This window comes from Malus domestica, chromosome 11 (assembly GCF_042453785.1).
Source record: "Malus domestica chromosome 11, GDT2T_hap1".
Lineage (NCBI taxonomy): Eukaryota > Viridiplantae > Streptophyta > Magnoliopsida > Rosales > Rosaceae > Malus > Malus domestica.
In genome coordinates, this window is record NC_091671.1 from 9,865,801 (window position 1) to 10,154,158 (window position 288,358).

The following is a 288,358-nucleotide window of genomic DNA, read 5'->3' on the forward strand; positions in this document are numbered from 1 at the left end:
TTTTATTTAAAATTAAACACAAACAGTACTTGATAAAAACTGATCGCAAAATGTATGATGAACGGACATGACATAGATTTCCAGGATTCTCACCAAAAAAAATCCAAACAGGATCATGCTGGGAAAAGTTAAAAAGTATTTCAATGAATTTATAATTTGATAAAACCCTTCAACAATATTTTTGGAACGTGGCCATTGATTGTCTTCTTGCCAAATGTTTTCTACAATATTTAAACACCAATCAAACCTAGTTATCCAACTCGCAATCAACTATATGTATGCGCATGAATGCTTTCTTAATAAAATCACCTTCGAATAACTAATAGTTTTAACTTTTCAAGTTCAGTTTATAAGTTTTAGAATTGAATTACCAATAAGGTTTTCCAAATTTTAAACTGCAGGCTAAATATTAAATTATTTTTTCTATTTCAATTGATTGCTTCAGTCAACGGGCATAATTCGTGGTTACATTACACTTGACAACGGGCTATAGAATTTAATATTTTTATCACATCTAGATTATGAACAGACATAGTGCCCGTGATTGATTGCAATTTACCACCGTAGTAGATGAGCTTTTTTCTTCTAGTGTTCGAAGCTTAGATCTGTGTATGTTTTGATATATTTAACGTGTAACTTGTGTGTTGTAATTGGAATGATCTTCTCTTGATTGTTTTAGTATTTTATTCATAACGCTTATTTAGAAGAAGGATTTGTATAGAAACGGAGGTGTCTCAAAGCAATCATGCAATTGCATGTATAAAAGTTACAATGCATGATGGCTTGCTGGGTTTAGAAAATGGCAGTCACATTGGGGCCTCCGTTTCATATACGTTCCTCTTCTTATTTTTGGCGGGGCTATGCTATATATAGACTATTTCTGATTATGGTGCTGGTAGCATGTAAGTTGAGAATCACAGTAGCATAACAGAGTATGAAACTATGGGTATTGTTTAATTAACCAAAATTCAGAAGAAGGAAAAAAGATTGTTGAGATGACCACATAGTAAGCAATGCATCTTCATTGACTTGGTTCTGGTATATATTGAGTTACAAGTTGTGTTTATAATAAGTGACCCTATAAGACCTAAAGGTCGTACCCAGTGCACAAAGCTCCCGCTTTACGCAGGGTCTGAGAGAGGTGAATGTCGGCTAGCCTTACCCCCACTTTATGGAGAGGCTGCTCCCAAGTCTCGAACTCGAGACCTACCGCTCATGGGCGAAGGCACTTGCCATCGCACCAAGTGCGACCTTTAAGTGACCCTATAAGACCTAATATCCAAAAATATAAAACACCCAAATAATAAAATAAATCTAAAATACTAATATTTGTCAACAATCCCATCAAACTCATGGTGGTAAATGACATGAGTTTGACAACAAACAAATGCGAATGCATACTCCATTAGGTGGATATGGAAGCGGGCATATTCTATTTGGCGTTCTCCAACATATGGATTATTCAGGTAGGCATATTCATGCAGTTAGATGTTGGGAGTATAGAAATGAAACATATGAATCCCCACCCCCCCCCCCCCCCCCCAAAACCACAAAACGAACAAGATTCTCTTATAACAAGTACAACAACAAACGAATATAAAATCAAATTTATCACCACGTATACAACGTTAAAAACTCTAACAACCGTTACTAAAGTAGTCACCAATCCAAGCACTTGAGTAGTTGTTGTTATAGACAATTGCAACATACTCTATATACAAACCCAACAACTTCAACATTTCTCACGCCACCCTTATAGGCCCGATTAACAAGAAGTACTTTCTTATCAACAAAACTTTTTTTCTCTTTTTTTTTTCTTTCCTTTTTTCTTTTCCCTTATCTCTTTTTTTCTCTTGTGGGAACAAGTGGAATGGACTCGATGCGGGTACAAATGAGGTGCGGTACCATGCCTGGTGGGTGTGCTAATGCAAAATCGAATTCATGGGTTCATCAGATCACGACACAAGTGGTCAGATCGCGACACATGTGCGAGTTTGGTAAGGCAAAAATGACTGAAGTGGTTCGATGTGATCGCGTTTCGTAGTCTAGCAACAAGCAGTAATGGCAATTGGGTTCGTCGGGAACAGAAGAAGAATTTGCATCAGCAGTATCTAGGTAACGTGACATGGACAACGACGAATATTGTGCGGGTCGATACGAATGCAGCAGTGCAGCCCAAAGTTAGTGGGAACGGTGGGTGCAAGATTGCGATACCACCATATCAAAGCACAGTAGCGAGCGACTAAGAGTTCGTCGATCAGCGGATTGGGACAAATGCAGTAGCAACAGTACCCAAGAAAACCTAATACTTAAAATATCTAATGGAAAAATTTGTATATAGTCCTTAATTACTAATGTTCATTGGCTGAAACCTTATTAGTTTTTAGATTTTGATCGAAGTTCTTAACATTAATGTATTAATGAATTTACATGTAAGTTACATAGTTTTTTAAAATAAAAATTAGTAATTGATTTAGGATTTTAATACTCACACCCTTATTAACTCCTAATTAATTTTCATTTCAAAACATTTCCAAAATAAAAAAAATTAGAATAAGTTTGTACCCATTAATTTTTTTATAAAAAAAAACTTAATTCTTTAATCTTAAATCTACTCATTTGTATAATTTTTTAATTTTTTTAACCATGAATGTACCCATTCTTAAATATATCAATTTGTTATATGTGAAATGAATTATTTTTTAATATTGTACCCATTTTTTTAATGTAAAATCCATTCATTTTTTTTCCTAAACCATTTTCTAAACTTATATGGGTACATTCTATTTCATTTGATTTGATAATATATCCATGTCAAGTTTAATTGAAGAAATTTAATAATGTTATTAAGCCTAATATCATGTACCTTGTTTATATATACATACAATATACTGGATAGTATAATTTATCCTTTAATATTTCTAATCCCACAAATTATGGGTTTTATTTAAAATCTCATTAATATAAAGAACTACAAATTTCAATTTTTAATTTAAAAATATAATAACTTACATCGAAATACATTATTACATTAATGTCAATGACTTCAAACAAAAATTGAAAACCAACGAGGTTTCAGTCAATAAACATTAATAGTTAAGGACCGCATCCAAAGTATCCATTAGCTAAAACACTCAAACAATCAAATAAACCTAAAATGCTAATATTTTCCAACACTGTTTTCTCTAAACACCATCGAGACTTGAAGAACTTTAATATTAGGGAGTTTTAACGAAACACTCCCGGTACTGTTCATTTTAACGAAAAACCACATTTTTACTTTTACAAAGTCACTTCTGATATTATTCACTTACAACATCTTTTGAGGTATTTTTAATTTTTGCAAAATTGACATTAAGATTTCAATTTTCGCATATTGCATCATGATGTATTTAATTGTATTAAATTTACACCTTTTCTCTTGTTGAACATCCGATCCTTCATTAAATTAATGAGTTCTTTTTGTGAAAATTTGTCTTAAAGCATCTTCAATAGGGATGTCAGAAGAAAATTATCAAATGTAAATTTGAAAGTCTATGTGCCAATGTCAAATTTCTTCCAATTCATATCTTTATTTTTTTATTCAATTAATATTTGTAGGACCCATTCTTCAAAACAAATCAATCTAAACTACTTTTCATGATTTATGATTATGCATTACTAGGTAGATCTGTAAACGGGTCGGATTTATTGAATTTTGGTCGATTTTAATCCAAATCGTTAATTTAACGGGTCACCAAAAACTGAGCCCGTTTAGCTAACGGGTCACTTAAACTCAATCCGTTAATCTAATAAGTAACCCATTTGACCCGCTAACACCTAATAACAATTTCTTTTTATTTTGCATTCAAATACAAATTACACTTTAATCGAAATCACACATATTAATGAACAGTCTAACATTATATATATATACGGAAGTTTTATTGACACTCCAAAAATCTTATTCTACATTTCTTACAAGTGTATTTTTCTTTTCAAATATAGAAAGTTTGAAGTGTATAATGAAATTTTTTGAGTGCCGATAACAATTCTTTATATATATATATATATCAAATTAAAATTTTTTTTTTAAAAAAAAGCCAAAGAAAAGGATGAGGTGTATCATCATCATCATCGCCATCATCAACTTCAATCATCTATCCAGCAGTAGTTATCCTGGTCAGAAAATTTCCATACCCAACTCCCATTTTTCTATTATTTTCATGCTATCCGGCACTAGTTTCTGGCAATTGGGTTTTCTTCATTTCGTCTCCAAGCTGTCTGCTGTATGAATATGAATTTTCCCCTTAGATTCTCATATGTTTTGTTTTGAAGTGGTTGGAGCTTATTGCTTTTAGTGTTAAATTGCTCGAGGACTTCAGAAGATAAGGCGGCTTTCATCAAAAGAGTAGAGAGCGAGAAGGCGCCAGAAGAAGGGGACGAACCAGAGCGCGGGGCTGCGAGTGTGAGTCGGCAGGTTTATTTTTTTAGGGAATTTTAAACCGTTCAATTTTACGAAAATCATATTTTTTCATTATAAAATCAATTATGATACTATTTACTTTACTATTTAAAATTCAAAATTTTCAAGCTTTTTTTATTATTATTATTATTTTTACATTTAACAGATGTTATCGGGTGCTAACAAATCTTGCGGGTTGACCAAAACTAACTTATTATGTAACAGATAATTAACGGGTTCATCCGTTAACAACCCAGCATCCATCCAAATACTAATTTAAACGGGTGACTCAGCCAGGTGTAAAATGTCAGGTCTATTACTAGGACTCAACAACAAAACTTTTTTTAAAAATAAAAGAGATTATATTTTTTTATATGTCAAAATTGACAGCACACAATCTTTATGTTAATTCATATAGAATTGACAAATCAATTAAAACTTATATCTACTTTCAAATTTAATTACATAACACTTTACTTAGAATAGGCGTCTCTTTTGAAAATGCTCAAATTTAATAAATTATCATACAATTTATTTGACCAATACACAAATGAATACAATTTCAATATCTCAACGTGGTGTATGTGAGAATTAAAATTTCTTGATCTATTTTAAAAAATCAGCCCATATATGAGGTGTGAAAATGTAGTTTACTCAACATGATTAAAGATATGGAATGAGGATCTTCTCCGAATCTTCTTAGTGAGGATTCAAGATATTCTTCAATCGTGTCGGTTCATTATACATCATGCGGTCAGAAATTATTTTAAATATTTTTATTTAAAATTAAACATAAAAAGTACATGAAGAAAACTAATCGCACAATATACGATAAAGAACATTATGTGAGGATTCCCAATATCCTCATAAAGAGGAATGATCAGAAATTATTTTAAATATTTTTATTTAAAATTAAACATAAAAAGTACATGAAGAAAACTAATCGCACAATATACGATAAAGAACATTATGTGAGGATTCCCAATATCCTCATAAAGAGGATCCGGAAAGGATCCTCCTACAAAGATATGTACCAGCTGAAGGGCCTTTTCTCTCTTTTTGCTTTCTTAAAGCATCCAAACCCCACTGCAAGTGACGGATCTGGATTGTTTACCCTTCCCATCACATACCCTTTTCATCCTCTTTTATTTTTGTGATATTAAGTCACGTTAATATTTTATATTGATTTCTTTTATAGAAATAATAAAATAAAAAATAATATGAACATAAAATGTTGATATGATTTAACCGTAATCACATAAATAAAAAAGTATGTGAAGGGTATGAAATGGAAGATCCAGGTCCGCAAGTGACACCCATCCGAAAATGGAATTCTATCTGATTTCAAATTGTAGATCCTAGGGATAGGATCCCCTCACAAGACATAACCCAAACCCCATAGCGACAACGACAGCTTTGATGTGACTCCACATTTCATGACAGCAACTCATCAACTTTACCAAAAGAAAAAGACGGGAAAGAGTGGGAATCTGATTTTTCATTCCACACGTGGAGTAATAGAACTGACATGCACGTTGAAGAAAAAAGTGTCGTGGCTAGTGATTTAGTGCCGGGGTTTTGTATACCCGGTGATTCGAATGGGCGGTGCGAGGTTTAGAGTTTGCTGGACGAGGGAAGACTTTGATTGGGAACGGATTTTTCAATCTAAGGGCGTCGTGTCTTTGTGCACACTAGATTTGGCCAGATTTTTAATTAAGAAACTGAAAATGGTAGGATAAAATGGTCAATATAGATGGTTCCAAAGGGGTTAGTTTTTAAAATTTCTCTAATAAGTATTGTTTGGAGTGTACGAGAAATGACACAACATGAGGAGGAGATAGAATTTCCTTCCCAAACAAGAAGGCTAAAGAGAAGATTGCTAGCACTCCATAGAATTATTTACTTACTAAAACGAGAACACTAAGGCTATTAATTAGGCACACAAACTGACAACATATATTTGCAATAGTTGGGTCTAGATGTATTTTTTGGATAAACGATATTGTCTACACTAAAAAGATAGAGGAGTGGACTAAGAGCCTAAGCCTCATAATAGGCTAGTAATAGTATGGTTCAAATTCATTTTTGACGAGAATCAAACCTAATATCTCTCAAATTCGCCTTTAGAGAGTGCGGTAGTAATGTTGTTAATTTTGTTTGTCTAAATCTCCATTAATTAATGAAACATTCTTTGTCAACCAAAAGAGAATGAAAAAACTACTTAGTCTTCTATCACACAAACAAAATTATGGGCAATAATGTAATTACATAGGTCTAAATTTTACTATTTTTTTTATTGAAGTATCACCTACAGGTGATGTTAAAATACCTCCAATATTAAAAAAATTTAAAATTAAAAAAAAAACCTTCCACTCCTCCACGTTCTCTCTCTCTCCCTCTCTCCTTCTCATTTTCTAAAAAAAAATGTGTAGGCAAATGCTAGTTTTCTATTATTAAAAGAGCAAATGGTTTATTTCTTAAATATCCATTTTTTTTAATGAAATACGATAACTACTTTATTGAGGAATACATAATGAGATTACATATCCTGAGAGATCAGAACTAACTTTTAAAATTCTAATTAATTAGGTATATACCATCAGAGCATAAGTAATCTTTTTTTTTATCGGATGATAGTATTCACACTAATTAAGGGGTGAGGGAATAAGTTAAGCCTTACAATGAGTTTGTCATAATAATGTAATTCAACTTCGTATTTGACGAGAATCGAACCTAAAACCTCTCACTTACGAGTAGAGATAAATAGCACTAGACGTAGTACTATGTGACAGAGTAGAACTAACTTTAACTTTTGTTTGTACCATACTAAGGGCCTCCGTATTTAGATCTCGTATAAATACTCGGGGGATTCAAATGTAATTATGTAATAAATGAAGAGGCTAATATGTAATAAGTGAGGAGCCCTTATTTTATAAAATGACCCCTCACTCTCCTCATTAAGGGAGGCCAATTCTTAGGCATGACCCTCACCCTCTCAAAGCCTCACTCTCAGAAGCTCTTTCCCTCACAATCCTCTCAGAGAAATACAATATCAGTGTGGACGTAACCCAAACATTGGGGTGAACCACGATACATCTTGTGTTATTTGCTTTCTTGCAGATTCACGGTCGGATTTACGTTGTTCCAAGACCTCCGGTTTTGTGCATCAACATTTGGCGCCGTCTGTGGGAATCGACACGAAAAGTTATGTCGTTCTCTCTCAATTTTTCACCTCCACTGTGAATATGCAAAAACTCAGCAAGCCAAAAGCAGAAAAACGGAGAAGAAGAGTATCATAGATTCAGAAATGGACTCCATTAAGTCCTTCAAGGGCTACGGCAAAGTCGAGGTGCTCGAAGAGCAGTCGTTCAAAAAAAAACCAGAGAAAAACAACGAAACCAAAACCCTTGAGAAAACCAAAACGACATGTCGATGGCGGAGGTCACCTTCTTCCACCTCCACGACCCAGACGACGAGCCTCCCCATCTCACCTACCGCGCCCGCCGCGACTTCGACCTCGACCTTTACTTCTCTGATCCCAATTTCCTGTCCTCCGATCCATCCCTCCGTGCTCCCCGCATCATTATCATCCGCGAAGATGAATCCGACGACCCCAACGGCGACATCTTCTCCCAGTACCAATCCATCGTCCACGTCATCGACAACGACGCCGCCCTCAAGAGAGCCCAAGCCCATCAGAGAAGAGGTTGCATCGAGCAGCAGCAGCAGCGGCCGCTCTTAACCATCAAAGTCGAGCTCGAGCAGCTCATCATCTCCATTTCTGTTAGAAAACCTCGCTTCTTTCTTGGAGAATTATTCAGACGCTCTCTCACTGAGAAAACTCCACGCTTGCATTTTCACTCATGGCCTCGGAAACAATATATTTCTCTGCTGCAAGCTTTTGAATTGTTACGCAAGGTTTAATCTTTTATCAGATTCCAGATGGGTTTTCGACAAAATCGTCAACGGGAATCTATCTCTCTGGAATGCAATCCTTATTGGGTATTTCAGAGACGGTCAATTCGACGAACTTCTTCGGCGGTACGTATATTTGAGGCGGTGGAATATCTAGTTGGATAGCGGCACCATTACGTTTGATTTTGAAAAGTTGTATTGAGTTGGGGGATTTGGGATTTGGACGAAGGATTCATGGGGATGCTTTGAAGTCTGGGAGTAGTTTGAAGTCTGGGAGTAGTTCAAATGGATTTGTGGGTTCGTTGCTTATGGGGTTGTACTCTCGATGTGGGTTTGTTAAAGATGCAGCTGAAGTGTTGGATGAAATTACTGAGAGAGATATTGTTGTCTACACGTCGATTATTATTGGTTATGGTCAGAGTTACAAGAGGTTGGCAGCTTTTCGCCAACTAGCTACCTATTGAATCTTAATAAGTTGAAGCCCAAGCAACTTCTTCGTATTTAGTCTGACAACAGATTGGTTTTGGAGATTTACAAGAAGTTGGCATACTCGATCAGCCTCCAGTTCATTATCACCAACTCCTCATTCGAGTCCTCTCTCTGCAACCAAATCAAATTGTCGGTGGTAAGATCAGACTGCGATGAAAAATGCCCAATAGGAGACACACAGGTCGATTGAGAAAAAGAGAAAAGCTAAAGTAAAAAAGGAAAAGCATTTATGGGTTGTCTTCCATTTGGGGGATCCAGGTGAAAGAAGCTTTCCCATCCATTATTCTCACTTTCTTCGGATTCCCTTCTACTCATTCCTCTCGGCGCAGAGACAGACTGTAAAGATTAATTGGGTGCACATGCATGACAACAACGCACAGACAAAAAGCAAAAGCAGAAAGAAAGAAGCAGACATAATTGCAGTGGTGATGACATGCAGAAAAGGGAATTGTGGTCATGACCCATTAAGCAGAGGGTCGAATTTATTTTTTGAATGATGTAATTTATTTTTCTTATCTTTTGGAGATATTTGTATAAACCCCATCAGAGGGTAATAAAAAAAAACAGCAAGCCCAAAATAATAGGCTGGAATGTTATGTGGAGGACGAAGACCGATATGCCCAAAAGAGCCAGACCCTCTATTATCACAAACTTAACACTTCTAGTTGAACATCATTTCATTTTGAGGACCGCCTCATATCAAGTATCAGTTCAAGAAGAGATCTAGTTACTTCGGCCCACACATGGACTGAATTTCAAGTCTCCAGCCAAAAGACTCTCTTGACTGAAGACTTGGGGGTCTACTGTTTGTACCATACTTAGGGTCTCCGTATTTATATCTTGTATAAATACTCAGAATACTCAAATGTAATTATGTAATAAATGAAGGGGCAAATATGTAATAAGTGTGGAGCCCTTATTCTATAAAATGACCCTTCACTCTCCTCATTAAGGGAGACCAATTCTTAGTCCTGACCCTCACCCTCTCAAAGCCTCACTCTCAGAGGCTCTCTCCCTCACAATCATGTCAGATAAATACAATATCAGTGTGGACGTAGCCCAAACATTGGGGTGAACCATAATACATCTTGTGTTATTTACTTTCTTGCAGATTCACGGTCGGATTTACGTTGTTCCAAGACCTCCGGTTTTGTACATCAACAACTTTATAAAAATAAAATACATAATTTCTCTTTTCTTTTTTGAAACTCTTCTGACTTCATCTTCCACAAGCCACCAGAATGAAGAAAACCCCAGCAAAACTCTCCTCCCTCATTTTTAAATTCCTAGGATATCATTATCCCACATAAACTTGGGTTTGTTAATTGGTAAATATTGGATGGCTATTAATTTATTCTCGGATCGCCCTTGCATGTATAAAGTGGCCTGAAATGCTTTATATGTACGTTCCAATAACAAGATTATTGTCTTTGAACAAGGGAAATAGGATTGAAGTTTTGACAATTTATTAATAAAAAATTTATTTATTGATACAAAGCCCTCCATCTCAAATCTTCCAGATCAGTACGAAAATCATTTATTTCTATAATTTCGGTTGAGTTGAGGTTGGGGAAGATGAGAGGGGTTAAAATAAAATCTGGTTCTTTCACTTAGTGTGAAAAATTAAAAATTAAGAACTGCAATGCTGAACTGAGCAAATTCGAGGGAAACAACGATGGGGAGTTTTCTATTGATAATGTTTTTTTTTAACAAACGGTATTATCTACATTAAGGGAGTAGAGGAGTGGGTTAAGTCTCACAATGAAATAGCAATAATGTGATTCAAATTCATCTTTAGCGAAATTCAAACCTAAAATCTCTCACTTATAGCAACTGAAAATGAATATTACTAGACCATAGTACTAAGTTACTTCTATCGATAAAACTTAAACTTACACCTTTAATGTCACATCCCGGTCCGGGGCAGATCACTTTCCAAGTCCGCTTCACCACCGTAGCACGATATTGTCCGCTTTGGACCCTGACCACGCCCTCATGGTTTTTTTTTTTGGGAACTCACAAGCAACTTTCCAGTGGGTCACCCATCATGGGAGTGCTATGGCCAGCTTCTCGCTTAACTTCGGAGTTCCGACGAAACCCGAAGCCAGTGAGCTCCCAAAAAGCCTCGTGCTAGATTGGGATTGGGCGATGTGGGATGTTACAATCCACCCCATTTAGGGGCCCGACGTCCTTGTCGGCACACTTTCAGCCAGGAATTGGCTCTGATACCATTTGTCATATCCGGGCCTGGGCCAGATCACTTCTCGAGCCCGCTCCACCACCGTAGCACGATATTGTCCGTTTTGGACCCTGACCACGCCCTCACGGTTTTGTTTTGGGAACTCACGAGCAACTTCCCAGTGGGTCATCCATCATGGGAGTGATCTGGCCACCTTCTCGCTTAACTTCGAAGTTCCGACGGAACCCGAAACCAGTGGGCTCCCAAAAGGCCTCGTGCTAGGTAGGGATGGGAATATACATTTAAGGATCACTCCCCTGAGCGATGTGGGATGTTACATTTAAATTAGTTAAGGTTCATTTAATTCTTATTCTGTATATAATAACAGTTTTTTGGATAAAAGTAAATTAAATATTTAGTAATAATTAATTGGCTTTAAGACTTAATCTTGACCATTTATTAATGGATAATGCTAAAGAGACCAAAATTTTAAATCATATAATATGGATGTTGATGATTGGATTATTACTTAAGTGTTGATTAATGTGTTTATTTTTTATTAGTGGCACATTATTTGATTTGCAATTTTGATTTAAAATTTTGGTCTACCTAGCATCATCCTTTATTAATCTCAAGGTCAGAATGTCTAAATTCTCAAAAATTGTAGAATTCAAATTTCCATTGAAGTTGTACAAATTTTCTAGAATCAAAGTAAGAATGATATTGATTTCAAATAGGTCATTTTAATCTCGGTCTCTATTCCTCAATCGAAGGGGATATCAAAACTTGGATGAAAAAATCCTCAATAATTTCGGGTGGATCCTCGAACCATACTACTTCTTTACCAATTGGCAAGGCAAACTGAACTAATTTATGAGCTACGCCATTACATTTTCTAGGGACATACATGAACTATTTAAATTGATAAGACAGCCGCTACCTGCAACACGCTACCACAAATAATACAATGGCAAAACAATCCCTAGATTGGTCGTCAATGGTAGCAAGAGCATGAGTAGAGTCACTCTCGACCACTATCTGTTGCACACCTAAACGCTCTGCTAACCGGAGTCCTTCCCAATTTTCCATCAATTCGATGTGTGTTACGGACGCTATACCCTCTTTCCTCCAAGAACCGGTTACCACACAAAGTGTCCATACGAATCACGAATTACAACCCCCCCACACCGCCTAAGTTATTTGCAGATCGAGTGGCTCTGTCAACATTAATCTTAACCCAACCCTCCTTGGCACTTGCCATCTAACCAGCACGGGTTGTTTATTCACATTCGGCTTGGTGTTGAAATGTTGGAATTCCTGATACCACACTAGATAGAGATTTAGTAGAAAAATTAACTCATCGAGATTGGTAGTTTTTGGTATTGAATTTCTGTAGTGCATCACTATCGGATGTATTTGACTAATTAGTGAATGCAATGTCTTGAACTACTTAACAGTTTGTGTAACCAAGATAATATTAATCACACTACACCATTCCAGACACCCATAATTGCTCTGTTATGTTCATTTCGTCCCTGTCATTAGTGCTCTAGAGAATTAAGTCCTTAATAATTCTCATATGAACTGCCTCATTCCACCCTCAAGGTAGACTTCGAATTAAAAGTATCCTGCAATATCCCACTTGAATTTTTAAGAATTCCAGGTTATAGGAATCATTAAAACAAAGCTTAACATAACCCCACTAGTAAGCAACACTGTTATCCTCAAGGGTCACGGGTAAAAGAGTATAGCTCTGTAGTGCTACATAATTCGAGTTATCATAATTTACTTGTCATGTTTGAACCTAAATCTTTGAATCTTCAGCCAACTAAGTTGGGTTTCTATTATAATGATGGGCTTTTGACCCATTTCCTTCAATGACCAACTTACTATCTAACAATCCTTTAATAATTGATACCACTCGGTTGACTATCTCTTATGGTGTGTCTTCCATCTGATGAAATTATACTTCATTCGGAAATAGTTGTTTTGTGACGTTAAATCCTTCAAACAAATATTTTAAGAATTAAAAAAGTAATTTGCTAATACCCAAACACATTCCTCCACATTTAAGATATTTGCCAACAAGGTTCTCTAACATTTTAATACTGTAAAATACCTCAATCGACATCCTTACAAGACCAAAGTAACTCATTCAAAATTTAACCAAGGACAACACCACTTGCATTGTCACCACTTGAACGGATGAGTAACATGGACTGGAAAACTCACTAGTGGCTCCATTACATTACTAATCTTTCTAGCAAGTACTCATCATTCTCCTTGGAAAATATTTGCAAAAGTATTAAACACACTAATTGTGAAAGACCATTTTTTTTTATGGCAAGTTACATCTTTGGCTGTCATACTGTTGAATTCTTTTGAAACTCAAATACTCACGTGCTGTCGTCGTAGCTTTGACTGTTGCAACATATAAAAGAATTGGACCATACTAATTAAATTCCATTTTCAACACTTGCAACAAAAATTGTAGAATTTTATTTTACTTGTTTTTATTTCTAAGGGTATCAGTTGTGCTGGATTATTTCAAGCTGGACGAACTTTATAGACTAAGCTAGATTGGCTTAATTAGAATATACTAAGCTAGACTGGCTTAGAATGTATGTTAGATTGACTTCGTGAAGCGTTGGTGCATTGTCGGACTACGAAGTAGAATAATGAAAATAGTATGCACTACATTTTAATTGCTTTTCTATTAAAGATATTATCAAAAGTATTGTTGATGCACAAAATCAGTGAGGACTTTGGTACAACAGAAAATGTCAAGTTTGTGACCTTCACTAGATTGCTCCGGTCACTAGTGTTGATAAGTATGTAAATGATAGAGACAGGGAAGCAAACACAAGATGTACGTGCTTCACCCAGATTGGCTACGTCCACGGAGTAGAGGAGTTCTCATTAATTGTGAAGGGTTTACACAAGTACATAGGTTCAAGCTCTCCTTTAGTGAGTACTAGTAAATGATTTAGTACAAATGACATTAGGAAATATTGTGAGAGAATGATCTCTATTTATAGAAGAGAGTTTCTAGTTTTATTATGACATTGACACGTGTCGTGTTGTGATTGGCTTCTGATGTTGACATGTCGCGCTATGATTGGCTTCTGATGTCGACAAGTGTCGCGCTGTGATTGGCCTCTTGGTTGGAGGGAAACTCTTATGAGTCCTTGACGGTATAACGTTGATCGGTGCTCAGTAGTTTCGAGATTGGTCAAGTATGGTACAAACAAGTATTAGTACTGAATGAGAGTGATACTCAATCAAAAAGACAAACCGAATTTCTTGCCAACGAAAAGAATATATATGGTTCAAGAGTAGCATAATAATTGATAACGTAATATTCTGCAACATACTTACAATAGCTACAATATACGCTAGCTACAGTATTCTGCAACATACTTACAATAGCTAGCTACAATTATATCATTCAAAAGTTGATCCACATGATCCACTGAAGGTAAATTTACATTAACCAAAATACTTCACAGTGTTAAGGCTAAGTTGGAAGCCACGACTTAATGCCGTACGATCAACAAAACACAATTCATATCAAAAGACACCACATAATATACTCATCAGCTTGCTTTGTTGCTTAGAAGATTTTGAACGAAAACATTTTTGGGTTTGGCATCTAATGACTTGAGTACTTCCACATTTTGTGGTTTTTCTATAATAAGACTTGAGTACTTCCTCAGGTCCATATATATTCAAACTAAAAATTCCAAATTTAAAATAAAATAAAATAAAATAAAAAACCCATGATATATAGCAGAAGAGAATTTTTATTTGAATCGGTTTATCTTATCTTTACACTCAACTCAAAAACTTATTTAATAAAATTCTAAATGTGCCATGAAATAAATAGAAAGAATTTCAAAACATTAGAACTTGTATATGCTCCAGCCAACCCCATCGGGAAAACACGAAGGGAGGCTTTCACGCTCCCCAACAAGCCACGACATCCCTTTTTTCCAGCAAAGATAACTGAAGCTCCAACAATCCAATTAATCCTCTCCTTTTATCTTTTTGTGTTTCTCTGTGGGAACTTGGGTCCAATCAATCAGGAAAGAAAGGTGAGTGTGAATTAGTGTTGACGGAGAAGTGAGGAGTCATGTTCGATGCCCACGGATGGCACCAAAAGGAAATGATGGTTCATATTCTTCTCACGGTTATGATACGAGGGAGGAGGAGAAAAAGAAGGAAAAGTATGGAAGGAGTTGACAGTTGTTGATGACTTGGGGATAAATTTTGGTGGAAGTTTGATTTGGATTCGCTGGAAATAATGGTGAGGTGCAATGCTGTGGTGGGTTTAGGGTTATTGGGTGTAGACAGAAAAACACCCATTTTTATTTTCTTTTTCTTATTTATTAAGGGCAAATTTGAGAGTTTGTTGGACAAAATTGTTAAGTTGGGTGTAAAGATAAAACAAATGGGTTCAAATAAAATTTTCTATAGCAGAATCCCACTTGAAAAAGAAAAATCCAATTCAAAAAATAAAAAATAAAAAACGATCCCTTCAAGAAGAAGCATAAGCAAAGTAACCATCACAACAGAAGAAGAAGCCATCTGCAACATAAGAAGCAGAAAAAAAAAAATCCAGCTCATAACCAAACACTAAACATGGAGAGATTGGCCAATTGATCCGAGAAAACAGAGAAATCGGCCAATCGATCCAAGAAAACAACGAGAGAAATGAGACCTAAAGAAAGAAATTGGCTCGAGGCAGAGCACAGCAAATCGATCCACGTTACCAAGTTTTGACAAAGCTGACAAGATTTCTAGCAATGGTCTTACCAATCATTTGCTTTTCGGAGGGTCTCGGTAAGACGTTCTAGTGAGCCATTTAGTCGAAACGAGTCCTTTGTATTCCTATTAAAATAGCCCATGCAGATACAAACACAGGACTACACCAACCTTTAATCCAATCCAATGAAGCCTAACTATGGCAAACAAACGCACCATGTTGGCTGATAATTCTATAGTTTTGTACTGGGGTTGAAGGCTATATAGGCTTATGATTCTTAAATCGAACCGTACTGTGCCCACCCCTACCTATACGTATAAGTAAGCAACACACATCCCCTTCCATTTTCTTTACTAGTAATGTAGATTGATCCCAAGCCAAATTCATTCAACATTTAACCTAAACATTATTCATTCAGGTAAAATAGGTTGATGCATCTTTTAAACTGTCATCCAAACTTTGCAATGCAAACAGAAACAACGGACATTTTCGTGCGAACCCACGCTTCAGTCACCACACTGAAACTGCATTTCGAACACGCACCCAAAACAGATTCAGCAAAAATTCTAGGATACTACCAGTCGTTAGATCATAATTGCAATGATGGAGAAATCAAGGGGCATTGAGGACCCAATGCATGACTGGGGTTTTTTGTACCCTCAACCTGTAGACTCTCGACAAATAAATGAACAAAAACTGCTTGTAGCATAATCCCCTACCAAGATATCCCAACAGTAGTTCAAATGAAGTTAAATAGTAATGGCAATTGAAGAGAAAGATAGAGATGAAATGGTGTTCATGCTCATAGCAATGCGGTTTTGACAAAAGCCAAACAAGTAGAGAATCATACATATGGATTTGATGATATTCGATAACAAAAACTTGATTGCTTCTTCAAAAGAATTGAGTTCTGAATCTCCGACAGCAATGCAACACCATGAAAATTTTGCAACTACAATTCAACTTTAATGTGAGGAATCAAATAGAAAACCAAGTAAAAAACTTTCAAAAAATAAAAAGTGAAGCAATAGAGGCAACGAGTAAGAACCCCCAATCAGTTCTGTTGGGCATTTCATCAAACACCTTACAAAGCATTAAGGATTATATGAACCATCATATTTCATTTCCTACCAAGATAAAGATCGAGTTCCAAATCAACACAAAGTCACAAAAAATAGAAAGAAAAATGCACATTTACTAATTAAAACCCTAACCCTAGACCCAAAGGGCTCGATTTCAAATACCGGACATTGAAATCCACAAACCCTAAGCCCTTTCAAGAGCTGGTGAACTTAGTCACGGCTTTTGTCCCTTCCGAAACGGCGTGCTTGGCGAGCTCGCCGGGCAGCACGAGCCTCACGGCGGTCTGGATCTCCCGGGAAGTGATGGTGGGCTTCTTGTTGTACCTGGCTAGCCTGGACGACTCCTGGGCGAGCTTCTCGAAGATGTCGTTGATGAAGCTGTTCATGATTCCCATGGCCTTGCTGGAGATTCCGATGTCAGGGTGGACCTGCTTCAGGACCTTGAAGATGTAGATCTTGTAGGTCTCCACGCTCTTCTTCGATCTCTTCTTCTTCTTGTCGCCGGCGGCGGCTCCGGCTTCCTTGGGGAGCTTCTTCCCGGCCTTGGGCTTCTTCTCGGCGGGGGCTTTCTCCGCCACGGCAGACTTCTTCTCCTCTGCTGGCTTCTTCTCCGCAGGCTTCTTCTCGGCTTTGGGCGCCATTGATAGAGTTGGGACTTGGGAGAGAAAAGTTTGGGGATTTTTCGATTTGGATTGAGACCGAGAGTTGGATATTTTTGTGATGACTGAAGTGTGAGGAGATTGTGTTTTTATATATGGTGAGCGGTTGGATTTTATTGGCTACTGGGATTTCACGAGGATCACTGTCTTGGGGTGTGGTTTAAGCCGTGGATTGGGTTTGGTAATCTTCGAAAATTGACGGTTGTGATGTGTTAAGCTGATTCAAGCGAATTGGTGCCGGATCGGTGAGTTTAAGTGGAATTGGACGGTGGATACTTATTGCATGGAATTGGTAATGGATGGTTGAGATGATGGGTGATCGATGACATCATCTGGGTGTAGTTTTTTAGGGGAATGGATCCGGCTAGGAATCTTAGGGATCTCATGATCATGACCGTTCATCGTACATCGTACGATCAGAAATTATTTCAAAATTTAAAATTTAAAATTAAATATAAATAGTACCTAACGAAAACTGATTGCACGATGTACGATGAACAGTCATGATCGTGGGATCCCTAGGATCCCCAAGAAAATGATCCGACGAGGATCCTTTCCAGTTTTTTAATTTCCTTTTAGGGTGAACTGCAATTTAGTTCTTGAATTATTACTTGAGTGAAAATTAGGCCCATAAACTTTTTTTTTTGGAAAAATAAGTCCTTGAATTATTAAAATATGTCAATTGCATCCCTAATATTATGTTCGAAGAAACAATATTCAATTTTCCGTCAATTGAAGTCACGTTACTTGCATCTTTGATGAATTGTCTTTTAGTTAGGAGATTAATTTACATAAAATAAGTTCACTGCCATTATGCCATCATTGTCCAATAATGCATTCACATGTATTTTAGACTAGTATGCCATGTATGAAGTAAATCTGTTCCATGTAAATCATTATCCCCGGTTGGACGTAGGTGATGTGCATGTGTTTGTCTGCCCCCTCTCAACAACCACTCTTACCAGCCACCCATTATTGCTTTTAGAAAGAGAGGTCTACTTTAGAAATTTCTTAGAAATGAAGCCAGACTAATTTTTAATGTAAAGTCAGCTATGTTTGAAGTCAATTACTCTGCTAATTAGGCTGTCTGGCAAACGGGTCGTGTCAGTCGTGTTCGTGTCGTTTTCGTGTAACACCTGTTATCTTAACGGATCGTGTCGTGTCACACCCGTTATCTTAACGGGTCCTTAACAGGTCGTGTCACTTTACCCAACGGGTAAAGTGACCCGACCCGTTATGACTCGTTATGACCCGTTAAGAAAAATATATATTTTTTCTTAAATTTGCACATACCACACATTGCCACATAAATATTACTTCAAAACATTAAAACACATTTGTCGTTTAAGTACTACATCTACACTCGAAAATAAGAGCCTAATAAAAAAATAATACATACACTACTAATCTATTACAAATTTTAAATGTGCAAGGATATGCAAAATGAAACAGTTTTTGTTTTCAATGTTGTGAAATCTTTCTCAAAAGTTTAAACCTCAATTTACAAAATCCTCGATTTACATTGATCATCATGAAATTGCATTGGAACTTTGGCTTGATCTATTGCCTTCAAGAGTTATGTTGATGATGTTTTCAGTAAGGTTTTCCACGTCATAACTATCTTCTGCATAAACTAAGCATAGAAAAACCAACCATTAAAAATCATTCAAATTATGAAAAGTTTACCAAAATAATTATGAAAAAAAATAAAACAATAGTACTATACCATACTTTTATTAAGTATAAACATAAGATTTTGTGGTATCCACTAGTGTAAATATTTTAAATTGAAGATCGAATTCAATCATTGTATTCATATAAGGTCAATGAGTGTACTTGTAAAAAATCATCAAAATCGGAGTTAAATTAACCGTTAAATCGTGATTTTTCGTTTATAACCGTCGAAAAGTTTTGTCCCGTTACGTGCTCTCTGAATGTTTGTTTTCTGCAATTTTTGGCGTATGAGATCTCGAAATATATACAAACATGTTTGACGGTTGGATCTTTGAAACTAGTTTCGTATAATGAGTATCCCATCAAAACAATAGATTCACTAATACTTGAGAGTTTATTCATACTTTTATTAAGTATAACATAAGATTTTGTGGTTTCCACTAGTGTAAATATTTTAAATTGAAGATCGAATTCAATCATTGTATTCATATAGGGTCAAGCAGTGTAGTTGTAAAAAATCATCAAAATCGGAGTTAAAATGACCGTTAAATCGTGATTTTTCGTTTATAACCGTCGAAAAGTTTTGTCCCGTTACTTGATCTCTGAATGTTTGTTTTTTGCAATTTTTGGCGTATGCAATCTCGAAGTATATATAAACATGTTTGACGGTTGGATCATTGAAACTAGTTTCGTAGAATGAGTATCCCATCAAAACAATAGATTCATTAATACTTAATAGTTTATTCATACTTTTATTAAGTATAGTATAAGATTTTGTGGTATCCACTAGTGTAAATATTTTAAATTGAAGATCGAATTCAATCATTGTATTCATATAGGGTTAAGGAGTGTTGTTGTAAAAAACCATCAAAATCGGAGTTAAAATGACCGTTAAATCGTGATTTTTCGTTTATAATCGTCGAAAAGTTTTGTCCCGTTACTTGATCTCTGAATGTTTGTTTTTTGTCATTTTTGACGTATGCCATCTTGAAGTATATACAAACATGTTTGACGGTTGGATCTTTGAAACTAGTTTCGTATAATGAGTATCCCATCAAAACAATAGATTCACTAATACGTAATAGTTTATTCATACTTTTATTAAGTATAATATAAGATTTTGTGGTTTCCACTAGTGTAAATATTTTAAATTGAAGATCGAATTCAATCATTGTATTCATATAAGGTCAAGAAGTGTAGCTGCAAAAAATCATCAAAATAAGAGTTAAAATGACCGTTAAATCGTGATTTTTCTTTTTATAACCGTCGAAAAGTTTTGTCCCGTTAATTGATCTCTGAATGTTTGTTTTTTGTAATTTTTGACGTATGCGATCTCGAAGTATATATAAACATGTTTGACGGTTGGATCTTTGAAACTAGTTTCGTAGAATGAGTATCCCATTAAAACAATAGATTCACTAATACTTAATAGTTTATTCATACTTTTATTAAGTATAACATAAGATTTTGTGGTATCCACTGGTGTAAATATTTTAAATTGAAGATGGAATTCAATCATTGTATTCATATAAGGTCAAGGAGTGTAGTTGTAAAAAATCATCAAAATCGGAGTTAAATTAACCGTTAAATCGTGATTTTTCGTTTATAACCGTCGAAAAGTTTTGTCCCGTTAATTGCTCTCTGAATGTTTTTTTTTTGCAATTTTTGGCGTATGCGATCTCGAAATATATACAAACATGTTTGACGGTTGGATCATTGAAACTAGTTTCGTAGAATGAGTATCCCATTAAAACAATAGATTCACTAATACTTAAGAGTTTATTCATACTTTTATTAAGTATAACATAAGATTTTGTGGTATCCACTAGTGTAAATATTTTAAATTGAAGATCGAATTTAATCATTGTATTCATATAAGGTCAAGGAGTGTAGTTGTAAAAAATCATCAAAATCGGAGTTAAATTAACCGTTAAATCGTGATTTTTTGTTTATAACCGTCGAAAAGTTTTGTCCCGTTACTTGCTCTCTGAATGTTTGTTTTTTGCAATTTTTGGTGTATCCGATCTTGAAATATATAAAAACATGTTTGACGGTTGGATCATTGAAACTAGTTTCGTAGAATGAGTATTCCATCAAAACAATAGATTCACTAATACTTAAGAGTTTATTCATACTTTTATTAAGTATAACATAAGATTTTGTGGTATCCACTATTTTAAATTGAAGATCGAATTCAATCATTGTATTCATATAGGGTCAAGGAGTGTAGTTGTAAAAAATCATCAAAATCGGAGTTAAAATGACCGTTAAATCGTGATTTTTCGTTTATAACCGTCGAAAAGTTTTGTCCCGTTACTTGATCTCTGAGTGTTTGTTTTTTGCAATTTTTGGTGTATGCGATCTCGAAGCATATATAAACATGTTTGACGGTTGGATCATTGAAACTAGTTTCGTAGAATAAGTATCCCATCAAAACAATAGATTCACTAATACTTAATAGTTTATTCATACTTTTATTAAGTATAATATAAGATTTTGTGGTATCCACTAGTGTGAATATTTTAAATTGAAGATCGAATTCAATCATTGTATTCATATAAGGTCAAGGAGTGTAGCTGCAAAAAATCATCAAAATCAGAGTTAAAATGACCGTTAAATCGTGATTTTTCTTTTTATAACCGTCGAAAAGTTTTTTCCCGTTAATTGATCTCTGAATGTTTGTTTTTTGTAATTTTTGACGTATGAGATCTCGAAGTATATACAAACATGTTTGACGGTTGGATCTTTGAAACTAGTTTCGTAGAATGAGTATCCCATCAAAACAATAGATTCACTAATACTTAATAGTTTATTCATACTTTTATTAAGTATAACATAAGATTTTGTGGTATCCACTAATGTAAATATTTTAAATTGAAGATCGAATTCATTACTTGTATTCATATAGGGTCAAGGAGTGTAGTTGTAAAAAATCATCAAAATCGGAGTTAAAATAACCGTTAAATCGTGATTTTTCATTTATAACCGTCGAAAACTTTTGTCCCATTACTTGATCTCTGAATGTTTGTTTTTTGCAATTTTTGGCGTATGCGATCTCGAAGTATATACAAACATGTTTGACGGTTGGATCATTGAAACTAGTTGTGTAGAATGAGCATCCCATCAAAACAATAGATTCACTAATACTTAAGAGTTTATTCATACTTTTATTAAGTGTAACATAAGATTTTGTGGTATCCACTTGTGTAAATATTTTAAATTGAAGATCGAATTTAATCATTGTATTCATATAGGGTCAAGGAGTGTGGTTGTAAAAAATCATCAAAATCGGAGTTCAAATGACCGTTAAATCGTGATTTTTCGTTTATAACCGTAAAAAAGTTTTGTCCCGTTACTTGCTCTCTGAATGTTTGTTTTTTGCAATTTTTGGCGTATGCGATCTCGAAGTATATACAAACATGTTTGACGGTTGGATCGTTGAAATTAGTTTCGTATAATTCGTATCCCATGAAGTTCAACGGTGTGTGTGTGTATATATATATTTATTTATTAAGTAGATTTAAATCTATTAATTTTGTATGTATAATTATTATAGTTTTTAGGGGTATAAAATTTAATATATATATATATATAATTATTATAGTTAATATTTTGGGTATAATTATTATAGTATATATAATTATTATAATTATTATAGTTAATTTAATATATATCTATATAATTATTATAGTTTTTAGGGGTATAAAATTGTTAAATTAATATATATATATATATAATTATTATAGTATTTTTTTAGGGTTATAAATTATTAAATTAATATTCTGCTTATCGTGTATCGTGTTACCCACGTGTATACCCGAACAAACCCGTTATCTTAACAGGTGCTTATCGGGTTACCCGATAACGACCCGTTTCGTTATCGTGTCGACCCGAACACCTGTTAATTTCGTGTCGTGTCGTGTCGGGTTATCGGGTCGTGTCAGGAATTGCCAGGCCTCTGATCCATGCCAACAATTTTATGGGAAGTAGGAAGCAAGGTGCTGATAGGGATTTTACCCACCTGTAAAAGTAGGGATAAAAACATTTAAAAATACTTGTAAGAGTATAAGGTTATCATAATATAACGGCTCAAATAAGATCGTTTTCTGCATGAATTAAATGAATAATTTATGTTTAAGCTAATTCTTAGCTAATTATTTAGAACAAAGTTATGAAAAGGTTGATTTTAGAATTTAAAATAATAAAAACGAATTTAAATAAAAATAATTAAATAATTGACAAAGTAAAGAAAGCAAAAGACAAAGGTTTTGGAAAACAATTTAAACACTAGGGTTCAGCCAGTCACCATTAACAATCCTATGCAATTTTAACATTTACTTATGAATTTCTACATACATGCTTTGAAGGTTAGGCTTTCCTAATACATATTTTCCTCGTGATGTTCAAGCGAAAACGTATATCTAACATGCAACCCGTCTGTAATGTTCAGATTAAATATAAACATGCAAGACTCATTAAGCTTTGTGAAAACCCTTGGAAAAACCACTCAGCATTTAAGAGCGTGATGTTCGCCTTAAGTGAACTTACAATTACTAATCACAAGAAGCCCTCCTCAATTTAAGGGTGATGTTCCAACAAAAATTGCATCAAATTACTTGTTTAAAAACCCTAATGATCGCGAATCACTAAAACAATTAGATATTTTAATCACGGTGATTAATAATTCAAAGCAAGCATGCATCAATTCATAAGCAAATTAATAAAATCACATATTCATGTTAAGGCTTAAGGCATCGCCCTAGCAAAAGAAACTAGCTACGAACAATCATAAAACAAAATATTATTGAGAATAAGGATAGAAAACACCTAGAAAATAAACTTGAAAAATTCTCTAAAATGTGCGTGTGTTTCCTCATCTCCTTCCCTTCTAACCCTAACGGCTAAAAAGTCTTATTTATACTACTACAAAATAAAACCCTAAAAAGTCTTAGAATAAAACTAGGAAACATAACAAAATAATAAAACGGAAAAGTAAAGGTTTCTTATTTAAACTGAAATTCGGACTTCTCAGAAAATTTGACTTTTGACTGACTAAATCAACTCCGATTTGGTCCAAAAAGGTCTCTTTTGAAAGCTGGAGACGTCCCCTACAAATTATCAGAAGGAATCTTTCTCAAAATATGCCATATTGACCTCAAAAATACCCAAAACGTCCAGAAACGTCAATCTGGGAAAGCTACGCGCTGGGCCTTTATTTCACCGTCACGGTCAAACGGTTTGGTAGAAAAATCTGAAACTTTGACACAATCATCTTGACCAAACTGATCCTTCTTTTTCATGTGTCATTTTTTAACATTTATAAGTAGTGGCGGATACAAAATTTCATGTGTCATTTATGTTGGCTGTGAGTAATATGTTATTGTTTTTGTATTTTGTTTGTTTCGACATTCTATTAGGGAAGTGGCCACCCCCCAGTTAGAGTTAAGTAAAGTGTTTGCGTGCTTAAATTGCAGTGAAATAGAAGCAAAAGGGAGTTGGTTACCTTTGAAAATCAAAGCCAAGAAGAATCTGACAAGGGAGATAGAAACCAATAACAGCGAAGGGGATATTTCTGTGAATGGTGTGCGCGGCAGGCAACTAACAGAAGAAGCAGAGAAAGGGATTGGTGATGTTGGACTGAAGCCCATCCGGGATTATTTTCTTGTCTAAAGGAAATCTTCTTCTAAGCTTTAGGCATAATGCACAATCTGGTTTTGCGAGTTTTCAGCCTGTTTCAACTTATTGGCTAGCTCTAGGCATTCAAATGCCTAACATAACCATGGCATGCTCATCTGCGTTTATACAGCAATTTCAACACTTAGTGCTGTCTTTGTATATTTAAGGTCGTTTTCAACAGCTCATATGGGATTGAAGGCTTCGAAAGCCTTTGTCTCGGGTTTCATCGATGCTATCTTTAAGGCCCCAATGCTGTTCTTTGACTCAACACTGTTGGCCGGATTTTGATACGAGTAAGTAGTCAAAATGCTACTTATGAACTCTGCTAACTGAATTTCAATCACTTGTTATCACGGCCATTTGATAACTCTACTTTTATAGGCTTCATCTGATTTAACTATTTTGGATTTTGATGTACCTTTCTTACTTATCTTGCTTCCCAAGGGTTATGCTGCTCCGGTACTTATTAGAGCAATACATCTTGAATTTCAGGGTGTTTATAGGTGTTTAACATGGAACAAGTTTCTGGATGTCTGCAGGGCTTATAGGACTTTTCCTGTCATATGCGTTAATGCTAACGGGGATACAGATTTTTGTGACTCGGATAATACCAGCCCCAATTATTGTCCGTTCTTATTTACGTTTCACAATAAAACCAACTAGTTCACTAAAATCAATTAGTCATATGAATGAACCAACTACTTATAAATACATGCAAAATTCATTCTTTTCTCGATTTGGTATTCATACTCTCAACAGTTGGACGTGTTTATATGTTTTCATTTCAGTAAAAAAGATTCTAGGACACAATGGACATTTTAAAAAGACAGAAAAACTCGCCTCAAAAAAATAAAATAAAAAATAAAATACAGCTGACCCATCAAGACAATACCAGCCACAATTATTTCTTTAACAAAGAGATGTCGTACCTTATTTGCTTGGCCAAGAGTTCGTCGTGGCCTATTGCCTTTAGAAAGTCAACTCTATCTAAGGTCAACTGTGTTTGAAGTCAGCTATTCTGCTATTCGATCTGTTACATGCAAACAATTGTATAAGAAGTAGGAAACCAAGAGCTACCAGAAATGAAGTAGTGATTGAAATTGTCTGTGATCATGGCTTCCTCTAGAGCTCGAGAAGCCTCGTCTTCCAATTCTTCTCCATCTCGAAATTGTTATCATGTGTTCTTGAGTTTCAGTGGCGAAGACACTCGAAAGACTTTTACTGACAATCTCTACACGGCTTTTGTTGACAAAGGCTTTCCCACATTCCGAGATGAAGAAGAACTTGAGAGAGGAGAAGATATTAAGCCAAAATTTGAAACAGCCATCCAACAGTCACGGAGTTCTGTCATCGTATTTTCAAAAAACTACGCGTTTTCCAGATGGTGCCTTGACGAGCTTGTCATGATACTTGAACGCAAGAGGATCTCAGACCATGTAGTTTTACCAATCTTCTACGATGTTGATCCTTCAGATGTGAGGAAGCAGACAGGAAGCGTGGAAGAAGCATTTGCCAAACACGAAAAAAATGGTCAACCATCCAACAAGATGAACCAATGGAAGAAAGCACTTGCAGAAGTTGCAGATCTAGCAGGGATGGTGCGAGCAAATCAAGCTGATGGGTAACTTTTTTTCTAACTAGCCATGTTCTATAATGATGTTTAACGTTTGATTAATTACGTAGTCCTAATTCATGTCTTAGCAGGCCTTTTCTGATAATTTGAATCTTTTGCTTTCAAAACCTCATAAACTATGTGCGGTAAAGTATTTTATCAAAACCTCATAAACTATGTGCGGTAAAGTATTTTCACATATACTAATCAATATCAGCTAAATTCCCTATGAATATGTACTATTTTTGGTTTCCTGTGTTGTCAATATACTTATCTGGTTGTAAGCATTCATTCGTTGTTTGAACATTTGATAACATTGGCCTATTATTTGCATTCAACTTTGTAATTTATTTTTATGAAACATGTGTGGCATGTCAAGTAATATGATTTATTTTTTGTTTTAATTCTAATGTTTAGGTACGAGTCAAAGTTTATCAAGAAAATTGTTAAAGTGATTGACGATAAACTAAGCCGCATACGCACACCATTTACTGGTGCATCCTACCTGATTGGAATTGATTCACGAGTTCAAAATATTAATTCATGGTTAAATGATGGATCAACCGATGTCGGCATAGTTTTAGTTAACGGGATTGGGGGAATTGGAAAGACAACCATTGCAAAATTTGTTTATAATTTAAACCATAGAAGATTTGAAGGAAGCTGTTTCCTTGAAGATGTCAGGGAAACTTCAAAGAAACCGAATGGTTTAGTGCAACTGCAAAGTAAATTTCTTCGTGATATTTTGAGTGGAAGAAAAGTGAAAGTACATAGTGTTAGCGAAGGAATAAACAAGATTAGAGATGCCATAATCTGTAAAAGAGTTCTCCTTGTTCTCGATGATGTGGATGATATGGACCAAATTAGAGCAATATTTGGGAGACGAGATTGGTTTTTTCCAGGAAGTAAAATAATCATAACAACCAGGTATGCACAATTGCTAAGGGAACGTGAATTATCCATCTACAACATTTATAACGTTCACAGTCTGAATGTCGATGAATCACTGGAACTCTTTAATTTGCATGCTTTTGGACAGGATCAACCAAGAGAAGGTTACATGAAACTTTCGAAAAGGATAGCAGACCGAAGTGGAGGACTTCCATTAGCTCTTCAGACTTTGGGTTCTTCTCTATATGGTCGAGATATGGATGTATGGGAGAGTACACTGGACAAATTAGTAGATATTCCACAGAATGAAGTCTTTAAAAAGCTCAGAATAAGTTACGATGCTTTACAAGATAACCACGACCAAAATTTGTTCCTACATATTGCATGTTTCTTTGTCGGAAAGGAAAAGGATTATATTGTTAGAATACTAGATGGATGTGATTTCTTCACAATTGTTGGCATTGAAAATCTTGTGGATAGATGTTTGGTAACAATTGGTGAAGATAAAGTGGTGAAGATGCATCAAATGATCTGTTCAATGGGCAGAGAAATTGTTCGCCTAGAATCAAAGGATCCTGAGAAACGAAGTCGATTATGGAGGGATAAGGATTCTTTTGATGTACTGAAATCAAAAAATGTAAGAACCATTCTCCTCTTATATGCGCGCGCGTGTGTGTGTATGACTCTTTTTGGGAATGCATACATCCTTGTTTTATTTATCAAACTGTTTCTTTTTTTTCCTTCTGTTTTTTAGGGTACAGATTCCATTGAAGGTCTTAAGTTGAACATGCATGTGCTCTCGGCAAGCACTCTTTCAGGAAATTCAAATGAGATAGTCTTGCACACTAATGCATTTGCAAGGATGAACAAACTAAGACTACTCCAGCTTAGTCATGTACAGTTCAAGGGATCGTATAAAGAACTCCCGAAAGAGTTAAGATGGTTGAGTTGGCTTGGATTTCCTTTGAAATCTATTGCCAGTGATTTTCCTTTGGAGTTCTTGGTTTATCTTGAAATGCATCAGAGTAACTTGACGCATGTCTTCAACCGGAAAACAGACTTGAGACAAGTCTTGAAAGGAAGAAAGGTATGCTACTCCAGGCTTGTGCATTCTTTTGTGAAAAAGGTGTTTTATGATTAATTTGATTTTACTAAGAATTAAACTTTAGACACTTTTCGTTTTTTTCTTTTTTCCACAGCACCTTCCCTCATTGAAGACCCTTGACCTAAGTCATTCCCATAGCCTAACTGAAATCGGTAACTTCTCGTTGGTTCCAAATTTGGAAAGACTTATTCTTGAAGATTGTCTGAGCTTGGTTGATATCCATGATTCGATTGGAAAGCTAAATAGACTGGTTTACTTGAATTTGAAAGATTGCATAAAGATTATGAAGCTTCCAAGGAATGTTTTTGCACTGCAATTACTTGATACACTTATTGTTTCTGGTTGCTTAAATCTGGATGCATTTCCAGCGGAGTTGAAGATGATGGAATCTCTAAAAGTGCTAGATGTGGCTGATATTTCAATAACAACCACTGGGGAGGTCAAATCACGCCTAAGGAGAAATCCAGAAACTTTTTGGGCATCTTTACCGCGTTGTTTAGCACATTTAAAGCTCACAAGTTGCAATCTATCTGATGATTCTTTTCCCAAAGATTTTAGTAACCTACCCTTTTTGGCGTTACTTGACCTAAGCAACAATCTAATTTCTGGTCTACCAGATTGCGTCCGAGGTCTTACAGGTCTTGATCAACTCATCTTTTCCAATTGCAAGATGCTCAAAGAACTTGCAGAGCTACCAAGAGTAACATACTTGGGTGTGTTTGATTGCACATTACTTGAGAAAGTAACATTTCAATCGAGTTCCTGCATACCGTTTGAATTCCTATGCTTTTATAACCCTAACCTAGTTGAAATTGAATACACGTACAAGTTTGAACCCATTGAAAGATTTGATATGGAACTCATCCACCTTTTGGGTTTGTATAACTTGGATCCCACGGCAACCATCCAAATGATCTTCCCATGTAGGAGTGCGCGTCTGCCTAGGATTTTGAAGCTGGAGGATTGGATAAGGGTGTATCCCATTCAGGTGCCTCTCTCTGTCTCTCTGTCTCTCTGTCTCTCTCTGTCTCTCTCTGTCTCTCTCTAACAAACAAACACACACACACACACAAACATCACATGGAAGATAAGACTTGACTAGGATTCTGATTTGTGTGACATATGTTGTATGTATAGGGACTGTATGAATATGGGATATTTAGCACGTTTCTTCCTGGGAATGTGGTGCCAGGCCAGTTCAGCCATAGAAGTAGAGGCTCTTCAATATCTTTTACCGTGCCTTCTACTTCTAATCAAAGGGTTCGTGGCTTGAACATCTTCTCTGTTTATACACGTTTTGATGGTGGTTTTCGTCCTGGTTATCATTGTGATATAATTAGTCCAATAATCACTAAAGTTAGCAACAAAAGCACTGGTGTGAAGTTTATCTATGACCCATCATGCTTCGGCGATCCAGGTCATTCGGAAGAAGACATGATATTCTTAAGCCATTGGGATTTGGAGAATCAATTGAAAGGTGGTGATGAATTGAAAGTTTCCATATTTATGAGAGCATGGTTTGAATTAAAGGAGTGTGGTATCCAGCTTGTGTATGAGAAAGAAAAGAAGATGATTACCCAACAAGACACGACAACTCCTTCTTTTGCATCTGCCAGTTTTGAGCGTTTGGAATACGAGTTGATGCCAAGAACATACTTTCTCTCTCATGGACCAGTAACAAGGAGAATATTGAGGTTTAGGATGTGGAGGAATTCGGTTTTGTTCAATGACATATTTATGGATTCTGATCAAGAAGCAGGTGTGTCTCACATCTATACTTTTACTCGTACTCTTGTTTTTCTCTAAAATCGATCACCATTCTTATCCAAAATTTTGGCATGGATTTGCATGGTTAACAGACAGAGAAGTACTGCAACAAGGCGAGCTGAGGCTTGCAACAACACAGCGGCATCCCCCGCACCTGAAACACGTCATATTTGAAAATAGATATGTACATAATCACTTGTTTGGCTCGGTGAGATCATGGTCAATAAGCCCTCTATGAAATGTCTGTGTAGTTGGTTCAGTTATCTTTGAATTCTGTTTCAAAGTATATCTGAGATGAGAGATATGCTTTACTCTTTATGCTGTACAGAACAGTTTCATATTTTTGTCTATTTCTGTTACAAATTTCCGAATGCAAATGTGGTTTAGATCACTCAATTTCTTGTTGGAAATTGCTGATCATATTCATCTCATTGATAAAGATTTAGCTTCGACATTTAACAAAAATTGGTCTTCGATCCTGCTTTACAAATTTGAGACTGGTTACAGTTAGGGATGGGCAAAATACCCATGGGTTTGGGTAATCGCGGTTACCCGTCCATTTAAAGTTAACGGTTTAGGTTATGGACAACCGTTTAGACGAACAAACGGTTATGGGTATAACCGTTTATCCGTGAAATTTAAATGGACGGTTATGGGTATTACCCACGGTTATAACGGGTATCCATCGGTTATGGGTATTATCCGCGGTTATAACGGATATTCATTTACCCATTTAATTTAATATATGTAAAATTAAAAAAAAAATTAAAAACCTTAAATTTTCAATTTCTCCGCTAGAGTCTGAAATGCCCCATCCCCACTCATCTCTCCCTCCTTGCTGCCTTCTCTCTCATCTCCGCTGCCCTCTCTCTCATCTACGCCGCTCATCTCTCTCTCTCTCAAGATTCTTACCTCGAAAAGTGTCTCCATGCGTTCCCCTCCTCTCTCTCTCTCTCGGTTTCTCTTTGATTTTAGTTTCCATATTTTCTTACATTTTCTTAGAAACCAAATAGGGCATCAAATTTAAATTTTCTTTTTAACTCTTATTCGGTGCTAGGTTTTGATTGCTCATTATTTCAAGTTTCATGAATTGGGTTTCTCCAAGAATTGCGATATTTTTATGAATTTTTGTGCTTTAGCAATTGATGAAGCTTGAATTTCTATATAATTGATTACGTGTTAAAGAATAATCATACTTTTTTTTTTGTCAATGGAGAAAAAGGGGTCTAGATATGATTTTTACATGTTCAATTTATGCTGGGCAGCCTTCTAACTTTGTATTTTATAGGATTAAGTATTATGTTTTCTATGGTTGATGAGCAAAATGTCGAAAAAAGGGTCTTCGTTATGTTGTATATGTTGTGAAACAAAATGCAGTGTAACTATGATGTTTAGTTGTCTATTGAGCCTTTGAAATCTCCGAATTTTGTAATTTTCAAGTTGTTATAAAAAAAACATGCAGACGGGTGAAAAAAAGGGTAAATGGGTAAAAAATGATAAACGGGTTCAAAAACGGGTAAACGGTTATGGTTAAATGGGTAAACGGTTATGGTTATGGTTAAATGGGTACACGGTTATGGGTATAGTTAACCATTTATAAACAGTTATGGATATGAGTATAACCGTTTATGCAATTACCCAATGAGTAAACCGTTATGCGGGTATGAACATAAACGGTTATGGGTAAATAACCGCGGTTACCCGCCCGCCATAACCATTGCCCATCCCTAGTTATAGTATCTTGCTTCTCTTATAAAATCAATATTGGAAAATATTATTTGGTAGTTTCGTATAGTTGTTTGACAAACTTTATGGATGCGTTTGTTGCACCGGACTATCTCGAACTGGACTAGTTTCAAGGACTAAGCTAGATTGGCTTGGACTAGACTAAGCAGGACTAACTTAGTGAAGCGTTTGATTCAGTGTCGGGCTAAGAAGTAGGATAATAAAAAAAAAATTAATTCTTTTTTTTCTTTTTCTATTTCTTTTTCCTGTTCTAGAACACCCCTGAAACCACTCTTCCCTCTCCTTTTTTATGTCCAAACTCCATACATTACAATCATAACTTTTCCTTCATTCCAATTGATAAAGTTCTCTGTCCAAATTCCACTACTTGCAACCATATCTTTCTCCTCCATTTGAATCGATAAAGCTCCCAAAACACAAACAATCAAAATTTCAATCGATTGCAGCCAGAGTAGGATCTTCCTCGGAGGTTTTTTTGCAAAAGATGGGTCTTTTGCTGTGGCTGTGGTTGATGATCGAGTTGCTGCTTCTGTGGCTGTTGTGCATGTAGTCTGAGATAGCAAAAGACCCGTTTTTACCATGTTCGGGTCAACCCAGATGGTGGAAGACCCCAAATCAACGCTGGGTTTGCGGGATGGTGGAGATCGGTGAGAGTTGTCTCTGCTCTGGTCATTGGAGAAGGAGGCTGCAGCTGCTGCTCATGTACGAAGGAGAAGGACTGGGTTCACTGCTTGCAGATGATGGAGAGAGGACTAGCAATCCCGTTGTTTTGGGGGGTCTCGCTAAGACCTCATAGTGAGGGACTTAGTCGAGGCGAGTCCTCCTTTGTCCCATTAAACTTAATCCTGCCTAGAACAAACATAGGCCTACACGAATGTCTAATCCAGTCCAGTCTAGTGAAACCTAACGAGGCCAAACAAACGCCCCCTTATAGGTCTACCATGGCCCACCATCAACATCGTGTTGGATTTATCCAATATAAATCAACCTTTAAGTGGTCTACTACATGTAATAGGAATGTAATATTGGAGAATAATGTTAATTGTGATTTAATCTCTTAAAGATATTAATTCTATATAAGGTGTCTTATATTGGAAATAGGATTGATGGAATCCTTAATAATATATGATTATGATATTTTACTTGAGAGCCAAGAAAGGAGAGTTTTAGTTTTCCCTTATGGACGGAATCTAAGACTTTTTTGCTAGTATATAAACACCGGTCCCTGCTAACCCTAGACATGACAACTAAGGCTTCCCATAGAGCATTGTCATAAAGTTAGGAGTTTACAAAAGAGTTGGTGTTTCTGTTTGTCACGGCAAACATAAAGATTGGAGTTGTATCGATCACGTCTTGCTTGCATGGCTACTGCATCTTCGATAACTACCATTGGAATCAGGTCAGTCACTCCTTCGTTTGTGTTTTAATTGTATAACCTTATAAGGCTAACAATTGGTATCAGAGCTACTGGTTGTATGATTAAAACCTATTAGGTTTGAAGTTTGGTTATATAATATCTTTCTTTTTAGACTGCGGTTTTGATCTTAAATCCTTATTGCATTCGGCAACATCACCATGTTGGACTTGCTTGAAAACTGCATAGTATGTTTCCGCATATGATTGCATATACTTGGCAACACCACCATGTTGTTTCAATCGGTACAATTGATGATTGTTAATAAGTTATATAACCATTCGGTTTTAGTCAAGATTTTTAATAATTTTATGGCACGAATGCAAATCGTGGTATCAATCTTTATATATAAATCATGGTATCATAACTATTTTACAATGGAAACCATGGGAGATTTTTCTATTTCAAATATAGTTTAGAGTGATTCCTTTTGACCAGCCATATTAAGCCATCGAAAATAGCTTGCGTTAGGGACACATCAAGTCACAAGTATAAAGCCACGAACCAGGCACTGAGAAGAATAACAGTTTTGTTCTATTTCAATCTTCATGCTAGTGTTTTGGTTGAATTGATTTACCATGTGCCACTAATGATCTCAATTTTTGTAAGCATGCTATATTTGTTTTGACCTTACTGAAGAGCTCCCTCCAATTAGCAAGCAGAACGAAGTCATCTCCCAAAGCAAAATGGTTTGTTTCATTGACTTTGATTTCTATGATGGTTTATGGTATTTTGGCTGATATATATTTGGGTTGATCCCTGAAGGCTTAAATTGGTAATAAGATAAAGATATAATTGCATGAATGATGTGCTAATTATTGTAGAGTATGTACATACATTGATTACCATGTATCGGTTAAGTATGTCATGAATATGGATCCAATTATTATATATTTTGGCAATACGTATCTAAATGGGCATATGCTTATTGAATAAGAACTAATATTATTTTCCATGAATTGTATTCTATATGAATTGCGACGGGTGATATGTTAATGTGACAAGAAACAATTGCATAAGTGCCAGCAATTGTTTGATCAAGCAAGTATACATAATTTTCTAAAGCCAATTATGTATCTATAGTTCGCATAGCATGTATATGTATTTACATTTGTTCTAACCTTGCATTGGAGAATTTCTTAAGATCCCTCAGTCGAACAAGCCCAATGAAGAGGTTCGTATTACATCGGTATATGAAATTCTGGTATGATCTTTCCTTTTGGTCTTCATGATAAATTATATAAGAAATGGTTATGTTGGATTCATGAAGTGTTATATTGTTCCCACAAAATCCAACCATGTCGTGACGTCTTACAGATTGTAAGAGACGGAATTAGTCATATTCTATAATTCATCAATACTATTGGGATATGTTGTGTCTATGATTGTGATAACATGTGTTAAAGTTGTGTTGCAGGAATGCATATGCTAAGTTTATATATGTCTATATTTGAAAGTAGGACAATATAAATTTTGGCAATTTTTGTTATTGCATCGATAGCATCATGGATATGTTTCAAAGATGTGTAAGGTGACAAAATTTCTTCCATGACCGTGGAATATGATAAATTGTAACTAATTTGCTTGAACCAAATTTTTAATATTGTTAAGCAAATGGCATGTATAGTGTTGCTTGTATGGCTAATTTGGTTCAAGCATGAGATAACATATTTTTAATGTTGCCGTGGGTTTTGGACTATAGTGAATTGTAGTGTTGTTTCCACTAATTTTCACGAGATGTGAATGAACTTTTATGCCATTAATATCACACGAAATGTGCGTGACTAATCAATCAGGTTTGTCTACAATTTTACTTTCTTATCTTAGTATAGTCATTTAAATTATACATGACTAGTTAACTGTTGAAATTGATGCATAACTTGTGGATTGACTGAGAGTAACAGAAAGCATCCAGTGATAAGAACAAGTACATATGAGGTTTGTAGTAATTATGTGACAATTCTCATTTGTATTTTATCTATTTATTTGAGAATTTTGGTTGATCATGTGATTATATATATGTTTACAAAGAAGTGGTGAACATATGAAGGCATGAGGTATGTAATCCATTCAAAGTATGTGGCTTAATTGATAAGCATGAATTTTCAAACATGTATTATTGTTTGTGGTTTTTCCTATGCCTAAAGAATTTAAACAGTACTTTGATTAGTAATTTTTATGTGTCATAAGGGGAGAAGAAAAGAAATTTATACAAGGCTAATGTATGGCATGTATTGGAGATGTTTCTTTTGAAAGAACAGAATTTTGGTAGTTCCTTTATTTAATTTGGTATTTACAAGGCTAATGCACGATTTTGATGCTAATGTTTTACGAGTCTTGTGCTATAGAAAGAAACATATAAAAGGAAAGTAACTCGTTTGACTTAAGAAAACATTTGAACGATTTAGCTTTTAAATTAAAGGAATGTATGTTCTCTCACATTACATAAAGTATTTCTAATTGACTCCGTAATGATAAGTATTGACATTCTTGTGGTGAAAACTTATTCTATATGTGATTAATCTCCTTCAAGTATGCTGTCAGGTTTTTGAGATTAATTTAATGTCAAAGGGAGTCATGAAGGAATTAGTGCTATTTGTTGGCAAGACTCGACGCTCGAATCAGGTTATCATAATTTTGTCACCTACAGTTAATTAATCCATGTGACTTTTTGTATTGTTTCAGGGCGAAGTTGATAACTGTCTTTTCAACTAAAGCAAGCCGCAACGGCTTAGTTGATGATGAGATTGTGGTTTTGAGTTACTTCGGTCAACTTTGCATCTTAATTAGAATAAAAGGGATAATCTTCTTGCCTACAGGTGTGGATTACTTCTTTTAGTTTAATTAAGATGGCATAGTATGGGTTTTATTTCACAGAAGTTGTGAAAACCTTCATCTTGCCTACAGGTGTTGAAGTTTTTCATGAAGGAACTTTTGTGACATAAAATCTAGTACTAGAAACTAGTTAATTTTCTTGCCTACAGGTGAAAATTAATTTATTTTCATGAAGTTTATTGGGATAAAGTTCCATGCCATTAGTGACAAATATTTCTACAATGAGCCCCATAAAAGGTTGTGGTTTGAAGGCATGGAAATCGGTTGCATCATGATGAATTTTGTATTTCTTCATGAGACTTGTTGATACAAAATATTGGACCCATGAATGTTAATTAAGGATTGCTAAGGTACGCATTGTTTAGGTCTTATGCTTGTAAATCTTTTCAATTTGAATTATGATGTCGGTTTAGAGGATGAAATTTGACTACTAAAGTTTCCTTTGGACATCGAAATTGAAATGATATGAAATTGAATTTGTTATGGATGCATAAATTCATGATAGAAGCACATAATTGTTTCTGGCAGATTATGTGTCTTGATTTAAATCAGGTGAATGACATGTCTAATGTCACCAAATGACCTGAATTTTGGATATGTTTAACATATAGATGTCTAATATGTGTCTGCAAAGTTTCGTAATTTTCTACCATGTTTGTTAATTATGGTGAATTTACTAGTAACCCATGCTCGTATAGACAGTTTTTACTGGCAGATTGTGATATTTTTTGAGACGTGACTTTAGACTACTATTTTGACCCAAAATGGCTCTGTATTTCTATTTTATGAAGATTAGTATGTCTATTTGGATCAGTATAAATTTGGTAGCAATCAAGCTTGTAAATTAATTATGATAAATTCTAAAGTAAGTGTAACTCATTGCTGAAATTTTGTTTGACAACTTTATGTTGGTTGTGATGTCTATTTTATTATGTCTAATATATAAAGACATTTTCTTTAGGTACATCTTTGAAAGAATATATTAACGAGTGTTTGCCCAAGTGGGAGAATTAGTGAACGAAAATTGGGCTTCACACTCATTAACTTATTTGCAAGTATAAATTCTGATAACTTAGTGGGAGTTGTTCTAAAATTTTGAGCACTAAGTGGACTTGCATGAATCTATTAAAGCATTATTCTATCTTCCATGAATTTGTGTTACTTGAATGTCTATAATATGTTTAAGTTGCACAAATGGATACTTGGGATATGCGTACATTTTCTATTACTTGCAATCATTTAGATTTCTCGATTGATCATATTGTTTTGGGGCTCATAAGGACTTAGCATAAATGTGGACTTATTAATACATATAAGATGGTTGTTGGATGCACGTTTTTTGTGTAAACAGAAGTGAATGCTTTCATGCTTAGTTGTACCTTTTATTGAGGTAATATGCATTCATTGACTAAGTAAGGCTATTCCCAAAGGCAGTATGATTTAAGTGACTTTTGATTTGCAAATTAAGTAACGATGTTGCAGATCAGTGGGAGTTTGAGTTTCGTGTTAGTAATGCCTTACATTTGCAGATGACCTATAAAGTATGTATAGAATCCATGTATTCATATTAATCTCCAGTTGAATTCATTAAGTCACATTTTTTGTGTGCTAGTCAATCATCTGATGAAATATATATCAGATTTCAAGTTGTTATCAAATTGCATATTAAATGTCATGGCATGGTTTGTGCACTACCTCAGTTGTGAGGATTTCCATCTTGCCCGCAGGTGTTGGAAATCATTATGAAAGTAACTGGTATGGTGCATAGATCAGTGTCAAAAACATATTAATTCATTTTGCTCACAAGTGTTGAATTAATTTGTTTTATGATGTTTTTGGGATATTTTACTTGGACATGTGCCTATTTGGTATTTTCAGTTATGTCCGTTGGTTACAAACATTGTTTGTATTGTTACTGATCTAATAAAGGTGATGCATGATTGTTTTGGAGATGTATTCACACCTATAGGTTATGGTGGTTTCATTAGATGAAGGATATCTGCATTGACAGATTTAAGGCTTCGAAGAAGCATAAAGTGTAACTTGTGAGTTACAATAAGGTGGACCTGAGATGATATAAAGTAAGACATTTTGATTAATTTAAAGTTTAGTTTAAAGTTTCATCTCTTGATCATAATTTGTGTTTCATGTGAATGAGGATCTTAGCATGTGTGATTATGAAGGTTCTGGGTTGTGTCAATCCTACAACCTTGTTAGTTCCATGTTAAGAAATGCATTTGACAGAAGCTGCATTAAGGACGAGATGTAATCACAGTTACATGGCCACTAAAGTAACATTAATCTCCAATCTCAAGTATAAACATGAATATTACATTTTGTAGACCAAGTGGGAGAATGTTGGATTTATCCAATATAAATCAACCTTTAAGTGGTCTACTACATGTAATAGGAATGTAATATTGGAGAATAATATTAATTGTGATTTAATCTCTTAAAGATATTAATTCTATATAAGGTGTCTTATATTGGAAATATAATTGATGGAATCCTTAATAATATATGATTATGATATTTTACTTGAGAGCCAAGAAATGAGAGTTTTAGTTTTCCCTTATGGACGGAATCTAAGACTTTTTGGCTAGTATATAAACACCGGTCCCTGCTAACCCTAGACATGACAACTAAGGCTTCCCATAGAGCATTGTCATAAAGTTAGGAGTTTACAGAAGAGTTGGTGTTTCTGTTTGTCACGGCAAACATAAAGATTGGAGTTGTATCGATCACGTCTTGCTTGCATGGCTGCTGCATCTTCAATAACTACCATTGGAATCAGGTCAGTCACTCCTTCGTTTGTGTTTTAATTGTATAACCTTATAAGGCTAACACATCGTTGATATTATTCCCACTTTACCACTTATTGTTAGGTGTGCAGTTTTATCATAAAAGGCCTCAGTAAATGTTAGAGATGGATTTTCTCATATATTAATTGTATATTATTTTTTCATATGTTTGAGGTAGGATTCTATTCTCCGGAAAGGGATCCTCTGGATCCCTTCCACCAAATCCTCTCCATCAACTAATCCAAATCCTTGAAATTGATCCAACGACTACAAATAACGGATCAAATTTCAAAGACTTGGATTGTTTGATAGGAAATATTTGGTGGAAGGGATTTGGACCAGATCCCTATTCTCCAACATTGTGTCTATAAAAGAAGGCAAGACCATGAGACAGAAAGAAGGGATACCTCGACCTCGAGGATGTAATGTTGTCGTCTTCCTCACTCGCAACTTTTCGTACAAGCTATGGGGAGCTTACCGTCTATTGGAGGAGGCTCTTGCTTGGTTGTATCCCTTGCTTAATTGTCTAATGAAATATGCATTTTGATTGAAAAAAGAAAGTGCATAATCTCTTAAGAGTCTAAACTCGTATCTAGATGACCGCCCATTTGAACAAAACCACGGCCGAAATGTTATGAACTTCCCTTTTTCTGCATGTCCTTTCTCTTCCGGTATTTGGGTTCTATCGAACTCCGCTAAATTATTTGCAGCACAGCTTTTATCCTGTTTCTCTTGGGTGTTTGATATGGAGAACTTTAAATTGATAGTGTCAAATTTCTTTCTCTGATCCTTGGCAACAACAGTGAGGTGTGTGCATTGCTTGAACAAGACATTGATCATGACTTGCTGTTAATTTAATTCAATTGCAGTTGAATGATTAACAAAAATAAAGGGGCGGCTAGACTATCCTAATTTTATTTATTTGCTTGACCAAGATATTTCATTACCTGCTTTTTTACATGATAACTGTTTTATATCCCAAGATTTAGCCTTAATTTTCAGACTCTTGAGACACTAGCAATGAAAAAGTGATTTCATATTTTTCTGCTATCATGGCTTTTTCAAGAGCTCAAGCAGCCTTCCCCTCCAATTCTTCTTCCTCTCTAGATAATCATGAAGAAAATCACAACATCAGTAACGTATAAGGCTAATATAAACAATTAGGAAGAAAGTTAGAAATATTAATAAACTTGGAGATTGAGGTTTGCATAAATATTATGTCCTAAAGACATAATTTTGCCTCTATCCTTGTGCTTGAAGTTCGGTAGACATCTGTCTCCCAGAATTCAAAAATCTATAATCCAAAGTCAAAACACTCAAATATTTGGACTCTGGCGAACTTTATATATTTCATACTCTCAGGATACGACTCAGAATTTGACTGACAATGAATAAAAGACATTGGAGAAAACTCTACTCTTGATTTTTAGACATGTCGAATGCTTGAGTTTATATAGAATTCAAGTCACCCATTTTGAAACATTGTGATTGTTGCTTAAAGTTCTAACGAATAGATGCAAATCATAAATTTAAATTCAACTATAACCTTACTCTTATTTTTCATTCATTCAAAAATTAAATATAATAAATTAATATTATAATATATAATTTCTAACCATCACTTGGAATTTGACAAATGAAGAGAGAAATAGTGTAACATCCTACATTGCCTAGGGGAGTGGATCATGTAAGCCTTATATGTATATTCTCATCTCTACCTAGCACGAGGCTTTTTGGGAGCTCACTGGCTTCGGATTCCATCGGAACTCCGAAGTTAAGTGAGTTCGCGCGAGAGCAATCCCATGATGGGTGACCCACTGAGAAGTTCTCGTGTGAGTTCCCAGAAACAAAACCGTGAGGGCATGGTTGGGGCCCAAAGCAGACAATATTGTGTTATAGCGGAGTCGAGCCCGGGATGTGGTGGGGTCCCGGGCCGAGATGTGACAAATAGGATTTCCCCACTCTATTTCTCAAGAATAAGAGTTGACTCACTAATTCATTATTTAGTTATCTTTCTACGATCGGAGTGCTTGAGTTTATATAAAACTCAATACACCTTGTGAGAACTTATATGTCTATTGGCTTTAACCATATGATACCTTTGAATACGCACCACAAGAAAATATGGTAATTGCAACACCTTCATCACTAATTGCTAATATTGTTGGAGGATTTTTTGTAATTGGAGCTAGTCAAAGAAGTATGTTAGCTTGGTTTTGTTTATTTATTCTTTAATGGCATTGGTGACTCAATTAGCAAGAGAAGCAGAAATTTGGGGGTGGATTAATTGGAGAAGGACGAGGAAGAAAGCATTGATGAATGCAGAGACAATGGCGGTACTTTTGTGAAGAAGCACGGAGTGGTCAGAAAAAAGGTGAGATTTGTAGAGGAAAAGGGAAGAACTGTTTGGAAAGGAATGGTGAATGATGAGTCGAAATCAGAGTAAGACGAAGGAGAAAATGGAAGTGTGCCTCTAAGGCCATCTCCAACCGAAGGGTTCAGAGGGTCAGAGGGCCGAAAATAGTCCGAAAACCGTATCCAACCGAGGGTTAGGCCAGGGGCTGTGGAATTTGAGAGGTCCCCACGGAATCGGAGAGGACTGGAGGGCTGGAGCGCTGGCCAAAAAACCGTTTAATCCTGTCGGTTATAATCGACAGGAATACATTTATATTATTTAATATAAATGTATTATATGTATTCCTGTCGGTTACAGACAGGAATTCTTAAAAAGAATTTTGAATCCAACGGCTAGCTGGTGCTAGTTACCGTTGGATTCAATATTTTTTTTTTTTTTTTTTTTAGGTTTTTTGGGCCTTTTTTTTTTTAATTCTCAAAAATTCTATTTTTTTCCCTATCAACACCTAAACCATTCATTCACCATTCCTCACAAAATTTTTAAATTTAAGTTAATGTTGTTTTCAAATTTAATTTGTAGTTTTTAAATTTAATTTGTCATTTTTAAATTTTAGTTATAGTTTTTAAATATAAGTTGTAGTTTTTAAATTTAAGTTGTTGTTGTTTTTAAATTTAAGTTGTTGTAGTTTTTAAATAATAAATTATGTTTGGCCTTATGGCCCTTTGGCCCTCGGTTGGAGACGATTTTTTGTGACAGGGTTAAAACGAGCCACCGGCTCTCAGTTGGAGACGGAGGCAAATATGGATATGTACTGTTCATTAAAATATTGATATCTTGGAGGGCCAGAGGACTAAAACGAGCTCTCTGACAAACCATCGGTTGGAGATGGCTTAAGAAAAGTGAGAATGGGGTGTAGTTTAAAGGTAGAAGATGAAGTGGGGCATTCTGATCAGAGCCGGCGTTGGGGGAGTGCGACCGATTCCATGGCACAGGGCCCCAAAATTTTGGGGGCCCTGAAAAATATTTTTTATTGAATATAATAATATATATACAATAATATTATATAGAAATAATATATAGAAATACTAATCAAATCAAAATATATACATATAAAAATCTGATGGGCCAAAAACCATCAGACTACCACCTAAAAGCCATCAGACTACTAGTAGTACTACCTACAACCTGTACAAAAATATATAAAATAATAATTAACAAGGGGCAAATTAATCAATTAAAGGGAAAACCCATTCATCGAGACAAATAATTCAGATAGACTACTTCTTTCATGCCAAAATCCCATCACTCTGTTCTATTTTTCTTCTTTTCACACCAGACTACCGTCACTACCGAGGCAAACAATTCAGCGCAGAGCACCAGAACGTGTGCCAGTGTGAGTGTCCCAGACTCCCATTGTAATTCCCTTCTCTCTTCGTATATCTCCCACAAATTATTAAACCCTAATTATAAATTTATGAAATTAAAGAGAAACTTCCAAATCATGATGACATGTAGACTTCGATCAAAATAAGATATTTACCAATTTAAGTATATTGACTCGAAATTTAAAGATTGGGGTATTTCTCATCTATAATGATTTTTTTTTGGTACTTTTCTAGACAAAATCAAGAGAAGAGCAGTAAAAAAAAAATCGCTAGACGCACACGTATTACGGCTATCAGGTTTCATTGTTCATACTTACTATAATTTTATTGTGATCTTGTTTGAGATATAAAAGATGACACCTACTAGAAAATATCCATCTGGCTACTTAAAGCGTCAAAGAAAAAGAAAAGTTGAACAATTGATTCAGTCTCAAAAATGAGTTATTGATAGGTTCTTTCTGAAAGAAAAAGAACCACAAAGTTCAGTGGATGATTTAATTACGGAACAACAGGATGACAATGAGAAATTAGTGGATGATTTGGGCAATGATGAAATTGATGATGACCTAGATGAGAATGATAATCATGAGGATGCTCCTATTGTCACTGATCAACTGAGTGAGTCCATTCCCTCAAACATTTATGATCCTCAAATTTGGGATAGTCTTGATCCCAAATGGATTGATTTGTTGGCAGAAAAAGGTCCTGCAAGAGATCTATCAATTGAGAAAGGTCCTAAAGATTAGTTTAATAGGCGTTTTAATGCAGCCTTTTACACTCGATACTTATCCAATGGAGAGAAACATAATAGAGATTGGCTAGTCTATTCAAAGCATGTTGATAAATTGTTCTGCTTTTGTTGTAAATTGTTCAAGAAAGGGTCTCTCAAAGGTCAATTAGCAAATGAGGGCTACAAAGATTGGACACATCTCAATGTGAGGCTTAAAGAGCATGAAAACAGTTTTGATCACATCTCGAACATGACCACTTGGATTGATTTGCGTCTTAGATTGCAGAAAAACAAAACAATTGACAAAGTTGTGCAATACCAGATCAAGAAAGAAAATGAGCATTGGAGGGAGTTATTACGAATGTTGATTTCCATTGTGAAATATTTAGCTAAACACACACTGACTTTTCGTGGAAATAATGATATGCTTTATGAAGAAAGTAATGGAAATTTTATGGGTCTAGTTCAAATGATGGCAGAGTCTGATCCATTGATAAAGAATCATCTTCAACGCTTCTAAAATAAAGAGATTCGTTATCATTATCTTAGTTATACCATCCAGAATGAGTTGATATTGTTGATATTGTTGATATTGTTGATATCTTGTGAAATCAAAGATGCAATCATTCAAAAAGTCAAAGAAGCTAAATATTTTACCGTGATACTTGATTGTACTCCTGATTTTGGCCACCAAGAACAGATGACCTTGATCATAAGATGTGTGGATATGAACAGTACTCCAGTAAAAGTAGAAGAATATTTTTTGCAATATCTAATTGTGAATAACACATCAGGAGAATGATTGTTTGAAGAGTTGCAGAATGCATTAAAAGTTCTTGATCTTGATACTGATGATGTAAGAGGGCAAGGTTATGATAATGGATCAAATATGAGAGGGAGACATCAAGGTGTACGAAAGAGGCTTTTGGATATAAATCTTAGGGCAATGTACACTCCATGTGGTTGCCATAGTCTTAACTTACGCTTTGTGATATGGCAAATTCTTGTGGCAAAGCAAAAGACTTTTTTGGAACAGTACAACGTATTTACAGCTTGTTCGCAAATTCTACAAAACGATGGCTGATTTTGAAAGAAAATATAAAAGGACTAACTCTCAAATCATTGTCGGCCACACGATGGGAAAGTCGTGTTGCGAGTGTTAAAGCAATTCAATCCCAACCTCTACAAATAAAAAAAGTTTTACTCCAATTAGCAGAAAGTGACAATGACTTAGTAACAAGAAGTGCAGCTAAATCTTTGACAACATACGACATTGGGAATTTTGAGTTTTGATTGGGCATGACTATTTGGTATGAAATATTGGCTGCTGTTAATGAGGTTAGCAAAGATTTGCAATCTAAAGACATGCTTATTGATGTTGCTATAGAACAAGTACAAGGATTGACCGCTTATTTTGAAAAGTATAGAGAAACTGGGTTTGCGGAGGTTATGATTAATGCTAAAAAACTTGCTATTGAAATGGAAATTGATCCTGTGTTTCCAGAAAAGTGTCAAGTTCATAGAAAAAGACATTTTGATGAAAATGAAGGTGAATCATCCTAACCAACTAAACAATCAGCGGAGGAATCTTTTAGGGTTCATTACTTCTTGTATATAATAGATCAAGCTATTGGTTCATTGAAGAGAAGGTTGGTTTGAAGAATATCAAGCGTATGATGATATATTTGGGTTTTTGTTCACTTCAGAACGGCTGAATTCGATAGACAATGATAAATTAAAAGATTGTTGTGATCGGCTTCAAACTTTCTCAAGAAAGATGAGCTCTTTGATGTTGATGGGGATGCATTATTAGTAGAGTTGAAGCTTTTACAAGAGCGTTTGCCAAAAGAAATAAAGACATCCATTGACAAATTGAACTACTTGAAGATGATGTGTTGTTTCCCGACTGCAAGCATTGCATACAAAATTTTGTTGACTATACCTGTTACCGTTGCATCTGCAAAAAGGAGTTTCTCAAAGTTAAAGTTATTAAAATCATACTTGCGGTAAACCATGTTGCGGTAAAGGTTAAATGGACTAGCTTTGATATCGATTGAAAGTAATTTTTTAAACAAAATTGATTATGAAGGTTTAATTGATGATTTTGCAGCAAAGAATGCATGAAGAGCCATCTTTAAGTGAAGCTTCAGTGCTAGACTTTTTTAAGTTTTGTTTATTTGGTTTCTTTAGATTGAACTTATTGTTAGTTATTAGTACTATGGTTATTTTGTAGCTTTCCTTACATTTAATAATATTTAGAAACAGATGGTTAGTTAGTTTTAAAGTTTATTTCGATATTGTTTTTTAACATCAATACATTGTTCATTTTTTTTGTTTTTAAGATGTCTTATAAGAAGGGCCCCTTTTATGAATTTTGCACAGGACCTCCGAAATATCAGAGACAGTCCTGATTCTGATGACATCGATACAGAGAAAGGTTTGTGAAGAAGCAAGAGGGTAGGTTATTTTCTTGGGGGCATAAAGGATCATATGAAACAGGAAGAAAGAAAAGTAAATAAGCAGTCTAAGAAAGTAATTTGTAAATTTTATGTTTATGTCATTTGTTGTCAATGTTGTGATTTATAATGTAATTGATTTGGTATGCATACAGAACTGGTATTCTATGTTTATGTTGTCATTTATTGTGACTGTTGTGTAAAAATCTATGTTTATGTCATTAGTTAACAAAATTGCTCAAGTTCACCGCAAAGATTGTAAGAAGAAACGATTATGTATTCCTTGCATACATAAATGCCATGCATTAATTTGCTCTGTATCTTTTAATATTTCTGATTAATAACTTACTAAGATATTGGGTTAATTGAGTTCGTTTTGTTAGAATGGCCACCACCTTTTGAAGTGAGTTGTCTCAGTAGAATCCAGTAAATGATGTTTGATTTGGTCTGGATATGGTTTAAATATTTCAATAGTGTTGTGATATCATCCACATTCAACCATCATGTATTTGTAGTGAACTTCTTCTGCTGATTCATGTATGTTAGACCATTAATTCTATTATTACATTAAGAGTTAATCCGCTATTTATCTTTAAGAAATGTAGCTACTTTCGTGTTGTTTTGCTGTAATAACTTGGTCTGTATAAAAGGCTGATCTATGTTATAAATTGGTGTCCTACTTTTCCCCTCCATCTTTGTTTCTTGTGTTTTTTCCCCTTATTTTGTTCCTCTTTCCCTAGAAATTGGCTTGGTTGGGTAAAAGCTACTGCTAAGGTCAAGTGAAATCATATGTTACTGGGATGAGTTGCATCAAAATTCCACTATAACAGGTAATACATAAAATTTCTAGGTTGAGTTCCATTTCTTGATATGACATCCGGTTATAAGCTCAGTTATAGTTGTATCAGTGGTACTGAAATTGTTCTTATGAAAGTAATTATACAAATGCTGGCGTTGTGCCGTTTGTTATAGTTGTATCAGTGGTCTGCAAGTTACTTTTGTTCCCTTGTCATTATTGATATCATTTTTGTGGTAGTAAATTATTGTCAACTACAGAGACTAGAAGTTGAAGAGGAGAGGCATAAAGTTTGGAAGGAAAAACACTCAAGGGGATCTCTTGCTAGGTTCGACAGAGAAGCATCAAGGGGATCTCTTGCTAGGTTCGACAGAGAAGCACTGGTCTGATATAGTATTATAGACTATATAAATGTCTAATCATGTATATATGTTTAATTACTCCAAATGAACATTACAATCTCAAGGATTCCAAATAAGTGTTTTTCATTTTGTAAATTACATTGATTTGAATTTCAATTTAGTTTGGAACCTATAGTACAATTTCACATGAATTATTTTTTTGTCGAAGCTATTAAAAATAATGTCATTGGCGTCCAATTTGAAGCCTAATATTTTTTTAAACCTGGTGGCAATTATTTGTGACGCGTTACTTGCCGTCGCAAGCCGTAGTAAATAGTATTTACGACGTGCTCATAGCATCTCATATAATCGACCAACATTTACGACACATAGTTATTGCGACGTGTTACATGCCGTCGCAAGGCCGTTGTCAAAGGTCTATAGCGACGCTTTTGGCAGATTTTACGACGCGTTTTTACCGTCCTAAAAGGACTTTTTTTGTAGTGACACGTATAAGTTTTCAATGAAGGTTACGTATAAGTCGCAACTTTTGTAAAGTGCCACCGCTTGACAAAAACTGGCACCTATTCAAAGCAACCAAATATATATAGTTTTCACTAATTGACATCTAATAACAACAACAATTTTTCATTCAATATTAGAAATTATAATATCATATAATAATTTTTTCATTTTTTCTAATATTACTCTAATATAGTTGTGGAGGAATTTGATTGTGTTGGACGACATATTTAAGGACTCTGATCAAGACACAGGTATGTCTCTCAGTTATACATTTTAACTCCGCCCCCCCCCCTTAAAAATAAAAACAAGCCTACTTTTGTTGTGCGTGTGTTTATGTTGGGTTTTGATATAAAACACTTCAAATCAAACAACATTCGTATCCAAAGTTTAGTTCTCATCTAATGACACTATTAATTTTTGGCATCCATTAGCATTTTCAGCGGGCCCCAAAGAAGAGCTGCAACAAGGTGGACCCAGACGCTTGCAACGAGGAGCAACGATTCTCACTATTCCAATCTTGCGTTGGGTGCCCTCATTGACAATACATTTTTATTCAATAAACTTTTCGTCACAAGTTCTTGGGTTTGCAAAAAGGATTATCCTGGAGGTATCCCTTAGTTATCTATCTTGAAGCCTTACCTTTTAGATGATCTTGGTGTATCCTTGATTCTTTTTTTTTTTTTTTTTTTTGACAAACAATAGCGTTAGTGGGTTAGATGGTTAAATGTTAAGGAAATTTGTGAGAATCGAACCCGCATTAAGTGCATAGGCAAAATTCATTTTTGTCACTGTGGTAAAGGTTCACCTCAATGTTATTGAACCCTAAATTTATTGTAATTCCCTATTTAATCTTTGTTTCGCATTTACATTTTGTATAAATAGAAAGTATATATGTGATTAATTGGGAGAATAAATACAGAGATTGTAATTCCTCCCGTTTCCGTTCTGAAATCAATTATGGAGTAAACTTTTGGGTTTTTGATATAGCCCCTCGTTTTTAAGCTTCTTATACTAAACATTTGTTTTAACAATTTGATTAAATATTTTTTTACAAATTTGGTGTTGTGTATTTTAATTAACCCATTTTAATGTACCTATATTACATGACCTGCTAGCATTTAACAAAACAGATTTTGGTTAGGTGTGTTGGTTTTGATCATCTTTTGAAGTCGAAGGTTTTTATTTTTTGTGCGTTGGCTCTGATTGGTACGTTTTGATAAGTGGATGACTAATACTATGTATTTGCAAGTGATGAGCATTTTGTACAATGAGTTGATAAGTTATATAAGTACTTGAGGTCTGCAAATTTGGAACATACCAGGAGTTTAGTACATTAATTAATGTTATGTTGACACATAATGATCGTTTGGTTCATGAAATAATATTAATTTAGGTTTTTTTATTAACATCCCACAAAATGTTGAATGCACCCCATATTAAAATTTAATGTTAAATGACTTATGTACCCTATTATGCAATGACAATTTCGACCTTATTAGGTTTTAAAAAAAAATTCTTAACACACCCCATATCACTTTTAACCTATTATTTATCTTTTTCAACTATCAAAACCTCTCACTCTCCATTGTTAAACAAAATCTTAACCAAGCTATCTGCGTTATTTTATTCTTTGATTTTGATTTCAAAGGAGATTAGTCCCACATATCTACTTGTGATTTCCCATGAAACTATACTACCCAAGCCTATTATTGATTGATTTAAGCTTAATATTTATTTACAATTCCCAGAAGGCTTCTCTCTTAGGAAGTTCCCACTATTTTCAATGGTGAATTACTACAACATAACTCATTCCATTCAATGGTTAATTATTGACACACCCCGACCGAGGTCAAGGCATGATGGCCGTCACGTGAGAGTGATGTAACCATGTGCACTCTAGTAATGTGGTTTTTATTTATTTGTTTATTTGCTATCTGTATCTTGTAACATCTCACATCGCCTAGGGGAGTGATCCTTAAATGTATATTCTCATCCCTACCTAGCACGAGGCCTTTTGGGAGCTCACTAGCTTCGGGTTCCGTAGGAACTCCGAAGTTAAGCGAGAAAGAGGTTAGAGCACTCCCAGGATGGGTGACCCACTGGGAATTTGCTCGTGAGTTCCCAAAAACAAAACCGTGAGAAAATGGTAAGCCCAAAGCGGACAATATCGTACTACGGTGGTGGAGCGGGCCCGAGATATGGTGGACCCGGGACGGGATGTGACAATTACTGCAATATAACTCATTTCGTTCAATTGATGCCTCTCAAGTGACTCTTTCTTCTCTCCACATCAATCACACAGGATGTTAGAGTTTTACTCCAAAGTCAATTTAATTTATAAAAATTAAAAATGAGTATTATAAGATTTGAAGAATGTGGGGTGTGTAGAAAATGTAAGGTGTATGTTAGGAATGTGGGGTGTGAGTATTTTGGAAAAGTATGTGAGGTGTTAATATAATAAGCCTTTATTTAAAACGTGCCAAAAGTTTGGTACGTAAATTTTTTATTTTTGAAAAGTACCCGACTGACGAAATGTTATAGTGTGCGTTTGAAACGTGCCAATTATTTGGTATGTCTTTTTATGTTATTTCGAGTAATGGTATTTGGTATTAAACTACCAACTAACTGGTACGTTAATTTAGAAACGGCTAATGAAACGTTTGGTATTAAACCATCAAATGATCGTATGGTTCATGAAATAATATTAATTTATAATGTATAAAATGTTTGGTATGTAATGGTTATATTATTCGTACGTACCTGACTGATGAAATCTATATATATATAAAGGGAGAAGGTAAAAGAGGTGCAGCCTTCATAATACCCAAATTACCCTTCTCCCTTTAGGATTTAAAAAAAAATTCAGAACAAAAAAAAACTCACAAAGTGGGAATGTGAGTAGTTACGTTCATAATTTTTTAAAATATATTTTAATAAAAAATAATAATATCTAAAATTAAAAAAAATAAAGTAAAACAATTAAAAGAGCCAATTGTCACATGTGTATGCGTGTGGTAAGAAGCTATGTGAGTTGAACCTGTTTTATTCAGTAGGTCTTTTATTATTATATTAATTTAGAAAGTAGAAATCATTTGGTACATAATATGCACATCGCTCCAAGTACAAACATGTTGCACTTTCAACTACAGTTGGATTAGCTAATATAATGAAAGAAAAAAAATAACCGCAAGTCCTAAGATGTATGCAAAAGTTCAAAACGTAACCAATAAGGTTTGATTTATAGGAAAACTAATAAAAAGGGTTTGAAAACTTTGAGTTTTAATGATAAGGACAAAATAAAGGGTAAAGTGAATAGTATCATGATTGACTTTTTAATGTAAAAATGTGGTTTTTCATTAAAGTGAACAGTACCAGGTGCTTTTCGTTAAAGTTCCCTTGATTTATTCTTCTATTTTCAAAAGCAAAAATGCGTGATCAAAATATAATTTTAATATTCTAAACTAAACTTAACCATAGTCGGCACATAAACCCGCACTTCATCGTTTGGAATCTTCCATTAGATTTATCCTCTTGACTCTTGGGTCGTCTTTTTATCAATGGAGACTTGATGACAAAATGCTTGATTATATCTCAAGTGGTGGTTGTTGGACGTCAAGAAAAAGAATACCAGTACTACAAGAAAAGAAATCAAGACTTCTACTAAGCTTGATGTAGTGTTCAATGTAATCATACGGATGGTTGCCATTTCCATCTGCCACCGCGTGAATGACTAAAACAATTGAACTTATTTTGACGAAGACAATTGAACCAAATGCAGAAATGACATAGAATTCAACCTACGTGCTAGACCAAAGACAGTTGAATTCGAATGCATGGATGAATAAAACAACGGGGTCAATAGTCTAAAGTGGAAGATATTTTCACATACCACTAAGTTTTAGTTTTGATTTTGTTTTTATTATTGTCTAAGAAAAGTTTGTCATGTGTTTAAAAAATGCACAATTTTACCATAAATAATTGCCACGTAGTAAAATAGTGACATTAAAAAATACATCATAAAATACTATATCTTAAAACTTTATTTTAAAATGTGACTGTCACATAATTGTTTAGTATTATCAAATAAATACACATGTTATTATAAATTTGTACATTTTTTTGTCGAAATAATAAATGTATACATTGAAACAACATGGATCAACAAGTAAACTACCTGATTTCAAGAACCAGTAGCGTTAAAAAGTGACATATAATAAACTTAATGACTGGTAACAATACAACATAACAAGGATGTGCCATCAAACACCTATTTTTACCTTCCACACACATTTCTCAATTTTCGGCCGGTGAGTCGAATGAATAGAAGAATATCAAATGGGAAAAATTTAATTAACAAAAAGTGCATGTGAAGTAAAAATGAGTGTGAATAACACCACTCTAAACAAAACATAAAAATTGCTGAATTGTATAACTACACCATATATATCTAAGACTAACGGGTGGTGCATAATATATATTCTGCAAATGGAGTCCTTTTTGGTGGTGTCTCGCACTTCCGCTTCAAGTAGGTTTCTGAAACATTCATATCCTCTCTCTCGCACCATATTCGCACCCTCTTCTTATCACCCAACTTCCACCGCCACCACCACTGCCACCAGCAATCCAAACCCTTACCGCTATCCCAACGTAAGACGGTTAGGCTCGTTCAGTCAAAGGCACCGTGGGGATACTTGCAGTCGCGTTGGCTTTGATCACAGACTCGGATCGCACATGTCGAGCTCGTCTTCACCTTCTGCTGCCGCAAAGAGAGGTGCAAATCAAACCATCAGCAATGACAACGACAAGGTTGAGGGTACTTGGATCGATTTGTACCTGCCAATGCGAGCTCAGCCTTATGCTAAGCTCGCTCGCCTCGACAAGCCGATCGGCACCTGGTTGTATGCGTGGCCTTTTTGGTGGTAAGTGAAAAGAATGAGAGGAAAGTTTGAGTATTAACTGTTATGTATTAACTGTTATAATTAGGCTTTTTTTTTTTTTTTTTGGTCAATATAATTAGGCTTATTTAGAATTAAGCCCTTGAAACTCTTATTTTTCAAACAAAAATTTCACATAATTTTAAACATTCCAATAAGACCTAAATTTCTGATAGATTGCCATGCAGACAAATATGTAATGGAACGGTTGTAAATTCAAGCCTAAGTTTAATTAATTCGACATACACTAGTTTATTTTTTAAGTTTTTTCTTTAATTGGTGTGGAACTGGAAGTTAACTATGCTTATTGGTGGGTGTATGCATGCAGGTCAACAGCAATGGCAGCAAATCAAGGGCAGCTTCCTGATATTAAGATTTTGACACTACTTGGATTTGGAGCTCTGTTTATTAGGGGCGCCGGATGCACCATAAACGATCTCGTTGACCGAGATATTGATATCAAGGTAAAATTAAGTTCATTAAGGTCATTTTGTATGCGAAATTGATTTCTGTACACATTTTTTTCTGCAAACTTTTATTTATGTATGAAATTCTAAGGAAAACAATGGTGTACTCAATTTCTTTTTTGCATATTGGTTAGATAATGAATTTAATCCTTTGGCTACACTTCACAAATATTTATTACGGCGAACTGATGTCATCACTTTATCTTGTTTTTATTAATTATTTATGCCCAAGCTACGTTAGGAGTAATTATTGTCACTTGACGTTATTTGATCTATTATATAACTTAAATTAAAAAATTATTAACATCCCTAATACTACACAACATGGTATAGTAGAATGGTGTACTGGTGAGACAAACACTAAAAAATTATTGTTAAATCACTTGGGTGACTTGTTTGAAAATTGAAGTTGAGACTCCGGGGTTTGAAACCTTTGGTTTCACTAGACGTTTACGATTTCGCTTATATCTGGTTTGAAAGCAGCGTAATAAATTTCTCTAATGATCAGGGGAAAGACGAAGAAATTTAATTTTTGATGATTAATACTTTGTTTATTTGATAAAAGTTCTGCAATTGATTGATCAGGTGGAACGTACAAAGTCGCGGCCTCTTGCAAGTGGTGTTTTGACACCTTTTCAGGGGATTTCTTTTCTTGGATTTCAATTGCTTTTGGGTCTTGGAATTTACCTTCAATTGAATAATTATAGGTAATTAGCATCCTTATCTAAATTCATTAGGATGATATTGGAGAGACCAGTTGCTTGAATTATATTTTGTAAATCACATGATGTGGCAGTTGATAATTGATTTCTTCTTTAAATCATTAAAACAATAACTTAACCATCACCCGCTGCATCATGTGATTTATAAAATATGTTTAAAAACGATCTCCCTGTTATTTTTCCTTTAGTTAATCTGAATACTTATTATGCCAATATTATTATAATATGCTATGAATATGAAACTAGTTTGTGTAACTCATTAATTGGAATTTACAGCTGCGTTTTGTGCGTTTCATCTTGGTTCCTAATTTTCACCTATCCTCTCATGAAGAGATTGACATACTGGGTAATTGATTACAATTTCGTGACTACATTTAACGACTAATTACGTCATTAAGAAGTATAATATGGTATTATATATCACATCATAATGCATCTATATTTGGTGCAGCCTCAAGCCTATCTAGGTTTGATGATAAATTGGGGGGCTTTAATAGGATGGGCAGCGGTAAAAAGAAGCATTGATCCAGCTATAGTGCTTCCATTGTACTTTTCTGGAGTATGCTGGACACTGGTCTATGATACCATATATGCACATCAGGTAAAACAACGAGTAATGCTATGCACACCAAACTTTTTTTTACCAAGTTATGTTCACCAATTAAATGCCTTAGATATTGTAAGTCATATGGTGGGACAGGAGACTGGACCTTACTTATTTTCAACAAGTAAAACTTTAACATGACATATAATTTAGTCATGAATAAATTTGGCAAAAAAATAGTTTGGTGTCTCAAACATTATTGAAAACGAACACGTCGCTATTGTGCTCCTTGTCAAAAGTTGTAATTTCCAAGATTTGAGCATCATTTAATTATGGAATAATTAAGTAGTAAATAAGATAACTTTTTCGATGCAATCCAACAAAATTAAGATGTTTTCTGACCATGCTTGCTTGCAGGACAAGGAAGATGATCTGAAAGTAGGTGTTAAGTCTACGGCATTGAAATTCGGCGACTCAACCAAAAAATGGATTACTGGGTTTGGAATTATGTGCATGAGCAGTCTTGCCCTCAGTGGATACAGTGCTGAAATCGGTTATTGTCTTTTTTCCCCTCTTTATTTTAATTTCATTTTTTTTTTCATAATTAATTTTCTCTTTTACCACATCTTCACACTCAAACCTTTCAACTATATATGGAGCAGGGTGGCCGTACTATACATTTTTGGGGGTTGCATTTGGACAATTAGCTTGGCAAATATCAACAGTTGATCTTTCATCCCCAGCTGATTGCAGTAGAAAGTACGTGTTGTCTTGGAAAAAAAAACAATATTCAGGGCTCATTTGAAAACCAATTGGTATTTAATTTTGTTTTTAAACAGTTATCAAACGGGCTCTTAAGCTTACAAGTATTTATTAGTTTTGTTTTGCTTTGAACAAGATAAGATTATTGACTAAGCATTTTTTCTTTTTGTATTGGTTCCAGATTTGTGTCGAACAAGTGGTTTGGCGCTATTTTGTTCATCGCAATCCTATTTGGACGACTTTCATCTTAAGGTGGTATAAGGTCTATTAATTTTGAGCATAGTAAGGTTGGTTATGTGTTCCATTAATTCTAATTTGGGGCTTTTTTGACAGATATAGTTCATCTTTCTCTTGCACTGCAACAGAACTCGTGTATTGGCATGGAGGTTGCAAGGTCATCTAAATGCAGCACTCAAATGAGTGCAAGGATCAAACGTTGTAATATTTACTGTTGTGTTTCAAAAATAGACCATTTTCTTGGGGCTTTTGGGAACTAAATGTTGTAATATTCATTTCAATTTGAAGTCAAACAGCAAATATGATGAAATTGTTCCATATTTATGCCAAACAAATGTTTTGGTGCTATTATTTTCAGTGGAATCCAGTTTCAGAATATACATACAGTTACTTGCAAGTTGCAACCTTGATGCAAACTCGTCTATATTATTATCGATATTTCTCCAATTAATAAATACAAAATGTCCTTCAACAAATCCAAATCCCTCAGAATGCATAAGCGTGATTGCTCTCCTTGAAAATGGTCCATGGTGAGATCGCCTTGTATTCTGCAAAGAAGGATGATTCGTGGTCTCGTTCTGGGCACTTGTCATCATCTCTTCTTGCTCGTGCACAAGCTGGATACAGCACTTCGTTACTCCAAAAAAATATCTCATGTATATGAAATGAAGTATTGTCACTCCTTCTCCACCTTTCTGTTGACTCCTTATATTCCAATGGCTTAAGAATATCATGTCTGTTGCAATTTGATGTTTGATATTATTTTTTTGCTAATGTCTGGTTTTGGAAATAAAGTTGATGAAGAACAAAAAGGAATGAAGGAGAAAACTTGTATATGTCTGTGAAAGGAAGATTGCGGCTGAAATCATAGCAGAGCTTTTTTTTTTTTGGTCAAGGAATCATGACACGTGGCTAAATCTAAGCCATGTGAGTTATACAAAGATGAAATTGAATCTAAACCTTACACTTGTCCAATTTACTAAAGAAACCATTGCAACTTAAATCAAATGAACCAGTAAAATAATTTACACTTCAACACTCCCTTTAAATTGTTGACTGCTTTTATTCCAAGCAATACTCTCAAGTAGTTGAATCATAGTTGAATCGATCCTGACAATGCCTTAGTGAATATGTCTGCAACCTGTTTTACTGGGAAAGCGCTCATAGGAGCCACGAATATACTACATAAGGGGTTCTTCTAATCTACAATACTTCAAATTCATAACACATTCTTGCAAGGCTTCTCAGATGAAATGGTATCTCATATTGATGTTCTTAGTTTTCTGGTGAAAACATGATTCTTTGTCATAGAAATGGCTGAGGTATTATCAACCATAAGTGGAGTTACTTGTAGCTCCTTGAAATCATCAAGCACAAATCTCAATCAAATGGCTTGAGTTGTTGCTTCGGCTGCATTGACATACTCAGCTTCTGTAGTTGAAAGTCAAATACAATGTCACTGCTACTCTAATATACTTCTTACTAGGACAATGCGTAAATCTATCTAGTAAGCAAGCTGCAAACATGTCTGGCGTTGTGGCTGCTAAATATAGCAGACTCCCAACATTCTGTCTATACACGTTTTCCTCTGCAGGATCACTGTTATCATTCTTGCACAATTTCTCACTTGTAACAAGAGGTGTGCTAACTTGCTTGCAGTTCTTGTATTCAAATTTATTCAGCAAAGTCAATGCATATTTCTTTTGACAGGTAAATATGCTATGTATCATACCCATGCCAAGGAAATGATACAAGAGCCCCAAGTCAATCATTTTATACCATGTCATCATCTCTGACTTGAATTCAGCAAGCAACTCTTCACTACTTCTAGTACACACACTATCATCAACATTAATTGAGACAACTAAAATTCCAGAATTCCCCTTGGTCTTGATGGATAATGTTGCCTCACTTGAACTTCTGGTGTATCCACAGTCAATGAGATATGAGTCGATTTCTTCATACCAGGCCCTTGGTACCTGTTTTATACCATACAAGGCTTTCTTCAATTTGTACACTTTGTCTTCAGCATTTTAACCACAAAACTATCTGGTTGATCCACATATACCTCCTCCTTTAGTACACCATTAAGAAATACATATTTGACATCTGGTTGGAACAATTTCCAACCCTTTTGTGCTGCTAAAGCAATGAGAGTCCTGATGGTATCTAATCTGGCCACACGAGTATCTATCTCGTTAAAATCTATCTCAAGCTTTTTTACATAGCCCTTGACCACAAGCCTTGCCTTGTGTTTTTTTATTAAGCCATCTAATTTCAGTTTGGTCTTATTGACCCATTTGACACCAATCACTGGTTTTTCTTACTAGTCTATTAATTAGTTCTAATATTTCATTCTTCTCAATCATCTCCATTTCAGCTTCTATGGCCTTTTGCTAAGCCTTGTCCTTTGCAGCTTCTTCATAGTTTTTTGGCTCAATTATGCACATGTTACACCTTGCATATATCTTACTAAGATCCTTCATCTTCACAGGTGTTGAGCTAGGGGTAGTTGCTTCTGTCTCAAAACTATGTGAACTTGAACCAATCTCAGATGAACTTGAGCCAATTTCAGCTTAAGAATCATGAGTGCTAAAGGCTGGAACATAGGGAATAAACTGAAAGGTGGAGAGGAAGTGACAGTACTTCATATACATGAGATATTCTTTGGAGCACGAAGTACGGTATCCAACTTGTGCACGAGGAAAAAGAGGAGATGACAAGCGCCCAAAACGAGTGACAGTACTTCATATACATGAGATATTTCATTGGAGTCCAGCTTGTGCACAAGCAAGAAGGGAAGATGACAAACGCCCAGAACGAGACCACGGATCATCCTTCTTTTCCATGTGTCATTTTTGAAAGTTTTGCGGAATACAAGGTGATGCCAAGAACATACTTATCCCCATGGACCATGTTCAAGGCGAGCAATTACGCTTATGATTTGTTGAGGGACATTTCGTAATTGTGAATTGGAGAAATAACCAAAATAATATATACGAGTTTGCCTCAAGGTTGCAACTTGCAAATAAAAAGGGCGACCCCAAGCCAACAAAAGCTATCTCCTTTGCAAGGATCAGAGGAACGTCTATCATACGTAGCCATACCTTTGCTTTCCAAGTAATATATATAATATAATATATATATATATATGTATATTCTGAAATATGATTCCACTGAAAATAATAGCACCAAAAACACTTGTTTCATCACATCTGCTGTTAGACTTCCCAATTGAAATCAAAATTACAACATTTAGTCCCATAAAGCCCCATGAAAATGGTCCACTTTTGAGGTACAACGATAAATATTACAGCATAAACATTGATGACCTTGCAACCTTCTTGCCAATAGACGAGAACATTGATGCCCGCATTTGAGTCCTGCTTTTAGATGACCTTGCAACCTTCTTGCCAATATACGAGAACAGTGCAAGAGAATGACGAACTGCATCTGTAAAAAACTCCAAATTAGAATTATTGGAAGACATAACCAACCTTAATATATGCTAAAAATTAATAAACCTTGTACCTCCTTATGATGAAAGTCGTCCAAATAGGATTGCGATGAACATAATAGCGCCAAACCACTTGTTCGACACAAATCTGGAACCAGCACAAAAAGAGAAAAGGCTAAGTCAATAAGCTGATCTTGTTCGAAGCAAAACAAAACCAATAAATACTTGGAAACCTAAGAGCCCGTTTGATACCAATTGCTTATCAAAGGAGCCCTAAATAGTTTTTTTTTTTTTGCGTGACAACACGTACTTTCTATTGCAATCAGCTGAGGATGAAAGATTAACTGTTGATATTTGCCAAGCTAATTGTCCAAATGCAACCCCCAAAAATGCATAGTACGGCCACCCTGCTCCATATATAGTTGCAAGATTTGGGTGTGAAGATGTGGTAAAAGAGAAAAAATTTGAAAAATATAGGAAATTATAAAAAAGACAATAACCTATCCCAGCATTGTATCCACTGAGGGCAAGACTGCTCAAGCACACGATTCCAAACCCAGTAATCCATTTTTTGGTGGAGTCGCCAAATTTCAATGCCGTAGACTTAACACCTACTTTCAAATCATCTTCCTTGTCCTGCAAGCAAGCATGGTCAGAAAACATCTTAATTTTGTTGGATTGCACATTGAAAAACTTATCTTATATTCTACTTAATTATTCCATAATTTGATCACACTCAAATCTTGGAAAATACAACTTCTGACAAGGAAATAGCGACGTGTTTGTTTTCAATAATATTAAACTATTTTTCACCAAATTTATTTATGACAAATTATGTGTTTGTAGACTGTACACATGTTATAGATTTTGTTGAAAATAAGTAAGGACCAGTCTCTTTTCCCAACATATGACTTACAAAAACTAAGACATTTTATTGGTGAATAAAACTTGGTAAAAAAAAAGTTTGGTGTGCATAGCATTAGTCGTTGTTTTACCTGATGTGCATATATGGTATCATAGACAAGTGTCCAGCATACTGCAGAAAAGTACAATGGGAGCACTATAACTGGATCAATGCTTCCTTTTACTGTTGCCCATCCTAATAAAGCCCCCCAATTAATCATCAAACCTAGATAGGCTTGAGGCTGCACCAAATACGCATTATTATGTGATGTAGAATACCACATTATACATTATAACGACGTAATAAGTCGTTAAATGCAGTCATGAGATTGTAATTACGTACCCAATATGTCAATCTCTTCATGAGAGGATAGGTGAAAATTAGGAACCAAGATGAAACCCCCAAAACGCAGCTGTTAATTCCAATTAATGAGTTACACAAGCTAGCTTCAAATACATAGCAGATTATAATAATATTTGCATAACAATTAATCAGATTAACTAAAAATGCTAGGAATAGTTAATATATTTAAGATAATTACGTATTTACATACCGTTTCAATTCATCCTATTTCATCGGATTCAGAATGTGATTGACCATATTTTGTAAATCACATGATGCAGCGAGTGATGGTTGATAAATCAAGTAAATGATCTCTCTAGAATCATTCTAAATAAATATTAGTAAGAATGCTAATTACCTATAATTGTTTACTTGAAGGAGAGTTCCTAGAACCAAGAGCAATTGAAATCCAAGAAAAGAAATCCCCTGAAAAGGTGTCAAAACACCACTTGCAAGAGGCCGCGACTTTGTACGTTCCACCTGATCAATTAATTGCAGAACTTTTATCATATGAACTAAGTAATTTTTTTTTTTTAATCAGAGAACTAAGTATTTATATCAAAGAATAAATTTCTTCATCTTTCCTTTGTACTCTCCACCTCATAATAATTTTTAAATTATGTGTCATAATATGAGTAGATTAATAATATTAGGTGACAATAATTAGTCCTGATGTAGCTGAAAAAGTTTAAGCTAGGGTTCGAAAACTGTGAACTGCATAAACTCATCAAGGAGTATGGTTTAGCTTTCTTACTATCTACATCATTGCAGTATGGTTTTTATACAGTTTTACATACACCCGCATGCCATAAACAATAGTACACGCATGCAATAAATAATGTGAGATCATGCAATATTCTTCTGCCCATCTTCGACAGGACTTCATGGGTTTCATTTAGAATAGTCCTTTCACCATGTCAGCAGCACATGGATTATATGTCAGCAGCACATGGCTTATACTCAGGTAGTTTGAACTGAATATTTGGTTTATCACGCCCCCGCAAGCTGAGTGGGCGCGGACGAACAGGAAGCTTGGAAAGAAGATAACTGAACCGTGCGGTGGACAAGCCCTTTGTTAAGAGATCGGCAAGTTGGTCAGTAGATGAAACATATCCCACAACAAGTTCATTTCTAGTGACTTTCTCTCGAACATAATGATAATCAACTTCCACATGACGCATACGAGCCTGATAAACGGGATTGGAAGCCACTGCCAGTGCACTGATATTGTCACACCACAATTTTGGTGGAGTGAGGGGAAGACGAAGATCACAAAAAATGTGTCTGAACCAAGATAAGGTGGCAGCTGTGTAGGCCATTTGGCGATACTCGGCCTCCGTACTTGAGCGAGACACGCCGCGCTGCTTTTTAGAACTCCAGGAGACCAAGTTATCCCCTAGAAATATGCAATGACCACCAGTGGAGCGACGATCATCAGGGTCACCAGCGTAGTCAGCATTGGCAAATGCTGTGAGGGACAAAAAACTGGGTTTATAAACGAGACCGCGATCATGAGTGGCTTTCAAATAGCGAAGAATGCGTTTGACGGCAACCCAATGTGTAGTGGTGGGCGAATGCATATACTGGCAGACTTGATTCACAGCGAAAGCAATGTCCGGACGTGTGAATAAGAGATATTGGAGGGCCCCAACAATACTTCGAAAGGTTGTTCCATCCGCCAAGGGCTCGCCCTCATACAAACTAAGCTTGCGGCCAGGGAGGGCTGGAGTAGACAAGGGTTTGGCGTCAGCCATCTGAGTTCGTTTGAGGAGGTCCAGGATATATTTTGACTGTGTTAAGTACATGGCCGTTGGCGTTCTCGTAATTTCCATTCCCAAAAAATAATGCAAGGGACCAAGGTCCTTCATGGAGAATTTTCGACCCAATTGATGAATCAAGGTGGAGATGTGAGCTGGATTATTACCGGTGACGAGGATGTCATCAACGTAAATGAGCAAGTAAATGACATTAGTTCCATTGCAGAAAATGAACAGCGAAGAATCTGCCATGGAGGCTTGAAAGCCGAGCTCCTCCAGATGGTGAGAGAAGCACTGAAACCAGGCACGTGGAGCCTGTTTTAAGCCGTATAAGGACCGACGAAGACGGCATACATGTGACGGAAACTGCGGATCGACAAAACCAGAAGGTTGGCGCATGTAGACTTCTTCATTTAAAGAGCCATGAAGGAACGCATTTTTGACGTCAAGTTGGCGAATTGGCCAGTTAAAATGAAGAGCCACGGAGAGAATGATCCTGATGGTAGCATGAGTGACGACGGGACTAAACGTCTCACTGTAATCAAGCCCTTCTTGTTGATGGAAACCATTGGCAACAAGACGTGCTTTAAATCTTTCAATGGAACCGTCAGATTTCCGTTTAATACGGTAGACCCATTTATTTGGTAGGACATTCATGGAGGGATGAGAAGGAACTAGGGACCACGTTCCTATGCTTTGTAGAGCATTGAACTCTTCTGCCATTGCCATATGCCATTCGGGAGACTTATTTGCCTGTGTAAAACAAGAGGGCTCAACAAGTTCATTAGTCACATCAGAAACAAGAGCATACTTGGGGTTTGGCTTCTGAATGCCATCCTTTGAGCGTGTAACCATGGAGTGAACAGGTTGAATTTGTCTCTGAGAGGAAGGTGAGACAGGAGCAACACCCACTGCAGTCGTAGGGGATGGAATGGAAGAAGGGGCAGGGAGGTGCGGATTTGGTGGGAAATTAGAGGAAATAGGGTTAGGTTGGGGGGATGGTATAGTGGGATGCATGTGATGTTGCGGATGTGGTGGTAAAGGGCAGGGAATAGGACTAGGGTTAGGTGGGTGAGATAATATGGGGAATAAGTTGGACGGATGCGGGTTTGGTGGTACAGTTGGGAAAATGGGGTTCCTAGAGGGATAATGGAAAGAAGAGGGGTCAATGTTCAGTACCATAGACGATTGGGAGGATGAGGACGTTGTAGAAATGGATTCTTTGTATGGAAAATTGGTTTCATCAAATAGGACATGGCGTGACAAAAAAATGCGACCTGTGGACGTATCTAAACACCTATAACCTTGTTGATTTAATGAATAACCTAAGAAAATGCAACGTTTGGAGCGAAATTGCAGCTTGTTAGTATTATAAGGACGAAGAAATGGAAAACATGCACACCCAAAAACTTTAAGAAAATCATATTGAGGAGATTTTTGAAACAGTTTTTGAAAGGGAGACTCATCATGGAGAACTTTAGTGGGTAAACGATTGATCAAATAGTTTGCTGTATGGAAAGCATCATCCCAAAAAGAAGTTGGTAAGGAGGAATGAGCAAGAAGAGTGAGACCAGTTTCAACGATATGACGGTGTTTACGTTCGGAAATTCCATTTTGTTCAGGATGATGTGGACATGTAAAACGATGTAGAATGCCATGTTGAGTCAAAAAAATTTTGAATTTGTTGTTTACGTACTCCCCTCCTCCATCAGTTTGAAAGGATTTAATTGTAGTGTGGAACATGTTTTCAACCAGTTTCTTAAAGGACACAAAAGTGAGAAAAACATCAGATTTTAATTTTAAGGGATATGGCCAAGAGTAGCGAGAAAAATCATCAATAAATACGACATAATATTTAAAACCATTGATAGAAAAAGAAGGTGAAGTCCATACATCGGAATGAACCAATTGTAAAGGAGATGAAGACCTAGAGACAGACAATGGAAAAGGTAACTTGTGACTCTTGCCCATGGGACATGAGTGACATAACTCACTAGTTACAACGCCCTTAATAGGCAATTTGTTCCTAGAAACCAAATTTTGCAAAATATGAGAAGATGGATGACCTAACCTAGAGTGCCAGATTGAATTGGACACTCTAGTTCCTAAAAATGCAGACACGCCTTTAATGGAAGATGAAACACCAGAAAAAGGGTAGAATCCATTCCTACTCGGGCCTTGTAAAAGCATCCTCCCCGTGTGAAGTTCCTGAACACAGTATGAGTTGGGATATAAGGTTAGAGAACAGTTATTATCGGTAGTAAAACGATGGATAGAAATAATATTGGTTGATGCATTAGGGCATAGTAGTGTATTAGGTAATGTGAAAGTAGAGGTAGGTGTACGAATGGAAGTGTTGCCTATGTGTGAAATTTGCAAACCTGTGCCACCAACAACTCCATTGACTTGGTCCATGCCAGTATAAGGATGAGGATGCGCAACAGTAGCAAGATTATTGGTGATGTGAGCATTGGCCCCGGAGTCAAACAGCCATTCCTGTATGGCAGATGCTGTTGCAGAAGCAGGAGGAGCACGAGCAGCAAAGGCTTGAAGACGTGGTGCAGGGACACGTCCCTCATAAGACATATTTAGGCGGTTGAAGCAGTCAATCGCAGAATGACCATAACGATTACATATTTGGCATTGAATCCGGCTTGTAGTAAAAGTACCTTGGGAAGGAGAGGTGCCAAGAATCCCATCATGTGGGCGGGAGTGGGATACTTGGTGACAGTTGGACCCTTGGTGATAGTAGGAACCTTGGTGAGAGGGTGAGGAGCTGTAGTGGCGATTGGTAGAGCCGCGACCAGTATTGAAGTTACTACGACCACGGAAGCCAGTAGAGGATCCTCGTCCTCGAGAAGATGCAGGTGCGCGGTTGCCATTGCGAACGGTGGCAAGGACAGTGAGCCCACTGTCAGTATCAAATGCGGAATGTATTTGTTGTCGTCTTTCAGCGCCAAGGAGGAGGGCTTCCAAAGCACTGTAGGTAATAGCCTCATCACGGGCTTGAGCGGAAGCAACGGTACTTTCATAGGCCGGACCAACGTTGTTGAGGATGATGGCAACGATGTCGGAGTCGGAAACAGGAGCACCAGAGAGAGAGAGGGTATCTGCGAGACAATTAATTTTATCCAAAAATTCAGAAATGGAAGAATCACCTCGGTGAGTATTCATCAACTCACTACGAAGCTGGAGAAGGCGACCGGTGGGCTGAGAAGCATAACGATCACGTAGTGTTGTCCAGGCAGAGTGGGAGCTGGTTTTCCCAATTAAAGCAGCAAGCACGGTAGGATGGACGGAGGAGTTGATCCATGACATAACAGTTGCATCCTGTTGTATCCAAGTGTCGAAATCAGGGTTGACTTTGTCAGTGATGTTTCCATCCTCATCTGTCAGCAATGCTGGGGGACACTTACTAGTTCCATCAACAAAGGAAACCAGATTTCGACTGCGGAGGAGAGGTAGCATTTGGGCTTGCCAGAGAGGGTAGTTGGTACGATCAAGTTTGATCGTGAGAAAATTGGAGACATTAGGAAGGGGAATGGGAGAGGAAGATTGAGAAGCCATGGGAGAACGGGGAAAAAAAAAATTATTGTCGCTAGACTTTAGCTCTTTGATACCATGAAAAAGTTTAAGCTAGGGTTCGAAAACTGTGAACTGCATAAACTCATCAAGGAGTATGGTTTAGCTTTCTTACTATCTACATCATTGCAGTATGGTTTTTATACAGTTTTACATACACCCGCATGCCATAAACAATAGTACACGCATGCAATAAATAATGTGAGATCATGCAATATTCTTCTGCCCATCTTCGACAGGACTTCATGGGTTTCATTTAGAATAGTCCTTTCACCATGTCAGCAGCACATGGATTATATGTCAGCAGCACATGGCTTATACTCAGGTAGTTTGAACTGAATATTTGGTTTATCAGTAGCATCCATGTATGTGCATAACATTAAAAATTAAAAACAAGATGACATCAGTTCACCGTAATAAATATGTTGTGAAATGCAGCCGAGGGACTAAATTCAGTAGCTAACCAATATGCAGAAAGAAAATTTCATAAATAAATAAAAGTGTGCAGAAAAAAAAAAGTGCATATAAATCAGTTTCGTATACAAAATGACCATATATAATGGACTTAGTTTACCTTGCCATCAATATCCCGGTCAAGGAGATCGTTTATGGTGCACGAGGCGCCCCTAGTAAACAGAGCTCCAAATCCAAATAGTATCAACATCATAATATCAGGAAGCTGTCCTGGACTTGCAGCCAGTGCTGTTGACCTGCATGCACCCACCATAAGCATAATTAACTTCCAGTTAAAACAAATTAATTAATTACGTCGACGTTGCCAACGTTTAGAGTGCAACTTATCCGATATGAATATAATGTCGCTGTAACAACTCATACAAGTGATATGTAACACGACATCAAAAAGATTTGTACATTATATCATTGATACTTGACACCAAAATACCCTTGCCATATATGTAAATCTTTTTCTAGCAAATGTTAGAGCATCTTCAATCTTGGAGATGCATATGTAGGTGGAAATTGGAAAGCCACTTTTATATTTTCATATACATCTATGGAGATGTAAATTTTAGTTTTGCTCCAATGCATAAATGTAAATGAGGAGATCAAAATTTTAATTTATTCGCTTTTGTGTAATTTATTTTCTTGTTAACTCTTAAAAAAATATTAACGTAACTATTTTCTTCCGCACAATTCGATCAAAAACATTCAAAATTTGGACAGCATCGATTTCATCTCATTTGGACGTTGGTTTCATCAGAAGAAGGTTGAAGTAAAACTAGAAAAAAAATTTGGATGAGGAAGTGTTTTGTGTGAGAATTGAAAGAAAAGAAAACTGGTGACTAGATGAACAAACGTAATGCCTATGTTAAGGGGAACTTTTTTTCAAAAGAAAACTAATGAAAATGACTTTAAAACTTTGAGTTTTAACGAAAATGACAAAATAAAGAGTAAAGTGAATAATAACAGTATTGATTTTTTAGTGTAAAAATATGGTTTTTCATTAAAATGAACAGTAGCTTTTCGTTAAAGTTCATTTTTTTCAAATGGTTTTTTTTTTTATTTTGGGCGATTAAATAGTATTTTTTGGATTATTTACAACCATTTGATTAAACTTTGCATGAATCATGACCTTCCAAATGCGTGGCGAGTATTATTTGCGCGTGGGAGCGCGTTTGCTTGCTTTTCTTTCCTCTTCCACGTGAACCTCTCTGCAAGACTGGCGCAGATTCCGGCCATGTAAGATGCTCTTCGAAAGAATAACTTAACTGTAAGTTTGCACCTTTACGTGCCTTTATCCGGTGAGTTGCAAATTTTGTAACTCATACATCTGTAAGACCGAAGGAGAATCCGGCCAACCAAGATGTAAAAGTGGGTTTACGACCTCATTTGCATCTTGGATTGGACATGCACCTAAAACAATGTTTTTTAGCCTAAACGGTTTGTCTCTTCACTTTGGTTCTTGTGATTTAAATTTGATATAAATATTCCGTGAGATTCTCCACTCCCAATCATTTTAGTCATTCTATGAAAAATCTCCGCTAAATTGAAGAAACCACCAATTCAAAGGGGGAGGGGTTGATTTGACAAAAATACTCTCAATTTAACGGAGATTTCTCACAGAATAACTAAAATGATTTATGGTGGACAATCTCATGACCACTTCATTTTAAATCTCAGAGAGAAGTTATGTCATTCCTTTCTTCTACATTCCTTTCACTTACCACAAAGAAGGCCAAGCAAACAGCCAGGTGCCGATCGGCTTGTCGAGGCGGGCGAGCTTAGCATAAGGCTGAGCTTGCATTGGCAGGTACAAGTCGATCCAAGAACCCTCAGCCTTGTTGTTTTCATCGCCGCTGGTTTGATTTCCACCCTTCTTTGGCATAGTAGATGGTGAAGACGAGCTCGAGATGTACGATCTGAGTCTGAGATCGAAGTCAAAGTGACTGGAAGTATCCCGACGACAGTGCCTTTGACTGAATGAGCCCAACCGTCTTGCGTTGGGATAGCGGTAAGGGCTTGGATTGCTGGTGGCAGTGGTGGTGGTGGTGGTGGAAATTGGGTGATAAGAAGATGCTGCGAAGAGGGTGCCAGAGAGAGAACGTGAAGGTTTCAGAGACACCACCAAAGACTCCATTTGTCAGAATATTTCACTCAAAGATGCAGCACACTTTGGTCTCTTCGATATGGAGTAGTTATACAATTTATGCTATTTTATGTTTTGTTTTGTTGTATTGTTGACAGCTATTAATTTATTATAGGGGAATTTTGATATATGGACTCCTCGTTTTTAAATGTCATAGATTAAACATCTATTTCTTTTGAAATTTTGATTAAACATCTTCCTTACAATTTTGGTGCTTAATATCATTTCATTTTATTTTCTTAGAAGTCTATTCATGTTTTTTTTATTGAAATATTTATGTTAGTAAATTAAATAGAAGGTAAAATAAACTTCTTGTTAGGTACGTTTGGTTATATCGGTATGTTTGATTATATCGGTACATTTGGTTACTTATAAGATGAATATATTTGATTTATGGTATATCTAAATTTTTGGTACATTTAATTTCTTGATACATTTGAATTTTTGGTACATTTAGTTTCTTGGTACATTTGAATTTTTGATATGTTTGTTTTCATTACTTTTTTTTTTTACTAATAATGAGGAATTACTTTAATTATTATTTTTTTTACAGAAAGAAACATTAATTAAAAACATAGGAGTTTAAATTACTTTAATTAGTTATTTTTTATAGAAAGAGTCATTAAAACGTAGGAGTTTAAAGGACTGGGAAATTAATTTCCTAGATTGTAGGCAATTAGTTAAAAAGTGAAGTGAAGCTGCCTTTAAACTAATTATAGGTAATTTTAAAAAAGAAAAATGTTGACGTGGCAATTGGTCAAAGCCTCTTAATCTAATGTTAAAAAAGGAACCAGTGTTTGATCTAAAAAGTATTAAAAAATGCAGGAGATTCTAATTTCTCCTTTCTTAAATGTCACATTTTAACGCTACTTGTTCTTGAAATCAAGCATATTACTTGTTGGTCCATGTTGATGCAATATATTCATTTATAATAACACGCATTTAATTTCTAATACTAAGCGACAATGAGACGGTCACATTTGAAGAAAGAAAAAATCTTCGGATATAGTTTTTTTAGGATGTATTTTCTCAGGTCACCATTTTACGATGTGGTGATTGGTTATTAGAAAGATTTTATATTTTTTTAACACATAACAAACGTTTATTAGACAATAACACTAACAAAATTAAAACTTACTTGTATGAAAAAATGTCTCCCACTTTAGAGTTTAGACCTCTTTGTTTTAGTCATCCATGTATTTAGTTCAACGGTAATGCTAGCAATACCATCTATTTAAACGAAATTTTGTAAACTATATGACGTGGTTGTTGATGATTTGATTACTAATTAAGTATTGATTAACGTACTTATTTTCTATGGACGATGCATCACAAAGTTTACAAATTTGATCTAAAAATTGATCTACATAATTATCATTAGTTCAATTGTCTTAATCAAGCAAATAAGTTAAGATTAGTCAAGAATTGTCTTAATCAAGCAAATAAGTTAAGATTAGCCGATGCATCACAAAGTTTACAAATTTGATCTAAAAAAAAAGTTTTTTTTTTCAATGCATAGTGAACAATGCCCATTTAATGAAATTTTCAAATGACAAGTATATCACCACATATTTTACAAAATTACAATCTTTGCCACTGCATTATTCTTTTTGGCAACTATTATATGACATTCAATATCATATTATTTTTAGTCATTTAACATATTCATAACAGTTTCATATAAAACATTACCAAATACTTAGATATTGTTTTCTGTTAAAAGCATTTTTAAAAAGAAAAATAAAAAAGGTTTACCAAACATTCAACAACTTTATTTTACAGCTATTTGTTCTTACAACATAGCAGCAATAATTTTGTAGAATAATCATAGCAATACCAAACTGGCCCTAAGATATGCCAAATATCCTGGTTTTTGCTCTTTGTGAGTTTAATTTTCCTATGAGGGGCATAAATATGTGAATTGTAATAACGCAAGGTTCATAATCTCCCGTTACTCTTGTTTGGTATTATTTTCTACATTTAACATAAATTTGAAATCACTTAGTACTACGGTCTGGTGGTATTCCTCTTTACTTAGAAATGAGAGGTCTTAGGTTCGAATATAGTGGATGGCGAATTCGATACTAAATTAGACTGCCTATTGTGTGGCTTAACCGAACTCTCCCTCCCCCTAATGTAAAAATATCAATGTACATATAAAAAAAATTAAAAAAAACATAAATTTGAAAATGAAGAACCGCCAGTAGGTTCCAAAGAGCCAGGAGGATCCTAGGGATCCTCTTTGTGAGGATTCTGGGGATCCTCCAATCACATCTGTTGCGGTCAGAAATCAGTATAAATTTTTTTATGTAAAATTGAATATAAACCGTATCTGACAAAAATAGTATATAATGAACGGATGTGATTGGAGGATCTTGGGATCCTTACAAAGAGGATCCGGCGAGGATCCTCTCCCTCCAAAGAGTGTATGACCCTTTGCCTTAAAAAAATAGTAATATTTTAATACGAATTGTTTGGGTTATTCAGTTTAGGGATAAAGATACACTTGGACAATTACTTTTCACTTGGGGAATTATATTGCCTATTGCCCAAGGGGTTTTTTAGGGGTACAACTGCTCATATGAAGAGGTAATATCCGTAGAGGAGACAAGCATCTAGCTTGTTCATGAGCAAGAAGAAGATGAGCAACCAAGTACACAATCCTATGGCTCCTTTTTCTAATGATTTTGAGCCGATCTGAGTTTATGTATTTTTATTAATGGAACCAGCTCATCTGGATCCGTTTGATACGATCCAGTTTCTAGGGGGTAGAATGGATATCCGTAGAGGAGACAACTGCTCATATGAAGAGGTAATATCCGTAGAGGAGACAAGCATCTAGCTTGTTCATGAGCAAGAAGAAGATGAGCGACAAAGTACACGATCCTATGGCTCCTTTTTCTAATGATTTTTAGCCGATCTGAGTTTATGTATTTTTATTAATGGAACCGGCTCATCTGGATCCGTTTGATACGATCCAGTTTCTAGGGGGTAGAATGGATATGTTTCCAATCGTATGTCGTTTAGCATAACAACAACATAAAACAATCTCTATGGTTTTCCATTAAGAAAGAATTACGTCTAACAAGGTCAATAACAATAATCGTCATTTTACTTTTTCTAGGGTTACATAGATATGATATTATAGATCATGGGCTTCATTATGGACTATTAATAAAATGACAAGTGCTAAGACAATCCTTAAACGGTCCAGGCCGAGTTACCCATACATAAGAAATATGAACTTGGTTTTGGACTCGTTTTTACATAAGCTGGGTCCAACTCGGATCGGTTTGAAAATCAAAAGTACGAAGTGAATGATTTTACATTGGGCCGGTAATATGGTTCGGATCCACAGGTCCAAAGACCCATGGTAACTACATTCAACTTTTACTTTTCGAAAGGATAAAAATTGAAAGTCAAAATTAAAAAACTCAAGAAAGTAGTGTTTACATTTTGTTTTTATTTATTATTATTATTATTATTATTATTTTAATTGAAAGTTAAAAGTAGTTACCAAAAGAGTTTTCATTTAAAAAAAAAAACGAAAAACTAAAAGTTGAAAACGAAATGGTGGATAGCCTTCAACAAGTCAGTTTAGTGCTAGAAAATTAAAACATGTGCTTCACCTTGTATTCAAACACACTATATCAAACACTTTACTATTGTAAAAGTTTTATGAACTGATCCTCTCAAAATGGAGATCAGATTGACTATCGCATACAAGTTATTATTATTGTTGTGGCGAGAATGTTTGAGTTGTGCAATGGTATTGGTGGGGGAAGTGCACTCGGGAGTAGGGTTCTGGTAAACCTGCTATTTACTTAATTTGTTCAGTTAGAGTTTACTATTTGTACCATGTAAACAATTTGACGCATTTATCAACATATTTTGACAACATATATAGTCAAGTGATACACGAGTTGAATTTTAGGGAGTTCAGTGCCAAAATTTGAGTTTCAAAAGGTTAAGTGAGACTTGGTTAAGAAGTGTAGAAGTAATTAAGCCTTAAAAAAACATGTAAAGGAGATGGGCATCCGGCTTGTGCATGAGTTCTAGTAGCGAAGCCAACATGGGGTCATTGGTTGTCCTTGACCCCAACAACTTCAAAAACCCCATGTATATTTATTTGTATATTATATTTGACCACTATAAACAGCTAAGGAAACTAAATTACAACCTTATCCTCCTACTTTTATTTTCTTCTATCATATTTGTCTTCATTTTCTCTCTTCTTGTAAAAAATACTTTAGTTGAAATGCCTTGACAGTCTTCAATTATTGCACAGTATCCTGCATGCACACAAGCCTCTACAAATGTTGACGTATGTCGGCATAAACATTCGGCATGTCTTGAGAGGAATTAGAAGGTGCCTACTAGATGCTTGATGAAATGGAAACTTTTTTTATTAATATTATGACCCCATTATTTGAAAATTCTGGCTACGTCACTGGTTCTATGTGACGTTTTTAAACATTTGGCTAGATTTCGGGGTTGATGCCAAGAACCTACATCCTGTCCTATAGGCCAGCATCAAGGAGAGCAATGAGGTTCAGTTCCTTAATGCTACTTATGCGTTCTTGTTGCTTTGTTTTGTTGTTTTTACTAGGGTTCCGAAACAATTGAAGGTCTTGCCTTGACTAATCCAAATGATGCAGCCCTGGAAAGTAATGCTTTTGCAAGAATGTGTACAACCCGAAACTACTCCAGCTTAGCCATGTACGACTCAAAGGAAGGTATAAAGAACTACCAAAAGGATTAAGATTGCTGTGTTGGCTTGAATTTCCTTTCGAGTGCTTGGTTTATCTTGAAATGAATCACAGTATCTTGAGACGAGTCTTTACCCGGAAATAAAACTTGAGACGGGTCTTCAAGGCAAGAAAGATGTATTACTGCTTCAGGGTGTTTTACCATGAATATCCAAATTAACTCCTCGCCTTCTTTCTCTCTTCCGTTTCGTTTTTCAGTGCCTTCCCGCATTGAAGACCCTTGATCTAAGTCAATCTCACAGCCTTACTGAAATTGGTATCTTCTCGCTGCTCCCCAATTTGGAAGAATTACAGACTGTATAAACTTGGTTTATGTCCCTGAGTTCATTGTAAACCTAAAAAGGCTCTACTTTATAAAGATTAGGAAGCTTGAATCTCTGTAAGGGTTAGATTTAGCCGATATTCGAATGGCTCAAATACTCATGAACGCCACTGCAATGGTCGAATCATGCATAAGAGAAATCCAATGACATATTGGTGGCAGGGTTGAGGATTACTAGCGGCTTATTTCAGATCATTGCTTCTGGGTACAGGTCTTGCAAAATTTCTGGCACCAGCAAAACTGAAACCGAGTTTGAGCCAGCTGATCAAATCAAAGTGTAGATGCCAAGAATACAACCATTTAAGTTAGAAAGAGCAACTTCATGACGGTTTCGTATAGCTGTTATGAATCTCCCAATTCAAATGGGAAAAAAGCAGCTCAAGCCTTCGTCCCAATGTTCATCATTGGCCTTTTCCATCTTGCTCCACAGTTTAGCAATCAAAGATCGAACATTTTGCAGCAATAAGAGATGAAGCAAGCCTCAAAAGATGACGACTCCGCGAGGCAGTCAGACTAGAGGTGAGAAACCGAGACTGTATCGGCAGTGGACGTGTTTTTTAAAAAGGTTGGATAATCGAGGGCGACATTTCATGGCGCCAACTTAAATTTTAACTCCCCGTAAACAAACTGATGGCGCCAATTGAAATACAAAGATAAACCCAAATCAAAACGCTGCACGCCCAAGTTAATTGATGGCGCCATTGAAAGAGCATCTAAAATCCTAACTTTCCTTTCATATTCTACCGATTTTCTGAATTTTCACCCCTTTCTGCAGGCAACACAGATTCAAACGGATTGGAGACATCGAAAGATTTCCCCAAAACCAAATCCCCCCTTTTCAAACACCATTGTGGCAAAAACTTTCCAAAATCAAATGAAACTGTAAACTCCGGAATATGCAAAAAAACCATCTTACCCCATTCATGATTTGAAAATTTGAAACAGCACAAGTACAGAAATAGGGTTTTGATTTCCAATTCGAGAGATTACAGAATCCAAGTTCATCAATCCATACCAGTACAGATTTCAGATAATATAAGCCATAGTATTTCATTCAAAAGAAAGATAAGCAAATTACATATCTACTAATTCGAAACCCTAAACACTAAACACATAAAGATCCAATCTTCCAAACCCTAAAAGACCCTGAACCCACCACACTTCAAGAGCTGGTAAACTTGGTCACCGCCTTAGTCCCCTCGGACACCGCATGCTTAGCGAGCTCACCAGGAAGCACCAATCTCACAGCAGTCTGGATCTCCCGAGAAGTGATGGTGGGCTTCTTGTTGTACCTGGCGAGCCTGGAGGACTCCTGGGCGAGCTTCTCGAAGATGTCGTTGATGAAGCTGTTCATGATCCCCATGGCCTTGCTGGAGATTCCGATGTCAGGGTGGACCTGCTTCAGGACCTTGAAGATGTAGATCTTGTAGGTCTCCACGCTCTTCTTCGATCTCTTCTTCTTCTTGTCGCCGGCGGCGGCTCCAGCCTCCTTCGGGAGCTTCTTCCCGGCCTTGGGCTTCTTCTCGGCGGGGGCCTTCTCAGCGACAGCCGACTTCTTCTCCTCTGCTGGCTTCTTCTCGGCGGGCTTCTTCTCAGCTTTGGGCGCCATTGGGGTGGTGAGAGAAAATTAGGGTTTGCGAATTTGGGGGTTTTCGAAAGCGAAGGGATGCGATTCGATTAAAGAGAGTAGAAATGCAGATTCTTTCGTGTGTAAATTAAAGTGGAGGAATGGGTTCGTTTATATAGAGGGGAGTCGGCTGTTGTTATTGGTTGGTGGGGGTTTCACGCGGATCCTGAGGTGGGTGAGCTTTCTGGCCGTACGATGGGTTTTGGAAAAGCTTGGGGATCGACGGTTGCTATGAGTGCGGACGATTGAAGCGACTCCGATGGATAGCTGAGTTGGCGCGTTACTGCACCGCCGATTCTTTCTGCTTGATAGACGGTTGAGATATGTCGTTTATTCGCTCCGCCGTACCTGTATGCTCCATACCATATGCAAGCGAGGACTTTCGTTCTTCAAAGTTTTTTTTTGAGCAAAAGATTGTTTACTACTCTTATGTTTCGTGGTTTTCAACATTTAGTACATCAAGTTTTTTTCGTCTCAGAGTCATACCTAAAGTGTAAATTTTGGGACAGTCTCATACATCCATTAGTCAAACTGTTAAGTCTGCCGTTAACAGTGACGTGGCGCACATGTGGACAATGACTGGATGCCACGTGGAAATTTAAAAAAAATAAAAAATTATATATTATAAAGTAATAAATAAATAAATTTTTAAAAAAAAAACGTTTTTTTTTTCTTCTTCCTCCTTCATTTTCCTTCTTCTTCTTCTTCCTTCTTCTTCCTCTGGGTAGCAGATTCGTTTTTTTTTTTTTTTTCTTTCTTCTTCCTTCTTCCTTCTCCTTCTTCCGAATCTGCCCATATTTTTTTTCTTCTTCCTCCTTCTTCTTCCTTCTTCTTCCTCCTTCTTCCTTCTTCTTCTTCTTCTTCGAATCTGCCCAGTTTTTTTTTTTTCTTCTTCCTCCTTCCTTCTTCTTCTTCCTTCTTCTTCCTCCTTCCTTCTCCTTCCTTCTCCTTCTTCTTCGAATCTGCCCAGTTTTTTTTTTTTTTTTTTTGTTTTTTCTTTCTTTTCCTTCTTTCTTCTCCTTCTTCCGAATCTGCCCAGTTTTTTTTTTTTTTTTTTTGTTTTTTCTTTCTTTTCCTTCTTTCTTCTCCTTCTTCCGAATCTGCCCATTTTTTTCTTCTTCTTCCTTCTTCTTTTTCTTCCTCTTTCTTCTTCTTCCTCTTCTTCTTCCTTCTTCTTCCTCCTTCTTCCTTCTCCTTCTTCTTCTTCTTCTTCTTCTTCGAATCTGCCCAGTTTTTTTTTTTTTTCCTTCTCCTTCTTCTTCCTCCTTCCTTCTCCTTCTTCTTCTTCTTCTTCTTCTTCGAATCTGCCCAGTTTTTTTTTTCTTCTTCTTCCTCCTTCCTTCTCCTTCTTCTTCCTTCTTCTTCCTTCTTCTTCGAATCTGCCCAGTTTTTTTTTTTCTTCTTCCTCCTTCCTCCTTCTCCTTCTTCTTCTTCTTCTTCTTCGAATCTGCCCAGTTTTTTTCCTTTTTTTTTTTCTTCTTCATTCTCCTTCTTCTTCCTCATTCTTCCTTCTCCTTCGTCTTCTTCTTCTTCCGAATCTGCCCAGATTCGGTTTTTTTTTTTTAATTTTTATAATATATATATATATATTTTTTTATAATTTTTTTTTAATTTCCACTTGGATGACACGTGGCGCCCAGTCATGGGCCACATGGGCGCTACATCACAGTTAACGGCTGACTTAACAGTTTGACTAACGGATGTATGAGACTGTCCCAAAATTTACACTTTAGGTATGACTCTGGGACGAAAAAAAATTGATGTACTAAATGTTGAAAACCACGAAACATGAGGGTAGTAAACAGTCTTTTGCCCTTTTTTTTTATACAAACGATATTATGCTTTAACAAGAATGGAGATATTTGAGAGGCAATTAACTTGGTCACATAATAAACCAATCACTCGCTAGACATCGAACTTAACGTAAATATAATACTTCAGCCATATGAGTTAAATTTGAACCTGAGAAAAATTAAAAGTAAATCCTTGGAAAAAATTAGACTTGTTTAAGTCATGAGCTAAGTTTCGACAAGCCAAATACAATCCAAAATCAATGCAAGCACAAGATATTTCAAGTTGATTTGCAACTTCAGTCTCTATATTTAAGGGCTCATTACTTATTCGTAATGGAAAAACAAGAATCATATCATTTAGAATTTTAGAATATGTGCAAGAATAACTCATTCACATTAAGTTGTTTACTAACCACATGAAATCAAATTAAAAATGAAATGTATTTCCGTTGTTATTGTTTACTAATTCTAATGAGTTGGAATAAAATAAACAATGAGGAAATTTTTGACAAACATGGGAAGAAAGGAATGAAAATCATAGTTAAAAGACTATATTTCTCTCCATTTGGTGAGTCTTTCCACCTCTGTGTGAGTGCCCTCCTTTCTTGTCTTTCTCCTCCTTGCCGCTGGCCCTAGCTATGGCTAGGGTTGGTGGCAGTCCTCTTCTCCTTCTTTTTCTTTACCCTTTTTCTTTTCTTCTCCTACAGCTTCCTTTCTCCCTTGTTTTTTGGTTCAAACATCCCTGTCCTCCAACCTCTTATGCATATGCTTTCATTGTGCTTAGGCCTTACTTCCATTATCCACTTCCTTCCACCTCTAAGCCACTCCCTTTCCTTACCACCTCTAACGAAATTTGGGATGAGCAAGCCACCCGCACACAAAGCGCTCCCATAATCCAACTTTAACATCTACCTAACACCAAAGTGTGTCGTTGAGGAGACACATTTGATGGGCCAAGTAGCGAGGTTGGCCGTGGAAGAATGACTACGGGAAGAAACATCTAAGTTAGAGAGGGGCATAAAGCTTAACAATAATTGAGACAAAAGCTCAAAGAACACCAAAAGACAAGAGCCAAATTGAAATATATAAAGGCTAATGCCTGTTGGAACTTTTGTGATTATGTGGGACTCCCAGTCCCACATCGCCCATTTCCCATCTTTAAGTCATCTTTATAAGTGTGTTCTCACACTTATGGTTTGAAAAGAATTAGGCAAAGGCCATGGACCTTGTGCCTAAGACTTGGAGGGTTTGGGTGTATATATTAAATGTCATAGATGGGCCTTGGGTCTTTGGGCTCTTGGGGTTGGATGGACGAAAAACACAAATTACGGTTTTTATTTTTTGGATTCGGTTTTTCTGAAAGGATAAAAGTGATTGAACAGTTATGTCTGTTTTAAAACTGATAAGAATGAACGGTTACATCTATTCAACTTATGCCATTATATATATGGCAATAAGATCAGAAACTAATATAGAATTCCAATCGCTTCCTTTTCATCTTACATAGAGAAATGCACAACCAATTCGCCAAGAATCCAAGTTCGAGTGCAAGAACTTGGATTAGATAGTTGTATCCTGCAAGATAGACGTCCATTGAACCACTACGCGGGTGTAGGGGTGAATTTCTGTCTTAGGTGATTGCATTTGCAAGCCTCTATCTTCAAGAACAAGTCAATGATTTGTGATTTTATATGCAATTTACTTAAGTGTTTATACTTTGATATTTATTGTATTTGTTGTTGAATTTTTTCATTAGGAAAAAATTGTGCAAATTGTATATATATTGTAGGGGTGGGTTCGGTTTAAATCGGTTCGGTTTTTTGCCAAAACCGAAACCAAACCGAAATTTCGGTTCGGTTCGGTTTTTTCCAGTTCGGTTTCGGTTTTTTGTTTTTATTTTTTTTCAAAAAATGAAAAACATTGAAATTTTAAATTTTAACATATCCAACACAATCATAACATAAACATTCTAACTAGAATCAAAGACAATGAAAATAAACATTTAAAGTTGAACTAAAATCATTAATCAAGTCTTTCAAAGTCCAAACTAACAACCTCACAACACAAAAATCACACAAAAATCGTACAAATGACTTAGAAAAGTTAAATTGTATGATGTTGTTCAAAGATCAGTGTTGTTTGCTTGTAACTACATGTTGACAACTTGATTAGTAAAGGTAATGCGTGGGTGGATTTATTTAGTGTGTGTTGGATTCTTTTCCATCACAAATTACCCAAGTAATCTACCCGAAATAAATGTTTATGGATTATGTTACATGTTATATGAGAGTAGATTTGGAAAAGAAAGCTGGCGCAGAAGTAGACAGTGCTATGGAGATGGATGTAGGTACTTCGGGAAGAGGTTTGGTTCCGGAACCTTATATGGGGGAGAAATAATAGGTTAGGGTTTAGAGTTTTTATAGGCCTTTTTTTAATATTTTGAGCTTAAAGTTTGGCAACACATTGGGTTAGCACATTTTAACTTACAAATTGGGTTTAGAAAATAATACCCAAAACAAATAATTAAATAAAAAAATTAATTTAATTAATTCGGTTCGGTTTCTAGATCACTAAAACCGAACCGAACCAAAAGAATTCGGTTCGGTTCGGTTTTTTCAATTTGGTTCGGTTTTTTCGTTCGGTTCGGTTTTTTCGGTTTCGGTTCGGTTTGGTTTTCGGTTTTTTTCGGTTTTTGGTTTTTTGAACCCACCCCTAATATATTGTATCAGTGACATTTGATTGGTTTCTAACAATGCGATAAGAGAGAAGGAAGTAGTTGGGATTGGCAATGGGAGTTTGTTAGACCCCATTTGAACCTTAACTCATATACACAAGAACAACTGTTATTACTCAAGAACCGTAATACAATCAATATCTTCAACATACTTGCCATGCACAAGGGCATTACTAATCAGCTTCTCTCTCTGCAAACTAGCAACTAATACCGTCACACACTTTGGCTTTCCTTCTCCGTCGTAGAATCATAGACCACCGATGCAGACTCCACATCCACCATGTTAGACATCTATATTTCTTGTTGGACAGTGTGAATACATACCTATTAACTCAAATCTTGAAAAGGTGAACTTTCTTTCATTCTTTCTGTTCTTGTCCATACAAGCTTCTATATGATGCAATTCCAAATTACCATCATACTTCCCATCAATGAGCATGAAAGGCTTCTTAAAACTCTCATGCACTCAAACAACGTTTCATCTTCGTCCCGAATCCTAGTATGAAATGCTTCAGTTCACTTAATAAAAACCCTGACTGCTGCGGAAGAATCAAAACCTAGAAAACAATTTTATCCTTGGATTTCATGAATCAAAATCAAGAAGTGGCCTCGCCTCTGACAACAATGACTTTGCTTGTCGTCGTGGTGTTTGGCACAGTCATGAACCTTGTTGAATTTCTTCAATATAGGTGTCAAACAAGGAAGGTTCTTGGGCTTGTATCTTTGACGAAGTTGAGAGAATAACTGATTCACTTTCTCTCAGGCCCGAATCTATTCTTCATGGAAGGATTGAAGCTTGAGAACGATGTTATCCAATTTCAAAACCGAGATACGAGACTCCATTGTTTGGTTTGCAACACAAGTGTTATCTAAGTCCAACTTGATTAAGGGTTGAAGCTTCGAAAATTGAGAATCTTGATGGCCCAAACTGAAATCTGGCAGTGTCGCACCAAAACTGCGGTCGAGATTGCAGAAATCACCATGCACACTGCCATTTCGACAGAGCTAGCTGATAGCATAGTTGCAAGATTCCGTTGTTGATAGTTGAGAAACCATTGTTGAAATTTGAGATTCAAACAATTTGAGTGAACTCCTTTCACTTCAACTCTTATTCAATGAACGGTAACTTTGATTAATTGGTAATCACTTCTACAACGACTAACCTTTCAACTAGCCTTTATCTAAATTAACTAATACAACTAATAAGATAACAAACCTAATAGCTCAACCAAATTTGTTACAAACAATTGACACACGTAGAGTTAAAATGATGCCATTTGGCATCATATCAATAATGTTAGGATGCTATTAAGATCTTGCCACGTCACATGCCACGTCATATCATTTGTGATATGATTTTATTGGTCCATGTGTAATATTTGTTAGGAAGTTAGTTTGATCTTTAGCAAGCAACAATTTATATGTTTTGCTCTTGTGCATAATAAAATATGTTGAAGATATTATTGTATTTTGGTTTTTGAGTAATAGAAATTGTTCTTGTGTAGATGAGTTAAGGTTCGATCGAGGTCTAACATTGGTATCAAGCCAGTGATTCCTACACTTTGTTGAAATGAGAAGTTTGCTCAAATTGTTTGAATCTCAAATTTCAACAATGTTTTCTCTACTATCAACAACGAAATCTCACAACTAAGTTGTCAGCCAACCCCTTCGAAATGACAGTGAGCATGGCGATTTATTCAATGTTCTTACTCATAAGGACTAAAATCTTGGCCAAAGACCTTCATGAAATCTTCCTAGCAAGGATAATTGTGACAAAATTCACCCATTATAACCATTGCAGAGCTTCCCCTTCCATGTGGAAAGATGCCATTTTCCTTTCTTGGATTATTTAATGTTAAAGAAATCAAAGTAGTGCTCTGCCTTATAGACCCAACACAGTGGTTCGTTGCCATCTCCAAATCAAGGAAAATCCATCTTGATAATGATGCTAGCAAATTTGGGGCAAAATCTATGAGATGGAAATTAGGGTTTCTCCCTCCTTGGAGATTAGGATTGGTGTATGTCACATCGGAAGATTACCGGAGATAAACCACTCATCACCCCGAGAGATTGAAGCCGTTGAATGATCAATTCTTGGCTGGCTTTGAAATCGTTCTTGAATTCGACGAACAAATTTTTCAGATTTGACACTTTTGCCTTTATAGCTCGACGAGAAGCTAATCGAGTCATACACTAAAAAGGGGGCTCATGATCCCTCTCCGATACCAATGTTAGACCTCATTCGAACCTTAACTCATATGCACAATCAATAACTAGAATACAATCAATATCTTAACATACTTTGCTATGTATAAGGGCAATATATAAACTATCGTAAGCTAAAATCAAACTAACTTCCTGACAAATATTACTCATGGACCAATAAAATCACATCATAAATGATAACATGGCATGTGATGTAGCAAGAGCTTAATAACATCCAAACAGAGTTGCCACCGACCTCCAGCCAAAAGTAGGAATCAGTTGCAAAGGAAGATTAGGGTTTTTTTTGCGCTTTCAGCAAGAGAGAAGGGTCTCGGTTTAGTTGATCCAATTCCTAATTTTTAGCTATTCGATTAAGAAATTTAATTCCTTACGTGCAAGTAAACATAAAAAAGTTAAGAGTTGAACTTATTCTCTTTCTTTTCATTCATGTTACTCATAAGTAAACGAACTCTAAGTTTGAAACTTTGAATGTCTGCTAGAAAATCGCTTTAACTAAAAAGAAAAACATGGTGGGTTTGTGGGCTTGCCCTTCTTCGATGTCCGTGACCCAATGGTCAACACAGTGGGCTTTGTCCCAACCGAAGTTCACTCATCGCCTAAGGTTATTTTCGTAAAAGAACAGTCATACATTAAGAAGGCTGAAAGCTCCTCACTCCTCATCACCTCAAAAACAAAACCCTAGTGCCTTCCTCTCCAAACTCCATCAGCCAGCCGCCTAGTCCGAGCTCGCAGGTAAAATTCCAATTCTCCACCAATCTCCAAAATTTTCGAACAATTTAACACCTAACCAGTATCCAAAAACACCATGATTTGTTGACTAAATTTTGTTTCTTTTTCCATGCCTGCAGATCTACAGCTTTTGGTTTCGTTTTCAGCTCGCACTTGCGGAAATGGTGCGCGTCAGCGTTCTGAACGACGCTCTGAAGAGCATGTACAACGCCGAGAAGAGGGGAAAGAGACAGGTCATGATCCGGCCGTCGTCCAAGGTCATCATCAAGTTCCTCCTGGTTATGCAGAAGCACGGTTCGTATTTTTGAAATCTTGGGTTTGTTTTGGAATTTTGTGTTTTTATTGGGTTCGATATGTGATTTTTTATTGTTTGGTTTTTGGGATTTGTGTAGGATATATTGGGGAGTTTGAGTATGTTGATGACCATAGAGCTGGAAAGATTGTGGTTGAGCTCAATGGGAGGCTGAACAAGTGTGGGGTTATAAGTCCCCGATTCGATGTCGGTGTGAAGGAGATTGAAGGCTGGACTGCTAGGCTTCTGCCTTCCAGACAGGTTTGATTTTCTCACTCAATCACTGTATTGGGTTTTGGTCTGTCATATTGTATGGATTTGCCGGATTGCGCATTTTCGTTCGAGTTTTCACGCTGTGATTACGAATGCAATGTGTATATATGCAGTTTGGATATATTGTGCTGACCACCTCTGCTGGAATCATGGACCACGAAGAAGCGAGGAGAAAGAATGTTGGTGGCAAGGTCCTCGGGTTCTTTTATTGAAGTGAGTATGAAGCGCAACTTTAGGAAGTTTTTATGAGATTTTGGTTTCGTTTCATTTGTTTTTGCCGAAAGAAGAGAACCCTTTTTCTCACCAATGCTGGTTTGAAAAGTTTATTGTACTAGGATATTTAGTTTCGTTTTCTGTTTTGATCGACTCTCATGTTATTGCAACCTTGAATGTTAAAGTTACGTGAAGCTTGCGGTTTATCTTTTGCGTTAGTGTATTGGACAAATGGTGTTCTACAGAGCAAGATCTTTTCTTTATCGGGTTATGTAGATCGGGTAGAGTCTTGACCATTATTTATGGAAGAGAGATTGTTTTGAGACTAGGAGACCTTAGGAAACTATCATACAAGACTATTACGTTGAATGTTGCTTTGGAGTTCATCAGAGGAATGACTATGCCTTTGAAGTCATGGATACATGTTAATGGAAGTCAATATGATCCTGGAGGTATGTTTTTTGTGAAATCTCTTAGGCTTCTAGTATCGAAGCCTCAAGCCGAGGGCTTCAAAGCTCGATTTTGACTTGTCATGTCCATCTTTTCTCCAGGATTTGATTCTTTTTTGTGGCCCTGCATCTTTTATGCAATGTTGTAGCTGTTACAAAATGTTTGGAGCTCCGGATATCTATGGTATTTAGCAATTCAATTACGAGTTGATGTTAGCGTCTACTTTAGCGTTGTGATTCATTCATACTGCAGTAGAGTGGGACTAGTTATTGTTTCTTGTAAGGCTTAGCGCGAGTACTGCGGCAGGACTAAGAGCATCCCAGCCCGGGGCTCTGTATGGGGCTGGAACGGGAAAAGTGATAGATATAGCTTATTTTAGAGCTATGAGGAATCTTTGGGGTTTTATAAAATAATCTTTTCCAATGAGGGGTTATATCTTTTGGGCTGTATATGAGGCTGTATATATTTATTGATGTGGTAATTTGATTAAGTGATGATATTTTTTTTTTTTGTGTTAGCTTTTCTTAAGTTGATTTTTGGATGTGCTATCTTAATTTTTTTTAATTTTTTTTTATGAACTCTTCAACCTAAAATGTTCAAATTGTGACAATGTTAGATTTATCACTTATGAATTGTTCGTTTGATTAGATTCCCTTATCTCAATCTTATCCGTTGAAAGAAACAAACTCTCATTTCGCCTTCTGAAATAATTTGATTTTCACGTATAACACAACAATTTACCTAGCACCAATTGGTAAATTAGTATCAATCAATTTGAAAAAAAACAAAATTTTAAAATTTCACCCATCAATGCTTATGAATGCTAAATCAATTTGAAATTTTAATTCTTATGGAATTTAAAACAATCATTAATTAGTCAAATTGTAAGAAAAATAAGTAAGAAAAAAGAATTAAAAAAATAATAAAATGAGAGTATAAGTGTATTCGCAAGTAGAGAGAGAGTGATAGAATTTTGCTTACATGGATTGTTGTTTTTTTTTGTGGGACCCGCTGTTTTTTGGGGTTAGATATAGTCCGATTTTATGCTAACTAAGAAAGGAAGTTGCTAGCCCAGTGGTGGATCTAATCCTATTTTCTAGCTCAATGAATTTTCTGGTTAAGGCTGGAAATTGAGAAGGATAAAGCCCCCATTAGAATGCTCTAATGATCACTTGTATAGAAATGGTCGTGGAATTGCACCCATCGTTAGTGTCATGGACGCGGTGCAGCTCCCATTGAAAGCACATAGTTAGTGTTACGAATCCATCGTCTTCAGCCTTCTTCGCTTTTCTTCATCGCGCATCTCGTCCCTTTCCTTTGTTATCTCCTCTCTCCTCTCTTTCTATGGTACCGATTAGCAATATTTTCGAGTGGGCAATTTTTGTTGAAGGTGGTTAGTGGTGGTTGCAGTGGAATTTGGATTTGATATTCTGTTTTTTATTTTTACTTTTATTTTTTATTTTTAAGGTGGCGTGCTTTATGGCGTCTGGGTTTTTGGCTGTTCCTTTTCTGATCGAAACTCAATCCACAGAATTGTTGGGTGGAAGTTTATTTTTGTTCTTTCCAATTTATAAGAGAAAATTGTAGAAATTGTCTCTCGATTTTGACTTAATTGGAGCAGTAGTTTTTCAACTAAAAGTTCATCAATGGTCCCTTAAGCATACAACTATGGTCTTTTTTGTCAATTTCGTCAGAATTCTGTTAGAATTCCGTCAAAATGAGTTATGTTGGAATGACAATTGCTCAATGGGGCTAAACTTGAGGGACCATTTCTCTAATTGGTCATTTGGTTTTCCATTTTTTGCCCCTTAATCACTTGTGTGGCATGCAACTCATTTTTATGAAAATCCTAATGTAATTGATGAAAATGACTATAGTTGCACGTTTTGATGAGTTAAGAGATCAATGGTTACAAATTTTTAGTTGAGGGACTACTACTCCAATTGGATTAAAGTTGAGGGACCTTCCTACAATTTTCTCATTTGACAAAAGCAAATTTTTTTAGCCAATCCAAGATAACAAGAGTCCCCTCCACTTCAATTACATCCTGTCCCATCCTAAATATTAAGTCAAATCTCATCCGAACCACCAAATGTGTACTCCATATGGTGTAGTGATTTCATTTCATCCATCATAAAATCATGTGCTTTTCGCTTTTTAGCTGATGAGCTCCGAGTTAAAATGCATTCATTCAATTATATTTTTAGGTTTACGGTTGAGACTGAAGCCCTTTTCACTCGTACACTCACTTTTTTCTGACATACATGTCATGCAATAAATCAAGAAAAATATTCGACTCCTTCCATTTTAATTAGTTTTCATTTTTTCTAGCAATCACTTGTTTGTTAGCGTAGAGGAAAGTTTTCTCAAATGTAAGAAACCAAGCAGTGTTACGCTGATTATATTGTACCGAAATTATCATATGATTAGAATCATATAAATTGAAAGTTATCACACATATGTGGTGTTTGATGTTAAACATTTTTCTGTTTGCCATTTCACAGATTGATTACAAAGAAGGAGAATAAAAAGATAGATATCCAACCACCATGAAAATTATAGATTGCGAAAGAGCCACTAATAAATAAGGAAGCTAAGCTCTAGCAAAATAGTAATATCCCTTAACAATGTTTCTTCCTTTCAAGCTTAAAACAACATGAAAGAAAAGATACAAAAACCTTGAACATATGCTCTGCCAAAGAGTCCTTAGTTGCCCAAACATATCCCAACTTTTAATGGCCACGATTCACGAACTCCTCATCGTTGTCGTCCTCCTCCTCACCATCACCACCGTTGATCTTCCCACCGCACGTCCTCGTTGCCATGGAGGGGTGGAGCAGCAGTGGACACCTAGATGGAGGCCATGGATGGCTTTAAGAGGGAATGAGTGAGAGGGAGGTTTTGTGAGCTTTAAAGGGAGGTTTGGTTTTGTGGTAAGAGTATCTTCCAAGCATATGCTTAAGCATTAACTTGGTGATGGCCCATTCCTTTTCCACCTTTAGGTATTTTTATGGGAGCATGGATGTAAGTAGGACTTCTTGCAATTTGCACTTATCCCATTTTTCTATTCCATTTTGCTTTCGACTACCTATATTGTTTTCCCTCCCAAGACACGTGTGCAACCAAATGTGATTGCTAAACAAACTTTGGAACAACCATGGGAAGGGATGAGATCATCTCTGGATCTCTGCCTTCAGAGTAGGCAGATCTGATTTTTGGGTCTGTCTGCTCCTAAGGCAGAGATTCGAAGATGATCTCATTCCCCATTGAAAGAGACTCAAAGGGTGTTGTAAGTGTAAAGGTGGCTTTTGCTTGAAAAGATTATTAGCAATTCAGTTGTATGTTTCCTTGTGTCTATAATCACGTCATAATGTAAAATTGACTTTTATTTAGAGAGACCCTTAGTCATTTCTGGTTGTGCATCTTTTGTGTCTACCATATGACACAAGAGGATGTACAACCGAATACAGAAAAATTATCTTTGCTTGGATGACATTGAAGTGAAATAAGTGAGGGAAAATCATAGATTGAAAAACTCTAATCATATAAAAGTGCTCATTCACTTTGTGCTTATTATTGACAGTGTATGTATATAGGTGAGTGTAAGCAGCACTCCAAAGAAGTAAAAATGTAACTGTTGAGGTCTTAAGCTCGATTTATTGTATTACAAAAAGAGAAAATTCTCCCACTATATATGTTGGAAAAAGTGGCTTAGATTAGAGTCGCATTAACATCCTATACGAGAGATTTGTAAGGAGTCATCAATTAGTAAATAAGGATTAAGGAATTAGAATCGAACCCTTTAATGTCGAAGGTGAACTCCAAAAAAAAAAAAAAAGAAACTAGAGCTCATAGCATCATACTTTTACCAAGGCGTTTGCTGCTTGATTACCTTCACAAAAAATATGAGCCTAAGAGTCATAATTAATAATGATACTTATTCAGATTAAACTAAACCAGTCAGGGATTTGATTAGTTTTGGTTATGTTTGTCCCTTGTATAGTTGTACATTACCAGGCAGATATATAATAGGTATATCATTATTATGTTTGTCCCTTGTATAGTTGTACATTATTATGTTGCTGCTTCACAAAGCTTGTGAGGCATATCATTTTGTATTAATTGATACAAAAAAGGGTATTAGGACCAACCAATGATGAAGTCAATTAGAGTTTGAGTACTTTTTTATATGTACAAACAAAATGACACCATTTTCTCTCTGTATACCAATCATATTTCATTTGAGAGGCACCATGATTTTGTGCAACATACATTTGGATATCCGCTAAATATAGCAAATTAGTCGTGTTTGTCGTGTTCATTTCGTACTTGTTATCTTAACAGATTATGTTGTGTCAAACCCATTATCTTAATAAGTTTTTAATAAGTGACTTGATAACAACGCGACTCGTTCGTAGGTTGACCTGAAACTTATTATATTCGTGTCGTTTAATGTTGGGTTAACGGGTAGTCCAAGAAATTGTCAGGCCTAATATCCATATAAATTACCACTACTTACTCCTTTATCTGTCTTGCTTCTGAAATGAGTTCTTCAAAAAGCTAAATCCTTAATTTTTATTAAGTTTGATGCAGATTTGGAGAGAGAGATTCGAACTTAAATGTAAAGAACAAACACAATACTTTGACCGACTAGCCTAACCTGTATCAGCCTAAAACCCCAATTTTTACTTTCAAATTGTCATTGTATCTTGAAGATTGCTGACAAAAGCTAGCGGTGCTCATGCCTTAAGGAAAATATTAATCTTGAAGATGTAAAAAAGCATGAATCTTGAAGATTTTCAAAGACCCACAATATTTGTTTGTACCATACTTGACCAATCCCGAAACTACCGAGCACCGGCCAACGCTATACTGTCAAGGACCCAGAAGAGTTCCCCTCCGACCAGGAGGCCAATCACTACTCGACACGTGTTAAGATTAGAAGCCAATCAGAGCGCAGCACGTGTCGACATCAAGAACCAATCATAACATGACACATGTCAATGTGACAAAACTACAAGTTTTTCTATAAATAGGGGTCATTCCCCCACAATATGGCCTAATGCCATTTGTGTTAAATCATTCACAAGAACTCACTAAATTGAGAGCTTGATCCTTTGTACTTGTGTAAGCCCTTCACTACTAATAAGAACTCCTCTACTCCGTGGACGTAGCCAATCTGGGTGAACCACGTACATCATGTGTTTGCTTCTCTGTCTCTATTCATTTACGTACTTATCCTCACTAGTGACCGAAGCAACCAAGCGAAGGTCACAAAACCTGACACTTTCTGTTGTACCAAAGTCTTCGCTGATTTTGTGCATCAACAATATTCATAGGAGAAATTTATGTGCAGGCTGCCGAAGCTAGCTAGATTCTCATTGTTTATGCACCTCTATCTGCTCAAGTATCCAAGCCAACATGCGATGAGTGGAAGGTATGGACAAAGGGAGCATCAACTTGAACTAGAAAATTGAGAAATTAAAAGGGGAAAGCCCAGCTAGAAACAAAACTGATTCCTTTGACCTAATCTTTTTGTTTTGGTTAGCATCCAACTGGTGTGTTTATTATAATAGGCAAATTGCGCCAACTGTTATGATTGACTTTTCTCATGTGGGTGGGTTGGAAAATCATTGGAAGGCGTTCAAATGAGGCTAGGATCATACTTGATTGTAGACACATGAGTCTCACAATTTTACGTTCAATTTAGATTATGTGGTGCATATTGTAATTATTATGTGACTTACATGCATCTGTAGTTAAAACACATCAATCACACGCAATAGGAAGAAAGAGTGCAAGACGATATGAGAAGAAAGAAAATATCCTTTCTTTGCTACCATAGATGCACTCAAGTTCCATAGTATGCTAGGGTTGTTCTTGACCATGTGATGTATGTGAGCTTTGTTATGTGACTCACACGCAGCTACGATCGAAATCACTAATGCACGTATGTGCGATTGACCTAGCAATTCTCTAATTGTCGTTTTATTATCGTCCCCCATTCTATGAAGTTGAACACATATCACATGTATTTGTTCAATGCCTTACCAATGAAGCAAAGAGTGCAAGACTATATGAGAGAAGAAGAGTGGGCAAAGAAACATCTTTTTGGCATTCATCAATCAAAACAAGAAAAACAGATAAGCATAAGTTGAACTGGCCCTGCTGTATTTAACTCCATGGATTTGGCCAAGACAATTTTGGCTTTTGGCCAAGACAATTTTGGCTTTTGGCCAGTCAAAGTCGCCAACCATGGAGACATTTTCACAAACTCACCACCAGTTGTCACATTGTGGGGCCACTATCAGTTATCACTCGATGTCATAATATAAGTGATTGAATTTTTTTTTTCAAATATCCATAACACTTGGTATAACGAGTAATATTTCTAACACACTTGAAAAATCTATTAACCCACATAACCCCCCAATTATTATTCAATATTTGATTAACTCCACCACACCAGTCTTTAGTTTGGTTATATTGCAAACCATGGAAGCAGCGTCGTTTGACGTTTTCCTTGCTTTTATACACAACCAGTTGCTATATGATTAGATGAAATTAACAGGATATTTCTCTTAATTAAAAAAGTCTTAAGATATTTGTACCTGCTTGAACACTGAATACTCAAAAAAATTTCTCCAATAGTTCAACATTTCCTACAAGACTCGTTCATATACAACACGTATTTGACTAGTCATTATCGGTGTCCATATAAGACTCGTTTGTATACAATACTTCACATTTCATGACATAAGTGAAGAAAATGATATATTTTTTTTTGTATTCCTCCGCTTATTTTATGACATATAAAGTACCGTCTGAATACCCGATACTTAAAACTTTTCTCAAAGAGTTCAACATTTACCGGACCACATCTCACCACCACCCACTAACCCCACTCCACGTGGCATCCAAAGCCAGGTTTACAAGCTGTCAAATCCTCATTGGCTCCTACTTTTCCTTAGTTCATAAACAACAAACAAATCCGTTCTCTTGCGTAAATGATTGAGATCTGCTAGCGTGCGCATGGTGTGCAGAGGGTGTAAAGGAAAATAAAGGGTGAAAGAGAAGGAGACGGTGCGCATTATTATTAGCCAAACCACCATAGTCGGAGCAGGAGCTTTGCTAGGTCTGTGTGAACCGCTCAAGGTCTCCCACCCTCTAATTCTGGCACCCAAACCCTAAAAAATCCCCATCTCCCTCTCTCTCTCTCCTCCTCTTTCTCTCTCTAAATCTCTTTTTGTTGATCTGGTATTTTGCTGCTGTTAATTTCTCCTTTTTTTTTTTATGGATTTATGATTTTTTCTGGAGGAATGCTTTCTGGGTTTTTGATTTGGTTTCTCTTTGATTATGTATGCAGAGAGAGATAGTGTTTGGATTTGATTGTATTGGAGTTCTCATTGATTAGATAAAAAAAAAAAACCCAAAAAAACAGAATGGCTGCTCCACCGGCAAGGGCTAGAGCCGATTACGATTACCTCATAAAGCTTCTGTTGATCGGCGACAGCGGTGAGTATTTTTTCCTGGATTTTTAGATCGATTTTATGTTTAAATGTGTCAATTTTGCAGCAAATGGTATGATGTATTGGAAAGTTGTAGCATTTTCGCATTGAGATCACAAGAGTGTGGCTTTAGGCTTTAAGATTTGATGAGCTTAGGGTTTCAATCAGAAGTATATTGGAAAAAGGAGTTTTCCTTTCTGGGTAGTTTAGATCTGGTTTGATTCAGATTGAAATTATTTTTTCCTGATTTATGAGCTTCTGGTGTCAAAGAATGTGAGCATTTGATTATAATGTAGTCGAATTTATGAACGGTTGTTTGAGCTTCTGATTCAGATAAAATGAAGTCATGCATTCGTGTTTATGATTTTTCAGTTTTTTTCTTTTAAAGTTTGTGTTGAATGCAATGTCTTGCTAGTTTAGTCGCGTGTATTTGCTCATATACGTGAGTAGTAACTTATAATAGGTTGCTAACCAAAATGTGGTTTTTATGAACCGCTTTATCGATTATATTATGGAGCTTTTACTGCAATATGTTTAGATTAGCAAATGCCTAACTAAGTAGTATCTGTCAATAAATTGGAGACTCTAGTTCTTACTTGACACGGTCGGTAGCATGTTGACTGCTTCAATTGGTATAGGAATTTTGATATTACAAATAATGTACTTGGCAGATAGGCTAAATTGGATACATTTCTTAATAATTTCTATTTATCTTTGCAGGTGTTGGTAAGAGTTGCCTTCTTTTGCGTTTCTCAGATGGTTCCTTCACCACTAGTTTCATAACAACCATTGGGTGTGTGTTCCCTAGCCTTAGCGTTAATTGCATCTGATAAGTTTTTCTGTTTAGAAGCTTCCTAAACCTCATGGGCTTATTTATCCTTGTGAAGCATTGATTTCAAGATAAGGACCATTGAGCTTGATGGAAAACGAATTAAGCTCCAAATTTGGGACACAGCTGGTCAGGAGCGGTTCCGTACAATCACAACTGGTAAAAATTTATTATCATAGGTACTTGCATGTTGATTTTACAAAATACTGATGGTAGTATATTCATTGCCCATGTTGCTCTTGATGGAAGATGGATTTGCATGAGATTTTCGACACCTTTTATTTTCCACTTTTTAGAGTTTTTCTAGAGACAAGGTTTTAAATTCTACATCCTGAGTTCCTTACTAAAAAATTGGCCAGAAAAGTCATAGTTCTTTGTTACAAGTGGCTATTGAAGAAAATAGCGATTGGATCCAAATAATGTGCCTTTTAAAAAGAAAAGAGTAGAGTGAGGGTCCCATTAAAAGGTGGATTATAAGCAGGCTGTTACCAGAATGGCGCTTGGGGAACATGGGAACCCAGCAGTAAAGGAGGAAATGCAATGCTTATGGTCATATATTCTAGACTAGAAAAAGGGTATAGGTTGACTTTTAGTGCCAAGCAGGCATGCTGGACAAGTAGGTCGCAAAATAAGGCATGAAACAGGCACATTCAGATGCAGAGCATCTTTTACTAGCATGTACATTGGATGACACTTACAAAAAGAAACTGGGAAAGATGTCATTTCTTGTATCTGATGAATTCCTCAATTGGTGCTGGCAGAGCCCAGTATTTCCATGGGTTTGCAAGCCCATAATGAAAGTTCCCACAAAGTATTTAGTTACTGGAACTGTGATCAGTTAACTAGCTGCTGCTTGAGTCTGTTACTTGCGGCAGGGTGAGGAGGCACATTGAAGTGGCCTGCGAGTACCCTATGTTTTTTTAACCAGGAGCTAGAACTTTATAAATAAGGGAACTTTAACGAAAAGCTCACGGTACTGTTCACTTTAACGAAAAACCACATTTTTACATTAAAAAGTCAATCATAGTACTATTCACTTTACCCTTTATTTTGTCCTTATCATTAAAACTCAAAGTTTTCAAACCCTTTTCATTAGTTTTCCTTATAAATAATGGATGAAACTTTTTATGAAAAACTTTGCAATAGGGCCTGCGAGTCACATGGAAGTGACTTCATATCTTTGAATGCCCTGCTGGTGTGTTGTGTGTGCTCTATTACTTTTTAGATAATAAATTTTCTTCTCTATTAACTATTCCTTCTGTCCCAGCTTACTATCGTGGAGCCATGGGCATTTTGCTGGTCTATGATGTAACCGATGAATCATCTTTCAATAGTAAACTTCTCTCCCTTACTCTAATTTCGTACCTGTCAACATCTGCCTCTCTTCTACTTTTGGTTTACTTGAATCTGCTTTGTTCGAAAGTTTCTCACTTGGCTTGTTGCTGCTTTCAGACATAAGGAATTGGATTCGCAACATTGAACAGCATGCATCAGATAATGTTAACAAAATACTTGTAGGGAACAAGGCTGACATGGACGAAAGCAGACGGGTGAGCTTGAGCTTGAAATTTATCATCATAAGACTCCTTTATTTAGATTGCTTTGAGTTATCAGTGGGCAAGCTTGTTAATCTTGCATGTTGATGATGCTTGTTGGCACCATAGCAAGAGTTTTCTTCCTGGTCTTAGTAAATGGGGCAATTCTTATCAGGGTCCTAGTTTTGCTCGGAATTTTTTTAGTTACGGAAACATATGTTTGCACCCTTCCTGATCTTATCTTCACTCTCCTTTTAGGCTGTGCCTACCTCCAAGGGCCAAGCACTTGCTGACGAATATGGGATCAAGTTCTTTGAAACTGTAAGTAACGCCTATGAATTCCGGAAACTAGTTGAATAATAAGTGTTTCCGTTTACTGAAGATATTGTGTAACGCAGAGTGCAAAGACGAATCTTAATGTGGAGCAAGTTTTCTTTTCGATAGCAAGAGACATAAAGCAACGGCTTGCAGATACCGACACTAGGGCTGAGGTATTTCATTTGCTTTCCTGGTTTTGTATTAAAAAGATATAATCTACATTTATTTTTTCGAAACTCGCTTGTTCAAGGATTTGAATGACTTTGGTTTTGTTCCGGCGTTGTAGCCTACCACAATCAAGATCAACCAACCTGACCAGGGAGCCGGGGGCGGTCAAGCTGCACAAAGATCAGCTTGCTGCGGTTCTTAAGTTGGTTACATTGTGATCAACGGGGGGCATATTGAAGACATACAAATGTTCGAAAAGACGAAAAAGCTAATTGTATTACGATACAATATGATGGTGCTTGTAATCTTCTCTTTCCTTTTTTTCTTCCTTTCTATCATTCTTTCGAAACTTAGCGTGTGAAAGGTAGTTTCTTATTGTTTCAGATTTTTATCCTTTTACTTTTTCGTGGTAAAGAATTGACGTGTAACACCCGTGGCAGGCACATTTTTGTTTACTGCCCCTTCTTCTCAGTGTGTTAAAAGATAGATTGGATGCTTATTATCTGAAGACTTTCATGTGTCTAAACGTGAACCCTTTGTCACATGTTTTTATAGTTTGCAAAACCCCTCATCATAATTTGATACCCTAAGTCAGGATGTAACGTTCGTCCAAACGGTATCGCCAACGGAAAACTTTGTTCCAATTTCATGACAAGGAATCTGAAACCATGTTCACCACTAGCCAAAATGACTGCCCCAACCAGTGCCATAGCACACAGAGCAGCACCGTAACCTTAGTTCCGACATCACCACCGCCACCTACTGCTGACAGTCGAGGGTGAGGAGAAGGGGAAGGGGAAGGGAAACAGAGAATGGTTATTTGTTTTCTAAAATTTTCAAGGGATAATGTCGGAATCAGAGAAACCTAAATGTATGATGGGTTAAACGAGATTGACTCATAAACTCTGCCATAGAAGATAAAGGGCAGTTGAACTGTACCCAATTTAACAAAAAAACATAATTCCTCCATCCATTTACATACAAAATACTTTAAAAAGTGATTATTTCACGCGTAAAAAGAAAAACTTTCTCTCCAATCTTCTATACAAATACGCCTACAAGTTCAGTTCCTCCTTTCCATAAATACGCTTAAGTTCACGAGTTGCCGCTTGAAAGGATTCTGAGGAATAAACGTGTAAATAAGCGAAAGGACGAGAGAAGCTATGCTGGATACAAATTTAAAATTGATGAATGTTTAAAGTCACAGAAAGAAGAGAACAATAATTGGAATTCATTACCTTTCCAACTTTTAAAAGCTTTCTGATTGATCGGAGCACCAAACACAGTTTGAAGTGCATCAAACAACAAGCTCTCAGGCGTGCTCTTTAATTCCTGCACTATCTGATAGATGGTCTTGCCGTTCTCAAAGAATATGTGATTGTTTGGATGCTTTGTTTTGCAACCAGCATGGCGCTCAAACTCGTAAGCATTAAGCACCTTCCATAAACCAAATATCCATGTTGTGTCATGATAAAACGTAAACAAGAAGAGAAACAATCGGATGATTTACCTTAAGAGTAGTTTATTGAGAGGAAGACTTACCTTAGCATAATTACATGATTGACACCCACATAGATAGCCGACACCTTTGATAATCCCTCGAAGCTCCTTGTTACATAAAGGGATATAACAAGTCATTAGAACGAAATCCTAGATTCCTAACTGAACAAAAATGAACAAGAAGCTCAGGAGCTTACCTCACGTGCCAAGGAAACATATTTTACAGGAACCCCATCAAGCATGCCCGTAGAAATCAAGCTCCTAACATTCGACGGGAAGCTGTTTGGAGCTTGTTTCCTTGACGTTTTGACCTCGGGTTTATTCTTCAAAACTGACTCAGGTCTTGTTTTGGCTACAAAGGCAGTATTATCAACTGCACTGGCATTTGATGTGTCCAATTCCTTCTCGCACGCAGTTTCTGATATTTGAACTGAAGAAGGATGGTATAATTGATCATAGTTACCAACGAGTCTTCCCATGGCTACATCTTGATCACCAGGAAACACCCCAAAAGATACCATACTTGCATTCCCTTTATTATAACTGTCAGCCAATGCTACCACACTTTCATCCCCCTTGCCATAGTTGGGACCTATTGGTCTGCCATGGTCATCCCTCTGGTTGTACGCATGACCCATTAATGAGACACTACCGTGTTCCTTATCATAGGCCTGCCCCACTGATAAAAAACCAGTTTCATTTACCCTATCAAATGCCTGATTTGTGGACAGGTTACTATTATTTTCCCTATTGGAACCATTTTCCCTCGACGCATGCATACCATTGTCACCGTCCCTGACCTGATTGACTTTGACTTTTCTAATTCCAGCATAGCTAAGAGTTTCAGGATCTTCCATAGCATGAGATACTGACAAACTAACAGATCCAACTTCTCCAAACTGGTCACCGATACCCTTCCTTAGATTCCAATTACCTGATCCGACAGGAGACACGTTCCTTTCAGCAAGGCTGACAGAGCTTGCTGTATCAGATCCAAATAACCGGTCAATGAATTGATGCGGAACTGACTGGAAGCCTGAAGCATTCTCCCAAGAAGGGACATTTTCATTTGACATTTCCGAGCTCAATTTTCTGTTTGGAATATGTACTGCTTGCTTCTTGTTTGGAAACAGCTCTGCTTCACCAGCATCTACAAACCATTGCTGAGATCGCTTTGGCTCAATTCTTGATGGGTTGCCAAAAGTTCCCTCTCCCTCATTTACATATCCGCCGCTCTTTGGCATCCAAAAACCCTTGTTCTGGAAAGACTGCCAGTACCAAATACTCAATAAATGAAACTTTATCCATTGCATGCTTAAACATGCACACATGTCTAATGATTAAGACAATAACACTAAAAGGAAACTTTTAAAGCATTTTACTTAAATCAAACTGCGTAAAATTTCATCAACTAATCATATGCTTAATCCTTTCAACTTTGGACCATCTAAACATTTCAGAATTTTGACAATCCTAAAAGAACGACACAACACCTGGAAATCTATCTACAAACATGATATACTGATATACCAAATAAATGAGAACTTCAAGTGCAGCCGAAACAAACTATAACACACACTCTAGTCGAAATCACCCTCTCGCTAGCCTTGTATTATTGCAGCGTCGAGGTACTAACAATAACCACACAATGCCAAAGTTTAAGAAGAGGATTTCTTAAAATTTTTAACTTCGAATCGTACCCCAACGAAAGAATGTTGCAGTCATAAACACCACAAGGATAATTAATTTGAAAAATAAATCACAATAAGCAAACCACACCAACACACAAAAGCCACAATTAAGCAACCACCAGCACCAAGTCCAACCAGATGAACACATTGGAGTTAGTAGGGGGAAAAAGTTACAACTTACCATTTTCCTCCTCCTACTTCACAGTAAAAAATATCCCCTTTACTCTTCCATTTCTGCCGTGAGCGTCAACACGCACGGACTGATGAATTCCATCTGCATATACGCACACATACACAGAGATGTTCAAAAATTAAAAATTCAGAAGCGTATGAACTTTCTGTCAATTCAAACCCTAAAATTCAACAAAATCCCTACAAAAAATCCCCAAATTTCTTCTACAACTGCATGAGATGGCAAAAGCGGTGAACCTAGAAATGAAGAAGGATATGATATTACAAGCAACCGTACCCTTAGCGGCAGCAGGCCCATGGTCGGTCGACGACCGATCAATTTGCCGGCGAAGACACTCCGGCGACGAAATTAAAAAATTGAAAATTTGAGAGAACGAGAGAGAGAGAGAGAGAGGGGATGTTAGGGTAGCTGAGGAGCACTCGATCTTTTCTCCCGGAAAAGAAAATAAAAATTCGGTGAGGCCGCATGCGAGGAAACTCACGGTTACTTTGGTCATCACCGTCCATGTGTGCGATTAATAACGAATCACAGCCGTTTATTACAAAGAAGGTCTTGAATCAAGTGTAGTTTCGTCTTAGGGTGTAATATCCACACATCATTTTTTACTTTTCATACTCTTTTAATTTTAATCTATCGGATCGAATGAATTGAATGAGATTAAAAGACATAAATTAATAAGAAGTGTGTGAGAAGTAAAAAGAGGTGTGTAGATAACACACCCCTTTTGTTTTTGGCTTTTGCTTCAATAGCAAATTAGGCTTTTTATCATTTTATTTTTTCTTTAGATTTTTTTATATTTTTATTTTAAAAATTAAGGGGAAAAAAAAACTGTCCATTACACGTGTAATTTAATTCTGTTGGTAGATTTTAAATTAAATTTTAATTAAAAGGGAGTATTTTTTGGAATTAGCCTTCTAACTTTATATATGACTAGCCTCTTACCACATGCATACGCGTGTGGCAATTGACATTTTTATATATCTTTTATTTAAATAATTAATTTACATATTTTAAAAAAAAATTATTTAAAAAAAAAAAGAAGGAATGAATTAAAAACGTGAAACCACCCACTAATGTGGGAGGATTTGTTTTTTTTGTTTTTTTTTCTATAATGTTAAATATTAAATTCATTCAAAATAAAAATATGGTTAAATACTTTAGCTTCTTTTGGTTCAATTGTAATTTATGAAATTCTTAAAAGACAATTTATGGTATTTTGAATGTTTCACCATTTTAGGGTGCTCACTTTATATATATAGATAAAACGTATAATAATTTCTTGATTGTTAAGAAATATTTTTGAACACAATGCCTCTCCAATTAGGATTGAACTTTTTTGAAAATCCTAGACCATTTTTTATTAGGAGTTACCCCACCTATATAAATAGGGTAAAACACTCATTCACCAAAACCACCAAAGCTCTAAGAAAACAAAATTAGAAGCCTTCATTCGCTTTTCACCAATCAAACAAGACCCCAAGCAACATGTCTTGCATCAGTTTCACGACACTTGAATCATCTGCTCGAATGGAACACGAAGAACTAGAGTCTAAGTTTGTGGAAGCTGATCAAGTAATGGTGGATCATGAACCAACCATCCAAGAAGAACTACAATCTAAGTTTGTGGAAGCTGATCAAGTAATGGCGGATCATATACCAACCATCGACTACAAGCGACTGACATCTTTCTTGGAGTTCGATAACTCGTTCTTGACGCCGTGGAACTGGAACCCTAGTGCCCCTTCAACAAGTGATAGTAAATCAAGTTTGGAGACAACAAACCAAGATTACATCATGTTCCAACCTGGTTCATTCTTTACCCGTGGATACGAGGGCGAACTCGTTGCAGTAAGAGACGATGATCATGATCAGTATACGTACTACAATGAGTTTACTGCAATGATTTTAAGGGGCTGTGATCTTGAATGAATAATGAACGAGAACCATGGCAAGTCAACGTAGTAGGAAGGAGAAACCATCAAGGATATAGAGATTGAGAAGCAAAGTGAAGTAGTTTACAAATTGCGATTTCTTTTAATGAATTGTATTTCTTTTGTTACAATGTAAGACAATTGATTTTGTCTTTATTAATGATATTGTACTTTAAACTAATAAATTTCTTTTTTAAGGGAAATTTTAATTCGGAAGCTTATATAGGAAAAACACATCCATTCTATTAGGCCTGGCAATTCCTGACACGACCTGATAACCTGACACGACACGACACGAAATTAACAGGTATTCGAGTCGACACGATAACGAAACGGGTCGTTATCGGGTAACCCGATAAGCACCTGTTAAGATAACGGGTTGGTTCGGGTATACACGTGGGTAACACGATACACGATAAGCAGAATATTAATTTAACAATTTTATACCCCTAAAAAGTATAATAATTATATATATATATATATATATATTAAATTAACTATAATAATTATATATACTATAATAATTATACCCCCAAAATATTAACTATAATAGTTATATATATATATATTAAATTTTATACCCCTGAAAACTATAATAATTATACATACAAAATAAATAGATTTAAATCTACTTAATAAATATATATATATATATATACACACACACACCATTGAACTTCATGGGATACGAATTATACAAAACTAATTTCAACGATCTAACCGACAAACTTGTTTGTATATGTTTCGAGATCGTATCAGCAAAAAATTACAAAAAAAAAACATTCATAGATAAAGTAACGAGACAAAACTTTTCGACGGTTATAAACGAAAAATCACAATTTAACGGTTATTTTAACTTTGATTTTGAAACGTTTTTACAGCTACACTCCTTGACCCTATATGAATACAATGAATGAATTCAATCTTCAATTTAAAATATTTACACTAGTGGATACCACAAAATCTTATGTTATACTTGATGAAAGTATGAATAAACTCTTAAGTGTTAGTGAATCAATTGTTTTGATGGGATACGCATTCTACAAAACTAGTTTCAATGATCCAACCATCAAACATGTTTGTATATACTTTGAGATCACATACGCCAAAAATTGCAAAAAAAAAAACATTCAGAGATCAAGTAACGAGACAAAACTTTTCGACGGTTATAAACGAAAAATCACGATTTAATGGTTATTTTAACTTCGATTTTGATGATTTTTTACAGCTACACTCCTTGACCATATATAAATACAATGAATGAATTCGATCTTCAATTTAAAATATTTACAGTAGTGGATATCAAAAATCTTATGTTATACTTGATGAAAGTATGAATAAACTCTTAAGTGTTAGTGAATCAATTGTTTTGATGGGATACGCATTCTACGAAACTAGATTCAACGATCTAACCGTCAAACATGTTTGTATATACTTTGAGATTGCATATGCCAAAAATTGCAAAAAAAAAAACATTCAGAGATCAAGTAACGAAACAAAACTTTTCGACGGTTATAAACGAAAAATCACGATTTAACGGTTATTTTAACTCCGATTTTGATGATTTTTTACAGCTACACTCCTTGACCCTATATGAATACAATGAATGAATTCGATCTTCAATTTAAAATATTTACACTAGTGGATACCACAAAATCTTATGTTATACTTAATGAAAGTAAGAATAAACTTTAAGTGTTAGTGAATCTATTGTTTTGATGGGATACGCATTCTACGAAACTAGTTTCAACGATCTAACCGTCATACTTGTTTGTATATGCTTCAAGATCGCATACGCCAAAAATTGCAAAAAACAAACATTTAAAGATTAAGTAACGGGACAAAACTTTTCGACGGTTATAAACGAAAAATCACAATTTATCGGTTATTTTAACTCCGATTTTGATGATTTTTTACAACTACACTCCTTGACCCTATATGAATACAATGATTGAATTTGATCTTCAATTTAAAATATTTACACTAGTGGATACCACAAAATCTTATGTTATACTTAATAAAAGTACGAATAAACACACTAGTGGGTCACTTTCATTAAACTTTGAGTTCCATTGGCAAGATTTAAACTTTTGAGAAAGGCTTCACAACCTTGAAAACAAAAACGCTTTTATTTTGCATATCCTTGCACATTTAATATTTGTAATAGATTAGTAGTGTATTTTTATGAGACTCTTATTTTCGAGTGTAGATGTAGTACTTAAGCGACAAATGTGTTTTAATGTTGTGAAGTAATATTTATGTGACAATGTATGGTATATGCAAATTTAAGAAAAAAAAAATATTTTTCTTAACGGGTCATAACGGGTCTTAATGGGTTGGGTCACTTTACCCGTTGGGTAAAGTGACCTGACCTGTTAAGGACCCGTTAAGATAACAGGTGTGACACGACACGACCCGTTAAGATAACAGGTGTTACACGAAAACGACACGAACACGACTGACACGACCCGTTTGCCAGGCCTACATTCTATAGGTACACCCACGTATGTGAAAAAAAAAATTAAACCTTTTAATGGATTAGATTAATCTAATGAATTATTATGATAGAATGGTAAACTCGTTGATCTAGTAACTATAATTATACTCCAATACGGAGAAGTTTGTGTTATTAAAAATCCAACATTATAATCCCTTCTAATGTGTCTAAAGAATTTGATATCTTCCATCGACTACAGGCAACTGACATCCTTCTTGGAATTCGATAACTGGTTCTTGACGCCATGGAATTGGAACCCTAGTGCTCCTGCATGTAAGCCAAGCTTGCAGAAAAAAAAACAAGAACACATTAAGATACAACCTGGTTCATTCTTTAGCAATGAGTACGAGGGTAAGTATATATGATTTCTTGAATCTTGATTGTCATAATATATTCTTGATGCATAATTGCATATGTAATCTTCTAAAGGACTTCCCTTTTTTTTCTTTTTTTTTTTTCTAAAGAACTTTTTAGAATATATATGTATTATGACAATCAAGATTTCATATGCAATGACACTGAAAAGTCAACGATGAGCAGCTTAAGTGAAGTACATATAGTAGTTTACAAATTTTCATCTCTTTTTCATGTGTAATGGATATTGAAGTTCTCTTTTAGACTATGTTTATTACGCTTGAAATAATTGTAGAAATTAGACTGATTTTGTATACTTGAGTATAACGAATAATTAATTACGTACCAAAAATTACTTGAAACAGTCAACAACTTCATCAAAAATTTTGTTATCCCTAAACCCTAAGGGTAGTGCTTATAGAAACTGACTTTTCATTCACATTAAAAAAATAATTACAACAATACAAGATGATATATATAGCCACAATCTAGCTACACTAGTGCCCTTAGTTTCTAAATCTAATTACACAAATACCATATCTAATTGGTTACAGTTATGACTAATCAGTGACTTGTTTGGATGATTTGGCATCTGTCTCAATACACCCCCTCAAGCTGAGCTTGGGATCAACCATTGAACCAAGAGGCAGCTTGGATTTAAGATAACTGAATCGACGTTTGGATAGGGACTTGGTGTGAATATCAGCTAATTGGTCTTGACTGCAAACAAACTGAACCGTGAGGAGATGAGCCAACACCAATTCTTGGATATAATGGTAGTCGATTTCAATGTGTTTAGTGCGACCATGAAAGACTGGATTGGAAGCAAGAGAGATGGCTGAAATATTGTCACACCATAGATGGGGAACCTGAGAGAGTGGGAAGCCAATGTCACGGAAAATTTTGCAAATCCAAGTAAGTTCAGCAGCCGTATGAGCCAAAGAACGATATTCTGCTTCAGTAGAAGAACGAGCCACAATGGATTGTTTTTTGGCATTCCAGTTGATAAGATTGGATCCCAAAAAGATACAATAACCACTCGTGGATCGTCGATCAAACGTATAACCTGCCTAGTCAGCATCAGAGAAGGAAGTGAGACAAGTGGAACCCTTTTGGAACCAAATACCTTCAGTTACAATACCCTTAAGATATCGAATAACCCTCTTCGCAGCTTGCATGTGTTGAGCACGAGGAGTATGCATGAACTGGCATATTTGATTGAAGGCAAATGAAATATCAGGACGTGTCCATGTTAAATATTGTAAGCCACCAACAATTGACCAATATTCTGTAGGATCAGAGAGAAGATGACCCGTGTGATCAAGCTTTTTAGAACCAAGTGGGGTACAACATGGCTTAGCACCACCCATATTATTTTTTCTGAGAAGATCCAATAGGTACTTTGATTGATGAAGAAAAAGACCTGCAGAGGACCGATGAACCTCTAATCCTAAAAAATAGTGCAAGGGTCCTAAATCTTTGACTGGAAAAAGAGTACTGAGCTTTTGAATGAACAGATTGCACACAGAAGGATTAGGTCCAGTTACCAAAATGTCATCGACATAAACAAGAACAATGACTAGTGAATGACCTTTGAGAACAAACAAGGAAGCATTAAAAGAAGACTGCTGAAAACCAAACTGAAGTAGGGCTTGAAAAAGTTTGTCAAACCAAGCCCGAGGTGCCTGTTTAAGGCCATATAGTGATTTTCGCAATTTACAAACATGATTTGGCATACTGGGATCAACAAAACCTAGAGGTTGCTGTATATACACATATTCTTTCAAATCCCTATAAAGAAAAGCATTACTGATGTCTAATTGGTTTAAGAACCAATTAAACTGGACAGCAAGCTATAGTAATACCCGAATGGTGACTGGTTTAGCCACATGATTGAAAGTTTCTTGGAAATCAATGCCTTCTTGTTGGTGATAACCCTTGGCTACTAACCGAGCTTTAAAATGATCAACAATGCCATCAGGCTTTTTCTTGACATGGAAGACCCACTTGCAGCCAACAACATTATAGGAAGAAGATGGAGGTACTAAGAGCCAAGTACCAGTGGATTGCAAGGCATTGAATTCGTCCTGCATAGCTGATCGCCAATGTGCATGCTTGGAGGCTTGTAGGTATGTAGATGGGACAAGATCAATATGCACATGAAGTGGATGTTTGGTAGCGGCATAGACTCTAGGTTTATGGATTCCAGCCTTGGAATGAGTAACCATTGGATGAATGTTGTCATTGGACTGTGGAGAAGATGTGTCAGTTGAAGAAATAGGTGCTGGAATGACATCTGTAGGATTGAAAAAACTGGTAGAATGCGGAGCTGCTTCAATGTTGGAACTGAAAGAGACAGGTTGGTAAGTTGCAGACCGACGAAGTGAACCATCAGAAGCAAAATGAGATTTCATCAATGGAATAGAGAACTAAGATCCATAGAAGGAGAAACAGAGTCTTGAAGTGCATCGGAAGGTGGAGAAATTGAGTGAAAAGGATATGAAGATTCATCAAATTGCACAAGACGAGAAATATAAATCCTGCGAGTAAGAGGGTCAAAGCATCGATAACCCTTGTGTTGTAAACTATATCCCAAAAAGACACAGCCTTTTCTTTTAGCATCTAGCTTAGAATGAACATAGGGCTTGAGTCACGGAAAACACCTGCAACCAAAGACCTTCAATCTGGAGTAGTCTGGTGACTTGTGAAAAAGCAATTCCCACGGTGACTTAGAGAGCCCAGAAATTGGTAACCTGTTAATAAGGTATATAGCGGTAGAGAAAGCTTTCACCCAGTAAAGAAGAGGAACATTAGAAGCAACTAGTAAGGTCCGTGCAGTTTCCACAAGATGTCGATGCTTTCTTTCAGCACAGCCATTCTGTTCAGGGGTATGAGGACAACTGAATTGTTGTAAAATACCATGAGTATGAAGAAAAGATTGAAACACAGTACTGAGAAATTCACCCCCTGAATCGGAGCGTACAACCTTTATTTTATTTCCAAGAAGATTTTCTACATATTGTTTGAATACAACAAAAGTAGAATAGGCATCAGACTTTGCCTTTAATGGAAATAACCAGCTATATTTACTGTAATCATCAACAATTAACAAGTAGTATTTAAAACCACTAGGGGAGACAATAGAAGCAGGGACCCAAAGATCACAGTGAAGTAATTGCAAGCTGTGAGTAGTAGTAGAAGTAGCCAAGCCGAAAGGAAGCTTATGAGCTTTAACAAGAGCACAGTCGTGACAAAAGAAATCAATAGTTGACCTGCCTTGTACTGCAAGCTTATTGATAGAGAGAACCTTTCGAAAAATAGAAGATGATGGATGACCCAATCGGCGATGCCAAACCGTCACAGGAGCTGTAACACCTATGAAAGTTGATGGTGATAAAGTGAAGAAGAACAAGAGCCTTGCAGAGGATAAAATCCATCTTTAACTTTGCCTCGCAAAAGCGTCTTCCCCGAAGTACGATCTTTTACAGTGGATCCATCAGGGTCAAGAGTCAAAGCACAATTATTGTCTTTGAGAAATTGATAAGCAGATAGTAAATTGTGCTTCATATGCGGAACATGCAGTACATTACTCAACTTAAAAGAAGTAGAAGGAGTATTTAAAGAAGAAGAACCATTATTATGGATAGACAGACCTTTAACATCTCCTATGTAGACCTTGTCTTCACCAGTGTAAGGAGAGGAGATAGAGAGATTAGCAATATCATTTGTAATATAAGATGTAGCTCCATAGTCCAGTAGCCAAGATGGAGAGGGTTTGGAAGAGTAGTGAGCACATAACGCAGCAAGCTTGGCAGGTGGTACCCTTCCAAAAATCTCAGGATTCATCCTGTCAAAACAATCGATGGCTTTATGGCTAGTAGAACCACAAATTTGACATGGAGTTTTGCTACAGATGAGGAGGAGTAACCATAAGAATTGGACCTGTAACCTGGATGAGAAGTACGATTTGAATTTCCACGATATCTGCCATGGAAAGAACCTCTATTGGTGTTGTGATTTCGATTCCCTCTGTTGAAACCACGATGATGTTTTCCACGATTAGAATTAGAGTGAAACGAATTCTGGAATGACTGATGAGATGCAGCAAGAGCCTGTGGAGAAGGTGTTGGCAGCAAGGCTCAATTCCATCAATGAGACCAATGAGCTTGTAGCGACGAAGGATCGGAGCAAACAATGCCCGCCATGGAAGATAATTGGAGCGCTTGAGCTTGATCGGCACCCTACTGCCAATATTCTGAATCGTAAGAGACAAATACGAATTTGGAGAGGAATTAGGGTTTGAGAATGGCGGTGGATCCATCGGAGACGAGGATGCAGATAGAGAAGCCATAACAATCAGAGGCTAGATTTAGACAAAAAGAGAAAGAATTGGGAATTAGAGGTAGAAATTGATCGAGAAACAAAAGAAATCAATCAAGAAACAGATCGAGAAATCGAGGCGGTGAGTAGGTCGGTGAGCGGAACAAAAGAGGATCAGCGTCGTGAGGCAATTGGGTGCGATACCATATAGAAACTGACTTTTCACTCACATTAAAAAAATAATTACAACAATACAAGATGATATATATATAGCCACAGTCTAGCTACACTAGAGCCCTTAGTTTCTAAATCTAATTACACAAATACCATATCTAATTGGTTACAGTTATGACTAATCAGTGACTTGTTTGGATGATTTGGCATCTGTCTCAATAGTGCTATCCACACCATGTTAATAGAATTTTCAAAAGAATCCATACTTTGAATATCATTGCTCATAGTTTCAGCGATTCAACATGTTTCTTGCTCAATGCGAACTTAGACGAAGTCGGACCCATCAATATCTTGTTATCCCTTCTCGTGGTGCCGTTTATCTCATCATTTACCTCTCTGTTGATGATATTGTTCTCACAGGCAATATAGCTTCCCTCTATTATGTCGACATTTATTGGCATTCTTGACAAAGAGTTTTAATTTAAGGAATTTGGTCATCTTCACTATTAGATTAGCACTAAGGGCAATGCTCCTTTAGTACGTAGCTAGCCTTCATCTCACTTAAACCAAGTATGCTCTCGATCTTCTCAAACGCAATGACATGCTGTAAACCGTGTGATACATATGTGACCATCGAATCCCAAACTCTCCAATCAAGATGGCACACCTTAAGAATCCCTTGGAATTTCACCACTTGATTGACTTCTTGCAGTACCTCACTCTTGTTGTAATTTTTGAGTAGAAATCTCATTATAACTCATTGTCTCACATTGGTTGGATAATACTATGAGACAAATTTTTAAACTAAATTTGCAAACTAAATGATGTGTCACCGATAAAAAATAAGCACATTAATCAACACTTAAGTAATAATCCAATGATCAACCATTACATCATTTGATTTACAAATTTGGTTTAAAAGTTTTGGTCTTCCTAGCATTGCCCCACATTGGTCGCCACCAAAAATTTCCCACACTTTATAACACTTTGTCCATCTTACAAAGTGATTGGAGAAATGAACCAAGGAGAGCAAATTGGGCTAAACATTGGGTATGGGCTTTGGGGGTGTTATAATTAATATATAATTAATTATTTTTTAATTTTGGATTTTAATTAATGAAATTTTTATACCAATAGATTCATCATTTCAGATGAAGTCTGAAGACAATGAATGAACACCAAGAGCTACGCACCCCTCTAAGCAGATGCATCACATATTCATACCTATAGCGAACATGCATATGTATATTATATATATCCATCTGCATGACATTTAGAACATTGAAAAACAAATTCTTTTTCTAAAATTCAAAACCTTCTTGCTGAGAGAACCACAAAGATTTGCTAGAAACCAAGTTTTTCGGTGCTGGAATTCTGGTTTGATCGTTGAATCTTGGTGAAGCAGACATCCATCGAACTACAAGCACTGAGTAGGGACAAAATTTTGTTTCAAGGATATTGCGGTAAGCAAGCCTCGATCACTGTTTCTAATCTGTCAAAATATTGAGTAGTATTTATTATTTATTAGCCTATCCGAATTTATTTTCATAGATATAAATTATTTGTTATTGATTGTTGATCATTTTCCAACAACCCTTACTCTATTTGCTTTCTTATGTAGTGTGTCTTGTTTCTCACTTTAGGGTTTCTCTATCTAACCAATACTCATCTCATTGCCCCCAAAAGGCGCTCTTAATTGACTTTGGTATATTTACTTTCGTCCCCAATTATGCAGGTTCGACCAGCTAGGATGGATGGGCTGATACTCGTCTGTCCACTTCTAGCTTTCTTGTATTTCTTGGATCCAATCGCTTTTCTCAAAGTTCATTTGAGCAACACACTATTTCTTGTCCAGCATCGATTCTGAATATCGCGCCATGGCCATACATGTGTCCAAACTCTTGAGCTCCCTTGGCGGTCGACATTATATGACAATCTTGAGGTTCATGCTCATACCAAACACATTGATCTCAATTATCATTTTGTTATGAATAGATCAAAATGGGTCATGATATTGATATTCGTTACCTTTCTTTCATGGAGAACCGATTCGCATCCTCACTAAGGGCCTCACCTACTTCGAACCAAATTGTATTACCGAAGTCATCAAGTTTTAATTAAGAAACATAATAGAATAAAGCCCTAATTAGATTTTGTAATCACTTGAGATTTGTAGATCACTTGTATATGTTTATATAGATTACTCCAAGGAATTCCATTCTGGCGTAGTACGGATTTGTGATGTATGTATAAAAGGATTTGCCCATCAATCAAAATCATTCAGTTTTAACTTTTATACAATTCTACATCCCAGCATTTAATTACACCGACAAAGAATAATTATAAAAGGATTATTCTCCACCTGGACCTCAAGGGCCAGTGGAACCACATAAGACACGACTTCATGTTACAGGGCATAACCTCACATGAACTACCTGACAATAATATTAAAAAATTCGAACCATTTCCCCCTGACTTTTGCCTATTGGTCGAGTGGCCATCTTTGCTAGACAATCCCGGATTTGGATCATCTCCTGAGCTCAGCTCTTATTCTCCTAGTCGTAGGGATTGTTGGATTTGGATCATTTCCTAAACTTATGAGGTTAAGCTTTCTAAGCAAAGCACACAAACTGTTGGATTTTGATCAAACGATTACAATTATTATAACTTTTAGAAGGCATCCTGTTTGTAACCGTTGGATCAAAATCCAACGGCCCGTGTGCTTTGCTCAAGAGGCTCAGCCTCTTAAGTTCAGGAGAGGATCCAAATCCGACAATCCCTAGGACTAGGAGAGTAAGAGCTGACACGTGCTACAATATTTATTCATTTTCTATTTTAACTCTTTTTATTTGATATTTTTTTAAGATAATACTTTCGTTCTTCATGAGAGAATTGAGTTTGTTCCCTCTTTTGACCAGGACCAATCCTCTATCCATACATGTTCTTTCTTTTAAAAAGGAAATATACAATCTCTAACGTCTCTTTAATCCAGCCAATCCACATGAGACGATTGCTCTCCAACCGATGCCAAATTGCCAAGCAGGTCTTTACCACTGCAATCTACGCCGAAATTCCACGGAATAAACCCTCCCATCAACTGTTCTCCAGCGCCATGATTTTCGAATCGCTTTTGCTCAATACATGTGCAGAAATGAAGCCCAGAAGCAATAAATTGAATTTCACAGTTGTCGAAGTCATAAAAGAGATTTTATGATTTGGGAATCAAAATCAAAACCCTAGACATTGATTATGAACAACTTGGCACTAAAAATTCCTATGCAGCAGTATTTTTTTTGGAGGGCTTTTGGATTCAGTTCAAAAAACACAGTTGTTTTTGGGACTGGGTCTATTTATCCAATTACATGTTTTGATACCAATTTTGTTGTTTCAGATAAAAATATTTAAAACTACTTAGTTTTGTATCATTTGCTCAAATTTTCAATTTTGAATTTTTTTTAATATATAAATACTCAAACTAAAGTATTATCTAGGAATTTTTTATTAAAGACAAAATATTAAGATTTAAATAGAGCATGTATAATAACATATATAGGCTACATTATAGGACAAACGCAAAAAATAATTTCATAAAACTAATTTCAAATATCTGCCTACTATATAGGTAGAAAAATAAAGTTGATTTTCAATAGAGGGAGGAAGATTACAAAATGAACCTGTGATATAACAGGTAGAAAATTTGAGACATGCATGTATATACAGGTAAGTTATGCAAATATTCTTTGTGATGGAGGTATAAAACAAAGAAAAACTAAAATATGTGGTAGAGGTAGACAAAAAAAACCCATGTGTTATAGGTAGATAATACCATGTTTAATTAAGAGCAGCATACTGATACACCAGCAAAAAACAAAAAGAATAAGAAAAACCAACAAAACCCAGGAAAGGAGGAGGATATGGATGAGGAAGAAGATGATATGTGAAGAAAAAAATACATAAAGAAAGAGAAGATATTATGAGAAAATAATAAGGAACAAACGATGAATATCCAATTAAGAAAAAATAAAGAAAGATGGAGATAGAATTAGAAAAGAAAAGGGAAGAGGGAGGACACGAAGAAGAAAAGTAAGGAAAAGAGTAATGCTACATTTGCCATCTATTTGTACTATATTTTTTATAGAGTTATGTAGGGCCCGTCAACACGTGTGGGTTTTATCTCTGTTAGAGAGATGATACAATTAGATGGTAAAAATAACATTTTTGAAGAAAAAAAAGATAAGGAGTTGATGAAGAGAATCAGATAAGCAAAGAAACAGTTATGTTCTCCTAAGGTCCTGATTTTGAGGACCTATGCATATTAGCCACAAGAGTATATACGTTTAGCTCCAAAAGATTAAAATATTTGACAACTTAATAAAATAAAACGAACTTAAAATTCATCAACTATTAGAAAACTCATTTTCTTGTTTTGCTTTTATTAAAAGCATCTCAAGTGGAGTTCCTAAATAGAGACAATCACCGTATAAAATGAGTATATAAAATAAATATAGAGACAAAATAAATTTTCAATGGATCGGAAAGTGAGTCCCTAAAGTATAGGGACTTACTAGATACATAGTATCTGTCATTACATGTAGGGAGTGTATAGGGACAACCTTGAGTGAAAAAACTAGGCTCACAATCTTGATTGAAGCTTTTAATGCTTTTAATTAATTAAAATATGGTTAACATAAACAAAAAATGTGTACCTTAAGTGGAAAACGAGGCTCATAATCATGATTGAAGATTTTACTGTTTTTAATAATTTTAATTAATTAAAAAAAAAGTTAACATAAACAAAAAATGTGCAGTTAATCAAATTATTACATAAAATTATAAAAACTTCAAAGTTAGGGGTTCTATTATAAGGACTCTACCACTGAAGGCAATATTCCTTTAGGGACACAAAGATTTCCTTTAAGTCCTTAAATGAGTACTCAAAAGTGGTGGTGGAAGTCCCTAAATGGTGATGTTAAGTTTTCAAATATTTTAAGCCATAGATCTAAATTAATATAATCTTGTAGCTAATATGCATTTGGTACTCATGAGTCCTAAAAAATGAGGACATTAGGAGAGCATTACTCGCAAAGAAAATGGAGGAGAGAATTCCCAAATCAGTTGGAGAAATTAAAGGAAAAGACGAAACTTATGCAATTAATTGAAAGGATAATATTTAATAAGCTAATCTTACAATTAAGGAAGAGTATCTAATTAATTTATTAATTACTTACGCGTAAATTAAGAATGAAAGTAACAATAAGATGACTTGGAATCATAATTATTGGACCCTTTTCAATAGAGTGGACTATTCCTAATAAGGCTCACATAAAATGAACTTATATCTAGTTTACTCTTTTGTGATTAAAATGCCACATGTTTGAGTCATGAAATAGCCTATTTTCATAACAAAAATAAACCTACATATGATAAACATTCCTCTGCAAACTCTCACAAATGGAGAGTTTGTTGGTTTAGTGTTGCATTTTTTCACTTGCAAAATACAATTGATTGCAATGAACGGATAAACTTGGGCACTTATATACAGCGTTAGGTCTTGAGCGAGTTTGTGCAAGTTATTTTTTCTTGTATTTTTCTTTTTAAAAGAATGAACATGTACCAATATTGTATTGGGCCAAGTCAAAGTGGGGAGCGAGCTCATTTCCTTATGAGCCGAATGCAAGTATTGTCTGTTTTTTTTTTAATATTAATTAGCTCGAACTCTTTTGTAATATTATCATACAATTGATTGCAATGAACGGATAAACTTGGGCACTTATATACAGCGTTAGGTCTTGAGCGAGTTTGTGTATGTTATTTTTTCTTGTGTTTTTCTTTTTAAAAGAATGAACATGTACCAATATTGTATTGGTCCAAGTCAAAGTGGGGAGCGAGCTCATTTCCTTAAGAGCCAAATGCAAGTATTGTCTGTTTTTTTTAATATTAATTAGCTCGAACTCTTTTCTAATATTATCATCAAGTATAGAGATTTATTATAAAAATAATTTATAAATCATCTTATAGAATTCTACTCATGCATCCTGATTTCAAAACTCATCTTTTAAATTATTATAATATTTTCAAATTGTCTGCCCTTTTTTGGATAATAATAATTTAAAAAAAATCATCCCAATTAGAAATATACATAAAAAATTAAAAACAAAGAATGCAAATATAGCATAAGTGTTACGAAATATATAATACAAAGTCTCATAAAATTAAGAACAAAATATGTTCCCAAATGATCACGAAAACAAATCCAATACCTCTTCTATGTTTCAATATAAACATCGAATCAGAAAATAAAAGATAAAAATCTGACTATGATCTATAGGAATAAATATACATCAAAACTAAAACTATATGTATGTCAACGCCAATGGAGGAAGAAAAAGATAAATTAAACATGTAACAAATTAAGAAATCAACTGCAGCTTCGTCAAATCATATTGGTGATAACCCGGTGGTGCCAAATGTAAATCCAAATTCAAGTCCAGATTCAAGCACGACACCCTTTTGCTGCTATTCGACTTCTTCAAAACCGGCATCGGCGGTGACGCCTGAGTCCGAACAGCCGCAGCTTGCATGACCTCCCTATGTCTCCTCATGTGTCCTCCAAGCGCCTGCCCAATCGCAAACTCAAGCCCGCAAATCGGGCACTCGTGCGTCTTGGGCTTAACCGGCGACCCCGTTGACTGTGCCAAATGTAAAAGGTCGGCAGCCCCACCGGGCATCAGCTTCGGCTTCTTGTGACTTGCTCTGTGGCCTCCGAGGGCCTGGAACGAGGGAAACTCCCGATTACACGTCTTGCATACGAAAACTCGGTCTTTGTTCGTGTTCTCGTGTTTGATTGGGGAGGAATCGGGTTCCCTGGACAAAAGCATTAGGCAATTGACCAAGTCTAAGGTCTCGTCTTGCCTGCTTCTCTTCATGGCTGACGGGTTTAAGGTTTCGGGTTTAGGGTTCAGCTCGCAGGAGCAAAGCGAAGAAGTAAGCTGGAAAGGAAAGATTTGGAAGTGGATGAGATTTGTGTGAGTGTTTTCGAAACTTTTAAGGTTGTTCTTGCTGATGCTCGAAGTGGATGGAATGAGAGTTGGGAAGTTAGAGGGGACGTATTTATAGGAGGGAGGTATGTTTTGCAGACTTGTGGCTTACGGAGTAAGCGAAGTGGTGCTAGTCTTGGGGGTTAAGTAACGGAACAGTTTGGATAATTTTGTTAAAGTGTTTTAAATTTGAGTGGTGATTGTGGTTAGCGCCGTCATTGTTAAGTTCCGATGGCGTCACCGCGTTGCTGTACTAAGCTTCCCGAAGCAGTCGTTTTGTTGAGGCGATCGGTTGGAACTCTGGAATGTTATATTTTTGTTGGTCAAAACTCTGGAATGTGCCGAACGTTCTAGATCCTTTACTCGGTATCCATGGTCACACGCATCCAAGGCGCGTGTCAAACATAAACTAGTCTTTTTCTTTTTCATATTTTCTTTTGGGTTTACAAATAAGTTTTAAATGTAGGTGTGCGGAAAGTTGAGTGGTAGAGTATTTATAAATTTTTAATATTTAATACTGTAGTTTTTCATGAACAATTTATAATAAATTGAGTATTGTTGCAGTCCTATTAGATTAGCGATGTAGTTGTGTAAATCCTAGTATATTTTGGAATATCTCTTATGTTCCTATTAGAAGTTGATTACCTATTAAATGTTGTAATCATAAAGGGAAATTTTTTTACCCATCCTACTACTATAATTAAAGGCACAATGAGGTGGAATAGAACACATCTACGATTACACATCTCTCATCTTCTCTCTCTAGCCGCACTCTCCCCATCTCTCTATGGCCTCCATAATTGTTTAGTAAATTATGCTTACAACACGTTATCAGCACGCTCTTGACACTACGCTAACAAGAGAGTTTGATCTTCAATCAGGGGAGTATTACGTAATCATTCTTCTTATGATTAATTAATTATTTTATTGAATTGATCTACATGATATTGATTCAATTTCATTTTTCTGTGTTGAACGTGATACAACGCATTGGAGATGCAATTCCGGCTTTCTGAGAAGAATTTTCTACAAATTCAAAGGTTTTTGTCATTTTCTGCCAATTAGGTACGCTTAAAATAAAGTAAAATATTTGAAACGAGCTTGAAGCATGAAAACATTCTCCATGATGCATGAACTCCCCTATGTTTATATTTTCCTTCTGATATATATATATATATATATATATATATATATATATTGTATATGTTCATATATTTGTCAATATATATATTTGTTTCATGCATCGCATAATTAAATTGTTATGTGGAATATGTAAGTCAAAATATCAAATTAAATTAGAAGCAATTCTAGGGTTTCTTAAACCCTACCTATGTTGAAAAATTGTGGGAATTTGGATATGGTATGGCACCACCCATTGCGGCACAAACTGGGCAGCAGCCCTCTGGGCTTTGCTGCATTCGCATGGACCTTGACTGCAGCTTTGCTGCGAGCATATGCACACCTCAGGCCTTTGGCCTGGTTGGGTTGTCTCGGGCCCATAGTCCCCAATCATCAAGGAAGTCTGCAACTTTTCTTTTTGGACCCCCCTTTGCTCTCGGCCCATGCCAGCAAGCTGTCATGCTTGCTAGGCCACTGTTCCGCTTGCACCAAGGCTTATTGCCTACTCCAGTATCAACCCATATACATGGGTTTGGTCCCTGCATGACGCCAGCCCCTATGGCTGGGCTTCAGTGCATTAACAGGCCATCAAATCTGCTGGGACTTGTCCCGTGCCATCCCCTTGGCCCAACCTTGAAACCCAGCTACGGCTGGGGTTTCTCTCTCACCCCCGTGGCCTACAACCCACTCCCAAGGCCATTTAGGGCCTTGTCTTTTCCTCAAGGCACCTAACCCGAGCCCAATTATTTTTGGGGCAATATTTTTCGACCCAAATGCTATTATTTTAGCATTCTAAATAATTTTAACCCGTATGTTAATATTATTTTGCTTCTACAATAAACCATGTATGGCCCGATTTATTGAATTAATTAAAAGTGACTTGCAGTCCATTAATCTGAAAATGAATCCAAAATTATTGACCTGAAGATTACTTTTGGACATTAACGATTCAATAATTTATTTTTATACTTTGAACTGTTGACTTACGTTCGTAGTCCTGAAGCTCTCATACTTGAGTTCCTGAAGAAACTCAAATCCACTACACTTAGTTGTATATTGCATTATGTGTTCTTGCAGGAACCTCTATTTTACAAACTAAACGTTCATAAACTAAATTGAACCTATAGTTTCAAATTTGGTGCCTTTGAAACCTGAAGTTTTCATAAAACAATACACCCATGAAAACCCAACATTTTTCATGAAAACCATGTCTTAGAACTCGAATGTTCTAACTTTGATGCTTATGGATGATTCATTCCCATAGCACCAATCACAACCTTGTTCCCTCCAATTTGGTGAATTGTCAAACTATCACAAGTTCAATTTCCCTTATTTGGATGTTTGTAAAAGAAACCACTTTATGTGGGGTACAAGACGTGAATATCCACTTGACTATCGAGAAGCTGAGAAACCATTGTAGCAAAAAATGGCATGGAAAAGCTGAATAAGCCTCTGCCATATCTTCATTCGAAGACTTATACTCAAAGCATTGCAAATGGAAATACCTCCCGATCGAGGATTCCATGGCTCTTTGGCTCGTTCCTACGGACTGTCTAATCATGAAAAACATTACCTGAAGTACACCATGATTCTAAAGTCATAAATCCGATCGAATTTTGATTGGAGAATACTTTTCTCGTCCTTCCATGTTTCTAACTCGCCCCTGAAGCAGCAATGTAGAAAGCGGAAGTTTACCAAATTCTCGAATCTGATTACTACCACAAACGTGAGAGAAAGGTATAGACCCAATTCGGTTGGAGTCTAGTGAATAGCTAGACCCAGTTCGGGCAAAGCCTACCTAATGGTGATGCACTGCTTTGGTAGGGATCCACCGAATGACATATTCTCTCATAATCCAATTTCTAGTTTGTTTTTATAACATATGGTAGAATCAGGGCTTGCCAAGGTGTGGCATCATGCCCGAAGCATGATCTTTGGTACCTAAGACCTAAAACTTCAAGAATAAGGGATAGTATTCCCAAACCTCAACCCTACAAAATTTACTTCCGTCTTGATGGAATAGATCATTGGTTATGCATTTGTTCATACCCCTACCAATGTTGTTGAGGAGTACCATTCTAGTAGTCAATATCTGAGACTAATTTTGCTCCACCAAACACCGTTGGAAGAGCAGAATTTTGACATGGATGGCCTTGTTGGCCGAAGCCCCTTAGTAAACCATTTACTTTGTGAACATTTTTCCATGTTCTTGGATTCACGTTTGGTGTATGTTTTACTTAGGGACAATCTTATTGATATTGTCCTCGAATATGAGTTAATTGAATCATGTTTCTTAATACATGTGACCGATTCAATTAAACACGTGATTAGGTAGGAATGTGGGAAAGTTAGTTCTCTGGATGAATGTGTACTACGCACACTAACTTTACACTTAAATCACATATCTAACAGCGACTTCAGGTCTATCCAACCTGATTAAGAGCATCGGCACGCTTCTCGTTGTATGAATAGTATTGAATCACCATTTAAGATCTTAAATTCTCCATCAGGTTGAGTTTTTAAGGATATTCGAGATGACAATGATCATAAATGAACCACTAAAGAAAACATAGTGAAATATATTTGCACCACCTCTAAAAATGAGCCTGAAGCTTTAATTTAGGGCCAATACGTTGTCTCCCAACTGGGAATGCACCACATGTGGCTGGCCTGAAGCCCGGTGATTGAGCAGTTTACTTGCTTTGGCACGACCATTTGGGACATTTAGGTCGAACAATGATGCTACAACGCATCTTCTTACCCGAAGCAAGGATCTCGTGCCTACAAGCACACTTTGCCAAGACTACTCATTAGGGAAATTGATTTTCTATATCATTTCTCGCAAATATACAAAATCACTCTTTTTACAGTGGATTCAAGGGAATATATGTGGACTAATCTAACCAAAATGTGGACCATATAAATACTTATGGTTTTGGTTGATGAATCGACAAACTGGTCCCATGTTTGTCCACACACATTGTTGCTAAACCTCTTGGCCGATTAAGGGTTCACCACCTTACTTATCCCTTAAGGTCCGGAAGACTGGATAATACCAGAGAGTGCATATCAACGGTTTTCAATAAAGTATTATATATATTTTGGGTTTATAATCGAATATTGAATTCCCATGTTCACCCCAAATAGCCTCGCCTAGTAATCATAAAGCGCAATTTAAATGATCACCCGGATTTTGATAAATGTACCAAGTTTTTGGTTTCTGCTTAGGGCTATGCAATCTTGTACGCAGTTATGTTGGTCCGCATTGAGGCCCATTGCCACCCAACCTATATGACGTTACAATTGGTTACTAGGTATGAACCTGACGATTTTCGTGTTTACGCATTTAGGTAAGCATTCCATGTGCTAAGTTGCGCCACCGCAGCGTACCATCATGGGTCTTTAAAAAAGGATTTGTATCTTTTGTCGATCATGATTCTCCTTCACATTAGCTCTCTTCGAGCCCTTGCATGCGATATCTTTACCGCTCATTTGCGGGTTGTCACTTTAATGAGACAGTTTTCCCGCCATTAGGGGGAGATAAGAATGTCAGCGTTCTTGGAGAATGGGGCGAATTTGCATGGACGTTGCCCACTATGTCTCATCTCGATCCTCATACCGCACAAGTGTGATAAGCAAGTGCGATGAATTCTAGCTTTCAGAATGTTACTCCAGAAGCATTCTTCTGATCTAGTTAAAGTGACAAGATGCCTGCAAGGATAAACGTACTTAACAGACGTCGAGTCAACATCCCTGGAGGGGGTGCCACCCTGTTGGATGGTTTGGAAGTCCCTTGGACGGTCCGGTATACCGGTGGATAACCAATCAATCTATCTTGGCCTGGAGCACGATAGATCATTCGGTTCATAGGATTCATTTCCCTAGAAGAGGAAGATATGGCACAACAATGAATCTAAACTTGATCGTTGTCTCAAATCATTTCCATCTCATGATATTAATCCGGATTACTCCCGAGACTTGAAGTTCTTGGTCTAGTATACTAGTTTGGATGAGCAAAGGGATTTGAAATGAGATTACCATCGATGATGTTTTCACTTATATGATAGCTACCGACATAAATGAAAAACGACGATATCGAACTGTGTTCCATTGATTAAGTGACAACTTAGAACTGATTGGATAACTAAAGTTACAATCCAGGTCAAATTCCTTACCAATGTGTGTTTTGGACCTGTCGTTCCTACACTGCCCAAGGTAACCCTATTGTGTTACAAATGGGAAAGGAAGCGTTATGAAATGAATGAAATAGTGTGATATGATGCACGCCTTACGGCACAAGGTTTCTCTCAAAACATCATGTGATTGATAGCAACATTATGAAATGTGGTTAGTATTTTCTCCATGGGGATATAAATATGAAGATTTACATGTAAGTTCTCGAAGAATTACATGGGCCGGTTCAAATAGTTCCAAAACCACGGAATACCCTCTTAACTTGCTTGAGGTGTTCACTTACAATCCGACGGATGTGGTATACCCGTCTAAGTGATTATTTGATCAGTCAGGGATATGAATTATGCCCTTGTGTGTTAAACTATGAAGCCTTATTCCAAATTGCTAATGTTACAGTCTATGTCGTTAACATGAATCTTACTAAGACTTCGGAAGAGCTTGAGAAAACTGCCTTGCACCTGAAGATGGAATTTGAGATGAAGGATCTCGGGAAAACTCGTTTATGTCTTGACCCGAAATTGAAGCATTGTTTTGACGGTATTTTTATCTACCAGTCGAACTACACCCCGAATGTGTTACCTTTGAGTATACATATGATCGTCCATACATTATATGCAAATGAGACCCTTGAAGAGGTTATGGAATACAAAATTCCATATCTAAGTTCAACTTTGCGTTTCGTCATACTTAGCTCATTGTATTTAGACAGGACATCTCTTTCGCAGTTGATCTTGGTAAAGATGCAGCATCGCGCCTACACGCAACCACTGAATTGGTATTAAAGACGTACCCTGAAGGTACTACGAGGGCAAATCCTAATGCATCTCGAGAGGATCCAACCCCCTGATCCTCAGAATGATGTTTGCCTTGTTTGTTATGCTGATGCATGTTACTTATCAAACCAGCACAAGGCAAAATCCCCAAATGGTTATGTTTTTACCATTAGGGATATTGTAATATCTTGGAGGTCCACGATATGACCTTAGTTGCGAAATCTTCGAAACGTTCCAAGACTCACCTCACTTCACTGCGCCACAAGTGAGACATGGTTAGAAGTTCTTGTTGAGCATATTCGAGGTAGGGCTGGGCAAACGGGTACAAGAACCGCGGGTCGGGGCAGGTAATGACGGTTCAGGACGGGTACGGGCCGGTTTCTACTTTTAAAAAAGAAAAACGGGACGGGCCGGGGCGGGCCTTTGTGATTTTCGGTTCGGGCTGGTTCCTGGAGTATAGGAACCGCGGGTACCCGGACCGGCCCGTTTGTAATTAAAATGAATGGACCAGATTGATGAATAATCTACCATATCTAATATGAACCGTTGTTTTAGTTTTGCCTTAAGTTCTCTAGTCTATCTCTCTATCACTCTATCTCTCTCATCCCGATTCCCTGACTCTCACTCTCGTCTCGGCCCTATTATGAACACCGCAATCTTATCTCGTCTCGGCGACCCGGAAGCGCAAGTGTTCTTCGCTGGAAGTATTTGTTTCTATTCATTTTCTTTTCCGATTATCCAAACAGAAGCTAAGAAGAAGAATCAGTCAGACGAAATCTCACTGACCGGAGCGCCCAATCCAATGGCGATTTCCGTGACGGCGTCCACGATTCCTTGTCTCAGCTCTGACCATAGGGCTCGCATAGTTGCGGCGGCGGCATCATCCTTTTCTTCTTGTTCAAAGCTATCCTCCTTGACTTCTCTACGATTTCCATCACACCTTCGACACGTTCGGATCGGAACACGGGACTCACGGCCTCGGATTCTTCCTCCGGTAATCAATTTTCCAATTTTGTAGTTTCGCGGTTTGTTTGTTTCCCGAGAAAATCAAGGAAAATATTTAAAATTTCTGGAGCTCGCAAGTTAAATTCCTTTTCTGAAATTTCTCTAGTGGATTAAATTGCAAATTTTAATTTAGGGAGCAAAGCATACAACTGGAAATCTTATTGTTATCATATTTATGGCAAGAAACCAATTGCTTTGTATTTCTTTGCCCTTTCCGTTTCCTCTAAGTTGTGAGAAAACCACATGGGTTGGTTTTTCGGGTTTTCGAAATTAAAGTCTTTTCGGGAGAGAAATATAATTCATAGTGAAGTGCAGGTAAAGTAAACTGTTAGTGAGATACCCATATGGTGAATTTGTGCAAAATCTGCACAAATGCAGTGTCACTGTGATTGTGCAGTTGCAAATTGCAATCTGAGCAGTTTGCAATCTGTGCAGTTAAAAAAAAAAAAAAAAAAAAGGGTACCCGTGGACCCGGCCCGAATCGGCCCGTTTCAACCGGGCCGGGTAATGTGCGGTTCCTATACTAGAAAATCCAATCCCCGCCCCGTCCCGACCCATTTCGTTTAAGCTCCAGTTCCTACAAACTTAGGTTCGGCCCGGCCCGCCCCGGCCCGTGCCCAGCCCTAATTCGAGGTACTTGCTATTTTTCATCCATCGTTGAGTCCCGACGACGATCCATGAAGATTATGCCGCATGTATCCATTTGACCAAGACATGATACATCAACAAAGTCAACGCCAAGACATATTGCGTCTACATCAGCAAAGCATTAGGAGATTGAAATCATGCAAGCCGATCCCAAACAACCTGCCGACCTCTACACGACATCACTGCAGAAGTCAACCTTCCAGAAGCTTGTCTGAGGAATTGGTATGCCTAACTATTCATATGCAATGATTGTAGTTTCTCATTTAGAAGTTATGTCAAACTTAGGGGAGTATCCAGATGTATACTCACTTGATCTTAATGTACTTTTTTTTCCCTATGATTATGAGCAATATTCCCACTGGGTTTTTGCTACCTAACTAGGTTTTAACGAGGCACTCATCTTGGGCTGATCATACCTTTGTGAGCTCTTCTACTTGCGTCCAAAAGACGTATAGTTTTGACTTAATGCAACTTCTCACTTTTCTCCTTAGTTTATGGGTTTTCTCCCACCTTGGGTTTTACCATAGCAAGATTTTGTGAGTTTTACTTTTTATGCATTCTTCAGTTGATCTGAGACTCGCATTCGCTCATTGTGCCGACGACTTCATCAACTATACTTGTTTCATCACTGAAGACCTAATGCGCCATTTACTTGAGTATTTACACACCCAAGGGGGAGTGTTGCAGTCCTATTAGATTAGGAATGTGATTATGTAAATCCTAGTATATTTTGGAATATCTCTTATATTCCTATTAGGAGTTGATTACATATTAAATGTTGTAATCATAAAGGGAAAAGTTTTTACCTATCCTACTACTATGAATAAAGGCACAATGGGGTGGAATAAAACACACCCACAATTACACATCTCTCATCTTCTCTCTCTATGCCGCACTCTCTCCCTTTCTCTATGGCCTCCATAATTGTTTAGTAAATTATGCCTACAACAAGTATTTGTTATTATTTTTTGTGAAAATAGAGTATTTATTTTCGCATTAAATCTATGATAATGTAATTTATCAAATACAGTAAAAAATTCCCTTTAATTGAAAAAAAATATCAATCTTTATAAAGAATTTTAAATAGGGAACTTTAACGAAAAGCTCCCGATACTGTTCACTTTAACAAAAAACCACATTTTTACACTAAAAAGTCAATCCTGGTACTATTCACTTTGCCCTTTATTTTGTCCTTATCATTAAAACTCATAGTTTTCAAGCCTTTTTCATTAGTTTTCCTTTTTAAATATGGTCAAAATTTTAGTTTATTTTTTTTTATCGAACAAAATTTCAGTTAAATAGACTTGAATATACCTTCAGTTTATTTGAATAACTAATTGTTAATTAAAAGCTCTGATCACCAATTGATAATATGGTCTACCAAAAGGTTTTCTGCCTATCATGAAGAAAATTAAAACTATAAGAAGGGGAAAATTTTAAGGATATCAAGAAAACGTATCATGTGATAAATTCATTTCTACATGTAATAATAAACGTGGTCATTTAAAGTCGATGTGTCTTTAGTGATATTTCTCTTCATTTGTTAGTGAAAGGTTTTAGATTCGATTATCGTCAATGACAAATTTTAAACCATATTATTGCTAACCCATTGTGAGACTTAATCTACTCTCCCACTCAATTAATGTAAATAATATCGTTTGTTAAAAACAAAAAGTCGATATGTCTCACTCAAAATATATCAATAAAAATTAGGGAAGTGTTATTGACACTCCAAAAATCTCATTCTACACTCTTCACAAGTGTATTTTTTTTCCAAATATAGAAAGTTGGAGTGTAGAATAAGATTTTTAGAGTGCCAATAACAATTCCCAAAAATTAAACCTATGTTCATAATTTTAACAAAATAATAATGTCTCATATTCGGAGTGCACGTCATGGCACCTAGCTTCATATTCTTCTGAGTTCTGAACGTGGAAAGTCTGTCCAGCATAATTTTGTTTACTTTTTCTAATCCAGTTAGTCCTCATCAGCGTATAGCATATAAGTGGTATAAAAATCTACATCACAGCGCGTGGACAGAGAAAGCTGAGTCGAGTCGAGTCGAGGTGAGGTTCGAATGTGAACTGCGAAAGCAACTAAATTCTTAAAGAACAAGCGAGTCAACAGAAGAAACGAAGCTACTCGCTGAAGAAGGCACAAAAATAACAGATGTCGACGGAGGAAACGTGCAAGCCAAGTAGCCATGAGTAGTGAGTTAGCCCTAGCTAGTGGGTTACTAGAAATCTACGCGGTCCATGTCCATCAACATCCACAGTAGTTGTGCTTGCGATGCTCCTTCAAAAAGTGAGTTCCTAAAGTATAAGGACTTTCTAGATACATAGTGTGTGTCATTACATATAGAGAGTGTATAGGGACAACATTGAGTGAAAAAATGGGGCTCACAATCTTGATTGAAGTTTTTAATGCTTTTAATTAATTAAAATATGGTTAACATAAACAAAAAATGTGTACCTTAAGTGGAAAATGAGGCTCATAATCATGATTGAAGATTGGGTTGTGCTATCCACACACTGCATTTTACTTCTCACACATCCCCTTGATAATTTATGTTTGTTGATCTTCTTCAATTCATCCGATCCAACGGCTGAAAATAAAAAAGGTGTGTGAAAGTAAAATGGGGTGTATGGATATCACACTCCTTGAAGATTTTACTGTTTTTAATGATTTTAATTAATTAAAAAATGTTAACATAAACAAAAAGTGTGCAGCTGATCAAATTATTACATAAAATTATAAAAACTTCAAAGTTAGGGATTCTATTATAAGGACTCTACCACTGAAGGCAATATTCCTTTAGGGACACAAAGATTCCCTTTAAGTCCTTAAATGAGTACTCAAAAGTGGTGGTGGAAGTTCCTAAATGGAGATGCTAAGTTTTCAAATATTTTAAGCCTTAGATCTAAATTAATATAATCTTGTGGCTATTATGCATTTGGTACTCACGGATCCTGAAAAATGAGGACATTAGGAGAGCAAGACTCGCAAAGAAAAATGGAGGAGAAAATTCCCAAATCAGTTGGAGAAATTAAAGGAAAATACGAAACTTATACAATTAATTGAAAGGATAATATTTAATAAGCTAATCTTACAATTAAGGAAGAGTATCTAATTAATTTATTAGTTATTTACGGGTAAATTAAGAATGAAAGTAACAATAAGATGACGTGGAATCATAATTATTGGACCTGTTTTAATAGAGTGGACTATTCCTAATAAGGCTCACATAAAATGAACTTATATCTAGTTTACTCTTTTGTGACTAAAATGTCACAGGTTCGAGTCATGAAATAACCTATTTTCAGAACAAAAATAAACTTGCGTATGATAAACGTTCCTCTGCAAACTCTCACAAAATGGAGAGTTTGTTGGTTTAGTGTTGCCTTTTTTCACTTGCAAAATACAATTGATTGCAATGAACGGATAAACTTGGGCACTTGTATACAACGTTAGGTCTTGAGCGAGTTTGTGCATGTTATCTTTTCTTGTGTTTTTCTTTTTAAAAGAACGAACATGTATCAATATTGTATTGGTCCATGTCAAAGCGGGGAGCAAGCTCATTTCCTTAAGAGCAAGTCTACGGGAATGAACTGTGCCCAGCATCTAGTCTAAATATCAAGCTGAGGGTCAGCGAATTCACTCTAGCCCGTCGGGCTGCTTGGAACCCAGCCCAAGCCAGGCAACAGACCAGCCTATTTTTGACAGACCCAAGAGCCGGCTTATTTGGCTAGCGCGTGGACTAGACTCGCACTTGGCAGCAAGTATGGGACAAGGGCAGACGCTGTCAGCCCATTTGTGCTGTAGCGACTTGGCTTGCACAGAGCCGTTGGATTTCAACCGGTAACAAAATTTTAAATTTTACTTTTAAACTGGACCGTCCGATCACATATCAACGGTCCACGTTCCCTCTAAAAGGGGCCCAACGGTCAGATTTATGACCGTTGGCCACGTGGCAGATCCTTAGCTCTTAGATTTGAATATTTTTCAAATCCAACGGTCCAGATTAATTAACTACATTAAAATTAATTAAAAATTATAAAAAAATACAGAAATTTTCTTTTATAAAAAATACAGTAAAATTTTAAAAAAGTTAGTTTTTTTCTATAAATACCTAACCCTCATCTTCCACCTTACACCACATTTCAATATTTTCTACTTTTTCTATACTATCAACATTTCAATAATTTCTACACTTTAAGAGAAAAAAATGTCTTCGTGGAAGCTCATTGAAGATGTTACGTTGTGTGAATGTTGGGTTCACACTACTTATGACCCGATTACGGGTAATGAGATGGATAAGCGAGAAATGTGGAGTAAAATTACGAAGGCGTTTTGCGATGTACATGGAAATGACGCCAGAACTAGTCAAGGTCTTCAAGGTCGTTGGAAAAAAACTCAACGCATCCTTTACTTGTTGGAAAAACGCCATCTCTCATGCTTTCGGTAACCTGCGTAGTGGGACAAGTTTAGCGGATTAGGTGACAATATTTTTATTTATTTATATGCATTCCACCCACATCAATATTTTAATTTATTTAATTTCGTATGTAATTTTTATGTTATTTCTTAAGTAATTTTTATATGCATTCCACCCGCATCAAAATTTTAATTTATTTAATTTCTTATGTAATTTTATTTAATTTCTTATGTCATTTTTATGTAATTTATATGCATTCCACCCGCATCAATATTTTAATTTATTTATTTGTGTTACACCCGCATTTTTTAACACTATCTTATCCCACATTTTTATAGACACTACAAGCTCAAGCATTCTACAATTCAAAGAACCAGAACAAATCATTCAACAAATGGGAATGTTGGGAAATTGTCAAAGATTGCCCTAAATACAAAATTGTGGCAACCGGTCCAGAAGTTGTCATGCACGGCATGGGTCTACATAGTTCGGCAGAACCAGACACGGCCGAACAAGAACTCGACACATTTCAAGACACGGAAGGGACGCCTGAACAAGTGCCTGATACCCAACCGACTCGTCAGTCCCTCAGGCCTCAAGGTAAAAAGGCATCAAAGAAAAAAGGTAGTTCTTCCAAAAATGACTACACTAAATATATGGAGGAACTTGCTTGCCAAGGTGAACTGAACATGGCACGGGAAAAGGCTAGAGATAAGGAAAAAGTTGTTGCTATGGCAGCAATAATAGCAGCTACTGAGGCCCGTGATGCGGCAGCTGATAGACAAAGAGAAATAGTTAATCGAGAGAACGAGCTGGTTAGACAAGCACTTCATCGAGAAAATGGAATGCTTAGAGAAGAAAGGATGGCTCAAGCAGATCGTGACACTATGAGCAAGTCTCTACTAGGACTGTCTCCGAATTCAAAATATTTTTGGACATCGGAAAAAAGAGATGTCGTGCGAAGGAGGCGTGCAAGAGATGCGGAAACAAGTCAAGGCGGTTCTAGCTACACAAATCATAGCAACCAAGATCCTAGCACCACATATCCTAGCTCCAGAGACTTTGTATAATTTTTATGTAATTTCTTTTTTTTTTTAGAATTTTATTTAATTTCTTATGTTTTTTCTTTTTCTTTTTTTGAACTTTATTTAATTTCTTATGTAATTTTTATGTTATTTCTTATTTCTTTTTAACTTTATTTAATTTCTTATGTTATTTCTTATTTATTTTTAAAACTTTATTTATTTTTATTTTATTTATTATGCAATTTTAATGTAATTATTTATTTATTTTTGTACTTTATTTAAACACATGAAATAAGATTACATAAACTCACCAAATAAGATTACATAAACTAACCAAATAAACTTAAAAACAAAACACACTACATAGAATTACATAAACTTAAAAAAAAAAAACAATTTATTCTTCAACCACAAGCCTCATTTTAATTATCTTCGCCTTCATGCAATCCCCACTGGTGCTCAATCAAGTCATTCTGGCGGGTTACGTGCCAGTATGGCTCTTGCACATCAGTGTACCGCTGAACGATGAATTCATTGTAACGTCCATCGCGTTCCAACGGCTCGTGTTGCACAGGATCTTCGGTCCGGTCATGAGTACAGTAAATACATGTTCTTGAGTTGTTCATCGGATCCGGCTCATATTCATCGACGGCATCATAATCATACTCATCTTCAACAATCATGTTATGGAGAATAATACACGTCATCATGATGGATCGAAGAGCCTCGACATCAAACATTCTAGTTGTAGCCTTGACAATCGCCCAACGAGCGTGTAGGATACGAAAACAATGCTCGACATCCTTCCTACACCCTTCTTGACATTTTGCGAAGTGTTTTTCCTTTTCAGTCTGTGGATGTGGCATTGTTTTGACAAACATTGACCACCTTGGGTAAATGCCACCTGCAAAGTAGTATGATCCCTCGTATTGGGTACCATTAACCTAATATGTGCATCTCGGCAATTTTCCTTGCAGCAGTTCGTCGAACACTAGGGATTGGGCAAGGACATTTAGGTCATTCTGAGCTCCTGGAACACCAAAAAAAGCATGCCCAATCCATGTATCAAATGAAGTCACCGCTTCCAAAATGATGTTTTTGGCTCATTTTATGTCGCCATAAGCTCCTTGCCACGCATTTGGACAGTTTTTCCAAGTCCAATGCATGCAGTCGATGCTTCCAATCATGCCAGGGAAGCCTCGCATCTCACCCTTCCTCAGAAGCCTTCGCATGTCCCTTGGCGTGAGTGTCCGGAGGTACTCATTGGTGTATAAGGCTTCAATTGCAGAGCAAAACCAAATTAGGGACTCCAGAACAGTTGTTCTTCCCATCCTCGCGATCTCATCCACTTGATCTGTAGATGCTCCATATGCAAGTATTCGCAAGGCAACCGTAATTTTTTGCTCGGGAATAAGACCTAGAACATGAAAAGCATCATCTTTTTGCATAAAGTATGGATCATGGTTGCAAATAGCACTCATGATTTTGTCAAACAAATTTCGTTGCATTCTAAAACGACGTCTAAAAACATGATTAGGGAATATGCTGTTGGGAATAAAATAATCTTCTAAGAGATCTTTACCTCGTCTTTCCCTTTTTCTATCGAGGTTTGCAGCACGTCTGGGTTTGGCTATCTGACTAACGGCTTCTATGACACGGCGGGAATGTGAGGCCCTCTGCCTTTTATGGTGATCATCCTCATCCTCCTCCATGAAGAAAGCCTCATCTCCACCCCCACCTTCCTCGAGATTGGCCAATTCTGCCTGTTGTGCCAACAACCTTTTCTGTTGCTCCTGCAACTGTTTATAAACTCTCCTTGAAGAAGACATTGTAATAAGAACTCAAGATTTGAAAACGATAAACAAGGATTTTGAGCTAAAAATAAGGATTGAGCTGGGTGTGAGGATGGATGTAGGGATGTAGGGTTTATATGGACAAAAAAAGAAAGGATGAGGTTCTGGACAATGCCACGTGGCACTACATGATTGGTTGAAAATCCTATCGAAATCTTGGCTAAATTATTGTAAACTGGAAGTGACACGTGGCACGTCGGGATTGGTCGAAAATCTTATCGGAAATCTATCCACAAAATAGTACGTTCGGATATTGACACGTGGCATGACGTGATTAGTTGAAAATCTTATCGAAATCTTGGCTAAATTATTGTAAAACGGAAGTGACACGTGGCACGTCGGGATTGGTTGAAAATCTTAGAGGAAATCTATTCACAAAATAGTACGTTCGGATAATGACACGTGGCATAACGAGATTGGTTAAAAATCCTATCCGAAATTAAAACTATTTTATTTTTTTTATTCTTTTAGAAAAAATTTAAAAATATTTTAAATGGGCTGGGTGCCAGCACATTTTGTAGGGGTGGAGATCGTTTGTGCCAACGCATTTTTTCACTAGGTGCCATCGCATTTTTTTAGGGGTGGAGATGCATTGGCCTATTACTGTTCATTGTAGTCTATTATTGTTCACTGGAGTGGATAAATGGGCTAGGTGTTGGCACAAAGTCCTTAGGGGTGGACTTGCTCTAAGAGCCGAATGCAAGTATTGTCTGTTTTTTTTTAATATTAATTAGCTCGAACTCTTTTCTAATATTATCATCAAGTATAGAGATTTATTATAAAAATAATTTATAAATCATCTTATAGGGTTCTTGTAAGATCCCACATCGATCAATGGAGAATGGGTGATGTGCCTTATATGTACATGCTCCTCTCCCTATAGTACGAGGCCTTTTGGGAACTCACTGGCTTCGGATTACATTGAAACTCCGAAGTTAAGAGAGTTCGGGCAAGAGCAATCTTAGGATGGGTGACCCACTGGGAAGTTCTTGTTTGAGTTCCCAAAAACAAATTCGTAAGGGAATAGTAAGCCCAAAGTGAACAATATTGTACTACGGCGGAGGCGAGTTTAGGATGTGACAGAATGGTATCAGAGCCATTTTGTCGTTCGGTCACTGGCGAGGACGCCAGGTTCCCCTTAAGTGGGGTGGATTGTATGATCCCATATCGACTAACATAGATGGGGTGATATGCCTTATATGTACATGCTCATCTCCCTATAGTACGAGGCCTTTTGGGAATCATTGGCTTCGGATTCCATCGGAACTCCAAAGTTAAGCAAATTCGGACGAGAGCAATCCTAGGATGGGTACCCCACTAGGAAGTTCTCGTCTGAGTTCTCAGAAACAAATTCACGAGGGAATGGTAAGTCCAAAGCAGACAATGTTGTGCTACGGCGAAGGCTGGGACGTGACAATTCTACTCATGCATCATGAGTTCAAAATTCCTCTTTTAAATTATTATAATATTTCTTAATCGTCTGCCCTGAATAATAATAATTTAAAAAAAATCATCCCAATTAGAAATATACATAAAAAATTAAAAAACAAAGAATGCAAATATAGCATAAGTATTACGAAATATATAATACAAAGTCTCATAAAATTAAGAACAAAATATGTTCCCAAATGATCACGAAAACAAATCCATTACCTCTTCTATGTTTCAATATAAACATCGAATCAGAAAATAAAAGATAAAAATCTGACTATGATCTATAGGAATAAATATACATCAAAACTAAAACTATATGTATGTCAACGCCAATGGAGGAAGAAAAATATAAATTAAACATGTAACAAATTAAGAAATCAACTGCAGCTTCGTCAAATCATATTGGTGATAACCCGGTGGTGCCAAATGTAGATCCAAATTCAAGTCCAGATTCAAGCACGACACCCTTTTGCTGCTATTCGACTTCTTCAAAACCGGCATCGGCGGTGACGCCTGAGTCCGAACAGCCGCAGCTTGCATGACTTCCCTATGTCTCCTCATGTGTCCCCCAAGCGCTTGCCCAATCGCAAACTCAAGCCCGCAAATCGGGCACTCGTGCGTCTTGGGCTTAACCGGCGACCCCGGTGACTGTGCCAAATGTAAAAGGTCGGCAGCCCCACCGGGCATCAGCTTCGGCTTCTTGTGACTCGCTCTATGGCCTCCGAGGGCCTGGAACGAGGGAAACTCCCGATTACACGTCTTGCATACGAAAACTCGGTCTTTGTTCGTGTTCTCGTGTTTGATTGGGGAGGAATCGGGTTCCCTGGACAAAAGCATTAGGCAATTGACCAAGTCTAAGGTCTCGTCTTCCCTGCTTCTCTTCATGGCTGACAGGTTTAAGGTTTCGGGTTTAGGGTTCAGCTCGCAGGAGCAAAGCGAAGAAGTAAGCTGGAAAGGAAAGATTTGGAAGTGGATGAGATTTGTGTGTGTGTTTTCGAAACTTTTAAGGTTCTTCTTGCTGATGCTCGAAGTGGATGGAATGAGAGTTGGGAAGTTAGAGGGGACGTATTTATAGGAGGGAGGTACGTTTTGCAGACTTGTGGCTTACGGAGTAAGCGAAGTGGTGTTCGTCTTGAGGGTTAAGTAACGGAACAGTTTGGATAATTTTGTTAAAGTGTTTTAAATTTGAGTGGTGATTGTGGTTAGCGCCGACAGTGTTAGGTTCCGATGGCGTCACCGCGTTGCTGTACTAAAGGTTCCCGAAGCGGTCGTTTTGGTGGGGCGATCGGTTGGAACTCTGGAATGTTATATTTTTGTTGGTCAAAACTCTGGAATTTGCCGAAAGTTCTAGATCGTTTACTCGGTATCAATGGTCACACGCATCCAAGGCGCGTGCCAAACATAACCTAGTCTTTTTCTTTTACATAATTTCTTTTGGCTTTACAAATAAGTTTTAAATGTAGGTGTGCGGAAAGTTGAGTGGTAAAGTATTTATAAAATTTTAATACTTTATACGGTAGTTTTTCATGAACAATTTATAATAAATTAAGTATTTGTTATTATTTTTTGTGAAAATAGAGTATTTATTTTCGCATTAAATTTATGGTAAATTATACTTTACCACCTTAGATTTGAGATCTATTGCAACCTCATACAACATTTTTAAAACATTTCATTTTCATAAGTACTATTTTATTTCAATAGAATACATCCGTTACATTTTCCATCCATTGATCCATTAAGAGCTGATGTGGCTACCACATTTATGCCACGTGCTACCAAATTAGTGCCCCGTGGCAAAAAAAATAATTGTTAATCCAAACGTAAATCGAACCCATTTTTCGCAACAAACACTTCCCCACCAATTCAGAGAAAAATCCCACCTTTTAGGAGAACAATCGAACAGGACCAAAACCCAGAACATACAATCATCCAAATCTTGAAAACAAAGAAGTAGAAGAATCCAAGAACTCAAAGAACATTTACCTTGAGGGAAAAATTGAGAGCGACGGAAGGGTAGTAGCGAAGGACGCTGCTGCCATTGCCTCTCCAAAGAGACATGATGCCTTCTTCCCTGATCGTCTGGGCGATGCAATCGACCATCCCCTTGTCGTCCGTCCGCTGCCAAGAATGGCCAGGTTGCTCTTCTGGACAAAAACTTAGCCCTCTCAATTGGGGCCATAATTGTGTGCACCACATCGCCCATCACCTCCCCTGCCATCAGATCGCGGTGGAAGTTGGTCAGCCAATCTGGCAGATGTGATTTCGACACTTTCGCTTCTGGGTCATCGTCATCTTTCTTCCTTTGTCTCTATCCCTCTTCTGTGAGAAAACCTAGTAACCACCAACCCACAACCCAACCCCGTGAGCCGCTGGAAATGGGTCATAATCAAAGACCGAGAGAAAAATGAGAGCCGCCGCCCGTCCCGATATTCCATAAGCAATGTCATAACAGTAAAACCCTTATTTTCTTTTTGGCTCGTGACTTTCCCAGCAACCAAACACCAAACCAGCCTTCCTCCTCTTCAAGCAAACACCAACCCCTCTCCTAGCAGTCCTTATCTGTTCCAGATATCTCTTAGCCTCAGCATCAACACCTTTCGACTGCTGCAACCCGGTCCTCTTCATAAACAGGAACTGGTTACCACTCGCCCAGACCCTACTCCGCCTCGCTTGAAAATCTAAAAATTGTCCCTTCTGGCTGCTCCTTGAAGCCACTGATCTCCCACTGAAGCAGGTCAGACAGAAATGCCAACGCGACCGATGGGTTGTTGGGAACTGGGCGGGGAGGCTTCGCATTATGGTCAGCAGAGGGATCGAGATCGGCGGTGGCTGTCATTTTTCTCTCTTGGTCTCTGATTGGGACCCATTTTCAGCGGCTCACGGGGTTGGGTTGTGGGTAAAGGTTGGTGGTTGCTGGGTTTTCTCACAGAAGAGGGAGAGAAACAGAGGAAGAAAGGTAGAGGAAGGAAAAAAAAATTAACTTTTAATTTTTTTAATTTTTCAATATTTAAGTGAGTCCAAATTGACACGTGGCGCTAAGTCATTATTCATATAGGCGCCACGTCATCAGTTAACAAAGATTCTGACGGAAAACTTAACGAATGTATAAAAGTGTTCTAAAATTTTAACTTTAGGTACCAGACTGGGATGAAAAAAACTTAATGTTTGAAATGTTGAAAACCAAGAAACTTCAATGTAGTAAACTGATATTAACCCTATCAATTTTTATAAAGACTTTTAAATATAGTCAAAATTTCAAAAAAAAAAAATTTGTCGAACAAAATTTCAGTTAAATAGACTTGAATATACCTTCAGTTTATTTGAATAACTAGTTGTTAATTAAAAGCTCTGATCACCAATCGATAATATGGTCTACCAAAAGGTTTTCTGCCTATCATGAAGAAAATTCAAACTATAAGAAGGGGAAAATTTTAAGGATATCAAGAAAACGGACCATGTGATATATTCATTTCTACATTTAAAGTCAATATGATTTTATTGGTATTCCTCTTTATTTGTTAATGAAAGATTTTAAATTTGATTATCGTTAAAGGCGAATTTAAACAATATTATTGTTTGGTCATTGTGAGACTTAACTTACTCTCACACCGGCTTAGTGTAAATAATATCAATTGTAAAAAATAAAAAAAATAAAAAAAATCTATATGTGTCACTCAAAATATATCAATAAAAAATAAACCTATGTTTATAATTTTAACAGAATAATAATGTCTCGTATTCGGAGTGCACGTCATGGCACCTAGCTTCATATTCTTCTGAGTTCTGAACGTGGAAAGTCTATCCAACATAATTTTGTTTACTTTTTCTAATCCAATTAGTCCTCATCAGCGTATAGCATATAAGTGGTATACAAATTTACATCACAGCGCGTGGACAGAGAATGCTGAGTCGAGTGGAGGTGAGGTTCGAATGTGAACTGCGAAAGCAACTAAATTCTTAAAGAACAAGCGAGTCAACGGAAGAAAAGAAGCTACTCGCTGACGTCGACGGAGGAAACGTGCAAGCCAAGTAGCCAAAGTAGTGAGTTAGCCCTAGCTAGTGGGTTACTAGAAAATCTACGCGGTCCATATCCATAAACATCCACAGTAGTTGTGCTTGCGATGCTCCTTCAGTGTGAGCTTCCTACTTTCACACCATTATTTTATGTCGTGACATAATTCATCATGCCTTTCCTATTAAGTTTCCTTCCTGCTTCATGAATCTTCTTCCACTACTCCATTATCTATAATTTTATATCAATTTATGCCTTAATATATGTTACAATTTATATTCATATATCATAGATGTTACAATTTATATTCATATATCATAGTTTATGTGATCATTACCATTCATCTATGTCATGTTATATATAAGAATTTTACTTTACTTATTAGGGATATTTGGAAGTGATTACAGGAAGGTCAGAATTATTTCTGGAAAGATGCACATGAGAAGTATTTCTTCAATTTTTTTTCGAGATATTTTGTGGAGAAACACCCCTTATTTGATTCTCTGAGAAATAATTATGAATCACTTTGCAAACAGGACCTAGTTTACTACATTTCTATTAAAGTTGCCTTTATAATCTAAAGCTATATCTTCTTCTAGTTTAGCCCCAATGTTTAGTTCTAATTGAGAAAATTAGTAAAATAAGTTGAAGATCGAGAAGGCTTTCTATACCCAAAAAAAAAAGTTTTCTAAACCATAAAAAAAGTGGTTATTAAATAGAAAATACTAGGGATACCAAAATTTTATATTATCTTTTGTAAACCATATGATGTAGTTGTTGATGGTTAATTTCTCTTTTAATAATTTGAAAAATAGACCAATCATCAACGGCCAAATCATATAACCTACAAAAAATAATATAAAAGTTTAATCTGACTACCATCACCCTATTTGTAGAATTATAAAACATGCTCGCAGATTTGACGTGAATGTTAGTTGTTAAATACCCTTAAATACTCGACATCATGTCATACCTTATGTATTTGACTTTCAGTTTGCTTTTCAATGTCACAGTTGGTTAACCAAATCTATCGCTCAAAAGCATATGAAGAGAAGTTGGTGGTACTTGTATTGCGATTTCTTTAGTTGAGACAAACATGTATATATGGAGATATAGCATTCTCCGTTATTAAAGTCACATCCTTTTCGTCCATGTTTAGTGTTAGGTGTGCTATGCCTACCTGAAATTTGGTCAAAGATAAGACAAAGTCTTGGCATATAATTTCGTTGTATATTTATCAACTTTCTTTGCCTTCGAGAGCTTCTAGGTTTTGCATGTGTCATCTTCATATTGTTCAGTTTTGAATTAGTTTTGTATCAAATATATATGTTTTTCTTTTCTATGCAACCACTATGGAGAGATGAGAAAAATCGATCACATAACTTCATAGAAGATAAATAATCTTAACTACTTAAAATTACAATTTGTTTGTTTTATATATTCATCCACTTAGTCCATTACCTAGAAACTCCACATGCAAGGGCTGAGTCACCCAGGCTAGAATGACTCTAAACCAATATAAAAAGGTAATGTTATGAAGACTAAATTTATAAATAAAATTCGCAAACTAAGTGATGGGTCACTGTCGACCTTAAAAACTATCAAGCCTATGTGGCGCGCGGGCCGAGTAATTAATTAGCTAACTACGTCATTCAGTTATGTGTGGGGCGTTCCAACTCGTCGGCCGAGCTCAGCCATGGAGTAAAATATGTTGATGTGTCGTTGGGTGCGCTGCTGACTTCTTGATCTCGCAACTGCCGCCGAGGAAGGAACACGTATCGGCCTTCAAGTTCTAGAGCCTGAAGACAAGGCTGCTAGTTCTGCGAAGTTCAAATATCAAATTCGGCTTTCAATGTGCCGAATGTAGTAACCTATAACATCTCACTTCGCCGATAAAGCTGATGAGATGATCTACCAACAAGGACTCGAAAATCCTTGTCGACCGAGACTTGGATAAACAACCAGTCAGTCTTGAAGCAGTGATGTTTATCTAAATGAAGGTGCTCCTTGATTGGCTAATTCTACAACTCCAGTGCTGTTTATCCAAACTGAATATGTCGCCGGTTGCCTTCACAGTGCTATTTATCCAAACTGAAGATGTGTTGGCGGAAAAAGAAAATAAAAATCTCAAGGTGTGTGAGAAGTTTGCGCAGGGCAATTTGTGTGTTGAATTGGAGGGGCTAAAATGTTGTATGCGACTCTGTATTCATAGCATCCATACTTTTGCTTGGCACAACCTGATAATTTTGTAGAAACCGATTGAAATTCAAACTCGTAGAATGACTAATCCGTGGCATAGGCTAAAGCCTATCTTCATATGGCTAACTTTTCAAAGATAATAAAAGCATATCCAGGCTTATCCCATCATGACCAAAAGCCTAGTCTATCTAGGCTTTCTTATCTCATCATAATTCCATCACCCATCCATGTATCCTAATCCCCATTGAATGAATTTCAAATTTATTTTAAATTCATTTCTGACTACTTGTCAATCTGTCACCACCAACGCACGCCAGATATCGCAAATCAATTTGAATTGTACCGCTTGCTTAGGGATATAATCTGTATCCTATCTATCCCGTTTAAGAATATGCCAAGATAATTCATATTAAAAGGTAATTATTATAATAAAATTCACAATATTATCCTTTAACAATAACAAAATTATCTTCACTTTCCTATCCAACTGTTGGGAGCTATGCTCACTCAATGGCCTTGATTGCACGGGCCGATGATGTAATTTTGGGTCCAAACAATCACCAATAAAAATGAGCACGTTTATCAACTCTAGGTAATAATTTAATCATTAACTTACATGTCATTTAGTTTACAAAATTTTGTTACTTCCATGTCATATAATTTACAAATATTATCTACAAATTTAATCTTCTTAGAATTACCCGGTCCAAAATATGGGTGATTGAGATTCTGGTGCTAGTTTTTATGAAGTTTATTCATTTACTGAAAATCAGTCCATTCCATCCAATTAAACGCATAATAAACGAAAAAAAGGAAAAAGTATAATCCACCTTTTGATGGTGTGCTTTAATAACTGTGGTCTGATAAACGTGCATGCTTCAATTTACGGAGTAGGATTCTCTCATTTCCTATTACCATTCTCTTCCATCCTTTCTTCTCGCACTCTTTTTTTTGTTTTATTCTCTATATAAAAAAAATTAAAACAAAATGTAGACGTGGCATAATCGCAACCGTTTAAATAGGAAAGAATGGAATGAGAGAAAAATTAGAAGGGGAGAGAATCCTACTCATCAATTTACACCTACAAAACATACACAGTAAGCCACCTATTCCAGTTATTTACATTGGCAAAGACGGAAGGCATTATTTTAATCCTCTCGCGAGTCTGTAGTGTGTGCTGCGTCGGCCATAAAGATTTTGGTGTTCAAACCTTCTAGATCTTTCAATGCTTATCCTAATTATAGGAAAACTAATGAAAAAGGCTTGAAAACTTTGAGTTTTAATCATAAGGACAAAATAAAGGGTAAAGTGAATAGTACCATGATTAACTTTTTAGTGTAAAAATGTGGTTTTTCGTTAAAGTGAACAGTACCGGGTGTTTTTCGTTAAAGTTCCCTATAATTATAGTTGGCTATCTGTTTGAGCTTCTTTCAAAAGGGGATCAGTTCCAAGCTTAGAAATTCAATCTGTGGGATCAAAGTTTCTCTAATAAAAAATCATTGCAGGTTCATATGTGTATTTTACGTGCGAATGTCATCGAATTTTATATATCACTATACTATAGAGCGTTTGTCTTGAGATAGGTAGCGTACCAACTTTAATAACGTTATTACCATTAATTCCTTCGATTGTTAAATTGGGGCAGGGTCGACTCATTATCGACAGAATTTTCCAAAACAAAAGTTATATTATATAAGTTTCTTCTTTATCATGTATATAAAATTTGTTGTGGCTAATTTAACAAAATCTTTCGTTTGAAAAATTTGTTGTGCTCCTGTTTGAACACTTCTACTGTAGCTGGAAACATGAGGCGCATTACAGCGCGTAGACAGTTATAGATGTGGTTGTTGTTGAGTCAACGGAGAAAATGTGCATCGGAAGTAGCAACGTATGCTTCTACATATGTATGTTGCAATGGTACGTTAGGGATAGGGTTAGGGTTAGGGTTAAGGTTAGGGTTAGGGTTAGGGTTTGGGTTAGTGTTAAGGTTAGGGTTTGGGTTAGTGTTAAGGTTAGGGTTAGGGTTAGGGTTAGGGTTCCATTGGCATCATTGTTATACTATGTGACCTTCCTACCTTCACACTATTATATGGTAGTCTTCTGTCACACACGTGTCTGTCAATTTATTCTTTTGTATGATATTTTTTTTTTTTGTAATTTTATTCTTTTTATTTTTGTTTTAAATTTATATCTTTATTTTAAAGAAAAAATACTACATGGATAGCTTTATTCTGCTAGTTTGGATGTTGTTTTAAATTTAAATTATTTTATTTAGAAATCTTAGTTATAGAGAATTATTTTTATGAGTTAATCTCAATTTACTATCCTGAAATTTCTTGATTTTCAACAATTCATACATTAAGTTTTTTTTGTCCCAATCTGATACTTAAGGTGATAATTCTGGAACACTATCATACATTCGTTAAGTATTTCATTAAAACCTATGCTAACTGATGATGTGAAGCCCAAGTGGTAAATGACTAGGTGACAAGTATTAATATAGGCCACATGGACATTAAAAAATTTTAAAAAAAATGTTTCTCATCAGATCCAAAAAAAAAGAAAAAAAAAACCACCTGAGAGAGCGCTTGCTTCGTACAAAGAGCTTGGAAGAGGAGAGTTTAGAGTTGAAGGTGGTGGTAGGGGTGGCGAGGAGGCATATCAAACACTTGGGCTGCAGTGTTTTGGGGCTGAAGGTGGAGGACAAGGAGGAAGTGGGGTGGGATTGGAGGTTGTCGCTCCTACGCCATCGCACGCACGCATGTACGTTGTTGCTCCTACGCCATCGTACCTAGTTGGGTCCATCCTTCCCCCACCGAGGCCATTGACCTCACCTCCGTCCGCCGTCCACCGTCCGCCAACCGTTTTTCAAATGGATTTAGTCTTGGCCTGCAAATCTGTTTGCAAGAAATTTCAGGGTAGTAAATTGAGATTAACCCATTCTTTAACGGAAATTCTAACAGAAAACTTAACGGATGTATGAAAGTGTCCCATACTTATGACTTTTGGTACTAGACTGGGACAAAAAAAACTTGAGTATGAAATGTTGAAAACCAAGAAATTTCAGGGTAGTAAAATGAGATTAACCCCTTCTTTATTTGTCAACAAATTTAGGTCTTTGTAATGCCCTACCTTTGAAATACGATTGAACATCATTTCCTCAATGCTTCTACTTTAACATTCATTTTATTAGGCTTAGCCATCTTACCTAAAGCAACATAATCTTCCTCTACACCTAATGTGCAAATCCGCATCTATATAATTTAGATTAGTTTGGTACAGACAGATTAAAACTTGTGTAAAAACAATTATGTTGTTATAAGAACTATGGTCTTTTATGTGAGATATATATATGCCGCATCATTTACATTTAAAAATGTGAATAATAAGTCAAAGTGCTTAAAACCCAAGTATTCTTTTAAAAGCAAAAGTTAAATGTGCTCGAAAAAGAAACTCTATGTGCATAGAAAAATGTATGGCGGAGAACTTAGTCAACAAAAATAGGAATTTGGTTTATGGTGCCTCTTAAGTTAGAAATTTCAACTTTGTATTTTGGGTATTGAGCTTCCTTGCTTTACGGAGACTGATCCTCTTTAATCTGTACTAGATCACTATTTAATAAGCCTTACATGGTTATTGTTCTTTGCATCAGCGTCCGAGATCTCTCTTATATACACAAGCACACACATAGAAACACAGATCAAGCACACACTTATACACACAGATTCAAATGGAGCATTCAATGCGTCTTGTTTCAGCCGCCTTCGTTCTTGTCTTGCTTTTGGTTGCTACCGGTAATTATACCTCTTTTATTTAGTAATTAATTTTTTATGATGTTTTGAATAAAGCATCTTACTTAACAAAAAAATTGATCTTTAGATATGGGGCCAATGGGTGTTGAGGCAAGGACTGAGTCAAACAAGGCAGTTGAAGGGAAGATCTGCGAGTATCCGAGCACCCTGTTCAAAGGGTTGTGCTTTTCGTCTAACAACTGTAAACACACCTGCAGAAAGGAGCAATTCACTAGAGGCCATTGTAGTGTCTTCACCCGTGCTTGCGTGTGCACCAAAAAGTGCTAATTAATTAGTTAAAAAGAAATGTAATCTGTGTAGAGACCGTGCTTGTGTAATGTGATGGATTGATATGGCCCTGTATCCACATGGTTGCTTTTGCTAATAAATTGAATGACCCTGCATGGATCATTATTCATATGTCTAGTGTAGTGTTTTCATCACACCCGACGTACTTTTAGTCACCTATTATCCTATATGTTTTTCTTCAGGGTTATTATTAACATTCCAGATAATCACCACAAACTATTCTTTTGTTTATTGACTTTCAATTAAGAAAAAGTGCACGATGATTATCGTGAAATGCTAATAGCAATATTTTTTTTCCCTTTTGACAAGGAATTGAAAATTTTCACGTAGTGTACTTGGATTCAACACATTACTTTAATTTGTGTCACAAAGATTATTTAAGTCACATTGTCGATTTCAGAGGTACTTTTTTATCCACACCTTCTGTTGTCTTAAGTTCTTTTGCCTTTTAAACCTGTAGTAATAAACGTAAAACAAGGTGAGGTTGATGCACAAGAAAAAAATTAGGAAAAGGTTCGAAATTGCTTAACCAACTTTTAAGCAAAGACTTAATTGTTTATTTTTATTTTATTTTATTTTAGAAGAAATAATCCTTAAAGATTAATATTTTCTTGATAACATTTTAAAAGACTCTTCCAGATTTTTTTTACTTAAAACACTTTCATATTTTTCTCTCATTTTTCTACATAGTATGTGTGGTATTGCCAAGGACGTAGCCACCTTGGGCCCAAGGGGCGGATGCCCTAACTTAGTTTTTTTGTGAAAAAATTGTACATATTGCATATAATAATTTCACATGATAAAACATTTTCGGCTATGAAATTTCTAAATAATCAATTGAGAAATTGTAAGAAAATAAAAGGATGAATGATAACATGGTTATTGTTATAGGAAGAGATATTTGATGGTATTGGTAATGAAATTGTTATGCAACGCTTTCAAAACTTGAAAATGCCTCGTGAGAGATTGTAATATGTTGTATAAAATATTTTATAGATTAATGTATGTGCATTGTTAGTAAATTCTTAAGCCTTTTAATTTGTGACTTTATTTTTTAGGATGTCCCGATTCATATAGATCTCAGACTTCATTCCTGATGTATTAGTATGAATTTACAAAAGCTTATTGTGGAGCCAAAAATAATCAAGAAAAATATGGAGGCGACATGTGAATTTTTGGGTAGAAAATGACAAGATTACCCTCGAGGCACACCAGGATTTCTACTGGGAGCAGTGGGAGATCATCCCTCAATCAAGTCAAAAGTGCCCAAAATAGGTATTTATTTAAAACCTACTTCATCCATCCACATCAAATATTCTCCACAAGGTAACCCCCAAATCTTTCCTTTCAAGTTATATTAATTAGCTAATTAATTGATTTATTATTCAATTAATTTATTAATTAGCAACAAATCATGAATCTCACCAAAAAAACCATCCAAGTGGCCGGTCCATCTCCTCCCAAAGGGGCTGGCCACACCCCTATAAATACCATCTCATTTTCTCCAAAACTCAATTCCAACTCCCTTGCAAAATTCTCTAAATTCACCAAACATTTTTCCCTCAAAATTCTAACTTTGGCAGCGGAGGTTCTTCGACCAAAGCCTTCCCCCCCCCCAATTCATCGTGGGCGCGTGAGGCTCTTGGCATTAACTTAAGGTGTTATTTGTTTGTAGGTTCAATTTTGTCCAAGAAGAAGAAGTAAGAAATTTGCATCCAATCTTATATATATATACACACACACACAGAGCTTAAGGGGAGGGATCCCCATTTTTTGAAAAAAATGGGGATTAGGTGTGGGGCCCACTTCACATCTAATTTCAACGATCCGAACCGTCTATTTTGTTAGTCTCGATTCATAGACCATCCTTGCAAAATATTAGCTAAATTGGAAATGTTTAAGACATCTAATTGGGTTCAAGGAAATGAACGAATACTTTGTTATATAAGAAAATATGAAATTTGATATTGATAATTAAATAGGCAAATGGTTTCGGATTGAATTGAATTTTTGCAAGGATGATCTATGAATCAAAACTAACAAAATAGATGGTTCGGATCGTTGAAATTTGATGTGAAGTGGGCCCCACACCTAATCCCCATTTTTTTCAAAAAATGGGGATCCCTTCCCTTAAGCTCTCTGTATATATATATATCGATTGCATCATTCTAAGTTACCCTAATTAAGTTTGAAATCTTAAGTGTAAACTTGTTACAGATACATAAAAAAATGTTCCATGCGTTTCTCCTAACTATATGCTTCTTCCTGTTGCTTTTGATGGCCACCGGTAGTATTTCTTCTTGCTTGATCTTTTTAATTAACTTCATGGTTAATATACATATTATTACGATTATAAGCATGCATAGTACTAACCATATTTTGTTTGGAATAATTGTTTATTAGGACGATAGTTGCTGAGGGTTGGACATGTGAGTCTCAAGTAACCGTTTCAATGGAACTTGCGCGAGTAAGAGTAACTGTGCAGTTGTTTGCCAAACTATGGGCTTCCGCGGCGGCTGGTGCTTGGGTTTATGCCGCAGATGCTTTTGCACACAAAACTGTTAATTAGCTAATTAATTAAGCTAGTGATGAGCTGATCACTTATCACTTAATTATTAGTGGGTACATGGATGCACATACTTTGGTACTGGCTAGTGTGGAATTAGCTGGAATAATTTACGGTTGGGTTGTTAATTAATATCATATCTCTATTATGGTTTTTAATGTTGTTGTTTGTTATGCATCATCGTCATGAGTTACTTTGTATAGTATGCTGAACTGCGCAACTTCTTTATGGGTATCTCAGTTTACTACCCTAAAATTTCTTGGTTTTCAACATTTCATACAGTGGCGAAGCTAGAAATTTTTAAGGGGAGGGGCGAAATTTAAAAGCGTACAAAATTCCAAAAAATATGTAGACAACAAAATCCTTTTATATAGTAAAAAGTTTAAGTGTCGTTCGTAATATATTAATACAAACAAGTTATAACTGTTGTCGTTCATAATGTATTAATACAAACAAGCCTATACGTGATGTCACACCCCACTCCTAATTAAAAATAGTTTTGGGGTCTTAATTGGTGAGCCCAAGGGCCCACCCCCTGATATCTGTCCCTTTCTCCCGTACTCCCTCTCTCATCTCTCTTCCTTTCTCCCCTCACTCCCTCTTCTGCTCTTCGAAGCTCCCCGAGCTCTCTCTCCCTCAAGTCGCCCTCACCCTCTCCCTCTCTACCCGTGAGCAACATCCATACCCACAATCTTATACACACGCACACCCTAGGACCCTCCCAAGCAAGAACTCGAACCGAGGACAGGTCCGTGGTGCACCACAGTGGCGGAGGTAGAACAGCCATGGAGGGGTTGGGTTTTCCGGGAGGGGAGGCTGAACCTGCGCTGGGGCTGTGTTTTCCGGCGAAGGGAGTGGCGGACGCCACTCCTCGCCCTCACGTGGCTTCGCCACTGGATGGAAGAATGGGTGTTTAGTGCTTTGTTGAGGAATTGGGTGGGGAAGTCGGGAAGGAAGAAGTGGTGTTTGGGAAGGGAGGATGTGCAGGGAAGGAGGGTCAGACGAAGGATTTTTTTTTTTAATTTATAATTTTTAATGGTTTTAAAAAAAATTAATATTCGCGTGACCTATATTGACACGTGGGGGTTACGTCATTAGGTAAGAAGGTTCTGATGGAAAACTCAACGGATGTATGAAAATGTCTTAAAATTATAACTTTAAGTACCAGACTGTGACGAAAAAAACTAAATGTATAAAATGTTGAAAACCATAAAACTTTTAGGATAGTAAATTGAGATTAACCTTATGTTTAAAATTATGAATTATTCACCTTTTGTGCCCTCTTATATATATATATATATGATCTAGTCAATGGTGAAACCACGAAAGAAGTCTCGTGTCATAAATAAGGTACCTCTTAGTCTTAAATTCTAAATTTTGGTGGAATGTTCTAATCAATGGCGAAACCACAAAAGAAATCTGGTGTCATAGACAAGGTACCTCTTAGTCTTATATTCTAAATTTTGGCGGTTTTTCTCTTCCTTGTTTTAGAAAGGGTATATGTAGGTTGTAGTTACTGAAAATACTTGCATTCTGCAACACAGTTACACAGGTGAAATTGCACAGATGCATGCATCTTGGCATGTGTACATATGCAGTCTGCAAATTCATGTACAGGTGGTATCTTTACTATAATAAAGCTGATCCCTCTTTCGGGTCAGCGACTTAACCTATAGATATTGCGGTTATTGCCTTCACATCTGTAAATTATGCTAACAGAACAAAATAGTTGTTATTGTATATTGAAAACGTCAAATGAAGAGAGATTGGACAGAATGCAAAGAAGGAAGTTGTCAAAAGGATTTGAGGGAAAGAGAAGGTGGGGAAAACTATGGTCTTAGATGTTCTGTGCTCAAGATTTCTTTCCTCTTCACAGAATGAGCATGATATTGACATTGTGAAATGTATTTTAGACGATCCATTTGTTCTAAAAGAGAACATTTACGATGTTTGATTTCTATAATACCATTCTCTTTTTCTTTTCTTTTTTTCTCATTTTTTGCAGACTTATATTGAGCCAGGGACTGGAAGGCGGTTCCACTCTTTAGTAGTAGTTGAGAGATACCTGACAGAAGCAAATGAAGAAGTTCCACTCAAGGCATTGATGCCTACCAATAAGTCTAGTGTATGTTCTTTTCCAATTAGTGATCAAACATAAGTTTATTAATCCGTTCTCCATGATCGTTGACCTTGTCCAGTAGCTTTGCTTGTGTTTCAGATATCGAGTGGCTCTTGCCATCAGCAGACAAAAAGTTTGGCTGAGATCGATCCCCAGAATGTTGTTTCTAGTATTCTGAAGAGAAATATTTCCGCAGAGAATGATTGACCTTCCAAGCTCAATATTGGCATGCCACCACGCGGTCCTGGAGGGAATATGTGGAACCCCGTCAGGAACGATTTCTACGGTCCCGATTCTGTCAAGCAGAGCTGGTCCGAGAGTTTCAAATCGTCCATCTCTGGTGGAAATATTAGTGCACCAAGTCTATAAGTTACAACTGTTCTGTTAAAGTCGTTGAACTTCTGTTCATTTTGTTTGGTCATTTACTTTTGATGATAGCCCCAAAGTTCTGCCGGATCCTTTTTTCTTGGAGGGTTACATTGGAGGAAATCGAATCCGACCAGCATTCGCATCTCGTTTTGACCTAGAGTGACACCAATGGTGGTCAACTCGCAACTCTTCCGACCTAAACCTTGCATTGCCGATGAGCATAGGCCTCAGAAAGCCTTCATTGAAGAGCAAACCAAGATTTGGAGACCCTTTTTCCAAACACGAACCCAAAAATCAAGAGAATTTAACAGGTAGATCTACTTAACATGTCTCGTGCATGAGACGTTGACTCACAATACGGTTGAATGTAACATCAGGTTACGATGTGAAGGTCGCACTAATAAGTGTGGCTTAGATTACACTCAAATTTGAGTTAATTGGCTATTTTCTTTTAATTGCAAGCGATATTACTACTTTAAGCTATATTAAGGGAATGAGAGAGGTTTTGAACTCATAACACATTGAGTTGAAAAGAAAGATATTATTCACTAGAACAATTCAACACTTGCAAATCAAGTGGCTGATTTAACGTGAGGGAATTAAGGAAACATCACTCCAAGGTTGGAAAGAATCCCAAATTTGAGTCTCTTAATTGCGTTTGAATAACGTGAGAAAAACTTGTACCGGTTGTATGCCACGGCTCCTTTTTTCGTCTCTCAATAAGAGGAAGAAAGATTATGGTGCATACAATACATATGCCATAACCAAGTTTTGTTGAATATCACCCAATTAATAAAAGAAAATGATAAATACATTTGTTTTTGTCTCTTATATACTTAAATTTAATTTTGTTCGATATTTCGTTTGATTTTTTTAGTCAACGACCATAATAAAAAAATGGTGTGTCAGTAGCTTAAAAGGTGTGAAAATAAGAATCACCTCCCTTACTAAATACACGAAAGAAATATTACGAAAATCATGTTTTTAGACTATATTTTGTAAACCACATGATGTGACGGTTGATTATTAAATACTTTCTTTAATGATTTAAACAAACAATTCAATAATCAACTATCATGTTACATAGTTTACAAAATATGATCTACGTCTCTAGTATCACCAATAAATCAATCCAAGTATAATCATTTGCCAATAAAATAGGAAAATTGTCCAAATAGTTCTTATGAAACCGGAATCATACTGCGTTGTCACGCTCTGTAGACCCGATTCCACTTTTTTCGTTTCTTGGGCTCTGCTGGTCCAAGGCACGGTTAACTTTAATACCAGACCCCCAAACAAGCACATTGCTAAACTGCTACAGTGACAGCTCAGTGATGATGGTGAAGGGGGAATCGTCACAGTCGGAGCCGATTCCGCTGCTAACAATGAGGCCAGGGGAAGAAGGAGAAGAACCCAGAAGCAGTGGCAGCAAAAGGCAATTGCAATTGGTCACCACCTCCCGGTCCTTCAGACTCCCCGATGGTTGGTTGGTTGAGGAAAAGCCCCGTCCCCCTAGCTCTACCAACCCGCGCCAAACCCATAGCGACAAGGTTCGATCTTTCTTTCTCTCTCTGTAGAATTGTTCTAATTGGAAATGCATGTACAATGTATATCCTTTGCATGCATGGATCATGGATCATGGGTGGATGTACGCATGTATGGATTTTTGTGGTTTTTCCAGGGTTTTGACTGGTGCTAAAATCCATATGCTTTCCAGCATTTTAGAGGTTCTGGGATGGTTTTAATTATGGGTTTGTGGGCAAATATCATTGCAGAGTGAAAAACTGGAAAATTTTGACTGAATTGATCATGTCAAATTTGTTTATTTAGTGCCAATTGATCTTGTCCAACATATTTATCTTTTTTTTTTTTTTTGGTTAATAAAAGGAGCTTGGTTAAAAATTAGAAATAAAGAAATTTGGGTTTTTGCTAAAACCTTGTAAATTTTTATTTATTTGTAACATTTTTTTTATTTTTGTTGCACATGCTTTATGATTTAAAATCTGTGTGTTTTCCCCTTATCTGTTGCACGTGTTCTCTAATTTACTGTTGGCCGTGAAACTTTTGAATTGGTACATCTTAATGATCTTACAGAATAACACCGATAACTTGTTACGAATCAAACTTTGAATTCAGAAACTCCATTCATCGTGTTCTTCTAAAGTGACCGTAAATTTCATCCAGAAAGCATAATGCTTGAGCAACAGCAGTTGTTTATGCTACACATCCCACATTGCCCACATTGGGTTTTTTGGCCACGCAGAACAACAGCGTGGTAACCGTTTGCACTACTATGCAAATGGATTTTATGAGTTTTTTGGAAATGAAACTTTATGTTATCTGCAGTTAGAGTCCTTTTACCATACGGCATAGTATACAATGCCTTTTATGATTTACGTGGATCACATCTACCGGTTAAATTCAGCAATGTATGTCATACATTGGTGTACTGTAGAATTTTAGGTGCAGTTGTAATGATAATCAATAATATCCGTGCAGCTTTAGAATTTCCATTCTCTGTTAAGTGAATTGTACAAATCTTCTCCTACCACACCTACTTAACGTTGCCATGTCTAATGTTTCTTTATTGAAAATTCACCAGAAAGATTATTATGTTCTGAAGTTCTTCTATTAGATCTTATGTGGCCAGGTCTCAGACCTTTTATTTTGTTTTGCAGTATTACTATGAGCCTGGCACTGGACTGAAGTTTCGTTCGCTGGCAGCTGTTCAGAGATACCTAACAGAAGGGCAAATCGAACAACGTACCATAAGATCAAAACCACGCAATGAATGTAATGTGAGTTCCATGATTTACAGGTAATATTTAGAAACAGAGGAAACATAAGTTATGCTTAGTTCATCACCCCCTTGTATCCTCTGCACTAAATATACAAAATCTCTACACCTTTGGATTCACTCGCATGGTTTACTTGATGGACCACTAGATTGAGGTACCATAACTGTCAAAGTGATTTTTTTTTTTTTTTTAAATTCTCCTTGTTTTGTTACCATACGCTTCAATATGATTCCAGAACTAATTCATTTGTTCTTATATATTTGAACAACAACAACAAAGCCTTTTCCCACTAAGTGGGGTCGGCTTTCTTATATATTTGAAGATGTAATAAAATTACAATCTAGTAAAACTGTTTGAAAAAGATAACCATGATGAAGGAGTTAAAATAAATGGATGTTACAAGTATCTCTGGTCACCGTTACAGCGGTCCGAATTGAGGAAGAAAAGATTGCGATGCCTAAAATATTAGGGAAAAATCCTTATTGACAGTGTCAATGCAGATGCTGCTGACGCCACGCACCAGGAGGACCAGTTCATCCTTTGTACTACCTGATGGTTGGGAAGTTGAGGAGAAGCCACGAAGCAATATCAATTATTCTGGTCACATAGACAGGGTATTTGTTCTTTTTCATTATAGTTTTGGTGGTTCTTCTCTTCTATGTTGTAGAAAGGGTATATCTAGCCGTACATGCTTTAAATACTGGGTGAAATTGCAAGGATGTGCGTTTCTGGGTCATCTGTGCATATATACATGTACATCTTATGCATACTATTCTAAAGCTGATTGCTCTTTTGGGTCACTGACTTCACCGAAACATATGTATTCTGCAATATAGTTACTTACATTAACCATGCAAAATGGTTGTTATCATATATTATTGGAAAATGTCAAAGGCACATTGACATGTGGGAAGGTAAAACACTTGGCCACACATGTTAGTTTTGGGACACCGCCAATTTGGCGTGCCCATTTCATGCAAGTCTCTATAACGGATATGCTGTTTTCTCTGTTGAGTTGGCATAACAATTGGCATTTGATAAACTTCTCCTGGCAGACATTTTATATGCTCAAATAAGGCTTTCTTTTTATGATCCATTTGTTCTGAAAGAAAACATTGTGATGTTGGTTCTTGTACACCGCACTCCAGAAACCTAATACTTTTTTCGGGTGTTGCAGTCTTATATTGAGACAGGGACTGGAAAGCGGTTCCGTTCTTTATTATCTGTTGAGAGATACCTAACAGAAGCAAATGAAGATTTTCCCCTCAAGGAATTGATGCCTGCCAACAAGTCTGGTGTAAGTTCTTTTCCAATTCCTGATCAAACAAAAGCTTATTTTCTCCTCCATTAAGCTTGACCTTGTCGAGTTTCGCTTGTGTTTCAGCTTTCGCCTGGCTCTGGCGTTCAAAAGATGAACAATTTGGGCGAGATCCTGTCCCAGAAAGTTATTTCTAGTTCAGTGAAGAGAAATATTTCGGGCGATTATGATAGACCCTCCAAGCCCATCCCACCGGCAAAGGTTAATTGGGTCCTCGGCGGTCCTGGGGGGAATATGTGGAACGCCTTCATGGACGACTCTAAGGTCCCGGATTTTGTAAAGCAAAAGTGGTCCGAGACTTTTGTATCATCCGTCTCTGGTGCAAGCGTTAGTGTAGCAAGGTTTTAAGTTATGATTGTTCATCCAAACTCATGTAACATAATGTTTTCCCAGATCCTAACTTTTTAGAGATCTGTAGATGTATGATAGAGAGATGTGTTGTAGAATACAGGAGCAGTTTGCACATCATTCAACTGAGAAATACGACATCGAAACGACAATGCCTAAACGATAACACAATTTGGATCATATCCTAAGAAAACTTAATGTTTATTCCAATACAATATCACTGTCAGGGGCTCACCTGCTAAATAAACAGCCCACAAGTCAAAACCAAAACTCGGGAAAACCCGACTTCAGCTCTATAATTTTCGGTATGAAATATGTCGCGAAAACAACTTTAAAACTGAAGACTACAACTGTCTTTGATACCTAACACTCATAAGAAAACGGAAAAGAAACAAAATCAAGGTGGCATTGGCATCCTTCTTCCAGACAGGTAGAGAGACAGCTTTTCTCTCAGATGAACGCCGTTTATGTCAACAGTTCCACAAATCTGTTGGCGGTATTCTGAGTCATGTTTGTGAGACTGAGGCATCTCGTCTTGAACCCCGCCTTCCATATCTATAACAATGTTGTGAAGCAAGCAGCAAACGAGAATGATCCTCGGCAATCTATGTTTGTCAGGTCTCCACATCACTCCCTGAATGATCCTCCACCTATCCTTCAACCTCGCCAATGCTCTCTGCGCTACCTTCTGCGTAGCATAATGCCACTTATTGAACTGAGCTTTCGGCTCTGGGAGTTCTTTCCCTTCATAGGGGATCACGAGATAGGGCAATAAAGAAAACCCCAAGTCCCCGAGTATGTATTCCCGGATATCCAATCCTGTGGAGAGCTCTAACCTTTTCCCATTCAATCTCTCACCTCTAGCACAGAGCTGATAAAAATTCGAACTCTGAAACACCGACCAGTCCTTCATTTTTCCTGGCCATCCGGTAACTATGTCCCGAAACCTCATGTCAGGGTCCACAATGGCTTGCAAGACCATGCTGTGATTCTTCTCTTGATCGAGCCACGCGTTACTTGTGGGGTCAGAAGCAGGCAAACACATCATGATGTGAGTGGTATCAACAACTCCGCAACAATTGGGAAAGCCTCGTATTTTCTGAAATTTGGATTTAACTTCTGCCATTTCTGCTTCAGTGGAAGGCCATTGCAGGTGGTGAAGTCCTCTTTCTTCCATGGCTTCGACAAATCGCCAGGTCACTTGAGACACAGTTGAGTGGTTCACCCCAAACGAATCACCAATTGTCACTAGTGACTCACCCGAGCTCAATCTTCTTAAGGCTACAGCGACTTGATCATGCAAAGACAAGGGCTTACCATTTGTAAACACAAAATGTGCCGACTTTGCCATCATATCTTCACTCACAAGTGAACAGATGTACTCGAAGGTTTTCCTGGATAGCTTAAAAACAGATTCAAACTTGTCTAAAACCTTTGATGGAGACTGCATACCTGCAAACAGGATGGGAAAGAAAAGAGGAATATTATTATCCCCAAACGTGAAGTACTTAGAGGTGACTTTGAATGCTTTATGGGAGTGTTTTACAACATTAGAAGTAACAGTAATCTCAAATATCAAGATCAAATTATTCAAGCATAAACTTTGATCCTTCCTTTATGGAACCAAGTGCAAAACTGAATGGAAATAGCGGAGCCAGCATAATCAGGATATACTTTTTTCAAATCCCTCATCCAAGCGTAAGGTAAGTGTCACAGATGTATAATTAACGCATCAAAGCCCTCATCCAAACTGATATGTCAGTTATATCAAAACACGAAACTGATTTGTTTGCATTTCTCCGTAACAATTTTGATAATTTATGATAGCAATCTGGCTGATAATTTGCACAGAAGAAGACTCACTCGTAAATTCGGTCACTACTTGAGGAACCACAAACCATGGTGAAAATGGCAAAGTCAATGCAGTTACAACCTAACCTCTAACTACGCGAAGGGAATTTACAAAATACATACACACTTCCGATATTGCTCATAGGTTTAAGGATGGTACAGTTCATGATCTTTGAGGCTTACCAATCCATGAAGTACAATACTTGTACAAATGATGAATCAAATTTTTATTTCTGTCCGCGTTAACTCTAACTGGTATAAAACAAATTACTCTAGTTATAAACTTGGTCTCTTTCCCTACACATGTGACTATGTTCATCCATATTAATATAGTTTTCACGCTTATCTGACTCAGATACCCTTGTGTCTGTTGAACTTGAAATATAGATTGCAGATTTCAAGGTCTTCAAATATTATTCTTACCAAGAAGAAGCACTTTGTCTCCTCCTTTCTTTTTTATTTTTAACGGGGCCGGGCATATGCCTTATGTTCGATCACAAACTTGACATAGGCAACTACAGTTACATATACATTGGCTATCTCAAATCACATCGAGGGTAGTTGTATGCACAATCAATCTCCAGTGCCCTCCAAATTAACCAACAGCTTCTGAGACAATTTCAGAAGGAACACAGAAATGGTTTGTAATATACAAAAATCAACAACAACAAAAAAAACTTCAAATAACTCCATGATTAAGTATTCTTTTGTGAATTTCACTCCAGCCCCGGAACTGCATATCAAATCAAATTAGACCTAAAAGTATTATGTTTCTTTTAAGTTCCTTGTACCACTAGGGATATACCTTCTGAATAATGGAGAAACTTTTAAACATTTGGTACCTAAGTCTCTTTACAACCAGCTCGACACTTTATCAATTCCCACATCGTGTAACACTCAAACTAATGATTATCGGCATTTCCAAACTTAAAAAGATAACTGAACTTTTGGTCTAAACTTTTACGGTGTCAGTCATCACGTAAGATGATCATTTCTATGTGGACGGTAAACTGCCATCTTTAATAGCTAGTACATACTATCATTACCCCAAGATTTCGGATTAAATGGGTGTTCTTCGAGCAGTGCTATTGTTCAGTCGTTAAGTATGATGATCAGTAATGAAAACAAAGGTAGAAAGACAGCTAGAATTCACACAAGCAAACTTCTTCACAGAATTCAAATGTTATATTACGAGTTAAATACCTTTGAGTTCCTGATTGCATAAATCCGATAACAATGAACCGTCCTGTTAATTATAAAATGCATAAATGCTGCAGGCATTGTAGAAGGACCTATTTGAGTTAGACAGAACATAATTAATATAATTAATCTTATCTTATCCTAGACTTAGTATAATTAATCTTATCTTTTCTAATATTCAAGAAGGCAATGAGCCAGAATGTTAGGTCAAATTCAGATTAGGGATCCTTCTTCATCGTGCATAAACGCATTCGCAATATATCGACACAGAAGTAGAATGCGGAACAAAACATAAACCAATTTGAATTAGACAGAATCAATTTACCAGAAGTCCATTCAACATTAGAAGCACATACACAATCAACATAATATAACTGTTGAAAAAAGCTGACTATAAAGCAGCACATCATAAAGCAAAAATAGACAAACAAAGCAAAAACAAATAGAGTAAAAAAGCAATCAAAATATCAAGGGAAACAATACCATTAATTCTTCTGGAGAATTCATCCCACCAATCCACAGGACCTTCCTTCTCTGATGACCCAGAACCAGAAGCATTCTCCTCACCCTTCTTCTCAGCCTTCTTTCTCTTCCTAATCCCTCTCACAGGACCCATCAGCGCACAGCCCACAACCACTAAATCGAATCAAAACCCAGAAACCCTCCAGCTCCAAACAACAGGAAGAAGACAACCCCTGATGCAATTCATAAAAATATCAAAAACCCATCTGCCATGACACAATATACGTGCTGAACAACAAGCAGAGAGATCAACAGAGAATGAGCAAAAGCAGCAACATGCAAAAGTGCTTTTGAACAGCTGTTGCTACTCGCAGTGTGTGTTTTCAACGGATGTTCTGAAACGTGCAGGAAAAATAGAGAAAAATGGAGAGCCTCGATGAAATAAATAGACGAAACTACAGGTGAGAAAAATCCAAACTTTGACATGTGGGTTTGTGTTTGTTTAGGACAATGTGGCAACGCGAGTGAGAGACATAGGCATTGCTGCTTTTGCTACAGATTATATATCGATATATCTGTCTATATATATATATATATATAGCCACACTATAAATATAAATACACAGAATTTAGAGAGAGAGAGAGAGAGAGAGGGTGAACTTTACAGAGGGTTTTAAATTGGTTGGAGACTGCCTTCAAATTTCGAGAAACGATGGGGAAACCAGAAAGCAAATTTTCTCATGGGTTTCGATTTATGTGTCGGATGAACAAATTGAGGGTCAAGTTAATATGTGCAATGACCAATATGCCATTAACTCCAAGTCGTGGCCCAATTCTTAGATTTGGTAAAAGGAGTGTAAATTCTGTTATACACTACATGGCAACGTGGAAAAGTGGATATTTTGCCTTCTACCACGAGAATTTTTCAGCATGACGGGACACGATCTGATACGGTAAATGTAATATTATAATTGGTTGGACACAATCTGATACGGTAAATGTGATATCGTAATTGGTTTGAACTTTAAAAAAAAATTCAACTAATTATATATATGACATGTGGTGTTCCGAGCCGTGCTTTCAACACATTAAAAAATGAATAATGCTAGGGAGACTAAATTTGAAGACAAAGTTTTGAAAATTAAATTACATGAAAGTTGATGATTAATTGATTACTTAAACGTTGACAAACGTGTTTATTCCTATTGGTGACACGTCATTTAGATTACAAATTTAGTCTTATTCTAAAAAAAATTCTCTTCACCACAACTATTTTTTTCCTTCTTTCTCCCTTTTTCCTTTTTCTATAATAAAGGAAACGTATACAACTACATGAATATATCATTTAACGTGTAATCTAAAATCTCAATCTTTTAATGTAAATATATGGTTGTATTAAATATATTTATGAAACAAAATTATTTTCATGAAAATATATTTCCGTATATGAAATAGTAGGAAACTTGTTTAGGTTAATAAATAATTTTATAAGTCAATGAAAACAATTTCCTCTTCAACTAAAACTTCTAAAAACAATTTTCCTCTACAACAAATGTCGATATCGCTTACCATAATTTTCCTTGATTGATTTCTTCTTACAACCACAAAGTATTGATTGACCCAATCCTAATATTTGTAAATATCTTGTAACTTCAAACAAAAATTGCCCCATGAAGTGAAGAGTATCTACTTAATTTGGCCCGCCACAAGCACTACGGTCTAGTCAACTCCTATAACGATAAGTTTTACACTAATCTTTTTTATTATTTTTTGGTAAGTAAACACATTGCGCATACAATTCATCATCATCTGGTAAGCATGGGGCGCCTGCTATGGGGCTTATATCAAATGGATACTTCTGACCAAAAAAAATATATTGAAGGGATACTAATATTGAACGAACATTGACTTATTTAAGAAAAACAACTTGTATGACACGGGTACATATCATGGTAATGTCTAATGTCAATGATATAAGAACGTAAAAAGAAACTAACACATATTTTATATAATTAACGTAACTGTTTATCCTTACCATACAAGTCTTCTCCTACTCTAGGACTTACAAAGAACAGACGACAACATCTATCTTCGTTAATGTACATGTTTTCTTTCATTTGTCACTAGTGTAATTCTTAGTCATTTTCTTACACATCATATCGACCATAAACCTTTTTGTCGACGAGCGTCAAGGGCACATGGACTCAGATGCTGTTCAATCGTACACTGATTTTTACGTCATTTTCTGAAAATGACTGTAGGATGTAGCAAGTTATGAACATCGTGGCGAGACATGAACGTTTTTATCTAGAGACATTCTTAGTTATTTTCGGTACCGAATTATACATAATAATTTAGGAGTAGTTTGATAATCATTTTGTTTTCGGTTTTTTTTTTAATTGAAAACTTATTCTTGTTTGGTAACTACTTTCAATTTTCTGTTTTCAAAAAAAATAAAAAATGAAACTACTTTCTTGAGTTTTCCAAATTTGGCATTGAATATTCACATTTTGGTTTTCAATTTCATTTTTTTAGAAAACTAAAAACTGAAAATAGTTACTAAACAAGATTTCAGTTTTCAATTTCACTAAAAACTGAAAACTGAAAACGAAATCATTATCAAATGGCCCCTTAACATTTATGTTCATATTTACACAATTATAGAAACCAGAGTTCAATAACCATTCAAGTTAATATATTGATATGGAACCACAACCAATGTTCGGCTAAGCCAGATTCTCAAATAGCAAGAAAGAGTGCATAATGACTATTTTAGATTGCTAGGTACAGCTTCCTAGAGTACCAGTCTAAAATGCACACGGATAAAAATTTGAGAGAAACAAAACCGAAGGAGGGAAGAGTCAAACTTAAGACCTTGGGTGCAAGAATTAGTGCTCCTGTCCCTTGGTCTACAAACGCCCTTTGTGATAAGGATAATAGTTAGTGTTTCCTCTTATATCAAATGTCTAAACTTGTGTAAGGTTTTATGGACCAACTAACTAGCTCTTAGCCTAGTTACAAGTGTCTGAAATCCCTTGTTGATCAAATGTGAAAAAGAAAATAAAAGATTTTAGTGAAGTTGGCTACGGAAGTATCTGCATGCAAGTTCGGATCTCTTTTCGTGATAATTTAGATAAATTAATGTAATTATTCTATCGTTCATAAAAAATGGCATTCGAATTAGAATGGAAGCAAGAAAAATAATAGCTTTGATTTTGGTGATAAAGCCCAGAAAGTGCATTTGGACTGATGATTTACTTTCAACTCGGGGAAGGCAGAAATAAAACAGCCCAAACCATTAATGGGAGAAGTGGAACAAGAGAAAGAGAGAGGAGTGGGCTAGCATTATGTATTGATACATAAATTGAATAAACGATATTAGTTACACTAAGGAAAAGATAATGGGTTTAGTCTCACGATGCGTTAACAATAATGTGGTTCAAAATTGCATTTGGCGATAATCAAACCTAAGACCTCTTACTAGCAAGTGAAGATGAATACCACAAGACCGTAGTACTAAATGATAATCTCAACAATAATTAAAATATTGACATTCATGACGACTATTTTAAAATGGCAATAATAATTTTTAAGAAAAGACCGAATATTAAGTAAAAATGTTAGAGAGCCATACATTTCATGTGAGCGACTAAGTAGATATATTCTTTTTGTTTGTGGAGAAAAGTTCTAGTAAACTACCAATAAATGTACGGTCACTCGTATTTGAATTTGATATTAAGAATTGAAACTAAAACATTAAGAACGCATCTATCTATTCCTCACCCTTGATGTCAAATCAAAAGTCGGCGCCATTAAACATTGGTCACCGACCAAGTGACCAAAAGAACAAGATTGTTTTTCATACTATATTAATGTTGTTACAAAACGTGGAGGATCACAATTGTTATGTCTTTTCAAAGTAAGAGATAGTCATATCATTCGCTCATCGCAATCATAAACCATTATCTGCACTGAAAAAGAAATGAAAAAGAAATAAACAAAGGAAAAAAAGGAAAGAAAAGAGGTACATTCTTGATGAACACAAGCATGGACAATTGGAAATTATGATGTCATATCTCTAATACCATATATAGAAGCACCTCTACTTTTCTACATCATTCCTACACTCAAAACCCTCAATTGCCTACTACATAAAGAACCACAAGCGAATTCCCCATGTCTTTCTTTCTTGGAGGAGGAAACATTAACCATTTACCTCTCCAATCTCCAAAACACGGCTCACGTGGGTGGTCGAAAACGATGCGTTTTGGATGCCTAGGAGGACATTATTCTTTCTATTACCCATGTCCCAAGGTCAAAAACTCAAAACAAGGGCATAGACTTTAGCAAATATTCACATAAATCAAGGCACAACCTTCGGTCCCCCATAGAAACCAAGACGCAGCTTCAACTCTTCTAGCTTTCGTAAGATTCCCACGCCCCATGCTTTGTTTCCTCGTCGAAGCTTACGCTCATTGTGCCGTGAAATGCAATGTGCTACCTAAAACGCTGCCGCCGCCGCCGCGGCGGCGTATTTTGCCTATGCTTCTCGTTATCATTCATTCCGCTATTTTTCAAATTTTAGGGTCTCAATGTCCCCCCATATACTTTACTTCTGGTTGTGTTAACCACTTTCTATCTGCTAAAAAGATGTGTGCATGACATGTATAGACGACTGGCCGTAACACAGCTCCGCAGCTTATTGATGAACCTCGAGTCGTTTGCTCCCTCCTACATGACCGTTACTACTAGTACAACTACCATCACTACAAGAGGCGATGTGGTTGATCTCTCTCTTGGTGGGTATTCCTTTGGGTTTCCTGGGAATGCACTTTGCTCGCACTCCACCTTTCTCAGTTTCCTCCAATTGCAGCTGCGCACTCCTGCAATTCCGTGCATATTTTAAATCAATTAATCAAAATTACTACATAAAAAAAATTGATTAATCAATAAAATTGCCAAGAAAACCATTTTTTTATCAATAAAATTAAACAAAAATTAATTTGATTCTCTAGTTGGTATGAAAGAGATGTTCACGTGACGATTTGACGGATTTGAATTCCATTTCTGTCTGCACTCAATATTTATAGAATTAAATCCTAAAACTGCAACTGTAATCTGCTAAGATCACAACTGCAGGGGCCCACATTATCAAGATAACAAGCTTAATTAAGGTCACAAAAATCCTACGATGCTCCAGTACATGATGTACACCAATGGAGAATTAGCACTAAAAAGTTATACCGTACATTATGCCCCGATCCATACTAAAGAGTACATATCCTTTTCGGATCTAAAAAAATGAAGCCCAAGGATCAAATGTCCAGACCGTTGAAATTTAATCCAACGGTTACAAATATGAATCTTCTAAAGTTATAATAATCATAATCGTTAATCAAATTTCAACGATCCGAATCATTTGATCTTTAGGTTCCTCCAATTGTTTAGATCCGGAGAGGATCTATACTCCATACTAAAAACTAGAAATGGCATTCAACAGGAAAGTGAGTATGCAGGCAGAGCCAGCTGGCGACGTCTCAATTAACCGTACGAATATTTATTAAAAAACGAAAGCAGACCAAACGGGCTATCAGAGAATCAAAAACTTTCTAACTCGAATCTCCGGAAAGCCAGGGAAATAAACCTTCATGATGCAATAAACTTGCTTAAAGAGGATAAGCATTTGCAAGGTGAAACTTCAAATCAGCTTTTTACTTACCTTACATCACCTGCCACTGCAGATGCTTCTAAGTGTGTGCCTACTTTTACATAAACATTCATAAAATTATAAAATAAACGTTGAAATTTTACCACAAAATTAATAGACTTGCTGAAAGAGTGCTAGGATGATTCTTGCGGATCCTCTTTGTGAGAATTCTGATATCTTTCAATTACATTTGTTACATTATGCAGTCAAAATCATTGTAAATATTTTTATTTAAAATTGAATACAAATAGTTCCCGACAAAAACTGACCGTACGATATACGATAAACAGATATAATGAAGGATTCTTGAGATCCTCACAAAAAGATCCGGCGAAGTTCCTCTCTCGAAAGAGTATAAACATTTTCAAGGTGAAACTTCAAATTAACTTTTTACCACATTAAGTTAAAATGTGGGCCTTTTACCAAATGATGGTGCAAGTTAAAACGTAGGCCCCGTTCGACCTTTTACCTACCACTGCAGATGCTTCTAAGTTAGTGTGTGCCTACTTTTACCAACAACCTTCATAAAATCTAAAAATTAAAAATTCACTGCAAATAATCCTAAGTTAGAAAGTTATAAAGTCAACAATGAAATGAAAATTTAGACCCGAATTATAGCTACATTTTTAAGTTTATAATAATTACAAACAAAAATTGACATAAAAGCACTGACATATCCTTAAAAGTATTAATACACCAAGTCGTCACTTACAATTATTAGCTATGCTTGTAATAAGAAAAAATTATGAGTTCAAAATTGATAGATCGACTAAGGATAGATTGGAAGTTAGATCTATCCAGTTTCGATCTATCCAGTTTGAACTCATAATATCAAAGTACATTAGTACTCTTATATCAAATTTTTGTTGTAAAAAAAAAGATAACTATAATTCTATTTAAGGTTTAAATTTTAATTATTTTTTCAAATTTTCTAAATTAAAAAACAACTATTTTAAAATGTTAATTACAATTCCGATAAAGTCCTACAAAATTAAATGCATAAGCAAACGTACCTATCTGCGTTGTAAGAAGAAGACCTCTTTAAAGATGGAACCGCCTCTTTCTTGGTCTCAATTAAGCTCCCGCTAAAATACTCCTTATCTTCCAATTTTACCCCCGCTAAATTCGAAATTACGCTCTCCGTCCCGACCTGATTTCCCGTCAAGCCACGTGGTAGCCTAGGCTTGTAATGCCCAATCAGCGAGAACCCCTGCTCCCTCACCGCCGTGGATCCGCAGTCCCTGAACGAGATCGAGCCGCACGATAACAATTGCATCAGGACCGTTGACGCCTTCATCTTCCCAGTTGGACAGATCTCAGCCGTCTGGTTCACTGCCTCCTCCTCGTTCGCCCCGTTCGTGCAGAGCACCAGCCGCCCATCCGCCTTCATCAGCGACTCGAGCGTTTCGGGGCTCGAATCAGACGGCGGAGGCGACATCTCGCCCCTGCTCAGCTCCGTACTCTGACTCTGAATCTGAATCACCTCGCGCTGACTTTGACCTTGACCTTTTTCCTCGTGCTCGTCTCGAACAACACGACGTCGGTGCCGGTTTTCGTCGGTCTGAGTCGACGCGTCGGCGGCCGCTTTCCTGGCGGACTCGCCGACTGACTCGGTCTTGTACACCTTGTACTCGTTCAAATCGATCGAACTCCACGACTGGTTTCGCTGGCGTGAAATCACCGGAGATTCGAAATCTTCGGCGGACTTCAGCGCCTCTGGCGGCGGTCTCAGAGACCTCGACGACGCCGTCTCGAGAGCCATATGGTTCAGCGGCGGGTCAAGAAGCTCCGACCCCTTGAGCACGTACTCGTGGCCGTGCGACGGGTGTATCAAATCGTCCTCCGTCAAATCGTGCCACACGAAGCCGGTTTTGTAGCTCCTGAAATTTCAATTCCAAAGAAGTCAAGCAAGCAATCAGACCGTTGAAAAAAATCACTAATTAGATCAGACGGTATCTGAGAAAGCTCGCTCTTACCGTTTGGAAGACCAGGAGTACATCAAAGCCATGCCCTTGCCACGTAGCAAGTTCAACCGGTTAATAACATCTGCGGAGCGAAACGTACAAATTAAGTTTCTGTGATTTGGGCCTGTTTGGTTGCCGAGAAAGTGGAGAGAAAATAAAATCTTACCTTTGAGAAAGAGGCCACGGGGAGAGGAGAGAGGGACTTCCATGAAGTGAGGGTGCTCGAGCTGGCCGTTCCTGGAGAGGTAGTAAACGACAGGGACTTTTCGGGGAGTGATGGGGAGACTGGGACCGGTCTGGGCAGGACTAATCCGGTCCGGACTGGTTTCCGAGTCGCGCCATTTGCTGGGGATTTGGAGGTGGGAGGGCCGGCCTCTGGAAGCGACAGCCATGGCTGATGGCTCTGTAGAAACAAAGAGTTTGGAGTCAGAGAAAAGAGCAGTTTGGTTACCGAGAAAATTGTGTGGAGGTGGGGGGGGGGGAGAAAAAATGCGGGAAAATGACTGGTGGAAGAGAATTTAGGAGAGGAATGGAATACGAGGGGAGAATAATAATATATATGGAGGGGAATTAGGGGATGTGTGAATAGCAAATTGAAGATTTTGGAGGGTACATATGTATTCAAAATGGGGATGCGGCAGACAAACGCTACCAAACAAATGCCGTTTCAGATTTCAGAACCTTGGCAACACCTGCACTCTCTCACTGTAAATTATTATTTTTTAAATAAAGTAGATTCTCTTCCTTCCTTTTTTTCCTCTTCTCATATTTAAACGGTCACGGTTAAATCATATTAATATTTTATATTAATTTTTTATAACAAGATAAAGATAAAATAAGAAAATACGAGAAAAGATGATGGAATGAAATGAAAAAAATAAGAGGAGAAAACCCTAGACCTTTTAAAATTCTTGACAAAATAAAAATTTTACTTTTTTAATTCTTAGATCCAAAGAGCAATAAAAAACCTACCAGTTTATAGACTTGTCTGGAAAGTGTTATTAAACGTACGAAATTGTTTTTCGGGAAAATATTTTTGAAATTAATTTTTAATAAAAATGTAACTTTTTTTAATACATCATTATTTTTATATTAAGAAAAAGAAAATTTTGAATTCGTCATCTACGATATTTGAACATAAAACCTCTCATTTCTAAGTGAAAAAAAAAATCACCAGACCTTAAAATTGAGTGGCAGTAAAAATGCAACTTAATTTTGAATCAAGTGTGTATTTTAAAAAAATGATAACGACTTGCTCACTTGGCATTGTTGAAAGTGTGTATGATTTGTTTGAGGTGCTCCTAGTTTCATTCATGATGTCCTTGTTTAGAGTTTTATTGATCGAGTGTCAAGTTTCATACCCAGCAGTTCATCAAATCGTATTAATTAATATTCTTGATTTTTTTTTTATTAATATTCACGATTTTTATCTTATTGTCGAAGTTTTATGAGAAAATATTAGTACCTTATATCAAGTTACATTGCAGACTTTTTCACCCACTTATGGCTTGTTTACGTAACCGTAATCAAAATAGGAGGAATTAGATTGAGAAATAGTTGGAATAAGGAAGGGTCAAAATTGGATTCCTATTAAAGATGTTAACTTAAATGTTTTGGAATCGGAGTAGGAATGAAATTGAGTTCATATAAGTTGTTTATTAGTTCACCTGAATCGGAATATAAATCAATATAATTACTAAAATGCCCTTTAGTTCTTCATTTTTATTTTTATTTTTATTTCATCTCTATTTATTTTTAATCACATTTTCATTAGTTATTTTAAAATGTCCTCATCCACCTCCTCAGCACCGCCATGGTAGTTCCTGCTTTTAACTCCAATCCTCCAACACCACTCTCCTAGATCATCTTCCAGTTCTCACCCTCAGAAGAAAATACTATTTTAAGAACCTAGCCAAATTCATCTTCCCAGTTCCCACCCCGCAAAAAAAAAAACATTTTAAGACCTTAGCCTATGCATCTTCCCAGTTCCCACCTTGCATAAAATATTCCGGACAACAATTGGAGCCAAAGACCAGAAGAGCGTCAACATTGCCAACAACACAAGCAATTTGGCCTCGAACTTCGAGGTCCCGATTGTCAAACCAACGTCACACGAGGATGAGCCAGCTGTGTCGGCAGTGTCGAAGCGTCTGCCGAATCATCTGTGAAGACTCTTGATAAGAGGGCATAATTGGAAATAAGAAATACATTCCCGATTCCTTCACCATCCCGAAATCCAAATATCTCATCCATGGAAGGAGTCAAATTCCTCCAATTTAAGGAATTGAATTCCATTTTTTGTGTGGGTCCCACACACTATTGATTCCTCTAAATCGTAGTAAACACAAGAGTTATCCGTAATAAGAATTGGATTCCTTATTTTCATTTCAATTATGGGTGCGTAAACAGGCCTTTAATGCATCATCAAATTAGCATATAATTGACAAATCCTAACTTTAAAAAAGCTCAATCAATCCTAATAATTTCAAATAACAATGATGAACCAACTTTACGCAATTCCCCAATAATTTTTTCTTGAATAAAAAGAATAATACTAGGCTTTTTAAAGGATAAGTCAGATGTTTTTACTTAAAATTGTTTGCTGTTGATTCATAGAATTTTGTATTCGTGATCAGAATTTTTTATAGATTGACTAAACGATATTATTTTTTATTTATTTGATTGTAGAAGAAAATCTTTACAGAGTCGTTCATAATCTAAAAAGTTTATCATAAACACAAAATTTTATAATTCAAATACAAATTTGTTTTAAGTAGGCGAGCATTGTTGAATTAAAAATCCATTGCAATTAGATACTTTCTAAATAAAAAAACTCTCTCACAAAATTCAAACCCACTAGATGGGTTGACCAATATATCCCTTGTTTGTTTAATTGTTGTTTACCACTTTGGTCTTGACTCTGGGGCCACCTAACTTTGACTAGAAACCTTAATTACTTTTCAACACCCTTTCCGCAATTTTGAAAAGTATCTAGAAACAAAGTGGACCCAAAGCTGACGTGGCCTCACCTCCTTAACTCAATTCGTTGACTAATATTCCAATTTTCAAAATTTTTTTTTTTTTAATTTCCCATCACATCACATAGAATGCGATGAATACCCATGAATCATAGAGCTGAGAGAGATTGGACAGCTCTGATTTGAGTTTTTCAGAACACGTGGACGGACCAGATCAAATGAGGCTGTATCAGAAAACGTACAGACGATCTGGGAGCGGATATGCAGTGAAGTATTTTAGGTGGTACAAGGATAGTCTGCCCTTCACTTCTGGTGTCCTTTTCGTGCCCTTCTGTTTTTTATGGTCACGGTTAAGTCACGTCAATATTTTATATAATTTTTTGTATAGATATAATAAGATAAAAATAAATAATAATATAAAATGTTTGTGACCACACAAACAAAATGGCACGGAAAGAGCATCAGAAGTGAAGCGCAGACAATCCTTGTGTGCTGTCTTGTAGTTATTGTCATCCTCCTTCCCCTGATCTTCTCAGGTATATAGACGTCGTCGCTTCTGGTGTACGTTTGAGAGTAGGGAAGTCATGTGGGCCCCAGCCTCTCTGCAAGCCTAATTAATCTCGGGGCCCGTTTTATTTTGTGGGTCAAAAACGTGGGTTTGGATTGCGAATTAAACCGGGTCGTTAAAGTCCAAGATATCGGCGAAACGGTCCAGGGTTCAGACTACATATTTTCCAAAGGGGTTTGACGACTGTTCGCACGTGCGGATGCACATGCGCTCATGTTTCACATTGCATTCACAGCTGAATGTGAACTTCGTTGTCTTGTCTCCACCGACACGAACACACTTCCATAGATGAATATAAATAAATAGAACGAATTAGATGTTGCATGGAGCTCTTTCATTGATTACAAAAATAAATGAAATATCTTTATGAGTTTTTTCGGTCTCTGAAAAATGTATTGTCGTGCAAAAATAACCAGCTGATTTTGGTTTTTTGTTTTTTAAGAATTAGTCAAGTTCACTACAATTGCGTGTACAATTGCGTGTTTCTTCTGCTTTTCGAGTTTGAATTTTATTTTTCGTAATTTATATAAATTTTAATGTAGAACGTTGCTTAAATCAAAAAACAAAAAACAAAATTGAGTTTTAGATGTTGAAATCTTGAAACATGCGTGGCAATGCTAGCTAACGTAGATACGCTTCTCCTTGTGCATTTGGGTACCGTTTGGTACGTATACGGGACGGGACGAAACGAGATGGAATGAAACCTTATGTTTGGTACACGTAGGATGGAACGGGACAATTGTTCCGTTTTGCGTTTGGTAAAAGCATGACGACAGTGAACCAATAGATTAAATGACTAATTTACCCTTGTTCCGCCTGTTGTTTGGTACAATGTTTATGCGTGGAACGAAATGGTACTGTTTTTTTTTTTTTTTTTTAACTTGTTCATATTCAATTTAAAGGTATGATTCAATGATAAAACAAAGTGAAGCATTAGTTTTTTTAATAAATAATCATCGGTTCAAAACTACATCGAAAGCACCAATCCAAAATCTAAGTAGATCTCATAAATCTAATTAAATATTTCTAAGTAGATTTAAAATATTTAATAATAAAAAATAAATTTTATTTTTATATAATTAAAACTTAAAAATTAAAAATGAAAAAGAAGAAGATGAACTGTTCCCTACGCCGTCTTCTTCCCCATCACTTGTTTTGAAAAGACTTTCAATCTTTATTTTGTTGCCCTAGCAAACCCCCATCAAAACAAAAGTTTCCCAAAATCTCTATCTCACTAAGATTTTCAAACCCAACAACAAATAAGCAAAGATCTTTTTGTCCTGCAGATTGAGATTTTGTTTTCTAGGTATATGGCATAGAAATGTTGTAAATCGAAGACTCCAAGTTAGAAATCCGATCAAAAAATTTGTGAAAATAATTTACAATTTCTAATAGAATTCCAATCCAAGATCATGAGCTGGTGGTGGGCTGGAGCTGTTGGCGCTGCCAAGGCAATCACAACCACAACTCCTCCTGCATCGATCCCTTCCAACTAATTATTTATTTTTTTCCTAATTAACGTTTTTAATTCCAATTTTTGCAGACAAAATTCGATGAAGAGGAACCGCTGCAAACTCCCCATAGCGTGGGTCTGTGGTGAGGGAGCATTGAGGTCGAGGAAGATGTAGCTGGGTTTGTGATGGAGGAGGAGGAGGCTACATGAGAGAGGGAGGGTAGAAGAAAGGGAGGCTATGGGAAAGAGAGGGAGGGTATATAGTAGAATTAATGAAAAAGAGGAGGGGTATTGTTGTCCAAAAAATTATAATTTTGTGTTTCATGGGCGTGGAACGAGTCGTTCCAAGGGGAAGGAAAAAGTAACCAAATTTCGTTCCGCTGGATAGCGCATTCCATTATTTTTAGCGCACCAAACGTGGGACGAAACATCTCGTTCCACTGTGTTCCGTCCCATCCCACCTATCAAAGATGGAATCATTCTTTTCGCAGCTAGAGTTTTCTTTTCCACTTAGGAGAACTTGCATATCTTCGTGGCTTTCAGGAATGGACGTTCTCTTCTTGCTGCACGTAAAGAAATTAATAGGTGTCCGCACGACAACGATGATGGGAACAATTGGGGACCTAACTAGGTGCACAACCATTTGACTAGTGTGGTATCATGTGCAGTACGAGTAACAAGTTCAATCCATCGTGCAACACTCTTGTCCATGGTGGGGTACAAAATGGGCTCAAGTGCCTTGACATTGTAGCAATAATATCTATTGTTGAGCACTTGGCCAACTCATACTTATTGTGTGTTTAACGTCCATCTTTATCTTTTTTTTTTTTGTTATTTTAATTGTATCTATAGGGTCAATTACGCAGGGATGAAACTAGAAATAACATTCATGAGGAGCACAACTAAGCAATGGCGGATGCAAGTTCTTGTGGACTTTCAAAAAGATTGTGTGTTGCCAATTTTTTTTTTGTTTCAATTTTAAGTGAGGCATTTTGTCAAGCGCTTGACCAATCCATACCCATTATGTGCTTAGCGTAATGCAAATATTTATGCAGTTGCTTTGGAAAATTTTAGTTAACCAGTACTGTTTCATTTGGATGGGAAGAAAACTGCAGGAGTTCCGACTGTGATTCTTAAAATCTCTTATTTCACAACCACGAGAAGATTTTACCCTTTCAAGCTCTTTCTGTAACTAATGTGTAACAAATCCTGATCATTAGGCCATCTCAGACGTGTTGATATCGAGGACGATGAATGAATCATTTCTTTGGAGACTATGCAGGACAGGCTATACGGTCGCTCAAGTTCCCTGCAAATCTTTCTTAAAAGATCATTTGGAATCTCTTAGATGATGTGGTAATTGAAGTCAGATGCCACCAGTTGATTACTTTACGACCAAGAAACAAACACTTACATAAATAATAAACCAGAAAAAGAAAGAAGAAGATTTCTAACAAAATCCGCTTCCATTTTGTTAACGGCAATAGACCTGTTCGAGATCAGTATACTGCGGTATATTTGCTGCTAACCGATTTTCCATTGCGATGCTTCAAATGGAGAGTAGAAAGAATTTTCCATTTTCTGGACAAAAAGAGAAGGAAAATATCCAATGAGGCATCGAGTAGCAGCACAAGGGACACAAGTGACTGGTCTCCAACCACTGAACAATGCAATCTCTGTGATAAAATGTAAGTATGGCAAGTGAATGACTTCAACACCAGGCTCAAACAGCTTCGTACAAATAACACTTTCTCCCGAAGCTTCCGAGCTATCAAGTCTTACTCTCTCCAAACCATCAATGGATGATTTAGTTGCAGGACTAGGCTTGATCTCATACATTTCCATGGATTCTCTCGTAACCTTTTCAATGACATCAATAGGATTGCCAATATCGCATCAGTCGGATTGCCAGTATTTCTGCGCATTCGCAAGTAACCTCCACTATTTCGACAACAACTGGCAGCATGGATAGGGTTGATTCAACGTACTTTTCCAACAATGACTGGCTGCTCATCTACTTGGACATGCATTCCAGAAAGAATTTTGCGATTACCAAAGTACCACTTTCGGATAATAGCATTTTGTAGAGCGTAAAATGGACTGGAAGTGCGTCAATTAAAGGCTGAGACTGCCGGGTGATCTTGGGTTTGCTTATCTTCCACACATCGGTTTTCTGCTGCACATCGCTAAGATCATGTAGGTGACTTATCATGCCTGAACAAAGCTCATCAATGGGGGATGCTAATTGAGAATCTGAAGTATTCAACAATTTGTAAATATCTGCAGGGTTCATGAGGTGTTTGCGTGCATATACATAACACTAATATATAACCCTAATTTCCACTAAATCAAGTTGGACTGAAGTTTTCTAGACATATTCAGCAATCATAAGATGCTTAGTCACTCATACAAATATTCCTTAATTCGTATCACTCAGCAATCGTGACATGCTCGATTGAATGACCACAACGATAACAATGGTTACTAATACGGAAACCTGTTGATTCAAACTTAATTGAATGCTAAATAAAACCCTAAACTAACACCTTAACTTATAACAATTTAAAGAAAATTCGACGATATGAGTGAATTTATTAATAAACAAAAATGATACACTTAGTCTCAATGTCTCTATTAGAGAGATGATACTTAGGCCCAGTCCTTCATGATTGGAATTCTTGGTTCCAATATTCGTCCCATGGTAGTATGAGAATTTGCTTGGGATAACTTATGAAATTGTTCAAATTGTTTTCTAACAACTGAAGATACTTCTGAGTACGTGTAAAAGGAAAACTTAAGTGTCTCCAAGCTATAGAAATGCTTTCTGAAAAAGCACATTTTCTTAGAAGCACTTAAAACTTTATATATGTTTCTACTAAAACCACTATTAAATTTTTGAATTAAGTACCTAAAATCCTCCCACCTTTTATTGTCATTCCAAATTAGTTTCAACCTTTCAAACATTCCAAGCAAGTATCTAATCTATTAAGAATGTCACATCCGTTAAGCCTCAATCATAATTACGTTAAATTAACTAGGGCTCACTTTGTCTCTAACATCAACAAAAGGTCATGGAAACATGGCCTTCACCAAATGACGGTCATCACCACCCCCTTTTGGCCATCACCTCCAAATATAGCGTACAACCACAAACTCCACCCTACATTTGAAGCCGCCAACGTTGAGAAGAAGTTCATGGAGGTTGCTAAATTAGTATGAACTGTCATGATACGGCCACCACCATCTTCACCACCCACAAAGAAGAATTGGAAGCTTTACTAGCCAAAAATCGGCTAATGAGGAAATCACATGAACAGAAACAAGCTCTTTGAAACCATATCTGGATTCTTAATCTCCTTTCTTAGGAGATTTTTTTATCTTCATTTTTGTTTTTTATTTTATTTGTCAGTTTGTTTACTTATTATATATATATTTTTTATCTTCATGTCTTTTTTGAGGTTATTTTTATTATTATTGTAGTGTCCAAGTAAGCAAATAAGTTGGACCCATTGTTGCCACATGTACATTTTACTAAAAAATTAACTAGGATTTAATAAATATGATATTTTTAATAAGTTGGGTACTTGTTTTGAATGCTTAAAAAGGTTGAGATCAATTTGAAATAACGTTAAAAGGTTGAGGAGTTTTAAGTACTTAATCCTAAATTTTTTTTTGAAGTACTTGCAAGCAGAGTAGAAATGCTTCTTATAAAAGAACCTCCTAGGGCCCTAACTAAAGAAAAAGAAGAAAATAACTGTTTGGGCCATACAAAGCTTTCCATTTTTATTCTCAATTAAAGGCTGAGGTTGAATAACGTATGTTGGACTTAAGCCCAACTCCAAATATGTTGGGTCGAACTCGAAGTCCAATCCATCTAAAATATCATTTTCCCGGGGATCAAGGGTTTGGAGAAACTCTCAAGTCTCAACTATCACATCAGGGACACACCAACTTTGGGGAGTATGCAAGGGTGGCTTCGATTTCAATCGATTCGGTTTTTTGTCAAAACTGCAAACCAGATTGAAATTACCGTTTGATTCTATTTGGTTTTTTTTTTTTTTTTTTCGCTTTATTTCGGTTCGGATTGACTTTAACTCAACTTGTTTTGGTTTGGTTTGACTTTAATTTAATTTGTTTCGATTGGGTTTGTGTTCGATTCGGTTTTTTAATTTTTTTATAAAAGCTGAAAATTATTTCTGAAAATGAAAATTTTAATTGGGGGTTGTTGGATTTGGGGAATTGAGCTCCCGTACCTATGTTTGGATGAGAGAAGTAAATTTAGAATTTGGACAAAGACAAAAATTTTAAATTGATATGCACAAATTTTTTTATTTAGATTCAAAAACATAGAAATTTAGAATTTTTGCATGGAAAAAAAAACTTGAAATTTGTGACTTCTAATTCTCAAGTTTAAATTTTATATAAATAAGTGTCTTAAGTTTTTATGAGTGAGAGTTAATTAAAAAAATACAAAAAAGGCTTAACCATGTGTGGCCACACCTACCACCTACCACCACCATCTCGGCTGCTGCATCCACTACATACAACTGTGGTCCCCGCCACCAGCCACCGCCATCACTGACACCACCAATACTAGAACATTTTCTAACTACCATCTCTTATTTATATATTAATGACTTTATACACATTAAATTTCATATTCAAATTTCATTAGTCTTGTTAACCAAACATGAAAATTCATAAATTCTAAAACATAAAACTTCATTATTTCTATTTCATCATTTTGAAATTTCTTAGTAATCTTAAATTTCTTCATCTAAACATAATGTTATGCTGGACTCTTTTCTCTGTTGTATCGAAGATCAAAATTAAATATAAACACAAAATTCTAATGCAGGATGGAGCTTCACTGGTCCAAGCAATGGTATCCGAGAAGGCAAAGGTCTTCCACCAGCAGTTTTTCAGGGTCATTGCAGATGTTCTATATCAATGGATGTATGCAAGCGAGTCGAATCCAGAGGGAGAGCCAGGCGAATAGAAGAGACAGAGAGAGAGAGAGTGTGTATTCATATTCTCATGGAAACAGCTCTGTTATTTTGTACCAACCTAATGCCGGTGACGCCAGATTCATCTAAAACTAAAAGATGCTTTACCTTCTAAAATTTTAAATTCTAATCGCAGAAAAAAAAAAGGAAAGAGACCAATCATGTAGCTGCCGCACGCACGTCCTCCATAGTATCTGGAGATTTGGCACCCACGTAATGTTAACTCTGCAGTGCTTCATGAGGTGTGGTAGGTGCTAAGAATGCATGATCTAAAATATTTTCTAAATTAATCACAGGCACCAACTCATGACATGTGTACCTATCAAAAGTAGAGAGGTAAAGAATCATATAACTTATAGGGCAGAAATCAGTGGTGGAGTTGACATGAGATCATTGCTTGCCTTTGATCCCAACAATTTCAAGAATTCCATGTATATTTGTTGTATATTGTATTTGACCCTCTAAACGGCAAAGACAAATGAAATTACAATCTCCTTCTTCTATTTTCTTCTATAATATGTGTCTCCCTTCTCTCTTTTCTTGGTGCAACTCTATTGTACGCATCATGTGTTCAATAAAATACCTTACTTGACAAACCTTGGCAGTCTTCAACAACACTCCACAATATCCTGCTTCTACTCTCGACAAGCCTCTACAAATAATAGTAGTTGTCAACATATGTTGACATAAGCATTCGACATATGTTGGCAGAATTGGCAGGTGCCTACTAGATGCTCAACGAAATGGCATAATGTGAAGCTTTTTTTTGTTGATATTACAAACCCATTATTTAAAAATCATGACACCGCCAATGGAAAGAATGATAAATAGATCAACTACTTCTTTTAGTACTAATCCGATTTTTGATTTTGATGGTATTCGATTACAAACTATAAAAAGTGGATAGTTATCCGTTTGTATTCCTTGTGTTAGTAAATATGGGAACATTTCCATTCATCATATTCAGTTAATGTTGAGAGAAGTTAAGAATTGAAATAATTCTCTTTCCTCTAATATCATCATATCCATTCATGCATGCTAAGTAAATAGGTCATCACACTTTGCTTTACCAATATATAGTGTTGGAATTACACAGTTTCCTGCTAATTTATCAAACCAATCACAACTTGCCATAAAAATAAATAAATAAATAAATAAAACCAATATTCATCTTCCCAAAATAATTCGAATTCCACTTGTTTTTCAATTTGTTGTTCTGAGACAGGGTTTTTGGGTGGTCACTTCCTGTTGTTGGTAATGAAGAATTTCTTGTTGGCTTTGTATGGTTAGGAAAATTACTTGAGAGCAATGAGAGGTGAAGAAAATACAAGAACATCGCATGTATATTTTCTTATATGTTATTTATTCACGTTCTCAGTTTGAATAGTATTTATGTAAATTTACCCCATTTTTCAAAGTTTATATTAGGCGACGATTGTCAAGGAACTTCCAAACTTTAGATATTGAGATGTTTTTCAGTGTTTCTAGAACACGGTCTAGTACATCTAGTGTCATAATATAAGTGATTGGATACTTAAAAAAAAAAAATTCTAACCATTTATATTATAAGACTCAGTATACCGAAACCTATTTCATACACAAAAAAATTTCTCATAGATATTAGAGCAAAACCACCTTATAAAACCAAGTGTAGTGAAAGAGGCTCCTAGGAATGTGAATACCACTAATCAGGAAGGAGTACTCTCTCTTTAATTAACAAATAGGGTTATTGGCAAACCCTAGATCCTCCTTTCTCCTTTCTCCTTTTTCCACATCGTGAATATCATGACAAACTTTAAGTATATACATATTGTCATATAGTGATGATTGATATCATGCCAAGATGTTGACTTGGTTGCTCTATCGAGACGTATGTATCAACTGTGGAGATAACCCATGAGGTCACACAACTTACAAACTTTTATATCTCGTCCCCTAAAAAATTAAACTTTGTATAACATTTGAGGTGAAGTGTGCGCCTGGACAGCATTGCACTTGTGAGCATGTAGCTATATATACCACTATGCAGAAGACAAGCTAAATTAGTGATGCTTATCAACTTATCTGATATCAAATTCTTAAAGGTGTCTCCATTTTATGGGATAGACTTTTTTCATTTTCTTGCCTAACTTATTCATGAGGAAGTGGTAGTGGTAGACATAAATTATCATGAATGAAGGGCTTTGCTTCTTCTTAGAGACATATAGAAAGATACCAAATTCAATTCGTTGTTCTATAGCTATATAGCTTGAAAATCATTACATCATGAAATGGTTTTATCTATTTTTAAATCAAAAGAAATGACCAATCATAAACAAGATTGGTTATATATAACCTATGGATCTATTGAGACAACAAATGCTGATGATTCCACAATCCCACTACTAGAATGTAATGGACCCAAATTCTGCAACCACTTAATTATTTATGATTCCTTAAAATCTACTTGACATTTTTATTATATATATAGAATTAGGATCCGAAGTTTTTCTGAAGGGATATTTTGGATGCGGTCCCTAATCCTTAACATTTTTTGATTAAAACCTTAATAGTATTCAAAGTGTGATCAAGGTCCCTTGACTTTATACACCTCATTATATTACTATTAATATTTATATTTTTATAGTTTTGACATTAATTGTTTAATATTTTATGAGATTTATAATCCTATAAATTTAAAATCCCTTATTATAATACTATTATAAACGGTTACAATAAAAAAATTCAAACATTTTGATTGAATAAATGGATAAAAACTATGTAAAAATAAGAAATAAGAAATGGTAAAAGAATTTATCCATAGTGTTAAAAAAATTGGTACATTTCACATATAACAAAGTGGTACATTAATAAAGAAGAATGGGTACATTAAAAATAAATTAGGGTACATATAAAAGATTAAAAATTATGAATACAAAATGAATTTTTAAAAATATAGGCGCTAAAAGAAATTAATACATGGTACAAAATAAAACTAAAAAAGAAAATACTAATTTAAAAAAAAAATGTTACAAATTAAAAGTGGGTACAAACTAAAAATATAAATATATGATACAAAGTTTAGGCATAAAACATAAATATACCATATGTAATTTTTCTATCATTGATTAAATATACAATATCGCTTGACGGTATACACATGGGTACAAACACAAATAAAACTTTAAAAAATATGGGCACAAAAAGAAACTAATATATGGGTACAAATTAAAAATGAAAAGAAAATTGGTACAAATTAAAAAATATTTGCAAATTAAAAATAGGTACAAACTAAAAATAAAAATATATGATAAAAAATTTAGCCATAAATATAAATATACTAATTGTAACATTTTTAACATTAAAGGAATATATTTAAAAATAAAAATATTTTATTATTCAAATAATTAATGATGTTATTAATACCCAATGACCTTTATCAAAAATTGAAAATGAATAGGATTTTAATCAATGGAGTAACAAAAAGAATGATGTGAACCTAATTTTCCCTTTTCTGAAACCTACCAACGTCGAGTACTAAGCCCTTGTTCGGTAGCCGAAAAAAAAAAAACCTCATCTCTAAAGCCGATCCACTCAAATTCTACTTAATTATTTTAGTGATCCAACTTTTTATGTCTTATCTCAAATATCATGTCTATAAAAAATCACCTAAAATCTAAAATCATATGACCATTGGGTTAAATTTAGTGTTTCTTTGTAGAAAAGTTTTGCCTATTTTTTTCTCACTACAAATAATTGTCTTAATGATTTTGAATTTGTCCAATTTTTTACAAGGATGATTAATGAATGATGTACTAAAATATAGACTATTTAGATCATTGAAATACATTACGAATTGAGCCTTACAAATGAGTGTAAAAATGTGTGTAAAAAACGTGTATCCCTGGATCTCTATTTTTTAGTACATCGATATTTTTACACCAAGGGGAGGGGGAGTTCTACTAAGCCATACAATGGGCAACCTAATTTGGTATCAAATTTGTTATCTATGAGATTCGAACTTAAGACCTCTCATTTCCAAGTGAAGAGAAATAGCACAAGACCATAGTATTGAGTGACGTGTATTCCCGGATCTTAACTCATATATATCTATACATAGTCCACTCTTTAAAGTGAGGGATCCTCTTTATGGGGATCCAAATGTTCAATCAATCGTATTCGTTCATCGTAAATCGTGCGATTTTAAATTATTTTAAATTAGTTTATTTAAAATTGAATATAAATAATACTTAACGAAAACTGAATGCATGATGTATAATAAACAGACACGATTTATTGATCTTTGGATCCTCACAAAAAAAATCTGGAAAGAATCATCGTCCCTATTTTTTTACAACAAATGGAGATCACACACGGAGCCGTCAAATCATTTTTAATGAAATCAATGCGGCTGAGATTAAACTTCCCTCATCATCTTATCTGAAGCGGTAGAATGGAAAAGGCCAAAGCTCCCAATCGCCATTTCAAAAATAATGAAGGATGGTACAGGAACAAGGTTTTGATCATCTTGATTATGATATCTTGGAGAAAGAATATACAGGTGCTTGGAAATTGAAGGATATGTGTTGAATGATTTTGATTTTTTTTTTGAAGTTCTAATCGTAAATGAATACTCGGTTATGATGAATTGCAAGTTTCAAATTTACGAAAATTAATGAAAATGGCTTGAAAACTTTGAGTTTTAACGATAAAGACAAAATAGAGGGTAAAGCGAATAGTACCAGGATTGACTTTTTAGTGTAAAAATGTAGTTTTTTTGTTAAAGTGAACAGTATCGAGAAATTTTCGTTAAAGTGCCCTTGAATTTTTTGGTTTTTTTTCACTTTTCATTCAGGTTTGATTCCAATATGGATTTGACTTTTTGGATTTTTTTTAAAGTTCCATCTCATAGATCATCTTTGTAAAATATTAGTCATTTTAGAGATAGTTAAGGCATCTAATTGAGTTCAAAGAAATTGATGAACACTATATTGTTAAGAACATTCAAATTCATTGTGACAATTAAATAGGCAATTGGTTTTAGACAAAATTGAATTGAATTTTTGCAAAACTTTATATGAATCAAGACTTACAAAATAGACTGTTTGGATCGTTTAAGTTCGATGTGAATTGTATTCCACAATAATTCTGCATTTTTTTCAAAAGTGAAAATACATACATACATACATACATACATACATATATATATATATATATATATATGTAATGTAGTAAAAGACGATAACAGAAAAAGCAGGACCAAGCAAACTGGAAGTGATCAACATGGTTTGATCTTGTATTTTCTTAATCATTCTACTCTTGAGTCCTTGATTGCACCAACTCCTCCCCTTTTGACTGATCTCCAGTAGAAAAGAAAGGTATTAAAAGGATTTGCCCTTTAGAAAGATATACATGTATCTTAAATAGTTCATAGGTTCATATATTTATATGTATTTTGGGTAATAAAGAGGCTAATTGTCATTCCTACATGATAATTTACTTCCTACAAGTAGTAATCACAATCATATGGAAAGTTGCCACCATCCTCAGCTATGGGACCCTTGTTCCATTACGAATATCATTCCCTCCCCATCACTACATCTGCATACAAATAACAAAATTGAATCAAATTTCAGTCCTAATTAGGTTAATCCGTACCATTTGATTACATATATAAAAGCAAAACTAAAGATATTATTATGATATTGCATTCTTTATATTATCATGCCAGTTATTATAATCTAAAAAAATAGAGACAGAGCGTAATATTAACGATATGTATTATTTTATCACGTCTCAATTTGTTGGCCAAACATCAGAGCACTTGTATCTGACTCAAAGTCTAACCTAATCAATAATGTGGTGTTAACTGCCTTCTAATTACATTTGGTAAAATTGAGATGAAAATGTGAACCATGCGGACAATCAAACAACTAAACAATTATTTATAGCTAGTTTTTAACATAAATAACCTTTAAAAGAGTATCTAGAACTTAAACAGTTCCGATCATTAAACAGTTTGGTAAAAAAAAAAACTTTAAAATAGGTTTTTTTTCAAAGAAATTTAAGAGCGTTGCATTAATTGGTGAGACAGAAAGTGAAGAGAAGAGTAGAATTAAGTGGGATGGCCACAAAGGCATGATGTATTGATCTTGCTGGTTACTTGTTCCTATTCCACTCCACTACACTTAAAATAAGGAATTTATGTGCTATTTTCTTCTATGCTGAAATCACCAATCCACCACCACCACAAATTATAAATTTCGTTAATTATGCTAATCGAAGACATGATGCCATCTCCCACTTAACACATCTCTCTTTGAGACACTTGTCATGCATGTGGCCATAATTTCTCATACTGAAATCTGGTTTGCTGTGTGTGTTGGAGAAGTAAAAATCATCTGCGGTCCTGGTATGAAGTTTCTTCTTCGAGCAAATGCACAAAGCATAAGGGGAAAAAAGGAAGAAGACGACGAATTAAATAATGCAGATATTCAACACAAACACTCATGAGCTCTGATCTCTAGTAAAGTGCTAGATCCTAAATTCAAATCTTGATCATTATACTAGAATCCACCATACACGATATGTATGTACTGAAGGAAGAAGAGTCAAAGAGTTTCCAGGAAACTAGCTAGGCAAATGCATTTTGATGCGCCACATCAGTAAAAATTCACTTCATGAACTAGATAAATATTGCCTATGCAAAATACTCTAATGATAAATCTCTATTTGGCCTTGCTGAAATAAGAAAATTGAACACTTAAATTTATCTTATATGACGATATATATATTTCCACTAAAAAGTGAAAAGAAATATAATTACACAAATGAAAACACAATCAAATCATGTTTTCCAGATATTTGTCTAACAAATTGACTCATCCCTTATAGTGACAAGTTTTTGATGAGGCAAATATTGAAGGCAAAGTGCCACATAGGCCACTCAGAGTACTCATTTGCATCAAAATGTTTCCTCATCCTTTGGAGATGCCTATGCATGGATGAGAAAGTGAGTAATCCCTAGAGTTAGGCTAAGCGGTGAGGATGAGCACGAACGAAATAAGTTAGGGAAAAAAGTTTCAAGTTGTAATTTAAACCTAGGCTAGGGAACGGGTTCAATTCCCTCTATTATAACAAAAAAGAAATTTAATGTTTACTTACTTTACTACTCTTAATTTAAAAATATTTTAATAATTATAATAAGTATGATTAACATCTTATTTGATTGACAAAGAGAAATGTTTTAAATAATTACTAGCAATTCTGGAGAAATAAGCTTATCTGATTAACAAGAGATTTGTGGTAAGACAAGAGTATAGTGGGAGAAAAACGTAAATTTAATTGTTAACTATGTGTTGCCTCTTAGTACTACGGTTTAGTGATATTCTTTTTCGTTTGCAAGTGAGAGGTCTTAGGTTCGATTCTCGTTAAAGGCGAATTTGAACCATATCATTGCTAGCCCATCGTGAGGCTTAACTTACTCCTCCACCCCTTAGACCATTTCCAACCCTTGACCTAAAACCTAAACTTTTTAGCCCAGAAAATTTAGGTTTTAACCCAGAAACAACTTTTTTGCTCAAATCCTTCTGACATAAAATTTTAGCCCCATATTATTAAAGAATGAATTTAAGCTATTTTTTTTCTTAAAGTAACATTTTTAAAAGAAAAAAATTATGTAGACTATCCTAATTTAATTTTTATGAACATTTTAACCTAAACATATTTAGATTCTGACAAATACTGAAAAATCACAAACCGACACCATGAAACTTGTTAAACACTATGAAAAATATGAAACACATAAAATATTTTTTTTAATTACTTTAGCCATTAGATTTAAATTTGGACCGTAATTTTTTTTTTTTTTGCCATTGAATTTCATCAAATTAGATCTTAACCGTTCAATTCAATGAATTTATAAATATAAAACTAAATAAAATATACATATATGGTGGGCCAACCTTACTAATCATGGGCTAAATTTGACTTTGTTTTAGGTTTTAGGTCCAATTTTAAGCTTGGGTTGGGGTGGATTTTGGAAGGGGGGAATAGAAGGGGAAAAATAGGTTATAAGCCAGGGTTGGAGATGGTTTTAGTGTTGTATCTAAAGAAGTTGCGGTTCTATTTCAAAATTATTTGCCAATGGTGGGAATGAATGAGGATCCTTTTCGGATCCTCTTTTTTAGGATCCTGGGGATCATTTAATCGTGTTCGTCCATCGTAAATCGTGTGGTCAGTTTTCGTCATATACTATTTGTATTCAATTTTAAATAAAAAGTTTAAAATAATCTTTGACTGCACGATTTACAATGAACGGACACGATTAAAGGATCTCCAGGATCCTTACAAAGAAGATCCGGAGAGATCCTCATTCAGTGGGAATGACCCAACTTATTAAAGTTGCAATGTTTCTTAACTATCTGATGTGAGAATAATTTACATTCTTACACGCCTTTACAAATGCAGAAATTTCAAATCTAAGACGTGGATAGTTCAACTAGGTGATGCAGAATACCTATGGCTATTACTCTTCGCTAATGGCCCATCTTGATTTGATATTATGAAGAAAGTTTCATATTCCCAAACTAATTGAAAATGGGAGGAATGACCTAAATTCTTGGAGAATCTCCAACCAAGATGTCAAAATGCCACAGTGGACAAAGAAAACTATTTTTTACAGCAAAAATGGCTCCAAAAGATGAGCCAAATGCTGACATAGGTTGAAGGAAGAAAGTCTAGTGTAAAAAATGGCAGCAACCAAGTCTGACGCCAATCTCTTCTGTAAACTGACTAATGATGAGATCCACCATAAATATAGCTTCTTTTGTGGCTATATAACCTTGAGTTTACGATCTTCAGATGATCTCCAATTCTAGGATTAAAACCTAAAATTTAGGTTTTAAACCAATCCAATCGTTCTTTAATGGTTGAACTTAAAATAAGTTTTGGGCTAAAACTTAAAATTTGGGCAACTTTAATCCTGAATTTAGGCTAGAGTTAAAAAGCTAGCCCACCAAAATTTAGGTTTTAAACTATCACAGTCCTTCTCCATTGGTTGGACCTAAAATAAGTTTTGGGTTAAAACCTAAAATTTGGGCAAATTTAACCCATAATTTAGATAAGGGTTAAAAGGCTGGCCCACCTTATGCGCATGGACGTGCCCAGAAAAGTAGAGGCCGCAGCAAGGCGACGCACCCAACGCACGAGGCGCATGAGGGTTGGAAGGAGGGCGACCCTCTGACGAGAATGTCAGCCACCCAAAAATTTATAAATACATATTTCATGGGGTCGATTTAGTGAATTTTCAGCTTTTATTGGAATCTAAATATTTTTAGGTTAAAATATTCTTAAAAATAAATTATGATAATCTACATAAATTTTGTTTAAAAAAAAAGTTACCGAAAAATGTAGCCTAACTTTTGTTTAATAATTTGGGGCTAAAATTTTAACCCAGAACCATTAAAGCGGAAAAACTATTTATGGATTAAGACCTAAATTTTCTGCGTTATAAATTTAGGTTTTAACCTCAACTATTAGTCTCAATAACCAAGTCATAAATATTACAAAAATAATAAAATAAAATAAAGTATTAACATATTGGGTGTAGTGGGAAGCTTTCATAGTATCAAATTGTCACATAAGCCATCAAATACAAATTTTGATGAATTTAACATCTCCATTAAAGACGCTTATAAGCTCTTTTCTTCACATATGCATTAGGTTTTCCATTTAATATAAGTGTGATTAGGAACATAACAGAAACTTTCCAAAACGGATGTAAAGGAGCCTTCAATTAGATAATACCCGTTGTTTGACATATGCTATGCATGTTAAATTTCGAATATACTCAACAATTCTCTTTCTACACTTAAAATGAAAAAGAACAAAAAAATTAAGAAATAACATTTCAGCACTAGAAACTCCAGCCACCACCCTCAATTTCTAATTCTTCTCAACCCCCATTGCTACCTACAATGAAAACCCCAAAAATATTAGCCATCATACCCCTCTCCTGACTTTTCCCATGCCATATAACAACTCCCTCTTCCACGCAATCCCTCTAACATGTCCGAATTCTGTTGAAACTGTAGACCAATCGAATTTAACCGTGTTAGACCATTGAGTGTACGATACATGTGTAGAATCACACTTTTAAAATTATCATAAATTTTTTCAAAGAAAAAAAATATTGACATAAATTACTCTTGGGTCTTTTTGATGGTGGGTTGTTAGAGGATAAGGTTCTTCGAATTTCCAAATTGTTGTGGGTGGTAGGGGAGGAGCCAATGGAGAGTTGGAGAGAGGTAGAAATGAGGGTGGTTGAAGTTTGGAGAGATAGGGTGGCCAGAGTTGCCTATTGCTGATTTTTTTTTTTTGGGCTATCGTGAGTGTAGAAAGAGAATTATTGGGCACATTTGGAATTTCAAAATAAAAATAATAATAAATTGAGTGTAGAAAAAGAATAAATAGGTCCAAATAAAATTTCTCATCTACTAAAATTTTGTTTTCAGTGTTGGATGGGCTATAGCCTAACCAAACTGGCCCTAAATTCATTCTGCACAACTCAATTTTTACGTATTAACTTATCTTTATTTTTGAGTCCAAAGTATTTGAGTGTTTATAATTTTTCAGAATTAATGTTTTTAATTTCCTTCTACATAAATGAATTATGTTAAAAGCCCTTTTGCTTATAGTATAAGTTAAGCAAAAGCATACGCTCATAAAATCAAGAGAAAAAGCACCAATTTCCTTTCTTTGAGAACCTTGCTCAGGAAAGTTAATCAGCAGGCACCAAAGACCCGGTGCTCCGTTTAAGAGGCGACCGGCTTTATCTTTCAACTCTCGATCCACTTGTTAAAAGCGATCAAATAAAGCTAACAAATACCCCATGCACGAAACCCTAATCTAATACTGGTGGAAGCAACACACAACCGACATTGCATTGGGAAATCCACTTAAGCAGGAAGAAAATGAATCTACCGATGTATTTTAAATACATATTCCTCAGAGTATATAATATCTACCAAAGAAAATGAATCTACCATACCATATACCTTCTCAGTTGAATTGAAAAAAGGAAAGTCTTAAAAGGAGGGCACACGTAGGGGGCACCACTAAAGCCTAAAGTACCATTTCTTCCTATTCCATTGCTTTTCAAGCTTTGTCCTCATCTGCTTTATCTTTTCACTTGGCTTCTACACCTCATATGGGCTCTATTATTGTCAAGGGTCATTAACTAACATCGATATTTCTTCAAATTGGATGAAGAAGCTCACTAGTGATCTCTATCAATTTATTCCCTTTTATCCAACCATATACCAAGACAAAGCTAATCTTCTTTACGGAAACATTCCTATCTAGGTCGTAACATAGAGTACTGTTCTTTTTTTATAGACTCATCGTCAAATAAATACTTATATTATTTGTGAATATAATTTACACATTTGATCAAACTATCAATTTCACTGAATACTTCAAATTTACACAGTTTGAGAAGATAACATTTCTCTCACAACAATTAATTGATTATAGTGACTAAATAATCTCAAAACATGGATCAAATTGGTATTAAATTTGATTAATGATCAAGTGCTTGTGTACTATCTTCACTCATATGATTGGGTAGTTAGAGGCCTCTGATATGAATCCATCTTATGAAAGTTGCACCAACAGATCAATCTCTTACTTCGATTATTGCATTCATAGTGGCTGACATCAGATTGATAAAGTGCCTTATCACAAAAACCATGCGTGGAACACATGGACGGTGAAGATGCAAAATCAGCAATATTATAGTCCCATTACAATAATCATAGAGTACTTCAAAATGGAAAATGGGTAGTATATATACCAGTACCGGACAGCAAAGTTTCCATGTACTAAAAAGAAGAAAGCAGCAGCAGCAGAAGAAGGAATCAGAGAGACAAACAAGGCCCAAGGGAATTGAAAAGATAAGGAAAAAAGGAAAGTAAAAGGCTCATCAAAAGAGAAAATTATCAGTAATGAAAATGGTGCAAGATCAAGAACAGATCAGAAAGGGGCCATGGACTGAGCAAGAGGACTTCCAGTTGGTGTGCTTTGTGGGCCTGTTTGGAGACAGGCGATGGGATTTCATAGCCAAAGTTTCAGGTTTGAAGGTGGAGGGAGACAAATAATAGGTATGGTAATCTGGAGATGGTCAGCTTTTGCAAGGAGCTACCATTTAACCAACATATATGGTGGTTTTGTTACTTGTAGGTTTGAACAGAACAGGTAAGAGTTGCAGGTTAAGATGGGTTAACTACTTGCACCCTGACCTCAAAAGAGGAAAGATGACTCCTCAAGAAGAGCGCCTAGTTCTTGAGCTTCACTCCAAATGGGGAAATAGGTTTGACCTAAAAAAAGCATCTCAATTGTTAATTCATGTTTTAAGTCATTTGTTTTGTATTATCTAACATTTGAATGGTAAGACTTTAATATGATATGTTGGTAGACTGTAAATTAGACCAATAAAATCATTTTTAATATATAAGATTTTGATTTATAGTCTGATAACATAAAAAAAAAAATCGGAATATTTGTCAGACATCCTAAATTTCAATTATTTTGAATTTTATTTTACTTGATATGGAATGAAAAATTTCTTGCAGATGGTCCAGAATTGCTAGAAAATTACCTGGGAGGACAGACAATGAGATCAAGAACTACTGGAGGACTCATATGAGGAAGAAGGCACAAGAGAAAAAGAGGGCCATGTCTCCCTCATCATCTTCTTCCAATTGTTCCTCCTCATCAAACATCACCACAACTGAAGGAGGAGAAAGCTTTTATGACACCGGGGGAAAGAAACCCAAGGCTTCATCAGGAGGAAAGAAAACTGGAGGAGGAGACGAAGTGAAAGAAGACGAGAAAAGGGAGCAAAGGGAGTACTCACTCGATGATATATGGAAGGACATCAATCTGCCAGAAGTGAGCAGTATTGTACCAGTTTATGATGGCAACCTTTCTTCTTGTCCTCTAATGGCTTCTCCGACGCCATGGGAATACTTTTCCGACTCGCTTTGGAAAATGGATTTAGAAGAAGAGAGTAAGAATATGTTTCTTCCTACACCAAGTGGTGATCACCAATTTCTGTCATGCTATGAATATGGAAAAGCATCTCTAACTGGCTAACGATGATTACGATCTTCTTTTCTAAGATTGGTTCATATATGTGAAATAGTGTTAAATTAAGGAAAGCTTCTAACCTGTATAATAACATGGGTCTGATCTGCTGCACCAGCCAGCCATCAGCTGCAGATCACTTTGTTTATGCATTGCTGTAGTTCCTATGCTCTCTTTGTCTTGTGTGTTTTTTCAATTTCCAGTGAGGATTGAGGAAAGAGAGAACTTCAAAGCTTGCTATCATGTTGGTATGGCATGTTCGTGAAAGTATAGTGTATATGTTTTTAAGGTTTAATTTTGAATCAAATTGGTGTGGTCTACCACCTTTAAATGTTTCTTTCTTGATTTAGCCCTTATTTATATGTTATTATCGAAACTATATGTAAGTTCTTCCGGAAATAAGGAACGGAAAGTATGCAGACATAAAATTTGTCGTTGAAATTGTTCTGACGAAGAAGTTCTAAATACCAAAGTTTTCAGCAATTTCACTCCAATCAAGTGTTTGGTAAATTGGAAATGATACTAGATTATCAGGGCAACAGAAACCATAAAAAAACAAGTTTGTGCACTTAATTAATATCCAAATACTTATATTTACACTCAAATTAAAATAATTGAACCATACATTTATAAAGAATTTTGAATTATGAGCATAAGAACCTTCAGGAAACGAACAAGGTTCTTCTATTCTAGCTTTCCCAGATACCGTTTTGCTTTTACTTTTCCTTGAAAATAAAAAGCTACAACTTTTTCTGCAACAAGAAAAGTAGATAAATTCTGGGTATTATGAATGAATTATTTACTAATTAACTGGTTGAAAACTAAGGATTAGCACGTGAACAAAGTGGGGATGAAATGATTTAATTGGGACATCAATTTATAAAAGGAAAACTAATGAAAAAGGTTTGAAAACTTTGAATTTTAATGTAAAGGACAAAATAAAGGGTAAAGTGAATAGTACCAGGATTGACTTTTTAGTGTAAAAATGTGGTTTTTCGTTAAAGTGAACAGTACCGGGTGCTTTTCGTTAAAGTTCCCAATTTATAAAAGGACCCAGCATGGAGAAAAACTCCTTTTGAGGAGTGTGGTCCAGGTGCTCTTATTATAAATCCTTTTGCTAATTAAACTAGCTAGTACTTTAGTGGTTATATGTCCAAATCCATTTTCTATAAACTTTGTTTAATTATTCATAGAGTAGTGGTCCATTTAGAACTGCACAAACATATTCTCCAGTAGCATCACCTTGCCATGCGCAAAACCATTTAATATTTCATTTCCTGATGAAAACAAACTCAGAAAGCACTTAGATATATAGAGATCTCCTAGTTAATTAATGATCATGGAAATTCACCTCAAATCTTTCCAAGAACACAGTTGGGATTTCTTTACTTTCTTTTTCTTTTTGGAATATAAATCTATAGGCAAAAGGCAAAATCAAACCAAGAACAAAAGGCAAAATCGATTTATTAATCATTTATACATTACAAACTAATGGTAAAGATCAAACAAAACAAAGAAAGGTATAAAGAAAGTCTGCCCGGAAAAAAAAAAATTCTAACAATGAGGTAGGAGTTAGGATTGGAGATCAAGAAGTACCAAGAGTGAACGTTTTCGTTATCTTGGATCTATCTTGCAAAATAACAGAGAATTATATAGAGATCTCAGCCACAAAATACAAGGTGGATGGATGAAGTGGAAGAGTGCATCAGATATGTTGTGCGATCGTCGTATACTACTAAAGCTGAAGGGAAATTTTATAGGATGACAATAAGGCCAACGATGTTTTATGCACGGAATGTTGGGAGGTCAAAAAGCAACACGTGCAAAAAAATGAGAGTAGCCAGAATGATAATGCTTTGTTGGATGTGTGGGCACAGGAGAAATGATAAGATGAAGAACAATAATATATGAGGTAAAGTAGGTGTGGCCACTATTAAAGATAAGATGAGAGAAATGTTAAGGGTACAAGTCAGCAAAACAGTTAGTAATACAGTTAGTAAGGTTGTTAGTATTTGGTTAAAGTAGTTAGGATTTCTCTTATAAAAACAGTATGTGTAATCTGCATTTAGTTAGTTAATACAAATCATATTTCTCTTTCTAAACTCTCTCTCTCTCTCTCTCTCTCTAAAACTTTATGTGTTCATCCTTATGTAATCATCATTTCTTCTTGATTTTCCCTTCAATTCTCAAACATTGCAATGTAGTTAACATGGTATCAGAGCCACCAAGCTCACGCCATGGATTCTGGTGGTTCCGCTTTTTTATTAGATTTCATCTTCTAGTTGTATTTTCTCTTCAGATTTTCTTTAGAAATTCCTTTAAGTTCTTCGGTGCTTCCGCGATCATCCTGTAACTTCTAGGTTGATTTTCTGTTCTTGAATTCGGGAATTTTTTAGATTTTCATCAAGTTCTTCACCTCGAAAGAAGATGGAATGTCAAATAAATGTCAATGCTTTGGGAGGAAGACGACGACCATTGTTCCTTCACCACCGCCGACCTCACCACAATCGAGCACTGTCTCTGGGTCGTCATGCCTTTCATGACCTTCGGCTATCTGTAATTCGTAAAAATCACCCCATCTGCTTTTGATCTGGGGTTGTTGTTGCTATATTCCATAGTTCTGTACCTAATGGTCTGCAATCTTTCTATGCGAAGGTCACTGCATTGGAGCACTTATTGGCTTATAATGCTTATGGTCATCAATTTATGGTGCGTTTTCTTCAGCGTTTTCGATATTGTCTGCGAATTTGATTTGTGCTTTGCTCTCTGGTGTGGAAGAAAGTTTAGACCTTTATGTAGTCCAAGTGTTTGTCGAAATGTCCACCTTAGAATTTTCATGTGAAGGTTAAGTTTTTCAGCCACTTCTTCTGAATTTCTTACGATGAATGTTTTTTAGTATTCTGTAAATCAATTAGTTTGCTGTTGTGGGCATGAAGTCATTCAGTTGATATGTTGAGTATTAAAGAGCTCATAGCCATCTTTCTTGTTAATCTTTTATGGGTTCTTGCAATTGTTTGTGATATTTGCTTTCAAGATTCTTCATTGTGTCAAGATCAATGTTTATGATATTTGGGATATTTGGATTCAAGAATATTCGTCATTGCTGGATTGTAAAATTTGTATGGTAGTGTCCAGTTTTTTCTACGCTTCACTGATATTCTGCAAGTTTGTTGGGTTTGATCTTTCTGTAACTCTTGATATATTTGGAGAAATGGGTGTGAATTCTTGCATTCTTGCATGTACAATTTTGTGGTTGTTTAAATTATTATTTTGTGCCAAAATGAGAAGTTTAATGTCTGCGAAGATTGTCCAAAGTGCTTTTCCTTTCACAACTAAGGAGTCATTTGTGAAAAATGTCTTGCAAAAGAAGAAAATTGCAATGGATGAGTTTCTGATGTCAGAAAATTTGACTTTACGACCTGGAGTTGAAGAGTTTATTGATGATGCATACAAGGAAGGAGTACCTATTGTCGTACAAACAACCCATAATAAAAGTGGGAATTAAATTGCCAGATCAATTGTTGAAAAGCTTGGCGAGGAAAAAGTTTCAAAGCTAAAAATGAATCTTATTAAGGAGTTTGTACAGTATATTTCCTTTCACAACTTATAATGTTGAGTCTAACCAACTCAGTTGTTAGCATGAATCTACAGTAAGTCCAGTTATACGATGAAGTTTGAAGAAGTTGTACACACTCGCTTAACTTCGGAGTTCCGATGGAACCCGAAGCCAGTGAGCTCCCAAAAGGCCTCGTGCTAGGTAGGGATGAGAATATACATATAAGGATCACTCCCATGGGTGATGTGGGATCTTAAAATCCACCCCCTTAGGGGCCCGACGTCCTCGTCGGCACACCACAGCCAGGGTTAGGCTCTGATACCAAATTGTCACATCTCGGCCTAGAGTCTACCATATCCCAGGCCCGCTCCACCGCCGTAGCACGATATTGTCCGTTTTGGGCCCTAACCACGCATTCACAGTTTTGTTTCTGAGAACTCACACGAGACCTTTCCAGTGGTTCACCCATCATGGGAGTGCTCTCGTGTGCTACTCGCTTAACTTCCGAGTTCCGATGAACTCCGAAGCCAGTGAGCTCCCAAAAGGCCTCGTGCTAGGTAGGGATGGGAATATACATATAAAGATCACTCCCCTAGGTGATGTGGGATCTTACAATTGATATCCGTATGACGTAATTTGATTATTTTGACTTAGTTTCATTACGATACCTTACTTGGTCAAAATATGAATCAACGATCCGATCGTTGGATCGTCACCAAACCTTAATGTGTGATAGAACATAATATTTTTTAATCATAGAAACTTACGGATCGGGAATCCGACGTACGGATCTTCCCTAATTGGATTTCTAAGTTTGTAAAATATATTGTTAACCACCACTTAATTCTAGTAGTTGGCGGATATCCGATTGTCAGATCGCGATGGGATTTTGGTCGACATGTCTCGAAACGTTCTAATTAATAAAATTAGTACTATGGAAGGCTAAGTAAAATCTAGTGGGACCACATTGGTTTGAGATTGACTTGAATATATGTGATATAGCTATTACCTTGATTTCTTATATTAATATCATCTGTGAATATGATATGGGTTATAAATGAAATTCTATTGAAATGTGAATTATTACATATATATATATATACACACACATACATACATACTATAGACCTATGTTTATTGAATGTGAATTCTATTGAAGTGTTATTTTTATTTCTGGCCATCGATCTATTTTCATTAAGTATGATTTGACTTATGCTTTGGAAATATGGTTTGTATTGTATGATTGGATTGATGTGATTAAATGTGAGGGCTAGTAGTTGACCGTTAACCTATTGTCATAGGGTTTGTTATTTAGACACTTGTTTCACATATTGTTTCCTTATTTCATTTTTTGTGTCATTCAGCCTTCTAAATTAAGTACTTGGTTCTTGTATTGTTTCTTCAAGCCGTTGTTGTATCCCTTGGTCTTCCACTCGATTCTGTTGAGTGATGGTCCGAAATCGTATCCATCTTGTATTCCATTGGGTGGTTATATATGCATGGAACTCCGCGATTTCGTTGAGTGATGGTCCGGAATCGTATCCTGAGTTTGATTATGTTGAGTGGTCCTGAATCCCTTCTATTATGCGATTTTGTTGAGTGATGGTCCGAAATCGTATCCATCTTGTATTCCATTGGGTGGTTCTATATGCATGGTACTCCGCGATTCCGTTGAGTGATGGTTTAGAATCGTATCCTGAGTTTGATTCCATTGAGTGGTCCGGAATCCCTTTGGTGACTTGCTTCCTTGGATTTGATTTCAGCTTCAGAGATGTAAGCTTCGACCGAACTGTGTCGCTCTAGCCCTGCATGTCAGTGTGTAGTATGGGTTATTATTTGGTGTGATTATTGGTTGTTGTTGGATGTAATTGTTATGATTATGATATACCGTTGACCAATATGGCTATAGATTATTATTGCGCCTCGTCGATTGTTCCTTGAGATGTTGCACGCTTTGAATTGTGAATTATGTTGAAATATGGTAGTTTATGTGATGAATATTCGAGTGTAGAGAAAAGTTAAACTACGAATAGCTTGATCCCTATTGAGGGTACGTAGGGAGTCTAACGAAGAGGTTAGATGCAGCCATAAAGTATACGCAAAATTATTATGCATTTGGATCTTGAATTATATTTTGTGCATACCCAAATGGCGGGGTATGTGGAGTTACGGGCATTTAGGGATGTCACGTGTCGATTTTGGACGTATGTCGGGATCGGGGCGTGACAACAGATGTTCTTCCAATCTCAAACTGGGTTTCCCCGGTTGAGATTGAGGGGGAGTATTAAGGGTACAAGTCAACAAAACAGTTACAAATACAGTTAGTAAGGTTATTAGTATTTGGTTAAAGTAGTTAGGATTTCTCTTATAAAAATAGTGTGTGTAATCTTCATTTAGTCAGTTAATACAAATCCTATTTCTCTCTCTAAACTCTCTCTCTCTCTCTCTCTCTCTCTCTCTCTAAAACTCTCTGTGTTCATCCTTCTGTAATCATTATTTCTTCTTGATTTTCCCTTCAATTCCCATACATTGCAATGTAGTTAACAAGAAAGTCAGTTAATAAGATGATTTGGATACGTGAACCGAAGACCTAAGAATGCTTCAGTTAGAAAATGAGACTGAGATGAATGCTCAGGGCAAAAAGGGTAGAGAAAAACCTTGAAAGACTTTGAAAAAGATTAAAAAAATACGAAGTACTTGGAGCTATCGGAAATTTATTGTTGTTGTTGTTGTAAAAACAATCAATTAGCAACACTGATTACCTTTCCAACAGTTAAAAGTTAAGGCCACTAAAAGTTAATACAACACAATAACTACCGGAAAATCCTTGTGCTCTACCCTGAATTAAATTTCCTATTATTCTAAAGCAACCACATGTTCTTTGTCAAATATATCTTTATATTATATTTCCTTTCTATCCAACTTTAGCATTTCAATGGATTGCACATCAGATTTGGTAAGAATTGTAGAGATATTAACATTATCTTTTTTACAGTGCCTAGATATGATATCCGAATCTGCTTGTTCCAGTTAGTCAATGTCCAGATTGAAGTTAAATAATTGATCATTTCCAGTTATGGTTCCACGTATACAATCAATCTGCATCACCTTTGTAGTGCCTACTTAAAGTACTCATCTTTCCTTTTTCTTATTCAACAAACCGAAAAGTACACAAAGTAGTCATGCGGCAAACAAGATGATCAAAACCAACACCAAAGTAAGAAAACAAATATTTGGGTTAATATTTGGCCCGAACAACAAGTATGGAACGAATATGGCATCTATTACAAACTGCATAACAGCTTAATATCAAGGAGAAAGCCTATTTATATCTACTTTACTTTTAATTTTCTCAAAGATATATACTTCCATCTATGTGTTGCACTTCGTGGTGAAAAGTGAAAACCTTATTACTATCGCTTTTCAACCACATTAAACTTGATAGCTTTGCACGCTAATTTGACAACAATATTTGGCTTTTCTTAGAAATGTAGAAAGTATTTGAAGCGCTCCTTAAAAGAAAAGCATGTGCTCGCGCACATGCATAATTAACGTTTTTCATCAAACATTGTCAGAATCACTTTTAGTAATCTGAAAGCATTTTTAGTTATTTTAAATACTTCCAAATAACCACAATATGAGCCTATCGGTATCAACATCCCAAATGTTAATACTTACAATAATAGATCAATCATGCAGAAATTTTGTTCCATCCATTCTCTGAATATATGATCTATGGTTTCAATTGAAGAATAGCTTTGAAAAATAACGGTTTAGGGCCACTGATTTAGAGCAGTAGATGTCCGATGCTGTTCGAAACTTCCAAGTTTCTGCAAGTATATACTCTTGAGTTAGAAGAGATTGTCCAGATAACTGAATCAACCAACGGAGAATGAATAGAATACATAGGCACAACCACATAAATAAGGGAAGATGAAGTGGTATTTATGCACCGTTTTTAGCTTCTCACATACTCTTTATATTTATGGTCATCGAATTGGATAAATCAAATAAAATCAACATTCATGATTAAACAAGAAATATAAGATGTTAATAAAGTGTGCCAAAATCACTTTCTCATCAATAAACATCGACAAACTGCACAACAAGATTTATAAGGAGGGTATGTGGACTTATAATTGAGACTCCAGCCCATCAAGTAGTTGCTGAAGCCCATAAATATCCTTGACCCACTTAGGCCCAATCCAAAGTGATAACCCAACCATCACCATTATCTCCCGTCACGTCTGTAATTCTTTTTTTTTTTTTTAATATATCGATACTTTTACATTAAGGGGATAGGGGTTCGGCTAAGCCAGAAAATGGATAATTTAATTTGGTATCGAACTTACCATCCACGAGATTTGAATATAAGATCTCTCACTTTTAAATGAAGAAGAATACCATTAGATCGTAATATTGAGTGGCACCACACGAATTCTTAGTCCCAACTGTTGAAATTCGCAAAGGCAGAAATTCTATATATACTAAAACCCAAACATTTGGTTACTGTTCTAGGGCAGTGTGCGGACCAAAATGCCCCTCAATTCGTTTGTTAAGCTAATTTTTTGCCATCTTTCTACAGTAAAATGACTACCTTACCCTCCCAAGCCACGCGTTCATCCTCTCTGGTTTCGATTTCTTTGGGTGCTTCGGTTCTCTCTCTCCATTATTAGTTTTTGATTCTTCTGGAACCTAGGGTTTTTTTCCTCTTCCACGCGGTCGTTGTTCTTGATGCCCGTCGTTCTCGGCCATTGTCGGGTTTTTCTCGCCGATTAAGTACGGCAGTTTTCTTGCTTTACATCCCTCTTACCCATGGTCGTTTTCTTACTGGAAAATTTTCCATCCTCTGCTTTTCCTTATTTATGGACTTTGTGATTTTCGTTGTGGTTGTCGATCTGGGTTAATTTCGAATCGTTTTTTTGCCTATGCGATCTAAAGTTCTTTGGTGAGTTAATTGGTTTTCTTGCCACATGGGATTTTAATTTTTTTTTTCCGTGGTTTATTTGTGGTTCTCTGATGTGTTTTGATTTTTTATTTCAGGAAAAGTTAAGGATACGATCAAACGTTTACTTGTGAGTTTTCTATTTTTCTGATTGTGTGTGATTTAATTTTTTCAAGTTTTGGGTGTACTTTTCTGATCTGCTTTGATTTTTAGTTTGGTGGCTGAGAAAATGTGATTCCATGTTTTGATCGAGTCAAATAATTAAAAAATAAAAGACAAGTGGAGAATTATCGTCGACAGGAGTGGGTGCAAAAAGGGAAGAAAAAAAGCATGAATCTGGAGGATGGAACAAATGGGTTTTCTGTTCAAATCCCACACCCAAATTAAATATAAATTAATTTCTTAATTTCCTTTTAATGGTTTGGAAATCAAGCCTTTTATTTTGTGCATTTCAGTGTTATTTCTTCCTGAGTTGGAAAGTTGAAGTTTCAACTTTTAGCTCAGATCTTAAAGCATCAAAATTTTCACTTTATCAATCCAGTTATTCCGGGCAAGCATAACCTTTATCAACATCCTGTTTTAGAAGAATAAAAGTCATTCTCATGGTCCTTCTCTGGTAAGTGGATAATTGAATATCAGAATTTAAGTTCTGTATTAGTGCATTTCATTGATGATAATCGAATTTTTTTAATCCTTTGTGTTTCAGGAATACATTGTTAATTCTCCGGACTATCGACCTCTGCCGTCTGATTCTCCTCAATGGTGCTTGCACCATTTGAACCAGAGGGAATCTTAAGGTTGATTTCTGCATTTGTCTAACTCTAACTCTATTTCCATCTCTCTCTCACATACAAACACACTATGTCAATGTTAAAACATCATCATTCCTGATTATTCAAAATTGGTCTTTGGTTCATTTTATTAGTAAATTTTCAATTCTCTGATAGCTTCTATTCCATGTTTTTTCGGATTGCATTATAGGCACATACTTTTGCATTTCAAGGTATCAAGCTTCTTCTTGCTAATAATACTAACTATTTGCACTCTAAAAAATTCTTCATTTGATTCAATAGGGTTTTTAATTTCACTTTTTTTTTGTCCCTGTGAAATGTTTTTCCAGGCTATATCATTGGATTGCAATTGGGTATGTTTGCTTTCACCCTCTTAGTTCTCTCATTTTTTTTCATATGGACAATTCCATTTCTTCTTCTTCTTCATCTTACTCTGAACTTCATTCTGTTTTCAGCTGTGGATTCTGGAGGACGTGCTATACACAAGAAGGTAAGATATTCTAGGTTTTTGTCCATATTCGGAATATCCCCAGTTTCAAAATTTTAGGGAATTGATTCATTTCCATTTTACATGTTTAACATTCTTTGGGGTGATGATGACTTGAGGCTGTACAAACTAGAATGGCTATGGGTAGGTTTGAACGTAGCCAAATTTGGGTAAGAATCGTGAAACTCTAATCCTAATTTTCTCCGCTTTTGAATTTAAGAGCAAAAATTGGTGTATTTACACTCTTTTTGGTTGTGAATCATGCAAATAGTTTCTTTGCAGGTATTATGGGTATTTTGACGGAATTAAGGTTTAGGGTTGATGGATTTTAGGTTATTAAACTTGGTTGTGCCTTCTTTTTGGTCTTTGCTGTAATATGTTTTCATATCTCAAATAAAAATTGTATTTGCTTATTTGGTTTTTCAATTTTTGTGCAAATTGGACGGAACTGATGTTTCTGTGTTTCTTCTTAGATTCAACTGATATCATGGTAATTATGCACCTGACCTCTATAGCGTATCTTAATCTATCATCGTTTCACTTACTCAGAGCCAATTGTTGGAGCTTAGTGCTCAATTAGGTGAATTCCAAATGCAAGATCCTCTAATTTCATCTTTTGTGGTTTCAGCAAAGATAATGAATCTTCTTAAAGCATCTATTTTTTTTCAGCATAATTCAGCTTCTCAGTTCATTTCTCAGGTGTAGGTTATCCTCATGTTCCATTTCCATCAGGACTACAGGTGTTTATTTTGGTTTCATGTGTCGTTCTTTAGTTCTAAGTCCTTCGCATGAATGTGTGCTGAAATGTAATGTACAAAACTGGTATGTGCTACTTCTCAGTTTTCTATTTATATGTTTTTGGAATTTTCGGGTGATGGAAATCAACCCGAGTTCATGTTAAAACAATATCATAATTTTCAGTACGGTAAGAACTCAGAACTTAGAACCTGTTTTTTCTTTATCTTTCCCCTTTTGAAGTTAAGGAGTTGAATTACTTTTCTATACATTTTTTGTGATCATTCACTAATAATTTGTTAATTGTTTTAATATATATGAGGTTGGATTTCTACTTTCTAAGATCCATTATCATCTTCGGAGATTACTTGATTTCATATTGTCAAATAGTTTATGAATTTCCATATTAAGTGCATCAATATGTTCTTGATAATTTAATTAAATGTGATATAACTTGAGGTGTGTATACCTTTGAAATACAATTTTTCACACAATTTCTATTCCCGCAGCAACGCGCGGGCAAAACTTTATAGTGATAAAGCTAAATCCAAATCCAACCTATTATCTCTAGGCCTACAACTCCCTTCAGGCCACTGCATGGTAAAACCCCCTCAACACTCAAAACCCCACCTCCCCAAATTTCATTTTTTTATTCAAATTTTGTTGTTCCTCATATCAAAATTATCTCATTGCAGGCCAGTTTGTCCCTGTCTAAGCTTGAGCAGCTTCGTCTCCACCAACGCCGTCAATGGAGCCTACGCTTCTGCTGGACACCTTATCTGTCAGTATTTTAGTTCCATTTGTTTTAAATTCTGATGAAATTTAGATAAAGATTTGTTTTTTAAATGAAGTGTTGGGTTACATTTTTTTTTTTTTTGCTGCAGATTTGCTGCAAATGGCACAGTTCTTGGAAGTTATACACGGAGCAATTGGTAGGTTTTCTGAAAGACCCAATATTTAATTTATTTTTTGTGTTCACAGAAGTAGAACCCAATATCTATATAAGGTATATTTTTCAAATTTATTAGGTTTATGGGTTTTGTGTTTATATGTGTTCTGAAAATTGAGGTCTGGTGCCGAGTGGAGTGGTGTTGCCTCTGATGCAATGGGTAGGAAGGGCGCATTTTTTGTATGTTGTGCGCCAAACCCATGACGTTTTCTTCCTGTTCTTTCTCTCAGTTTTATCTGTTTGTTGTTTTAGTTTCAGTTTAAGCACTAAAAACACTTATGGGTTTGATTATTTGAGATATGACGAGCATTCTGTGAATATGTTACATGGTGAGAGAATGATGAAAGGGATGTTTGTTTAAGCATGGACTTGAATGCATATTATGGCTATTGTTATGGATTTCAAGACCCCAATTTCAAATTCCCGAGATCAAGTAAAGTTGCTAGATAAGATAATTTAAGGATACTAGGTAAAGATCAATAACATATATACTTTAAATCAGTATTCTTTATGCGGTTCAACCCAAACTGGGGTAATCCAGTGACCATGATTTGAACTAAAGGAAGAAGGATAAAAGTATCACAATGAAGAACGTATAGGTTCTTCCTCGTGCAAGTATAATCTTTTCCTGTCCCTTGCATTCAATCAAGAACACTGAATGTATCCCAACCTGACTGGCTATCTAATCTGTGGAGAAAACTTATGCACGAGCGTTCACACATCCTGATGTCCAGGTTCTAATATTCCACATATATCTTTAAGAACTTTGGTAAGAAATATAAAATATGGTTCTGGTAAAAGCCTACAAACCTTTGTTGCCAGTCGTACTTTCTAAAGCTATAAGCATGCGATGTAATCAGATTCATTTTCACTTGAGAAAAAGTACGCAAAGAGAAATCCTAGGTTCTGTAGTTCTGCAGAAGTGCTTAGTTCTTGTGAACTTGTATGAACATTTATGAGGTCTGTTCCTTGTGCACAACTAGTTGCGGACCATAATTTTGAGCATTTTGTAGGTCCAAGAGTTGCCATGAGTCTTCATAACTTTTGTTGCTTGGAGCTTAAGTGAGGTAATTTGGTTTAATATTTATAATGCAATCAAATTTTGTTTAACTAAATAGCGTATTTCAAATTATGATCACAAACCTGTATGCAGGTTATTAGGTATCCACGTTATGCTTTTAATTGCACGGGTAGCTGTCCATCTTGGTTTACCTATCTCAGGTTCTACTCTTTCTCATTATGATGATAAATTCAAAAGTTCACATACAAGCATATAGTTACAATACCACTCAACAAAAAGTTATACAATACAAGCAGAAGAGGATTTTATTTTCAATTATATTATTTTTGTTTTCAACTAGGTACACTGCATTCATTGTCTTGTATCCTCCAGGGATGACTGGTGAAAGTAAGTTCATAGTTTCCATTAGCCTTGGGTTTTGATTTTTGGTTGCATGTACGAGTCCCCCTCCCGTTCTCTGTTGATTTCTTTCTGTAAATGGTCGGTGATTACCATGCAGCCTGGCTTATGTACCAAGCACTTCCTTTTATAAAGAAGAAAAGCCTTTCCTCAGATTTCTCCGCTGGCCTTTTCTTTCAGCTATTATAACTTTCTGAGGGTATGTTCTGATTTTTTTTCCACCATGATATGTTGCTTCTTTCCACTTTTCCAAGTAGGCACTCATGGTAGAGAACAGGTCCAAAACTTTCATATATTTTGCTGACTAAATTTGCACTTAGGAATATTTTCTCAACATATATATGAAGCCTTCAAGTCTAAAAAAAATTCTAGTAACCTAGGATAATTTGGTAGTTCGTCTGCTCTGCTTGGATGTGGTTGGGTTTCGATTAGTAGGTTTTTGTTGGGAAATATAAATTGAAGCGAGCTTCAAATTTTTGCACAGTTTATGAATTCTTAAACTTACCTTATTTCCTCTGTATTTATGCTTAGTGCACATAGTTATTGCGCTTCCATGTTAGCCAAGAAATGATGGACTCAGAAAATATTTACCAGTTTCTTCGAGGTTTTGGGGTGAACCGCCAGTTTGAAACCTGGGTTTGTGTTGGAGTTACACTACTAGGATATCTTTTTATTAACCAAATTTCCCCATGAAAGAAAGAAAATATGAAGTCCATAGTAGGATCTCCCATTTCAAAGTTCGTATTGCCAAGACCTTTCAGTGTCAGATCTGTCCAGGAAAAGTGCCATGGTTTTCTTGGTCCTCCAGTAAGGCGCCTCTATAAATATGTACTCTTTGAATCTGCCATGTGGTTCCTTTAGTCTTCAATGCACATGTATCAAAAACCATGCAACAAGGGGAAACATCTTCTATTTTCTATCAACGCCTTAACTAATGTTTCAGTTATTGTTAGCTTTTATCATTGTGATTAATATCATTGGATTCTTCTTATTCAGGTTTTGCTTGTCTGCTACCTATTCCTCTTGAGTATATTAACTGTTGGAAGTAGATGATATTTTGGCACTTGATGCATTGGATTTCTGATGCACGTAGTAGTGAAATTGTAGCTTAAAAATTGTTATCCCTCTACACAAAAGTGTAATCTAGTTAAAGTTCTATATGTGGTCCGTCCTAAGTGTTGTTTTAAATTTATGCATAACTTACTCATGATACATGTTCCCACTTCTTCCCCCTTGTCTTTCACTTTTGCGATCAAAGTCCCTTGCCTGTGGATGGTTGGACCAGATAGAACCAGTATCAAGGAAGCAGCCCTACAGCCTCTTGTTTAGGTTGGATGTTTGGACAGTATGCCAACTAGCAGGTATGCTTTTAATCTAAGTGTACATTTTTATTATGGTCCGCCAAAGCTATCTCTATGTGCATAGTTCACCCTAGCTTCTACATAGTATATTGCCCCATCTATGATTAGCATCTCAAAGTGTACTCTCTCTCACACACACATAGTTCACTGTGTACATTATGTAAACGCATGCTACAAACTACCGTGGATGTTTTGGAGTTTACCATGTAAACACTCGTGTCATTTGTATGATTATGATTTCACCATCTTAATCTCGTCGATCCAATTCTGTGCATCAACAGTTCTGTGTCATCTTCTTGCCTATTCCATGGCTGATAATATAATTACTCCTTTTCCGCAGGCCATTATTTACTCAACGACATAATCACAATTACCTTTTCCACTCAAGTTACTGTTTCAAACCACCCCCCCCCCCCTTTTTTTTTTTCCTTCCCTCCTTCCTTCCCTCTCTTTTACTGTACCAAATCTTTGGTCTCTTTCAAGATCTGTTGTCGTCTTGTCGTCGACTTTGTCCCTTAGCTTTTAGTTATTGGTTGCCAATGTTGTAGTTGGTGTAATAGGACAACTGGCTCTGTCTCTTCTCTCTAAGCTTCCTGTTGAGTGCTTTGGCTTGCAGGTTATAGGGTGGATTGTAGTCACGGATCCATGAGCTGGACTCTTACTCAACAGCCACTCTATATAGACCACAAAGTTGCCAAATTTTGGTACTTTTGTATTTGAATTTTGTTGCCAAATTGTGGCTCATATGTCATTGGTGAAAAAACTCTGTACTTTTAACCTTGTTAATAAGCTTGTTATCAGTCATAGTCAAAATCGAATTGTACGTCTAAATTCCAAGGTTCTAAAAGACACTAGGCACTAGTCGGGCGGCTGGCTGGAGCCTAGCGTCTAGACGGACTAGACGGATGTGTGTAAATCTATTATATTATGTGTGAATAAGTGTCTGCTTATACTTAGAATATATATAATTTCATAATAAACTACAAAATAGAATGACATATATATTATGAAGTATTAGAATAAAATGAAAACATGGGGACCAAGGATATAATGTGCGTTCATTTAAGTATGCAATAAGTCTTTTACAATTTATTAAAAAAATAAAATACAAAATTAAAGTTATATATTGTTTGTCTAATTGAGTCGCGACCTAGGTGGGTTTAGGCAGTGCCTAGGCTGGCGTCTCAGCAGGTCTAAGCACAATTTCTTAATTATCAAACGCTTAGGCATTAATCGGGGAGATGGCCAGCCATCTAACGCCCAGGTGGCGCTAGACGGGAATTTTTAAAACAGTACTAAATTCTAACTTAATTTGCTCATGTGCGCCCTACGTGCAAGGGTAGAAAGGTCATGTTAAACATTGAAGCTTCTTTGACGCTTGAATTAGTCTTGGAAGGACTCTTTTACACCTTATAAGTGATGCACGCATTATTTGAGATTGTTAAGAAATGTAACTACAACGGTATTATTAGGAGTTTTTCCGCCACATTAGATATATAACCTACACCACAACAATGAGGACCTTCATGACACTGGTGCGCCATCATTGTAGCATTATGTACCAAAAGTAAATTGAAATGTCACAGTAACAGTGTGTTTGGGTCATGAGAGTTGCTCTCCACTACCTAAAGCATCTGCTGCTTGCACATCCATCTTTGTTGTCCAAAAAGGCCAGTCTGTATTCTCTTAATTAATAATTAGCTGACTAATTAGCCTTAATTTTTTTAATCAAACGCATGCATGCCACTTTCCACCTAAAACGTTTTTTTTTCCTTTTCAAAAACTGAACACCAATGAACAGAAGAAAAAAACAATACAACTTGCACATCAAATTCAACAATTAACAACATCGAAAATACAAAACTTCACCAAACCACCACCCATTTCATCAACTTGAACTGAAACGAAAAAGAGAAAAAAAAGAGGAGAAATATCTTAGTAGTCTGTGGTGGGGAGCTGCTCGTGGGTGTCTGGGGCGATGAAGATGAGCTCGTAGACGACGGCTGCAATGGCAGCGCCGATGAATGGTCCTAGCCAGTAGACCCAGTGGTTGTCCCATGTCCAGCTGACGACAGCTGGGCCGAAGGAAACTGCGGGGTTCATGGATGCACCGTCAAAGGCACCGGCAACCAAGATGTTGGCACCAACAATGAAACCAATGGCAATGGGTGCAATGGTGCCGATGCTGCCCTTCTTGGGGTCCACGGCGGTTGCGTACACGGTGTAAACCAAGCCGAAGGTGATCACAATTTCGAGGACCACAGCGTTCCATACTCCGACGCCGGACGATAGGGAGAAAGCAGATGTTTCCTGCATCAAATCAATTAACATGTTATAAAAATTGGTTGTTTCGATTGAAAGTGTTAATTAGGGACAATGGGTTAGTGGCATACCAATCCCCCGGTAGCAAGCTTGAGGAGCAAGCAAGCAATGACGGCTCCAATCAACTGGGCGATCCAGTACAAGATAGTCCTGACGAAAGTGATGTGGCCACCAATGAAGGCACCGAATGTGACGGCAGGGTTAACATGCCCGCCGGAGATGTTTGCGGCGATTGAAACAGCGACAAAAAGGGCGAAGGCGTGCGCTAGGGCAGCAGCTACAAGGCCGGCCGGTGTGGTTGATGCACCGTCAGTGAGCTTGTCTGCCAAAATTGACAACACAAGATTAAGCAATGCGCACTACAACATAATAACCAAATAAATAAATATTCTTTTGCTAGAACAGATTTAAAATATGACAATATAATGTGTTTTGAGGGAATGTTACGTAAAACAAAGTGGAAAATGAAAATCGTGACTTTAACACAGATTCGTAAGATTCCTGCTTGAAATATATAATTCGGATTCATAGTTTGACAATAAATATAAATAATGTATTTGAACAAACATCACATAAAACGAACGGGAAATGCAGAGGGTGACTTACTGAAGGCCATGCCAGAGCCTTCACCAGCAAAAACAAAGATGAGGACTGAAATGAACTCAGCAAGAGCCGCTTTCAGAGCATCAGCCTGACCAAACTCAGCTGTGCTTCCCAGTGCAATTCTGTTGATCGCCATTTCGACTTTCGACTTAACCAAAAAGCCTTTAGACTGTCGCAAGAGGAAAATAAGCTGCTTTTGCTCACAGTGTTTATGGTTAGTGTCACAGTGACAGTTATATATAGGGGTTCCTAATGACAACTTAAACACGATGCGTGACCGGACTAGCCGGTTTCCATCCGGTGACACCGGAAATTCAACGACATGTACAATTGGCGACCACCTGTCATTGTATGAGTGGGCTAGTAGGCGGCCCTCCAATTTGTTCTCATCTTGCCACGTGGACGGCTGATGTGACTTGGAAGCTAGACTGATCAGCAATGATGGAGAAGTTTGATCACGTTCACCGGCCAATGTTTTGCCTTGGCGCCTTTGCGGTAGTCGGTCCTCCCCAATGATTGTTGTCATTTAGACCGACCAATATTATTTTATTTATAATTTTGTGGCTAAGTGTGATTAGTTGGTGCTGGCTTCACTTCTTGTCTTTTATCATGCACTAATTATCCAACAAAAAAGAGTTATCAACGTAATTATAGTGATTGAATTCATTTTCCATTGAAGTTAAGTTAGAGCAATATTGCATTGGTCAAAATGCGTGATCCTTCAAAGTTCAAACTCAATGATTTACTTATTTCCTACATTGTTTTGTTGTTGTTGGGTACATTGCTAAATTCAAATAAACACGAGTGAAGGCTATTACTCCTACTTGCCGTTTATTCTACTTGTATTGTTTTAAGAATTTCTATGAAAGCTCTTCTTGAGTATAACTGTCATGAGGGCGAGATGTTTGATAAAGTCCCAAAAAATTAAGGTAGGATAGTTGAAGGCAAAACGTAGACTTTTGAACTATTGAGCAAGAAGGTGAGTGATGCAAACATGGCATAGGTCATGTACTTAGCACGAAAACTTCATAAATTCGCTATTGATTGAGTAGGTATAAGGTCAAAAGAGAAAATGATGCGATTGTAAATGTTGGGATAATTGTTTTTTCTCCAAACGTTACAAGAGTTTGATTGCAAGTGAAATTACTTGTAAATAAACAAGTTGATGGTAACATTTATGTGAAGATATTTCAATAAAAAAACAAACAAAATGCTTTACAACGAAGCATGTAATTATCATATAAATTGATGTGATTAATACATTCAAATTGGGGGCCGCGGGGGAATTAGCATTGGTATATTCTTTAGGGTTAGGTTGTAGTGCATCTACATGATTTTTCTCTAATCCATTGTTAAAACGAAAAGGACGAACTATCAATGTCATCTGATAATGAGTAGCAAATAAGCAAATTACATCGTATTCTCATGGGATTACCAAAAACTTGGAGATCCAACTACAAGAAGACAAGTAGTCTGATACAATATGCTTTGTTACTTGTTACTTTCCATTATTTCCATGGGAATTGGCTTACATGACATTAGAAAAATGCTAAAGAGATTCTCTCAAAAGTGAGACTTTTCATGAACTCTTCGTCACCTTATGTTTTTTGCACAATTCTCATGCCAACATTATAGAAATTGTGTAAAACATATGAGATGCTGAAAAGTCCAAAAGAATCCTACTTTGAGAGAGTCTTAGAAAGTATAAAATATAATTTGGCCTTATATTAATAGGAAAACTAATGAAAAGTCTAAAAAAACTTTTATTTTAATGAAAAGTCATTTTTAAAGGTATAGTGAATAACATTAGAGAAAGGTATAAATGTGATTTTTCGTTAAAAGTGAACAGTACCGGGAGTGTTTTGTTAAAACTCCCATTATTAATAGCATGGTCGATTAAAATAGGGGTGGTCAAAAATCCGTCAAACCAACTAAATCAAACAAATTCGATTAGTTTAGTCCAATTAATCCAAAACCTATGGTTACTTTTGACTTTATCTCTCCTGCTTTTTGAAATCCATTGAGTTTATCATTGATTGATGTTAACAAGAAGGGTGACTTACGGCCTAATATTTGGGTTTTACATTCTCCTGCTTGTTGCTCCCCTTCTGTGATTTCTTCTACAAGACAACAAATTACTATTTAGGCTTTTGATGGTGTCCTTTCTCAGTTCACTATTGTTTATGCGGTTATTACTTCCAATTCGTTCTTATACTATTGTACCTTGGATGGCAATTGGCGATTTTAACACTATTCTTGGAGCTCATCAACGGGTGATTGTTTGCCAGCTCGAACTTGTTGTGAGGATTTCTGCAATATTACTGAGCTTTGTGATTTTACTCATATCGCCACTGCTGGTACTTACTGTACCTGGGCTAGAGGTCGAGGTGTTCATGGTCATATGGAGAGGCGTCTTGATACATCTTTATGTGACACCCGTTCGCTAGAGTTATGGCCTCACACTAGTTGTGCTGCTTTGCCAAGACTAGTCATTGGTCATGATTGTTCAGCCTCGATTATTTTACCAGGAGCCCTAGGACTTTTCGGGTTCAATCTATGTGGACTTAGCAGTCTATAATTGCATATTGTTGTCGCATGTTTGTTATGTTGCAGAAGCTTAAGGCCTTAAGCATTTTCTTGGGGGTTTGAAATTCTCACGTTTTTGGAGATGTTCATTAGAATGTCACTATTGCTAAGGAGAATTTTAGGACTATTCAAAATATTATTGCTTCCAATTGGCTTACTCAATAGAGGCTCCGAACCCAAGTCAAATGGCTTACTAAGGGTGATCGTAATACTGCTTTTTTTCATGCTTATGCCCGTGTTAGGTCTTCATCTTAAAGAATTGCTACTCTAATGGATGGTGATACTATGCTCTGTTCTCCGACTGATATTGTTGATCATGTGGTAAATTTTTATCAGTCTTTATATAATTCTTCCTTCACTCTTTCTAGAATTGATGATGCATGTAGTGTAATTCATCTTATGGTTAGTGAGGAGGAAAATTCAGTCCTTTGTTCTCTACCTTCAGTTGACGAAATTAAAAGTGTAGTGTTATATATGGACCCTTCGAGTGCACGGGGACCGGATGGTTTTTCTAGTTTTTTCATGTTATCGGTCTTGTTGGGATATTGTTGGTTTGAATGTTATTGCTTTTGTGCAAGACTTTTTTAAACGAAGTTGGTTATATCCCGATGCTAATTGTAACTTTGTGGTCCTTATTTCGAAAGTTGAAGGGACTACTACTATTACTCACTATCGTCTCCTCAACAAGCATCTTTTCTAAGAGGTAGACATATTTCTGATTGCATTGGCTTAGTTTCTAAAGGATTCAATTGACAAAAAGGCTTTTGGTAGTAATGGGGGCATAAAAGTGGATATTGCCAAGGCTTTTGATAATTTAAACTGAGATTTTCTTCTTCATGTTCTTTCCAGTTTTGGTTTTTCTCGTGCTTTTGTGGATTGGGTTCATATCTTATTACAGTCAGCTCGTCTTTCATTTATAGTAAATGGCACCCCACATAGACTTTTCTCTTGTTTGCAAGTTGTTCATCAGGCAGATCCTATTTCTCTACCCGTTTTTTGTCTTGCGGAAGAAGCTCTTAGCAAAGGTTTAACCTTACTTTACTCCACTAGACAAATTATTGCAATTTTGGCTCCAAAGGGTTGTTGCCTCCTACTCATGTGTTGTATGCAAATAATCTTTTTATTTTTTATTGCGAAAATGCCCGATCTCTTATCTACCTTCACAATTTCTTAGATATGTATGCATGCTTCTAGGCAATTTGTTAATGCTAATAAGAGCACCTTTTACCTTGGGTCCATCTCTTCTCGTCGCAAAGCTCATATGGAGAGACATCTTGTTTTTCGTTTGGGTATGCCTCATTTTACTTATTTGTGTGGACAGACAAATTAATGTGCATCCCAGTTTACAAGTTTGTCATCCTTCACTATATGTGTTTTTCCTTTTTTTCCTAACCTACTACTTTTGGTGCTCTGCAACTTGTTTTGCAGGTTTAGACCTTCTAGGTTTTTCTTTAGAGGAGTTTAGGATTGACATTCCCCCTGCCCCTTATTTTCTTAAGGTCAGGTTTATGTCCCCCTTCCAAAAAAAAAAAAAAAAACTTATTTTCTTGTATTCTTATTTGTTTTCTTAAGAGGGATCAGGTTTATGTCGTATCTATTTTATTGTATTTTTCACTTTATTATTCCTCCTTGTATTATGAGTAATTAAAATTTATGTTCCCCAACTAAATGCAACTTCTTTTTTCTGATTCAATCAAATTTCTCTCTTATCTTTGAAATTTTCTGAAAAAAAACCTTTTCGCTGAATTGAACCAAACTGCAACTAATTTGATTTGGGTCAGTTTAGTTTATTAATTGGAAACTGTTCCTAAACTACTAACGTTAGCTGTATACATTTCTTGGCACTTAAAATCTTTTCTTATGGCTCACACATTGATATTTTTAATATCTAAAGCTAAATTCCCTAAATCATTCGATTTTGACGTTTCTATCTAAATTCACCATCTTCAATAGCAAGAAATTTTCTCTACTATTATTCAACATATGGTATGGATTTCTCTTTGATATAGAGCACAGAAGAACTCCTTAAGTGCTTATGAAGAAAAAAATGGTCGAACCGAACAACCAAACAGGTTACTGAATGGCGTAGTTTGAATCCGTTATACTACTAGCTAGTTTGAACCGTAAATCAAATCAATACGAACCAAGCAAGATGTTAAACTGATTTGGTACCGAACCAAACTCGTTCACACTCATCCCTAATTAACAATTTGCTACTTGTTAAAAATAAATAAAATGGCGTCACATGTTATGTGATTCAAAATGGTAGGGGCGGTAGAATATGTGGCCATCTTTGTTGTTGTGCTCTTCAAATGCCATTCTTTGTTGTTGTGCTCTGCTGTCATGCTATATATATATATATATTATAATTCCGCAACTACTACGCTTTGTACCATGACATCTCTACTAATTATTTTGTGAACGTGAGGGGGAAATTTAGAATATTAAAATTATATTAAGTGGGTAATGTTGGAGATGAACTTAAAATTTGTCTCCACTTCAACATGTAAATTGGTATAAATTAATCATTAGATTATCAAGCCGACCACAATGATATGTATGAGCCATTAAAAATTCTAAAAGCACATAAAATGAGCAAGAACATGACACAAATCCTCAAATTTAATTGTGCACATTTTCATTCGTACTTATATTGTCCGCGAATATATATGATTTGAGCTCCATTCCTTTTTATTAAAACAAAGTCTCCCTCACCTTCCCTTTTTCTCATAATTTTCAATCTTATATGTTGATTATTTTATCTAGAAGGGACGGCTCACGATCACTAATCATAATTAAAATGCTAAATCCTTTTTAGTTTATAGTTTTTTTGGATCAGATCTAAGTTGAATTCAGAGAGCCACAGAGTTTGGTGGTAGAGGTGAGTTGTAAACCCTAATAACCAAATTCGTTTTGAGGCATGCAGCTAGTAAATGCCAGATTTTGGATGCATGTTTTGTATTATATATGGATTAACAATGACTAGGATCACATGCAGGTGCAGAATATGCAGGTGCTAGAAGGTTTTATTTTTCCCAGGTTGGAGAGATTTCCTTGGCATCTTAGCAGTTGGTTCCTATTCGATAACATGCCTTTTTTTAGATTGTCATGTTAGACTAATCAGTGAAATCATTGTTTAAAACTAGTTAACCCTTTTTAGCATATCCTTTTTATCGATGCTAATTTGAGTAATGTTAGGGGCAATAAATTTTTATGGATGCCAATAGTCACTTGTTAATTCTACCATAGGTCCAAATATTAACCAAAGTTGTGCTAAAAAATAAAGGACAGCTAAATTTTGCACCTTTCTAGTTTAGCAAACTAACACTAAAGACAAAAAAATTTACACCATTGGTTCTTCTTTAGTAATTTAACAGTCAAGTTAATCTTTGTTTTTCTGATATAGCACTCAGTTACATATTTTTTTTCTTTACATGCCCGTTTCAGGACATGCCCATTTGCCCATTGGACTTATGCCCTACTAGGAGGTAGCGCATTTAGTTCCAAATTGACATTTCCGTGACAATTGTGTTTAATCTTTACAAACATCAAAGTTCTCATTCGGGATTAATTCCCTTCGTTTGTGCAACTGTCAAAATGAAGATAAGTGTTGAAGAGATCATAATCAAGCTGTATAAACATTTTTTTTTTTGGTTGAAGATTGTATAAACTTTTTTTTTTGTCGAACACAGTATAAATCATTTTTTTTTCATATCTTCTCTTTTCGTGATGAATTTTTGCACTTAAAATTGTACCTAGATGAGGCTAAGCATGATGTTTAGTTTTACATGCGTCACGTCACGTGTCTTTTTAAGTAAGTCATGCAATGTAATCAACAATTCACAAATATCTTATTTTGATTTTGAAACCCTATCCTTGAGTGTCCGTTGTTTTGGTGACTTCATTCCTACATTCCTTGACATTTCCTTCTTGTTGTTTTGAGAAGGCTGCTGCCTCCAGTTCATTTTTGTGTGAATTGTTTATCATTTTCTTCATGAAAATTTGATTTTAAATCCCAAAAAAATTGGTTTACATCCACACTTTGCATGATGATCTAAGATACACTTCTCTAATAAAGCATAAAATCATCTTAGGTATAATATTTATATACTTGTGTTGTTGGTGCTACGAAGATGAAGAATTCATGAAGGAGCTGCCATGTTTTGCAAAGACCAAACTTGGTGATGATGTGTGAGTATGAAGTTGTACGAAGGTATAAATCATATAAATTCTCTCAAGCCATTGTAGATACCTGGTCAGTGATAACCACCAGTTTTTCCTAAAGGTGGGTTTCCGGGTGAACGCTTTTTTGTGTTATTTGTTTTGCTTTTGTGACTTGAGAGTTTGTTGAATGCTCATCAGGCGAACCCCATAAGTTCATAGGAATTTGTGTACGTTGTTGTATCAGTTGAGATGTTAGTTTTCTTGATAGACTGCTCTCACATATCACTCGAATTAATTATTGCTGTCTCGGGTGCCCTAGAGTTCAGGTTGTCATGATCAAGGAACAAAATGCCGATAATATCGGCGATATATCGCCGATATTATCGGTTTTTAAGGGGACCGATATTTTTATAACTATCCAAATGGTTTTCGTGATAATATCGTCGAGGCTCCGTCGTCGCAATGGCAGCCGAGCTTCCTCTGCGCGTCGACGTGCTTCCTAGAGACGGAGGAGAGGGAGGGAGAGTTCAGGAGGGTGGTGGAGATGCTGGCATCGGGATGGACGGATTTGGGTGTGCCTGGGTGTGGGTGCGATCGGGGAAATGGAGTCCCCTGCACGTCGCCGTGCTTCCCAGAGACGGAGGAAAGGGAGGGAGAGTTCAGGAGGGTCGTGGAGATGCTGCGCTGGCATCGGGGTGGACGGATATGGGTGTGCCTGGGTGTGGGTGCGATTGGGGAAATGGAGCTTCCTCTGCGCGTCGCCGTGCTTCCCAGAGACGGAGGAGAGGGAGGGAGAGGGAGGGAAGGTGGTGGAGATGCTGCGCTGGCATCGGGGTGGACGAATTTGGGTGTGTCTGGGTGTGGGTGCGATTGGGGAAATGGAGTGAGAGAATGAGAGTTCGAGAGAGACATAGAGTTGAGAACTGAGAAAGAGTGAGGGGTCCGAGAGGGACTCGGGAAAAGAGAGAGAGAGATAGGGTGAGGGTTAGTGGGCTACCACGTGGCAGCGTGACAGAGAGTAAGAATCAAGATGGAGGGTCCATATTAGATTAGGATAAAGGACTCAATTGCACAATTTATATAATTTCAGGGAAAGAGTGAAAATATAAATTAATCTGGGGGTCCAGATTAGATTAGGATAAAGGACTCAATTTCAGGGAAAAAGTGAAAATATATAATTTCAGGGAAAGAGTGAAAAATTTGAACCTCAAAGAGTGAAAAATTTGCCAGCTCTCTATATAATCAACTTAAATCAGTTAAATCCATCATGCAATGCATTTCCTTCCAATTTTTTGTGATAAACTAATAGATAATTGACTAAATAAACATCCTGCAAAGTTTCATTAAAAATTTTCAAGTTTTCCTTACAATTTCCGTGGTTTTCATATTATTTTTATCGATATCGATAATATCCCGATATTTCCATCAATATTTCCGTGTTTTTGAACTACCGATATTTCCGATATCATAGATATTTAATACATTGGTCACGATTATGCATGCTATACGTATTCCATTAGATGTGTGTGTTGATTTTTTTTTCTGAAATGTAAAGTTCATATGTGCACCTAGAATTGTTGTGCTTCGTTTCTATATCTGTTCCAGTCATCTATATTTCGTTTTCTGATAAAGTACTATGCAGTAAGTTTATGAAGTTTGCTCAAGTTTGCTTTATGTTAGTGTGATCTTGTTCTTGAGTCACCACTAGTATCCAATTTCATTAGCACTCTCCGACTTCAACTACAAGTGATGAAGAGGAATAGCACTAGATGATAGTAGCGTTGGTAAAACAGAATTGACATTTAAGTCATTGTTTAGCCATTTAGCCTAAATTGAAATTTTTGTCAATTCTCTATCTAAAGACTGCACGTGAGAGCCTCATGAAATTAACTCTTCATTGAAGTCACTGTGTGCACATAAAATATCATGACCAATGAGAGCATTCCATGTGTACAACTTATCAAATATGACTACTTTGCACTTGACGGAATACACGCAAAACATTAGCCAAACCCTTACGAGCTAATGGGCCACATTTTCTACAATGGCCCTAGAAATGCACAATCAACTGGCCCTCAGGCTCAATTCTTCGCCAATGGTCCAAGTCAATTTCCAAGTGACCAACGCACCTTGATATGCAATGAGCTTGCCTATCAACCTTTTACTAGGCAAGACCCTCCAAAGTATATTCTAGGAATCTCAGAAGAATATTTGTCCATCAGTGTGCAAACTAGGTAACACTATGTTAATATATTCAACGAACCTGGACGCTAAGTTAACTCCTCAAGCTTAGCTACTTTATTCCGGTAATAAAAAACTCACCACACTCTTATTATTTCTTACATACTTAGGTATCAGAAGCCCTTTGGCTAACACCACACAAATTTTAGTCTGACTTTGTTTGTCTCTTTTCTTTATATATGTAAGTTTTCGTCAATTCAACCATAGCGAAAATTTGCTCCCACAGTCACAACCTCTATTAAGAATCATAGTTGTTAGCTTACTAATCCCGACTCTTGTTAAGGGGGTATGAGTATAAGAAATCGTCAAGCAAAACAAAGAACGCACTGTTTCTTTGTTACTCTCATTCTCCACATCTCAATTACTATCATCCATCTACCTCTGCTACTGTTCCTATGTTCTATTTGTTGGATAATTGATTAAGATTTGACATTCCTGTATGCCAGTAATCTGCATAAGGGCCCATACATCATGTAAAGCTTTCCGTTTATATTGGAGTTATATATCAATTATTGCCTTATGCAATGTCATGATATGCAAGTAAAGAGGCGTTTACGGATTTAGGACCATGGTATCTTGCCTTTCCTGAGTTGACATGTCAAAGACTACTCTTTTTGTTTTTTTTTTCTTTTCTCATATTAACCAATTTTGCGTCGTCATGATGGAATTCACCTCAAAGATTCAACAAAACGAACTATGATTTTTTTACTAATAAATGGTTACATTCCTAATTACATCGAGATTGTTTAGGATAAACTCCACAACTTTTGAGATACAATGGTTAAGTTAGGGATAATATTAGTATTGAATTAGTCCGTTTCTCTGAAACTTTCATATTGCATCAGAGCGAGTTTGGTCTGGGCCCAAACACTAGGTCTATACTAATTCTTGACTCCCTTAACAGAAGTTTGTTCAAAATGCGTACCATTCACATGCTTGTCTTTTCTTTCACGATGTGGAAGTTCTCTGCACGTGTGGGCCCACTAAATATTTCACATGAGCTTGCGTGTTGGAAATCCCGCATTGGATTTGTCAAAACCAATTACTATTTATATACAAGAGGTTCCATTTTTAATACACTAAGGGGGCGTTTGTTTGCCCTCACTAAGTGGGACTGGACTGGACTAGTTGTTAGTCAAATACCATGTTTGTTCCATGCTGGGACTAACATTAATGAGACTAAAGGGGACTAGTATGGACAAAACCCTTCACTAAGAGGTCTTAGCGAGACCCCCCAATAACCATGGGACTAGCTAAGATTATCCTCTCTCTTCCTCGTCATGCTCAATAACCATTCCCGATAGACTCCTCGTCATCTCTGGTCACCTAGATCATAATAAAATATTAATAATTTATATATTAAATAATATAATATTAGAATTTGTTATTATCCAGCTTCTTAGTCAAACACTGCACCAAACGCTTCACTAAGTTAGTCCAGCTTAGTCTAGTCTAAGCCAGTCCAGCTTAGTCTAGTCTAAGCCAGTCCAGCTTAGTCCTTGAAGCTAGTCCAGTCCGAGATAGTTCGGCGCAACAAACGCACCTTAAGTCCTTTTAGAAATCCCTACACCTCTTGGAGTACATGCGGTTAAGCTAACCGACAACTGTTGGACCATTTGACCCATCTCTCTTAAACTTTAACAAAATCGTTACCTTTCAATTAATAAAGATGAAATGACAAAGTTAACCTCGTACAAGTTATACTCATTTCGTCCTTCAATTAATACAGGAATTGTTTATGCATTTGGGCCTTAGAAGTTTTATTGAAAACGAACCAAACAACATTTTTGGCCCACTAGGACCACTACGAACCAAATAACTTGAAAGACTCAAATAACATGTTACAAAAACAACAGATACTGAAAGGCCTATAAATCCAAATCAGAAGAATAAGAGTGACTAAGGGCCAAGTCCACACAACCTTACTGCCAATAATCTTGTTACACATATCATTGTTGTTAATATTTAAATGGTTTTGGTTATTGGGTTTAGGATAACGCTTGTGCCCTCACTTACGATTAACCAACCTTTACTGTCTGAACATTATAATCAAAACCGTTCATTCTTTTTATCGTCATCTAAAGATCATATATGCAAAAAATATTTCAATTTGGAGATTGTTTGGTCATCCATACGTGCTAAACCAATCAACGGTTGTAATAACAAGTAGTAGTATCCTCGTGATGAATCGTCCATTTGGTCTATGCATATGAATGGCTTGTAGATCTCCAAATTGAATGATTTTTTCCCATATATCATCTTTAGCTGATGATAAATAGAATGAACAATACCAATTATGATGTTTGAATGTAAAAACTTTATTAATCATAAGTTAGGAACAAATAAGTCCCCCGTTAAGAGACACAAGGATGATCCTTGAATTTAATAAGGATGTCTTATTTGCTCTTAAAACAATGAAAGAGGGCTGTTGTTGTTACTCTATGTCCATTACTTAGTTTAAAGCCTTAAACCATCTTTGTAATGAACCGTGAGAACTGATTGGAGTTATCAACTCAGCCCAAATGGCCCAAACCATAACATAAGCATGATCATGTATTGTATTGTACTCCTCATACCCCTTTAATACCAAAAAGTGCCCTTTACTTTTTTTTTTTTTTTTTAACAAATGATATTATCTACACTAAGAAGGTGGGGGAGTGGCCTAAGCCTCACAATAGGCTAGTAATAATTTGGTTCAAATTCGTCTTTGGCGAGAATCAAACCTAAGACTTCTTACTTACAAGTGAAAAATAATACCAGTACTAAGTGGTGCCCTTTACTATTTCATGATCATTGCAAAAGATTTTGTTAATTAGAAGAAGAATATATGATCATGACCTGTATACTTTTTCTTTGGTTATTTAGAAAGTTCTTTAACTTTGAAATGAGATCATCGTGTGATTTCCCCCCACAATTTACTTGCAATAAACTTGCATGTATAAAGAACACATACAACAAAGCTACATTATGAAATGGAGTTATCCCAGATTAGGTAATGATCTCATCATCTATGTATGTTGAATTTGAATCCTCTTTTAACTAAGTGAAGACAACTACCACATTAAATCAAAGACTAGCTAGTTGGTTTCAATGTTGTGTTCTGTCGTTTGTGTACTAAATTATGATATGTTGCTAAATCAATTTTTTTTCTAGAAGTTTATATTCATTTTTCACAATGCCAACCCCTAGCTAGCAACCCCAACACTATAAGTTATAATTCACACTCGAGTCATAAATACTTGAAAATGAGAGAAAAGGACAAAGCCAACCCTAGTTTCCTTTTCTATCTTTCCGTCATTTACCTACTCATGCACCAACCTAAGCCTCCCTCCCCACAACATTAACAAAGACAACACTTATCTTTTTTATCACAAGTGCTTTTCCTAACCATAGAAATTAAAAAGCAACAAGCTGAGTTCTCTCTTCAAACTCTGTACAAGCTTTTTCTCCAAAAAGCTAGACAAAAAAGCATGGATGGACAATCCTTTCTTGCATGCACTCCATGCAGTCAAACCAAACATCAAAACACCAACCGGTTTGTACAATTTGGTCAAACCCTAGCTGAAATTGGAAAAGCACTTTTTTCGGCAAACTCGATTGGCTTAATACGTATCCTATGAAGGCTTAGCTAAATATAATTTCATGATTAGGTACCGTTCATGATTGTTTAATTTAATCAACCTTTAAAAGAGACAATGGACAGGTTGATGATCACCCCAGCGTATAACCATATAATGGCAGACAATGGTCGAAGCCATGATGGCTCTATTTGGTACTAGGTGAAAAAAAAAAAAGAGATTCCAACATAAAATAAATTAGCGATATGAAAAGTAGTTCAACTTACTTATAAGCCTATGTAAGGTCTTTTCTCCCATCAATGTGGGATTCATTCTTAACACGCCCGCACATGTGGCTAATTTTTAAGCTTAATACTTGGACAATACAACGGGGGTGATGTGGAGCGTGTGTGGTCATTTGGCTTTACACGTAGGACAACCTGCCATGATACCTTGAAGAAAGTTGAAGTTTCACCATAAAATCAATTGGCAATATGGAGAGTAGCTCAACTTCTTTATAAACCCATGCAACGTCTCTACTCCCATCAATGAGGGATTCACTGTCAACACACCCCTCACGTGTGGCAAATTATAAAGCCTAACACATGGACAACACAGCGGGTTGACGTGGAGTGCGTGTGGCTATTCTGCTTTACAAGTGGGACAACTTGCTCTGATACCATAAATAAAGTTGAGGTTCCAACATAAAAATAATTGGCAATATAGGAAGTAATCTAACTTACTTATAAGCTCATGAAAGGTCCCTCCTATTAATGAAGGATTCATTCTCCACATGCCCTCACATGTGGTGAATTTTTCAAGCCTAACACATGGTCAACACAATGGGATGGCGTGGAGTGCGTGTAACTGTTTGACTTCACACATGGGACGAACTTCTTTGATACCGTGAAGAAAATTGAGGTTCCACCATAAACCAATTTACAATATGAAGAGTAATTTAACTTACTTATAAGTCCATACAAAATCTGAAAATCCTCTATCCCATACCTCAATCATAATGCAGGTCCTTTTATATAATTGCCAAGCATTTTTTATAGTTACTTTTTGCATGACATCCCAGTTAATTACTAGTAATAATAACTAGTAACGTTGGCTAAATAGGTCCGTCAATATCATGACAAAGCATCTTCTGTAAAGACTGCTCCATTGGAAGTAAACTCTTGACTGTTGCTGAAATAATAATATTTAATTAATAAAAAATAAAAAATAAAACCCTTGATTCCTTATAATAAATCAGCAGAATTTGTTTGTTGTGTTTTAATTGAGTTATTTCAGTTTATATGTTCAACTATGATTCGTAAATAAGAAAGAAACAGCTATTTACAACGTTACAAATAAGGAATAAAGCATTATTCAAAATTATATCAAGCATAAAAAACAAGTCACTTAAAATAGGATGACATGCAATTACATGATTAATGTTTCATAAACTACAATACTAATTATGTATATACGTGAGATGTATCATAAATACAACGGAATTTGTAAATGTGGCCTACTTAGGTTCATCCGTTGGTACACAATGTTATAAACTCCTATGCTAAAATTAAAAGTCCATGTATGACGCACAAAAAGTCAAGAGGTGGATAAGAAGAATAAGATTCATATGAACATGAAGTTAATTACAATTAGGGAACATGGGTATTGGGTATTGAGCATAGATACCTATTCTTCTTATTTTCTTTATAAAGACGGGCCTTGGAAGGTAAAGATTAACGAGCAGCTAGCAGCCAAGCTAGCATTTCACAAGAACACTGTAAATGGGAGAGACATTTAAACTAACATAGAGTTCTAGAAGAGGCCGGCAAAGACCCAATAAACAATTTTGGTAGGCATTGGAGTGAAGCACAAGTTACAAAGACTGCCTTAGATTGTGTTTTGGTTTGTACACTAGAATGTTGAAATTTTCACATACAAGTTACAAGTGAAGAATGCCTTAGATTGTGTTTTGGTTTGTACACTAGAATGTTGAAATTTTCATAGAACAAGTTATAAGTGATGTATACGTATTGTCGTGTAAATTCATAAAATACATTTTCCACAAGATATGAGCCAAACCGTTTGATAACAAGTCAAATTAAATCTTATATTCAAATAAAACAACGTGGTGTGCAATGGATAAAGACCATTTTCCTTTTGAGTTCGAACAAATATTCAATTTAAAGCATACATTATCTTTTATACTCAAAATGACACAGTTTTAAGTTTTTGTACAGTTGATTTCATTCCATATTGGCGCAGGGTAACTTGTTTGAGATTTATTTGATCTTACTATGCAACCACGCAAAATATTTTTTGATCATTGTGCTCAAAATATTCTTACTGATTGGCCTCCTAAGAAATGGTTCGAGATTAAATCTTTCGACCTAGACCTTTTATCTTGTTAGGCTTAATTATAAACGCTGAACCCTAAACATGATTTAACTAGCAAATGAAATTTGAAGAAAATTCCATGAAATTTGAAGAAAATTCTAATGGCAATGCCGTTTGTAGACTGTTTTCCTTCGTTCCCAACGGACCAGAACCACTCACTGAGTCCCTGTTTCTGCTTAATTTCTTCACTAGCTAGAACTCTCGGGCCACGTGTGAGCTCCTCATTGGCCAGCTTCCATGCAGCGACAGACGCGCCGCACGGTGAGTAAACCCAATTTTGTTCGTGCGACTTCCGAGCTCTGGTTGTAGGTCGATCCTCACATGACCCGTACCTAATGGCCATGTGCAGCTTCAGTACACGACAATCCCATCGGCTTGCTGCAACATTGCTTATGATAAGGACGGTCTTAATAATTAAATTTAATCATAAACACTTAACTGCATTTGTCTAATTATGAATAATTATATGATATCGTGGGTAATGTGCCAAGAAAATGGACAAAAGTTTACAGTATGATCGTCAGTATGATCGTCATGCTCCTATCAGTGATTCAGTTGTTACTAATTTGTTATTAATTTAGAATTTATATTAAGAGCATTATTCTAAAAATCTCTACCTAGTGTCACTTAGGTCTCGTCTAAGCGTTAGATGGCTAGACACTCCCCCTGATTAATTTTTAGACGTTTGAAAATTAAGAAATGGTGCACATGCCTACTTAGGTGTCCGTCTAGCCCGTCCAAACCCGTCTAGGCACCCACCTAGGTCATGACTCTCACCTACAAAAAAAATACATAACTTTCATTTTGCATGTTTTTTTTTTTTTAAATAAATTATAAGAGACTTATTGAATATTTAAATGAACCCACATTATAGTTCATTATATACTTTTTAGGTATAAGCAGACACTTGTTTATACAATATATAATAAATTTATTTAAATCCACTTTGTCCGTCTAGGCCCCCACCTAGTCGTCTAAGCGCTAGACTCCAGCCCGTTGCTCAACTAGCATCTAACATCTTTTAAAACCTTGATTAAGAGTAAATGATTAAGTTAGTTTGTGCAAAATCTACAATTTAATATATTTGAGCAATTTTCTAATTTAGTTACGGGTACATAACACTTGTTAAAAAAAGAGACATGTTACTTTAAGAATTTGTACACTACATGATACATGACGATAGAATTAAAAGATTACCCAGCAAAAATTTGCAGAGAAAATAGATCCTCACATGAGTGGCAACGACACCGTCTAATTATGAAGATATTGAGTGATTGTGATTTATTATTGGGGTATTTTGATACGAGTCTAAAGTAACTAAAAATTGAACTTATTTCGCAAGTAAACCTATCAAATTGGACATATTTCAAAATTTTCTTTTATTATTATTTTTTTCCCCGGGAAACAAAAGAGTGATGAAAGTGTTTTCTTTTGTATATATTTTAATTTTTTTTCTCCCCGAGGACATGATTTGGTCGACAGGTAAAGTCGTTACCAGTTAGGAGGAAAGTGGGAGGTGGTCTCAACTTTTTAGGACCATTCTTCTACGTTAATCGACTGCAGTTACGATAATACCCCTAGAATGCGGCTGCATAGCATTGTCCATAGGATCATTGCCCATAGCTTTGTATCATTCTCCATCGGCCATTGAACATTCATGCATGCTTCTAAATCATGCAGATTTCGAAATTTAAATTTATCTAATAGTAATAAATAAGTTAATGATTATTACCTTACTTAAGAGTGATGAACAAAACTACTTCCAAATATTATAGCCTGCATACAAGATTTTTGTTTATTTTTGGTAAAACTACATACAAGATTTGCTTCATTTAAAATTACCAAAACTATTCATGCAAAAGTAACACTCAATCTTGACCATCTGCAGTCCAATATTGGTAATTTGACAAAATTAAAGACGACACAAGTGTTCAAGTTCTAGGTATACCGAGATTTTTTTGTAATAAAATGCATCTTTATACCTACCGTACAAACATCAATATACAAGTTGAAAACCACATCAGTATGATCAATAATGGACTCACTAGTCTATTTTCTCTCAAACATTGACAAAACTTAGACCTTCATTTGATTAACATCTCAAGATTTAGCCAGTCAAATTTGAAAACTCAATTAGCCTGTTCAAATACAACAGAGGTACAATCACCATAATGAACACGTTATAATCAAGCTCAGTTTGCCTATTCACATAGAATAAAGGTCCGATCACCTTAATGGACAAGTTATAATCAAATATGTAAATCCAATACAAATATGTATCGTGCTTTATCTGTTTTTATTATTAAATGCAAACGACTAATAGATAAGGTTTACACTCAAGACTTTCGTCGATTAGATAGATCCTAAGCTACAATGTTAGATCCTTTTTAGTCTTAATAACAATATAAAATTAAGGGGTCAACTAGAGAAGGTGCCGAAACCAAAAAGCAAAGACTAAAGAACAAAAACAAATATATAATCACTCACTTACACACGTATAAGCAACCCAGATACATTGCATCAAAGAGAATCAAATGTTTCTAATGCAGCAGCTTTTGTCCTAAACCAAAACATTTTTAAATTTAGAATTTTTGCCCTTTTTCAAGTTCAACGAGAACCGTCAACAATAAGCAAAAAATTAAGTAAACTAATCCAACGATTAGAATAACATTGTGGGAATATCAAAACATTTCTCGCTGCCTAGTTGTATGGTACATGCATACTTATTTTCTTAATCTCAATGGATTAAGGAATAATGATATAATTTACATTATCACAAGGGTGAAGTTATTGTGTTTGATATAAAATTATGAAAGAGTGCCGAAACCGTTTGTCGGGATAAAGAAAGAAATATTGTGGTCTTTTCAATGGAATTCCTGGGGAAATCATCCATGTGCATTGTGCCTTTGTCTCTGTCAGAAGGAGGTTTATCGGGTTGGTTTTGTTCTTAACTTGAATATAAATCCTACAAATAATACAATATTATGCTATATATCTGGATCCACACCATGTCCAAATGGAAATCTAACTAATTAAGATTCTAATATTATAACATGTAAAGTGGTTCATTACTTCAAACGACTAATAACCAATGATTGATGTAAATTTCGTATTAATTGATGGGTACAGATACCTGTATATATAATATATTTAGGGGTGCGATCTTCACACACCTTATTTTAATTTTCATATACCCTTCTAATTTTCGCTCGTCGGATTAGATGAATTGAAGAAAATCAACAGATAGAAATTAACAAGTGGTGTGTAAGAAGTAGAATGGGGTGTGCGGATATCACACCCCTATATTTACCTTAAAAACTTCAGTACCTTCAAAATCGGGAGTCTTGTGAGGGTGCACCACCTGCACTCCCACAAAGCCAGCCCGTGGGTACATTGTTAGAAAATATGAGCTTCACAGCATGTCACGTACCAATTGATGACTTAAATTCAACCGCTTATGTACGCACTGTTTTGCAACCTCAAATGCTTACAACATTTAAAGTACAAAAAAAGTCGCTCATATATGCATGAATAACTAAATAACTAATGCTAGTAAATCTTTCAGAGTTTAGAATGTTTAAATGAAAATGAATGATTATGCCTAAGGAAAAATAATAGTGATTCTCTTCGACATATATATACACACACACACTGAATCTCTTCATATTGGTAATGGTGAACCCAAAACTTAAGAGTACAGGGTTTAGGCACTAAAATCGTAGAAGTATGGTAAAGTTTACAGTGTAGAACCCTAGAAATTGAATCAAGAAGCATATTAAGTCAACCGTTATGTGGTTTATTTCAGTTTCCTCGGGCAGTTCACAAGGAAATCTAGTACAACCCTAGAAATTAAGATAATCTAAGAATATGGGTCCATCCTTCATAATATAATAACCATCAAAACGAAAAGCCAATTTTTTAATGAGTACACATATTTTATGATTCATCAATCATTCAAGGTGGAAAATTGATATTCAAGGTAAGTGAACAAATGTATCTCTACTTCTTGTCATTGTCCCGGTCACATGGGACTTGAACTATACTCTCCACTTTTTAATGTAAATGTATCGCTATATTAAAAAAAAATTATACAATAATTTTGACAGATATTTGGATCATATCTCATTGATTCAATTTTTTTTTTTCCAGAGATATATTTACAAAGAGACGAACTTTCTTGTTGATGTCATTATTAAATTTTTTTTGCTAGCGGAAATTTGATTTAGTTGATTTCTGTTGTACTAAGGCTTCAAACTTAAACCTTTTTTTTGTATTTTTTTTTATAAACAAAAACACGATTGCCCGTGAATTTTAGACTATTTTTTGTAAATAAAATTTGGGTGGTGCTATCCACACGCTTATTTTTATCTCTGACATATGCGTTGTTAATTTATGTCCATTAATCTTATTCAATTAATTGGTCCTAACGACATGAAATTTAAAAAGGTGTGTGAGGGGTAAAAAGGGATGTGCGGATAAAACCACCCTAAAATTTTCATATAATAGCATTAAAAAGAGGGTGGTTCTATCCACACACCTATTTTTTACTTCTCTTACATCTGTCTCAATTTTTGGTCGTCATATCGAATGAATTGAAGAAGATCAATGGACAAAAATTAACAAAGATAGTTGCGTACGTTATACTGCAAGATTGTGTCATGGTGGCATTTATATTGCACTAACAAAAGCACATAAAGATATATATAAGGAAAACAAATTGCAATTACAAACTACAAACTAATATTGGTTTCATATAATATTTTATTTTTCAAAATCTTAATTTTTCATGTTTCATGTGTTATGGATACGAACACATTTTTTAACCCTCAATCTTGACGGGATCCACTTAAATTGATAATCTCACCTTCTAATATTGACACATCCTGACCTGAATCAGGGCATGCTGGCCGTCACGTGAGGATGACGTAGCCATGTGCACAGTGCAGAAGCAATAATGATAATAGAGAATACGAATAAATGAAAAACAACTCATAAGAGTACTAGTAAGACAAGTGCTAGAATATGTGTGAATATACAATTAGAGCGTAAGTAGCCTAAGTTCAGTCCAGAAAACAAGTACTAATTAAACGATACCCAAAGATGCCCTACATTTGTGATAGTCTGTCAGAACCTCCAATCAATCCTCTTGAGCCACCAACGAACAAGCTTATCTAAAACCTAGAGGGGCGCAAAACAGAAAGTGTGAGTGGACAAAAACAAAGTTTTTCAAAACCATTTCATTTATCAAATGCTCTAACCCATCGCCGTAAAACATGTATAACTTTTCCCATAAATGGAATATATATATATATATATATATATATATATATATATATATATATATATATATTTCAATTCATGCTTCATATATCTATATTCATAAGTATGTCATGCCAAAAATATAAAACAGAATAAGTAACTCAGGTGAAAATAAATTCATGGAAAATAACATATTCGCTGGAACCCCGGCAAAAGTCTGTACGACTGAATTCATAGTTCCTTAGTCATTCTAGCCGGAGCGACTGCAAGTGACCTATACGGCACTACACTGCACACAAGTCGGAACCACTGTAAAGGTTTGTATGACAAGACTGGGTGTAATATAGTTATGCTCAATGCTACGTTCTCATGATAGCTATGCGATAAATTGCTAATCACCTACAAGTCGGAACCACCTATAATGGTCTGTACGACAAGACTGTGCACCTAAATTGGATCCAATGTGAGTATATGGTGCAGGAGGTGACATTATATACATGCATGTGCCATATCTATGGCTAAATCACTAACACCGGGGTGCAGGTTTATGAGCTCAATGTTTCTCAATTAATCACAACCATTATTCACATTCACAATTCATAAACTCACATGGGACTTACCTGAGTGTCCACAACACCACAATTATATATATATATATATATATATATATATATATATATATATGCAAACATCATATGCATATTCTAAATGTAAAACATTTGGCATGGCAATTTAAATCATAACTCATTTAAATGCATTTTCTGGGAAAGATACCAAGCATATACATATATATTTAAAACCAAAAGCCTACTCATTGGTATGTCGAAGGGTCGTAGCCCCTAAGCCGCCCTTGACTGCGCTCGTCCTAGGGATAGGTCTCACCTATATGCGAAATAACTGAATAAACGTTATTTAAAGCACATGGACAAAACTAGTTAATAACTTCTCATACATTGCTCAAATGGAATGTTTGAATATACCAACGTGATCTACACAACCTCACAAACATCCCCATATTTTTAGAAAAATCTTCCGACCACCCACGCGCCATCACGCGCTGGCCAGGCACACTGACGGTAACCCTAACGGCGTTAGGGAATATTCCGTTAAATAATAGCATATGTCGTTAAAACTAACCTGATGCCGTCAAAATATTCCATCAAAGTTGACGGAATATTCGCTTGTCTTCTTCCTTCAACTCCTGTGACCATTGCCGTTGCTGGAAAATTGGAAATTCGAAAAATCTTGATATTTCAGTCATTTCTTAATCGAATTACCTCAAATTTGTCCCAAAATGAAGCTTGTAACTAGAAGAACAAAACCTTACCAATTTCAAGGCTTGAAATCCACGGAATCTCGACGGAGAAAACTCGATAATCTGGCCAAAACTTACAACTCGTCAAACTCGACTTCCCGACGTCCAAATTATTTGGTTTTTCTTCTCCGATCTTTGTAAGGACATTCGAAAGCTTCCTACAAGCTTAAAATCTCTTGAAACATCCATAATTACGACCACATGAACATTACCTCAAAACTGGGATATCGGTTCCTCGGGTTTTCAAAGTTTTCAAGTCCTAAAAATGATACGAATGGACTCAGGAGCTTGTAGGGAACAAGAATATTTCCTTTTTAACGTCGATCCGTGAAGAAACATGTTGGTTCGAAGATGGTCCGTACAATGGTACGGACGATGGCAGAAATCCGAGAAAGGGAGGGTCAACGGGTTGTGTTTTTGTGTGTGTATGGATGTGTGTGGTCCTAATTGGCTACCAAACAGCACAAACAAATTCCTTTAGTTCCAAATACTTAGGAATAAAAAGGATTGGTCCAAAATAATTAGAACTTAGCATATTGGTCCACCACCCAAGTCTAAACCACACAACACAACTCAAAACGTCCAAGGCATTTAAGTAATTTCAGACCGTCGAGGGTAAAATAATAAACATATCTGGGACTGACTATGACAAATATCCACTTAGATAAACACACATAATATCACCTACTGATCTTGAAGGTGATATTATGAAGAATTCACTTAATTAAACCTCATAATATCACCTACTAATCTTGAAGGATTCACTTAATTAAACTCATAATCCCATAAAGTTCGTACCAAATAAAATCATAGTTAAAATAAACACACATATCACCCTTGTTAGCTCATAAAATGGGAGCAATAATAAACTATATATAATGATGTGATTTGGCAAAATAAAATAATTTTATTTGAAGCATGTAAAAGTACGATTAGCCTTTAAACGAGAGTCCCATAAGGCCATCTCTATCTAAAGGGCTAAACATAGCCCTTTTTAGAAGTATAGAATTGCAAGAAATTATTCTTTAATAAACAGTATCATGTCACATTCATATACTATCTTCATCCGAATGAGCTAAATATACTCATCTTTAATAATTTATTAGCTATAAGTTTATTATTTAAATTTATTGGTTAATTTAATTAAACTACTACTTATACCATATTAAAATAAATTTATCTAGACATGAGTTTTTAATGCCATGTATTGTTAAATGAATAAGTTTCCAAATTTCTTATCTTTATGTATTCTCAATAATATTTCAGATATAATTTTTGAGGATTAAGAGGGTGTGAGAAATGGTTTAGAAATGAGATGGGTACTCATAGGAAAAAGTTAGAAACTTTTTGAATTAAAAAAAGAAAATAGTATATAGGTAACTGTTGGAGATTCAAATATAGTCGTTGGATTCTTTCAAACCTGATTGTTGAATTTGTAAACAGATTGTAGCTGTTGTTACTAGGCCCAACAAACGGGCTAGGTATCAGGCCAGCCAATCTGATGAGAGATTTTTCAGTGTGATCCGTACACGAGGTGGTACACTACGTGTCATTATACAATTTGTGGGATATGTGTGCTAAAAAAGTTAATAACTTAAAAAATAAAATTTCTCACCATTTCTATTAAAACATGTGGTGTACCACTTATGTTCCCGTCATAATTAAATTTTTTTCCAATCTGATGGCATTTTAGCCATGTTTTGGTCTAGTGGGCTCCATTGATATGAGTTTTGTCCAAATTAGACCATATTTTTGCTTTTTAGCTCTCTTCATTCGAAATGATTAAAATTAAATAACTTTTAAATTAGGGATTAAATTTTCACATTAAAATCGGGGGATCCCCTTCTTTTAATTAGGGGGTAACTTTTTATTGATTTCCTTTTTGGAATGTAGCAAAATAAATATTTCGATAAAGCTTTCTAAAAGATGGAAATAATTTGAAAAACTGATACCAATGAGAAACGACGCAAACATCTCATCGTCCATTGGCCAAGCAATCCTGTCCTAAAATAAATTTTGCTTTGACAAAAAATATGGCTTATTTTTAGCTACGTTTCGTGAAACATTATTTTAATCTTATTTTATCCATTGTAACTCAAAAGTCATTACTTTATTTCTAAAACTTAAAATTCATTTCATTTTGACTTTTGAACTCTCTCTCTCATCTTTAAAACTTATAGGACGTCTCCGGAAGCATATGTGAGGTCGAACACCCAATAAGCATATGTTACATGTATAGTAAATTTAATTATAAATCTTCATTATGCATTAACATTCAACAATCAAAGAATATTAAGTTGAATAAAAATTGAAGAGATGAAAAAAATAAAAAATAAAAAGAAATTGGTTAGCTTAGAGCACCCAAATCAAATTCACATAAGAAATTATCAAATCTAAGGACAATGTGGAGCGAATTTTGAGCTTTATAGAGTACAGGGTTTAGGCACTAAAATCATAGAAGTATGGTAGAAGTTACAATGTAGAACCCTAGAAATTGAATCAAGAAGCATATTAAGTCAACCGTTATGTGGTTTATTTCAGTTTCCTCGGGTAGTTACACAAGGAAATCTAGTACAACCCTAGAAATTAAGATAATCTAAGAATATGGGTCCATCCTTCATAATATAATAACCATCAAAACGAAAAGCCAATTTTTAAATGAGTACACATATTTTATGATTCATCAATCATTCAAGGTGGAAAATTGATATTCAAGGTAAGTGAACAAATGTATCTCTACTTCTTGTCATTGTCCCGGTCACATGGGACTTGAACTATACTCTCCACTTTTTAATGTAAATGTATCGCTATATTAAAAAAATTTATACAATAATTTTTGACAGATATTTGGATCATATCTCATTGATTCAATTTTTTTATTTTTCCGGAGATATATATACAAAGAGACGAACTTTCTTGTTGATGTCATTATTACATTTTTTTGCTAGCGGAAATTTGATTTAGTTAATTTCTGTTGTACTAAGAGCAATTCCACCCCTAAGGACTTTGCGCCAGCACCCAGCGCATTTATCCACTCAAATGAACAGTAACAGACTCCAATGAACAGTAATAGGCCAAGGCATCTCGACCCTTAAAAAAATGCGCTGGCACCTAGTGAAAAAATGTGCTGGCACAAACGATCTCCATCCCTACAAAATGCGCTGGCACCCAGCCCATTTAAAATATTTTTAAATTTTGTCTAAAAGAATAAAAAATAAAATAGTTTTAATTTCGGATAGGATTTTTAACCAATCTCGTCACGCCACATGTCATTATCTGAATGTACTATTTTGTGAATAGATTTCCGCTAAGATTTTCAACTAATCCCGACACGCCACGTGTCACTTCCGTTTTACAATAATTTAGCCAAGATTTCGATAAGATTTTCAACCAATCACGTCATGCCACGTGTCATTATCTGAACGTACTATTTTGTGGATAGATTTCCGATAATATTTTCGACCAATCCCGACACGCCATGTGTCACTTCCGGTTTACAATAATTTAGCCAAGATTTCGATAAGATTTTCAACCAATCACGTAGTGCCACGTGGCATTTCCAGAACCTCATCCTTTCTTTTTTTGTCCATATAAACCCTACATCCCTACATCCATCCTCACACCAAGCTCAATCCTTCTTTTTAGCTCAGAATCCTTGTTCATCGTTTTCAAATCTTGAGTTCTTATTACAATGTCTTCTTTAAGAAGGGTGTATAAACAGTTGCAGGAGCAACAACAAAGGTTGTTGGCACAACAGGTAGAATTGGCCAATCTCGAGGAAGGTGGAGGTGGAGGTGGAGATGAGGCTTTCTTCATGGAGGAGGATGAGGATGATCATCATAGAAGGCAGAAGGCCTCACATTGAAGACCTTGACTAGTTCTTCCAACAAGTAAAGGATGCGTTGAGTTTTTTCCAACGACCTTGAAGACCTTGACTAGTTCTGGCGTTTTCTCCATGTACATCGCAAAACGCTTTCGTAATTTTACTCCACATTTCTCGCTTATCCATCTCATTACCCGTAATTGGGTCATGAGTAGTGTGAACCCAACATTCACACAACGTAATATCTTCAATGAGCTTCCACGAAGACATTTTTTTATCTTAAAGTGTAGAAAATATTGAAATGTAGATAGTATAGAAAGTGTAGAAAATATTGAAATGTGGTGTAAAGGTGGAAGATGAGGGTTAGGTATTTATAGGAAAAAATTTAACATTTTTCAAAATTTTCTGTAATTTTTTTAAAATTTTCTGTATTTTTTAATAATTTTTCTGTATTTTTTAATAATTTTTAATGAATTTTAATATAGTTAATTAATCTGGACCGTTGGATTTGAAAAATATTCAAATCCAAGAGACAGGGAGTTGCCACGTGGCCAACGGTCATATTTCTGACCGTTGGGCCTTTTTTTTTTTTTTTATAACTTTTTTGTGAAAAAAATGTGGACCGTTGATCTTTGATCCGACGGTCTATTTTAAAAGTAAAATTTAAATTTTTTTTACCGTTGGAAATCCAATGGTCTAGAAAACTAGCCGTTGGAAATCCAACGGCACAAAGGGAGCCACGTCGCCAACTTGGGGGAGGGGGAACTGAGTGCGCCTGCACGCGGGCCCGCGCTCTGAAATCCTGTCGGGCACTCGCGCCATGCCTCCGTGAAGCGCACGCGCCAGGCAAACAACCCAGCTTCTTGCTCAGTCTCTTTTGGGCTGGTCCAGAGCCCAGCTCGAGCTGGGTACCAGTCAAATTGAGGGGGTGGACTTGGTTGACAGGGCGCTGGCCTTGTTTTTATGCTGGGTCCTGGGCAAAGTCCACTCCGGTGGAATTGCTCTAAGGCTTCAAACTTAACCCTTTTTTTTGTATTTTTTTTATAAACAAAAACACAATTGCCCTTGAATTTTAGACTATTTTTTGTAAATAAAATTTGGGTGGTGCTATCCACACGCTTATTTTTATCTCTGACATATCCATTGTTAATTTATGTTCATTAATCTTATTCAATTCATTGGTCCTAATGACAGGAAATTGAAAAAGGTGTGTGAGAGGTAAAAAGGGGTGTGAGGATAGAACCACCCTAAAATTTTCATATAATAGCATTAAAAATAGGGTGGTTCTATCCACACACCTATTTTTTACTTCTCTTACATCTGTCTCAATTTTTGGTCGTTAGATCAAATGAATTGAAGAAGATTAATGAACAAAAATTAACAAAGATAGTTGCGTACGTTATACTGCAAGATTGTGTCATGGTGGCATTTATATTGCACTAACAAGTACATAAAGATATATATAAGGAAAACAAATTGCAATTACAAACTACAAACTAATATTGGTTTCGTATAATATTTTATTTTTCAAAATCTTAATTTTTCATGTTTCATGTGTTATGGATACGAACACATTTTTTAACCCTCAATCTTGACGGGATCCACTTAAATTGATAATCTCACCCTCTAATATCCACTTAGATAAACACACATAATATCACCTACTAATCTTGAAGGTGATATTATGAAGAATTCACTTAATTAAACCTCATAATATCACCTACTAAACTTGAAGGATTCACTTAATTAAACTCATAATCCCACAAAGTTCGTACCAAATAAAATCATAGTTAAAATAAACACACATATCACCCTTGTTAGCTCATAAAATGGGAGCAATAATAACCTATATATAATGATGTGATTTGGCAAAATAAAATAATTTTGGCAAAATAAAATAATTTTATTTGAAGCATGTAAAAGTACGATTAGCCTTTAAACGAGAGTCCCATAAGGCCATCTCTATCTAAAGGGCTAAACATAGCCCTTTTTAGAAGTATAGAACTGCAAGAAATTATTCTTTAATAAACAGTATCATGTCATATACATATACTATCTTCATCCGAATGAGCTAAATATACTCATCTTTAATAATTTATTAGCTATAAGTTTATTATTTAAATTTATTGGTTAATTTAATTAAACTACTACTTATACCATATTAAAATAAATTTATCTAGACATGAGTTTTTAATGCCATGTATCGCTAAATGAGTAAGTTTCCAAATTTCTTATCTTTATGTATTCTCAATAATATTTTAGATATAATTTTTGAGGATTAAGAGGGTGTGAGAAATGGTGTAGAAATGAGATGGGTATTCATATGAAAAAGTTGGAACTTTTTGAATTAAACAAAAGAAAATAGTATACAGGTAACTGTTGGAGATTCAAATATGGTCGTTGGATTCTTTCAAACCTGACTGTTGAATTTGTAAACAGACTGCAGCTGCTGTTACTAGGCCCAACAAACGGGCTAGGTATCAGGCCAAGCTTGGCCAATCTGATGAGAGATTTTTCAGTGTGATCAGTACACGCAGTGGTACACCACGTTTCACTATACAAATAGTGAGATATGTGTGTTAAAAAGTTAATAACTTAAAAAATAAAATTTCCCATCACTTTTATTAAAACACGTGGTGTACAACTTATGTTTCCGTCACAATTAAATTTTTTTCCAATCTGATGGCATTTTGGCCATGTTTTGATCTAGTGGGCTCCATTGATATGAGTTTTGTCCAAATTAGACCATATTTTTGCTTTTTAGCTCTCTTCATTCGAAATGATCAAAATTAAATAACTTTTGAATTAGGGATTAAATTTTCACATTAAAATCGGGGGATCCCCTTCTTTTAATTAGGGGGTAACTTTTTGTTGATTTCCTTTTTGGAATGTAGCAAAATAAATATTTCGATCAAGCTTTCTAAAAGATGGAAATAATTTGAAAAACTGATACCAATGAGAAACGACGCAAACATCTCACCGTTGATTGGCCAAGCAATCCTGTCCTAAAATAAATTTTGCCTTTGACAAAAAATATGGCTTATTTTTAGCTACGCTTCGTAGAACGTTATTTTAATCTTACTTTATCCATTGTAACCCAAAAATCATCACTTTATTTGTAAAACTCAAAATTTGTTTCATTTTGACTTTTGAACTCTCTCTCTCATCTTTGAAACTTATGGGTCATCTCCGGAAGCATACGTGAGATCGAACACCCAATAAGCCTATATTACGTGTATACTAAATTTAATTATAAATCTTCATTATGCATTAACATTCAACAATAAAAGAATATTAAGTTGAAGAAAAATTGAAGAGATGAAAAAAAATAAAAAATAAAAAGAAATTGATTAGCTTAGAGCACCCAAATCAAACTCACATAAGAAAATAACAAATCTAAGGACAATGTGGAGCGAATTTTGAGTTTTATAGAGACGACTTTCAAGTTTCAGGTGGCAAGATGGAATCAAATTCGAGTTTCAGGTGGCAAAGTATAGCGAACTTTGATTTTGAGAGTATAAAGTGACGGTTTTTGAGTTACAGAGAGCAAAGTGATACTAAAATTAAGTTCATGAGACATAACTAAAAATAAGTCAAAAAATAAATAAATCTTGCCATTATCAACCAATAATGGAGGCAGCATGTGGCTTTTTACCACAATAATGAAAATAATTTGAGCTCTTGTATGATGACGTGAATTCAAATTTTGTCGGTGACTAATATAACATAAAATATAACAAAATATATTGTTTAATAAGAAAAAAAAAAAAAAAACAACCAATAATGGAGGCGCATTACTCTCATCGTGCTCCGCCGCTATACAAAAACACGTCTCATCAAGACAAGGTGGGACGGGGGAGGAAATATTTCATTTTAAAGAGGGGTATTTATGGGAAGTTACCATATACAAACAAAGTAAAACCGCGTAAAATCCTCCACTCAAAAAAATAGCAAAGCTTCCGTAATCATTTGAGAATTGAGTGGGAAATTTTATTTCATTTATTTTTTATTTTTAGAAAAAAGAGGGAAATAAATTAAATGATTTTTAAAAGGATTAACTGGAGTTTTCTTTTTTGTTACAATTGAGAGTTTTGAACTCGAATTTAGCCTATATGTACATTTATTCTCGCGATTGGGTAATCCAGGTAAATTTAACGTATTAAAAAATAATTAAAAAAGAATACAAAAAAGAGAAAACGAGAGTGAAAAATCATTAAAATAAACCGTTCAGAATTTTCTTATAAAATGTAGAATATAAAATATTTTGTTTTGGGTAAGACACAGGAACCTCTAAAAAAAAATTAATTGAATTAATTAATTTCTTAATTTTCTTTGATTTGGACTGGGGCTTTTATGGATCCTTATGAAAAAGCCATCTCTCTCTGTTGTCTTATTTGCCTCATTTTCCTTCTATAAATGTCACATTCCACCCTGCTTTAACTCCTAATTCTCTGATTTTCCTCTTCCCTTCCTCCTCCCTTCTTCCATTTTTCTCACCAGAGAGGTTGAAACTCCTCCAATGGAGGAACTGGATTCTCTGTGGACTACTTGCCCTGAGGTGGGTCCCTCCTCATTCTTCTTCTGAGTGCCATTTTTTGTTGGGTTCTTTTTTTGCTGCTGCAGTTTCATCAAAGTTTGCTGCTTTTTCTGCTTCAATTGTGTGTGTTTTATGGTGGTTTTTCTACTTCCTGCTGTATTATTCTCACATTCAATTGCAAATGCTTCCCTTCATTGCCTCTTTCGATTCGTATTTCGGTTCTTTTATGTGAATTTAATTGTTAGTGATGGATCTTCCATATCTGAGAGGACTTCAACCATTAAAGTCTTCAGTTTTTCCGAATTTTTGGTCTCTATGAAACATTAGTCTGTACTTGGCATGCAAGTCCCGCAGTCTCATTAGAAGTCATCGTTCTTGTGAATGCAAATTTTGTTTCTTTGTTTTTCTCCACAACACGACGTTTCTATTAGGAAATATTCTAATCTTCATGCACAGAATTCAAACAAAAGGCGGCCACGTTGTCCTGTCCAACTGACCTAACTTGCGTCGTGTTCAATAAGTTCATATGTCAATTAATTGGCTTTAATTTTTCTTTATACAAACTATGGTAAATGTGTACCTCTTCTATTAATATATGTTATGAACACAATATGCAGAATTTGAGAACCAATGTGTTTGTAGTATTGATGGACCCAGTTCTCTGATTTCGGTTACAGGGGTAGATTTTAATGGAGTTTCTTTATATATTAACCCTTTTTTTTTCACACCCCCTTTTCTCTTTTCTTCAAAAAGATAAGCAGGATTTGTTGACCAGGACGTGGGATTTTCATGGGCTCTTTTTGGGATTTCACTGTCTCCTAACCTTTGAAATAGTTGCTTTCCGTTTTCCACCATGATTTTGTTTTGAATCTTTTGATCCTCCTTTCGTTACCTGTTGAGAATTGGTGGGTTTGGTGTTCATGCTTGAGTTTGAAACTGTGACCCTTGATGTTTGTTTTGGTTTGTTTGGTCTCGAAAATGTTTTAGAGTGTGATAGTCGCACAGTCAGATGTTACTAATTCACGTGTTATGATATGAGTTTATGTATTCTTTCGGATTCTACTATGTTTAGAATTGTTATGTTTTTTTTCTAGGTTCAATTTTATTATTTTGATGGAATTGAAACTCATTTCTTGAATCCTGTTTTGAATTGACAGAGCGCTGATGAGTTGAAGGAGAAGCTTCTGTACACAACCCTTGAGCTAGAATCAGTAAAAACACGCGCAACGGATGAAATCCGAAAAAGCGAGGAGAATGTGAAGAAACTAGTCAATCTTCTAAACGTTGCATCCAAAGAAAGAGATGATGCTGTAGATCAGCTACGAAAGCTGGTAAACAAGATCATGCCTTCAGGTCCAATGGAACTCCCCCTCAACATGTTTCCTCATGAAAGTACACTTTTGCTTCCCACCAAGGCAAACTCAAGCATAACTGAATCCAACAGCCTCTCTGAAACCTACAATCCCCAAAAATCGCACGTCTCTTCCTCTGTGGACTCCTTATTCGATGCCGTTTCTTCACCCGAGTTTTCGAACATAAACATGGCTGAATCCGGCTGCATTCCTTTTGTGAAGCAGCAGCCTCGGGTGCAAGAATATAATGGTACTGCATCTGCTGGTGTAGTCTCAGGGATGATCAAACCCGACCCGGCTTCTGAAGTGATTGACAACTTTGTGAAAGGAAAGATTTTGCCTAAACAGGGAAAGCTCTTGCAGACTGTGATGGAAGCCGGTCCACTGCTCGAGACTCTTCTTGTTGCTGGGCCAATGCCTCGTTGGCGAAACCCCCCGCCTTTGCAGCCCTTCAAAATCCCACCTTTTTCAATCAAAGGCTGTGAAGCTGCTGCAAGCTTTAACCAGAAACCAGTGGGAAATACTAGTTATGTTGTCCATAAGCCAATCAACTCGGCATCATATCCTGAGATGTCTCGCGGCTTTTCGCAGACATGTTCGGCTTCCATGTTGAACTTCAACAATGGTGGTGCTTCCATCTCACGCCTGAACAATGCAAGGATGTTGGCTTCAAATTCCGGCATTGACCACCAATTTTCGATTGGCAAGCGGCAGAGGCTTCAATGATAGTATGGTGAACTTTTGCTTCTTAATTTTTAGTGTAAAAAATTGAAGTTTGGGAGGTTTGAAGGTGTAGAAATGAGATACTTTTGTTTTTGGGTTCAACTTTAAATGACATGGCCATTTAACTTCAGTTTTACCCTTTTTGGCTTCTCTTTATGTACATCAAGATGCTTCTGTTTGCCAGTTCATTTGCATAGGGAAAAATAATAAGCAAAGACCGTATTGGTCCAACACTACATGCACCAAATCAAATACTAAAATTTTGGATCCCAACTTATGCGACGGTGTTTCATTTGTCCCTTAACGGTATAATCACGTCAAGCTTTATGTAGCATATAGTAATTACCATCTTTCTTTATTGGGAGCCACTCGATTTAGATTGTTTGCATCTTTAAATTTAGATGTTTGCTCTTACACTGCATGAGATTAGTGGAAGCTTGGGTAGGGCTAAACATTCAGAATCTCATGCTTTTGTGAGAGTTGCTCTACAGACGGCCCTACACAAGTTTTTCTCGTAATGCTCGTCACCAACTAATGGTGGAAACCAAATCCTCCTGCAATTTGGAGGAATGGAGTATGTTTATACCATATTTAGGGCCTCGTATTTAGATCTCGTACAAATACTCAGAGGACTTAAATGTAATTATGGGATAAAGGAAGGGGCAAATATGTAATAAGTGAGGAGTCCTTATTCTATAAAAGGACTCCTCATCCTAACAATTAGGGGAGGCCTCACTCTCACTCTCAGAGGCCATTTCTGGAGCCTTCTCACCCCTTTCAACGCTCTCACTTCTAGAGCTCTCTCTCCCCCTCACTTCTCAGAGAAATATAATACAATCAGTGTGGACGTAGCCCAAACATTGGGGTGAACCACGATAACTCTTGTGTCATTTACATTTTATGCAGATTCACGGTCGGATTTACGTTGTTCCAAGACATCCAGTTTTGTGCATCAACATTTGGCGCCGTCTGTGGGAATCGATACGAAAAGTTGTGTCGGTTCTCTTTCATTTTTTTCCCTCCCCCGTGAATATGCATAAACACCAAACCAAAATCCTAGTCCCATCTCTCTTTCTAGAAGCCCGGAAATGGGTAAGCAGAACAAACACAGACTCTAGATCTCTCTCTCTCTCTCAAAATCCCTCTACACTTCGCCGCCACCACATTTTAGCACCGCCGTCTCTGTTTCCAACGAAGCCACCCGCCCAGAAGCAGCCCCAAGTTTCCCATTTCACCGCCCGAACTTCTCTTCGGTTTTGCAAGAGGCAGAAAGAAGTATGGTTTTGACAAACTTCATACTGACAGTCGATGGTGTAGGCGCGGTGATTTTTATGCTGAGGGGTGATGTGCGACAATTAGCTACCATCTTCACCGTCATTTACAGAGGTTCTTAGCCCTTCTGGATTTACGATACAGTTGTGATGTTCTGCCATTGAAGCTCCTGCTTTCGAAACGCGAAAACTTGCCCGTCTCCGCCGGCGACAACCATCGTCGATCTAAACGAGAAGTTGCTGGTTCAGTGCGCCAGCTACCTCAGCCTTCAGGACCTCTCTAACTTCGTCTAGACCTGCAACTATCTCAAAAATGTCGCATATTTCGACTCCATCTGGCAGCGCTCCTACAGGGAGCGGTGGCCGAGGCAACAACAGTCCTCCGTCTGGGTTCTTGCAGATCCAATTTCAGGCAATAACAGGCGGCTCGGCTTCAAACAACAATTTCTGGTATTTCTGCGATCTAAGAAAAGCAGATCTCGCGAGTTTCGATGGTGGTTGTAAAGGGAAGCAATGGGTTAAATCTTCAAGCTGCAGCGGCGGGTTCGATCTCCAAGACAGCTTCGGTCGATGAGGGGTTGATAGATCAGTTTCGATGCATGCGGTAGTTTGACAATAGATTGTCGCACGGTGCAGGAATACAATCCAGTAGGCGTGCGACACAAAACGAGAGAGAAACCGCATGGTAGAGAGATTCTAGAAACATCTGCAAGAAAGCTCATTCTCAGTGACGGGACTAAAGTTGTTGTCAAGAACAAAGGAGTGGAGACAGCGCAGGAGCCAGCATTACACAGCACTTGGCCTTACGGATCAAGGACAGAGAAGGAGTGGAGAGATAAAGAAAAGCAAATGGGTGGTGTCTGTCCAAGCAACTGTCATTCTAGAGAAAAGCAAAAAAAAAAAAGCAATGGCAATTAAAAACTTAAAGTCAGATGGTTTCCAAAGGCCAAAGAACATGGGTGGACAGGTATAATTGCGGAAGACCAGAGATAATTGTGAGGGACTCGTGGACCATGCAGAAAGGAAAAGCATAAAGGAAAAGAAAAAGTAAAAGCAAAAGCTTCGCAGCCATCTGCCATTCCACTACCCAACCTTCAATTGTGCAGATACCATCCTATTATCCAACCATTTACCATACTTACCTTCTACAACAGTATTTTTGAATGATGTAATTTATTATTTTTTGGAGACATCTGTAGAAACCCCATCCGAGGGTAATATGTATGAACCCCATCAGAGGGTAAAAAAAAAAAAAAAAAAAAAAAAAAAGAACAACGACAAGCCCAAAATAAATGGGTTGGACTGGAATGTTGCGTGGAGGGCAAAGGCCCATAGGCCTGAAATAGCACCAACCAGGTCATCAAAAGTACGCCCAGTACTCCACAATTATTCGACAACCTGCCGCTATTACCACCAATCAGGTGATCAAAAGTACGCCCAGTACTTCAAGTCATACATGAGCATTACTCATGTCAATCATACATAAAACATTCATGAACATCACTCATCCAATCATACATAAACATTCATGAGCATCACTCATGTCAACATTCATGAGCATTACTCATGTCAACATCCATGAGCATCACTCATGTCAATCAACATAAACATCCATAAGCATCACTCATGTCAACATCCATGAGCATCACTCATGTCAATCAACATAAACATGCATGAGCATCACTCATGTCAAATCAGCTTCAAAGACTTCATTTACAGAGCTCTAGCTTCAAAGACTTCATTTACAGAGCTCTAGCTTCAAAAGCTTCATTTACAGAGCTCTAGCTTCAAAAGCTTCATTTACAAGAGCTCTAGCTTCAAAGACTTCATTTACAGAGCTCTAGCTTCAAAAGCTTCATTTACAAGAGCTCTAGCTTCAAAGACTTCATTTACAGAGCTCTAGCTTCAAAAGCTTCATTTACAAAAGCTCTAGCTTTAAAAGCTTCATTTACAGAGCTCTAGCTTCAAAAGCTTCATTTACAAAAGCTCTAGCTTCAAAGACTTCATTTACAGAGCTCTAGCTTCAAAGACTTCATTTACAGAGCTCTAGCTTCAAAAGCTTCATTTACAAAAGCTCTAGCTTTAAAAGCTTCATTTACAGAGCTCTAGCTTCAAAGCTTCACTTGCAAAGCTTCACCTACAAAGCTTCACCTACAAAGCTTCAATGCAAGGTATACAAATATCGCCTCCTAACAACCGCCACTTCGGCCCATACATGGATTCAATTTGAAGTCTCCAGCCAACAGACTCTATTGACCGAAGACTTGGGGGACTACATTATGTACCATATATTGGGCCTCAACTGGGCCTCATGAAAAATACTTGGGGGACTCTAACCCATTATTTATGTATTAAGGAGCGAGCCCTTATTCTATAAAAGGGACTCCCTCACCATCATTAGAGAGCATCAACTCTAGCCCATCATTCATGTATTGAGGAGCGAGCCCTTATTCTATAAAGGGGACTCCCTCACCTTCAAACGCCGCAAGCCGAGCCAACCAAGGCAACACAAGCTACAAGCAAAGCGGCCTCGCAACATGTGCTACTTCTAGTTGAGCATCATTTCAGATTGGGCACCGCCTCATATCAAGCATTAGTTCTAGACGACATCTAGTTACTTCGGCCCACACATGGACTGAATTTCAAGTCTCCAGCCAAAAGACTCTCTTGACTGAAGACTTGGGGGACTACTGTTTATACCATATTTAGGGCCTCGTATTTAGATCTCGTACAAATACTCAGGGGACTTAAATGTAATTATGGGATAGAGGAAGGGGCAAATATGTAATAAGTGAGGAGTCCTTATTCTATAAAAGGACCCCTCACCCTCACAATTGGGGAGAGGCTCATTCTCACCCTCAGAGGCCATTTCTGAAGCTTCTCTCAACGCTCTCACTCTTAGAGCTCTCTCTCTCCCTCACTTCTCAGAGAAATACAATACAATCAGTGTGGACGTAGCCCAAACCTTGGGGTGAACCACGATAACTCTTGTGTCATTTACATTAAATGCAGATTCACGGTCGGATTTACGTTGTACCAAGACCATCCGGTTTTGTGCATCAACAGAGTAGAAAATAAAACTGACCATTGCAACTAGCGAAAGGTACAAATCTGTACTCTTAGTTCTCGTGTGAAACTTCCCTCCAAGGTTCCGGGTCATTTAACAAAACCAGAACCCAAAACAAAACCAGAATCCCACTTTGATATTATCTACAACAAAACAAACATATTAAGCAGCTCTTACAATTTTGAAATCCTTGATATCCTCACGTCAGCCTTCAAATATGTCCTCATATGTTTGTTTTCATTGATTTAATCGTTTTAATATCATTAATTAAACAGTTTTTGTTTGCTAATCATCCCTATTTAATCAGCAAGGCAGCCTAATACAAAGCCCTTTTGGAAAAACATTTTGGTAATTAGTCTCTAATTACATAACTTTTAGTTAGATTAGTATGTCTTCATGGATCGTAGCTTCTGTTGCTACTATTTCCAGCTTCACCCTCCTCTTCGCTTACTACAAGATACTCCAACGCCTTTGTAGACGACTTCAGAGCACAGGCTTCTCGAGAAACCCGAACCTAAGGCCTGTACCGAACGAGTTCAACCTAGACGATGCCTGGCTCGAGTCTCAGAGCAACGGACTGGACTTCTCGGTCGCTCGGTCTCTTCCCGTGACTCAGTTCAAGAAGAAAGATGAAGTTGAGGATGCCGAACGGAGGCCTGGCCAGAGCTACACAGACTGCGCAATCTGCTTAGGGGAGTTCGAAGACGGGGAATGGATAAAAGAACTACCGAAATGCTCCCATGAATTCCACATTGCTTGCATAGACATTTGGTTTGCGTCTCACTCAAACTGTCCCATATGCAGATCACAGGTCTATGATCCTATGCATGATTCTCCTGTTCCCACGCAAACTCCGGAAGAAACATTGAGCCGAGATGAAACCGAAGAAGGGGCGTCGCATTTCGAAATGCTGCGATCGTCCACCATGACGTGAAGCAAGATATGCTCATTGATTTTTTTTCCCAATTCAAAAGGATTAGAGAAACAATGACTTGCATAGATACTCAAGATATGCTCAATATATTTTCGACACTGTCGTACATGTTATGCTATCAGACTTCGAAGAGATTCACTCATTCAAACAGGAATCCACATTAATATCCGATTAATATAGTTAACTTGAAGCTTTCTTCAATTGGATCTTGCAAATGAAACTTGTGTTTGAAGCAACAACCCAGACACCTTTGTCTCAGTACCTACCTAGTCTGCCTACAAACATGACGGAAATTTAACGATTGCAAGACTTCCAACCACAGCCGGTAGCGATTCTCAATATGCAACACCGTCAGCCATACCGTCATTGTATGAACAGACTTACAATGAACGGCTGGATTCATAACACATTTAGTCATTAACCATTCGTTAATATGCAAAAATGTCATCGCATATGAAAACAGAAATAATGTGAGAACTGCAGTTATAACCACAAAAGATAAAAGACTAGTAATCGGATATCAAAAGGTGTTACAACTTCAAAACTAAAACAGAGCCACCGCAAACTCACAGAACTCCCCTCTTAGCGAAGCTTTGCCGCTAACTTAGATGATACCGATTTTGTTTGCCACATCCAAAGCATCGTAGTCAGGGGTTAGCCTAACATAAGCCTTTTTGGTACCATCGGGCCTGGATCAAAAAAAAAAAAATATTATCAGAAACAAGTATGGATCACAAGCCAGTAATCTTAATGAACTACGATGCCATAATTATTACAAAATTGAAACTATATACCCATTGAAAAAAAAAATGATCATTATTTTTCTCCGTTCACCACCACTAGTAACCTGTCATAATTGTACACATTTAAGGAAGTGTGTCCACACCAAGGTACTCGGATCAAATCATGAGCTACATATCTCATGCCTCATAAGCCTTCGAAAAATAAAGCAATTTGGACAAAGTCACACGGGACAGCTCATGCATCAAATATTAAAACTTGCAAAAAATGCATTAAACTAACATCTTGGCCGAAGTAAAAGAGCTTATACACAATTATTCTTGAAGGAGGTCTGTTTACATAATCAAGGCAACTTTGCAAAATTTTGAAAAAGAGACATCCGTTGTTCTTCTTTAGGCAGTATTCTAATGTCGAAATTGTACTAACCTGATCAAGGTATTCACTTTCTTGGTCTGAATGTCGTACATCTTCTTGACTGCATCCTTGATTTTCTTCTTGTCAGCACGTATGTCAACAATAAAGACCAAAGTGTTGTTATCTTCAATCTTCTTCATTGCAGACTCAGTGGTAAGAGGATATTTCAATATTTGATAATGATCAAGCTTGTTCCTCGGTGTAGCACTAATACGAGGGTACTTAGGGTTCCTCTCCTTTTTCAATGTCCTAGGGCGGTGAAATGTAACTGAGGTTCTGATCTTCTTAACTTTCTTAACAGCAGGGCCAGATTTCAAAGCCCTTGCAGCCTTCACGGCTTGTGACTTTGGGTCAGCCTTTTTTGAAACATCAGCTGCAAAAGATATGCACCGGTAAGACAGAACCTACTTAAAATTTTATCCATATAAATCTTCTCGTAGCTCATTGGAGAGGGGAAAGTCGTACGGGTACTTATGTGAAAGAACGTACTACACGCAATGAGTATGGGAATTAAGAGTGGAAAATGAATTTGCATCACCTACGGTTACTGATTAAACAAAACCCAAGCCATTGCAGAGCCAATTACATCTTGTCAATATCTACTGAAAGGAGCGATGAAAATTTGCCAAGTACAAGCTAACGTTAACAGGCATTGACCTATAACTAGAATGCTAGCAGACGAGTCGTAATTAAAACCCACACCAAAGATGTTCAAATCCAATTGACTATTAGCTTATAAATTTTATCTTCCAATTCCCTTGACACCCCTAGATTCTGACTGCACCGTGCACACGAAACTTAACAAAACTAAACTCCAAATTTTCCATTCGATTGGCTAAACAATTGAATTCTAACAGAGACCCTGTGACAGGTTTCATTCCTAACTATAAAAAAAAAAACTCCACAACTCATAAGCTCTAATCATTGATACATTCATGTGCAGTTAATGACTGCGATGTAAATAGGAAAAGGAAACATGTAGCGGTAAACTGAATATGACGGTGAAGATTTCTTTTGTTTAGCCGATTCCTCAAATTTCACAGCAGCCATTAATTTAGGAACGTATAAAGTTGTTCTTAGAACAATGAGAACTCACACAATGATTAAAGGTTAAAAAAAAGAAATTAGGGTTTTGCACAAACATAGAGCAATCTAACCCATTTGGTTCATCAGAAAATGCGGCATACAATCTTAGTTTCCATACCAACAAGAACCCAAGAGATCCACCTCCGACGACAATTCGGTTAATTTGAATTCATTTTTCACTAACTAATGCTAAGACTCATGCCAAGAGAAATAAAATATATCGAGATTTTGATGCAATAACTAGACTTTGCACCATTTTCTCAGCAACCAAACAGAAACATAGGAAAAAAAATTGAAGCACGACAAGATAATGAGAATGAAGGGGCAGTACCTTTACGTGGAGCCATTGATGCCGACGAAGAAGCTCTGGTTATATTCCCAAATCACCACCTGGAAACCCTAAAAGGACACACAGATAGATACAGCACGTAAATTTCAATACTTTCTCAGTTTTCAAAAGCGTGTGTCTGCAGAGAGCGAGACAGAGACCTGCCGGCGTGAAGCTGAACCAGTAGGGTTTACGGTGGAGGAGGAAGCAGGGGTTATATATGGAGTACTCGAAATTACATAAATGTCCACGTATGTTATTTGATTTACCCGCATGAGCATTGGGCTTTCTCGCGGGAATGTGGACCCGACTTGAAAACTCAGGCCGAAGTCCAATTGTATGGTTTGATGTAGCAATTTGTCTGAGAATCAGGGCCCGTTTTGGCTTCTCTAAAAAGCACTTTTGTTAGAAAAGCGTTGAAATTTTTATTCAAAGTCAAGTGCTTTCTCTAGCCCAGTAAGAGAACGGCTTTTATGGCTCAGCAGTATTTTAAAAAATTTCTGCTAAACAGCGTCAAAGACGTTTTCTGTTGTCATATAAACATATCTAAACTTACGAGCCACAATAAACAGTTTACTTTATGTCCCATCTTTGTTCCTTTTTTTCCAAGCGGAAAAGACTTGGCTGCTGAAAGATTTAAGAAATGCTATTGAAAGATTCAGGAGGTGCTACTGAATCTTCAGCAGCCAAGTCTCGTTCTTTCTAAGTTGGTCTTGTCTTCCTTTGTAATTGGTGTCAAAACCGAAACCCTCCTGACCACGGCCAACCCATATCCCTTTGGATCGGCGAACTTTGCCGGGTTGTTTGTCATTAGACTCATCGTTCGGCCCTTATGTCTCTCAAAATCTGTCCAAAATTATTTAAACAAAGGTTTTGTAAGTCACATTTCATACACACGTCTAGAAAAATGATCTTTTAACTGATTGTAAATGTACGTTATAGATTAACAGTTTGACAATATAAGAGTTTGTACAAATGATCTGGGCACCGATCCCATATTCACGAGAATCAACGACTAGTCCGAGTTCTCCGTTGGCATGGACTGTGTCATGGCGTTGGCCCTGCAGATGTAGGCTTGAAGTTTGTGGCCTAGACCAATGCCTCTTCATGACCTCTGAAAATGTTAAATAATGTTTTATCCTAATTTTACATGTGGTTTGCGATCGTTTGTTTAAAAAAAAAAAAAAAACAAAAACTCTTCAAAACTATTATTTGACCAAATCAACGGTCGATCTTGTACTGTACAAGAATGAACATTTTCGGATTTTTCCAGTCTTTGGAACCTGAGCGAGGGAGAGGCCGCTGACGTGTCCACACTTTTCAAAAGCCAGGGAAACAACAGTCTTCCAGACAACACACATTACGGAGAGAAATCGCCGCCGGAGATTCCGATACGCTGCTCGCTGCTACTGCTAAATCCGCCACGTGTCCCCCTAACTCTATTTGATCACAGTCATCGAGCCCCGCGCCATTTCTCCGGCGACCTAACGGCACCGTATTCGACACAAGCTTCCAGGCGAACTCCATCAGCTACACTCTTCACGATCGTGCTATGGCCGAAACGACGACGTTGCCGGGCGCTACGCAGCCGAGCAAGCTGTGGAAAGGGGTTTTCGCGGTGGCCGGAATCATGACCACGCTCGTCACCTACGGCGTTCTTCAGGTTCCTAATTCCCTCGCATTTCTCTTATCCTTCGAATCCATCTCCGTTTTCTTGGCGGAAATGTTGAATCTTTTGCTTCGATTTCTTGCAGGAGAAGATCATGAGAGTGCCGTACGGCGACGACAAGGCGTTTTTCAAGTACTCGCTTTTCCTTGTCTTCTGCAACCGCATCATGACGTCGGCGGTCTCCGCCGTTGCTTTGTTGGCGAGAAAGAAGGCTCTGGATCCCGTCGCTCCGGTTTACAAGTACTGCCTTGTATCGATTTCGAACATACTAACGACTACATGTCAATATGAGGTGAGAGCTGCGGTCTTTAATTTTTTTTGCAGAATATGTAATTTTTTTTTAGTTTTGATTGATTTCGTACATTTCGGTGACCACAGGCTCTCAAATACGTCAGCTTTCCGGTTCAAACGCTTGCGAAATGCGCCAAGATGATACCTGTGATGGTAAGAAAATACAGTTCGATCAGTTATGGTGCTTCATTGTACTATTTCTGAGTAGTTTTATCTGTTTGGTTAATTTTTGTCATGATTTATTGTCAAGCTGAGTAACATGTTGTTCGAATTCGAAGTTTCAAACTATAAAAAATGCTCGAAGCATTCAACTTATCTAGTGTGCTGGATAAGAAAAAATGGTAAACTTGCACGCGTGACGAGATTTTCTCAAGGGCTAAACATGCTTGATTGATCAGTGAGCTCCAAATGTTTGAACGTGTGGAAGTTGGGCTTGAGGTGTGACCTATTAGTGAAGAGACTAATTGAGAAACTTAAGTATCTTTTTCATGAGGGACATATGATCTTGTGTTCTTTGGTTTGCCAATTCATGGGGTTATTCTTTATGCAGGTTTGGGGCACTATCATTATGCAAAAGAAATATAGGGGACCGGACTATTTTTTGGCATTTTTAGTGACAGTGGGCTGTTCAATATTCATTCTATATCCGGTATGGTCCGATTCCCTGTCGAATTCTTTAAAATTTTCCACTGAGGTGTGCACATACAAAGGATTGTTTTGAAAATTGGTCTTAATTGTTAGCATGCCACTTTTTTGTAATACTCGTAAATGACCATGGTCTCTGATTCGTGCTGCAAGTTTCTTTAGATTTCTCTATCAGCCATGCACATATGGATGATGGTACATTAGGAACTTGCAACCAATGCCAGCATGCTACCACTTTGCATCCATGTGTATAAATTTCCATTTCCTTTCCTTTCTATATAGAATCTCTTGCAAAACTAGAATACATGTAAGTACACTTATGCCTTCCAAGTTTCTTGAACAATGGCTGCTGTATGGTGCATGGTGATATTATTGTATGAATGGAATATTTGTTAGTTGAAGATGTTTCCTGTTTAGTTTCATAGTTGGCCATAGAACTCCCAGAACTACTATCCCTCAGTTTCAAAGCCAAAGATTCATCCCAGTTTAGGTTGTTTATTACAATCAATTGGGTGACTGCTGTTTACATGTTAGCCTCGTTCATATCTTAGTATGATCACAGTACCATGCACCTTTGACTTACCACACTTGAGTGTCTTATGTACGCACTCTGTGAGCGCATTTGACAATAAATAGGGTGTGCTTAATATCCCTGAAATTCTATTGTTTAGCAAAGAGATATTAATGAATACTCCTTTGCTTTGTTTTCTGAAAATGGTCTAATTAATTAGAGGAAATTCCATATACATTCATGTATGCGGCTGTTTTGTGAGATGGTGATAATTCTAATAGGAAAAGTGTAGTTCTTTGATTTAAGTAGAACTAATTGTTTGCGCTTTTGAATGTAGGCAGGATCTGCTGACATTGGTCCATCTGATATATACGGTAGAGGAAGAGAAAATACCATATGGGGCATTTCCCTTATGGTTGGTTATCTTGGGTATTAACATGAACCCTCTCTTTATTAGATGGTTATGATTTGTCAAAAAAGAATTTGTTGCTAGCTGATGAGATGAACAGACTAAATCCACTTCTACCAATTCAAAAATATTAATATATACCTATTTTACCAAAAATGTGCCATCAAACTTTATCTCCATGTCTTGATGTTTAGTTGCTAGGGTAACAATAATTTATGATACCAACGCAGCTCCAATATGTTAATTGCTTACAATGAATTAATGCTCCTTTACAGAAGCAAACCATAACAAAACTAGTAGTTTAAAGTTTTTCTCCTTGCAATTGATTATGAGTGCAGCACTGGCAGTGTGGGTGATTTTTCTTTTGTCTATTTTTCTTTTCTTTACCTTTTACAGCGTATAGCAATAACACTGAGAATTTGACCAATAAAAAAGAACCGATGAAATTGGGAATATTTGAAACAAGATACTTGGAACCAAAAATTTATAGATTTAAGATGCTGCTTTCTTTGCCTAATAGGTTTGATGGATTTACAAGCACGTTCCAAGATAAGCTATTTAAGGGCTATGATATGGAGATACACAATCAAATATTTTACACCACATTCTGTTCTTGTGTTCTCAGCCTTACAGGTAATATTCTTATTCAGATCTTGTTGCTCCATAAGTAGTTATTAATCACACAGAGAGATATTTCGTAGCGGGGTTGTCTATGCTTCATATTGCTTACCAGGATTCAGTGTTCATATGTTGTCACAATTTATGTTGCGGATTTCATATCATTATCTTGCCTTTAATCCAACTTCAAAGTTATCCAAGCATGTGTTTGTGTGTTCACTGAAGGTTGTGAGTATTACTACTATGTGTGTACTAGGTACCGCATGAGCCACTGGTTGATCACTGGTTCAATGGTGTTTGAATATTTTTTCAGTTGCTTAAACTTATCTGCACTTACCAGCTGCTTTATATTTTTTTTATTTTTTTATTTTTTTATTTTTAACCTTTTAGCGATGAGTTGTTGATTCTGTTAAATTTTCAGGTCTTCTACTACAAGGGCAACTTCTGCCAGCAATTCATTTTGTTTCTTCCCACAATGATTGTTTCTTTGACATTGCATTGCTTTCCACTGTAAGAGATTTTTCCTTCTTATCATGGTATCTGTTAATGTTAAGTGTTTAATTACTTTGTATTTATTTAGCAGATGCTTCTAATTTTTTTTAGTGCTAGTGGCCGTTGTTTAAGTTTTTCTCTTTCCCACCGTGCCAAATTTTTTCTTTCTCTTGTCGTGTCTTCTCATCTGTCTGTTGGTTTCCTTTTCTTTTCCTTCCTGATTTGTAAGTGTTTTGTGTTGCAGGTAGCAACAGCGAGCCAGTTTTTTATTTCTTACACAATTCGCACTTTTGGTGCTCTCACATTTGCCACAATAATGACCACAAGACAGGTAAGTCATATCTCTCCAAACTAATCCTTGTAAGCGTTCCCACTTCTCCGTTATTAGTGCTTCTAATTAGTGGTGTCTCTCTCTTTGGTATTGAAGCTGGCCAGCATTATGCTATCGTGCCTGTGGTTTTCGCACCCCCTTAGCCGGGAACAGTGGTTGGGAGCTGTAAGCCTCAACCTCAAACGCAGTAATTTTTGTATTTCTGTTTTGTTTCCCCAAATCCCAAATAACGCTACTTTTGTTACAATGACCAGGTTGTTGTCTTTGGTTCCCTATATGCGAAAAGCTTCATGAGAACGAAGCCTTCACCTTCCCAACAAACTCAGAATGGAGCTTCGAGTCCAGTGAAGGGGATCCCTTGATAGTGTTTGGGTTTTAACGGTTGCCACAATACGTCGGACTAGGTACCTACCTCTAACTTTGACCAATGGGCAGCTTTGGTTTTACAAATGTCAAGCTGCAACCTGCGAACAGGCCTTCGATGCATTGAAATTTTTCTAAATATACTCTAGCTCACACACACGCCACACGCAAGAGGTCTCGATGGAGACCAAAGATTCCTGGAGGCCTACGTCTCCATAGAAATGATTAATCATAGACTAACTAAAGGAACAAGAATGTTTCGTTTTATTCTTACATACGTGTTGGAATACACGGCTCAAAAATGTATAACGCAGCTGCGCAAGCAACATTTCAGTCGAGAGTAGGAATGGAAGAACAAAAGAGAAGAAAGTTTTGGATAATTCCACTCTGGAGTATTTTCTTCTCTTCTTCCTTTTAATGATTTTTCTCTTCCTGTAACCCCCAGCTTGATTAGGATTGTAATAATTGGTTTACTGTTTCAATTAAATGATTTTTGGTGGTTGTTTTGGTTTCGTATTGTGATTAACGTATCTTAATTCTCCCAAGGGAAGCTTCAGAAAGATCTGAGAAGTTGGATTTCATCGGTGTTGTGTGTGCATATTGTTTTATTGTTTTTCAGGAAACATATGTATATTTAGGGGAAGGAATAGAAAAACAAAGTAGATTGTAATAATCACAATATCAGGTTCGGCTATAATGTTACGTCTCACAACACATTGATAACAAACTAATCCCCGCCTAATTTAGCCCTAGGTACTACATGAGGCGGCAGTGTACTTTGACATTATGCCAAATCAACGCCAGTGTCCCCAAAAAAATGCATCGCTGGGATAAATAAATATTCTTCAATCCATCTAGTATAAGCAAATGATGCTTTGTCGCAATCGCGGCAAAAAATAATGTCTACACACTTTGGTGCAGTTTCAATCTTAATCTCATCTCTCTTAACATGTAACAATTTAAAGAAAATCTACAACAAATAAATTTGACCAAATTTTGCAAGTATATTTTCTATTTGATTATCGATGGACCGGATTAGTAAAGATATGAACGTCGGCCGGTAAAGGGTTCGGGGGATGGGTTTTACTGTCTATGTTACATATAATAAAAGTGTAAAACATTGAACAACTTAGTGGCTGTAGTTTAGTGGTAAGAATTCCACGTTGTGGCCGTGGAGACCTGGGCTCGAATCCCAGCAGCCACACACATTTTTATTGTTTTTTCTTTTGATTTTTTTTTTCTAACATTTTCCCATTTTAAGGAACGATTATTTGTATTAATAATAAAAAGAGTTGTAATTTCCATTCATCTAAACTCTAATAATAATAATTACGTTGCTTTGTAACTCTCTAACAACATGCTGATTAAAATCTGAGTTGTCCTGATATCTCTATATGCATTTTACGTATGACTTTAATTTCTAATTTTAAGTATTATTAATATAATAATAATTACGTTGCTTTGTAACTCTCTAACAACATGCTGATTAAAATCTGAGTTGTCCTGATATCTCTATATGTATTTTACGTGTGACTTTAAATTTCTAATTTTAAGTATTGTTAATTTTAGGAGCTCTTACGTAAGACCTTAATTTTTTTTTTTTACAATACTTGGATGACAATCCATGGTACTTCCTCTTAAAAAAATCACATCCTAATCTCATATCCATAAGGAATATATTCCCAACTTTTGATGTTTTTATTTGCATTTTAAAATTCTTTTTAAACTCTTTACAAGCATCTTATAAAATAAAACAAAATCAATTATCTTGTAGTAGTACTTTTTTCTTGTAATGTTAAAAAAGGTCTTATGAGTTACAATACAAATATAATACGAGCACGATTGTATAATACAAGCATGTGCTTAATATTTTATTTATTTGGGCTGTTAGCTTCGATTTAAAATGAAGGCATGAAAAAGATAAACTATTCTTTTTTATGACAATAATAATTATTAATATAGTTTATTTTTTTATTTTTTTATTTTTTTTATTTTTACAAATTATAATGTTGTGGATTAATTTATAAAAAGCTATTGTTTTAAAAATAAAATAAAATAATGTAGTGAAGACAAATATGTTGTTTTAAAAAGTTGGTCTCCATATTACCTTAAAAATAGATTATCTTGTAATACAAACTATCCTCTAATCGTACTTAAATACTTCACAGATAATCCACCCTCATCCCAAATCAAAGTTGCAGAGAACTAGAGGGACTCCAAGTACCAATTTAATTACATCTTACTTATCCTGAATTTCATCCGAATTAACCCATAATCCTTTCTCTAATCATATTCTAACACATAATAATTAATGAAAATCCGCAAACCCACGCTCTTTCTCATTATTTATTCATTTACTACGTTTATTTGAAGTGGTCTTGGACCGTCTTGGTCCCGAGACCACTTTAGTTCTCTGTACATCTGTCACTCAATGCAACTATTTGTGAGAACAAAGCGAAAAAATCGAAAAATTGTAGAGTTTTATTAAACTAAAATCTTCCAACTAATGTTAAGATTGAAATATGAAATAGAATCACATTATCTATCTAATTAAAATCCAATCAAATATTTTAGACATAACAGTAGATATATCGACAAGAAAGCAAGATTATATCCAATCTAATCTTCTTTTAATCATGGAAATTGATCAGATTATCCTTTTTTTTTATCCTTAATCCAATCCGAACTCACATTCCCTCTCCTCATCAGATTCTACCTCCTTCCTCCTCCCTCCCTACTCTCTCTCCAACTGACTGTCGTACCTCCAAACCCGCTCAATCCCCCTATATATACACCCCCCAACACACGCCTTCCTCACCGCTCGATCGCATTCAATCATTCAATCAGTCAATCACTTTTCTCTCGTCTTTGGGTTTTGGGTTTTTCTGGGTTCGTGAAAAGAATCGCAAAGAATGGAGCTTGATCTTTCACCCAAGTTGGCCAAGAAGGTGTACGGCGGCGATGGTGGCTCCTACTTTGCCTGGTCACCGTCGGAGCTTCCCATGCTCCGTGAAGGTAACATCGGCGCCGCCAAGCTCGCTCTGGAAAAGGACGGGTTCGCTCTTCCCAAGTACTCTGATTCCAATCAGGTCGCTTATGTCCTCCAAGGTATACAATCTTCTTTTTTGTTCTTGCGATTAATAATTAATTATCTATTTTTTATGATCGGATTGATCTTATTTGTTTATTTGATTGTTTGTTTGCTTCTGGATCATGAATTTTATATGTGAATAGTCCATAATTTATCATTAAGATCATAGGGCTTAAATTAATTTTTTTATATTTTCTTGATTATCTTTGTGAATCATGAAATTCGTAGATGAACTGTGATTAACTTTTTGATCAAATAAGATAATGTGGGTTTTAATTTGTTAATTGTAACTTTTATTTTCTGGGATTAAGATCATCGGAGCTTGTTCTAATCATTATGTTTTAACTTTTGGTTTTTCTTACAAATTTTAATTACCTTCTGTATATATATCCTTTTAGGCACTGGTGCAGTTGGAATTGTCCTGCCTGAGAAGGAAGAGAAGGTTCTTCCAGTTAAGAAGGGTGATGCCATTGCCCTCCCTTTCGGAGTTGTCACTTGGTGGTACAACAAGGAGGACACTGAGTTCGTTGTTCTTTTCTTGGGCGACACTTCAAAAGCTCACAAGACGGGTGAGTTTACCGACTTCTATCTCAATGGCTCCAACGCCATTTTCACTGGCTTCTCAACTGAGTTTGTTGGTCGGGCATGGGATTTGGAGGAGAGTGTTGTGAAGACTCTTGTTGGCAAGCAATCCGGCAAGGGCATTGTCAAGTTGAGCGGAGTTACCTTGCCCGAGCCAAAGAAGGAACACCGTGATGGTATGACATTGAACTGCGAAGAGGCTCCCCTGGATGTTGACATTAAGGGTGGTGGAAGAGTTGTGGTCTTGAATACCAAAAACCTTCCTTTGGTCGGTGAGGTTGGGCTTGGTGCTGACCTTGTGAGGTTGGACGGAAGTGCCATGTGCTCCCCTGGATTTTCTTGCGACTCGGCTCTCCAGGTGACTTATATCATTAGGGGCAGTGGCCGTGTCCAGGTTGTTGGTGTTGACGGTAAGAGGGTGCTGGAAACTACTATTAAAGCCGGTAATCTCTTCATCGTTCCTAGGTTCTTTGTTGTGTCAAAGATTGCTGATCCAGAGGGCTTGGAATGGTTTTCTATCATCACTACTCCCAAGTAAGTTTTTCTTCCTTACATTATCCGATATGTTCTGTGTTGCTTTACCTGCCCCTAATCTGCTTTTTTTTCGTCTTGCATAATTACGCTTTCGTTATTCTTGATTTAGGCTCAGCTAGTTGAATTATAGTTTCCTCTGCATTTATAACATCCTGCTGCTTGGAACACACATATACATTTATTCCCACCACACACAGAAAACTTAATTCGAGAGAGTTGACAATGTTTTGCACCAGAAGTTTATCGATTGGTGTTGAATGTTATGCTAATTCATTTAATTACTTCGCTGCAGCCCGATATTCACCCACTTGGCTGGAAGCATTGGGTGCTGGAAGGCTCTATCTCCTCAGGTGCTCCAGGCTGCGTTCAACGTGGATTCGGAAACAGAGAAACTTTTCCGTTCGAAGAGGACTTCTGATGCAATCTTCTTCCCTCCACCCAAGTGAAAACTGATTGAGCTCAGGCCTAGTTCCCTGGTCCAGAGTCTTCAGACTCCAAATAAAATTGCTTTTTGCTCGTAGGATTTCTGCCTTTTAATTTTACAATCTTCTTTTCTAGTTGTATAGTTTAGGAGCTGCCATATTTGGTATAAAAATTTCTTGCTCTAATTAATTCAGATGGTTTTGCATGTTGGATGTCGTTGATGTTGATATTATCGTGGATTGACAAACAATGATCTTGATATTACATGAACTCGAAGGCTTGGTAGGAACGCTACTTAATACTACGGTTTCTTCACTTGTAAATTTGAGATTTTAAGTTCGATTCTCGTCGAAGTTAAATTCCAACCAAAATTTTATGGTTAGCCCAAAAAGCCCAAAAGCAAATTCGAATTGTAAATTAAATTAGTATATCGCTTGTAGTAAAAGCACAAATCGAAAAACCAAAGAAATGCTCAATATTCGATAATATTTACAAGTGCAATTCAAATTATACAACGCAGCTACAGTTACGGTGCTGAAAGGCGTTTCTATTGCTCCCATTCCCTCTTCAAACAAAATAACTTGTCTCTGCGTTTCCGTGAAAGCTAAAAACAAATCGACAGTGAGAAACTCGGTCGGATTAATAAGCCAATTGGAAAAGCGCTTTTTCAAAAAGCACGGCGCCACTCGAATTGCGAAAGAAATGGCACCCTTGAAATCTCTGGAGGCAGAGCACCCAGTAATCGACTCCAATTTCCAGACCTTTTGCGCCTCCCATGGCATCTTCTCAGGTGGGTTCCATAATTCCGCTCCATCAATTTCAAAATTTGCTTCAGTCCCAGTAAAAGCACCTAACTTTATATCTGGGGCCTCTTGATTTTGGCACCCAAAAGAGAAAATGAAGAACCCAATTTGAATTTTGTGAAATTTTTTGGTGCAGTGGAAGAATTCCTCATTCATGACCTCGATGAATTAGCAGGTGCTGCTCAGCAACATCCCACATGTGAAAAGCTAAAGCAGGTTTTTCCCATAAGCACTTTTGTTAGTCATCACAGCTTCATGTTTTCTGCTTATAAATCCACATTCAATTTAATTAATTATATCATGTATGTGATGGGTTAAGCAGGGAATCACTGAGGTCCTCTCTACCATTGATTCTCAGCACCAGCCATGGTTGAATGGTATGGAGCTTTTAGATGATGTTTTGCATAACAAACATGTATTATCAACTGGGTGTGAAGGGTATGCTTTTTGATTAGCCAAAACACACTGACCTATTCCTTTTCACTGCTATTAGTAATACTCATTGTAATGTTTCTTGGATTGTTGTGAAACCAGGATTGATTTGTTACTCGGAGGCGGATTGCGTGAGGGACAGGTAACTGAACTTGTTGGTCCGTCTACCTCTGGTAAAACCCAAGTAAGTAAATCATGTTTCCCAGCAATTACATAAGTTGGTGAAGGCAATGATTTCAAATTTTCAGTTTACACGTCACAATTTGTTTTTTCATTGCTTATGCAGACCGTGTTGCGCCTACTTTGTAATCAATAGTTCAATGGTTTCTTTGTAGTGATACCATGAGTAACTGTATGATATTTGTAGCGTTTACATCTCAAAATTATATTCAAATTCTTGGTAATGTTCAGGTTTGCCTACTATCTGCTGCAAATGTTGCAACGAAGCACATGGGTACTGTTGTCTACCTGGACACAGGAAACTCGTTCTCACCTGAACGAATTGTGCATTTTGTTGGTGATATCTCTAACCATGCCTTTGATCAGGTCACCCCATCACTTTGAATAAATTTTCTGTGTTTTGTTTGTTTTAGCTAGCCGTTTTACCCTAGTGAACTACTAAATTCTCTGATTTGTCCGGACTGAATTTATCTGTAGGCTGGACAAAGAGTTTTTCAGAAAGTAATGAACAACATTTTATGCCATCATGTGTTTGACATTTTTACAATGTTCAATCTCTTACACCAGCTAGAGTTCAGTTTGCCATCTCAGGTTGACATTACCATGAGGCATTTCCTTTCCCATTTATAGAGTTCCTATTTCCCTATTTATTGAACATATGTACCAGTTCCAGATGCAGAAAGGAGAGCAGGTGCGGTTGCTTATTGTTGATTCGATCTCTTCACTAATCACCCCGATTCTTGGGAACAGTGGTTCACAGGGTATATATCATTGTATGCAAATAACAGTTTTCTTCAGTTTGTTGTTTGCTTCAATTTATATTTATGATGTTTTCCCATAATTAAGAAAAGGGAAGGTTCACCTTGGTAGGTATATGACATGTTTCGAAGTTTTATTTGTTCATTCATACAACCGAAAAATGTCGTATTTAACTTGTTAAGATGGGAGCTGATTTATTGATGCTTGGGAAATAATTACAGGGCGTGCTTTGATGATATCTGCTGGATATCTGTTAAAGAAGTTAGCACACGAGCATAATCTTGCAGTACTGGTAAGTTTTCATTGGATACACGATGTGTAGAATTCTCAGCTTTACATAATCTTTCACTTTTAGTGAATTACTTTCTTACTAAAATCAACCTAGAGAAGCTGTCATTCTACAAATTATTTTTAGCTGTAGTAAGTATGATGTTGTTATATAATTTATAGTTTGGATCAGTTCTTTGTCACTTCAAGCTTATTTGCATCCCTGTTATCGTTTTTTTTTTTGGTCTTAATATTAATTAAATGTGAGAGAAAAATATTTGAATTGAAATCAAGTTCATGCTTTCAAACATGACAAACATTTCATTTGAAAGGGTTTAATGGATTAAATGTGAAGGTGACCAATCACACGGTGGGTGGGGAGAAAGGTATTCCAAAACCAGCTCTTGGACAGACCTGGAAGAGCATTCCACATGTGAGGCTTCTGCTTTCCGGTGATCAGGGAAATAGTACCCGGACTATTTCTGTGCTAAGACACTCATCTATGGTACACTTGGTTATGATTGTGACGCATTTACTAATAAAATCACTTTGCTGTACGACTTTACTATCATTACTCGTGTCTCTTGCTCCATCCCTCCCATATAGTTCCTTCTTTTTCAGTTTCCGTTCAGAGCTGAAGCATGCTCCTACCACAGTTAACATTACTTCCAATGTAGTTCCATAACTTCTTATTGTTCCTTTTTCTTTCTCAGGCTTCTGGCAAGTCTACAAGGTTTACAATTTAGGAGTGCACGGTAGATTTAACTTATACTTGCCGCTCCTACACGAAAAGGTAGGAAGAGTGGATCATGTAGATAACTGAAGGTGCTCTATACGAAGATACTGTTAACAAATTTAAGAAGAGTGCTTTCTTTATAAGTTCGAGATTCTGAGATTTGGGATAGATTTCTTCAGATTGCAATTTTTTACTGACTACAGGGAAATAGATATAAGTTTATTATCTTTTGTGTGTACTTTAGCAGTTTATGGTGTTTGTGAAGTTAAAGGAACTAGTCACCAACATTTTGTTTGAATGAGAAAATTACATTATGTATTTTTCGGTTTATTTTTCGTTGTAGTTTTGTTTTAATTTGAGAGCATAACCGGAAGTTTATAGAAAAAGGGTGTGGAAAGATGATCAACTGAGGGAAGGAAGCACGCTCGATGACGGCCGAAAGAAACCTTTTTCATGTACAAGGTGGTAGTCCAGCACAATGTGGCGAGTTTGGGCATGTAAAACGGGGTTCTAAGCCATATACGTAGTGCTGTAAGTTGTACAGCATCGCCAAGATTATACAGAAGGGAAAGGAGCCAAGACATCCCAGCAGACATGACCCAATCAGCGATACTCCGACTTGGCGCTCGATTGGGAAACTGTAGGTTGCTTCTAAGATCACCTAAGATATCAAGTTCGTTCTTAAATAAACGAGATAGCAAGAAGCAAGAGGCTCGTAGGAGAATGCTGAGATGCGATAAGGATTCCCGAAAATAAACTTTTGCAGTGGGATGGAGATTGAGAAATTAGGGTTAGGTGGCAAAAGTTTGGTGTAAATATTAGATGGCACAAGTTGGGTGAAAAATTAGAGGAAAAAGTTGGATTTGGATCTTCGGATCCTAAAGATCAATGCACAGGGACCATTGATAAAAAATCGTACGGTCCAAATTAAATACTTTTTATATTTTTAAAAGTAAAGTAATCTCGTTTTGTGTAAAGAATATAAAAAAAGAAAAAATTACGACCGCATGATTTTTTATTAACAGTCCGTGTGCGTTGATCTCTATGATCCGGCAGGGGATCCGGTGAGGATCCAATTCCGAAAAGTTAGCCGAAACTAACCATGTTTTGGGTGACTACTGTAGGTGAAAAATCAGATGGCACACGTTAGGTGAAAAAATTAGAGGAAAATTAGAGGGAAAAGTTAGGTGGCTGATTGGGTGACTACCGTACGACTTTGTATTTGTTCAATCATATATAATGGGTGACTACTGTACAACTTGGTATTTGTTCAATCATATATAATGGGTGACTACTGTAGGACTTTGTATTTGTTTAATCATATAAACTTTTTGGACAGTGAAGATGATTACTTTATGCACATATAAGATAATGACCATGTTTTCGAAAACAACTTGTAAACCATTCTTCCTCTAGCAAGGAGAAGCCATGGCAGTCGTTGAGCTCCTCTCCCTCTTCTCGGTTCTCTTCATCGTGTTTCTTCTTCTCCGATCCCTCTCTGCCTCCAAATCCCAAACCCTACTCCCTCCAGGCCCCTTTGCCCTACCCATCATCGGCCACTTCCACCTCCTCAGCCCTCTCATCCACCAATCCTTCTACAAACTCTCCCTCCAGTTCGGCCCTTTATTCTCTCTCCGCCTTGGCTCCGTCCCATGCATCGTCATTTCTTCCCCAGACCTCGCGAAAGAGTCCCTCAAGACCCACGAGCTCTCCTTCATATCCCGCTCTCAGTCCATGGCCATTCAGCGCCTCACCTACAACTCCTCCCTTGCATTTGGACCCTATGACCCTTATTATAAATTCATCAAGAAGCTCAGCCTGAATGAGTTTCTAAGCAGCCGTAGCGTCAGCAACTTCGCTTCTATTCGAACCCAAGAGTACCTAAGGCTTTTTAGGCTGTTGGCCAAGAAAGCTGAGAGTGGTGAAGCTGTTAATCTCACCGAGGAGTTACCAAAGCTTTCCAACAATGTGATCGCAAAAATGATGTTGGGGAATTCTAAGGGGTCTAGTGCTGAAGGCAGAGACGAGGAGGCTAGGCTTGTGGTGAGAGAGGTAACTAGGATTTTTGGGGAGTTTAACTTGTCAGATTTTGTTTGGTTTTGCAAGAAGTTGGATTTGCAGGGATTTGGGAAGAGAATTGAAGACACTCATCGGAGATTCGACGCGTTGGTGGAGAAGGTTATTTCAGAACGTGAAAAACTGAGAAAGAAAAACATGAAAAATGAAGGAGGCAGTGGTGGCGAGGAGGTGAAGGATTTTCTTGACATTTTGCTTGATATACTGGAAAAAGGGAGTGCTGAGAGTGAGGGGGTGGAATTTACAAGAGTGCACATCAAGGCTTTAGTCATGGTACGTAAAAATTCTTTTTCGTATGACTTTCATTTCAATTACATTAAATAAAGGTCAACTTATGGGGATATGTTATTGAAACAACAAATAGAAATGCTAAAGTAAGAATCTCTATGAACTTCTGCCTTTTTTTGTGCACAATATTTTTGAATGTTGCCACAAAAGTTTTGCACAATATTTTATAACACCCCCTTCTCTCCTAAGTTTTGTACCGGATCATGAATGTCTGGCAATGATGGATTCAAATTCTCTCTCTCTCTCTCTCTCTCTCTCTCTCTCTCTCTCTCTCTCTCTATATATATATATATGTCTTCCCCTTTTCTCTGTTGCATCCACACCTGTTCTTATTAAGAACAATTGCACAGAGACGAGGCCTCGTCTTTTTGCTCACAAGGTCTCCTTCCTCCGGCTGCTCTCCGATGACTGTGTGGTTGAAATCAAGGAAGTTGGCACGAAAATTATGCATGAAGTTAATTTTGTTTATAAAATTTTCATATTAAAGTGGGTGAGGAAACTTTTGGGAGAGACAGGTATAACATGGCTCACTGACCTTTTCAATAGGATTTTGAAAACGAAGAAGATGCCAAATGAGTGGCGAATGAGCACTTTGGTGCCTATCTACAAGAATAAGGGCGACGTACAAAATTGCATGAACTATAGGGGTATTAAGCTAATGAGTCATACAATGAAGCTCTGGGAGAGAGTCATTGAGCATAGATTAAGGCAAGAGACACGGGTTTCGGACAACCAATTCGGTTTCATGCCAGGGCGCTCAACCATGGAGGCAATCTATCTCTTACGAAGATTGATGGAAAGATATAGAGATGGGAAAAAGGATTTACACATGGTCTTTATAGATTTGGAAAAAGCGTATGATAGGGTCCCAAGAGACATTCTTTGGAGGATTTTAGAGAAGAAAGGAGTACGAGTAGCATATATCCAAGCTATAAAGGATATGTATGAAGGAGCAAAGACTGCCGTAAGAACTCATGAAGGACAAACCGAAAGCTTTCCCATAACTGTAGGATTACATCAAGGCTCATCCTTAAGTCCTTACCTTTTTGCGTTGGTAATGGATGAGTTAACACGACATATTCAAGATGATATTCCTTGGTGTATGCTTTTCGCAGACGATATAGTGTTGATAGATGAAACTCAGGAAGGGGTAAATGCAAAGCTTAACCTTTGGAGAGAAGTGTTGGAATCTAAAGGTCTTCGCCTAAGCCGATCAAAGACAGAATATATGGAGTGCAAGTTCAGTGCAAATGGAGGCCAAAACGAGTTAGGGGTGAGGATCGGAGATCAAGAAATACCAAAGAGCGACCGTTTTCGTTACCTAGGATCTATCTTGCAAAAGAACGGAGAATTAGATGGAGATCTCAACCATAGAATACAAGCTGGATGGATGAAGTGGAAGAGTGCATCCGGCGTGTTGTGTGACCGCCGTATGCCACTGAAGCTCAAGGGAAAATTTTATAGGACGGCAATAAGGCCGGCGATGCTGTATGGCACAGAATGTTGGGCGGTGAAACATCAACACGTACACAAAATGGGTGTAGCGGAGATGAGGATGCTTCGTTGGATGTGTGGGCACACGAGAAAGGAAAAGATTAGGAATGAGGATATCCGGGGTAAAGTAGGAGTAGCCGAAATTGAAGGAAAGATGAGAGAAAATCGGTTACGGTGGTTTGGACATGTGCAAAGAAGGCCTACTGACGTTCCGATTAGAAGATGCGACTATGGGACAGAGGTGCAGGGCCGAAGGGGTAGAGGAAGACCTAGGAAAACTTTGGAAGAGACTCTAAGAAAAGACTTAGAGTACTTGGATCTAACGAAGGACATGACACAGGATCGAGCACAATGGCGTTCTAAGATTCATATAGCCGATCCCACTCAGTGACTTGGATTTTCCAAGTCTCCAACCGAGAAGTTTTCCTCATTCGGGAAATTAAGAGAACACTACCCCAACCTACATGCTCCACTCAGAAACCTTCAACATACAAGCTTTAACAAAAGAAAATTCAAAGAACTTAGCGAAGAAGGCTTTGGTGTATTTAACACAATACGTTGAAATGAAGGAAAGCTTATTTATTGATATCCCCGATAAGCTACAAATATGTACATATACATGAGTCAAAATAAGCACACAAGAGGGAGCCTTCACAAAGGTTGCTTAGGAGAAGTCTCAGCAGTCGGTAGAGCCCCAGAAAGAGAAGGCATCGGAGGGGGATCATTTGGAGCCTCAGTACTGGACAGAACCCTAGAAGGAGGAGGCATCAGAGGTTGATCATTTGGAGCTTCATTACGCGGTACAGCCCCAGAAGACGAAGGCAATAAATGCCTTTGGAACAAACCCACAAATCTCTGATGATCAAGTAAAACCTGACCATCAGTTTCCTTCATCTGGTCAAGCTTCCTCTTCATGTTTGTAGCATAGTCATGTGCGAGCCGGTGCAACTGTTTATTCTCATGCTTGAGCCCTCTAATCTCCTGTTTGAGACTCATCACTTCAGCCGCCAATGATTCAACTTGGCGGGTTCGAGCAAATAGGCGTTGGGCCATATTAGACACAGAACCTGCACACTGAACACTGAGAGCCAGCGAATCCTTAACAGCTAACTCATCAGACCGTTTGGAAAGTAGTCTGTTATCTTTGGGAGTGAGAAGGTTCCTGGCCACCACCGCAGCGGTCATATCATTCTTCATCACGGAATCCCCAACGGTAAGAGGACCAGTAGGGGAGACGAAGGATGGGCGCCATATGTTGTCTGGAGAAGGCGGGGCTGCCTCTTCAACAAGGTTCAAGTCAAAACGACGGTCGGAGGGGCCAGACATTTTCAAAGGTGTTGAAGAGAGAAGAGGTCGGACAAATCAAGATCTTAGAAGTGCAAGAATGAAGCTTCTACTGGTGGAGATTCAAGTGTGCTTTGGAACTTAATGCCAGCCCCTATAAAAATCTGCACTCGACGAAGCTTCAGAAATCGAAGAGGCGCCTGCTCAGAAATCGAAGAGGCGTTTGCTTTCTCAAAAGCTGGGCTGCTTAGAGATCACGAGGGTTGATCTCAGAAATCGAAGAGGCGTTTGCTTTCTCAAAAGTTGGGCTGCTCAAAGACCACGAAGGCCGATCTCAAAAATCGAAGAGGCGCTCGCTTTCTCAAAAGCTGGGCTCCCCAGAGACCACGAGGGCCGATATCAGAAATCGAAGAGGCACCTACTTTTCCAGCCTTTTCCAGCCTTGTCAGCACCTGTCACACGCACACTCAGTTTTGCGGAAATTATGGGCATTCTGTCAAAGACTTCTGGGGAAGTAGAAAACACATGAATCTTACTGTTCAATCACCCACTTCCCACACGCAACAATAGCTCATGGGTACCACAGATAACTTTGCCAAAGTTCTCTGCCAAAGTTGAGCACGTGAAGCTTGCAGCTCCCACTACATCGCTCTGACCAAGAAGGGTAAAAGAATAGCAAAGAAACAGCACTAACAAAGTTTAGACCCATAAATTTTGAAGGTCTAGCTACCATATTATTACCCACAAGGGTAAAGGAACAGTACCACTGCTGGATAATTGGAAAGTCCCTGTGTGTCAACCTCTGTGCTTCGTGGCAAGGTAGACTAGCAAACATGCCCAACCTTTACTCACATTCGAGAAAACACTCCCAATAAGATTGCTTGCTCCAAAATCGAAGAGGCACCGTCCTCCGAATCTCGAGAGCCAGACTCCCAACATGACTACTTTCTTAAAAATCGAAGAGAGGGTAAAGGAACAGTACCATTGCTGGATAATTGGAAAGTTCCTGTGTGTCAACCTCTGTGCTTCGTGGCAAGGTAGACTAGCAAACATGCCCAACCTTTACTCACATTCGAGAAAACACTCCCAACAAGATTGCTTGCTCCAAAATCGAAGAGGCACCGCCCTCCGAATCTCGAGAGCCAGACTCCCAACATGATTACTTTCTCAAAAATCGAAGAGACACTGCTCCCCGAATCTCGAGAGCCAGACCCCCAGCATGATTGCTTTCTCAAAAATCGATGAGGCATCGTTCTCCGAATCAATCGAAGAGGCGCTCGCTTTCTCAAAAGCTGGGCTGCTCAGAGACCACGAGGGCCGATCTCAGAAATCGAAGAGGCCCTACTTTTCTAGCCTTGTCAACACCTGTCACACGCACACTCAGTTTTGCAGAAATTATGGGCATTCTGTCGAAGACTTCTGGTGAAGTAGAAAGCACATGAATCTTACTGTTCAATCACCCACTTCCCACACGCAACAATAGCTCATGGGTACCACAAATAACTTTGCCAAAGTTCTCTGCCAAAGTTGAGCACGTGAAGCTTGCAGCTCCCACTACATCGCTCTGACCAAGAAAGGTAAAAGAATAGCAAAGAAACAGCACTAACAAAAGTTTAGACACATAAATTTTGAAGGTCTAGCTACCATATTATTACCCACAACTGTAAAGGAACAGTACCACTGCTGGATAATTGGAAAGTCCCTGTGTGTCAACCTCTGTGCTTCGTGGCAAGGTAGACTAGCAAACATGCCCAACCTTTACTCACATTCGAGAAAACACTCCCAATAAGATTGCTTGCTCCAAAATCGAAGAGGCACCGTCCTCCGAATCTCGAGAGCCAGACTCCCAACATGACTACTTTCTCAAAATCGAAGAGAGGGTAAAGGAACAGTACCATTGCTGGATAATTGGAAAGTCCCTGTGTGTCAACCTTTGTGCTTCGTGGCAAGGTAGACTAGCAAACATGCCCAACCTTTACTCACATTCGAGACAACACTCCCAACAAGATTGCTTGCTCCAAAATCGAAGAGGCACCACCCTCCGAATCTCGAGAGCCAGACTCCCAACATGATTACTTCCTCAAAAATCGAAGAGACACTGCTCTCCGAATCTCGAGAGTCATACCCCCAGCATGATTGCTTTCTCAAAAATCGAAGAGGCATCGTTCTCCGAATCTCGAGAGCCAGATACCACAGACCACTTTTTCAAAGTGCTCTGACAGAGTTAAAACATGTGAAACTGGCAGCTCCCACTACCGTGCTATGACCAAGCAGGGTAAAGGAATAGCATTACTACTTGTTGTTAGGGAGACTCCTATATATGTCGACCTCCATCCCCAACGGACAGGCAGACCTGCAAAAATGCTCAACCCTTCATCATATCTGAGAGGGCACTCCCAACGAAGCCTTTCGAAATATTCAGCTTTCTTTCCCCCCGATAATACCTCTGCAAACAAGCTATACTAGAGCAAGAATATCTCATATCATCAGGGTTAAAAGCAAGAGTATCCCATATCATGCTTTTTTCCTGTCTTTTCTTTTGGCCTTGTTTTTACCTGCAAGACAAGGAGAAAGAGAGCAATCAGTCAGCACTTGGAATCAAGCTTCCAGCCAGGAACTGACTGCCTGGAACCCCTTACCTGATTACTTACCTGGCATTGCTCTCGAGTACTCATCTTCAACATCTTATGTTTCCAGGGAAGATTCCGCATCTGCTTGAGGAACAGATAGGGCAAGTGCGAAGGATACAAGGAAGCATGTGGAGACAAGCGTAACAGCACACGTGCCGATACATTCATTACTCTGTCAAAAGCAAAAGTATCCCATATCAGCAGGGTGGAACGTACTCTAGATTTGATGGACTTGTTTTGACCCTCAAATTCTTCAGTCGGCCTTATACTCTGGAGGAAACCAGAAAACCCTCCAGCTCAGTTCAAGAATAAGCCTGTGGAAAGTTACTTCTTCAAAAGCAAAAGTATCTCATATCATCTCTTCTCATTTTTCTTCTCTTTATCCTTCATGCTGCTGCAAGATGGGGAGAAGGTGAACAATCAGTCGGAGCTCTGATTGCTTACCTTGTCTGTCACCTCTTTCAGCAGACCCCCTAGCTCGGCGACTTGGGGGACTCCTACTACATGGTTTGTATCGCGCTTGACCAAGCCTGAAACTACAAGTAAGCTTCAAGTGAAATTGATACATTACCTTGTGCATCTCCACCAGTTAAAGATACCACCCCTGGATGGAGGAAGAGTACTTCCAGAGAAGATGCCACATCTACCTATGAGACAGATAAGGCAAGTCAAGACGACACCACACTCCGATACTTAGAAGTTTCGTGATTACGAGATCATTCTCCCACAATATTTCCTAATGTCATTTGTACTAAATCATTCACTTGTACTCACTAAATGAGAGCTTGAACCTATGTACTTGTGTAAACCCTTCACAATTAATGAGAACTCTTCTATTCCGTGGACGTAGCCAATCTGGGTGAACCACGTACATCTTGTGTTTGCTTTCCTATCTCTATCCATTTATATACTTATCCACACTAATGACCGGAGCAATCTAGCGAAGATCACAAAAAGCGATCGTTTTCGCTACCTAGGATCTATCTTGCAAGAGAACGGAGAATTAGATGGAGATCTCAACCATAGAATACGAGCTGGATGGAAAGAGTGCATCCGGCGTGTTGTGTGACCGTCGTAGGCCACTGAAGCTCAAGGGAAAATTTTATAGGACGGCAATAAGGCTAGCGATGTTGTATGGCACAGAATGTTGGGTGGTGAAGCATCAACACGTACACAAAATGGGTGTAGCGGAGATGAGGATGCTTCGTGGGATGTGTGGGCACACGAGAAAGGATAAGATTGGGAATGAGGATATCCGAGGTAAAGTAGGAGTAGCCGAAATTGTAGGAAAGATGAGAGAAAATCGGCTCCGGTGATTTTGAACATGTGCAAAGAAGGCCGACTGACGCTCCGGTTCGAAGATGTGACTACGGGACAGAGGTTCAGGGCCGAAGGGGTAGAGGAAGACCTAGGACAACTTTGGAAGAGACTCTAAGAAAAGACTTAGAGTACTTGGATCTAACGGAGGACATGACACAAAACCGAGCGCAATGGCGTTCTAGGATTCATATAGCCGACCCCACTTAGTGGGAAAAGGCTTTGTTGTTGTTGTTTGTTGTTGAAAGTGGGTGAGGAAATAAGAGAATGAGGGTACGTAGGCATAGCACCAAAGCTTAATTATTTTTCATGAGCCTTTTTCCTATTATTTAGAGCTATATATAACAGATAAGTTACTTAACATGAAAGGGCTTTTAGGAGAATAATGAAATTGGATTTTTCAGGATTTCTTCACGGCAGGTACAGATACAACCGCCATTTCAATGGAGTGGGCACTAGCAGAGCTCATCAACCACCCGAAGGTGCTGGAGAAAGCAAGGGAGGAGATTGATCGAGTCGTTGGGAATAGACGGATAGTCGTAGAATCAGACGGTCCAAGCCTTCCATACATACAAGCCATCATAAAAGAAACACTGAGACTGCACCCACCTGTGCCTATGATCCCAAGAAAGAGTGTACAAAAGTGTAACATTGGAAACTATGTGATCCCAGAAAACACAATGCTATTTGTGAATGCTTGGGCCATCGGAAGGGACCCAAAGTATTGGGAAAATCCTTTGCACTTTTACCCTGAAAGATTCTTAGCACCACTCAGTGGTGGAGGAGATGGAGCGCGTGCATTAGATCTTAGGGGGCAACATTTTCAGCTGCTTCCGTTTGGGACCGGGAGGAGGATATGCCCTGGTATAAACCTAGCCCTGCAAATGCTGCCAGCCCTACTTGGTGCAATGGTTCAATGCTTTGATTGGAAAGTTGTTGGGGTAAATCAGAAGCATATGAACGGTGATGAGGTTCTGGAAATGGATGAACGGCCAGGAATGGCAACTCCACGAGCCCATGATTTGATTTGTATTCCAGTGGTACGTTTTGATCCCGAGTTGTATCCTTGACCCATAAAGCAGGTGAGCATATTGTAATTGTTTGAAGACTTTGATCCAAATGAAGTTTGAGGACTTGAAGTGGGTGTCAAACTTACATGGAAATGGATAAATAACACTACGTTATTTCTATTCCTATTTAAGTTTTCTTTTTCGAAGTACTTTTATGATTAAGGCTTACTTAAGCCTCATGTACATTACATGAAGTCTCACTTTATTTCTACAGTTTGTCATGTCCCACTTTGTTTCCTGCACTTATCCATTATGTTTCACTTTACTCCGTTTCTTTAATTGGGTTAAAGAGACGTTAGTTTCGTTGATTTGACAAAGGCTCTTTGATTTTTTTCAGTCAATTTTTACATTTCGCTCTCAAATTACCATATATTGTCCTTAAAACTCACAATTTCTTCAATCTATCACTATATTCACTGTTGAAAAGATCGAAGGACCCCTACCATATTAATGAAACTGATGCTCAACCCAATTGACGGAATGGGGTACCGTGTGACATGAAAAATAATTACAAAGGATAAAGTGAGACAGAATCAAATGTATGTTGTGAAGCGAAATTTTGTCTAGAGTATATAGGGGTACCAAAAAATAAGCTTTAATAGTAAAATTGGTTATGTAATTAGGGTATACAAGGAAAAATCACATAGGGTGACATGTTACAATGAGAGAGCTATAGCTAAAGGATATTGTTTGGCTCCTTATAATTACATGTATCATAATCAAAATCATTCATTCTTTTAATAATTATCTAAAGATAATCTAAAAAGACAATTATTTTGGTTTGAAGTCCGTTTAGTCATATATATATATATATATATATATATATATATATATATATATATATAATGTATTCAATGTCAAAATCAAAGATTGATAATATGGCTTGCCATCGTGCAAAAATTTGTTTTGATGCAATGTTTTGAACATCTTTTTGTAAAACATGTTTTGCAGATTTACAATCGACTCTAACAAGAAATTTTTGATTTAATAAATCATCTTGAAATTTACTAATGCATAATACTATAGATAATATTTCTTTCTTAATAGTACTATAGTTAGTTTGAGCGGGATTCCATACACCTGAATGAAAACGAACAATTTGTTCAGGTGATCCGGAAGAAGTTTGCTGCTTGAGAATTCCTCCATAACTAACGTCAGAGGCGTCAGTTTCAACTATCTTAAAAGAGTTGGGAGTTGGAATGCCAAGACAGGGCAAAGTCTTAACATGATTTTTTATCTGTTTGACAATAGAAGTATGGATGGTAGACCAAACAGGGGGATTCTCCTTAAGACGGTCAAACAAAGGTTTACATTGTTGACGCAGATGAGGATAAAATTCTGAAACATAATTCAAAGAACCTAAGAATCTTTGAAGCTGTGATTTTTCAGTAATCTGATCTGGAAATTTATCTGCAAATTGGATGACACGGTCAATTGGTTGGATGGTAGATCTATGGATATTATAACCTAAGAATCTAACCTTAAGTTGAAACAATTTAATCTTAGTGGCTGACACAACTAATCCGTTTGATCTAATGATCCTAGCAAACAAGTGCAAATGTTTCCAATGTTCATCGATAGATTTAGAATAAACGAGAACATCATCAATATAAACAATAGTAAAATGGCTATACTGATTGAAAATCTCATTCATGATATTCTGAAATTCAGATGGTGCATTCTTTAAACCGAAAGGCATAACATTCCATTCATAATGGCCGAAAGGCGTTACGAAAGCAGTTTTATATTTATCAGATTCATGAATTTGAATCTGCCAAAATCCTGATTTCATATCAAACTTTGAGAAAATAGTTGCTTTACTAAGCCTTTTTATTAGATCTCTTTTGTTAGGGATTGGATATCGAATCCATTCCAAAACTTCATTTAAAGGTTTGTAGTTAATAACTAAGCGGGGAGTTCCTCTTTCAATTTCTGCACTTTTCTGTACATAAAATGCAGGACATGACCAAGGCGATTTACTTTTACGGATAATTCCTTTATTAAGAAGATCCTGTATTTCTGCTTTGCAGAAATCCATTACTTCTTGACTCATTTGAATAGGTCTGGCCTTAGTAGGTATTTTTGACTCATTAAATTCTTTGATGTAAAGTAGTTTAACAATATGTTGTTTTCGGTGCCAAAAGGCGTTTGGAATATCAGAACATACTTCCATAACAAGCTGTGCTTCGAATTTAGAGATTTTTTGAGATAAGATCTCTTGTTTGAGTTGTTCTTCAGTTCTTTTATGATGAATATCATCTTTTAAGAATTGAAGATGTTTGGTCTTATTAGAAATTATGTTTAAGGATCGCAAAGTGCTATCCTTCTGGAGGTGTCTAAGTTTTTTGAGGTCTGTTTCTAGGCAGAATTCAAATGTGACTTTCTGTCCTAAGACTTTTGAGGTAATCCTATTATGATGAGTTTTGAATGGATATAAGAGTGCGATAAAAGGTAATCCTAATATGACAGGGTCAGACAAGTTCTTGATTAGAACAAAAGGTGTTTTGAAATAAACTTCATTTTGGCAGACATGTGCCTTAGGAAGTTCATATTTGATTTCCATTGGAGACTCATTAGCAGCACTAAGGATTTCCTTTGATTTGTGGAAATACCTAGTGGGAATTAGTCATTCTTGAATACAATTCAAGTCTGCGCCTGAATCTATCAATGCTATTGTTTCGAAACGAAAATCTTCGATTACTATCGTTACTTTAGAATACCATTTTTGGATTCTAATTTTGTGAAGAAGATTCAGAACTAAGTGTTCTGAAATTTGGTCAGAATCTGACTCAGAATGACTACTGGAAGAAGAGGAACTGAATAGTTCTTCTTTTGGAGGAATATTGACTCTAGTGAGTTGTGTACGAATCTCATGGTTATCAGATTTCAATAGTTTAATTTCATCTTTAATTTTATTAATTTCTTTTTGGAGGTCACTGACTGTGATATCTTTCTTAGTCTTACTAAACTTTGCTAGTGTGGTTCTAAGAGATATTTGTGGTTTTTGGATCTGGGATTGGCTACTACCTACTTATTCTTGGGAGACTAAATCTTTGAGTTTTTTGAGGTAGAACTTTTTGAGTCCAGGGTCCTCAACATTGCTGATTAGTTCTAAGAGTAATTCTTCTTGTTTTTCTTGTTTAGTTATTACTGATATATTTTTACAACAGGCATCAGGACATCCAAGTTTGATGTCTAGGGTAGAATGCTTGCTAGAAGCAGATTGATATGAAGATGATGAGGTAGAACCAAGATCATCTTCGGATGAATGACTATTGTCAATATCCTGGAGTTCTAGGGTTTGAATAAGTTAAAGTTTTTCTTCTTCAGAAATCTTCAACTGGCTTATGAGTTTCTTAACTTTACACTTATTAGCGTAATGACCTTCTTTGCCACATTTGTAGCATTTTCCCTTATGACTATTGTCTTTAGAGTGGAATTTTCCAGAGGATTTTCTCTTTCCTTTCCATTTCTGGGATCTGGGGTGTTCGTAAAACGGGTTTGGTTTGGCATACTTGCCTTTGCTATATTTGGAGTAGTTAGTATGAGGTTTAGAGATCTTAGATCTACGGAAGCTAGTTGATTTTTTCTGGAGGTTGGAAGGAGCTATAGGTGGTAGACCATATTGTTCACAGAATGTTCCTAATTCATATTTGGCTATTGCTTTTTCAGATTGGATTTGTCTAGATATTTTCATATCTATGCACATTTTCAAACCTTCTTTTTGGATAGTACTTATGATATGTCCATAAGTAAGGTTTTCATATGGTATAATACCGTCTTCGTTTATCAAGGTATTCCTTATTTTATGTGCAAAAAGGTTTGGTAAGCCATTTATGAATTTTTCTTTCCAAAATGGTTGATTACTATCATCTCTAAGCATGACTCTTGACAGGAATACATCTTTATACCATCTAAAATCACTTAAGGTAGGACACCTTAAGTTACTTAGTTGGTCATGGACCCTGGATGTGATGTTAGAAGGGATTCCTATGAAGTGTTGTATGATTGTATAGAGTAAGGTATTGATTGCATCTGGGACACCACATCCTAGATGTTCATCGAAGATAGGTATTCCTTCTTCATCCTGTTTTACTGCATATCTAATTAGATTTCGGGATTCCTCAGTAAGGTGTTTCTCCCACCAGGAATGAAGCATTCCTGTGAATCCAGAAACAATGATGTCTACAATTTGGGTTTGACTAAGGTCATGATTAGTAATATAGCTATTTGCTACCATGGAGATATGTTGGAGTTTGTTTAATAACTCTTGTTCTGATAAACCATCTATATTCCATTCATAGAGTTTATCAGATGAAACAGTGAATTGGGATTGGAAATTCCTTTCTTCAAATTGAAGATCAGGAGGTGTTGGTCTGGGATACCAATTTTTAGTTAAGGATGTAGGATTAGTTCTTTTGACGTTAATACGTTTCAATTCAGGACTCTGAAAAGCATTCCATTCCATATGGGGAATGGAATCAACACTTTCATCTTCTGAAGCCAGAATTGAATAAGGTGTTTCTGAATTATGTGGATTATTAATTACACGAACTGATTTTTCCTTTTCAAGCTTACTGAGCATTTGGTCAATCCTACTGGATGTTGAGGTTTTTAAAGAGGGTAACTCTTTAAAACTGGTTAAGGGTATGTCTTTATTAAGAGGTTTGATTGACAAGTTATCAATTTTTGTTTCTATTTTGTCCAACTGTTTTCCTATGGTATGTAGGCTTTGGTTGGTAAAATTGTTTTGTTCAATAACAGGTTTAACCCCTGCATCATCCTTCGGAAGTTTGAATGGTGAGGCTGGGATTTGCGTATTGACCGTGGTGATGAGAATAGTTTCTTGTGGGGGATGACTGGAGGAGACAATTGTCTTGTCTTCCTTAAGCCAATTTTCTTTGGTTATGACCTTTACTTGTTTTTCAGACTCATAATGTTTTTCTACGAAGTCGAAGAAAAATATTTCAAGTCGGTTAGTTTGCATGAAATCTTTCCATGCTTTATGAATTTGTAGTTTTTCTTCAGCAGTATACTTACTTCTGAAGATGTTTCGTCGAGGGACATTTTCTAAGGCTTCTATGTCTTTACAAAGTTTTTTACGATCATATTTAAAAGGTTCTTGTCTGGTTAAGACCAATAATTGGTGATGTACTGGTTCTGCGTCAAAATCAGAAGCAGTTGGGGATGTTTGTTCTTCCTTATTAAGAACAGGTTGGGTTTGGTAAGTAGGCTGGACGACTTGAGCGTTTGTCTCAAGTGACTGAAGTTTAAAATTTAAAAGGTCATTTATTAATTCTTGTTATGTGACTGATGAGCCTGTATCTACTGATTTTAATTTTAAGTTCCTATCCGCAAAAGAATTGATTAATTCTTGGTCTCGACCTTGCCTATCGTTTGACATAGATCCAGAGAAAGAATTCCTACTGGAAGCAAAATATTTAAGTGATCTATTAGAATCACAAGATTTTCTGGCAGGACGATCAAAATTAATTTTAACCGTACCGTCAAAGTATTGTTCTATATTGTCTAAATTGACTAGACTATTTTGGATGGCTACAGGCCTACTTTCGTTTATCAGGCACCAATCTGAAGGGAGATTGATTTCTGACCACCTAATGGTTCTTGGTATTTTAATATTGGCATTCTCTTGATTGGTTTGAATCAAGAGAGTATGATCCTTCGGGCTTTTGGTTAAAGCTTGAAAGTTCATATTTGTGCCAGTGACTTTATAGTAGATTCTGTAAATTAGTACCAAAGGTTGTGTTCCTTCAAGGACTTTATATCCTGAAGTTTTGATATTTAGTGTGAGTGCTTTTAACATATGTGGGTCGGATAGACTTATAGTGAGATCTGGAAAACAGTCAAAGTGAATAGGTCCATTACAAAGGCTGGATTCAACCATACCAAGTATGCTATCACTGAAGTCAGTGAATCTAGCATCTCGGAGACATAAGAGGATGGAGGTATTAAGACCTCTACGTGTTAATGGTTTGGCTGCAATTTGCACTAAACCTATATGAATATAATTATGACCATCTTTCCTATGGGAATTAATTTGTTCTGGGGTAAACAATTGACAAGTTTCATGATCTTTACTAAGAGCATAAACTTGTTTAACAGTTTTCACATGATGTTCAGTTTTAAAAGAGGCTAAAGCCCATTTCTTTTTATAAATATTTTTTTAAGATACTTTTGGAATGTTCCATTCAGCAAAATCTAGACTACTGTCTGTTTGAAATTCAAATTTTTGTTCTTCATTGACAATGTCAGGTATTGTTTCTAAATTTGATCTAGAGCTAGTGCTGGCCATAGAATTAGATCTAAATAATCTACTCATACCAATAAATATCAGACAATCAAAATACAGTAATCTTAACAAAAAAATCTTACTAGTGAATCTAATCACCAAGCTCTCTGGGTCACGCGTGCCGCTCAGACCCTATCCTCCGGGACTTACTGTTTGGATGACGCCTTACTGCTCAGACCTTATGGCAAAGAGATAACACTAAGAAGATTAAACTGATAAGATGAACTGGAAAGAGATTGAAAGAAATCAAAGGTATAAATAGAGTATTTGGATACTAATGGTATAACCAACCACTTGGCTCTGATACCAAATGGGTGCGGAAACGGAATATATATATTGATATTATATACTCGAAATATTTGATTAATATCAGATTAGGATTAACTGGGAATTGTAAATTCATAGAATCATTTATAAGAATATAAACAAATAAAACTAGATTGAAAGTAGATGTAATCTTCATGATAAAATAATGAATTAAAATTAATGATGCTAATATTCTATTGAAAATATATTTATTGAAAATCGAAAGACTTACAAACAAACGTTTCGTCTACTGACGATTTAAGTACTGAATTTGGAGCTCGCAGGCATCCTTGATGATGATAATTCAAAATTAAAATGCAAGTGTTTTATGGATTACAAATAAGAAGACTCTGTTCTAAATGAATACGCAGAGTTTTCTTTTTCTGCTTCCAAAAAAACCCCATTCTCGAAAGAAACTGAATGATCCCTTTATAGTCGATGGACGCTGGCTGGAATGATTGAGTAAAGAAGCGGGATCCCCGCTCTGCATGTGCTATTACTGTAAAGAGGCCGAAAGCTGAAGATGCTGTCGGGGACTGTAGTTTTCACGAGGGTGAATTCTGTGGATGCAATGATGGATGAATAGTAAAAGTGGTTTTACTATTCATGAATAGTGTTTTGTCTGCTACTGCAGTTTTGTCCGAAAATGATTGCTGCTACTGCTGCTTTCTTTGTCTTCACTTGCTGCTACTGCTTACAAAATACAAAGTATTCTAGAGACTACATACATTTGAAGTGGAATTCCCTATTGGGATATACATGATATTACATTTTAAAACTAAAATTCGTAAGGGTCTTGAGAATCAGGCGGGAAAATATTTCCTTGTGTGGCTACTGCGCACTGTGATGAAGCATCTGAAGAATTGTCGGAGTCCGAATTGTCTTCATTTTCTTCTTGCAGTTCTTTCATGAGGATTTTGGCTAGAGCCTTAAGCTTTGAAGTCTTCTTCTTCTTCTTCGAATCGCTTGAAGATCTGGATGATTTGGCCTTGCCTTTGAGTGAGGAAGAGGGGCTAATGTCCGATAATGATTCGATTTCTTCCTTGGTTGGTTCATGTAAAGCCTCTGCTGGTTGAGCTGCGACTGCAAGTACAGGGGGTGCTTCCTTGGGGAAATCTCTGAGTATTACTTCAATAATCTTCTGATGGTTGAATTTGTCCCACCATTTGATCATTCTTTGACGGAAGACTTGATTGGATTCAATCTCGTAATTCCAGCGGAGGATCCAAGGGACCTTGTATTTTGCCATGAATAAGGCGAACAGAGGGATTCCTTCATCAAATCGTGCTCTATCGAATTTCTTCTGGAATGTGTCTGATAAGACTTGTTTAAATTCATCCGGCATGAGGTCGGAGATCAGACCATGATCTGACCACCATCTGGGGAACCATGCGGGAAAATTCAATCTGAAACTTCGGTCAAAGGTTATAAACCATGAATGACTAAAATCTTCTGATTGGTGTAAGAAAATATTAGTCCAGGCTTGAATGTAATCAAAATAATTATAATGGTTCGAGTGGCTGGGGAAGGTATTACTTCTAAATGGTTTAGGTTGAAAGAGAGGTATTCCCCATTCTGATTCTATCATGAATTTATTAATAGTAAGGGAATGGTACAGGATTTTGTGGTGGTTACCAGGGGTTTTATCAAAGATAGGTTTTATGGTGACAGATGAAGTTTCATTGAGTATAGTGGTATAATATTTGAGGGTTTTGTGGAATTCACTTGGCTGGAAGTGGGAGTTGGTTGGAAACATCTTTTTGGCTATGACCTCAGGTGTTTTCAAATTTTTGTAGGTTAAGGGGATACTGAAAAGATATTCTTTGGAAGGTTTAATAACATAAGGAGATGTTTTGGTATAGCTTACAGAGGGAGATGGCGATTGCCTATAGGTAGAAGAGAAAGGATCATACTGGTTTACTAACGCTGTTTGGTAATTTGGTCGGATACTTCCTATAGTTGATCCTAATGGAGTAAATCTGTTGGTGATGGCTAAGGCCGAGGAACCGGGAATAGGTTCCTGTTTTGGTGGTGGTAGTGAGGCAGGAAGCCTCCTTTGTTGGCTACTGCCGTGTGGAGAAGTGGTGTATATATGAAACCACAACTTTTTAATAATTTCTTATTCATATATATATTTTTAGACTATATTTTGTAGACCATAATTTTATATCAGCGAGTTTTGGAACCTTTGTCCACAACATGCATGAATAATTTGCACAGAAAGATGCACTAGAAAGACGGTACGAACAGAGTCACATCCTAAAATGCACCAATGCAAATAACACACATTTCACCAGAGTAAATCCTAATCACAAATCAATACAGGCATCTCTAAAGAATTTAAATGACCGAGATGAGGGAACCGAGCTGATAAATATTTAAATAACCAAGAGATGGGTGAACCCCAGGAAGAAAAGTATGCTACCTTTTACTATAATTGGAACGAATTTAAAAATATCTCACCATCACACTACCCAGAACTACAACTCTTAAGGAGAATGTGAGAATTAGAGGGGTATTCTCCAGATGATTCTCAGAACATCCTTTTACAATTTTTCACCTAATATCTCCTATGTATGATTATAGGCCAATAACGAAAGGAAATACAGTCTAAAACACTCTTTAAATTGTTCCAACAATAGGATAATAGGATTCACTAAATCATTAGAGATTGCAACAATGAGAGAGTATATAAGCTCACCAATGTTCCCTTCTACACGTAGAACAAAATATCTGCAAAACAAATAACATTCAGTCACCGTAGATACAAATCAAAATCTACACGCAAAACTTAATGTAAAGGAATCTTATTGAGAGTAATGTAGGCGCATGACGTTTTAACATGAAGAGTTCAATAAAGATACGCTCCAATTTAGTGAGAATTAGGATAAACCTGCAACTATCAGTTACAGGTTCCACCGGATGAAGGTGTGCGAGCATATAGTTCACCTGCAAGGATACATCAGACCATCCTTCAATCTAACTGACAACAAACCTACTCTCTCACTTCTCTTTCTGTCTGAATTCCTTTCAAATGACAGACAAATACAACCACCATACATGAAATCACATTTTCGCTTCTCCCAAGCACTAAAGCTGAAAAACAAACTAGACTTCCAAAATCAAAATAATTGATTTTACCAAAAGAACAAAAATAGAAATGAAAGCAAAGGGAATAACCTCAATCATAAATGGATGTAAAGAACTCAATTCAGTGAATTCATTAATCTTCTATCCTTTTTTCCCTCGATTTTCTCGGAAACCAAACAGAAAATGAGAAATGAGTTAAATGCTATTCAAAAGGGAGAAAAGCACGAATGACCTATCACTCAATTTCTAATATCAAACAAACAAAATTAATCCAAACCCAAAACAACATTAAACGTTAATATTCAAACTTTACTGCCTTTTACCTCTCTGAATTGACTCTCAAACCAAACACAAAAACTAAGCTTAGTAAAAAAATTATCCATTTTTAAAATCACTTGTCAATTCAACATAAAAATAAAAAATAAAAAAATAAAAAGGAACAGAAACAGTCCCAATTACTCCACGACATTGCGCTTTTTTTGGTCTAATAATGCTGCATACATGGAAAACTTAAAGCTCAAAGTAGACATCCAAGAAAATTAAATCCTTCTGCAAGGGATACAACTATTAACAAAGATTTGGGAAATTTCAATTTTCTGAATGAAGCATCTCTTCTCAATGACAAACTCAGATATTGGAAATAAAAAATAATATTACTATAGGCAAAGAAAAAAGAAGAAAAATGAAAGCCAATATTATAGGTGGTCCGTGGAAATGATAGATTACACTGCGATAAATCTCCGAATTGCTCATTGTCCACCATCCCCAACTCAAACTCAAATAGAGAGAGGCACCACATGGGTTAGAAATTTAATATTAGCGTTCAACTGAACTTCTAGAATCCCCTAAAAAAATCCTATTTTGCTAAAGATACCCGAAACAGTGTTACAAAGCAATCCAAAACCCAATCAAATTAAAATCCCTAATATCAAATTTAAGAATCCCAATTAAACAAAAAATAACCTAATTAATTAGATATCCCTGCGAGTACTATTCTCTCTGTCCCAATCAACCAAGTTCTCCATTTCAAACTTCCCATCAAATATTTGACAGCAATACAACCAATAACAAAAATAAAAATTTAAACCAATCCAAACACTAAAACCCTTTTAATTTTCCATGTGCATTCAATGATTTGGTTCCTATAAAAATAGGAAATATGGAATAATTATTTGGAGATAGAATCACATATAGAGCTAGCAGAGGAAGCAAGGAAGATATGCAAAAGCAAATTACGAGATCATCATATTACAAAAGCTACATAAGCAAATTAAGAGATCCTCATATTTGGAGACAGACACAAATATAAAGCTGCAAAAACAAATTATTATTGCCGACAAAATACTTACTGAAAAAAAAAAATCCCGTTTTTGAGTAATATAACCCAAACTCATCTTATACAGCAAAGGAGCATAGGACTGAGAAATCAGAGCCTAATTTCCAGTATCAGAAGAGTATGAATTATTCAACTTAACCGCTAATTTCGTTAACGAAGATTAAAATAGGCTCGAAATCCATACAATTTATACGTTACCATTTATTCAAGTTCTAGTAAGGTGTGTGACGACGATGAGAAGGCGAGATGTGCAACTGAGATCAAATATACCTGCCATCAACCAAAACCCAATGCAAGCAAAACCCATAAGAAAAACCTATCAACTAAAACCCAGCGCAAGGTAAATCATCAACCATAACTAATAATTTATCAATTGCAGTAATTAGGTCAAACCCACATTGACATTTCACCCACAAAAGTTAAAAAAGAAAAGTTACCTTGCACTAGGCGGCCTCCCGGGCACTTCATTGGTTGGTGGAAATACCAACGGAGATGAGAAGTCGGGGTGAACGACGGAGATCGCAAAGTAGGGGATTGAAGAGTTCACAAAGCAGGGATTGAAGAGATAATGAAACAGATATGGAAGAGATGGTCAATCGCGTGTAAAGGTAGCCGTTGGATAAAATTTGAACGGCCCGATGGGCCTAATCAGGAGGATCCTGATCCCAAGCCACCAACATTTTGTTTGAATAAGAAAATTAATTTTATATTTCGGTTTATTTTTGTTGCAATTTTTTATTTTTTAATTTGAGGGCATAATGGGAAGTTTAGAGAAAATAGTTTTGATGTTGGGTGTGGAAAGATGATTCTGAGCAGACCTGCTCGCTGATCAATAGATGGAAGGAAGCACGCTAGATGACTGCTGAAAGAAACCTTTTCACGTACAGTAGTGGTAATCCAGCTCAATGTGGTGAATTTGGGCATGTTAAACGGGGTTCTAAGCCATGTACGTCGTGTTGTAAATTGTACAACATCGCCGAGATCATATAGAGGGTAAAAGAGCTAAGACATCTCTGCACAGGCATGAACCAACGAGGGATACTCTGACTTTGCGCTCACTTTGGAAACTGTAGTTTGCTTCTAAGATCACCCAAGATATCAAGTTGGTTCTTCATTCCCTTGTTTTCCTCACTAAGATTACTAGAGAAGAATAGGGACTGTTATTGGTTCTAATGAAACCATATTGCAATAATTCCTTCACATATTTATCAATTTCTGATTTCTGTACTGGACCATACCTATATGGTCTACTGTTAGGTGGTTTGCTGCCTTCCAATAATGGAATTTAATGATGTTGAGATCTATGAGGAGGTAGTGTAGTAGGAGTGATGAAAACCATTTCATAATCTTCCAGTAGTTGCTTCAATTGTTGTTGTTGATCTTTAGAAAGGTGGTCTCCTTGTTGATCGATTGTTGTAAGTTCTATATGTTGAATAGACACATCCGCTGACTCGATATGACACAAAATAGCTCCCATAGTTGTTTCTTGCTGCACAAGTCTGGACATTTGCAAGGCTGAGATATCCTCTAATTGCTCCAAAGGTGACTCTGAACTAGCAATGTAGTATGTTGAAGACCCTTTTTGGAACTTCATATATAGCTTATCAAAATCCCACAAGATTGGTCCTAAGGTTCTGAGTCATTGTACTTCGAGCACTACATCACATCCTACCATTGAAATTGCTTATAAATCTGTTACACACTCATAATCTTGAATCTTGACAGGTACTTGAGCCAATGTGCCTTGAGTAGACACTTTACCCTCATCATTTATTTTGACATTCAAAGTATGCCCTGTATCCAAGTTTCCATTCAATCTTTTAACCAACCCAAAATCCACAAAGTTATGGGAACTGCTTGAATCAACCAAGATAGTTACAGGACATTGTTTAATAAAACCAGCAACTCTCATTGTTTTGATAGATGGTGGTACAGGGTACCAAACAAAGCACAAGCTGTAATCTCCAATTCTTCATTTTCTAACACTGCAGGATCACCATTTTCATCTTCTTGCACATCAATCAACAGAAAATTGCTTCTTTTCATAACTAGGACCTCTATAGCTTCTTTTCACATCAATTGATTCTTTCTTGAAACTGGGGATCATCAAGCATAGCTTCAAAAGTGTCACCCATAGAACCTTAAAGTGTGCCATGAGTGATTGAAATTGATGAAGAATCAAATCCTGGGTTGATCTAAGTTCATCTGCGAAGTCTTGAAATCGACTTTGCCCCAAAGTGGAAACTCTTGATTCCATGTTATTCCGTGAAGCTTGCCGCATCATACAATAGGGAAGGATTGAGAGAATCAAAACTGGCTGATACCAATATTAGAACCTTACTCCACTTCTTCCTTGATTGCACAGAGAGAATACTAACAATTGCTCATATATTTCATAATCGTCTTGCCATCTCTTACAAACCACCATTTAACAACCAAACTCCTAATTCCAAGTACACTTGTCACTATCTTATTGTGCCATCTGGTATGGTATCCTAACAGAGAGCAAAAGGTAGACCAGCGAAAGTCTAGGCAGGCAGCCCGATCTCCGTCAGAGTATGCAAGAGGCTCGTAGGGAAGGGTTGAGCAGCGATAAGGATTCCCAAAAATGAACTTTCGAGTGTGCTTATTGTGACATGCAATGAGATAGAGAGTGAGAAATTAGGGTTTGTTGGCAAAAGTTTGGCCGCGATGACTCCCTGCGTCCTTGGACCTTGGTGGCGGCGCCGCAGATTACAAATAGCATGTAAGAGAAAGTAAACAACAAAGAAAAAACAGAGAGAATAGAGAAAAAAATTGGGTGTTGAATCGGCTCGGCTAAGTTTCGTATTTTGTTTTATTAAGTTGACTAAAATTTGCAAAGATTGTTTCTTTTAGAATTCTAGTTTTCTAGAAATTGGGTTCAACGATTGGGATTTTGGTTTTTTGGAGAAAGGATGATTTGTGGTCTCCTCCTTGATTCAAATTGCAGATCTCGTTGTGAGAGTTCATTTTTAATTCCGGTTTGTTGGTCCAATAATTTGGGATCTCACAAGTTCTTAGTTTTTTTTTTTTCCCAATATTGCACATCTCATCATACGATCTCAGAATTTTCTGCACTCAGGACTGTCGAATGACGATTTGGTTAGAATAAATATACATTATATGTACACGACATGCACCCAAAAACCTGGAGCTCAAAGCTCTCTCTCTCGACATCCCTATCTTCGAAATCAGAAAAATACGTCATCAGCGGTGAATTTTTACAATTTATATGTGAGTATTTTCGTCATTTTACTTTTGTACATGATATGCATGGCTTGTGCACTGCCGATTAGTCCGATTTTTATTCAAAGATTACAAAATAAGTCATTTATGTCCATTTCGCTACAAATATTAGGTGGCGGACATTAAGTGAAAAATTTGGGGGAAAAAGTTGGCAGAAAATAATTAGGTGATAAAATCTTGCGAAAATTAGATGACAAAAACGAGAAGCAACAATGTGGTAGAACAACGGCACGCGAAGCCTCGAGCCCAACGGCACTCGAAGCCTCGGGCCCAATGAACCTACGCTGATTGGGGTACTATTGTACTACTTTTGTATTTATCTAACCATGGTTCGGTTACTATATTATACTACTTTGTATTTATTTAATCATACACTAGAATAATTCACTGAAATTAAAATTTTGGATGATAAAATGAAGGTTGAGGTTGAGAAGGGAAAGTGATAAAGGGAAGCTGCAGACCACACCTGCTTTGTAGGAAGCAACACCACACACTCCTTTTTCATTTGTTTTCTTCTTACTAGCCTTCATGCACGCGCATGAGCATGTGAAGAAGACATTTTTTTTTTAAATTACGGCGTGTTACGCATGACTTACACGTTTTAAATATATTTATATGCGTAAATTGACAAAAGAAAAGTCAAATATTTGAAATAAATGAATAATTTAGATTATGCTAGAAGAAATCCCTCATAAACCAATTAAAGCAGTTGAATTCACATAATAAAATTGATCCCTATAGAATTTGCATTAAGAATAGAGAAAATAATATTTAATGAACAATTGATTGAATTACATTATTGCTAGTCCATTGTGAGGCTAAGCCCACCCCCACCCCCTTAGTGTAGATGATATTGTTAAAAAAAACAATCATTTGACAACTAATTTAATCACATTATTATCCGTGTGCGAAAGACATTTTTTATAACCAGTATAACATGCCTCTTAAGAAGTTTTGAACGTGTTTAAAAATAGAGAAAATAATATTTAATAAACAACTGATTGAATCACATTATTGCTAGCCTATTACTAATTTAATGTAATTTAATCACATTATTATCCGTGTGCGAAATACCTTTTTTTATAACCAGCATTACACACCTCTTAAGATGTTTTAAACGTGTTTAAAAATAGAGAAAATAATATTTAATAAACAACTGATTGAATTACATTATTGCTAGCCCATTGTGAGACTAAGCTCACCCCTCCCCCTGAGTGTAGATAATATCGTTTGTTAAAAAAAAAAAAGAATAATCATTTGACAACTAATTTAATTACATTATTATCTGCGTGCGAAAAACTTTTTTTATAACCGGCATTACACGCTTCTTAAGATGTTTTGAACATGCTTAAAATAGAGAAAATAATATTTAATAAACAACTGATTGAATCACATTATTGCTAGCCTATTATGAGGCTAAGCCCACCCCCTCCCCCTTAGTGTAGATAATATCGTTTGTTAGAAAAAAGCAATCATTTGATAACTAATTTAATTACATAATTATTCGCATGTAAATGACTTTTTTTATAACCGGCATTATACATCTCTTAAGATATTTTGAACATGTTTAAAAATAGAGAAATTGAATCACATTATTGCTAATCTATTGTGATGTACTAATTAAAAAAAACCACAAAAAGATTAATTATTAAAAAAATACTGTTAAAATGATGAAAATGCCCTTGCCTTATTTGATGCATTATTTTAGGATGCCTTTAGAGTTTTTTTTGTCTTGGTGGCAATTTTGTCTAAATATTTTTGTTGAAGTTTGGTAACACCAAAATCACTATTAACCTTTATATATAGATACTTTGAAGGGAAGTAAGATGATCACGTTATGCACATATAATATAATAGCTTGGGTTTGGAATACAACTTGCCAACCGTTCTTCCTCTCGCAAGAAGGAAAAGCCATGGCAGTCCTTGAGCTCCTCTCCCTCTTCTCTATTCTCTTCATCATCTCTCTTCTTCTGCGACCCTCTTTGCCTCCAAATCCCAAACCCTACTCCCTCCAAGCCCCGTTGCCCTACCCATCCTCGGCCACTTCCACCTCCTAAGCCCTCTCATCCACCAAACTTTCTACAAACTCTCCCTCCGGTTTGGTCCTTTATTCTCTCTTCGCCTTGGCTCCGTCCCATGCGTCGTCATTTCGTCACCAGACCTCGCGAAAGATTTCCTCAAGACCCACGAGCACTCTTTCACATCCCGTTCTCAGTCCATTGCGATTGAGCCCCTCAGCTACAACTCCTCCTTTTCATTTGGACCCTATGGACCTTATCATAAATTCATCAAGAAGCTCAGCACGAATGAGTTTCTAAGCAGCCGTAGCGTCAGCAACTTTGCTTCAATTCGAACCCAAGAGTACCTTAGGTTTTTGAGGTTGTTGGCCAAGAAAGCTGAGAGCGGTGAAGCTGTTAATCTAACCGAGGAGTTACCAAAGCTTTCCAACAATGTGATCGCAAAAATGATGTTGGGGAATTCTAAGGGGTCTAGTGCTGAAGGCAGAGACGAGGAGGCTAGGCTTGTGGTGAGAGAGGTAACCAGGATTATTGGGGAGTTTAACTGTCAGATTTTGTTTGGTTTTGCAAGAAGTTGGATTTTCAGGGATTTGGGAAGAGAATTGAAGACATTCGTAGGAGATTCGACGCGTTGGTGGAGAAGGTTATTTCAGAACGTGAACAACTGAGAAAGAAAAACATGAAAAATGGAGGAGGTAGTGGTGGCGAGGAGGTGAAGGATTTTCTTGACATTTTGCTTGATATACTGGAAAAAGGGAGTGCTGAGAGTGAGGAGGTGGAATCTAAAAGAGTGCACATCAAGGTTTTAATCATTGTACGTAAAAATTCTTTTTCGTATGACTTTCAGTTTGTACCGGATCTTGAACGCCTGGCAATGATGGATTCAAACTCTCTCTCTCTATATATATGTCTTCCCCTTTTCTATCATGCATCCGTACCGGTTCTTATCAAGAACAATTGCACAGAGACGAGGCCTCGTCATTTTGCTCACAAGGTCTCCTTCCTCCGGCTGCTCTCCGATGACTGTGTCGTTGAAATCAAGGAAGTTGGCACGAAATGTTCAAGTCCGGAATAGTGGGTAGGAGGAATCTGATGCACAATTGCAATTTTACTCGGGCAATTGGATATTTCTTGGTGTCATTGAGTGTTCTTTGGTCTCTTTGCCAACAAAAATGGTTTTATCACATTTTAATTTCTAGGCGTTAAGAATTCTCTTTTATTACTTTTTAATTTTTAGAATATTGTTTTGTTTAGGTCTTCAAGGTCATTTTGCATGAAGTTAATTTTGTCAATATAAAAATTTTTCATATTAAAGTGGGTGAGGAAATAAGAGAATGGGACGTACGTAGACATAACACCAAAGCTTAATTTTTTTCATAACGCCTTAGTGCCTTTTCCTATTATTTAGAGCTATATATAACAGATTGGTTACTTAACATTAAAGGGCTTTTATGAGAATAATGAAATTGGATTTTTCAGGAATTCTTCACGGCAGGTACAGATACAACCGCCATTTCAATGGAGTGGGCACTAGCAGATCTCATCAACCACCCGAAGGAGCTGGAGAAAGCAAGGGAGGAGATTGATCGAGTCGCTGGGAAAAGACGGCTAGTCGTAGAATCAGACGGTCCAAACCTTCCATACATACAAGCCATTATAAAAGAAACACTGAGACTGCACCCCTCTGTCCCTATGATCCCAAGAAAGAGTGTACAAAAGTGTAACATTGGGAACTATGTGATACCGGAAAACACAATGCTATTTGTGAATGCTTGGGCCATCGGAAGGGACCCAAAGTATTGGGAAAATCCTTTGCACTTTTACCCTGAAAGATTCTTAGCACCACTCAGTGGTGGAGGAGATGGAGCGCGTGCATTAGATCTTAGGGGGCAACATTTTCAGCTGCTTCCGTTTGGGACTGGGAGGAGGATATGCCCTGGTATAAACCTAGCCCTGCAAATGCTGCCAGCTCTACTTGGTGCAATGGTTCAATGCTTTGATTGGAAAGTTGTTGGGGTAAATCAGAAGCATATGAACGGTGATGATCGTGTTCTGGAAATGGATGAACGGCCAGGAATGGCAACTCCACGAGCCCATGATTTGATTTGTATTCCAGTGGTACGTTTTGAAGACTTTGATCCAAATGAAGTTTGAGGACTTGAAGTGGGTGTCAAACTTACATGGAAATGGATAAATAACACTACGTTATTTCTATTCCTATTTAAGTTTTCTTTTTTGAAGTAGTTTTATGATTAAGGCTTACTTAAGCCTCATGTACATTACATGAAGTCTCACTTTATTTCTACAGTTTGTCATGTCCCACTTTGTTTCCTGCACTTATCCATTGTGTTTCACTTTACTCCGTTTCTTTAATTGGGTTAAAGAGACGTTAGTTTCGTTGATTTGACAAAGGCTCTTTGATTTTTTTTCAGTCAATTTTTACATTTGGAACATCTTAAACCACAAAAATTACCCTATGTGATTCTCAAATTTCCTTCTTAGCAACCCTAAACAATATTATCCCTAAAACTCACAATTTCTTCAATCTATCACTATATTCACAGTTGAAAAGATCGAAGGACCCCTACCATATTAATGAAATTGATGCTCAACCCAATCGACGGAATGGGGCACCGTGTGACACGAAAAATAATTACAAAGGATAAAGTGAGACAGAATCAAATGTATGTTGTGAAGCGAAATTTTGTCTAGAGTATATAGGGGTACCAAAAAATAAGCTTTAATAGTAAAATTAGTTATGTAATAAGGGTATACAAGGAAAAATCACATAGGGTGACATGTTACAATGAGAGAGCTATAGCTAAAGGATATTGTTTGGCTCCGTATAATTACATGTATCATACTCGAAATCATTCATTCTTTTAATAATTATCTGAAGATAATCTAAAAAGACAATTATTTTGGTTTGAAGTCCATTTAGTCATATATATATATATATAACCACAACTTTTTAATAATTTTTTATTCATGTATATTTTTTAGACTATATTTTGTAGACCATAATTTTAGATCAGCGGGTTTTGGAACCTTTGTCCACAACATGCATGAATAATTTGCACAGAAAGATGCACTACAAAGATGGTACGAACGGAGTCACACCCTAAAATGTACCAATGCAAATAACACACATTTCACCATAGTAAATCCAACAAAATCACAAATCAATACATGCATCTCTAAAGAATTTAAATGACCGAGAGATAAGGGAACCGAGCTAATAAATATTTAAATAACGAAGAGATGGGTGAACCACGGGAAGAAAAGTATGCTACCTTTTACTATAATTGGAACAAATTTAAAAATATCTCACCATCACACTGCCCAGAACTACGACTCTTAAGGAGAAGCTGAGAATTAAAGAGGTATTCTCCAGATGATTCTCAGAACATCCTTTTACAATTTTTCACCCAATATCTCCTATGTATGATTATAGGCCAATAACGAAAGGAAATACAGGCTAAAACACTCTTTAAATTGTTCCAACAATAGGGTAATAGGATTCACTAAATCATTAGAGATTGCAACAATGAGAGAGTATATAAGCTCACCAATGTTCCCCTCTACACGTAGAACAAAATATCTGCAAAACAAATAACAATCAGTCATTGTAGATACAAATCAAAATCTACACGTAAAACTTAATGTAAAGGAATCTTATTGAGAGTGATGTAGGCGCATGACGTTTTAACATGAGGAATCCAATAAAGATACGCTCCAGTTTAGTGAGAATTAGGATAAACCTGCAGCTATCAGTTACAGGTTTCCAGTAGATGAGGGTGCGCGAGCATATAGTTCACCTGCAAGGATACAACAGACCATCCTTCAATCTCACTGACAACAAACGTACCCTTTCCCCTCTCTGTCTATCTGAATTCCTTTCAAATGATAGACAAATACAACCACCATACATGAAATCACATTTTCACTTCTCCCAAGCACTAAAGCTGAAAAACAAAGTAGACTTCCAAAATCAAAATAGTTGATTTTACCAAACGAACAAAAACAGAAATGAAAACAAAGGGAATAACTTCAATCATAAATGGACTTAAAGAACTCAATTCAGTGTATTCATTAATCTTCTATCCTTTTTTCCCTCGATTTTCTCGGAAACCAAACAGAAAATGAGAAATGAGTTAAACGCTATTCAAAAGGGAGAAAAGTGCGAATTCCCTATCACTCAATTTCTCATATCAAACAAACAAAATTAATCCAGACCCAAAACAACATTAAACGTCAATGTTTAAACTTTACTGCCTTTTAGCTCTCTGAATTGACTCTCAAACCAAACACAGAAACTAAACCCAGTAAAAGAATTATCCATTTTTTAAAATCACTTGTCAATTCAACATGAAAAAAAAAAAAGGGAACAGAAACAGTCCTAATTACTCCACGACACTGCGCTTTTTTTGGTCTAGTAATGCTGCATACATGTAAAACTTAAAGCTCAAAAGTAGACATCCAAGAAAATTAAATCCTTCTGCAAGGGATACAACTATTAACAAAGATTTGGGAAATTTCAATTTTCTGAATGAAGCATCTTTTCTGAATGACAAACTCAGATCTTGGAAATAAACAATAATATTACTATAGGCAAAGAAAAAAGAAGAAAAATGAAAGCCGGTATTATAGGTGGTCCGTGGAAATGACAAATTGCACTGCTATAAATCTCCGAATTGCTCATTGTCCACCATCCCCAACTCAAACTCAAATAGAGAGAGGCACCACATGGGTTAGAAATTTAATATTAGCGTTCAACTGAACTTCTAGAATCCCCCAAAAAAAAAAATCCTATTTTGCTAAAGATACCCGAAACAGTGTTACAAAGCAATCCAAAACCCAATCAAATTAAAATCCCTAATATCAAATTTAAGAATCCCAATTAAACAAAAACTGACCTAATTAATTGGATATCCTCGATAGTACTATTCTCTTTGTTCCAATCAACCAAGTTCTCCATTTCAAACTTCCCATCAAATATTTGACAGCAATACAACCAATAACAATAAAAAATTTAAACCAATCCAAACACTAAAACCCTTTTAATTTTCCATGTGTATTCAATGATTTGGTTCCTATAAAAATAGGAAATATGAAATAATTATTTGGAGATAGAATCACATACAGAGCTAGCAGAGGAAGCAAGGAAGATATGCAAAAGCAAATTACGAGCTCATCATATTACAAAAGCTACATAAGCAAATTAAGAGATCCTCATATTTGGAGACAAACACACATATAAAGCTGCAAAAACAAATTATTATTGCCGACAAAATACTTACTGAAAAAAAAAAATCTCGTTTCTGAGTAATATAACCCAAACTCATCTTATACAGCAATGAAGCATAGGACTGAGAAATTAGAGCCTAATTTCCAGTATCAGAAGAGTATGAATTATTCAACTTAACCGCTAATTTCGTTAACGAAGAATAAAATAGGCGCGAAATCCATACAATTTATACGTTACCATTTATTCAAGTTCTGGTAAGGTGTGCGACGGCGATGAGAAGGCAAGATGTGCAACGGAGATCAAATATACATGCCAACAACCAAAACCAAATGCAAGCAAAACCCATAAGAAAAACCCATCAATTAAAACCTAGCGCAAGGTAAATCATCAACCAAAACTAATAATTTATCAATTGCAGTAATTAGGTTAAGCCCACATTGACATTTTACCCAGAAAAGTTACCTTACACTGGGCGGCCTCCCGGGCATTTCATGTTCAAACTCCGGGCACTTCATTGGTTGGTGGAAATACCAACGGAGATGATAAGGAGGGGTGAACGACGGAGATCGCAAAGCAAGGATTGAAGAGGTAACGAAACAGAGATGGTCAATCGCGTTGCACCTCAACCTACACCTCTCTCTCTATAGCCTTCCCCTCAACCTCACCACCCTGGACAACCATACCTCCCCCCTCTCTCTCTGTAGCAAACTCGCGTCCCTATCCCAGAACCTTACCCCAAATCGATCACGACCGCACCCACCCTCTCACCTTCTCTCCCTGTAATCCCGCACCCAAACGGCACTCTGTCCACCTGGAACCCCTCCCATCAACCCTTTCTCTACCTGCAACTAGGCCTGGCAAACGGGTCGTGTTTGTCGTGTTCGTATCGTTTTCGTGTAACACTTGTTATTTTAACGGGTCGTATCGTGTCACACCCGTTATTACCCGTTAAGAAAAATATAATTTTTTTCTTAAATTTGCACATACCACACATTGCCACATAAATATTATTTCAAAACATTAAAACACATTTTTCGTTTAAGTACTACATCTACACTCGAAAATAAGAGCCTAATAAACAAACATCCATACACTACTAGTCTATTACAAAATATTAAATGTGCAAGGATATGCAAAATGAAAGAGTTTTTGTTTTCAAGGTTGTGAAGCCTTTCTTAAAAGTTTAAATCTTACCAATGGAACTCAAAGCTTTCATTTTATTCCCTTTACAAAATCCTCAATTTTCATCGATCATCAAGACATAAAATTTTGTGGTATCCACTTCTGTAAATATTTTAAACTGACGATTAAATTAGTTCATTGAATTCATATATGACCAAGGAGTGTAGTTGTAAAAAATCATCAAAATCGGAGTTAAAATAACCGTTAAATTGTGATTTTTCGTTTATAACCGTCGAAAAGTTTTGTCCCGTTACTTGATCTCTTAATGTTTGTTTTTTGCAATTTTTGGCATATACGATCTTGAAGTATATACAAACATGTTTGACGGGTTGGATTGCTGAAACTAGTTTCGTAGAATGCGTATCCCATCAAAACAATAGATTCACTAACACTTAAGAGTTTATTCATACTTTCATTAAGTATAACATAAGATTTTGTGGTATCCACTAGTGTAAATATTTTAAATTGAAGATCGAGTTCATTCACTGTATTCATATAGGGTCAAGGAGTGTAGTTGTAAAAAATCATCAAAATCGGAGTTAAAATAACCGTTAAATCGTGATTTTTTGTTGATAACTGTCGAAAAGTTTTGTCCCGGTACTTGATCTCTGAATGTTTGTTTTTTGCAATTTTTGGCGTATGCCATCTTGAAGCATATACAAACAAGTTTGATGATTGGATCGTTGAAATTAGTTTTGTAGAATGCGTATCCCATCAAAATGATGGATTCACTAACACTTAAGAGTTTATTTATACTTTCATTAAGTATAACATAATATTTTGTGGTATCCACTAGTGTAAATATTTTAAATTGAAGATCAAGTTCATTCATTGTATTCATATAGGGTCAAGGAGTGTAGCAGTAAAAAATCATCAAAATTGAAGTTCAAATAACCGTTAAATCGTGATTTTTTGTTGATAACCGTCGAAAAGTTACTTGATCTCTTAATGTTTGTTTTTTACGATTTTTGGTGTATGGGATCTTGAAGCATATACAAACAAGTTTGGTGGTTGGATCATTCAAATTAGTTTCGTAGAATGCGTATGTAAACATCGAAATTTCGGTAAATAAATGTTGACCGATATATCAAAGTTTCAACACTCATGTATTACATGAATTTTACACGTAGCGTGTGTCTAAACAAAAAATCGAAATAAGTTGGAAAAGTCATCAAACAGGACACGTGTCAACACCTGGCATAAATGACTTATTTCATCTGGAATGTTATATTCAAAATTAGGCCTTGGAAAATTCTATAAATAGAAGCCAA

At 36.5% G+C, this 288,358-nt stretch overlaps 24 protein-coding genes, 1 non-coding gene and 1 pseudogene across 53 annotated transcripts; 14 read left to right on the forward strand and 12 right to left on the reverse strand.

Annotated features, from left to right (window-relative positions):
• Positions 1–16,893: 16,893 nt before the first annotated feature.
• Positions 16,894–17,646, reverse strand: LOC114825158 (probable histone H2B.1). Its single transcript, XM_070807390.1, has one exon. It carries the CDS (start codon positions 17,513–17,515, stop codon positions 17,069–17,071), a length of 447 nt encoding a protein of 148 aa, XP_070663491.1. The 5' UTR covers positions 17,516–17,646; the 3' UTR covers positions 16,894–17,068.
• Positions 17,647–25,897: 8,251 nt separating this feature from the next.
• On the forward strand, positions 25,898–30,697 carry LOC114819514 (disease resistance protein RPV1-like). The gene is made up of 6 exons (XM_029088426.2): positions 25,898–26,504; positions 26,913–28,023; positions 28,141–28,473; positions 28,586–29,479; positions 29,629–30,250; positions 30,351–30,697. Exons 1-6 carry the CDS (start codon positions 25,996–25,998, stop codon positions 30,494–30,496), a joined length of 3,615 nt encoding a protein of 1,204 aa, XP_028944259.1. The 5' UTR covers positions 25,898–25,995; the 3' UTR covers positions 30,497–30,697.
• A 21,332-nt stretch (positions 30,698–52,029) lies between these two features.
• Positions 52,030–55,689, forward strand: LOC103447741 (4-hydroxybenzoate geranyltransferase 2). 2 transcript variants are annotated; one of them, XM_008386933.4, is made up of 9 exons: positions 52,030–52,562; positions 52,906–53,041; positions 53,630–53,751; positions 54,043–54,112; positions 54,218–54,367; positions 54,728–54,863; positions 54,973–55,069; positions 55,254–55,324; positions 55,406–55,689. In XM_008386933.4, the coding sequence occupies exons 1-8, from the start codon at positions 52,129–52,131 to the stop codon at positions 55,321–55,323; spliced, it is 1,215 nt and encodes a 404-aa protein (XP_008385155.3). In that variant the 5' UTR covers positions 52,030–52,128; the 3' UTR covers position 55,324; positions 55,406–55,689. The 2 variants fall into 2 exon arrangements, with proteins under 2 accessions (XP_008385155.3, XP_028944260.1); XM_029088427.2 differs by having other exon boundaries at positions 55,412–55,689.
• Positions 55,690–58,623: 2,934 nt separating this feature from the next.
• On the reverse strand, positions 58,624–68,010 carry LOC103413003 (4-hydroxybenzoate geranyltransferase 2-like). 2 transcript variants are annotated; one of them, XM_029088428.2, is made up of 9 exons: positions 67,538–68,010; positions 65,926–66,061; positions 60,371–60,492; positions 60,013–60,082; positions 59,762–59,911; positions 59,267–59,402; positions 59,077–59,173; positions 58,841–58,914; positions 58,624–58,762 (listed from the first exon to the last, which is right to left on the reverse strand). In XM_029088428.2, the coding sequence occupies exons 1-8, from the start codon at positions 67,948–67,950 to the stop codon at positions 58,845–58,847; spliced, it is 1,194 nt and encodes a 397-aa protein (XP_028944261.1). In that variant the 5' UTR covers positions 67,951–68,010; the 3' UTR covers positions 58,624–58,762; positions 58,841–58,844. The 2 variants fall into 2 exon arrangements, with proteins under 2 accessions (XP_028944261.1, XP_028944262.1); XM_029088429.2 differs by having other exon boundaries at positions 58,625–58,756.
• Positions 68,011–74,001: 5,991 nt separating this feature from the next.
• On the reverse strand, positions 74,002–74,781 carry LOC103412989 (probable histone H2B.1). Its single transcript, XM_008351491.4, has one exon. The coding sequence runs from the start codon at positions 74,657–74,659 to the stop codon at positions 74,213–74,215; it is 447 nt and encodes a 148-aa protein (XP_008349713.1). The 5' UTR covers positions 74,660–74,781; the 3' UTR covers positions 74,002–74,212.
• Positions 74,782–82,060: 7,279 nt separating this feature from the next.
• Positions 82,061–83,143, forward strand: LOC103447742 (small ribosomal subunit protein uS8z/uS8w). Its single transcript, XM_008386934.4, has 4 exons — positions 82,061–82,162; positions 82,279–82,453; positions 82,552–82,712; positions 82,838–83,143. Exons 2-4 carry the CDS (start codon positions 82,321–82,323, stop codon positions 82,934–82,936), a joined length of 393 nt encoding a protein of 130 aa, XP_008385156.1. The 5' UTR covers positions 82,061–82,162; positions 82,279–82,320; the 3' UTR covers positions 82,937–83,143.
• A 6,986-nt stretch (positions 83,144–90,129) lies between these two features.
• On the forward strand, positions 90,130–94,253 carry LOC103447744 (ras-related protein RABE1c-like). Of its 3 annotated transcripts, none has more exons than XM_008386937.4 (9): positions 90,130–90,522; positions 90,754–90,902; positions 91,616–91,688; positions 91,783–91,883; positions 92,992–93,057; positions 93,177–93,274; positions 93,518–93,580; positions 93,658–93,750; positions 93,864–94,253. In XM_008386937.4, the coding sequence occupies exons 2-9, from the start codon at positions 90,830–90,832 to the stop codon at positions 93,945–93,947; spliced, it is 651 nt and encodes a 216-aa protein (XP_008385159.1). In that variant the 5' UTR covers positions 90,130–90,522; positions 90,754–90,829; the 3' UTR covers positions 93,948–94,253. The 3 variants fall into 3 exon arrangements, with proteins under 3 accessions (XP_008385159.1, XP_008385160.1, XP_008385158.1); XM_008386938.4 differs by having other exon boundaries at positions 90,132–90,644; XM_008386936.4 differs by having other exon boundaries at positions 90,139–90,542.
• Positions 94,254–94,636: 383 nt separating this feature from the next.
• Positions 94,637–97,639, reverse strand: LOC103447743 (uncharacterized). Its single transcript, XM_008386935.4, has 6 exons — positions 97,406–97,639; positions 97,118–97,210; positions 95,443–96,513; positions 95,288–95,353; positions 94,984–95,182; positions 94,637–94,865 (listed from the first exon to the last, which is right to left on the reverse strand). Exons 2-6 carry the CDS (start codon positions 97,118–97,120, stop codon positions 94,801–94,803), a joined length of 1,404 nt encoding a protein of 467 aa, XP_008385157.2. The 5' UTR covers positions 97,121–97,210; positions 97,406–97,639; the 3' UTR covers positions 94,637–94,800.
• Positions 97,640–112,815: 15,176 nt separating this feature from the next.
• Positions 112,816–113,331, reverse strand: LOC103422826 (zinc finger protein ZAT12-like). Its single transcript, XM_008360881.4, has one exon. The coding sequence runs from the start codon at positions 113,329–113,331 to the stop codon at positions 112,816–112,818; it is 516 nt and encodes a 171-aa protein (XP_008359103.2).
• A 13,732-nt stretch (positions 113,332–127,063) lies between these two features.
• Positions 127,064–127,507, reverse strand: LOC139189423 (uncharacterized). Its single transcript, XM_070808373.1, has one exon. The coding sequence runs from the start codon at positions 127,505–127,507 to the stop codon at positions 127,064–127,066; it is 444 nt and encodes a 147-aa protein (XP_070664474.1).
• A 237-nt stretch (positions 127,508–127,744) lies between these two features.
• LOC139189424 (uncharacterized) lies at positions 127,745–128,353 on the reverse strand. Its single transcript, XM_070808374.1, has one exon. The coding sequence runs from the start codon at positions 128,351–128,353 to the stop codon at positions 127,745–127,747; it is 609 nt and encodes a 202-aa protein (XP_070664475.1).
• Positions 128,354–130,123: 1,770 nt separating this feature from the next.
• LOC103447746 (zinc finger protein ZAT12) lies at positions 130,124–131,546 on the reverse strand. Its single transcript, XM_008386941.4, has one exon. The coding sequence runs from the start codon at positions 130,811–130,813 to the stop codon at positions 130,298–130,300; it is 516 nt and encodes a 171-aa protein (XP_008385163.2). The 5' UTR covers positions 130,814–131,546; the 3' UTR covers positions 130,124–130,297.
• A 14,953-nt stretch (positions 131,547–146,499) lies between these two features.
• LOC103447748 (methyl-CpG-binding domain-containing protein 7-like) lies at positions 146,500–149,860 on the forward strand. Its single transcript, XM_029089330.2, has 5 exons — positions 146,500–146,846; positions 147,975–148,094; positions 148,595–148,708; positions 149,272–149,391; positions 149,479–149,860. Exons 1-5 carry the CDS (start codon positions 146,631–146,633, stop codon positions 149,758–149,760), a joined length of 852 nt encoding a protein of 283 aa, XP_028945163.2. The 5' UTR covers positions 146,500–146,630; the 3' UTR covers positions 149,761–149,860.
• A 56-nt stretch (positions 149,861–149,916) lies between these two features.
• LOC103447747 (protein ALP1-like) lies at positions 149,917–154,042 on the reverse strand. Of its 2 annotated transcripts, XM_029088433.2 has the most exons (3): positions 153,939–154,042; positions 153,295–153,506; positions 149,917–151,212 (listed from the first exon to the last, which is right to left on the reverse strand). In XM_029088433.2, the coding sequence occupies exons 2-3, from the start codon at positions 153,425–153,427 to the stop codon at positions 150,158–150,160; spliced, it is 1,188 nt and encodes a 395-aa protein (XP_028944266.1). In that variant the 5' UTR covers positions 153,428–153,506; positions 153,939–154,042; the 3' UTR covers positions 149,917–150,157. The 2 variants fall into 2 exon arrangements, with proteins under 2 accessions (XP_028944266.1, XP_028944265.1); XM_029088432.2 differs by lacking the exon at positions 153,939–154,042 and having other exon boundaries at positions 153,295–153,823.
• A 3,281-nt stretch (positions 154,043–157,323) lies between these two features.
• Positions 157,324–161,691, reverse strand: LOC103447749 (protein SOSEKI 5-like). The gene is made up of 4 exons (XM_008386945.4): positions 161,111–161,691; positions 160,957–161,026; positions 159,994–160,860; positions 157,324–158,156 (listed from the first exon to the last, which is right to left on the reverse strand). The coding sequence occupies exons 1-4, from the start codon at positions 161,334–161,336 to the stop codon at positions 157,973–157,975; spliced, it is 1,347 nt and encodes a 448-aa protein (XP_008385167.1). The 5' UTR covers positions 161,337–161,691; the 3' UTR covers positions 157,324–157,972.
• A 20,909-nt stretch (positions 161,692–182,600) lies between these two features.
• LOC103447750 (transcription factor MYB59-like) lies at positions 182,601–184,405 on the forward strand. Of its 2 annotated transcripts, none has more exons than XM_008386946.4 (3): positions 182,601–183,060; positions 183,169–183,298; positions 183,561–184,405. In XM_008386946.4, exons 1-3 carry the CDS (start codon positions 182,934–182,936, stop codon positions 184,081–184,083), a joined length of 780 nt encoding a protein of 259 aa, XP_008385168.2. In that variant the 5' UTR covers positions 182,601–182,933; the 3' UTR covers positions 184,084–184,405. The 2 variants fall into 2 exon arrangements, with proteins under 2 accessions (XP_008385168.2, XP_008385169.2); XM_008386947.4 differs by having other exon boundaries at positions 182,815–183,089.
• A 7,718-nt stretch (positions 184,406–192,123) lies between these two features.
• On the forward strand, positions 192,124–199,277 carry LOC103429989 (uncharacterized). 13 transcript variants are annotated; one of them, XR_011572957.1, is made up of 16 exons: positions 192,125–192,578; positions 192,674–192,705; positions 193,117–193,191; positions 193,282–193,578; positions 193,696–193,719; positions 193,822–193,856; positions 194,327–194,433; positions 194,553–195,188; positions 195,284–195,369; positions 195,473–195,520; positions 196,551–196,604; positions 196,691–196,758; positions 196,899–196,945; positions 197,058–197,156; positions 198,216–198,318; positions 198,935–199,277. XR_011572957.1 is itself a non-coding variant. In XM_070807782.1 (15 exons), the coding sequence occupies exons 4-9, from the start codon at positions 193,988–193,990 to the stop codon at positions 195,739–195,741; spliced, it is 363 nt and encodes a 120-aa protein (XP_070663883.1). In that variant the 5' UTR covers positions 192,124–192,578; positions 192,674–192,705; positions 193,117–193,191; positions 193,282–193,987; the 3' UTR covers position 195,742; positions 196,551–196,604; positions 196,691–196,758; positions 196,899–196,945; positions 197,058–197,156; positions 198,216–198,318; positions 198,935–199,277. The 13 variants fall into 13 exon arrangements, 3 of the variants coding, with proteins under 3 accessions (XP_070663883.1, XP_070663881.1, XP_070663882.1); XR_011572950.1 differs by having other exon boundaries at positions 193,282–193,372; positions 193,557–193,578; positions 193,822–194,433; XR_011572956.1 differs by having other exon boundaries at positions 193,282–193,372.
• An 841-nt stretch (positions 199,278–200,118) lies between these two features.
• Positions 200,119–201,520, reverse strand: LOC103429984 (aquaporin TIP1-2). The gene is made up of 3 exons (XM_008368114.4): positions 201,247–201,520; positions 200,712–200,962; positions 200,119–200,628 (listed from the first exon to the last, which is right to left on the reverse strand). Exons 1-3 carry the CDS (start codon positions 201,377–201,379, stop codon positions 200,254–200,256), a joined length of 759 nt encoding a protein of 252 aa, XP_008366336.1. The 5' UTR covers positions 201,380–201,520; the 3' UTR covers positions 200,119–200,253.
• A 29,449-nt stretch (positions 201,521–230,969) lies between these two features.
• On the forward strand, positions 230,970–233,324 carry LOC103422836 (uncharacterized). Its single transcript, XM_029088436.2, has 2 exons — positions 230,970–231,140; positions 232,277–233,324. Exons 1-2 carry the CDS (start codon positions 231,102–231,104, stop codon positions 233,195–233,197), a joined length of 960 nt encoding a protein of 319 aa, XP_028944269.1. The 5' UTR covers positions 230,970–231,101; the 3' UTR covers positions 233,198–233,324.
• A 5,551-nt stretch (positions 233,325–238,875) lies between these two features.
• Positions 238,876–241,275, reverse strand: LOC103447756 (large ribosomal subunit protein uL23-like). Its single transcript, XM_008386956.4, has 4 exons — positions 241,197–241,275; positions 241,039–241,106; positions 239,634–239,994; positions 238,876–239,155 (listed from the first exon to the last, which is right to left on the reverse strand). Exons 2-4 carry the CDS (start codon positions 241,052–241,054, stop codon positions 239,071–239,073), a joined length of 462 nt encoding a protein of 153 aa, XP_008385178.1. The 5' UTR covers positions 241,055–241,106; positions 241,197–241,275; the 3' UTR covers positions 238,876–239,070.
• An 882-nt stretch (positions 241,276–242,157) lies between these two features.
• Positions 242,158–246,865, forward strand: LOC103412991 (UDP-galactose/UDP-glucose transporter 5B-like). The gene is made up of 10 exons (XM_008351494.4): positions 242,158–242,698; positions 242,790–242,996; positions 243,083–243,148; positions 243,546–243,644; positions 244,489–244,580; positions 245,081–245,193; positions 245,600–245,688; positions 245,915–246,001; positions 246,098–246,166; positions 246,256–246,865. Exons 1-10 carry the CDS (start codon positions 242,588–242,590, stop codon positions 246,361–246,363), a joined length of 1,041 nt encoding a protein of 346 aa, XP_008349716.2. The 5' UTR covers positions 242,158–242,587; the 3' UTR covers positions 246,364–246,865.
• Positions 246,866–247,496: 631 nt separating this feature from the next.
• On the forward strand, positions 247,497–247,568 carry TRNAH-GUG (transfer RNA histidin (anticodon GUG)). The gene has a single exon. It is a non-coding gene; the product is annotated as a tRNA-His (tRNA).
• A 1,294-nt stretch (positions 247,569–248,862) lies between these two features.
• LOC103447754 (glutelin type-D 1) lies at positions 248,863–251,206 on the forward strand. The gene is made up of 3 exons (XM_008386953.4): positions 248,863–249,472; positions 249,854–250,571; positions 250,864–251,206. Exons 1-3 carry the CDS (start codon positions 249,277–249,279, stop codon positions 251,015–251,017), a joined length of 1,068 nt encoding a protein of 355 aa, XP_008385175.2. The 5' UTR covers positions 248,863–249,276; the 3' UTR covers positions 251,018–251,206.
• A 315-nt stretch (positions 251,207–251,521) lies between these two features.
• Positions 251,522–254,489, forward strand: LOC103447752 (DNA repair protein RAD51 homolog 4). Of its 11 annotated transcripts, none has more exons than XM_008386949.4 (10): positions 251,522–251,784; positions 251,934–252,013; positions 252,120–252,235; positions 252,332–252,413; positions 252,641–252,775; positions 252,887–253,000; positions 253,077–253,182; positions 253,390–253,460; positions 253,791–253,940; positions 254,149–254,489. In XM_008386949.4, the coding sequence occupies exons 1-10, from the start codon at positions 251,697–251,699 to the stop codon at positions 254,179–254,181; spliced, it is 975 nt and encodes a 324-aa protein (XP_008385171.2). In that variant the 5' UTR covers positions 251,522–251,696; the 3' UTR covers positions 254,182–254,489. The 11 variants fall into 11 exon arrangements, with proteins under 11 accessions (XP_008385171.2, XP_070663997.1, XP_070663996.1 ...); XM_070807896.1 differs by having other exon boundaries at positions 253,077–253,170; XM_070807895.1 differs by having other exon boundaries at positions 253,083–253,182.
• A 995-nt stretch (positions 254,490–255,484) lies between these two features.
• On the forward strand, positions 255,485–264,551 carry LOC103429985 ((2S)-flavanone 2-hydroxylase-like). Its single transcript, XM_029088443.2, has 2 exons — positions 255,485–256,520; positions 263,665–264,551. The coding sequence occupies exons 1-2, from the start codon at positions 255,600–255,602 to the stop codon at positions 264,328–264,330; spliced, it is 1,587 nt and encodes a 528-aa protein (XP_028944276.1). The 5' UTR covers positions 255,485–255,599; the 3' UTR covers positions 264,331–264,551.
• An 11,676-nt stretch (positions 264,552–276,227) lies between these two features.
• On the forward strand, positions 276,228–283,016 carry LOC103447807 ((2S)-flavanone 2-hydroxylase-like; annotated as a pseudogene).
• Positions 283,017–288,358: the final 5,342 nt, after the last annotated feature.

Bases quoted from the DNA above. Each gene is read 5' to 3' on its own strand.
- LOC114825158 (XM_070807390.1), bottom strand. From the start codon at position 17,515: ATGGCGCCCAAAGCCGAGAAGAAGCCTGCGGAGAAGAAGCCAGCAGAG.
- LOC114819514 (XM_029088426.2), top strand. From the start codon at position 25,996: ATGGCTTCCTCTAGAGCTCGAGAAGCCTCGTCTTCCAATTCTTCTCCA. The intron at 28,024-28,140 runs GTAAGAACCATT...TCTGTTTTTTAG, and splicing joins ATGTACTGAAATCAAAAAAT to GGTACAGATTCCATTGAAGG. The intron at 28,474-28,585 runs GTATGCTACTCC...TTTTTTCCACAG, and splicing joins AAGTCTTGAAAGGAAGAAAG to CACCTTCCCTCATTGAAGAC.
- LOC103447741 (XM_008386933.4), top strand. From the start codon at position 52,129: ATGGAGTCCTTTTTGGTGGTGTCTCGCACTTCCGCTTCAAGTAGGTTT. The intron at 54,368-54,727 runs GTAAAACAACGA...GCTTGCTTGCAG, and splicing joins ATACCATATATGCACATCAG to GACAAGGAAGATGATCTGAA. The intron at 55,070-55,253 runs GTACGTGTTGTC...TATTGGTTCCAG, and splicing joins CCAGCTGATTGCAGTAGAAA to ATTTGTGTCGAACAAGTGGT.
- LOC103413003 (XM_029088428.2), bottom strand. From the start codon at position 67,950: ATGGAGTCTTTGGTGGTGTCTCTGAAACCTTCACGTTCTCTCTCTGGC. The intron at 66,062-67,537 runs GTAAGTGAAAGG...GGGTGCATGCAG, and splicing joins TTTGCTTGGCCTTCTTTGTG to GTCAACAGCACTGGCTGCAA. The intron at 59,174-59,266 runs GTTATTGTCTTT...TATATGGAGCAG, and splicing joins TGGATACAATGCTGGGATAG to GGTGGCCGTACTATGCATTT.
- LOC103412989 (XM_008351491.4), bottom strand. From the start codon at position 74,659: ATGGCGCCCAAAGCTGAGAAGAAGCCCGCCGAGAAGAAGCCAGCAGAG.
- LOC103447742 (XM_008386934.4), top strand. From the start codon at position 82,321: ATGGTGCGCGTCAGCGTTCTGAACGACGCTCTGAAGAGCATGTACAAC. The intron at 82,454-82,551 runs GTTCGTATTTTT...GGATTTGTGTAG, and splicing joins CCTGGTTATGCAGAAGCACG to GATATATTGGGGAGTTTGAG. The intron at 82,713-82,837 runs GTTTGATTTTCT...GTATATATGCAG, and splicing joins GGCTTCTGCCTTCCAGACAG to TTTGGATATATTGTGCTGAC.
- LOC103447744 (XM_008386937.4), top strand. From the start codon at position 90,830: ATGGCTGCTCCACCGGCAAGGGCTAGAGCCGATTACGATTACCTCATA. The intron at 91,689-91,782 runs GTGTGTGTTCCC...ATCCTTGTGAAG, and splicing joins AGTTTCATAACAACCATTGG to CATTGATTTCAAGATAAGGA. The intron at 93,751-93,863 runs GTATTTCATTTG...CCGGCGTTGTAG, and splicing joins ATACCGACACTAGGGCTGAG to CCTACCACAATCAAGATCAA.
- LOC103447743 (XM_008386935.4), bottom strand. The intron at 95,354-95,442 runs GTAAGCTCCTGA...TTATGTAACAAG, and splicing joins ATGTTTCCTTGGCACGTGAG to GAGCTTCGAGGGATTATCAA. The intron at 94,866-94,983 runs GTAATGAATTCC...TTTATTCCTCAG, and splicing joins AGCTTTTAAAAGTTGGAAAG to AATCCTTTCAAGCGGCAACT.
- LOC103422826 (XM_008360881.4), bottom strand. From the start codon at position 113,331: ATGAAGAGAAGCAGGCAAGACGAGACCTTAGACTTGGTCAATTGCCTA.
- LOC139189423 (XM_070808373.1), bottom strand. From the start codon at position 127,507: ATGCCACATCCACAGACTGAAAAGGAAAAACACTTCGCAAAATGTCAA.
- LOC139189424 (XM_070808374.1), bottom strand. From the start codon at position 128,353: ATGGAGGAGGATGAGGATGATCACCATAAAAGGCAGAGGGCCTCACAT.
- LOC103447746 (XM_008386941.4), bottom strand. From the start codon at position 130,813: ATGAAGAGAAGCAGGGAAGACGAGACCTTAGACTTGGTCAATTGCCTA.
- LOC103447748 (XM_029089330.2), top strand. From the start codon at position 146,631: ATGATGGTGAAGGGGGAATCGTCACAGTCGGAGCCGATTCCGCTGCTA. The intron at 148,709-149,271 runs GTATTTGTTCTT...CGGGTGTTGCAG, and splicing joins ATTCTGGTCACATAGACAGG to TCTTATATTGAGACAGGGAC. The intron at 149,392-149,478 runs GTAAGTTCTTTT...CTTGTGTTTCAG, and splicing joins TGCCTGCCAACAAGTCTGGT to CTTTCGCCTGGCTCTGGCGT.
- LOC103447747 (XM_029088433.2), bottom strand. From the start codon at position 153,427: ATGGGTCCTGTGAGAGGGATTAGGAAGAGAAAGAAGGCTGAGAAGAAG. The intron at 151,213-153,294 runs GTATTGTTTCCC...TCCTGTTTGCAG, and splicing joins ATTCTCCAGAAGAATTAATG to GTATGCAGTCTCCATCAAAG.
- LOC103447749 (XM_008386945.4), bottom strand. From the start codon at position 161,336: ATGGCTGTCGCTTCCAGAGGCCGGCCCTCCCACCTCCAAATCCCCAGC. The intron at 161,027-161,110 runs GTAAGATTTTAT...TTCGCTCCGCAG, and splicing joins CCGTGGCCTCTTTCTCAAAG to ATGTTATTAACCGGTTGAAC. The intron at 160,861-160,956 runs GTAAGAGCGAGC...TTGAAATTTCAG, and splicing joins TACTCCTGGTCTTCCAAACG to GAGCTACAAAACCGGCTTCG.
- LOC103447750 (XM_008386946.4), top strand. From the start codon at position 182,934: ATGAAAATGGTGCAAGATCAAGAACAGATCAGAAAGGGGCCATGGACT. The intron at 183,061-183,168 runs GTTTGAAGGTGG...TGTTACTTGTAG, and splicing joins TTTCATAGCCAAAGTTTCAG to GTTTGAACAGAACAGGTAAG. The intron at 183,299-183,560 runs GTTTGACCTAAA...AATTTCTTGCAG, and splicing joins CACTCCAAATGGGGAAATAG to ATGGTCCAGAATTGCTAGAA.
- LOC103429989 (XM_070807780.1), top strand. From the start codon at position 193,722: ATGTTTGCTTTCACCCTCTTAGTTCTCTCATTTTTTTTCATATGGACA. The intron at 195,189-195,283 runs GTAAAACCCCCT...ATCTCATTGCAG, and splicing joins TCCCTTCAGGCCACTGCATG to GCCAGTTTGTCCCTGTCTAA. The intron at 195,521-196,550 runs GTAGGTTTTCTG...AGCATTTTGTAG, and splicing joins AGTTATACACGGAGCAATTG to GTCCAAGAGTTGCCATGAGT.
- LOC103429984 (XM_008368114.4), bottom strand. From the start codon at position 201,379: ATGGCGATCAACAGAATTGCACTGGGAAGCACAGCTGAGTTTGGTCAG. The intron at 200,963-201,246 runs GTAAGTCACCCT...CAATTTTGGCAG, and splicing joins AGGCTCTGGCATGGCCTTCA to ACAAGCTCACTGACGGTGCA. The intron at 200,629-200,711 runs GTATGCCACTAA...GATTTGATGCAG, and splicing joins AGCTTGCTACCGGGGGATTG to GAAACATCTGCTTTCTCCCT.
- LOC103422836 (XM_029088436.2), top strand. From the start codon at position 231,102: ATGGAGGAACTGGATTCTCTGTGGACTACTTGCCCTGAG. The intron at 231,141-232,276 runs GTGGGTCCCTCC...TTGAATTGACAG, and splicing joins TGTGGACTACTTGCCCTGAG to AGCGCTGATGAGTTGAAGGA.
- LOC103447756 (XM_008386956.4), bottom strand. The intron at 239,156-239,633 runs GTTAGTACAATT...TTTTTGATCCAG, and splicing joins AAAGTGAATACCTTGATCAG to GCCCGATGGTACCAAAAAGG.
- LOC103412991 (XM_008351494.4), top strand. From the start codon at position 242,588: ATGGCCGAAACGACGACGTTGCCGGGCGCTACGCAGCCGAGCAAGCTG. The intron at 242,997-243,082 runs GTGAGAGCTGCG...CGGTGACCACAG, and splicing joins CGACTACATGTCAATATGAG to GCTCTCAAATACGTCAGCTT. The intron at 246,002-246,097 runs GTAAGTCATATC...TTGGTATTGAAG, and splicing joins CAATAATGACCACAAGACAG to CTGGCCAGCATTATGCTATC.
- LOC103447754 (XM_008386953.4), top strand. From the start codon at position 249,277: ATGGAGCTTGATCTTTCACCCAAGTTGGCCAAGAAGGTGTACGGCGGC. The intron at 249,473-249,853 runs GTATACAATCTT...ATATCCTTTTAG, and splicing joins GGTCGCTTATGTCCTCCAAG to GCACTGGTGCAGTTGGAATT. The intron at 250,572-250,863 runs GTAAGTTTTTCT...ACTTCGCTGCAG, and splicing joins TCTATCATCACTACTCCCAA to CCCGATATTCACCCACTTGG.
- LOC103447752 (XM_029088437.2), top strand. From the start codon at position 251,697: ATGGCACCCTTGAAATCTCTGGAGGCAGAGCACCCAGTAATCGACTCC. The intron at 253,183-253,389 runs GTATGCAAATAA...AAATAATTACAG, and splicing joins TTCACAGGGTATATATCATT to GGCGTGCTTTGATGATATCT. The intron at 253,941-254,148 runs GTACACTTGGTT...TTTCTTTCTCAG, and splicing joins TGCTAAGACACTCATCTATG to GCTTCTGGCAAGTCTACAAG.
- LOC103429985 (XM_029088443.2), top strand. From the start codon at position 255,600: ATGGCAGTCGTTGAGCTCCTCTCCCTCTTCTCGGTTCTCTTCATCGTG. The intron at 256,521-263,664 runs GTACGTAAAAAT...TGGATTTTTCAG, and splicing joins ACATCAAGGCTTTAGTCATG to GATTTCTTCACGGCAGGTAC.